General features: G+C 39.5%; 10 protein-coding genes across 21 annotated transcripts; 4 read left to right on the top strand and 6 right to left on the bottom strand.

The window, feature by feature from the left end:
• Window positions 1-23,548: 23,548 nt before the first annotated feature.
• On the top strand, window positions 23,549-44,291 carry usp46 (ubiquitin specific peptidase 46). The gene is made up of 9 exons (XM_030131655.1): window positions 23,549-23,923; window positions 28,137-28,217; window positions 28,571-28,784; window positions 37,391-37,629; window positions 38,733-38,809; window positions 38,907-38,990; window positions 39,074-39,271; window positions 41,680-41,758; window positions 41,852-44,291. Exons 1-9 carry the CDS (start codon window positions 23,888-23,890, stop codon window positions 41,951-41,953), a joined length of 1,110 nt encoding a protein of 369 aa, XP_029987515.1. The 5' UTR covers window positions 23,549-23,887; the 3' UTR covers window positions 41,954-44,291.
• A 32,096-nt stretch (window positions 44,292-76,387) lies between these two features.
• spata18 (spermatogenesis associated 18) lies at window positions 76,388-83,020 on the bottom strand. The gene is made up of 12 exons (XM_030133141.1): window positions 82,680-83,020; window positions 81,267-81,372; window positions 81,039-81,154; window positions 80,825-80,943; window positions 80,563-80,658; window positions 79,436-79,570; window positions 79,104-79,335; window positions 78,104-78,262; window positions 77,836-78,011; window positions 77,040-77,163; window positions 76,851-76,919; window positions 76,388-76,628 (listed from the first exon to the last, which is right to left on the bottom strand). Exons 1-12 carry the CDS (start codon window positions 82,764-82,766, stop codon window positions 76,572-76,574), a joined length of 1,476 nt encoding a protein of 491 aa, XP_029989001.1. The 5' UTR covers window positions 82,767-83,020; the 3' UTR covers window positions 76,388-76,571.
• Window positions 83,021-85,723: 2,703 nt separating this feature from the next.
• On the top strand, window positions 85,724-88,931 carry sgcb (sarcoglycan, beta (dystrophin-associated glycoprotein)). The gene is made up of 6 exons (XM_030132771.1): window positions 85,724-85,770; window positions 86,436-86,645; window positions 86,737-86,922; window positions 87,018-87,209; window positions 87,358-87,489; window positions 87,657-88,931. The coding sequence occupies exons 1-6, from the start codon at window positions 85,756-85,758 to the stop codon at window positions 87,858-87,860; spliced, it is 939 nt and encodes a 312-aa protein (XP_029988631.1). The 5' UTR covers window positions 85,724-85,755; the 3' UTR covers window positions 87,861-88,931.
• Window positions 88,932-101,543: 12,612 nt separating this feature from the next.
• dcun1d4 (DCN1, defective in cullin neddylation 1, domain containing 4 (S. cerevisiae)) lies at window positions 101,544-107,589 on the bottom strand. Its single transcript, XM_030132398.1, is given in 12 exon segments — window positions 101,544-103,974; window positions 104,068-104,170; window positions 104,262-104,366; window positions 104,612-104,720; window positions 104,887-104,978; window positions 105,328-105,398; window positions 105,532-105,620; window positions 105,755-105,842; window positions 105,980-106,019; window positions 106,130-106,200; window positions 107,506-107,553; window positions 107,556-107,589. Coding segments are annotated over 12 exon segments (900 nt in total). The 5' UTR covers window positions 107,584-107,589; the 3' UTR covers window positions 101,544-103,918.
• Window positions 107,590-107,907: 318 nt separating this feature from the next.
• On the top strand, window positions 107,908-126,118 carry ociad2 (OCIA domain containing 2). 2 transcript variants are annotated; one of them, XM_030131368.1, is made up of 8 exons: window positions 107,908-107,929; window positions 121,937-122,060; window positions 122,150-122,234; window positions 124,258-124,311; window positions 124,404-124,451; window positions 124,560-124,710; window positions 125,216-125,290; window positions 125,764-126,118. In XM_030131368.1, exons 2-7 carry the CDS (start codon window positions 121,968-121,970, stop codon window positions 125,286-125,288), a joined length of 504 nt encoding a protein of 167 aa, XP_029987228.1. In that variant the 5' UTR covers window positions 107,908-107,929; window positions 121,937-121,967; the 3' UTR covers window positions 125,289-125,290; window positions 125,764-126,118. The 2 variants fall into 2 exon arrangements, with proteins under 2 accessions (XP_029987228.1, XP_029987227.1); XM_030131367.1 differs by lacking the exon at window positions 107,908-107,929 and adding an exon at window positions 108,104-108,190.
• A 10,870-nt stretch (window positions 126,119-136,988) lies between these two features.
• Window positions 136,989-197,465, top strand: fryl (furry homolog, like). The gene is given in 66 exon segments (XM_030132927.1): window positions 136,989-137,540; window positions 139,796-139,861; window positions 152,916-153,041; window positions 153,044-153,123; window positions 154,361-154,414; window positions 155,363-155,502; window positions 155,643-155,739; window positions 156,378-156,457; window positions 156,684-156,764; window positions 156,906-157,074; window positions 157,802-157,894; window positions 157,993-158,091; window positions 158,569-158,670; window positions 161,578-161,622; window positions 163,396-163,499; window positions 163,648-163,756; window positions 164,755-164,841; window positions 164,944-165,115; window positions 165,209-165,341; window positions 165,423-165,530; window positions 165,632-165,875; window positions 166,292-166,468; window positions 166,573-166,659; window positions 166,746-167,014; window positions 167,244-167,448; window positions 167,557-167,681; window positions 167,959-168,016; window positions 168,094-168,185; window positions 168,305-168,477; window positions 168,598-168,758; window positions 168,854-168,964; window positions 169,370-169,524; window positions 169,627-169,726; window positions 169,839-170,007; window positions 171,079-171,347; window positions 171,464-171,604; window positions 171,702-171,870; window positions 171,982-172,066; window positions 172,537-172,649; window positions 172,737-172,887; window positions 172,970-173,073; window positions 173,251-173,433; window positions 174,496-174,697; window positions 175,043-175,164; window positions 175,262-175,449; window positions 175,664-175,758; window positions 175,859-176,460; window positions 177,176-177,444; window positions 177,534-177,674; window positions 178,748-178,948; window positions 179,068-179,229; window positions 179,370-179,480; window positions 179,615-179,791; window positions 180,011-180,019; window positions 180,904-181,065; window positions 181,704-181,709; window positions 182,239-182,430; window positions 184,690-185,138; window positions 187,281-187,488; window positions 187,617-187,766; window positions 188,306-188,404; window positions 189,188-189,256; window positions 191,054-191,071; window positions 192,661-192,771; window positions 194,539-194,732; window positions 195,573-197,465. Coding segments are annotated over 66 exon segments (9,684 nt in total). The 5' UTR covers window positions 136,989-137,320; the 3' UTR covers window positions 195,814-197,465.
• Window positions 197,466-198,449: 984 nt separating this feature from the next.
• On the bottom strand, window positions 198,450-200,136 carry zar1 (zygote arrest 1). The gene is made up of 4 exons (XM_030133026.1): window positions 199,441-200,136; window positions 198,808-198,900; window positions 198,659-198,733; window positions 198,450-198,593 (listed from the first exon to the last, which is right to left on the bottom strand). The coding sequence occupies exons 1-4, from the start codon at window positions 200,134-200,136 to the stop codon at window positions 198,450-198,452; spliced, it is 1,008 nt and encodes a 335-aa protein (XP_029988886.1).
• Window positions 200,137-203,248: 3,112 nt separating this feature from the next.
• On the bottom strand, window positions 203,249-205,648 carry slc10a4 (solute carrier family 10 member 4). Its single transcript, XM_030132773.1, has 3 exons — window positions 205,392-205,648; window positions 204,964-205,174; window positions 203,249-204,182 (listed from the first exon to the last, which is right to left on the bottom strand). The coding sequence occupies exons 1-3, from the start codon at window positions 205,631-205,633 to the stop codon at window positions 203,652-203,654; spliced, it is 984 nt and encodes a 327-aa protein (XP_029988633.1). The 5' UTR covers window positions 205,634-205,648; the 3' UTR covers window positions 203,249-203,651.
• A 1,806-nt stretch (window positions 205,649-207,454) lies between these two features.
• Window positions 207,455-225,362, bottom strand: slain2 (SLAIN motif family, member 2). Of its 10 annotated transcripts, none has more exons than XM_030131524.1 (10): window positions 224,637-225,362; window positions 221,868-222,010; window positions 216,416-216,586; window positions 216,161-216,337; window positions 215,721-216,074; window positions 215,087-215,233; window positions 213,485-213,571; window positions 212,476-212,514; window positions 211,496-211,703; window positions 208,842-209,037 (listed from the first exon to the last, which is right to left on the bottom strand). In XM_030131524.1, the coding sequence occupies exons 1-10, from the start codon at window positions 225,122-225,124 to the stop codon at window positions 208,974-208,976; spliced, it is 1,878 nt and encodes a 625-aa protein (XP_029987384.1). In that variant the 5' UTR covers window positions 225,125-225,362; the 3' UTR covers window positions 208,842-208,973. The 10 variants fall into 10 exon arrangements, with proteins under 10 accessions (XP_029987382.1, XP_029987383.1, XP_029987384.1 ...); XM_030131525.1 differs by having other exon boundaries at window positions 216,161-216,334; window positions 224,637-225,361; XM_030131526.1 differs by lacking the exon at window positions 212,476-212,514.
• Window positions 225,363-226,259: 897 nt separating this feature from the next.
• anapc4 (anaphase promoting complex subunit 4) lies at window positions 226,260-235,583 on the bottom strand. 2 transcript variants are annotated; one of them, XM_030131515.1, is made up of 28 exons: window positions 235,455-235,583; window positions 233,154-233,278; window positions 232,962-233,067; window positions 232,749-232,881; window positions 232,580-232,654; window positions 232,472-232,498; window positions 232,332-232,376; window positions 232,145-232,229; window positions 231,831-231,938; window positions 231,543-231,713; window positions 231,397-231,461; window positions 231,146-231,188; window positions 230,962-231,038; window positions 230,752-230,852; window positions 230,620-230,671; window positions 230,421-230,476; window positions 230,223-230,269; window positions 230,089-230,145; window positions 229,944-230,000; window positions 229,774-229,867; window positions 229,548-229,645; window positions 228,678-228,739; window positions 228,559-228,597; window positions 228,365-228,466; window positions 228,210-228,287; window positions 227,965-228,132; window positions 226,831-226,954; window positions 226,260-226,618 (listed from the first exon to the last, which is right to left on the bottom strand). In XM_030131515.1, exons 2-28 carry the CDS (start codon window positions 233,259-233,261, stop codon window positions 226,373-226,375), a joined length of 2,424 nt encoding a protein of 807 aa, XP_029987375.1. In that variant the 5' UTR covers window positions 233,262-233,278; window positions 235,455-235,583; the 3' UTR covers window positions 226,260-226,372. The 2 variants fall into 2 exon arrangements, with proteins under 2 accessions (XP_029987375.1, XP_029987374.1); XM_030131514.1 differs by having other exon boundaries at window positions 226,373-226,618; window positions 233,154-233,269; window positions 235,455-235,577.
• Between the last annotated feature and the right edge of the window lie 2,241 nt (window positions 235,584-237,824).

The raw sequence follows: 237,824 nt of genomic DNA, 5'->3' as shown, positions 1-237,824 counted from the left end.
TGAGAGTGATTGTTTGTCTCTATATGTCAGCCCTGCGATGAACTGGCAACTTGTCCAGGGTGTACCCCGCCTTCGCCCCTATGTAGCTGGGATAGGCTCCAAGCGACCCCCGTGACCCTAGTGAAGATAAAGCAGGTTCAGAAAAATGAATGAATGTCACAGCTCTATGTGTGTCATGTGTCAGATGAAATGTGGTGTTACAATTAAACAATTACATAAAACACTTGAATGTAATATAACCTTTAACTAAGCCTTATTTTGTCACCTGTTTTACAAAAAATAATATTTACCATTAGAGTATATATGTAATAAGGATATTAACACATAAAGACCCAGACATCCACCAGCAACCAAAATCATCTACTGATATAAACTGTTTAATACCTGTTGATCCATTAATCCTATTAATCCATGTAAATAATTGGTGTAAAATACAGTTTGTCGTCTTTTCATGGTCATCAGATATGACCCATTTGGACGTTCAGAGGCTCTGTAGTGAACATGGAAACACCGTCATCTTCTACAACATTGATTCACCTGTAAAACCCATGAAGTTTGGGAAATGACAGTAGATGGAGACACTTGTTTTATGTTCAGTTAATGATATATTTGCTGAAAAAAACATTTGCTGTAAAAATACGTAATTTTCACTGAAAAAATGCAAAATACAGTGGATGATATTAGAGTAATCGGTGATAAATCACTTTAAAAAGGTGAAATCTACAGAGAAATTTATTTAGGAACTACCACAAAAGTAGCATTGCGTCTTTAAGGGTTAAATAGATAATAAATATAAATTTTCATTGACACTAATTATGAGTAAATACATTAAGAATTAAAAATCATTAATTGTCGGTATATTTTACATATTGGACATGCAGCACATACAGAAACTTGACCCTCTGCATTTAACCCATCATTACCTGAACATGCAGGAACACACCACACACTGCAGACTAGGACCAGGGGACTATCATATCAGGTACCCGGGAAACAAGTGCCTTGCTCTGGGGCACATCAGCCAACAGTTTCTCCTCCAGTTCAGGGAATCAAAACAAGTCAATTCTCCAACCTTCCACCATCTAGGATTAAGGGCTGGGTGGCTGAATCAAACTGTAATAAAACTGCACTTCAAACTTGTGTTTCTGAATAAAGAGAACATTAGGTATAATATTAACTTGTTTTTTGCAGGATGATTTTTTTCCTTTGAGGACATTGCATCCTGGATTGAGATGGAACAACAACAGTAATTTATACCTAAAATGTATTCTTGGTAAAACGTATACATAAGTCCCTTTGCAAAGTACTTCACCATAGTGTGTCATTTAAAAAAAAAAAAAAAAAAGTGGTTAAAAAAAAAAAAAACTGCAGGTTTTACAAGTATTGAAAAGAGTCTGAAGTTTCTGCAGAACTGTGAGAGTCAGGCAGGGTTGTGGACTTTTTGGTTATTGTGTGCATATGATTCTCTCATGTGACTGTAATCACAGCTCTTTCCACCCCTCTTCTCAGTCCTCAATGGGACACAGTGACCTGCTGATTTCTGTGGTGAATAGCAAAGATGATTCCCCTCTGCTCATGCAGCCCAATCAGGTCTGAGTGTCTAAAAGTAAACACAGAAAAGGGGAACAGTATGCCCCCATGGAAAGATAATCTTCCAAAATCCTACTGTCATTACGTCCCCTTTCACTCTCTCTTGTGTAAGATTCAGACAACCATCATCATCCTCACTCATCTCCTGTCTGTACCTCACAAGTGCTCTTGGATTAAGTCAATAACATTAAATTATTTTGACACCCCTCCATCGGATCTGTCATCTCTCACTGTTCCCAGGTCAGCTTTTCTGTCAGTCCGTCCTCGAGACTAAATAAAGTTTTGTTTGCAGACTGACAGACGAGCTCAGCCCTGTCACTACCTGACATAGGATGAATAGATATGAATACCGGTGGATTAGGCACCTGTGAACACAAATCCAACAGTAAAAAATATACTAATACAACAAAGTCTAGACTGGCAGATGAGAGGAACATATTTAACCTCAGTCCTTAGATTATGAGGAGTGTTTCATTCTATCATTCCCATTTTTAATGTGTTCCTAATGAGTCCAAATACAATAATTTTTTTGTCTCTCTGTTTTATTTAGTGCTTTCTGAGAGACCCAATTCAGCATGTGCATTTTTAATAGATGTTCCTATTTACAGGGTGGGTGAAAAGTAACTGGGCATTAAAAATTGCTTATAGAACTTGTAATATCACTGAAGACATGACAAAAACATTTTTAAAGAGGCAATGGGGATTTTGACAGAAAGGGATTAGGGCCACTGGGACAAAAAAAAAGGTCCAATGTATTTTTTGTATTATCATCCTGTGAAAAAAGTAGGAATTCAGACTTTAACCCTTTCATGCATACTGGTCACTACAGTGGACAGTTATTCTCCAGCTGTTCTCTTGTATATTCATGGGTTTTGCTGTTTTAGTTTCATATCAGCCAACACAGTGGACACTTATGCACCATCTCATACCCTGACTTTCAGACCATTACTGTAACTTTGCTGTTCTTGATAAACCTAATCTGCAGTGACATGTTTTAGTGTAAATCAATTGTTATTTATTAGACAAAGAGGGGTTTTTTTTGCATATTATCTCCATGAAGTGAGTAATTGCTAGCATTAGAATATGTTAAAATGTGAGAAGACATCAGATTAGTTGCATTAAAAATGTTTTTTTTTTTTCATTGTTTTCATATCACTTTCTGATATTGGGTTTTAAACACAAGTTTCTTTACTTCAAAAAATTAAATGCATGGATATTTTTGTAACTCTACAGAAAAAAAAAAAACAAAAAAAAACTTGATCACATTGGGTTTTTTTGCCTAAGGAGGAATAAAAACACTCAAGAAAAAAATCTTGACTAAGGTTCTCATAATTCATGCATGAAAGGGTTAATCTCGGAATTCTGACTTTTTTCTCAGAATTCTGACTGTTTTGTAGTGTAGCATGAAGGTGGTTAGAAAGAAAGAAAGAAAGAAAGAAAGAAAGAAAGAAAGAAAGAAAGAAAGAAAGAAAGAAAAGGATAGAGAAACATGTTCATTTTGGCTGTAGAATTAAGGAGAGGGGGAAAACAGGTCAACATTGTACTGGTGGTTGTTTTCCTACAGTATTTCATTCTTCAGGTCCACGTCTGTCATTGTACTTAAAATATTATGGTGAAAAAAGGGTTAAATGCACCAGGTAGTCTGAGGTTAGTTCATATGGTGTTAAATAAGGTAACATTCTAATATCTACTCGCTTCTTTTCAGTCTGGAATATTTTTTATGAGATTCAGCTTGAGGTGCTCGGATCACCTGTAGAGGCTTTAGTGCTCATTAATCCTTGATAAATGACTTCTCATCTCTTTTCCTTGGGTGAGCGCTGTGACTCAGAGAGGCCTTAAAGCCATCATTTTAGAGAAACTGCAGCAGGGTGTTAATGGTAAATGTGCCCAGAGTGTCTCCACCTTGTTCCTGCAGATTCACTTTGAGTCTCTGATGTTATGCTGCTGAGTCTGTCGCTCAATAATTGACCTGTGCCGTTGTATGGCATAAATGGATTTTGTTGCATTTGAAACACGGTGTCAGGTCATGGTAAGTTTACAGAACATTTTGTGAGCTATTTTTTTTTCTGTCCTTCTCCTGTTTGTGCATATGCAGACTAAGATTCTATTACCCTAAGTGTAGTCAGCCTCAGTTGCCTTACAATAATTCACACGTACTTACATACCCACACATGCACATGGACTGTGGCGTATATTCAGTTGCAAACAGATGTCGCACAATAAATTAAAACACATTAATGGGTGATTCAGAGCCAGATGGAGACAAATTGCTATCTTAATTCTTAGGGTCATACTCTTAACAGCACCAACACTTTGTTTGGATGCTTAACAGGAGGAGAGTGTATGAATAACAGATGCTGAGAAACATTAAGTGCACAAACATCTCATGTGCAGGAAACAGAAATACAGGTGTATGCATTTTAAGCAAGGCTGTTGTACAAACATCAACATATCTGCGTTTGGAAGTGGCATTTCTTTTGCAAAATATTCCAGTATTAAACATGTAGCAAAGCAAATTTGTATCAAACAACACAACTTGTCGCCAAATGACCATGTTTTTTCATGTGACTATTACACAAAGGATGAATAAATGCAGATGACAGCTATTACTATGAACCGGTTCAATTTTATTTGTGTTATTTGTTGATCTATGAAACAGTTATGTACCATGGCAACAGAGGAATAAAAGCATATCACAGCATATATTATATTCTTTGATTTTTACCGGAGATGACAAACTCTTCTGAGAGCAAGACAAATCCAGACATTCATCATGGTACAGCTTTTGTTCTGCATTCTTTCTGCGGCAAAGAACCAACAAATACTTTCATTCAAACCCATAAATACCTAAAAAAAAAAAAAAAAAAAAAAAACCAAACAGAAATACGTTTATTGGATATTACCATGTCATTTCTTTTGGCTCGTGTAATTCTGTTTCCAAATACACAAATGATGAATGTTGTAAATAAAAATAACACAAAAGCAAATTGACATGAAGGAACAAAACAGCTAAAAGATTAATTCATTGACTGATGATTGCACAAGTAATCAAATAAAGAGTTATGCAAAGGAGTTTCACACTGTTGGTTAGAGATTAATAATTATGCAAATTAAGTCATTTGTTTGGGTTATGAAAAGACTTTCCTTTCATTTTGAGTTCGGGGTCTTTTTTAAAGATAAAATCTGTCTTTAACTGCAGTGAAAAAAGATTCATGCATGTTGGAGGAAATGTGGTAACAGAAATGCAAACCATCACCACATTTTCTGGGATTGTCCTTCTACCAAAAACTACTGGAGGAAGATATATAATGACCTAAGAGGAATTTTTAAAGTTGTGTTGATTGACATTAAAATTAGGTTATTTATTTATTTATTTATTTATTTATTTATTTATTTTTAATACCTCATGAACGGCTGAAAACAGACAAATACTTAATAAACATCCTGATGGCTGCAGCCAAAAAGGAAGAGAGCCCAGCCTTAAATAGGTGGATGGACATATACAACATGGAAGAATGGACAGCCCTTGTTAATCACATATTGAAATGGGAAAAATGGATGCAATATTTTATGCCCAATAGATAGATAGATAGATAGATAGATAGATAGATAGATAGATAGATAGATAGATAGATAGATAGATAGATAGATAGATAGATAGATAGATAGATAGATAGATAGATAGATAGATAGATAGATAGATAGATAGATAGATAGATAGATATTTTATTCATCCCATAGGGAAATGTACAGGTTCCAGCAGTATCCACAAACTTAAAAAAAAAAAAACAAACAGTAGTAAAAACACAATCGTACAAAACACTTTCCATAAGGAATCAGTGCAAAAGAGACTGTTGTGCTTAGAGAGTCAATACTACTGCTACCCCCCCACCCCCCGAGTACAGTTAAAAAGCTGGATGGCATGGTGGAGGAAAGACCCCCTCAGTCTGTCAGTTAGGATTTATTTTCACAGTACATTACTTTATGTTTATAACCTCTTTTGACTATTGTTGTAAATCTGCCCCACTATTCCACTGTTTGTCTAATGAGATGCTGCTCAACACTCTTTGTGAATGTACATATGATACCTGTTACCTCTGATCCCTGATGTTCATGGATCAATTTCAACATGATTGTTTCAGTCATGGTATTATTAATTTCATGATATCTAACTGATTTTTGGATCATTTTTATTTTGTTTGGATTGTCGATTGGAGGAATTGATCAACAGCAGCATTAATAAAAGAATCTACTGAGATTGTAAAATGTGTTTAATTCCTATCATGACAATTATACCTAATGATGCTAATTTGCGTTATAGCTATTGTATATGCGTCATTCCAATCAACATTCTCTACTTAATTAAGTGTCTGCTTGACGGCAACAACACTTTTTCTTTTTTTTTTTGAAATTGAGGAAAAAAGAGAAAAGAATATTCCATAACTGTATATAGCTCAGTTTGATTTCATTTTATGTTATTTCACCTTGTCGATATGTGTGCAACTACAAAATAGCATTTTGGAGATCTGTACCAAACATAAACATGCTGAGCACTCACAGTTGCTGAAATATACATTATGGAACTGGTTGAACTAATTGTCCTAAACAATACATTTAACAGAAAATAAAAAGGATTCACAGCCATGAGGTGTGTCATTTAGAAACCCTGGCAGTGTATGGTATCAGAAAATGATTATATAAATGTTTCACTACTGTGTTGTTTCACGTGTTCGTCACATTTCTTTTTCTTCGACTTCAACCCCCCATACTTCTCTCCAGCCCCTGCAGCCCACCACAAGACACTGGATAAGTACACACTCTGTCCCCCTCCTTGGCTCTGCTTGCAGAAACACATTATTCTTGCCGCCGGGAGAAATTGTGGTGAGGCTGGGCCATTAGGAAGCCTCGAAGTGAGGAGACAAAAACAGATAATGGAGGATATGTGTTAGCCTTCTTGAAGGGTACACACTGTACTCCACTTGACAATTGGGCAATGAAAAAGCAAAAGGCTTGCGTCAGACATTCAAAAGAACTACAACATCATGGGCCACTTGCCTCCCCATTGAAACCACAGAAGGAGCTGCTTTTCCAGAGCTCCCTACATGAAGTGTCAGGGACATGGCAAGACTGAAAAGAACAAGCTCAGAAACAGGGTAAAAAATGTCATTCATTGATTGGTAGCAGAAAGATTGCAGATAATATTTTAATGAACTTGAATATTCACGTGGAATAAGCACGTGCAACGCAAAAAGACATTGTGTACAGCCTCAATGCTGTAGATATTCCACAGTCAGTCTCAAGGATAACTGCTGGGATGTGTGTTTTCAGGAAGAACTGTCCTGAGTACAACCTATGAATGCAAAGATGGATGAACAAAAACACGCATTCACAGTCTTTATTTAAGGTCCAACAATGTAGCCGAGTCATTGTGCAGTAAAATAGTTCCTGTCCATATTACTGCTGCAATAATATGGATGTTACATTTTACTGTTGTAAATGATTAAAAGGGGGTGACATGGAGGTGCAGTGGATAGCACTCGTGCCTCACAGCAAGAAGGTCCTGGGTTCAGTTCCAACTCCAGCTTCCTCCCACCATCCAAAGACATGCAATGATAGGCTAATTGGTTAATCCAAACTGCCCATAGACATGAGAGTGATCGTTTGTCTCTATATGTCAGCCCTACGATGAACTGGAGACTCATACAGGGATCACTGGATCTGCTGTTTTGGTGTCCACAGTAATGCATTCTATTATATTTGCTCAGTGTCCTTGTATCGCTAAAAATCAACTTGAGCTCATGAGCTCATATAGGTCTGTTTTTGTATTTGTGATGATGCATTTCACTTTTATATTTCAGTAAGGTCATCCCAATGTGTCAGAGGAAACAACTACCATAATATACATACTTCTATGACTGGAATATTTATTATAAATTTGTACGTTTACTGTTTACATCACTGTTTCTCAACCTTTTTTGAACAAATGCCCACTAATGGCATCAGGAGCCCCTTGCCACCCCCCCCCATCCCTGAAAAAAAAAATTGCAACTGCAACAGACCTGTTTGCAGAGGACGTGTTGGGCCCCTGAAAAAACATTTGGGCCATGGGTGAGGGGGGTGTACATTATTCTATGTAAGGTGATGAACCTGTTTGCAGAAGACATGGTGAGTTATTGCTCAGTAGGTAACGCCCCCCTCACCTCATCATTGGCCACCGGGCTCCACCCGAAAACAAATTTGCGATGGGGGGGACCCGTAAGACCCGGGGGGAGTATGTGACTGAGTATGCGCCTTTGTTATATGTTGGACATACAACGGGGGGCTGAAAACTTCATAGCCTGACTAAGAGGGAGTTATTCCGCAGCAATGAAACTTGGCATACATTAAATTCAACCTCTCCTGATACTAATTGCATGGTTTCCTTCCAGATAAACCCACATTGGATAAATAATTTAGGACTTTGAAAAGTAGTACCAGAGACATTTCATGAACCATCCGTGGCACCGTGGTCTTATCAAATGTCTGCAGAAAAAGGGGTTAGCAACCAAGGACATTCATGCTGACATGGTTGCTATAGGGGATGTTGCTCCAGCTTTATCAACTGTGCAAAACTGGGAAGCTGAATTCAAGAGGGGTAGGGAGAACAAGGGAGGGGTGAAAAGCAAGCATTTTCATGAAATGTCTCTGGTACTACTTTTCAAAGTCCTAAATTATTTATCCAGTGTGGGTTTATCTGGAAGAAAACCATGCAGGTAGTATCAGGAAAGGTTGAATTTAATGTATGCCAAGTTTCATTGCTGTGGAATAACTCCTTCTTAGTCAGGCTATGAACTTTTCAGCCCTCCCTCATAGGCTCCTTACACTGGGAGGGGGGGCGAGTGACATATCATGTTGTAATATACAACGGTGACTAACACCCCCCATTTGTGCCTAAGCATCCCCCTCTCAGAGCTCTCCTTCCAAACGCCCCCCGAAGATGTCCAAGCGCCCCCTGGGGGGTGGTACCGCCCCCGCTGAGAAACGCTGGTCTAGATTGTAGCACAAATATCTGTACTTTATGTTTGTTACATTGTCAAAAAAGGAATATTATTTTAGTTGTGATATAGTGGTGATTTCTTTGTACATCTGTGTTCAATCAAGACAGATTTCAACATCCATCTATGGGGAAACACAAGCAAAAGACAGCCCAGCAGTGCATATGACGGATGAGGTGACGCAAACTATACACCAGACAACAGAGGGAGGCTTGACTGTGGAGAAAAGGTGTTGTCTATTTAATGAGACATCTGAGACCAGTAGAAATACTACCATGCATAGATGATGTGAGGGTCAGGGACTTTGTGCAGAAACCTGCAGCCTCTATGAGGTTAAAGTACCTTTTTCCTTTCACAGACTGGGTAGATTTTAGCGCTTGTGCACTGGTACTTGAAGTTGAATCACTACTTATATTTTTACCATTATTTCATTTCATTTCATTTCAGTTTTTAATTTATTTATTTTTATACATGTACTCCTACTTGGATGAAGAGTATATGTACTTGTCACTTCAGTGAAGGTGCAGTCCAGCATCTAATCCCCTAATTTCATTGTATTTCACAGTTGACCTGAGAAACATCAGCACCAGGGATAAATGTGAAGACGTGATGGCCACTCTGGGGGGTCTAGAGTGAAATCAAGAAGGAATGCATTTCTGTATCCACAACTCCAGCTCTGTATTTCTGCTTTTCATCAAGACATAGTGACATAAAAACCCATATTAAGGTCATTTATCCCCTTCTATCAAAGTCTGAAGTCCAGCCTGTGCTATGTGGAGGCAGATAAGGGCTGGGGTATGTTCACTTAGTGGGCCTCTGGTCTCCTGAGCACCTGGCAGAGTGAATTTATGCGGTTCACAGGGCTGGAAAGTGGGTCAAGCTCCAGTGCTTTCTGCCACGATCCCAGCTCACTGTAGACATCTAGTTATACAAACACATCTATTGTTATTGACAGTGATCAAGGCAGGATGCTTATGAACTCTGAGTGGAATTAAAGGGCTGCACAGCAATCCATCATCTGAAGAGATGAGGGAAACATGGAGGTGAAATACGCAAATGTTTGTAGAGGAGAGCAGACTTCTGCATCTAGACATTATTGTGAAGAGGTAATTTCCTACCTCTTCAGGGTGTATGGTGGGATCTTACATCAAATGGAAATAAACTGAGTGAAAAAAAAAAAAAAAAACAAATCAAGAAAGTCACAATGTGTTGTAAACATAGCATCGTTTAATTTTTACTTATCTCATGTGATACAAAATACTGTGGTTACAATGAGCATAATGTTTATTTCTCAGTCTCTTCATTAAAATACAACAACAAAATAGAGGACAATATTGTGGAAAGCATTAAAACTCATAAAAAACACAAACTAAGGTTTCTTCATTCAGTATTTAGCGTGATCTCTGTTCCCACTAAAAAAGTAGCCAAACCAACAAGAAACACTGGACATGTGTTGAATGAAAACTGGTGTAAAACCCTAGAAGTTCAGTTTGTCTGCATAGAAGCAAGACATGTTCAGGACAAAGGAAGGTAACACTAAATACTGATACTTCAATCAGTTTTTTTTTTCTGAAATTCTTATCTATTTCTTAGTTCATTCTTGTTACAGAGACTGAGAAATGTGTATAGTACATTATAATTTGTCATTATGTTCCTGCCTAAAACCTTTGAAAAGCAGCATATAACAACACCAAAAGCGTTGTTATCTCAGCACATATCACCTTATTCTTTGAAAACAAGTGAAAAATATGGTTATGTTCAGAGATGCAGAGATCTTCAGCAGCTCTGAGCAGTTCATGGAGAAAGTTAGGATGAAGACACAATCTGTTCAAACGTCTCCCCTCAGGTAGGTGTTACAGAACAGTCCAGACAGTCGCTCTGTTGATGCTAAACTGTGACAGACATTATACATTCTGCATAGACTATTAGCTTTTCATACTGCAATATTTATTTGTATACTTGCACTATTGTTCAGTATTTTATATGGATATTTATTCTGTAACATTTGAGCATTAAGGTTAAGCCAGAGTCAAATTCCTTATTTGTGTGCACAAAGTTGGCCATTAAATCTGATTCTGATGTCACTTGTGCAACTTCTAGGCGTGTAATCTGTATGATTATGTGTTTTTGCATTTTGATACTCATCAACAAAATGAACCAACCTGGTTTTCTTGACTCGCAAAGTATGTGATGGAATGATTCAACTGGGATCAAATTGGATAAAACATTATTTGTGTCTTACCATTGTCCATCAAACAGGTTTTTCCACTCTGAAGCCTCACAGGATATAGTGGGCAGCTATTTGCCTCTATAAGTATATAAAAGCCTTTCAGATGAGAAATTTTTAAAAAATAAAATAAAATAATGAATTATACAACAGTGCCTAAAATGTCATAAACACCTGTGTCTACTTACATTTTAAGTAATCAATGTAGGAAACAAAAAGTGTGCTTTCGGCTTCCTGTTTCTGAGTCACTCTTGCCCTTTAGATAAATAAAAAGCAGCCATCCATTATCCTACGCTACAATGTAAAACTAAAAAAAATGTTGTTAACCAGTGCAAAGTGATTTCAGCTAAAGTAGGACAATTCCAACTTCATGCAAAATAATAATAACAGTAATTAGCAGCATGGCTGACAGACCATTTAATCCAATAATGAATTAATGCTAATATCACACTTGTAATTGACAAAAAAGAGTAAGATTCAGTCAATCACTACATCAAAAAAGACCCTTATGTCAATGTGAGGATAGCAGCATGTTCTGTTCTTTTTATTTATAGAGGAATCTACAAATGTCACAGTGCTTTCACAGTGTCAAGTACCAAGTCAGTCAAAACTAGGTCAGTGCCCTACTATTATACGCTCAGCTTTGACCTTTTGTGAAGTGTCGATTACATAAGTATTATTTGTGACCCCTTCCATTTGGTTGCTGTACACCTATTTAATTCTTTTGTGAGAATCCTGCCGAGTGACCAGCAAGACAATTATGATAATGATTCAAATGTAGAGGACGCTTCTACACCCAGGTGGTTGGAACACTTTCATCTTCAGCGTCTGTATCTCACAAAGTACATTTATACCTTTTACTACAGATGGCACCAGTTCAACCATGTACATGAATGCGTGTATGAGTTAATGTCAGATGTTCTTTTGTCACAACGTATCTCACTACTATGGTAGGTACATTGGGTTAACACATGCAGTTGTAACAGATAGAAGAAAGAAGAGCAGAGGCCACACCATATGATATTCCTCAAATAGAATGAGATATGTTGAGATATAAGCTACTTAGTGTCCTAGAACAAATTGCCCTATCCTTAATAAATACTGCTTGGCATTTTGGAAATTATTTTTAGTAAAAAAAAACATACAAATAATAACATAACATTGTTGCTCTGTGTCTGGAGAGTTGGATTTCGAGGCCAGAGCATCTCTGTGGCACAACCATAGAAGCACAGATAGATAGATAGATAGATAGATAGATAGATAGATAGATAGATAGATAGATAGATAGATAGATAGATAGATAGATAGATAGATAGATAGATAGATAGATAGATAGATAGATAGATAGATAGATAGATAGATAGATAGATAGATAGATAGATAGACAGATCAGTGCAGCAGCATGACACACAGTAAATACACTAACATAACACACATAATATATTTGAAGGATAAAAAATGATCTGGGCCAGAAACCTGAATAATTAGCTGTAATGTGCCAAAATGAACTGATAAACTGTGATGTTCAGTATGATGAAGGTTTGACTTTCTTACGTCAAAATCTGTTGTTTTTTTTCCTATAAAAATTGCATTTGTTTGTTTACAGCCCTGACATTCACCATAATGAAAGAAGCAGATGATCATGTGCCTCTTATTTAAGCCAAGGTGGTGGAACTGATGCTGTTACAACCATCGGTTTCTGAGCTGCCCATGTTCGATGGTCAGTAAAACTCTTCTGCTCCCACTTTGTATTATGACAACAATGAAGCCTTTGTGTAGTCGATGTCACCTCAATGACTGAAAGTGGTTGTGCAGCAGAACAGGTGCATTTGGAACCACAGATGAGGAGGCTATGAACAGAGCCATCACCTGAATTACCACTCTTCATGTGTGTATTTTTAGGATGTTGCTATTTTGAATTAAAATGTATTATTTGAGTTGAAAAGGTACATTCTGTCTCACTGGATAAACTAGATTTTTTTACTGAAAGAATATAAAATGTAATTGCATCTGATCAGCTGAGTTAGTTGTTCGTTATAATGAGCTGAAGGACTGTAAAGACATATTCCAACTGAAAAAAGTGTATAAAGATAGAACAATGAGATTATGAACAGTTATAAGTTTTTACATTTTGCTTTGTATTTGTTTTGCATCTTGTGACATATTTATTTGCTCATTTTGGTCTGGTATTGTAATTGTTTTTGCATCATTTCATCAGGTATATATTTACCTATGTTTTGTTTGTTTTGTATTTCCTGGATAGGTAGTTTTGCACTTGGTTTTGTATTCATTTTGTATTATCTTTGGATGTATTTTGTTTGGTTTGTCTAACTTCATACAGTATGATTTTATAGCTAGTTGTGTATCACTAACCATTAAGGCTATTATTATTATTTAGAAGGGGGCAGGAAATATAAGATTTTCTTCATCCTGCTCCTTTTCGAACATGGGTGTGTATATGTTTGTTCACCTGATGATTATTGAATGTTTGCTGATGAAATGCACAACCATGAACGAAATGAAATGAAATGGTATTTCAACTTGTCACACTTTGTTTTTTCCAGTTTACCTCAGAGTAAAATACTGTAGTTTTTTTTTCTTTACAGTTGATCAGAATGGTACTGTGAGTATACACCACATATTTCAGTAATCTGTCATTTGAAGTTAAGACGTGACTTTTCCTTTTTATTTTCCTTTTTAATCATTTGAGAAAGGCAGATGCTGATTGTTGCACTTTGGTAAATGAAGTGTTTGTCCATTCTTGCTGTTTACAAACTTCCATCTGTTTTCTGATCCTAGTGGCCATTATTTGATTGTCCTCTGAATGACATCCGTACATATTCAACAAGAGACAGATGTGGACTACAGGCAGGACAGTTCAACACATGCACTCTGTGACTATGAAACCACGGTGCAGAATGAGGCCTGGCATTATCCTTCTGAAATAACCACAGACTTCAGGGAAAATATACTGACTTGACAACATGTCTCTAAAATGTCAATATATTACTTCACATCAGGACTAGCACAGTGGTGCAGTGGTTAGGACCTTCTCACCTCATACCAAGAATGTCGTCGTGGGTTTGATTCCAGAGCTGGGGTGTGCATGTGCTCTCCTTGTTTGCATGGGTTTGTTCCTGTTACTATGCTTCTTCCCACTTTAACAAGTTAACTGGTCAATTTAAATCAGCCATGGGTGTGAGTGTGAGAGTGGATGGGTGTTCATCTGTGTACATCAGGCCTGTGATGAACTGGTAACACGTCCAGGATGTAACCCGCCTTCACCCGCTGGTAGCTGGGAAAGGACTACACACTTTGTAAAATGAATGAATAAAAACAAATACTCAGTTCGTAGGTGCCTTCTCTCAGATGTGTTCTCCTCCCACTTTGTTTAATGACCACAATGAAGCTTTTGTGCAGGCACTGATGCAGCCCCAGACCATAAAACATGCTGACTTTGAATCTAGATGGCATTTTCATCATGATGGCTGGTTTTCACCATCATGTGTACTTCAAACTCCCCAAAACTCGTATAATATTTAGTCCTGTAGATGCTAAAAGACCTCTTCTTCTGAAGTTTGGCACAAAATGTAGAGCCACTACCCATCCTTATAAAACTAGGCCTTTGGTGGATGCCCCTTTTGTCCACTCATGGCCTTTATCTGTTACCAGTTATCCTGCTTATGTGGCACAGAGTTACTTAAAGAATATAGGCTATTACCTTTTCTGTCTTTTTTTTTTTTTTTTTTTTGCCTCTTTCCCAACTTTTTTACAATTTTTCCCATTCAGAGTTAACAAAGTACTATTAAGCTGATGAATGAAAACATTAAAACCTATTCTTTGCACTTTTGTCAGTCAATAAATATACAACATATTGTTAAATATCCCAACTTTTCTGGAAATGGTGTATGTAGTTGAAAACAGACAGAATAAACGATACAAAACCTTGCTGTTAGTTGCCATGTGTTAATCTAAAACTGCTCTAAAATGTGCCTTCCTCGTATTTTTTGTCTGCATTCCATGTTCAACCACTGATGACTGTGAAGAGACGTCCAGCATGCCAATGTGTCAATACAGTAGTGTGCCTGCACAAGGCTCTGAGCGCCAGAACCCCACATGCCCTGTTCATCTGTTTATAGAAACAGAGGTTCAGTACAGTACATGTAAACGAGAACCCAAACGAGTATGGAACATTCTGTACCAAAGGCAATAGGAGCTCCAAAGCTTGTGTGTGCGACTAATAATTCATTGCCCCACATTTCTTTGCTGTTCTAGCCAAGTTCTATTGTTTTTCTCCACACCTACTTTAATGTAACACAGATGATGTTTATTTCATTAGGGTTCATTGTTCTGTGAGGCCCACAGATGTATTTTAAGGAATGTAATATGAACTCTAGATACCTACACAAATGATCTGACTGGACAGACTCATCTTGTTTTTGTACTTCTTTTGTTATTGAATTTCATTTATGTTTTGTTTCTACTGTGTGTGGTCTTGTACTGCGATGCTTTTACTTTTCTAATGTTGTTTTATTCTCTTGTAAAGCACTTTGTAACCATGGTTTTGAAAACTGTTATGTGAATAAAACCCTATTTGATTTACTTTTACTTATTCACGACTGGAGGTCAAGACAATGTGTGTAGATGTGAAAGATAATTCAAATGCTATATGTGATATTTGATGTTAGCATTAAAATACCTTTCTACCTGTAAGATTTGTGCAAATATGACATATGTGCTGAGTCTGTTTTGTTCTGGGTGCATTTCTAAACTGTGTCGCTTATCCACCTTTCACCTGACCAGCCTCTACAGTGTAGAGTCAGAGTAGATCAAATCAGTGTAGAGTCTACACTGATTTGTAACTAGTGGACTTCGCTCATTTTTGCCATAAAAATGCTTACATTCATGTTAGAGTTCTCAAACGACTCTTAAAGGTTAAAGGTTAACTCATTTTACTATCCCTGTAGAGATATTTAGTCTCTGCATTTTACATAACCTAATACACATAACCCCTAGCATTAGCATTGGTATTAGCATTAGCATTACTAAGTCTCATCATCAGTCAAGCAGTGAGTTGTCATTGAAGCTAATCAGGGACCAACTCCAAATCTTCATTGATACTTTGACCATTTGCACTGACAGAAGAATTAACCTATACATATCTGGATTTAAGGGGAAACTGTGAGACCCTGAGGAAAGCAGTTAGCCATGGAGGGAACAGGCCAAGTCAACACAGAAAGGAAATCAAACTTAGACCCTTCTAGCTGTGAGCTGGACATGCTAACCATTATACCTCCACACTGCTGGATTCTGCACCACTACAGCACTTACATTTGCAATGTTTCAATAATGTGACAGGCAAATTTGAAGAGAAGTTTTAAAAAAAAAAATAAAAAAAAAGAGGCTAATTATGTGTATTTTGGAGTAAGTAATCTAGGCTGTGAGCAGTTATATGGTTCAATTAAAGTGAGCAGAATAAGCAGAGCATATACAGTACAGGCCAAAAGTTTGGACACACCTTCTCATTCTTTGCATTTTCTTTATTTTAATGACTATTTACATTGTAGATTCTCACTGAAGGCATCAAAACTATGAATGAACACATGTGGAATTATGTACTTAACAAAAAAGTGTGAAATAACTGAAAACATATCTTATATTCTAGTTTCTTCAAAGTAGCCACACTTAGCTCTGATGACTGTTTTGCACATTCTTGGCATTCTCTTGATGAGCTTCAAGAGGTAGTCACCTGAAATGGTTTCCTAACAGTCTTGAAGAAGTTCCCAGAGATGCTTAGCACTTGTTGGCCCTTTTGCCTTCACTCTGCGGTCCAGCTCACCCCAAACCATCTCGATTGGGTTCAGGTCCGGTGACTGTGGAGGCCAGGTCATCTGGCGCAGCACTCCATCACTCTCCTTCTTGGTCAAATATCCCTCACACAGCCTGGAGGTGTGTTTGGGGTCATTGTCCTGTTGAAACATAAATGATGGTCCAACTAAACGCAAACCGGATGGAATGGCATGTCACTTCAGGATGCTGTGGTAGCCATGCTGATTCAGGTTGCCTTCAATCTTGAATAAATCCCCAACAGCGTCACCAGCAAAGCACCCCCACACCATCACACCTCCCCCTCCATGCTTCACGGTGGGAACCAGGCATGTAGCATCCATCTGTTCACCTTTTCTGCGTCGCACAAAGACACGGCGGTTGGATCCAAAGATCCCAAATTTGGACTCATCAGACCAAAGCACAGATTTCCACTGGTCTAATGTCCATTCCTTGGGTTTCTTGGCCCAAATAAATCTCTTCTGTTTGTTGCCTCTCCTGAGCAGTGGTTTCCTAGCAGCTATTTGACCATGAAGGCCTGATTCACGCAGTCTCCTCTTAACAGTTGTTGTAGAGATGTGTCTGCTGCTAGAGCTCTGTGTGGTATTCATCTGGTCTCTAATCTGAGCTGCTGTTAATTTGCGATTTCTGAGGCTGGTGACTCAGATGAACTTATCTTCAGCATCAGAGGTGACTCTTGGTCTTCCTTTCCTGGGGCGGTCCTCATGTGAGCCAGTTTCGTTGGAGCGCTTGATGGTTTTTGCGACTGCACTTGGGGACACATTCAAAGGTTTTGAAATTTTCTAGACTGACTGACCTTCATTTCTTAAAGTAATGATGGCCACTCGTTTGTCTTTACTTAGCTGATTGGTTCTCGCCATAATATGCATTCTAACAGTTGTCCAATAGGGCTGTCAGCTGTGCATCAACCTGACTTCTGCACAACACAACTGATGGTCCCAACCCCATCAATAAGGCAAGAAATTCCACTAAGTAACCCTGACAAGGCACAGCTATGAAGTGAAAACCATTTCAGGTGACTACCTCTTGATGCTCATCAAGAGAATGCCAAGGGTGTGCAAGGCAGTCATCAGAGCGAAGGGTGGCTACTTTGAAGAAACTAGAATATAAGAGATGTTTTCAGTTATTTCATACTTTTTTGTTAAGTACATAATTCCACATGTGTTCATTCATAGTTTTGATGCCTTCAGTGAGAATCTACAATGTAAATAGTCATGAAAATAAAGAAAATGCGAAGAATGAGAAGGTGTGTCCAAACTTTTGGCCTGTACTATATATATATATATATATATATATATATATATATATATATATATATATATATATATATATATATATATATATATATATATATATGTGTGTGTGTGTGTGTGTGTGTGTGTGTGTGTGTGTGTGTCACAGATGTGACAGAGAAATCCTCACCAACCAATGAAACAATGGGAAATTTCAAAATGCACATTTAATATGTATAAGGAAACATCTCTTTTATAACAACCATTATCTCAGAAATTAAGTTGACTAATGAATACAAATCCTCAGCGTCACAAATGTTCCAACATGAACTCCATGCAAGCAGACAAACATTCACAAATCTTACATGAACCTTCAAAGTGAGTAGAAATCCAGACAACAATAGACGCTCAGAATTCATAAGCTACATGTGGTAACTTTGATTTGAACACATTTTTTCTGAGAGTTTTTGAAACTAAAGTGTTCAACAAAACTGCTTTGAGGCATACATGCAGTTTTGTATTGTTTGTCCTCACAGTGCGATTATGTAATCATTTCTACCAAAAGGCTGTGCCCATATTTCACCCAACACCATCATCTTTCTGTCAGCTAACAGAACACCTTTGTGATATTAATCCTCATCCAGGAATCACTTAGACAAAGGACTCCTCATTCTGTTACATACAACTGTAACCTCATGAGATGAAATCAGGCACAGCTGGCCTGTTGTAAAAGTCACTGACCCATTTCATTACAGACAGTGGCAACTGTAGAAAAATAAATAAATAGCTCACCATGCAGTGCTGGATAAGATTAGTCTCTCTGTTGCCAGTGAACTACTGTATACCAGTCCTAATAGATGACTCTCTACAACATTGATGTTTCAGAAGCCAGAGCCAAATGTCATCGGGCTGCACTCAATCACAGACTCTAAACTGAAGGGTTATTTTCTCAGCAGCACAAAAATGATGCATAATTCATTTGCCACTTTGTGTAGCCACTGAATGACAGGAAGAGCTTTTAGTAACTCTGTCAGCTTCTTTTACAGGAAGCATTTTTGGAGCTGAACATTTTTTGTCAGTGCTTGTCTCTTACAGAAATCCAAACACCCTGTCCTATTTCTCATGTCAAATGAAGGGAGTAGAAAAGGTCCTCTGAGGTTCACCTGCTTGTAAAAGTATTTTGTGGATAGTAAAGAGCTCCATCTAAACAGAACACAACCACATACAGTATACGAGAGATTAAGTGTCCAAATGAACACAAAAGTACAGACTGAATTGGCTTTGTTTTTTTGTTCTGTTCATGGGTGGCTTCATGTCAATGCAGCAGCCACAGACAGCCTGAGAAGACATGTACAAAAAGATTGAATTTCATCAACAACAGGAGGAAATGAAGATGTGCAGAGTGGTTGTCGTGTCTATTCTGGTTCTTGGGTGAGATGTACTTACAAAGTGCATGTTCTCCAAATCCACATACCCATCAGTAAGAGTATGAAGAGCAGCAATAATGACAATAAAAGCACTGTGAGTCAGGCAAATAGCAGCTGCATCCACAGTGTCCCTCAGTTCTATTAATAATGCCTGACTGAAATACAAAGTAAGACAGGAATTGTTTTGTGCCAGTAACTCACAACCTACTATAGTGCATATATACATATATATATATATATATATATATATATATATATATATATATATATATATATATATATATATATATATATATATATATATATATATGTATGTATGTGTGTGTGTATTTTTTTTTTTGACTTTACAACCAAAAGTGCTTGCAAATGCTGTGTAAGAACAAGCAAAATGTAAAATCAAATATCAGATCAATAATGTAAAACATTCCCATCCTCAACAAACCCAGACTCTGTTATTCGTTTTTCTGTGAATACCTTTATTCCTCTGCCCTTTCCCATCGCTTTTGAAGTACATTAATCATAATAATTTGTTGTTTTCCTATTTTGTTCAGATGTAAATACTGAGGAGATAATTGCTGGGGGATTGTTGTGACAGCACAAACAAAGGCAGAGGTGAATGAGAGTATCCCGAAAGATCGGGGACTCCTGCAGAGCTCCACAGAGAGAGGACACTCACCTTTTGATGTTCTCCTCCTTGACTGGCGTTTATGGGAGGAAACCTGATTACATAACAAAAATGAAGTGCCCATCACAGTGTTTCCCAGTGTTTAGGCTTGTGTGGTGGTTAATTGAGTACTAAAAAGTAGAAAAAGAAAACAAAATCACGCCACATCCTTATGTATTCAGGCTCTGAAAGAAGCCTGAATACATAAGGACTTCACATCCTCAGAGGATTTAAAAGATATACGATATATAATGTATGATACTATGCTACAGCTTAACCACAGTGGCTGAAAAATCCAAATTCATGACAGTCACAGAGCAATGAGGAGCACGGGGAATGACAACTGTAAAACATATTGTATGTAAACGTACTGGTATAATGTTTTTGTTTTTTTACATATTTTATTCATCCATTGTTTTTACATTTTATCCTTAGCGATATATTTATGGTTTCAGTTTGTTGAAATATGCAGATGACACAGCCTCGATCAGTACTAGCCAGGTGCTCTGGACATAAACATTAATCCTTTATAGGGCACTCATTGAAATACTCTGAAATTCAAAATTTCAACCTTAGTGTATTATTGGACATCCTCATCTGCCTCCTGTTGCCTTAAAACATCTGAGCAGTAATTGCTAAAAAGTAAACACATGCAATAATATAACTGTTATAAGGCCATAAAGTGACAAAAATCACTCATATTCACTATTTACAGCTTCAAAATGTCCATAAAATCTCTTTGAATCATTGTATAATGTTACAAAATCCAACATGCTAATGGACCTCACTGAGGCACAGGATTGGCCCCATACTTAATGTTTGAGGAAATTACCAAAAATAGTCAATTGCCCAATAAAGGGCTAATAAGACAAAAGAAATGATCATATGAAGTAAACACTGCACAGCAAATCTATGTCAAAACCTAGTAATTACAGAGCAGCTTGTTGGAAAATGGTAAACATTTTAAATATGTGGGTACCCACATAGATTGTCACCTTAATTTTACTGATACCACAGTAAAAAGGTGATGCAAAGGTAATACCTCTAATCTTCTCTTGACGTTGAGGTGAGCCAGGAAATTCATGGTAACATGGCAGCTTGGTGCAGACACATGGAGGTTAAATGTAAAGCTAAACTGTCCAGAGTGGTAAATACTGTGAGTAAAATCATCAGGAAACCACAGTGAGAAGTATCTGCTGGGTTTCAAGAAGGAAACGGTTGACATAACAAGTGATCTGTCTCATCCAGTGAACTCCAGTATGAGGTGTCCCCTTCAGAAAGATGAAAGACTCCAAAGATCCACAAAAAAATATACGAACATTTTTGTACCAAATGCCATTAAGGTGGTACATTGCTGCACTAGATTAATTTGCCTTTAACTGAACCTGAGGTCTCCAGCTTTTTACCATCATTTTTAGCTCATGAGCTTTTGTGAAGCTGCTGTGTCTGTCGTCATTGTTGTCTTATTAGTAATTACTTCAAACATCTTCTCTGACGAAAGTACTTGTCGGATTCATTTCAAATTTTATATGTAGCTACCTTGGGACATTGTCTGTAAACTCTGTTCACAGTTTTGAGATATTTGATTTTTTAATATGTGACAAATTCTTGAAATATCAAAAATGTGCCTTTACTTATAATGGGCCATATTTCAATGGTTTATAATGTGGAAATGGTTAGAAATATTAATATAGTTACAACTGAGCCCTGATAGGAAGTCATATAAGGACTTTCATTTAATTTGTTGAGTTATCCTCCAGTGAAAGTACCACCCACTTCTGTTGGGAGATTGATCTCCTCTATCAAGACCACAGGACTGTAACATAGTGCCACAACCTGACAACCTAACACATTCAAGTTATTATTCATGCTTGAGAACATAGCAGTGAGCTACAAGGCCATTGGTCCTAATTTCATTGTTGTCTGTACTTTTTATATATATATCCTCTTTGTTTGTGTGAAACCAAAGACAATTCTCCAATTTGTCAACAATGGAGTTCAACTTGACCTAACTTGACTTAAATCTTACGTTGTGTTATTTAGCCTTAGATGGAGTTTACCACCCGCTTTGGGCTGCATTCCCAAACAACCCAACTCCGAGAAGACCGGTGGTGCAGTAAACAGCAAGAAGGTCCTGGGTTCAATTCCAACACCAGTCAATGGTTAGTCTGACCTTTCTATGTGGAGTTTGTATGTTCTCCCCATGTCTGCGTGGGTTCTCTCTGGGTACTCTGGCTTCCTCCCACCATCCAAAAATGGTCAGTTAATCTAAATTGTGAATGTGACAGTGGTTCTTTGACTCTATTTGTCAGCCCTGCAATGACCTGGTGACATGTCCAGTGTGTACCCACCCTTCACCCATAAGTAGCTGGGATACGAGCCCTGTGACCCTGGTGAGGATAAAGGAGGTTCAGAAAACGAATGAGTTGTGTTATGTTTTTTCTCTTCTATTCTCTATGCCTGTCTGTTTCTTCATACATAAAGTAAATTTTATCATTATGATAATGTCTTTGTTACAACGCACTTTGTGTAGCTGATATTATTAATAAATAAAGTATGCCATTATTCTTATATTGTTATAAGGGGCTTTCTACACTAGAATACATTGTGACCAATTGAAATTTAAAAATAAATAAATTTAAAGGCAAACTGAACACAAACCATAACTGAATGGACTATGCATTTAAACAATATATTTATTCACTTACTCATTTCATATGTATTCTCAGTGAAAACACTTGCAAAATTTTTACATTTTTGGTTGTTTTAATTTCATTCATGCATATTTAAGTGGTACATGTGTGGTGGTGATATGTTAGCATTATAACTGACTGCTGGCCACAGCATGATTAAATGAAAACAAATAAAATAAGCATCAAGGAATCAAATCAGAGCTTTTGACCTGTTCGCTTTTTTGTATTTTCTTATGCTTTCATTCAACACCAAAGCTGTGCATTTAAAGTTGAAAAAATACTAGTTTGACATTTATCATAATAATTATCACTTTGGAGACATAAACAAACCAGATGTATATGTATTTCTTCCAACTGTACTGAGAACTCTGTACTATGTATGACATGATAGTCTGTTTCTATATCTGTAGTCTGGTTTTATGAATCAAAACTGCAAGCTATATTTTATTATGCCTCTATGTAATTGTGGTAAAAGCCAAACTGAGGTCAAGTGTTGTAGTGAAGGAATAGAACATCAGCTTTCAACAATATTAACTGCATTGTCCATCTAAAAGATTTCAGTTTCAATATTATACTAGAAACGACTCGATAAACAACTTATTTATGATCTAAATTTTTTGATTAAAAAAAAAAAAAAAAAATTGCTTTCTGTTGTGTAACTACAACTCCCAAAAGCCCTTGCTTTACACATTTGCTTCTGATTGCTTGCGGCTCACCTAAGCTTCACCATCCCGGCCTCTGTATGGTTATATGAACCTGTCAATCAAAAATAAAAAAAAAATACTAACCAATCAGCTGTGTAGTTTTTTATATTAGGCGGGGCTTATCCTCTTCCTTAATCAGCATGTTTGTTATCCGCTCGTTGCTAACAACCTGCTTCCTGTAACTTCGGCTGCCCATTATTCACTCATGCATTGACGGGTTTTAATAGCAGCAGGCTTTTTGAAAGGTGTGTGAGGAGGATGAAGCCGTTCCCACATTGAGTGCACTTTCCTCCGTGGCGGCCCGGCTGCATGGTGCTCCTCCGTGTCTCTCTGCCTGCTTTCTGACGCTTGGGGTTTGCAGTCTGGCCTCCTGCTGCGGCTGCGAATTAACTTCATTTTTCGGCGTCGCCTTCCTCTGAAATCATGTTTATTTTATAAAGATGACGGTGAGGGGGACACTGTAAACTAAATGACTGTCAGAAACATCGCCTCCATTTGTAATATGGTAAGTAAGTCGCTTTCTGTCCGCGTTGCTGTCGATTTCCCTGCAGCCACTGTGTTGAACCTGGTGTGTATTGATGTTCATGGGTGAGTGGCCTCCCCCCTGCACCCAGACGCTAATGTGTGCAGGGTGCAGGCTCTTTATCACAAGGATGCACATTCAGTCAGACTGTAGCCACATCTTTCTGGTTCTCCGGTTTAGGAGGACTCCAGTCCAGGCCTGTGTTGTCATTCCTCCATGCTGGTGGCAGTGACATTGGCTGATGCAGCCATGCAAAGGGACACAACGTGCAGTTTGTGTAGCTTGTCTCAGATGATTGACAGGTGACTGAAGCGGCCTGTTGAGGTTGCGTAATGTGACTGTGCAGAGGGCTGGTGTTATCCTCCTATCAGAGATCACAGATCTGCACTAATCTGTGTTTACGTTGTGTTCAGGGGCAGTGAAGAGTGGGAGAGCGCAGACTTAAACTGCTTAATGCCACTGGCCAACACTGTTTTTAGTCCTGTAGTGTCCTGCTCTGCTTTAATGGACGTCACTGCACAGGTCTGTTACACTTCCACAGATGCATATCATGAGATTAAGAGCAGGGCTGCTTTCATTATTGATTAATCTTCTGATCGTTCCTCAGATTAGTTGTTTTGTCTATAATGCTTCACAGACCGGCCATTATATAATTATCCATTATCAGGCCAAACTTTCCACAGGCCAGTGGGATGTGGTCAAATTCCCCACCTTTTTTGACCAACAATTCGAGACCCAAAGACCAGCAGTGAAAGAAACCTTCAGATCATTTAGTTAATTTATTGGAAACTAGTAACTCTCTTCTGCATGTAGAGGCCCCACATGAATCTCCTTTTAACCATGTTAATAAGGAATAATAAAAAGTGTACACTTCATTCAATAATACAAGATTAGTGTGGTATTTCCACTAAGTAAGTGCATGTTAAATATTTTTTGTCCAGTAATCAAGTCAATTTAAATCAATTGGCCTTGTTATTATGTGCCCTACACCTAAACAAAAATGATAAATTAATTAAAAAAAAAAAAAAAAAAAAAACCTGACTGAGTATCGAAGATACTAACTCACTTTTCAGACTTTAACATTCAGAAACAGTGCCATAAACTTTAGTTGTGTGCCTCTCTGATTTGCAATACAAATCATCTCCCAGCCCCACCCCAGATAAAAAAACAGTCAAGTCTTACAGAAGATATTGACTGTGTTTTCCCTTTTTATTAACTGACTAATCCGTTATTCATACAGAGAAGATTAGTAACCTTGCTAAAAAAACTACATTGACATTTTCTCGTCCTCCACTCTAATTGGGAAAAAAAAACTGTCTGCACATATTGTTCATTTCTGAAGTCTGTTGACTGAGTACTAGATGTTCATTCTGCACTAATGGCTTCACATCACATTTATATGATTTGCACTTTATCACTTTTATCTACAACAGTTTCTCACACCAAACTGTCAGACTCTGCCAAGACATCGACAGTGGATGAATACTGACAAATAGTTGTTTTCTTGTGTGTTTTCTGACACATTAATCTGTTTCCAGTTTTTTGGTTTTTCTCTCATGTTTGATTTTTGTCAGATCTTAGATGAGTTGAACATTTATTGAATCACTATTCGGTGGAGATCTTGACAACTTATGGACACGTTAAAATGAGGCTGTTGGTGCTCCGCTTCATACAAGACGTCAGTGCTAAAAATGTTTGAAACCACTGGTTAAATCTTTATAAGTGTTGTCTTTTAATGTTGGCATTTTGCCTCTGTTGTTATAATTTATCTTGTTTTAAATATTTGATTTTATTGTTTCTTAATGCTTTGATTCATTTTATTCACTGTGTTTTTAGTCTTCTGTACAGCACTTTGGTCCACTGTGGTTATTTTTAAAGGGATTTATAATTTATAATAATTTAATTTGATAATAATTTATAAATAAAGTAGGATTGGATTGGATTTTGAAAGCTTGCTATATTATTGACTGAGTAAAATATTTGTCCGAAAAATTAACGCTGTCAAATCAATATAGTAAGGTATAATATTTGTCCCTGAAATGTAGTGCAGTGGAGGTAAGAAGCCACGACCAATGTGAGTTAAACTATTAGGCGAATGTATCTCAGTAATTTTCCTTTTGACAAACTAACAATGACAGCTTTAATATATTTTTCTTGCTATTAATATAACAGTACAGGTTCAAGTTCACATGTCATGGTAAGAGAAGCTGTATAAAATATCAGACCTTTGTTTAAAGGTATGTGGGCACAAAAGCTGTTTTTCTGTGCTGCATAAGTGAATGAGTGAAGTGTGCCAAGGTTTTATTGATTGTGTTCAGTTTACATGAATAAGCCTGAAATAAATCAATAATTGAGTGCTAAGGTACTGTAATTCTAAAACTCAGATTTAGAGCACCATCTCATTGATGTTCGTCAAGGACTTTCTTTCTTTAAAATGTTAAAGCTGCATATGACTTTCGTCACCAATTTTTCATCAAATCTGTAAAACAAGAGTCATAGCCTAAGTGTCACGAATCCATAAGTCTTTCAATGATTACGCACCTGAATGTCTTCCCTCACAGTGAACAATTTTGAAGTGTACTCCACTAGAGCTGCATAATATATCGTTTGAGCATCGTCATTGCAATATACGTGTGCACGATAGTCACATTGCAGGTCCTGCAATGTAGGAGGCAAATGAACTCAATGTGTTCTAATCTGATATCAACCTGGGTACCTGACACACACTGCACGCAGCGATCCACCAATTGCAATCTTTCTTAATCAGTTTGCCAAAGCAGACCACACCCCTGCACATGGAGAGAGTCGCTGGTAACAACATTAAAAAATGAGCAATGAACGAGAAAATCACCGAAAATGAAGACTTGGTGTGAAAAAGAAAAGAAACATCAGTTATCTGGAATTATTTCGGCTACAAGAAGGATGATACTGAAAAACGTGTTCTGTGTCGACAGTGCCTTGCACCTGTTGCCACAATGAGAGGTAACACAACTAATTTGCTTGACTATTTATGTCAGTGCCCTCTATTATCTCCTCCTGAGTATGTTTTCATATCGCAATATATATTGCAGGGTTAAAAAAAGTCACAATGTCAGTTTTTTCCAATATCGTGCAGCCCTATACTCCACCGTAAACAATCCATTTGTTTACAAACAGAGCCGGTCGGTCACTCAGGCATTTTCAGAAATTTGTTGCAATGTGCATTGTGGGAAGTGCAGCTACACACAACCACATTATGGTCGCAGCAGCAACAAACATAGAAACAGCTTCACTGCCTCTTGCTACTACAGCTGCATTTTATAGATGTGATGAAAAATTGGTGATGAGAGTCATACGCAGCTTTAAACTAGCAAAGGGTTACAAGTGAAACCAGTTTGTATAACCACTTTTGGCACATGCCTTATCCTTTATTTGACCACAAGTTATGCAGCTAAACAATATTTTCCTTTTAAATGAATGAGGCCACTGTCTGCCGTTCTCACCATAGCAGTCAGATACCTTAGTATGGCATCAGATAGTATTAAGGGTTAAGTCTTTGTGCCATAAATGTCATGAGTAGCTCTATTAACCATGCATTTTCACTCTGACTTTATACAATAAAGGCTTTGATCCAGTGTTTGCATAGATTTGCAATGAGGGAAGAAGCCGTTTGTGTGTGCAGTACTGGGATTGTGCCTGCTTTTGTGCTGCAGGGCGGAATGGAGAGTGGGACAAAGAGGTATTCTCTGAGTCTGCTTTGACAGAGTGAAATGACAGTCATTCAAAGTCAAAGCCTTCCCCAAACTAAATTATCTCCTGTGTTCGCTCAACAAAGCTGTGGCTCATTTGGAAAAGCTTTGAGCTCGGGAAAGTGGAAAGGTTCTGACAGGAGATAAGTGGTCCGTCTCAAGGATCCACCATAAAATACTCCTGACCCCAGCACGAGTGGACCTATTTAGACCACATCCTTTCTCTACTTTGACAGGAAGTTATTTTTCTGACAGTCTTAAAGGAAAGGAGATGGGCTGCAGCATTCTTGAGGAAAACTAAGACCGTGAGATTTCACAGAATGGAAGGATATTCTATTTCTGCCTGCAGTCGTTACCTGTGCTACATTTCTATAGTGTTCATGTGCAGTATATATTCACATTCCTGGCTAAATAAATGAAGCTTTTATCCAAGATGATGACTTTCATGTTTCCCTCTGGTTTTTCAGGGCACCAATGCCTCTGCTCTGGAGAAAGACATCGGCCCGGAGCAATTCCCGATCAATGAACACTACTTTGGATTGGTCAATGTAAGCATCACTAAATCCTCTCATACATTAACAGACTCGTTTGTACAAAACACAGGTGTCATTTTTCAAAACAAACTCTCGGGACGGGACTGGTGTAAGTCACGTTCTGTGCTGAGCAGCTGAAGGGGACAGCTTGTGCTTGTTGGCTATTCCACTGAGGTTCTGTTTCTTTAATGTGACATTTGCATTAATACCCTTCATCCGCCCACATGCACTGTCTACTAAATGGATAAAAACAACTCATCACTTAAGTCTTTTTCCACCAGAAACTAAATTTTGGTCTGGTAACACTACTTTACATCTGATTGTTAGATGTTTACTAATCACCTTCTTTTTCCTGCCTCTTCCATCAGTTTGGAAACACATGTTACTGTAACTCAGTGCTCCAGGCTCTCTACTTCTGCCGGCCTTTCCGAGAGAATGTGCTGGCGTACAAAGCCCAGCAGAAGAAGAAGGAGAACCTGCTCACATGCCTGGCTGACCTCTTCCACTCCATCGCCACACAGAAGAAGAAAGTGGGGGTCATCCCACCCAAAAAGTTCATCTCGCGCCTCCGGAAAGAGAACGGTGAGAGCACAGTCTGACAAAAGCCGCAGTTTTTGTTCAATAGGATCAAGACTCACACGGTATAAGAGCATGCGTGTACCTCATTAACAGCCTTTTGTTAATCGAAACCAAAAAATATGCCTGAAATAACTTTGCATAGAAACCTCCAAATATGGTTGCATGTTTTCAGAATCAGGCTTTTTTTACCACTTGCATCATAAAAAGGCAAGTGGCTAAATAACAAGAAACACCTGGATCCATACAGAGCAGAAATGTTACGAACACGATCACTGCAGACGCCAGAGAAATCTACAAAGTACACATTTACTGAAAATAGCCTTTAGAAATATTGAATTATCTTCAGTTGAACTTGGATGAGTCTTAACTGTCCTCTTGCATCTACATTATGAAATTAACAATCTGCATCATTAAACCCTTGATTACAGTTCTGTACGTCAGTTTGTGGAAATGGGTGGAATGCAAGGTTAAACACAATTGGTTTGAATAATTATTCATTACTACACTAGTGGCCAAAAGTTTTGGGAATGACATAAATGGATTTTTTGCTTTAATGTGATTTTATTTATCATTAGATTGCTTTGAAATCTATGTAAGGCCCCTGGGTGTTCTTCAATGTACCTCTGAAACATGTGGAAACAAAAAAAAAAAAGAGAGTAAATTCTAGCAAAATTTACCAAAATGTCTGTAATTCCCAAAACATATGGACACAAGTGTAGAGGCTAAAAAGCAAACTGCTGCTGGTGTTTCCAACACTGGGTTTTGGAGATTAAAGCAGCTGAATCACACATGCGCAGTGGGAGAGAGTTAATTTTTGGTGGTATTTTCATTGTAACTTGTGGCTGTCTGTGTGTGATGGTTTTTCCTAATGTTACCTGACTGGTAGCTCTGCATGTTGTATCATTTAGCACAAACATTATCTCAGTATTTTGACAATATCTATACAAAGTAAACGTCAGTCCACATTTTCCTGTAAAATCAGCTTCAGTGTTTCCTTTAATCATAGAAATTGTTGCATCTTAATTTGTTCCACCAGAATCTTATAGGGAATCAAAAACAGCTTTTGACTAAAGCATCTGTGTAAATCAGAGTTCAGAAGTTTGACCCACAGCTGATGGATTTATGGTAATTCCTCATCATTATTTCTTCAGCAGCAGCAGCAAAACAACATGCCACACAAACTCTGAAAGTTATTGCAGATTAAACCTGGACACAGACGTTTAAGTTACTGTAATTGCACTGAAATATACTGAGTGTCCCAGTGACCTGTGTTAACAACAGTAATGGTACAAACCCATAAGTTAGGACAGCATTCTCTTTAAAATCCTGTAATGTCACTGATTTAAAAAAAAAAAATAAAAAATGAAAAACTCAAAAAGAACGTTCACTGACAGAAGTTGTGACAGTGCTGTTGTTTTTTTTTTTTCGTTTTTTGTTTTTTTTATGACACAGCCTGTACAATCCCCCCGAAAAGTAGATCATGTGACTAATTAAGATGGATCACCATTTAAAACCATAAGATCACCCAGACCCTGCACCAGTTTTCTGTGCAGCTTATGCTAAATCAGTAATTTTATTGTAGATCAAGGGAAGCTAATGCAGAAATATGGAATTAAATAAGAAATAAGTTAAACACCAGTGATAGCTGTAAGATGCAAGCTTCAAAAACAACAAACTTGGTTCAATTAAGGCTATTTTCCAATATAATTGCAGGTTTATTTTAGACCGTACCAAAATTGATTTGGATAGGTGGTCAAAACTTCCACTCCCATTGGCAGGACGAATAAATGCAGTGAAGATGACTGTAATGCCCAGATTTCTTTATTTATTTCAAATGATTACTATTTTTCTTCCCAAATCCTATTTTGCTCAACTGGATCGCTTTATCTCTTCGTTCATATGGAATAAAAAACCTGCACGTATAAAGAAGGCAAGCCTGGAAAAAGTTAAATCTGATGGTGGTTTGGGTCTACCTAATTTTTTATTTTATTACTGGGCAGCTCATATTGCTAAGCTGACATATTGGATCACCATGTTTGCAGACAAGGAGGGTCCAATCTGGGCAGAGATGGAACTGAGAGCTACACTCCCATTTTCCCCAATTTCATCCTTAACTGCTCCTCTTCCACTAAACATCAAAGCACCTGATCTGAACTCAAATTTAGTGGTCCAAAATTCGATTAGGATTTGGGGTCAATTTAGAAAACATTTTAATTTGACAAATATATGTGGTTTTTCTCCAATAAGGTTTAATCATCTTTTTGCACCATCTCAAATGGATCAGGCATTTGCAATTTGGCACAGAAGTGGCTTAGGCTATTTTCAAGATCTTTTCATTGATGAAGGCTTTGCATCTTTTAATTTTCTATGTGAAGATCATAATTTACCAAAGTCTCATTACTTTAGATATCTGCAGGTTTGGAGTTTTGCCTCTAAATTTTTTTCAGAGTATCCATCCCTACCTTCTAAAGACCTATTGTACTTAGTCCTTAATGTAAATCCATTCAATAAAAGAGCAATATCAAAAATATATGCATTAATCCTGAACAGCTGTCCTCAAACGTGGGACAAAATTAAAGCAGCATGGGAAGGAGAAGTTGGAGAAACAATACCAGAAGACACCTGGAAAAATACCATACAGCGTATACATACATCTTCTTTCTGTATCAGACATGGTTTGATTCAATTTAAGGTTGTCCACAGGTTGCACTATTCTAATGACAGACTGTCTAAATTATATCCTAATGTAGCACCAAACTGTCCTAGATGTCAATATTCTCCTGTTTCCTTGGGACACATGTTTTGGTCATGTCCATCCTTGTATAGCTTCTGGTACTCAATCTTTCAATCACTTTCAGCGATATCTGGCAAAACACTGCAGCCTGACCCTTTGATAGGCATCTTCGGTGTGGTTAGGGATGATCTAAACTTGTCCCATCTCCACAAAAATGCAATTGCCTTTGCATCGTTACATGCCCGCCGTCTGATATTACTGAACTGGAAGGGGAAGAACCCTCCTGCCTATGTTCATTGGATTAGAGAGGTGATGTTGGGATTGGACCTGGAAAAAATTAGGTATACAGTCTGCGGGTTAGAGGATAAATATGACAGAACCTGGTCACAGTTTATAAATCATATCAGGAACTTGCCTTTTTCCTGACTTTTTGTTTTTACTTAATGCATTTTTTTGTCTTCTTCACTCTTTTACTGCCATCTTAGTCTTCTCAGTGCCCACAGTTTGACCGCTGGGACTTTTTTTGTTTTGTTTTTCCTTATGCAAGAGGTCCAGAATGTTGGTGATTTGACCAAAATGATCAACATAAATTGGTTTGAGTCTTTTTTTTTTTTTTTTTTCTGGTGTTTTGTTTGTCTCTGTATGTATATGGATGTATTTGTGGGGATGCCACCTGGATGGGGGGGGGGGGGGGGGGTTAAGAGCTAGATGGGAGAGAATCTGGCGAGGAATCAAGAACTGAAACACAGATTAAACTACATGATGTGGATCTCCAAAAAAAAAAAAAAAAAACGCTAAATATCTCTCCTTCCAAAAAAAAAGCTAAAAGCAAAGCCAGTAAAGTTTAAATCAGTTTAGTAGTTACACAAAAGACATAAATATGCTGTAAACTGTGAGAAAAGATGAATCACAACCAAACCTTTGCGCACTAATGTAGATATTAAAAAAAAAAAAAAAAAAAAAAACCGACAAACTAATAGTCAAGTCGAGTCATGTTAAAGTTAATCACATTATATTTACCATCTACAAAGTGTCCTGGTGGTCCATCTTATAATTATTGTTACATTAATAAGATTTTAGGTCTGATAAAAGTTTTGAGGTCTGTCTTGACTGGATTTAATTAACAGCTCTTATGTTTATCAACTACAACCTTTTTTCCTCCACCTCTTGCTCTCCTGCAGCTCTGCCCTTTTGTCCAAATACAGTCACTTTTGGTCCCAAAAAGACAAAACTCAAACTTTAACCTTCACAATGATGATCCAGAGTCCAACGGGTGAATCCATCCAGTTTTTTTCAGACGGTCCATCATGCAGATACACTATATGGATAAAAGTATTGGGATGTGTTTAATTCAGGTGTTTCTTTTCTAACAGGGGTCTGGGCTACAACAAAATAATGACAAATGTCATTATATAGTTTTCTATTGGGATAAATATCATGGCACTGATAAGTTTGGTTAAATTATCTTTGCTTCCAAAATGCCTGGTGAGATGTTTTTTACTTAATTTCTCTCAACATTAATTTTTTTTTTTTTATCCATGACTATGATTTTATATGTTCTACCTCTATCTTCTATATCATAATACTGCAAGGTCTCAGAGTGTGTGTGTGTGTGTGTGTCTGCACAGTTCTGAGAAATATAGATGTTTTTAACTGCCCAGTTTGGTACCTACAGTTGAGGAATAGTCCCATCTCCACATTAAATATCTCAGCAAGTTGATAGGACCAATATTTTGGGAGATATTAGTCATTTTGGATTACAATAGCTTTATAATCCCGTTGCTTGGTTGACCAGAGGCGCACTACCACGCTGCGTGACAGGAAATGTTTAAAAAAACCTGGAATGATGCATTTACTAACTTCAGTCCCTAGATATCTAGGGATGGGAATTGTTAAGAATTTAACAATTCCGATTCCATTATCGATATTGCTTATCAATCCGATTCCTTATCGATTCTCATTGGGTGAGGGAATAAAATAGTACAAACAGGTGTGTTTGCATTAACTGTCTTTTATATTTCCATCTCTGCACAGAAAATATAACATATACAGTATGTACAAATGATAACAGCAGATGACGCCGGGCTGGTTTTGGGGGGGGGGGGGGTGTACAGTGAAAGTGAAACTAAAGACTCTACTAATTCCTCTATTGCCGCATTTCTACTACGTGGAACCGGTTTGACTAAGTAACGCTAAGTAGCGTATCAAATACGTGACATTCCTGTAAATGATTCACATGCTGTGGACAAATGTTTGAGGATATTGGAGAGATTCCACCCTTTTGAAGACATGGAAGCTTTGCAAGTGTTCCAAGTAAGTGGACCTGGTGTCATCTTTTAGACCATTTCTGCCTCAACGCCACGTTGGCTACGTTCTGACCAAAACAATGCAGCGTACGTGTGATGTCATCGCGCATGCACAACGAAGGCAGAATCAATAAGCAGAATCGTTAAGCAAGCAGGCAAATGATTCCAAGGAATCGAGCTACTGGGAACCGGTTCTCACAAAGAACCGGTTCTCGATTCCCATCCCTATAGATATCTGTATTAATATGACCTGTGGTTCCGCACAGGTCAACACACTAGTTTCTTAAATATCTTTCATGCTCTGACTGTAAATAATAACTTTCTACCACAACTAACAATCTACTTTCTTCACATCTTACTTAAGAAGATACATTTCTCATTAAACTTTAAGAAAATTTTGATGTGTATAAACTATATGGACAAAAATATTTGGACACATCCAGTCTACAGCTGTAAATAGTCCCATTCATGCTGATTTGAGATTGAAACATCATTATTTCCTTACAGTTTAATGGGAGATTTTTCTTTGTGACATGTGAAGAAAGTCTGTTGACCAGACCTCTGTTAAAAAAAGAAACACCTGAATTCAACATGTCCAAATACTTTTGTCCATATAGTGTATCTTTGGTGTCACGGCAGGGCAGGTACAGGTGTAATCTGAACTAACAGGTGGAATAATGTTAATGATGTCTGCATTCCACTGAGCTGCCCCTCATATTGCGCCCATGGACTGACTTACTCCAGTGGAGCAGAGCCTGTGTTAATGACTGATTTCACTCCACCTGCATCTACCTGGCATATCTACTCTGAACTCATGAAGCTCATGTCTAAAATCTGTGCTAGCAGTCGCCTGTGTGCGGTGGTGTAAAGTCAAAGTTACAAGTGAAAAAGTTTTGTGCGGTGCAGATGTGTTGTTTTGTGTTGCGCGACGGCGGCAGTGCTGTTTGTCTGTAACGCAGCCGGAATGTGGAGGTGAAGGGCAGGTGCTTGTTGGTGGTAAGGTCACTCCTAAAGTCGAGCTGACAGAGACGCCGACTGTTCTCTGCTGTCCGTGTTGAGGAAGCTCTTTATGTGAGCAAACAATACCATCTCTGTTGGGACTGAGCTTTGGTTCGCTGCCTACTTTCAGGGTTTGTTTTTTTTTTTTTTTTGTCCTTTCTGTTCACTCTCTACGTCTGCTTCTTCATTTGTGTTTTCAAAAGTAACAGTCAGCGGCATCACCACTGTGCTGACTGCAGGACATCAGATCTTTAAGACTTTACATCCCTACTGTTTTTTTTTTTTTCTTTTTTTTTGTGAACAGATATGCTGTAGTCTGTCATAACATGGGTATCTTTTCCAAAAAATGTGACCCAAGTGTTACCGGACATTTGGTGTGTGTCGACAGGCTGTTGTAGTTCATGTCCTCAGCTTCACTCTGGTAATAGCAGCTTGATTTCTGCTCAGCCCTTTCCTTATTTGACCCCACTGCTGCATAATGCCTTAAAATCTGATTTGAGCCAGAGCGTCCAGACTGAGATACACAATTAGAATCACATTTCAAACCACATTAAAATGCAGATTGCATCCAGTTTGAAAAAGAAATGGCACTGGATGTGGTTTTGCTCTCCTTCAGTCATTCTAAAATGTACCTGGATTTGTCCAAAAATGGCTTTGAACTGTAGTTTGAACAGGGCCAAAGACTGAACAGAAAAGTTTCATCACATTACAGGTGCATTCGGTCATTGAAATGGTGGGTTTGTTCAGCTCGGCTTTTCTATGAGTCAACAAACATTAATGTCATTAATTACTGATGTTCTAACCAAGAAACATGCTCTTCAATACTACTGCACACTATACTTACAAATTTAGGAACATTCTTTTTAAATCTTAAAGAATTATGTATGAGCCAAATCCAAGCTAATACATTATTAGCTTAATAAAGCCAATAAATCTGTTTTTTACCTCTTAAGAAAGCTTTACACTGGACTTTTTTTCCTTTTTTTTCTTTTTTTGAAGATTACAGCTTAAGAACTGTAACAATTTCATCTCAATTGTTTCCTATAAAAAAAACCACATTGTATCTTGGAATCACTTCTTTTCAGAAGGAGGCATCAGAATGGGAACCCCTCTCCATTTCTAATTGTGCACATTTAGTGATACCCTAGTTACTATTTCTGTTAAAATTGTTTTATGACTACAAAGTATTACACAGGGTTCCTGCAGGGTCTTAAAAAGTCTTGAAAGACTTGAATTTACAAATCTGTTTTTAAAACTTTAAAAAAGTCTTTAAAAGGTATTACATTTGATATGGTAGGTCTTAAGTTATGTTGCCATAAACTTGTTCACTGTATTGTGTTCAAATGTGTCCAAGCTGCAAAGACATTAACATTAGTCTACTCAGTTCCACCCGTTCCAACCCAACAATTTATATTGAAATTAGGAACCAATTATCGCTAACTTTGCAGCCCCTGGTGAGAAATGATCACAGAACATTCAGTTCTGTGTACAGTATGTATGTAATATTCAATCTCTGCTAATGTAGATAAACACATTTTCCTAAATTTTAGGAGTCCCAAATTTTTGGCAGTATGGCTGTGAAATGGGCATTAAATTCTATTCTAAGTAGTCTTAAAAATGTCTTAAAAAGTTTTAAAATTAACTTGTAGAAACCTGTAAGCACCCTGATTACATTATTTGACATTTCCTGATAAAGACCAACAGACTGATTTTTCAGACCTGCAAAAAACAACCTTCCTATTTTACTGTGTAGCTCAAATCAGATTCACTGTCATTTCAACCCTAATTTTTTTGGGGGTTAACCTGCCAAGCACATTTTGCTTGCTTGATCCTTTTAAAACTTCTTCACCAGACCCGAGGGCCCCTCTGCACTGATTCACCCAAAATTTCTTGTATAATGTGTAACGGTTGAATGAGAAAGTTTAGTTTCGCTTTTGCTCTTCATCAGGACAAAATCAACATGAGCATCAAAGTCAATATTTAAGTGAAACTGGAAATAGAAATGAGTGTAGCAATGCTTGTGCACTGTAGCCAAATGGAGGAAAGTTCACATTTCAACTGAAAGATTTCATTTATTTATTGTTAGAAGATGTCACCTATGAAACATACCTTGGAAGTGTTACTTTATTTACTAACTTGTTTCTGAGACACCATGTAGTGTGAGTGTTTAAGAAATGGACACAAAACTCTGATTCAGTTATTTAGATCTTCATTTGTTAAATAGAGTAACACTGTAGGTCAAGGTCAACTTTTTATTTATGTAGCACATTTAAAACAGCACAGGCTGTCCAAAGCACAATGCAAAGATATTAGTAAAAAATACAAGATATGACAATACTACTAAAAGTAAGAATAAGATATATGAAAACTGATTAAAAAAAAAAAAAAAAAAAACAGATACACAATGGGATAGAAACATCTAAAATAGAAGATAAAATAATTAACATGTGGGTATTAAAAGCCAGTGTAATCCATTCCTTTCCAGTGGTCTACATTTATAATGTGATTGGTTTTGGAGGAAGAGGTTTTCAAAAGCTCCTCAGTGGTTTGATCTCGTCGTCTCTCTCCAGATCTGTTTGATAACTACATGCAGCAGGACGCCCATGAATTTCTTAACTACCTGCTGAACACCGTGGCTGATATCCTGCAGGAGGAGAAGAAACAGGAAAAGCAGAACGGACGCCTCAAGAACAACGGCACAGCGGTCACCACAGAGGCTGAGACAGAGAACAAGACAGAGCCCACCTGGGTTCATGACATCTTCCAAGGCACGTTGACCAACGAGACACGCTGCCTCAACTGTGAAACGGTGCGTGTATTTTTTTTGTCTTTATGTTCAGTCTGATGATTAAAGTTTGACAAATGATCCTTTGGACCAGTGTGTTTCCAACTTTATTTGTCCAAAACTCCCTGTTAGGAGTCACCCTGTGTAAGAGTTGAATAAGTCTGAAAAGGGGATTAGCTGTTTGCTGAGATGCTGAGAGGTGCATAAAAAAGATACTGTGAGCACACCCGGTAGGCTCTGGCCAGTTTACGTCATGGCAACCACAGGCCTTGTCCTCAAAATGCTGAGGGAGACGGGGAGTGGGACAGGTTGCCCTGAACAACCCCTGCAAACACCAAGACACTGCACCGTGTAGAGACAAAGGCACTCAGAGTAGAATAAGCATTTCAAAGAGTGCTTAAAGGTGTGTGTGTGTGTGTGTGTGTGTGTGTGTGTGTGTGTGTGTGTGTGTGTGTGTGTGTGTGTGTGTGTGTGTGTGTGTGTGTGTGTGTGTGTGTGTGTGTGTGTGTGTGTGTGTGTGTGTGTGTGTGTGTGTGTGTGTGTGTGTGTGTGTGTGTGTGTGTGTGTGTTTGTTTGTTTGTTTGTTTGTTTGTTTGTTTGTTTGTTTGTTTGTTTGTTTGTTTGTTTGTTTGTTTGTTTGTTTGTTTGTTTGTTTGTTTGTTTGTTTGTTTGTTTGTTTGTTTGTTTGTTTGTTGTTTGTTTGTTTGTTTGTTTGTTTGTTTGTTTGTTTGTTTGTTTGTTTGTTGTTTGTTTGTTTGTTGTTTATTGTTTGTTTGTTTGTTTGTTTGTTTGTTTGTTTGTTTGTTTGTTTGTTTGTTTGTTTGTTTGTTTGTTTGTTGTTTGTTTGTTTGTTTGTTTGTTTGTTGTTTGTTTGTTTGTTTGTTTGTTTGTTTGTTTGTTGTTTGTTTGTTTGTTTGTTTGTTTGTTTGTTTGTTTGTTTGTTTGTTTGTTTGTTTGTTTGTTTGTTTGTTTGTTTGTTTGTTTGTTTGTTGTTTTGTTTTGTTTTGTTTTGTTTTGTTTTTTTTTGTTTTTTTTTTTTGTTTTTGTTTTTTTTGCCGGGGTGCAGCAGACTTCCCCACATGGACTCACAAAGAAAATGACAGTTCACCACTTCCTCTTCCTGACAGGTGAGCAGCAAAGATGAGGATTTTCTGGATCTTTCCGTGGATGTGGAGCAGAACACATCAATTACACACTGTCTCAGGTAGTATTGATTCATGAAGTCACACCTTAACTGCTATTCCCTTGGGTCAGAATGAGATTAAATAACTGATTCTCTTGTGGCACGCTGTCATCTCCAGGGACTTCAGTAACACAGAGACTTTGTGCAGTGAATACAAATACTACTGTGAGACATGCTGCAGCAAGCAGGAAGCACAGAAACGGTGGGTAAAGCGCTGAACCTCACGCCAGAAACGATGTGTTACTGTAGAAACGTGTGTATCTCTGACTGTTTCTTTCTCTGCAGGATGCGAGTGAAGAAGCTTCCTATGATTTTGGCACTACACCTGAAAAGGTTCAAGTACATGGAGCAGCTGCACCGCTACACTAAGCTGTCCTACAGAGTGGTGTTCCCTCTAGAGCTCCGTCTGTTCAACACGTCTGGAGATGCAGTAAACCTGGACCGCATGTATGATCTGGTGGCTGTGGTGGTGCACTGTGGCAGGTACAGTATATGGATTATCAGCACAAAACAAAAGACTATAACATACACTGCCCGGCCAAAAAAAAAGTAGCATGTGCAATATTTGACTGCACCACCTTTGGTTTTAATTACAGGAGACATTCACTGTAGTCGCTTTTTCATTGACCCTCAAATTGTGCAAATATAACTTGCGTAAAAATTTACCTAATGGAACAACGACAATTTCGCCAAAAGTCTCATTTTTCGATTAAAAGTTTTTGCGCTGGCAAGAGGTGGTTTTTCAGGCGTAGCGCAAATGTTATATCACGCAAAACTGCAATGGAAAAACCTTTTTTCGCAACTAGAGTCAGGTGAATTAAAAAACAGATGTTGACGGACGTTACAACAAGCGAAGAAGAAGAAACATGTCGCGGTATGTGTGGGCACACCAGGAAACCCAATCATTTTTTAATTTAGTATGAGATAGAGGGGTAATATATAATAATAATGAATATATCTATAAATCAACACCATATTTATGTTCGTCGCCATGTTTATGGAATGACTACTCATGTCATCTTGCAATAATAAATAAACAAATCATCGCATTTGTGATTTAATGGAAAAACCGACATTATGGACTTCTGTTTTTTCGACATTTAGTAAATATTGGTAAAGTTTTGCACAGATGTCCAATGGAAAAGGGACTTGTGACATCTTTTTTGCTACTTAATGCTTATGTATTGTCACAGTAAGGTTCATAATATTCTTTCTGTCCATAGTTGCATTAATTTAAAATTTTTGATTCTTCCCACTCCTTTTTGAGCAGTACAGATTGAATTTAGTTTATTACTAGTGAACATGGCAAATGACATATTGTCTTGATCACCTCTGTTTAATGTATTTGCATTGCAATTAGTTCTTTGTACACATAAGTTTTGTTGTTTCTTCTGCTTGAAACAAATTAATGGATGAATTATTGATGATGGAGAATCGGACCGCTGCATCAAGTCCTCATCCCATCCCAAATTAGAGTCTGGACTTTATGGTGGCTAATCCATATGTGAAAATGATGTTTCATTCTCCCTGAACCATTCTGTCACAAGTCTGATGATCCTGATGAATCCTGGCATTGGCCAATGTTTTTGACACTAAAGATATGACAGGCTGCTTAGTGCAGTTAGAGTTAAATAACCTGCTACAGCTGAAACTTTATTAACCACTGCAGTACTTACCCATGGAAGGATCTGAACTAATGGCTTAGTTAAATCCAGGCAGTTACATTTTTGTACAGGCTGTTTATTTAACTGCAGCCAATAGCCTCTCATGTCTTTAATGTCAAAAAGATTGGACAATGCCAAGAATTGATTGAATTCCCACCAAATTGGGTGCACAGATTGCTAGTGACACAGATTAGATGTCATTACACTTTGGGGTAGGTCAAAGTTTTAATCTTTTATGAATTTTTTTAAATCTTTTTTTTCCCCATTTACTTATAATGGGCAAAGTTTCACATGTCAGTAGCAGCAAAACTACTGGTTGAATTCATACCAAATTGGGTGTATAGATTGCCAGGGGTGCAGAATAGATGTGGTTGCATTTTGGGAAAAGTAGGTCAAAGTTCTAAATTATTGTGAATTTTTAAATCTTTTTTTTTCCCCTTTAATTATAATGGGTGAAATTTCAAATGTCTTTAAAAACATCAATTTTGTTTTAAATTTTCTTCAAACTTGGCACATATATAGAGGCAATTGATAACCTGACATCAGCACATGCTGTACTGATCATTTAGTTAATGTTAGATATTATCAGGTGGCATAATTGGCTTGTCTGTGGATAAGATGTTAAAGATCATAACATTGGTCATCTGATTATTATAAACTAACAGATTTCACAAAATAGTTGTTTATTCAGGGAAGAGTCACTTCTCCCCAAGGACAAAACCGAGTCTAGTCTCATTCAGAAAACCCTAAGACTGTGTTTACACCTAAAGATCAGAGTCCTGTGTTTTAAGTCGCCTTCATCTTTGCTCTGATGCCTTTTCCTTGGACCTTGATTGACAGCACAATCGCCTCCTCAGTCAACTGGAAAGGTCACCAGAGGAAGCATTCATCTTGATTCTGTGATAGACATTTTTCACATTAATTAAGAAGCTTAATTCATGGAATTGAATCAGAATATTAATGATCTCTACTTGCCATGATGTTTAACAAGTATATGAATGCATATGAATATGTCTGATTATATCTGTATACGAAAGATGAGCGTAAAGCATCTCATATAATGATGAATCAATGAATAGTATTCAGTTTTTATTGTATTATTTGCAGCCTTCTTAAAATGCAGACTACAATGACAAGAGGCACTGATGTGGCAGACTGTTGTATTCTTTGATCAGTGATGCTGTACATCTGTTTAGAGGAGACTAACTGCTGTCTGTGCTTCCTCAGTGGACCGAACAGAGGACATTACATTACCATAGTGAAGAGTCATGGTTTCTGGTTGCTGTTTGATGATGACATTGTGGAGGTGCGTCACTCTCAGTCGTCTTGACTCATCTGTTTGTACTTCACTGTTGTTTGCCTTGTCATTAAGCCTCTGTCTTGCTCTTCTGCTGTGTAGAAAATTGACGCCCAGGCCATTGAGGAGTTTTACGGTCTTACCTCAGACATTTCAAAGAACTCTGAGTCTGGATACATCCTCTTCTACCAGTCCAGGGAGTGACTGGAGCTGGAACAGGAGAAGACTGAATAGGATTTTTTTTATTATACCTTCAGCCTAACGGACCCAGATTCTCATCTCCACCCTCCTCTTCCTCCTCCTCTTCCTCCTTCTCTATGACATCTCTGATATATGTGCCAATCCTCTTCCTAAATGCCAGCCTCTGGCTTTACCTGTGCTTCATCCCTCTTTTTGTCATTTGCTTCTTGTCCTTTAGTCACCTGCATCTGGAATGCACTTTAAAACTACAACAAAAGCAAGGAGTCTAGATTTACACCAAGCCCCGGCCCCTTTGGTGTTGACTACAGAGGGAAATCATTTTGGGGGTCTACCAGAAAAACGACAGCAAGAGGGGCCTGGTGCACTTGTACTATATCATTTCTGTGTATATAAAGTCTCCTTCCATGATGTGACATCCTCTCATAAACCTCTCATTAGGGCTACTTTTTCCCCATCACTGTCCAATCCTTTTGTATGATCATGTGACTGGATGATGCATGAGGGGTGACTGACGCTGGAGATAGACACTGTATTATACACATGGAAAGTTTTCATGCATCCTCAATGGTTTTGAAGCAATATGTGAGCATGAAGTAGTGCTCACAAGCTGCAAACTACCTAAACTAAATCGTAACATGACAGTACTTTGGCCTAATTGACACTACACTTAAATCCTGCAACTTTTAACAGATAAATCAGCTGCATCTTTATAATTTCTATACTGATCGAAACCCCCTATTTATTGAACTGATTATATTTATTACTGTAATGATGACTGCTTGTTATTGAAGGCGTTTGTGTAATATGGCTCTCGTGAGAGCTTTGTTTGTTCAGACTTCTGTCTAAGCTCTCCATGTGAGGAACATTGTGTATGTAATACACAACTGGATAGGACAGCTGTGGCAGGGTGATTCGTAGTTTGTTGTCTGCATGTTATAAAAAGATATGAAAGATGACCACAGTGTAAGTGAGACAAAACTCAAAACTGCCTCATCAATGCTTTTTTTTTTTTTTTTTTTTTTTTAATTTGAAAAATAGTGCAATAAGAGAAGTTGCCCAATGTGGAAATTCCCAGTGAAACTAATATACACTACATTTAAATGTTAGTGGTAGATGTGTGTTTTAGCAGCTGATCTTGTGTTTGTGTAAATTCCCTCCTATACCATGTGCATCCACTACCTACTGGGATGTTGTCCTCATCATTGTCGTCATCATCTATTTTCCTCGTGATCCTACTCAGCTTAGTCTTTTTTATCCGTGTTAAATTACAGCTTTGATGTGTCTTTTTCTCTCATTTGCTCTGATCCTAAACACCACGTAGCACTTCCAAATACTAAAAATCCATAGAAGTAAGTTCAGTTTTTTGATGTTATATCAGATGTCCCATGTCGGTGTTTACTCTTCGGCTGGTTACCTCTTGGTTTGCTGCCATGTTCTGTAGTTTAGTACATGAAACAACTTGCTTTCATGTCATTTACATTCCTATTTGCTGCACATCAGAGGAAATTACCATGTCAATTACATCTCATCATGAATTATAGGTAGAAATAAGATTGATTTGCTAGTTTTGTGTCTGTGTCTATCCAGGAGAGACAGAATTGAAGGAAATCATAGCGAGACTGTGGGATGTTGAATGACCTTGTTTCTGCTGTCTCTTCCATGAAGTCTGTTACTGGGTGAAGGATTTTGTGCCAAACTGGATTCAATACTGCAACAGAACATTATTTTCTTTGTAAAGATACACCTGTACATATATATTATGTAGAAAACACTTCTGGAAATAGGAAAATATTTTTTTAAAGTGAAGATCTTAAAATGTAAAATCGCTCATGGCAAAGATTTTAGCTTGACTATTAATGAAACCCTGTTAAAAAATACTGTGCTGTTTTACAATCAATCAATCACATAATCAGTCAGAACTGTGGCGCCGTCAGTCGCATTACCACTGTTGTCATCGTTATTGTCATCTGGTTGAACTGAGCCAGGGCAGAAAACGCTAACACAAATAGTCTGAGCCAGTTTAGACCCCGGTGAGAAGAAGGAGCTGATCTTCCATTAACACTTATGCACATGCCCTCGCTGAGGTGCTCAGTTGTTGCACTTGGTCTTGTATATCTTACTGTGATAGCGTTCCACTGAGGAGAGTCCTGTACCTGCCGGGTGGGATCTGATTGAGCGTTTTGAGAGGGACGGAGGAGAAACCAAGCCTCCATTTGGCTGTAAACTGAAAGTGCACTTTATTAGTGATGAGCTTCAATGCTTTAACATGAAGAACCACAGTCTAACACACTCATTTTGAGCTTTCTCTCTTTGTTCAATAAAAAGACTATCAGCTGACTGCTGGACTGTTTGTTTTTCTTGAGTGGGCAGACCTGAATGTGTTACAGATCAGTCACTTCCTTCCCTCACTTCATTATCACTATGTGTGTATCCTGTGCAGAAGCATCCCCATGTAATAGTCATCCTGAAACACAATGATCTCTGAAAAAAAGCCTCAAGGCTGCGCTCACAAAGAAGTAAAACCTCATCATATGTCATCAAGTCTGTTCTAGAGAAAGCTTAGACTGAAAGTATCTTCCGGTTTGTTTTGGGTTTTCACTGAAAATTACACAACATGCCCATCTTTTCAGCTATGAGCTTTGTGTCCTCTTAGTCACCCTGAATATCAGATAATCCAGCTGCCGGAAGTCTTTACTCTGTCTCTTCCCTGTGTTGATGTTCTCACTTTTTTCTCGTGTCTCACCACCTGTACAATTCCTGCTCTCAGTCTGAGGCAGCATCCAGCACGGAAACACACTGTTTTGAGTTCGACTCTGTTGTTATAAATCTCATACAGAAAATTGGATATTATACTTTGTGAATGCTCTCATGTTTATTTGGCCACACAGCTAATTGATTTGTCAGTCAAATTTTACTAAAAGGAGTGATATTTTGCTTTTTTTAAAAAATGGAATTATGCATTTTAAAACATTTCCCTGTGGTCTACATAAACTGTAAATGCTCTGCTTAGGTCTGAACTCTTCATTAATTCAACTCCACAGGTCCATCTTCAACTCTATTTCTGAGGAATGACACCAGAAAGGTCATTTTGAGCGCTTTAAATGCGCATGAGCCACTTCACCCCCCACCACCTCCAGGTTGTTGACTGTACTGCTCTCTCTCATTCAACCACTGACTGAACATTTTAGGTAATCACTGCAAAGTTTGGTGACAGTGGTGAGGAAAAACTTTTAACAGGCAGAAACCACAAGCAGTTCTCTGCCTTGACCAGATGGAGTTAAAGAGAGACAGTTAAAGGAAGAGAAAGATAGAGAGAGAGTGTGGGAGAAGGGGAGGGGGATAGGGGGAGATTCATGAATGCACAGCAAACTGAATAATAACTGTTAAAAGCTAGAACATCTGGTCTGCAGTCTAACTACTGGTAACTAGTACAAATACCCATAACTCTTATCACTACTACTCCAAATACAAGTACTAACAGTGGATATACTGCTGCAGATGGTAGTACCGAAAACAGAAACCCTTACTAGCCATGTAATGATATGATAAACACTATTGCAACTATGTGGATATATGAATAATGATGATGGAAGCAGAAGAGAAGCAGGACCACAACAGCAGGTCCAGAGGCGATCCAGGGAAAACCTGTGAGGACATAAGGCACAGAGACTCTAGGGAAGAAGGAGAGGCAGTAACGAGTATTTACAGAGTGTGAATAGTTCAGAAGAGGAGGTCAGAGCAAGTATACGGTGAAAAAAAAAAATCTAGCCTGAAGCCTTCCACCATGCCTTCATATCCTATCAATCTTTTCTGACATTATGCTGAGACCTGCAGGAACTGATGCTCTGACATGTCCTGCTACACCAGATGATCATATTCAATATGGACAAAACTTGAATTTTGTTTGTAGCGAGTGCTGCTCAGATCCCTACAGGACCTGGGAGTCTGGATCGAGGTATTGGATGGAGGTAGGACATCACGTACTGAGGTCAGTTTCATCAAGGTATTTAAGGCTGATCTACAGTCTTAGACCAGTTTAGTCCAAAGAAGACAGTTTGACATAGAAATAATATGTTTTCAGTCTAAAGGTTAACAAGCCTCCATCCAGGACTGGGATCTGCAACCTACATCTCCTGAGCCAGATGTGTCTCTTGTCTTTGGCTTTGTTTAAAAAAAAAAAAAAAAAAACTCCATATCCTACATTGTAAAATGTGCAGCCTACAGGGGTTGGACAAAATAATGGAAACACCTTCACCTCAAGATGATAATGCCCCAATCCATACAGCTAGAATTGTTAAAGAATGGCATGAGGAACATTCTAATGAAGTTGAGCATCTCGTATGGCCGGCACAGTCCCCAGACCTCAACATTATTGAGCATTTATGGTCAGTTTTAGAGATTCAAGTAAGACGTCGATTTCCACCGCCATCGTCTCTAAAAGAGTTGGAGGGTATTCTAACTGAAGAATGGCTTAAAATTCCTTTGGAAACAATTCACAAGTTGTATGAATCAATACCTCGGAGAATTGAGGCTGTAATTGCCGCAAAAGGCGGACCTACACCATATTAAATTATATTTTGTTGATTTTTTAAGGTGTTTCCATTATTTTATCCAACCCCTGTATACTCTATAATGCAATGTTAATATTTACAATTCTGCCTCCCGAATCAACCTGAACCTTGCCCTGAACTCCTGTCTCATATTGCCATGTTTTGTTTTAGTTTGAATAAAGTCTGGATTTACCCAGAATGCAGGATAAATTAGTCCTACTTCAGTTAATCATGTAAATAGCTAAGTGTAAAACTGGTACATGTAAACCTCTATATGTGAAGTACACAGTCTGACCAAAAAAAAAAGTCCCCACCTGGAGTTAACTGGATTTAAGAAAATATGTGTGGAGCCGTCTATTGGATAATTACTGCGGTGGTTAATGTATTTAACCCAAGCTGTAATGAGGAGCCTCTCCTTTCTTAAACCATCAATTTGCTGGGGATATGGGTGGACAATTCCAGGAATCATCGGACTTGTGGAAGAGAGGTTATGGAGCATAAGACCATTTTAATACATGGATCAGCCACAGAGTCCAGACCTGAACTCCACTGAGTCTTTGGGATGTGCTGGATAAGACTTTACACGGTGGTCTGACTCTCCCATCTTCTTGGTGGAAAATCAGCTATGAAGGTAAAAGTGCTGTGATATTACATGAGCACTGTGTCGTATAAAAGATGGAGCACGTGTCCTGAAATCACAGCTTAAGATAGTCCAATTGCATGTCGGAGTGTTTTTTGGTCATAAAGTGTGTATTATTTACATCTAATCCTTAGATCACATTGGTGAAACTGGCCTCTGGAAGCATGAAATCTGCACCTAAAACCATCCTTTCATTTTCAATGCGGAAAATGAGCCTAACCCTAACTTGGCCTGTCTTCAGTGATATTTTCAGGCCTAAGCAAGTTGAATTAACTTTGAAAGGCAGGAACGGCTGCCATAGGTAAAGAAATGAAATTGACATGGTGGCCAAAGTGTTAATGCTGTAACCTGGTTATTTTGTGGAAAACAAGATGGGTGCCCATTGTCCCCTCCCATGACCTTTGATTGGATTTATATCCCACTGCTACTTTGCGCAAACCAGTTTTAACTTAGATTGCGCAATTTGCCCCTGCTCACTCATGCATGAAAACCTGGGTCTGTAAATTTGGACAAATATCCACCAATCCCCTACTTAGCGACATCCATAAAAGAATATTCCAAAAATTATCAAATGCGAAACTGGGGGTAATTTTTCATGTATTTTTTTTATTCACCCTGTAGAAGATTCTCATTTTCTTAACCCACAAAGACCCAAACATCCACCACTGACCAAAATCTTCAATATATAAACTGTTTAATCCCTGTTTATCCACTAATCCATGTAAATAATTGGTGTAAAATGTAGTTTGTCATCTTCTCACGGTCATCAGATATGACCCATTTGGACGTTCAGAGGCTCTGTAGTGAACTATGGAAGCACCGTCATCTTCTACAACATTGATTCATCAGCAAATCCCATGGAGTTGGATCAGTAACAGTGGATGGACACACTGGGTTTATGTTCAGTTAATGCCAGATTTTGCTGAAAAAGTCACTTTTTTTCAGTTTTCTTTATTTTTTTTTTTAATATAATAGTCCTCAACTTTACTCTGAGCTTTTATGAACATCTATATGATCAGTGAATTAAATATAGGAAAATACCTAATGTCTACTGAAAAAACTCAAACTAAAGAGAATAATATTACAGTAAATGGTGATAAATCACTTAAAGGTTAAATATAGAGAAAAAAAAATTTGGGAACTGACACAAATGTCACACTGGGTCCTTATGGGTTAAAGCACAAAATATAAAATTCTGGACTCCCATTCTGACAAACCGGAAGAGCATTTTCAGTGACCGACTCACTGCAGGGCTGAGCGATATAGATGAGTGTTTATGCTCACTGCCATCAGACTGTACAACACAGCAGTCTGATGAGTCACACGTTAATGATGGCCCACTTTTGTCTAGTCTTCTTTAGTTGTTTTTATTGAGCAGATGAAAAATTAAAATTCGACAAAATTCATCTATATTTGTAAAAAGTAAGAATACTGTTATTGCTGCAAATTAAAATATTTCACTTTTCATGGTTCTTCCACACATGCTGGATTTCATTGTCCATTTAAGAGAATTACACGGTATCTCTTGCCACCTGTGGATTCCATGTCTGAGTCACGGATCACTGTGGCATTGACGTCATCATTTCTACACTCTCAACTTCAAAGGGCAACCCTGAATTACTAATTATTTTGATCACACTTAATTATGATGATCAAGTGCATCATTCATTCACCCACATCAGCCAAAGTAGCGTTGAGTAAAACCACCTGCATGTTAAATAAACTGATAAATTAAAAGAGACACACATACATGACCCGGAAAAACTGGTCACATTATGGAGCTATTAACATTCACAGCATCTTCATTATGCAACATAAAGTGTAAATGTGTGGTCACAGAGTCCATTCTGAAGGGGCATTGTGGTGTGGTGTGACCGAGCGTGTGTGTTGCTTGATAATTTTGTAGTTATATGTCAAAATGAAGCTACAGTGAAACCCACAGGTGGTCTGCGGACATGAAACTGACCTCCCATTCTGTTTCTATGAAAAGTGCCAAAGCGATTCCAAGAGGCACTTTGTCTCCCGCAGAGAAGCTGTTGAAGACGGATACATGAAGACTCACACACAAACAATAATAAAGATGTAACAAATAATGTGTTTCCATGTTTTTGACACATTTTTGCTTCTTCCCAGAAACCGAAGTATCTGTTAGGTGACGCAAAGAGCAGCGAGACATTGTGTTCAAAACAGTTTTACTCTTGTACAAGGACACAGAAAGAAGGAGAGTACAGTAACTTTTTGGCTTAGAACCAGGGTATCTGCTTCAGTGTGGAGGTCAGGTGTGATTCAGCTTTTTGTTCTGTTTTGCCGTTTAACATTAACCCTTTAACAACAGCAATCTCTCCAGCACTGCATTTTGCACTTTACAGCATTCAAATTACTGTTACTCCTGATATGTTTGTGCTAGCCACAAAATTCAAATGGCATTAGAAAGCTGAGATCCTGAGTGTTCTGACACTATATAACACTTTATTCCCACACTCTATTACAAGTAGAAAGGAACTGTTTCAGAGGCTTCCACACAGGCTAAAAAAACACCTGGAAATAACAAAAAATATAAAATCATTTTACATTGTGGTTAAAGAAAGAGTGCAACATAATTGTCTATGACTATCCTGATCACCTATCTGTTTATATCTGTAAATTACATTCATTTTTATCTATATACATGTATTTGTTTTTATTAGTGGTTTTTGCATTTTGAGATCCAGGTTGGGTTGGAATGGGGGTCACCATCAGTTCGGGGGGTACTTTGTGTGTCACAAAATATTGCATCATAAAATGTGAATTTCTTTCTTTTTTCTATTGTACTTTAGGAGATGCACACTGAAAATAAATAAAAAATGTATCCAAAAAAAAATAAAAAAAAATGAAGCCATAATAGGGATACTGAATGTTCAAGACCAAAAAGCATGTTTGAGCAGATGTTAAATAGATGAAAGTTTATTTCTGCAATCTCAGAAAGTTTCATTATAGATATTTACAGTTGTTTCTGATAATAAATGTGCTAAAAACTTCAAGTCTGTTTTTTTTTTTAACTAAAACACACTGTTTTAAGCATTTATTATTTATAATAATGCAAATTAATGGCCAGATATTGAAAGTTAAGTTCTTCTTGAAAACAAAGGTGCAAAAGAATTTGCAAAAAAGACCTTTTCAGACACTTTTATTGCAACAAAAACTTGAAGACTCATAGGCGGCCTGTTACAATGTTATAATGTTATAATGGCAGTCTTAAGAAGATGGATTTTTGAGCCAGTTCTATGGCCTTAAATGGCTTACTCTTGATTTGGTTCTTTACTTTACTGTGTTGTCTCACAAAACAAAGATCTCCAGAATTTAAAAAAAAAGGCCAGTGAGTAAGACAGAGAATGAAAACATCCACTATTGTTTGCACTTTTGCTCCAAAAATCTGAAAAACATACATAAGACACATTTTTTTCACCGTGTTAAATCATGCAACACAATCCTGAGCCCTTACTCACGGCTATGTGTGACATCCGCATCAAGAGCAGGCCAAAACAAGCCCACTGTTTTGTGTTAATTATGGGAACAGTGTTCTAAAAATACATTTTGATGTGAATTCCTTTGCAAAGTCACCAAGTCAGTGAGTCTGTCTGGACTTCCACCTGTCAAGTGGATTCAACAGACCTGTACTGTCACTGTATGAGCTTTCTGGTAAAAATGTCCACCATAAAACATGCTGAATGTATGTCAGAGCAGGATGTTTATATTATTAGGTCACATCAATTTGTTGAAGCTGAAGCTCTGTATCTACTGTCAACAGTTAAACAATACAGATCTTGGACTTCCTAACTGGGACATTTACATAAGCCTGAGATAAGTGCCAGGCGTCCTCCTTACCTACTGATTTAGTCATTCACAAACAACCACGCGTCTCTTTTTTCCCCTTTGGTCTAGTTTTTCGGGCCGACGCCTCCTTGACTATGTTTTGATGTAAGTGTGTCAGAGATTTGGCCCGTCTGCTTTTCTCCACGACCTGAGGAAGATGTCACAAAAAAGGTTTTGACGTCAGTTAATACAGGCACTCAGCTGAAATGACATCTCTTTGGAGACCTTCCTGGCTGTGGTGCCGTGGTCCCTGGAGAAGTGGGTATACTCTCAATTTTTGGCTTTTTATTTTTTTTTAAATCCACAAAAATGCAGTTTTAGAAACAGTGACATGTAAGACTATTCTATTTAGTTTACCCAAACAACCATCAGTAGTATTTGCTCACTATTATAAAATTACAGTGGCACAGTTTTGGACAGACAAGGATGCACAATGTCATTTCTTTTTTTTTATTCTTTTGGCAAGTATGCAAGAAATACCAGGAAGTCCATTAGAAAACAAACATCAACAAAACATCGTCTCTTTCATTTTAGATGTAGTGGAAGCACATCGACTCTGAGAGCCTTTATAGATCTACTTATTCCTCTGAATTACTTAGGACTTAGCACTGATTGCCTTGTGTGGAAATTGAATAGAAGGGACTGCTGAAAATAAACTCATCCATGAGATTGTGAGTTTACAGGACCTTTGGGACGCATTAGTCACCACAGCCATGCCCACAATTACTCACATTTTGCAGTTCCATGTATCCTATTACCTAACAAGGAACATTTATAATGACAGGAAATGGCTATATTTTTAGGCTCTTATTGCTTTGAGAATAAAGTATACAAGGCTATGAAGAATTCTTATTCACTCTTACATGTTTACTTGGGAAGTTATTTTACATGCACTCTAACCTATTAAGACCCAGTGCTATTTTTGTGGCAGTTTGCAAATGAATTTTCCTCTCTATTTCACCTTTTTTTAGGCAAGGCAAGTTTATTTGTATAGCACATTTCAGCAACAAGGCAATTCAAGGTGCTTCACACAGGACATTGAAATACAACGACAGGAAAAAAAAAACACATTTAAAACATTATAAAAGAAAAATGTAAAAACAGCAAGCAAGAAAACAAGACATAAAATAAAAATAAATAAATAAAATAAAATAAAATAAAATAAAGTGAAATGAAATAAAATAAAAACACACACATTAAAGTAAGAGTTGCAGTGCAGAGTTTCGAAAGAGAATATAAAATTGAAAAAGTCAAAAGCCTTTTATTCAAAGGCAGCAGTGAACAGGTGAGTCTTTAACCTTGACTTAAAGGAACTCAGACTCTCAGCAGACCTGATATTTTCTGGTAGTTTGTTCCAGATATATGGAGCATAGAAACTGAACGCTGATTCTCCATGTTTAGTTCAAACTTTGGAACACAGAGCAGACCTACCCCAGACGACCTGAGTGGTCTGGATGGTTCATACTGGACTAGAAGGTCTCTGATGTATTTTGGGCCTAAACCTTTCAGTGCTTTATATGCTAGCAAGAGAATTTTGAAGTCTATTCTCTGAGAGACAGGGAGCCAGTGTAGAGACCTCAGAACTGGACTGATGTGGTCCACTCTTGGTCTTAGTGAGGACTGGAGCAGCAGCATTCTGGATCAGCTGCAGTCGTCGGATAGACTTTTTAGGCAGACCAGAGAAGTTACTGTTACAGTAGTCAACTCGACTAAAGATAAATGCATGGACAAGTTTTTCAAGGTCCTGCTGTGACATCAGTCCTTTAATCCTAGAAATGTTCTTCAGGTGATAGTAAGCTGACTTTGTAATTGTTTGTATGTGGTTTTTAAAATTCAGGCCTGAATCCATGACAACACCCAGGTTCCTGACCTGGTCTGAGGTTTTTAACTGAAGTGACTGGAGCTGTATGCTGATTTTAAGACGTTCCTCCTTGGGTCCAAAAACGACTACCTCAGTTTTTTTAAGTGATTTATCATATTTATTCTAATATTATCCTCTGTATTTAGTGTTTTTCAGTATAAATCAGGTGTTTTTCCCTATATTTAATTTCCTGATCATGTAGATGTTCATGAAAATTCAGAGTAAATTCAAAGGTTTTTATTTTACAACAAAGAGAATCTTATGAAAAAGTGACTCTTTCAGCAAGTGTTTGAGGCTGAACCTCAGTAAAAGGATTGCTGGTTGAGGCGGCAGATTATGGACTATGATTCCAGTCAGAGAATCAAGGCACGTGGAGAGAGATATCTGTTCAGTTTCCTTTAATGAGATTGCAGGACGTGGACATCGGTTCACAGCATTTGGTTGTGTCTAAGAAAGTGTGTGTATATGTGTCTGTGTGTGTGTGTGTGTGTGTGTGTGTGTGTGTGTGTGTGTGTGTGTGTGTGTGTGGTCTGAAATAAAGAAAGGCAATAAACTGTATAAGAAAAGCATTCTACACAATGAACAAACATCTAAATGAAGAATAAACTGCTATATGAGCATAAGATTACCAAAATTACAATTAGCAGAGGCAAAGCATGCTAAGCAACATGAAAACATTACATACTGAATGTTGAACAAGTAATTTAACCTTTAACAACAATAAGCAGGGTCATAATTATCACCTACTAACTCAAACCTGCACATAATAATTCCATGCAAACACAAACTGTAATAGTGAACAAATTATACATCATTAGAAAGCAGAAAACACTTACTTTCTGTCAAGAACGCACAGATAATAGAACAAACACCAAAGTCCATTACACACAGTCCGCTGCTCCTCAGTGTCACTGGGCTCTGCAGCTTGCCAGTGTGTCCAGACATGCCCAGACATGTTTTACTGCCAGCCCTCTGTACCAGCAGATGGTGCTGTTGAGCACTTAGATGAAACCTTACTTTGTAGGGCTTTCTCACACGGCCGCCCCCAAATGTCTGTCTTGGGGACATTTGTACTCCTAGAGAAAGTCCATCAGTTTATGTCATCCTCCAAGTCACTGATCTTGGGTAACTGGATGAGTCGGGCGACAGGTCGGACATAGGTCTTGTCTTTGACCTTGACAGTGGCTGTCCTGATACGTCCATCTACTCCAGGGTCAACCTCAACCACCTTTCCCACTGGCCAGAGAGCCCTTGGGAGTTGTGGATCAACTATCAGAACTACCTGGTCCACAGCCAGCGGGTTTCCATCGGTCTGCCATTTTGATCTTCCCTGTAGGCTTGGCAGGTACCGCCGGATGAATGTGGACCAGAAATTGTCAGCTAGCACCTGACTATGCCTCCATCGTCTTGTTCCCAAAATACTGCTGGAGTCATACAGGGCCTGTGGCAGTGAGGAGTCACGACGTCCCATAAGCAGAATGTTTGGCGTAATGGGGTCAGGGTCAGCAGCGTTGGCTGAGACATATCCGAGTGGCTTAGCATTTAAAATCCCTTCAACTTCTGTGAGAACGGTGTGCAGAACTGGCTCTGGCACTGACTGCTCTTGGAGGATGACTCTGAGCGCTGTTTTGACAGATCGGACCTCCCGTTCCCAGGCCCCGCCGAAGTGTGGAGCACTTGGGGGGTTGAACTGGAAAGAGATCTTCTGTCTCGCCAGCTGATCCTGTAGCTCAGGTGCCATGGCATCAAAGGCCTCCCGTAACTCCCGTTCTCCACCAACAAAGTTGGTCCCGTTATCACACAGGAGTTCAAACGGTGTGCCACGCCTGGCAATGAATCGACGTAAGGACAACAGGAAAGCATCCGTGTCAAGGCTCTCTAGCAAGTCGAGGTGGACACACCTGGTAGTTAGACATTTATACACGATTCCCCATCGCTTTTCGGTCCTGCGGCCAATCTTCACAATGAATGGACCAAAACAGTCCACTCCTGTTGAGTAGAATGGCGGCTTGTAGAGGCGCAACCTGCAAGGTGGGAGATCCGCCATCCTGGGAACATTTGGCTTGGCACGCCATAACTGGCATTCCCAGCAGCTGCGCTGATGCCTCCTTATTGCCTCCCGGCCACGAAGGACCCAGTACTGACGTCGCATCTCGGCTAACACCCGTTCCGGTCCCGGATGGAGGAGCTTGTGATCAAAGTTCTGGATCAGTAGTTTGGTGATCTGGTGTGCTGGGTCCAGAATGATCGGATTTATGGCATCTGCTTCTAGATCTTTCGCATGCCGCAGTCTACCTCCAACGCGAAGTAGTCCTGTGGCGTCATCATACTCAGGTGAGAGTGTGACCAGACAACTGTCAGCTGGAATGGGTCGACTGGCCTTAAGGGCCTTTAACTCATCAGAGAAAGAGTCCTGCTGAGCCTGAGCCAGGAGTAGCTTCTCTGCTGAGATGTAGGTGGCCGCGTCTGCAGCCTGACAATCACTGGAGGCAGCCGCCCCATGAAGGGAAGTGACAGTAGTCTTAACTAGATCGTCCCAGGTGTGAAACTGAGTCGGATCAGGAAGATCTGGGTTCCGAGCCTCCAAAGTAATACAGACAAGGGTGGACTTCCTGAGTTCAGCAGAGTCAGGCTCAGCTGTGGCTGGTGTGGGTATAGTCGGCCACTGGTCAGGAGGCAGATGAAGGAAATCCGGGCCATTAATCCAGCGGTGAGGATGCACCAAATCTGAAAGCTTCAGACCTCGTGTTATGTCATCTGCTGGATTTCTCGCGGAGTCCACATACCTCCAGCTTGCTGCCTCGGTAAGGGTTTGAATCTCCGCTACACGTGTGCCAACGAAGACCTTGTAACGGCATGACTCTGATCCCAGCCACTGGAGCACCGTTGTGGAGTCTGACCAGAGGAACGTCTGCTGAATGGGTACAGTCAGCTCTGTCTGAATAAGCCTGGCGAGCTGAGCGCCAGTGAGCGCTGCACTGAGTTCCAGACGTGGCATGCTCAGGCGTTTCTTCGGTGCCACTCTGGATCTGGCTAGCACGAAGGAAGTATAGACATGACCTTGATCGTCGACTGTGCGTAGGTAAGCCACTGAACCATACGCCCTTTCTGATGCATCACAGAAGATGTGAAGCTCCCTGTATGCTGTAGGTTCGTCTGCACACAGAGGTACGTAGGCCCGTGGGAATTCAAGGTGAATGATATCACAGAGCTCATTCACCCAAGCTGTCCATTGTTCCCTCAAAGACTGGGTTTCGATCTGGTCGTCCCATCCAATGTCTTGCTTCCAGATATCTTGGATAAGGATTTTAGCCCTGGTTGTAAAGGGAATGATAAAGCCTAGTGGATCATACTGGCTTGCTAGGGCTTTATAAATGTTCCTCAGGGTTGGCTCAAGGTGGTCCGCTGGACGTAGCTTAAAGCCCAGAGAATCACTAAGGCAGTTCCACCGGGGGCCCAAGGTTGACTCTTGCAGGTTGCTTCTGCCTTTAGACAGCCAAAGGTCACAGCTCTCTGCTTTGGCCTCTGGGGGAAGGTGTTCAACCACTGCTGGCACATTACTTGCCCACTGCCTGAGGTCAAATCCTCCTTCCAGGAGTAGCTGGCGTAGGTCGTCGATGAGAGCTTTGGCTTCAGCCGGAGTATGGGTGCTATGTAGACAATTGTCCACATAAAAAGAGTGCTCCACGACCTTGACCAAGTTGGACTTGTCACCACAGGTGTCCTGAACATGACGCTGAAGAGCATATATAGCACAACAGGGGCTGCATGTAGTGCCGAATGGCAGCACTTTCCATTCATAGATGGTTGGCTCCTCCTCCTTCTGCATGTACCTCCAGATGAACCTCAACACTGGTGTGTCAGTAGGCTGCAGGCGGATCTGATGGAACATAGCTTTTATGTCCCCGCTCACAGCAACCGAGTGCTGACGGAACCTCAGCAGAACACCAAGTAGGGAAGGCCCTAAGGTTGGTCCGGGCAACAGTAGCTCGTTCAGGGACTGTCCTTGGTATTGGAAAGAACAGTCAAAGACAACTCTGTCCTTACCATTATGGTGGACCATGTGGTGTGGTATAAACCATGACTCTGTTGACTGGCCCGCTTCTCCTGGTGAGACCTTCGATATGTAACCGGCTTCTTCCAGCCTCCGGATCTCAGCACAGTAAGACTTAGCTTGTGTGGGATTCTTACTGAGCTTCCGCTCTGTGCTGCGAAGCCTGGGGATTACTGCTTCCACAGAAGCATGGAGAGTGATGTCAGTCGTACGGCGCAGAAGAGGGGTGGCGTAGCGTGGGATACCATCTACTGTTACTCTAGTGGTGGCTGTCTGGAGTAGATTGAGAGCTTGTTGGTCTTCCCGTGAGTGAGTGGCAGCCTTCTCATTGTAGGGTAATGTGTCCATTTGCCAGAGGCGCTCCACGTTCCTGAAAAGCTCACTGGAAGCTGAGGCGGTAGCGATATGCAGGCATTGCTGGACCCCAGGTGAAAAATGGACAGCATCAACTGGCCCTTGAAGTGACCAGCCCAGCTGGGTGCAAATGGCAATGGGTCCGCCTGGTGGTCCTGCATGCACTGGTTGGACTGGGGTAATCAGGTGAGGCATGTCAGATCCAATTAGCAGTAGAGGTTGGGCACGGTTCACCGGTGGTAAGGGCAGCTCTCTGAGATGCTTGTATTTCTGCTGCAGCACGGCAACGGGATAGGTGTGTTCGGTGAGAGCCAATCCCTCTGCGGTGAAGGCATGAGATATCACATGCTTCTCGAATGGCCGTAATGGTGATGACACCTCCAAGGAGACTGATGCGCCATTGATTTGCATAACACTTTGGTGCACAGTCTGCAGGGGTAGAGTCTCTGGGTGGCATTCGAGGTTGAGCTGTTGCACCACTTGCGGAAGGACAATGCTCCTCTCTGATCCGTCATCGAGAACTGCATAAGTTTCCATCTTCCGGTTGCCGTTATGAAGGATGACCTTGACCACTTTCAGCATTACTCTCTGCGATCTGTTGGGCCGGTCCAGATACACCTTGGTGGGGAGTAGACTGACCGTGTACACTTTCTGCTTGGTTTCCTGAACTGACTCGTGCAAGACAGTGAGGTGTGTTTCCTTACAGGTCTTACAAGGGCGCTTAAGAGTACATCGGTCCTCGGTATGATTGCGTCCACATTTCCAACACCGTTTGCCATCCTTGAGCCACTTTAAGACCTGGTCAGTGTTCAGCTTCTTGAACTCCTCACAGGAGTTAAGGTAGTGGTCACGACTGTCACAATATGGACAGTAAGGTTTAGGCTTCGATTTGGACTTTGCCTGTGTATGCTCTGCCCCAGTTGTCTCTTCCCTGGTTTCCTTCTCAGCTACATTGAAGTACACAGTCGTTGGCTTCTCTTTGCGTTGGGCAGTTCGCTGATCTTTCCTAGCTGGTCGGGGGGTATCAGTTTGATACAGTGCTGCTGCTCTACTTGAAATGCGCTTTGCTTGAGACTTGGTTTGGAGCCAGGTAGCCAGGTCCTGAAGGGTGTAAGTCCTGTCGGTGCCAGTCTGCAGAATACCGTATCGCAGGCAGTACTCAACAAACCCATCGCGGTAAGTAGGAGGCATCTTACTTAGTAAGCGATCCACATGGGAGCCACAGTGGAGCTCATATCCATTTTGTCCCTCAAGGGTCTTTAACATGCCTACCAAGGACTGGACGGACAAGGTGAATGAGTCAAAGGCATTGGTGTCACCCATCTTGAGAGCAGGAGCATTCAGTATGGCACCTAGCTCGCTCTGGACGAGCTGTCGTGGCTGCCCGTACTTATCTTGTAGAGCCTGCAGTGCACTCGTATATGGTGCTGGGTCATGCATGTACGACTTGGCAAGCTGTAGTGCGCTTGGGAGCTTGATGTGTCCTATCAACACTTGATATTTATATTGCTCACTGAGGTGAAGGTTGCTTCCCAGTATATTGTCTAGTGCAAGCTTAAGCAGAGCAAAGTCGCTCTCCCGGCCACTCTCGAATACAGGCAAGGAAGGTCGAGGGATTCCAAGGGTTGCTGCCAGAAGTAACTCAGCTCCGGGTAGTGGTGTGTAACCAGAGTAGGGAGCGGAGAAAACTGGAGCAGTCTGCTGCCCATGGTGAGTCGAGAGAGGTGGGGGAGCTCCTTGGCTGGCATGTTGAGCAGTGCTGAATGGCTCCATAGCCGGTTGACTGTAGCTGTAAGAGGGTTGATATGCTGCTGAAGACTGGGACTCTCCTTGCTTGGCAGGAGGTTGGTTGAAGGATGAACTAGCTGCCTGTGCTGGGCCACTGGGCCGTCGTGACTCAAGAGACGATGCCACCTGAGGTATTGTATAGGCCAGAGGTGTTGAAGTGAGGACCTGCACTGAAGGTTGTGGTACAGGTTGTATCACAGGGGCGATTGCTTGGGCAGGTTGAAATCTCCCAGACCTAGGTGCCGTGGGTACTGGACCCTGGAGCTGTGCTGATGGGTTTGCCAGAGGGACAGGTATCACTGGGGTGGCAGTAGGTTGCAGCATCGGCTGTGGTCCAGTCAGAGGGGCAGTAGAGACTGGAATGATGTGTTCCATCACTTGTGAGGGAGGAATGCGTGGGCGCACCACAGGAGCAGGTGTGGCAAGTAACTGGGTGGATGGTGATGGCTGGGAGGTGAATGAGAGTATGCCAGCTTTACTTGCCTGCACTGGTGGTGGTAAGTCCAGGAAAGGGTTAGACTTGTCAGAGGGTGCAGGTGAAGGTGTCCTGCTACCACCAAGCATTAATGAACGAAGCTTGGCGATCTCAAGGTCCTGTTCAGCTCTCGTCAAGAGCCGCTGCCTTTCTAGCCGCTTAGTGAGTGCTTCTCTGGCTTTAAGTGCCTCTTCTTGGAGCCGCTGTGCTTCTTTCGCTTGATCATCAAGCAGTTTACACTCCAAGTCAGCTTGAGTCTCGTGCTCGATCAAACGGCGAATATCTTCCAGTTCCAACTGCTTTATTCTCTCTTCCATGATTGCAGCTTGTGCAGTTGAGAGACCCTGAGTGGGATATGTACCAACAGAATAGCATGTGCGCCTACTAGACCTGCTCGGGTTGCTGCTGTGGTGGCTGTTGGAGCGGGAAACAGTAGCATGAGGAGCTGGTCGCACGGATGGCTGGAATCCAACTTGGAAGTCTTCCAGGTAGGTAGGTAAGCGGTGCTCTCTCTGTGGATGGATCCGGGGCTCTGCAGTATCTGATGCTGCATTGTGGTCCATGATCTTCTTCTTTGACTGCACTCAATCCGGCTCGAAGGACCAATGTTTGAGGCTGAACCTCAGTAAAAGGATTGCTGGTTGAGGCGGCAGATTATGGACTATGATTCCAGTCAGAGAATCAAGGCACGTGGAGAGAGATATCTGTTCAGTTTCCTTTAATGAGATTGCAGGACGTGGACATCGGTTCACAGCATTTGGTTGTGTCTAAGAAAGTGTGTGTATATGTGTCTGTGTGTGTGTGTGTGTGTGGTCTGAAATAAAGAAAGGCAATAAACTGTATAAGAAAAGCATTCTACACAATGAACAAACATCTAAATGAAGAATAAACTGCTATATGAGCATAAGATTACCAAAATTACAATTAGCAGAGGCAAAGCATGCTAAGCAACATGAAAACATTACATACTGAATGTTGAACAAGTAATTTAACCTTTAACAACAATAAGCAGGGTCATAATTATCACCTACTAACTCAAACCTGCACATAATAATTCCATGCAAACACAAACTGTAATAGTGAACAAATTATACATCATTAGAAAGCAGAAAACACTTACTTTCTGTCAAGAACGCACAGATAATAGAACAAACACCAAAGTCCATTACACACAGTCCGCTGCTCCTCAGTGTCACTGGGCTCTGCAGCTTGCCAGTGTGTCCAGACATGCCCAGACATGTTTTACTGCCAGCCCTCTGTACCAGCAGATGGTGCTGTTGAGCACTTAGATGAAACCTTACTTTGTAGGGCTTTCTCACAGCAAGGATATCAATGACTGAACATAAAAACAAGCATCTATGACATCTGTCACTTATCAAACTCCATGGTTTTACTGGTGAATCAATGTTGTAGAAGATTACAGTGTTTCCATGGTAACTACAGAGCCTCTGTATGCCCAAATGGGTCATATATGATGACCATGAAAAGATGACAAACTGTACTTTACACCAATTATTTACATTGATTGATATGATTAGTGGATCAATGGGTATTAAACATTTTAGATGAGTAGGTGTCTTTGGTCGCCGGTGGCTCTTTGGGTCTTTATGGGTTAAACTAAATGTTTGAAACTAAGGTTTAATCGTTTCAGAACTTCAAGACTGAGTATTCACTTTGTGTTAATCTGTGTGTTTGCTGACCATCTGGCTACCACAGTTTCGGACATATCATGAGTTTTATGTTCATGTGTGAGGACTTGATGGTAGTGACTATAGATGTTCTGGTTAAAAGGTCAATATCAGTAAAAGAAACCCCACATTCCCATGTGTTATCAAAAATTAACAATTAAAAATAGATAAATAAATAAATAAATAAATGTGCTGAAATGCAGCTGATTTTATTGTAATTCACCAAATACATAATATAGTGTCAAGTTTTTAGTGCCACAACAAGCTTGATGTTGAAGGGTCAAAGGTCAGTGTCACAATTACGTAAAATCACTACAGTGTACATGAAGATTGTTGGATTTTGTTAGAAAAATTACAGAAAATAACCCAAAAAATCCAAATATAGCTTGAAATACAATCAGAATATGAGAATCACATAGACAACAATGGCTAACAAGATATAACATTAAACATTAATATACAAGAACAACTTAAAAAAAAAAAAAAAAGTATATCAGTAAGTGATCCAAAAAAAATGGAATCAGATACAAAAAACTGAAGTGTTGTAAGAGCATCTTTAAGTTTAAGAATATGGTCTTGACATAGAAAAAGTGGTCTGAGTGATCAAATCCTGTGTGTTTGGTGTTCATGGAATTCATACTGTTGTACAAAAGGCAGGCAAAATAAGCAATGGCTTCATGTTGCACCTTTTTAGTCATGTTTTAATTTGGCTGGTGTATTGTGGAGGGATTTTGTGTTTAGTTTGCTAACTGTCATAAAGAAATCAAATCAAACCAATGTCTTCCATTATGTTAACCCATAAAGACTTTTGTGGCAGTTCCCAAGTGAATTTTTCTCTATATTTAACCTTTTTTAAGTGATTTATCACCATTTATTGCTATATTATCTTCTGTATTTTGTGTTTTTTCAGTGAAAATCATGTATTTTCCTATATTTCATTAACTGATCATGTAGATGTTCCAAAACCGCTCAGAGTAAATTCAGTGGTTATTATATTAGAAAACAGAGAAAACTGAAGAATATCTGACTTTTTCAGCAAAATATATCATTAACTGAACATAAACTAGGTGTCTCCATCCACTGTCATTGATTCAACTCCATGGGTTTTACTGGTGAACCAATGTTGTAGAAGATGGCGTTGTTTCCACTAACTAAAATTTGAGCAATTTCGACAATATTCCATTTCTTCTTCTTCTTATTATTATTATTATTATTATTATTATTATTATTATTAACACAACTACAGACCACAGTGGATCCATAAATGCACAAAACATTTAGTAACAGGCAGAATATTGTTAAAATTGCACATTTTGGGTTGGTCATCTTTCTTTTTATTTATGTATTTATTTTCATTTTATTGTGAAAGAATTGTTTTGTAAATGTTAATATTTTCACAGTGTAATGTTATTTTTTTTTCACTTAAATATTTCACAAAGAAAATTTGTAGTTGTCATTATTTATGGGTTTATTGTGTTGTTATTTTTTTTGTAGATCACATTGGTCTGTATGTGGAACCTGAACTAAAAGGATTTGGACAACCTGGACTGTTCAGGTTAATTTTTGCACTTTCATCCCAAGGGCCAGAGCGGAACCTTTAGCGGGCTAAATTTGGCCCCCGGGCCACATGTTTGACACCTGTGTTTTGGACATTTCCCTCTTCCAACACACCTGATTGAAATGATAATCTTATCATCAAGCTCTGCAGAAGCCTGATAATGGCTGTTAGGTGTTCTGGAAAAGGGAAACATCTAAAACATGCAGGATAGTAGCTCTCGAGGGGATTGGACACCCCTGGTTTAGATCAATAGATGCTTTTGGTCGATGGTGGATGTTTGGGTCTTTATGGGTTAAACAAAATCTTCATAGATTAGCATAATCGTGCCATGGAAACTGTGTTGTTGTGGGTTTTTTCCACTTTGGTAGAAGTCTACAGTATCCAAGTGCTTTCAGCCTCTGTCTCTTCATTCTCACTTTCATTATCATCCCAAACAAATTCACTGTCTTCCACAGCACATTAACATCTAAATGAAAGTGTAAACACTGGTTTCAGAGGCCTCCTTCTTTTCTCTGGCACATTAGTGTGTTGCATGTGACGTCTTTGTTCTTTTGGGGGCATGCAGGTCAGTTCAGGACTGGGACACCACACTGGAAACTGTTACCTTCCACAAAAGAGAAACAGGTTAAATCTTCATATACGTTGCTGTAGAGATTATAGATTTTTTTTTTTTTTTCAAGGTCAACTTTAAAGCAAGAATAGATCATGTCAAAACCTTTTGCATCTCCTTTCATGCAAACAGATTGATTTTTGCTGTACAAGCTGCTGTAGCACATGGTCTGAACACATGCTGAAACGCAAGTTATAGCTCTGAGTGCAACATTTACTCTATGGCTGTGGAAAAAATAGAGTATGTGAGTATGTGACTGAGGTGCTGGATTCAAGTGTCATCATCAAACAGGAGGGAACACTCTTGAATAGACCAGTAAAATGGATATGCAGTAAAATTTCCCAGCAAAAAAGACATTTTTCTGATAAGTAATTGGACTGGACTGAGCTGACACGTGACAGCACACAGATCAATTCATTTGCCAAGGCCCCATTGTACATGAGTGAATAGCACTAGAAGAAAAAAGAGCCGAGCTTTTACAGCGGGATGAGACTGTTTCAAATGTGAACGGAACATGATTCATTTGCATTCAGCCTCTTGGAAAGAAGTGGACTTCAAATATTTTCATTTTGCAACACAATCATTTTTAGCTCTGGCTTATTATTACAGACAGAAAGATGGAAGAAGTTTGAGTTCATTTTGACTTTGTTAGAAACATTTTATGCTTAAGCTTTAAGAGCTTTGAAAAGGACGAACAGTTGCTTTCCTTTAACATATTCCCAATTCGGACATGGCTTTATTAGATCTTGTCTTTCCTCAAAACAATTAATGTCACTGATTTTGACTCATTGTATCAAAGATTCACACACCAAACGAAGAAACTGAACACACAAGTCTCACAAATTCCAAATAAAGAATCATACACACATAGAATATCTCAATGACATTTTCAAAGAGGCTACAACCCATTGACACATTACTTTAATTCTTTGATTCAATACTTTGTCATTTTCTCTTTCAAGTTTCCATGAAATTTGTTCCAGTGCAGAACATTTACTCATATTTCAATCAAATTTCAATTAACACAAATATTGAAACCCCACTTTTTTCTAGCCAAAGTAAGTTTTTACAACAACAAAAAACACAGACAACTAGAGTAACTGTATTTTAACAATAATCAGCAATAAAAGCTACTGTGAACTCATAGAAACACAAAGAATTACCTTAAAAATCCAGTAATATATTAGATTTTTTTTCTGAAACCGTAACAGTTGTCATCAATTGATTTACTATGTGCATCAAAATTGAATGGACGGTCTCTGATTTACACTCAGTTTGTAATTTTATAACAAACTTCCTCTAAAACTGTAATCATCAGTCACTGCATTAGTCAGTTAGTAATTTTATGATAGATAGATAGATAGATAGATAGATAGATAGATAGATAGATAGATAGATAGATAGATAGATAGATAGATAGATAGACAGACAGACAGACAGACAGACAGACAGACAGACAGACAGACAGACAGACAGACAGACAGACAGACTGACTGACTGACTGACTGACTGACTGACTGATTTTTATTTTTTTTTTGCTTGAATTAAGCAACAAAAATCTACCAATGGAACAAGAGAAAATTATCTTGGTAAGATTTCTTGAAATAAGATTTTCAAGATCTATGGTCTCAAAATAAGTTCTTATATCTCACTGAAAAGTTACACTTTAGGTGATATTGTCTTATTTTAAGTGTGATGAGATATTTTGACTACAAATGAGAAAAATACACTTTGTAAGATTTTGATTTTTTCCAGTGCATAAAATGTTTTATTCTACAAATTTCAAACAAAAAATTCTGGGGGATGGACGTTGCACATTCACATTTGACTGAGTTTGGGTGTACTTTAATATACAGAAAGCCTTTTCTGTTGTTGTAAATGGCATGTCTATTCCTGAAAGTGACAGTAAAATTATTACTTCTTTTTTTTTTAGCAAAAAGAGCAAACAAATTTTAAACAAATTTTTAGGTGATGAAATGATGTCACATTTTTTGGGACACCCTGTATTTCTTGAATGTAGTGTCTAATGTCATAGAAAGTGCAAAGTAGGAAATGTGTTGGTGTTTTTGGTGTTTTTGTTAAAAGCACAGTTACAAAAGTAGGTAACATGTACTAACTTTACACTGCATGACATGTTAGACGCCTGGGAACCTTTTCAGATGATCTAATATGGGTTTATGCCTGCTACAGACACTTCTCCTCGGCCTGTTTTCTGCTTCTAACCTTAATAAATATTGTTGAACTCCTCCAGTCGTTTTCTCCTAATTAGATGAGAATAAAGAACAGCAAATGTTGGTGGCAAACTGGTACACAGAGGGATGGTTACATGTGTTGTATGACCTGTGATCGTGACCTTTTTCTTGTCTGACAGGAGTTGCCACAGCCCTTCTAACATATCTGTTTTTTATGTCTCCATCTGAGGAACAATATTTGTCTTTCGGACATTTCTGCTATTGACCATGGGGCTACACAGAGGGGTATGTAGCAACACTGAAGTACTAAAAGCCTCCAGACGGCTCCATGTTGGTTCAGAGGCCCCCAGCTGACAGCCGTGCATATATCACAGGAAATCGACTGGAAAATGTTTGTCCCTTTTCAGGTTTATGTTAACTGAGACGCCAGTAGAAGTGACCTGATGCTCATTCATCAGCTGGTGCAGAGTGTAACATTGGACCGTGTAACAAAGCCACAAGGAAAAGTCTTGTGTTGAGCTGCCACCTACAGGACAAGTTTGATTATTGCTGGTTTATTACAGTTAAGAAACGCGAAAAAAAAAAAAAAAAAAAAAAAAAAAAAAAAAACCTTTTCGTCACCCAGTGGACATGAACAGCCTTTCATATCTAACTATCTAATAGTCCTGGTGTCATTTTTCTGATAAGTCGCTTTAATTTTATAAATGTAAGATCTTGCTTCACATGAACAATAAATGTTTTTAATTTTATAAAGGTTGCAGTTTTCATTTTAATCTGCTTCCCTTCACTAACAGTTTCATATCCTCACATCTGTGCACGAGGGACAGATAAAACCAAGTGACATAAAGACACATCTGAAAACATGTTCAGTCAGTGTAAGTGGACCTTCTAAGTTCTGTGTGCCCTCAGGGGTCAAACCACAACCTCAAGAAAGTTTCCACATGTTTAATAGTTGTACTTGTTCTCTGTGAAGCCCTTTTATTATTTAGCTCTCAGATCCACCAGGCTGTTCTTTTTCTTTTTCCTTTTTCTTATTTTTTTTCTCCCTAATGTTCTTTTCCTCCACCCCTGATCAGGGTGGGGGTGTTCAGAGCTAAGGGCAGTCGGACATGAGATCGGCGCCAGGTTTGATCGCTTGTTTCCGTGAGAGTTCCAAATCTAAGCTCATTGCTACAGGCCCCGGTGGAGCATTAACCCTCGGCACTCACACCTGCACCAGCGCTACTCTAATGCAAATGGATGGCTGTTATTCACATTAATCACTTCATCCAGATGTGCTTTTATATGAAGAATTCCAGCAGACAGGCAGGACAGGACCAGTTACTGAAGCAGGTCAAGTTCACCACACTGCACCTCTTGACAAAGCAAACTATGTAATTACAACCCAGGTTGACATCTCTCCATAGCAGCTGTGAGGTTTTCCACCTCAGATCTAACAAGATTTCATTTCTCTGTCCAAAACCCATTGACATCTTGCTAGTCTCCTGCTTCACCAACAAAGAGAGAGGGTCATGACAGCCTCTCAGGCTTTAATGATGTGTTAAAAACTATTCACTGGAAAACCATGAACCAAATCACCTCACCCTCAGCTCTGTTTTTGTACTGCACTTCTTTCAACATAATGAAAGAATGGGGCACTCAACAAAGCACCTATGTGCTGATGCCATTAGGAAAATTTTACTGTGTGAACAGAGCTGTGTGATTGTACTTGTGCTTATAGACCTGGGGTGTAGTAAGTGCTTTCACTCCAGTTGTAATTTGAGGTACTTGATCTTTCTGTGAGTATTTTCATTTTGTGTAGCTTTATACCTCTACTCTTCCACACTGTTGTCAAATTTATTCTATTTTTACTCTCCTATATGTAATGGACAGCATTACTTTTGAAATTACATTTTCCCATCCCTATCCTGTGCAGTGAAAACCACAAATCTCCAAATGTGTTGATATTGAATATTGAAGAATCCTGTTAGATTCACACAATATTTGGCACAAAGCTGAAAAGAGCTTTTCTGAGCCTGTGAAAAATAGAATTTTTAGACTCAAAATCTTGCAAACAAATGATGATCATATAGAATATACAGCATCAAGCAATATATAAAGTAGTGCATATGAGCTTGACTAGTTCATAGCAGTGAAACATAACGTAAACATTAATGTAGTAAAACCATCACATATAATAGAAAAAACTCTGCTTTAATGTCACTTTACTGCACAGTCTCTTTTACTTTTCATACTTTCAGACATTCACAAAGTCATCTAATGATGTAACTGTTTACGTTGATCCACTAATTCTATCAATCCATGTAAATAATTGGTGTAAAATACAGTTTGTCATCTTTTCGTGGTCATCAGATATGACCCATTTGGATGTTCAGAGGCTCCGTAGTTACCGTAGAAACACCGTCATCTTCTACAACATTGATTCACCAGTAAAACCAATGGAGTTGGATTAATGACAGTAGATAGAGACACTTGGTTTATGTTCAGTTCATGATATATTTGCTCAAAAAAAATCACTTTTTCTTCAGTTTTCTGTTTCTGATATATTAACCTTCAACTTTAATCTGAGCTTTAATGAACATCTACATGATCAGTCAATTAAATACAGGGAAATAGGTGATTTTTACTTAGAAATTCAAAATACAGAGGGTAATATTAGAATAAATGGTAATAAATCACTTAAGAAAGGTTAAATAGAGAAAGAGGAACTGCTGCAAAAGTAACACTCGTTTTTTTTGGGTAAATTAACCCTTTCATGCATGAATTATGAGAACTTTAGTTGAGTTTTTTTTTTCCTGAATGTTTTTATTCCTTTTAGGCATGAAAAAAACAATGTGATTGAAATTTTTTTATAAACCTATTTTTCATGGAGTTACAAAAATGTCCACTCAGCTGGACACCATGCGTTTCATTTTTGAAGCAAAAAAACATGCATTTAAAACACAATATCAGAAAGTGATATACTGTGTGAAAACTATGAAATAAAAACATTTTTCATGCAGCTAATTTGATGTTTTCTCACATTTTAACATACGCGAATACAAGTTATTACTAACTTCATGCAGACAATATGCAAAAAAAAAACTTTTTGATTAAGAAAACTGTTAATTACAGTCTAATAACAATTAACAAACGATATAACACATGTTAGTGCAGATCAGGTTTATCTAGAACAGCAAAGTTACTGTAATGGTATGAATTACAGTGTATGGGATGATGCATAAGTGTCCATTGTGTTAGCTGAAATGGAACTAAAACAACAAAACCCATGAATTTACAAGAGAACAGCTGGAGAAGAACTGTCCACTGGAGTGACCAGTATGCATGAAAGGGTTAAGGCTTTCACTGTAGAACTTTTAGTGTTAGTCACAGTGAACTGTTGGTATTTTATGTAAAGATCTGAATACCACTGGCAAATAATAAAATGCAGTTGTTGTAAGGAGACCACAGCTTCATCAGCAAAATCATCACCCGTTGTAAGAAACAGAATCAGCCCAAAACTCCCAAATATTTTTAGTCAGCTTTAGTTTGTGATAGGCCAGATGTGGAACAGTTGATGGAGCAGGAAGAGGAAACAGTCTGGACAAATGTCTGTTTTGGGAAAAGAAGAGAGTCCAAATTTGAAGTCGTTTTTTATTATTTGATATGATAGTCGTCATAGAGAAAGGAAGGAACTGTTTATCCATGGTATGCCTGGCAGACTATTTGGTCACTTGATGTCTGGTCTCGCTGGAGCATCTATCGGGGCCAGCGCCTGCAGCCAGCCCTCGCTATGACCTCACACGCTCAGTAGCGCCAAGGAATCGCCCTTGGGTGTTCCAGCATGGCTGAGAATGGGAATAAGGATGTTGTTGGGGTGGGGTTGGTTTGTCCGTGTGGTGTGCTTACACTTACTCACACACAACATTGCACTGATGTATGAGTCCACAGTCGTTTTTTTTCCTCTATACCTCTGTTTTGTCCCTCCTGTCATAAATTGTGAAGTCCTCCTGTGCAAACCTGCATCCTGCTCCATTCCAGATGTGTTTAATGGCCTCTTTGGGACACGGATAGCACCGCATCTCTTGGACATACAGAGGCTTTGTCGACCTGCAGTGGCTCATTGACTCCTCTGTTGAAGGGTAACTCCATTAGAGAAATGATCGGCACATCACAGTCCTGTTGACAGCTTCGTGCACTAACTGGTTTGTCATCAAAGAATGACTTGTGTGGAGTACACTCACTGGTTCCATATTTGTTTTTGTGCCCTTTCGTTTAATTTTCATCATTCCTTCAGCCATGTGCCTGTTTCAATTTTGCTTTTGATTTATACACTGCAGTCTGGTCGCCCATAACCATGTCATAAAGCACTGTGATATACAGCCCCATTAATATTCCCCCTCTGGTCTAGCTGTGGGATCAGGGCGGGTACTCATCACGCTCAAGCTGCAGAAATCCAACTCTTGCCAGTATGGAGCACATTAGGAACGGCCAGAGGAAACATCACACGGTCCAACAGATCTGAGTCAAGCTTCAAACTGGAAACTTTAGCTGGATTTGAAGCTTTTGGTCTGTTTTAGGTCCAACTCCTTCTGTCTGCACGGTTTGGGCCATTGATTACGTTTTCACTCATATGACCTGTTGAAATCTGGTCACACTGGTCATTACGGAAACAATGGAGTTGTCATGTTTGCTACTGAAAAATGGGCTTGAGAAAGTAGAATAAAGAAAAATGTATTCCTGCTCGTGTGCACACATAATGTTTGTGTTGGAGTCTGGTTATGTGCTGGGAGCTGGTTGCTAATTTTCGAGGCAAATAGTTGCTTGTGTCACCACTGCAGATGAGCAGAAGAAAAGCATTAAAGGGGTCATATTTTGCTAAGACCACTTTTATTAGTCTTTGGTACATTTATTTGTCTATTTGAGGACCCTAGTAGTTCAAAAAGTTTGAATTTGAAGCCTCCAGGTGTTACAAAGCTATCTTTATATTCATTCCTGCAAAAATCGAGTGGATTTCTACCACCCTTTTTAATTCCTGCTTAATTTGTTATGTTTTATAACTAGTTACGTCATGAAATTTGTACATAAAAGGTCAAGACTTCTGACGAACTTTTCTCCGAGTACAACATAATTGTTTGTCAGCATCAGTGGTTGTACTCCATACTGAAAATATGTCCAAACTTCGAGCCGATTACCTGAAATGTTCAGTTGTTGGTTGTATTAATGAACACAAGTGGTTGAACAGGACAGAGAAGCACAGTCAACAACTTGGAGGGGGTGGGGCATGAAGTGGGTCATTTGCATTTAAAGGGCCAGCATTCAAAATGACCTTTCTGGTGTCATTACACAGAAATAGGGTTGAGGATGGACCTGTGGAGTTGAATTAATGAAGAATTCAGACCCAAGCATAGCATTTACAGTTTATGTAGACCACAGGGAAAGGTTTTAAAATGCATAATTCCATTTAAAAAAGCAAAATATCCCTCCTTTAAAGAACACTGAAGTGAGCATTAGGATTTCCATTGAAAAAGTAACCTGAGTCTATTCAATCAGAGTATGAACTGTAATTATATCATGGATGTTGGCAACTGAGACAGTAGATATTTCCCATACGTGTTCTTGTCTGTTCTGTTCTTGCGATCTCGGCAAACATCAACTGTCCATCAGTTGCTCCATTTAGAAGTTCACACAAACCATTTTGGATTGGAATATCCGGATGTTGTTCTTGTCTCCTAGCTTAAACCAAGGATGCATTGGTTGGTGACTCATAGACTTGGCTGGCAAATATCCCCAGATGCTACTCTCAAAGGTAATGGCTGCTTCTGCGATGACTAAATTCAGAAATGTGTGATACAATGTTGGAACACACGTGAGGCAGAATAGCGAGAAATACATCTTTATTATCATGATATGCAATTCAACAAAATTAGTTTATCCAGTTGAAGAATGTAAAAAATGTATAACAAAATATATAAATGACATATAAATAGTTGTCTAAATGTACTGAAATCAAAATCCAGTGACATATTGTGGTGGATTGTGGGATATATGTTAGGGAGCTGATGGTGGATACACAGCAGAGCCAGGGAGGAAAGTTCACAAACACTCTACCAGTTCCAATTACAGAGAGAGTTCTTTGGAAGGCCGCTCTATGGGACCGTTCTTACCAAGACTGAACTTGATGAATTCAGACTTGCGAACTTAATATTGCAAAATGCCAAGTCATTAGGAATGGAGTTAGCTAACATCAATAAGCAAACAACTCCAATACAGAACAGAATAATGTGTAAATCTTACATATTGAACCTTTAAGGCTCTTTTTCTGTCTTATGTTGTAACCAATGATGAGAGACTAAAAGAAAACAAACCCCTACCATCATAAAATTCTGGGCTAGTTTGTTACTTATGTCTACTGGATGATTTTCAGCGAATATTTGGACTAAATCCAACTGACTGGCTAATACAAGTCATTACCTACTTCTTGCTAATAATCAAATGGGAAATGTAAGTCTGAAAAGGTACATTTTGGCTCTGTTGAAAAGGCCTAAATAAAATGTATTCATGTAATGTGTTTGAATGTATTTCCAAATATGCTTCCTCTGTATAACTCCATCTGTGGTTCCGTCCATACAAACATGCTAATTAAAAGGCGATGTGAAAAACTGTAGTATGAAACCAAAAGTATGTGTTTTGGCACTATTTAAGTTTTTTTTTTTTTTTTAACACTATTCTATCATTCAATGCAAAAGAATTGAGAATAATATTTGAAAATGATCATTATCATCAAATGTGTTGACAGTAACTGTTCACATGCACATCAGTGTCCTCAGATTATTTTTTTAGGGGGGGTTGAAGCATCCCGTCTTTGTATTTGCACATATAAAACTAATATCCCGACTTCAGTAACCTGGATAATACCTTATCTCAGGTCATATTGTACTTGCATTATGTTGTGTGTTTCAGCCAAAAATATAATAGCATGGAAAAATAAAAGCAGTGGATATAAGGGCAGCTGAGTCATTTAATTTTTCAACTACTTACCCGTATATTTTGATCTCTTGCATCTCAAAAATAGAGCAGGAGTAGCCTCCTCTGGTTCCTACTACTTGGTCCAAGAACCATAATAGCAGGGATAGTGTTTTTATGCACTACTGTCCACAGGAGACACAGAGCAGAACTATTTTTGAATGTTTCCCTCTCATCTCCATCTATCCCCAGTTTAGGGTCATTTTGTCCCTTTGACCACAGCACACCTGTGTAAACCCAACCCCCCCGTCCTCCTCCTCTTTCTCCCGGGGCTCAGAGAAGTACTCAGACACAGTTTTATCATGGCAGTCAGACCTGGCCTGTGTCCCAAAAGCCGGGCCCTCTGTGAACTGCTGCAGATCAGACAAGACACTCATTGTGTGGGAATGAGATGAGGAAGTTTCCATAACATGGGTTTCTGCATATTCTACACTTTTTTTTTGCCATGCACACTCCAAAGTCTCACAGCAGATAATTCTTAGATTTATAAAAAAAAAAAAAAATGTTGTGTGTTTTCTGCTAAGATACCCTTAAATTTGGCTTCCTGCTTCAACAGAAATTGTATGTATGTTCGTGTTTACACTGGTACTACGCTGAAACCACAAGACACATTTTTGCCCTTTCTGTGGGTAAAACCATAACATGATATTATATAAACTAGCCCTGGGAAATAGCTTTTGAAATATTTTGTTCTCATCACAGATTTATAGTATACATAGTTTCCTGTGATGTGGGATGCTGGTCAGTGCAGCTACAAACCCACTGTGTTGTGTTTAATCAGCATCAGCAAAGACACACACGTCTCATCTGAACATAATAAGTAAGTTCACTTTTTGTGCTGCAGTGCAAATGTCTGGATTTTGATATTAGATGTAATTTGAAGAGCTGACAGTATAATGAGTATGCCTGGCAAGGCTGCTGGTACTGGACTGGGCAAGGCCTGAGGACAAGGTCTAATTAGACGGTCCAGAAGACAAAATCATTATATGTAGGCATCGCCAGTGGAATTCTGCTGCTGCTGGAATGTCAGCAAAGCCTTTCACACGCTCACATGCACAAGTCACACCTTTTATTTAACTTTGCATCTAATTTTAATGTTCTTCTTAAGAGGTAACTTTTAAATACAGATCAACAATTACACATAATAACTAGAAATAACTCCAAAGAAAGTGGCAGAGATAGTGCTCTGCAACCACCGATAGGTTTAACACACCTCAAACAACTCAAACCCAGTCAGCTGATGGAGTCGCAGCTCCATCTACTGTTGAAATACAGACCTGATCAAAATCTTAAGACCAGTTGAAAAATAGCTAGAATTTACCTTTTGCACATTTGGATCTTAATGAGGTTTTAAGTAGAGCTACAATATACAAAAGCAAGAGGGGGGAGTGAGACGAAAAGCACTTTGAAAAAGTAATTTATTGAAAACAACAAGTAAACTGAAATAGGCTGTTTATCAGCTGATCAAAAGTTTAAGACCGCAGGCTATAAAAGCCAAAATCTGCTCAAAATTCTCATTTTCTGTCGGGCATTCACACGGTCATGCCCTCCTGATGGCTAAAGCTAAGAAGCTTTCTCTTCTTGAACGTGGTCGGATCGTCGAGCTGCATAAGCAAGGCCTCTCGCAGCGTGCCATTGCTGCTGAGGTTGGACGCAGTAAGACAGTCATTCTAAATTTTTTGACAGATCCTGAGCATTATGGAACAAAAAAGTCAAGTGGTAGACCCAAAAAAATTACACCTGCGCTGAGCCGGAGGATCCGATTGACTGTCCGTCAAGACACAGGGCGGTCCTCGACCCAAATGAAGGCCCTTACTGGTGCCAACTGCAGCGCAATAACCATCAGACGGCATCTGCAGGAAAAGGGTTTCAAAAACAAAAAACGAATTCAAAGACCTCGTCTCCTACAACGCCACAAAACTGCCCATTTAGACTTTGCCAGGGAGCATCAAACATGGGACATTGAACGGTGGAAAAAAGTTTTATTCACTGATGAGAAAAAATTTAACCTTGACGGTCCAGATGGCTTCAAACGTTACTGGCATGACAAGGAGATGCCACCTGAGATGTTTTCTACCCAGCACAGTGGAGGGGGGTCCATCATGATCTGGGGTGCTTTTTCTTTCAGTGGAACACTGGAGCTTCAGGTGGTGCAGGGTCGTCAAACTGCGGCTGGTTACGTGCAGATGTTGCAGCGGGCATCCCTCATGACTGAGGGCCCGTGTCTGTGTGGTAACAGCTGGGTTTAAAAACAGGACAACGCTGCAGTTCACAATGCTCGCTTGACCAAGGACTTCTTCAGGGAGAATAACATCACTCTTTTGGACCATCCCGCATGTTCCCCTGATTTAAATCCCATAGAGAACATTTGAGGATGGATGGCAAGGGAAGTTTATAAAAATGGCCATCAGTTCCAGACAGTTGATGCCCTTTGTGAAGCCATCTTCACCACTTGGAGCAATGTTCCCATCAGCCTCCTGGAAACACTCGCATCAAGCATGCCCAAACGAATTTTTGAAGTGGTTAACAAGAACGGTGGAGCTACTCATTACTGAGTCCTACTGAGAAAATTTTTTGTTCTGGTTTGGAGAGTTTTTTGTAATTTTTTGTGCAATGGTCTTAAACTTTTGATCAGCTGATAAACAGCCTATTTCAGTTTATTTGTTATTTTCAACAAATTACTTTTTCAAAGGGCTTTTTGTCTCACTCCCCCCTCTTGCTTTTGTATATTGTAGCTCTACTTAAAACCTCATTAAGATCCAAATGTGCAAAAGGTAAATTCTAGCTATTTTTCAACTGGTCTTAAGATTTTGATCAGGTCTGTATAGTTAGAATATAGTCTAATCACAGGAACAAGGCAAGTTTCAGAGCATATTTTGGAGGAAAATATCACTGTGGAGGGTTCCAAGAAAGAGGGAGGAAACAAGAATGTCCTATAATTTTGTCCAAGCATAACATTGGTTGTACATTAGTCTTTTGTCAGAGGGGAAAAAAAACCCTGACAAAAAAGCATCCTTGGTTAAAAAAATAAAAAACAAAAATAAATACAAAACATGGCTTAAACACAAAGAATGACAATGTTGTCTTTTATTTTTTATAAAACAAATACGTATATAAGGCACAGATGCAAATATAATCATTATACATGACAAAACAAATCACAATGAAACCAAAATAGAATTGTACTGTAAATTATATCTAACAAAGGGCAAAAGGAATGTAGTACTTGATGTAATACGATAAGTACAGTACACAAGTTGTAAATAAATACAGTGTAAATAGATACTGGTCTAAAAGAGCTACAGCAGTTACTGATCTTGTTCACAATGGAAAACGTAATTAATATTGTAAGTTGGAAGATCTTAGTCTAAAAGGACACAAGCTTTTACTTTTTCATGTTATAAACTGCATGAAAATGAAACTTCACAAGGTTTTGCTTTGATTCAAACCATTTTTAGAGAGAACAGCACCAAAAAAATACAATAAACACAAATTAAAATGACACAGCAATCATTAAAAGTCACTTATACCTAAAAATCACATCAAAAAAATCAGTGACTCAACTATTCGAGGAGATGAAGTTAGCACTGATCATGAGCACCATTTATCCTGCAGCTTAATGACATGTAGTTCTGCTACATTTATAGATGTTGACCCCTGGTGACGAGTAAAGGTAAAAGTTAGGTATAGTTTCTGTACTGACTGAAAAAAGTACAGATGGATCCTCAGAGGGCACAGTTTCCTCTTAATTGAGCAAATATAACAAAATAAGACAAATATTCTTTCAGCTGCCAGACTGTTTTTTTTTTTCATCTTTTGATAATAATTCAATCACTAATAAATGCCCTCAAAAATGTAAAGAGTGAGGAGCCTCTGGTTGCCATATTTGGTTGGTAAACACAAGAAAAGACTAATGTCACAGATTAAATGCAAATTTGAGTGAGCTAATGCTTCTGTGTCCACTTCCAGGTTTGGATTTTGGAGAGGTCAGAGTTCACAGGTGGCTAGTGGTCAGGCGTTCAGGAGACAGGCTTCTTTTGCTGTTAAATGCCTGCAAACATGAACCAAAGGGATGAAATGTCAGCAAAAATTATGACAATAAGATACTGTTAAGTCAATTAAATGGAGATTGCATTTTGCAGTACATACCCTGTGGGTCATTGGTGTGTATGCAAAGTGTTAGTAGAAAGAACAGTACATTTGAATGTGAGATAAATGATCGTTTCCACCAACATCTCTGCTCATATGTGAGTGGTTTGTTCTAGACACTTACAAGGCTGCGGGTCGGGCTGAGGGAGCGAGAGCGTACAGGGCTGGCACTCCTGCTCCTGCTCCGACTCCACTGCAAACACACACATCACCAGCAAATGCATGAACCTCCACATGGTAGTCCATGTCATGCTTTTCTCTAGACAGACTTGAATGAATTTATGCTATTGTTGAAGTATTAGAGCATCAGTACCATAGCACCTCTTCTAGTCACCGCCTCGCCCTTCACTATCACAGCATCTCCTTCCATTAGAGCGGGCCACACATGGTACATCACCAGAGGAGCGCTGAACTCTGAGTCGTAGCTACGACGATACCTGTTACACAGAGAGGCAAGATATAAATATTGATAATTATATAAGTACTTGTGCTGTGCTGTGAGGAAAGCTCAATCGAGAAATATTCTGGAATAGTGTCGAAAACTGTCTTGCAGAAAGAATTTATTTTAAACAAGATAGACACCACAAAACACTGAAAAGCAGCACTGTGTAACAATGTACATGAATTATTTCTAAAACACACATAATTTACTTGTTTTTATATTTAAATGTCAGTCTAATTATTATTGAAACACTATGGAGCTCAATCTCTATTGTCTTTTTAAAATTATTGTAATCACCTTTGTTTTTGTTGTTTTGCTCCCTTGATAAAAGAGAATGTTAAAAGGTTCTTATGCATAAATACCATGAATCCAAATTTTTCAACAAGTTACTTGAAGGAATGAAAGACGGAAGTTGTTTTCATCCAGTGGAACATCTGCTACCAGTGAAAAACCTTTGTAAACATAACATTATTACAATTAATTTTCCCCAATTTATTTTATCAGTCACATGAATTTTCCTCTTTTTGAATTAGGGCAAAACTGTAATATTTAGTGAATTTGAAGGTAGTCAGTGAAAGAGAGAGCTGTGTCTGTGTGGAGGGCGACCCCCACTGGTGGAAACAGAAAAGAACCCATTTTTCCATCACATACTGTATTTAAGACTGACCTTAGATCACTGTAAAGTTCACCATCACTGGCAAAAGCCAAGTCAAGAGGAGGATCCAGTGTCTGCATGGCAAAGGCCACCCTGCATGTCTCCCTGATCAATGTACTGATGAGGACAAAGTCCACTTCTGGTGGGAAGGAGATCCGAGGGTTCACATTCATGGTGTTGATCACGTCCTAAGGAAAACAAATCCAAAGTCAGATAAAATATTCTTCTTAATGTCTCAACTTCTTCAAAGACACACATTGTCTGAAGAGTTTAGTCTTACATTGACGCTGGCCTGTACATCATAGAGGTCCAAGTTTCTGACAATGTAGTCCACAGCTGCATCCTCAAGACTTTCAGGCCCGAAGTGGGATGAGGACAGTGTCTTTCTGACCCGTAGCTTGAACTGACGGTAAGCCAGCTTTGCTGTCCTAAAGGATTCCTATAAATGACAACATAGAAAGTCTATAACTAAAATAATAATAATAATAATAATAATAATAATAATAATAATAATAATAATAATAATAATAATAATAACTTTATTTGTATAGCACCTTTAAAAACAAAGTTTACAAAGTGCTTTGACAGAGGGCACAACAGCAGGATACACGAAGCAAGTAAAAACACTAAAACAGAAGCAGCACAATTAGAGAGATATATGAACAAGTTAATTATCAAACAGGGTCAAATTTAAAAATTAAGATTAAAAAATTAAGGTTAAAAAGGGGACAGACATCACATAAAAGCAAGTCTATAAAAATGTGTTTTAAGAAGTGATTTAAAAGATGTTACTGATTCCGCAAGCCTTATCTCCTTGGGCAAACACTATGGGAAATAACTGTAAAACAATAATTATTCTATTCCAGTTAATGACAACTGAAGTAAAAACAAAAAAAACTACAACTAAAAATAACACAAACAAGGAAACAGAGTTGCAGATAAAACCAACTTTTTACAAGTTGATAATAATGATGGCCACAATAAGGGACTTTTAGTTAACAATAATTTGTAAACAATGTGTGATATACATTGTTTCGACCTCCTATTTTCAGTTTCTGTAGATCAAAACTCTCCTTGTAATATCTATAAAAAGATAATTGATGCTACAGGTAAATGCAAATGTAAATTAATAATGGTCAGCTCCTCAAAAAAAAAAAAAACAAAACACAACTTCTAATGCATTCATAAAATCAACAAAAACTAGACTGAAATCAAAACCAATTTGAAAGACTAAATAAAAAAATAAAAAATCAAATGGACATGAAAGCATGCACTCATACCACAACAGCGATGAAGATGATTTTCTGGACCATCTCTAAGTCTGAAATGTAGCGTCGCAGCAGAGTCTGGGCCTCCAGACGCTCCACAGCATACAGGTCACTGAGGCGGGATACGAGGCGTGCGTGACGGGAGGAGTTTGTGAGCTGGGCTCTGGTGGGTGACTCACTCCTAATGGGGCTGGAGGAGCGGCTCAGTCTGGGCAAAGGGCTTGGAGAACGGCTTCTGACCAACCTAAACAAAACAGAAAGAAAAACACATAAAAACTACAGAAATCATTGGAGATACTATTTTGCGTAGTGATATCTCTATGTACTTTCTATGTATGACGTACCTCTCTTGCAGCATTGCCTTCTCTGAGCTGAGGTAGGACACTTCATCTCTCAGCAAACGGATTTGTCGCTCATAGTCATCCAGAGAGTCCAACTTCCTCTTGTAAATGTCCAGCTGCTCATGTGCAGAGCGCAAACTGAAATGCAAACACATTTAACTTTCAACAAAGATGCATCTTTAACCCTTTATTGGGCAAGTGACTATTTTTGGCCATTTCCGCACACATTACAAGACAGTGACAGCAACAGTTCCAGTGAGGACAGTGGATCAACAACCTCAGGTATCAAATCAAATATCTTTCATTGTGGCCGGTTTAAGATGCTGCAGCTCTTTCATAATTAATAGTTTAAGTTATTGTTTGTTTGTTTTTGTTTTTTCAATATTAATTGTCAGCCTTGTAAATCCAAGCTGGACTGACTGTACACATTCTGACCAAGGAAAACAAAATTCTTACTTTGTGCAGTAATCTCAACCTTGCTTTTCTGCCTTTGTCCATAATAACATACATTATATAGCCCAAATGTCGCCTAAAATTAATGTTTATTTGCAACATAATGTAGCAAACTATTACATGATCAAAAACAAATTAATTTTAGCAAAAAAAAAAAAACAAAGTCTCTGTTTTGAATGTCTGGGGTTGCCAGAAATTTGTGATGTTAAAATAGGGTCACGAGCCAAAAAGGGTTGGGAACCACTAGTGTAACTGCTTTGTTAGGTACCATGAAGTAATGGTACTAATGTAAGTAATGATGTTCAAAGATAATGTGTGTGTTGGCAGGTGTCTGAATCAGCACTTATGTTGGTCTAATGTTATAAAAGTCATGTTCTAATATTATCAAATACATGTTCCAAGCACCTTACATGTGTTTTTATTGTATTTTTTATGCATACTACTTGAATTTATTTCTATATTTTTGTCACACACAGGTAAGGAACCAAATATGGTAACTTCACTGACCTTGATTTTCTACATGACAATAAAAAATTTTGAAAAATTTCACAAAGAGAATAGTCTCGTTAGGTCCCCCAATAGCAACCTAAAGTTGACATTTTGAATTTCAGAGAATTTCTATGAATGTCCTATAAAGGGTTAGATAATATATTTCTGCAGTTGTCAAATGGACTCACTCTGCTTTCAGTTGTATAATTTCGTCTTCAGTGGCCAAAAGAGTAGTTGCTGATTTGCTCTTTGTATCATCCAGTTCCTTCTGAGCATCAGCCAGTCTGTTCAAATAAACAGACAACAGCAGTGTATGTTTATGTCATATAGCTTCAATTCATGAGACTAATACTGCGAATTCTTATTTATAACTCATTCTCTGTGGCCTGAACATTAATCTTTTGGTATTTCTTAATATTTATGATACAGTTTTGTGTCTCTCAGACTCACTCTGATCTGACAGAGTCCAGCTGGAGTCGAGTGGAGCACAGCTGGGTCTCCATCTTCTGCATATCATTCTCATGGGAGAAAGAGAGCTCCCTGATTCTCCGGTCCTTCTCCACCGAATCCTGATCAGACCAATAAACATTTTAACATGTTGTCATTCTCTGCATGGAGTAGTGTTACATAGTCATTATTACTTCTATGAGGTATGCTGTATGACCTGGATGAGCTGTAGACTGGTGTCATTAGTAACAGAGGGCCTCGCCATCGAAAAACAGGTACCGAGCCATGGCAGCAGGCGTGTTTTTAGGGTATCCACTCCACCATAGTGTCCCCCTAATTCATGAAGGGAAGACAAGATCCATTAAAGCATGCATTCACTCATCATATATCATCTGGATCATTCTTTGTGGTAGAAAAGGTCATACATGTGAATGGATGCCTTTACCTTCAGCAGCTGTCAGATTAAGGATGGTGAATAGTTGGCCTTGGATTTTGGATGTTAACTCTATCAGCTCACAACATCTGTTCAAGTTTTGGTCACAAGAAATCACCTAAGTGGGTAAAAATGACAAAAATGGTTAACAAGTAATATAAGCAGTAGAAAAGAACAGAAATGGATGAAAACCAATTTCAACAAAGATACAAAAGAATCAAGATGGATAAAGTTTTTTTTTTTTTAAACCATTACATTTAGTATATCATGAAATTATGAAACAGGAAATTAATTTGATCGTCTGGAGATGGTGTTGGATGTAATGATGTCTTAAATGATGTGAACTGTAAATGATGAATCGCAGCAGTAAGTGATGGCAGATTTTGTATTAAGAGGTTGATTTCACTATTATATTTGAAATTACTGCAGTACAAGTATTTTGTTAAAGAGGGGCAGAACATATAATGTTCTTCTTTCTGCTCCTGTTCACTCATAACTATGGTAATTTTGTTGACATATAAAAGCAGACTAAAACTAAACTAAACTAAAAGACATACTAGGGAGTGCTCTTGTTTTTGCTTATGTTGTTTGTAGAGACCAACTTTTATACACACAGAAGATAACTTTTTCCAATATCTTGTGTAATCGTTAGTTTAATTGCCTTCAGTGTGATATATGTATTGTAGATGTCTCTTCCATTACAAGTATGATGACAATGGTTTAGTTTTAATCTTCTGTATATTTCTAGTTACTTGTTCATTTTGATATAGCACACCCAAAGAGTATTCAAGTGACCCAAGATCATTACCCTCATCTACGGTCATTACCTCACGTGACAAAGCCAAACCTCTAGCCCAGTTTTGTGGCTGAAAAGTCACATTTTGAACATATTATAGACTCTATGTAACTTCAGAGTTAATACAAATTTATTCCTGTTGATGTGGGTTCTCTCCGTGAGGCTACAAGCGGAAAATGCGTTCTCCGGAAGTAGTTGTACTTAGCTCTCTTACCAGCGCAATAAAACATCTCTGGAATAGCTCAACAGTAGCCATGGCGACAAGCGTCCATAGCAACCTAACTCCACTGGGAAATCAATGTAATCTAAACAAGTGCATTCCTTTGCTGTAACGCGTTGAATTATTACATTAATAGATTAGATAGTTTAGAAGATTGTGCTTCGACCACGTCTTCCAAAATATATCAATAATGTGTAAAAATCCATTTGCAAAGTATCATAACTTATGAATAAACAGTGTCATTTCTAATCGGAAAAGGTGTTATGTGTTTTGTCTTGGGGTTAAATTTTTATTATTGAAGTGTAACTATCATTTGTTGAGGCACAAACAGGTATCGGTTCAACATTTAGCTACAGCCAGAAGTGGTTTGGTCAGATTTAGGTCGCTCATTACTTATTGATAAACTTACATGGTAGTCTTGGTGCCAGCTCTCCAGCTTGTCTTGTAAAACGCTGAACGAAGATGTATTCGTCAGTCTCCTTAAAGTGTCAGCCATGTCCTTCCGCAATAACCACAACAGCTAATCCCCGGAGGTTTAAAATGCTCCAAGTGACGGACAACAGCCCGGGGGGGTTTAACTAATCTGCAGGGGGAGTGCAGTAAAAATTCTTGTCCTGGCAGCTTTCTCCACCTACGACACAGATGCCAAGCACCGCCTCAGTTGTAGCAACCAGAAGAGGAGACGATCCGACGGAAAACACAGCATGAATGGAGCAGTTCCCTGGATGAAGCAGGGCTCTGTGTGCCTCTGTTGGTCCTCTGCGGGCTCTTTAGTGGGATGTAAATACGATTGTAATGCCATACTGTCAAACGACACCCAAGGACCGGATTGTAAACCCTGTGGATCAGTGACACACATATGATGTTTCCTCCTGTGGTTGTGCTGAATCAGGTCATAATAGACCACTTAGGACAAATTACATTATGTTAAAACAATATGAAATCATGACAATGTAGAAAAGAAAAATATTAAATCACAGCTGGTCACTATAATCTTTAACCTTTTCATGTATTAATTGTGAGAACCTCAGTCAAGATTTTTTTTTTCTTCAGTGTTTTTATTCCTCCTTAGGCATGAAAAAAAACAAACAAACAATGTGATCCAGTTTTTTTTTTTCTGTGGAGCTGCAAAAATATCCATGCATTTAATTTTTGAAGTAAAGGAACATGTGTTTAAAACCCAATATCAGATAGGGATATGAAAACAATGAAATAAAAACATGTTTAATGCTGCTAATCTGATGTCTTCTCACTTTTTAACATATTCTAATGCTATTAATTCCTCACTTCATCGTGATAATGTGCAAAAAAAAAAAAAAAAAACTTCTTGTCTAACAAAGAACAATTGATTTATACTCAAACATGTTAGTGCAGATCAGGTTCATCAAGAACAGCAACAGTAATGGTGTGAATGTCAGGATATGAGATGATGCGTAAGTGTCCACTGTGTTGGCTGATATGGAACTAAAACAACTAAACCCATTAAAATACAAGAGAACAGCTGGAGAATAACTGTCCACTGGAGTGACTTATGCATGAAAGGGTTAATGAGCATTTGTTTTTTATTGTCAGGAGCATAAAACGAGAATCTTGTGGCAATGTACACTACTACAACTACTAGAACTACTCCTACTACTATTACAATCACCATCATCATCATCATCATCATCATCATCATCGTTAGTGGAAGAACTATTTTGATGCTTCATGTAAGTAACAGTACCAATACCATATTGTGAACATCATCACCACTCATAGAAATTCTACATTCAAATATTTACAGAAACTTTTCTGAGACTCAGAAAAGTGAAAGTAACATGCAGGCTATTGTAATTTATTTATTTATTTTTTAATCATCTTTTTTCAAATTTTGCCCTTGATTTCATTTGATTTTGTTATTGTGACTGTTGATCATTGACATTGCAGGTATATGTAACAGCACTAGGGTCCAACTGGGATCACTTACTTAACCCTCCCAGACCTAAACAGCCACCAGTGACCAAAAGCATTCACTGATCTAAAATACTAAATAACTTTTAAAACACTATAGTTCTGTGAGCAAAATTAAATCATTCTGGTAAGATGCAGTTTCGCAGATTTTCATTGTCATCATTCATGATCCATTTGGACACACAAAGGCTTCTGCAACTTTGATTCACCAGTAAAACACATGTAGTCTGACAAATCATAGTGGTTGTAGATGCTTGTTTCATGGTAAATTATGATATATTTTGTAGAAAAAGTCTTTTTTTCTTCAAGTTTCTTGGTTTTGATATAACAATGTATAATAACCTTCAAATTTATTCAGAGATATGGACATCTACATGATCAGTAAATTAGATATCGGAAAATGGTAAATAATAGGATATAAATCACTTTGGAAAGGTCAAATGTAAATGAAAATTCATTTCAAAGTACAATTTAAAAAAAAAAAATATGGGGTGTCTTTTAGGATAGGTAAAATGCAGAGATTAAATGGCCCTACAGTGGTAATAAAGGGAGTTCATCTTAAAAAATAGTTCTAGGTCTTTGAGGGTTAAGTAAAAGTACCAACATTACATTATGAGAATCATCACCACTCATAAAAATTCTACATTCAAATCGCTATTTAAGTTAAAAAAAAAAAAAAAAAAAGTATGTACTGGTAGATAAATGAAAAATAAAATCTTGTAAAAGTTACCTTTTATGAGTTCAGAATGAAATCCAGTTTAGAGTCAGTTATTTTTAGAAGCTGCATTCATGTATTTGTTTAATTTTATTCCTGTAGGTTTTTAACCTTATTTGAACAACTGTGTGTGCTGTTGGTCTTTAGTCTACAATGATGCATCATATTCTGTGAGCTCATATTGAAACTCGCCTTTGAGTTTATTTATCTTCTGAAACAATAAACACTCAATCCTTCAGTTTATGACAATCAGTACATTTGGAAATATGTGAAGACCTGTCATCTAAAAAGAAACTATATCTGTGAGACAAGGGTATTCTAGGGGTATAAGAAAAGTGCTATAATCCAATTTGATCACTGATGTTTACCACAAAATAAAAGTCTCAATGGAATATAAATATAAAGTTGCAACAGTGGAAACATTTGAGTAAAGTACAGGTAATTTACATCGGGGTTTTGGGGTAGTTAAGAACAGAACTTGAGTAAAATACCACTTCTTTCCACAATTAGAAGTCCTGGCCCCTGAGCAGTTTACATATGGAAAATATGAATGGACTTGTTTTTCTATTTTGGGATCCAGCGGTCATTGGCTACTTGAACTTGGACTGTACCATTATTATTCAACATAACAGCGTTTCTTATTTAATTTTTTTTCAGAGTAAAAATATCCTCTGCACTGTTTGTTCTTACATTCATACCATATATTCTATAACTAAGTATTATACAGTCAATTTTTTAATCATATTTGCAGTTTTCCATGCTCAAACATACAAAGTGGTACGGTCCTGTCACTCTGCGAGCAGAAAGAGGGAGGGTCAACATGGCGTCGGAGCAGGTCCGTTATGTCTGATATTTGTTGTTATTATTGCATTTTATTGTCTTTACAGTTGTTTTTACATAGCATGATGATGTATATTAGGTAAAGTAGCAACCTTAAATGACAAATATGGACGCACTGGGTTACGTTATTGGTTGTGCGGTGATACCAGTGTAATAAACACTGGCCTTCGTTTCGTATTTCTAGGTATTTGAGAATAAAAGTGCGTCTTTTTAGCAAATAAGCGTCCTGACAACAAGCATATTCCGCTAATATAAGGAGTGTAAAGCCGTACAGCAGTCGAACATTTGGTTTTATTACCATTTTGTTGCTAAAATGAGTGTAGTTTATTTTTAGTTATGGCTACAGACACACAGGCTCGGGGTATTTAACACAGATGCATTCCAACGCAGAGCTCAAGAGGAGCCCAAAACCATTAGCATGATAATACATTTAGCCTTTACTGAACTATATTCATGATATTAAGAGTCTACATATACAATTAGCCCCAGTTCTGCGTTTCACCTGCCCCCTCCTCCTCATGTTTTATGCGCCACGTTTGACATAAAATCTATTTTTATTTCTTATAATACCACTTGTAAAGAAGAAAACATTCTGAATTGTAACAGGGGTGTCTAAAAATGGAGTTCTGTTGGGTGTGTAAACAGATGCTTTTCTTTCAGGAGAGTTCAAATGGGCCGGTAAAGAAGTCCATGAGAGAGAAGGCTATAGAAAGACGCACCATCAACAAGGAACACAACAGTAACTTCAAAGCAGGATATATACCTATAGAAGAGGAGCGTCTCCATAAAACAGGACTGAGAGGACGGAAGGGAAACATGGCAGTCTGCATCATTGTCCTCCTCTTCCTCCTCGCCTTAATTAATCTTATTGTGAGTTCTATAAGCCTAAATAAACTGATGACACCTGACTTAAATGTTTTGTTTGATGTGCTGTGAATCATTTCAATATCTTGTCTTTTAGATCACACTTGTCATATGGACTGTGATCCGTATTGGTCCGAATGGTTGTGATAGTATGGAGTTCCACGAGTCTGGTCTCCTGCGCTTCAAGCAGAAAGCAGACATGGGCATCGTTCATCCGCTACACAAGAGCACAGTGGGAGGGCGTAAGGATCAGGACCTGGTTATTGTCGGCAACAACAACCCAGTAAGAAAACAACATACTCTAAGTCATTGCTGAGCACACAAAATGACACCTTTGTTGGACTGCCTTTGATTCTCTTTTATTTTGTGCTTTTCCAGGTTGTGTTCCAGCAAGGTACTACTAAGCTGAGTGTAGAAAAGGACAAGACCTCGGTTGTCAGCGACATTGGCATATCTTTCACTGATCCTCGCACACAGAACACTTTCTTCAGTACAGACTTTGAGAATCATGAGTTCCATTTGCCCAAAGGAGTCAAAGTCCTCAGCGTTAAAAAGGCTTCAACAGAAAGGGTGTGTATTTGATAATAACTGTTTGATTAATGGCTCTAATAAAACCATAACTTGTTATGTCAGTATATCTAATTATTTTCACATTCTGTTCTGAGTGCATTATATTTGCTTTGCACGTTGTTCATAAGTGCATTTTATCGGACTTTAGATCACCAGTAGTGCAGCCTCTGACCTGAACATTAAAGGAGACGGCAAGGCCATAATCCGTGGAAATGAAGGAGTCAACATCATGGGCCGAACTGTAGAGTTCAAAATGGGAGGAGGCATCGAGCTCAGGGCTGTAAGTATGAAATGTGACAACTGAGCCTGTTTTCCCACTTTGGTTGAAAATCACCTTTTTTTTTTTCCTTTTTTTTTTTGCAGTGTATGAGCTGACAAAGTGTAATGCTGTGTAAATGGTAACATGCAAATTTTATATTTATTGGTGTGGTATTTTTCTCTTCGCAGGAGAACAGCATCGTCCTCAATGGATCAGTCATGTTCAATGCCACGCGGATCCCAAACTCTGCAGGAGACGTCTACTTCGATGAAGGTCTGGAAAGGTACAAACTCTGCATGTGTGCAGATGGAACTTTGTTCCGTGTTCAGGTAAAGTTTCCCAACATGGGCTGCCAGACATCAGACAACCCGTGTAAAAAAGCTCACTTTTAAACTGGACTGGAATCTGCTGTTGAGTTGTGCCATAATCTGTCATCACTGAAGTCAGACAAACCACTAACTGATGTGCGTTTTTTAATATTGTATAGTTGCCAACAATAGGACATTCTCTGCAACTCCCACACAATATTACCTCTGCAGTTCAACTCACAAATCTTTTCTTATTTTCACACTGAACATAAATTATGTTACAGAACTTTGCCTCTTGGCCAAAGATATTCTCATACTGTACCTGTAAGTGCTGAAGTATTGCTGTTCTCCTGCACATTTGACAAATTATCTTAAATACATACCAGCACTTAACACTCCTACATTTAATCTAATACTAGTAATGGTGTTTTACATTGCATTTAGTCTCCAGGTTTTGAAGCTACAGAATTTATGCATCCTCTTACCGTCCAGTATTAACAAGCTTTGTTTAGGGGATTTGTGAGATTTAACTTGCTGTTTATTGTTTCAGGCAGCTCTTTTCCTCTCTATTATTTACTGACAAGTGTGGAACACTAAATTGGTTGATTTGTGTAATACCTTCTGGTGAAGTGTCCACAATCTGGAATAAACTTTAAAAGACAAGACACAGTTTAAGCCATCCAGTAATGCTAAATCAGAGTAGGTCTCTTTTTGCACATCTTTGACTCTCTATCATGCACGTGCCAATGGATTTACAAGGGATGATATATGATAATATATATGTAATATCCTAACTTTGTTGCAAATACTTTTTTACAGGAAATACATGTTTAAAAAAATAAAACAAGTGTGTTTGCACTACATAGGACTACAGATTAATGGAATTATCTAAGATGTTCATGATTGTCATAAAGTTTAAATCATCAGTTAAAGCCTATATGGAGTGGTTTGACTTTTGTGCAATATAAGTTTTGAGTTTTATTTTGCTTTTGATTGTTTTATTACAGAAAGTTTGTTACCAATGTCATGAAGTAGTTGTATCACAGACTTGATACCTGGAGTGAAAAACTGAAAAAATATCAACCGGCCTTTTGTGGAAATTTGTCCATGATATAATTGCTATGTTTGTTTCAATAAAGAAACATGAACAAGAAACTTCGTTGCTATGTGAAACTTCTTATCATTGGTTTCTGTAAATGTCTCAGGCATTTATATTGTCATTTTAAACCATAAAAGGTTACTGTTCCACATTATACTGTTTGATTATCTATCAGAATGTGCAGGGCACGGCCATCACCATCATAAACTGTCAGGACCAGTGTTATCTATCATGTATGTAGAGGAAAACAATGACAGTAAGACATTAACCAGACATGTAAATGATTGAATGAATCACAGAATGGCATCTTTGGGCAGGTACATGTTAAGCTAGACGCAGCAAAATACTTCAGACTTTGATCAGTAACTGCTGGAGACAGTCAGAGTTAACATACTGAAAGTGCTCTGGGTGTCAAACGAGAGTCACAAGTTTTCCAGTCCACAAAATACAGGTGAGTTTGATATTCTTGATGAAGTAACTGTTTTCTGATGGGTTTGCCTTGAGATCGTTTACATTTTCCTACAATATAATATCATGGATTCTGTGAAAATGATACCTTTAGTTTGGATTTTAATGACATTTATCAGCCTTGTAAATATGAATCTTGTCATTACTTTTTTGAGTGAAGTTTATAAGTGTCATTGATGATCAGTGTGTTTTCAGGCCAGGTTGTGATGGCACTGGCACAAGGGCTGGTATTAGCTGCTGTGCTCCTCCTCATCTCCCCTGGGCTACATCGCTCCTCTCCACTGCCACTCTGTCCAGAGTCTTGTACCTGTCAAAGAGATTCCCTCCTGAACTGTTCTTCTTCTGGTCTCTCACTGGTGCCACAACAGATCCAAGACTCTGTCACTGAGCTGGACTTGTCTCATAACCTACTCAAGTCGTTCACACTCCATCAGCCACATCATAAGCTCCAGAAAGTATGGCTGGGAAACAACAGCATCACACACTTGTCTCTCTGCATAAAGAGAAACTTGGAAGGCCAGTATTTCAGGGACAGAGGTGTACTTCGTTTGAGACCATGGTGGAGATGGAGGTTCATATGTTGGGCCCCCACCCTGCAGCTGCTATCTGTTGAAAGGAATCAACTAGTGGAGCTCCCAGAGGGTGAGTCAGAGTTATACAGTGTGGTTGTACAGCCGCATATAAAACAGTAGTCATAGCACAAGAACAGAATGGACAATGAGAGTAATCTTATTAAATCACCACCAGGAATATTGTGTAGTTGTCACATGCTCTTTGTTCATTATCCATATCAGTTGTTATATGTATACATGTAAATAAATATGAAAAGTAAAAGTAGTCATGATGTAATAGTTTGCTGTTAGTGTGTTGTTCTATACATGTTTTTGCATTCATTGTTACCCCACACCCTGAAGGGGAGGCAAGGGGTATTGGTTTTGGTTCGGTTTGTTTGTTTGTTTGTTTTGTTTGTTTGAAGTATTGGTTGAATTTATACCAAATTGGGTTTATAGATTGCCAGTGAACCAGAATAGGTGTGGTTACATCTTGGGAACAGTAGATCAAAGTTAAAATTTTTAATGAATTTTTTAAATCTTTTTTTTTGTGATTTACTTATAATGGGCGAAATTTCAAATGTCTGTAGCAGCAAAACTGTTTGTTGAATTCATACCAAATTGTTTTTTTAGATTGCCAGTGAACCAGAACAGATGTCGTTACATATTGGTCAAAGTTAAAATTTTTTATGAATTTTAAAAATATTTTTTCCTCTCCTATTTACTTATAATGGGTGAAATTTCACATGTCTATAAAAACATCCATTTTGTTTCAATTTACTTCAAACTTGGCACATGTATAGAGGCAATTGATAAGCTGACATCAACACATGCATAGACATGATGACATCAGCTGGATCAATGCCAAAATAAGCTATAATACGTGCGAGGGGCGGGATTTGTTGTGCCTGGCACCACTTATTACTGCTGCATTATGTATATATTGTATTATACTGCAGTATAATAAGTTTCAGCTGTATATTTTAACTACCTTATTTATATGATTTTCACAAAACTTAGGATCAGGACCCAAAATGGGCTGCATAGCTGTCTTTATTGGGTTGCGTTAAATACACAACACACAAGATGATATATGCAATCACTGCAGTCACCCACTTAAAACAGAAGAAGAGTGTTTTCTGGTAGAGTGTATAATAGTTGACAAAAAGAACACATGAAAAGTAGAGAAGCTTAATCAACCCAGATACAACAACATGAAAATGACGTGAAAGACAAAAAAAAAAGGTTAAAAGGATTTAAAAAACAAAATATGATGAGAACAACATAAAGGACCCCCCCCCCCCCCCAAAAAAAAATAAAAAAATAAAAATAAAATATGACAATAGATTACAATATGCATTCAATTCACTCAATTCTCTTACAGAGACATGAAATAAATGAAATAGAGTTTTTGGGTCACAAGCTGTTTGGGATCCACTGTTATATAATCTTGGGCACTTAAATCTACAGCAGTGCATCAAAAAAGGTGTCTACATGGTTATCTATAATAATTAAAAAAAAAAAAAGTCAACATTTTATAACCTCTTTATGACCCTGTTTTCATTCAGCTTTACGATGATGCATTTTCCTAGTACTCCATGAGGGACTCTCTCAAACTGTAAAAAAAAAACACTTCAGCTTATCACAAACATTCACAATCAAGACATTTGGGGTTATGTCATTTTCACTGGACTGGAAGGACATGAAAAAATATAATTTGTATAGTAACCAAACCTATCAAACAAATGCAGTGGAGAGAAAAAAACATTTGCCTTTGAGATGCAGTGGAACATAAATTTACTGATGCATAAGATGAAAGTAGTCAAGTAAAGCACATTTACCTTAAAATGTACTTAAGCATTGTATTGAAGGATAGTGAATATCTGTAGATACATTCCACCAATGTGTATATACTTAATGAAAGTATATTTGCATTTTCACATTAAATAATTCTAAATTTGCAGCCCACCTGAACTACAAATCCAAATTACAAAAGCACTGTAAAATTAAGTGTGGATGGACATTTGCAGACTGCATCATTTCTATGCAATAACATACACACTTAATTCTGACTGTAATGTGTAAGTATAATAACTGAAGTGCTCCTTTCCTTATATTTTAATGAAATAGCAAAGACATTTGTGAATGTAACGACACCTCTTGTGCACCATATGTTCATGCTGTTTTCCTTATTTACAAGGTTTTCTTTTTCTCACGTTGAAAATGTGACAGCACAAATTATTATGCAATTGTTTCTTAACAGCTTGTCAGAGTTAGGGGACATAAATTGACATATTGATAGCAAGTCTGATAATGCAGTGTTGGCTGATGTAAACCTTAAATAACCTCTGGTATGCCATTGAGAAACTACAGTATGATGCTGACTTAAATGCCCTCCTCCTACACTAAATGATGCATAGAAACAGGTGAACGCAGTACAAAGTTCACTTACTCTTTCATGATATTGGAATGTACGAGGTGTATGTGTGCTTTATTAGATTTTTGCATTAAATCACACACTCTCATCGATATCCTTTATCTTTAGTACTTTGCTTTGCTCAGCAATGATTAAACCTCTGCAGATAAAGACACCGTACAGCTTTTAACCAGCCACAGCTTTTATCGACATCCCAGAGTCTCCAGAAAGGTGTAAACAAGCAGCTTGAATTTTACATTTTCCTTTGTGTTAAAAGAATTCCTTACACTTGGTTTAACATATGTGCGTTTTAAAGCAATGCGTTCACCATGGTTCTGTTAAGGCATGTGTGGACACCCCATTTACTTAGCGAGAGCTGTGTTGACACTCATAGACTCTTTCTTTCCTGCTTGGTATTCAGCTCACAGAAACCTCAGTGCCTCTTTAATGAAGCACAGGCCCACAGTGCCTTACTTCAGCCCAGCAGTCTCAGTGAGATTGTGTCAGGCTACTGAAAAGGAGAAGACAGCAGGGGAGACTGAGCACCACAGAAAAATTCTTTGCCCCTAATTAGTCATATTCTAAGTGTTCGCAGTAAAAAAAAAAAAAAAAAAAAACAAGCAAGGTGAATGTGAATTCCTAATCCAGCTATGGGATAGCTATTGATTTTTGCAGTGTCCACTTATTTTCCTTATAAATCCACAGCTGCAGGCTTATAGCTATAACCTATAGAATACAGTTATAACTGACATTAGAGCTACAAGTACTTTTAAGCTTGTGCACGACTTCAGAATGTAAAGCTTTTGAGTGATTGAGGAAACAAGAGACAAACCAACCTATTCTTACTTCCTGTTACTATAACAGGATATTCCTAGTAGTTATTGCTGTTTTCATTAGAGGTCTTGTTTTCCATCACCCAGGACTGCAATACTGCACATCCCTCCAGGTCCTGCAGCTCTCCTTCAACAGGATCTCTACTCTGCAATCAGAAGATTTCAGAAGTCTTCAGCAGCTAAAAGAGCTACACCTGCAAAACAACCTCATCACAAACATCCATCCACAGATGTTCCAGCATTTAGACCAGCTCAAGGTGATGGATTTTTTTTGTTTTGTTTTCACAATTTTCCCAAGTGTGTTGTCTTTGTCTCTATCATTTTCCTTAGTGGCCAAATTTAGAGGAAACACAGAAAATTGTTTATGGAATACAAAGGTACAATTGTTGTAACAAAAATAGCAGCCTTGTGTTTACATGCGCACTAATATTCAGTTATTAATCCAACAATATTCCAAAATTAACACAGGCCAGGCAAAGGGATGTGCTTTAAATATTCTGCCTTGTTCCAAATGTAGCATTGCCGGATTAGGAGATGTTAGATATGATGATGCAATTTAGGTGGATTTGAAATATTTATCTCAGTGACACATGACCTCTTATCTGTTTACGTCAGCTCTGTGAGTCGTATCCAAACAGAGGAGGCAGAAGCAGATGTGTACTGTATGGGCAAAAAAATGACAACATTTCTGATCAGACAGAGAAACACTAACTTTAAAATATTAGGACAGACTTGATGTCAACAGGTTTTTTTTTTAATATGTGTAAATGTTGCAATATCAACCTATTTAAGAAAGTTTAAGAAATGAAAGACTGAGGCTGTATTTGCATGGGTTGAGTAATTCATCTACAGGTAAATACCACAATGTGATGGAAAGAAGGAAAATGTACAAGCCGCTCCAGACACTTTTCTGTATTTTAACTAAAAAAACAACATCTTTGGGCATTGTTCTTGGAGTATGCTAAATATAAACAATAATATTAATAGAATATACATTTTCACCAGCTTAGTAGGAGTAGTGGCTTTATTGTCTAAACTAAAATATTGTGCATGTTAATTTAATCATTGCCTTGACATGTGTTTTACAATCAAACTGCATCCTCTCCAAGGTTCTTGATCTGAGCTTCAACATGTTGACCCGCCTTCATCCACTGACGTACCCTTTTCTTCGCAACTTGGGAGTAGATGTAAGGCTGAGTGGAAACAGTTGGCAGTGCGACTGTAACATGCTCAGTCTACAAAGCTGGATGGCCTATGACAGCAGGAAAGGTCTTCAGACTTGGAGCGTGGTGTGTGCTTCTCCCTCAGCCCACTCAGGTAGAGACCTGCTACAGGTACCAAAGGAAGACCTGAACTGCTATGATGCTGAAAACAGGCCAAAGCTCCACCAAGATATGACAGTCAACAAGGGCTCTGAGATACTGCTGACTTGCTTCACACAAGGTCATTCATTCAAATAATACCTTTCATTTAATTTGCTAATAAAATCTAATCACACTCATCCTAGAAGTGTGGAGTTTGCTTCAAGTTGGTTAAACTGACCGTAAATATTGTCTGTTTTGTCTCTTGCAGATCCATTGTGGTGGACCCCCAATGGTCAAGCATCAGTGATCCAACCTGAGGGTGGTCTGCTCATCAGTGACATCACAGAGGCTTATACAGGACTATATGTATGTGTGTCTGAATCAGAACAAAAAATTATGTCAGTGTATAATCTTCAAATCAATGAAACCAGAGGAACAAAAAGAAAAGCAAGAAGTTTACCTCAATACAGTCAAGAAATAATCCCACCAGACACTTTGAACCGGATGGGTCAGAATAGAGCAGTTTCTCAGTCTCATTTGGCTCTTGCTGTGTGTTTGTCTGTATTCATCACATTTCTAATAGCCTTCATCCTTGGGGTCCTAGCAAGACCTTTCATTTGCACTCTCTGGGGAAGAGTCACCAAAAAGAAAAGTTCCTCTGCACCTAACTCTGTCCCATCCGAAGAACAACAACAATATGACAATGAAGCATTCGCCAGTGGTGAAGATCCAGAAGACATACAACCCCATAGGGAAAGGAGGGTCACATTCAGTGACATCACAGAAAATATTACAGTGCAATATTATGATACTGTAGCAAGAGAAGATCAGGAAAGTGTCAATAATGACGTGTTTGAAAATGAACCACGTGAAGCTGAAAAACATAAACATACAGATAGAGATTCAGACGATAATGAAAAAGACAAGCCGAATGTTTCAGGTGTCACTGGTGCAGACCATACAGGCATCATGGAGTATGAACACATCCCAGACCCAGAGAGGACCAGTTTATCCTCACACTCTTCACATTCTTCACTATCTGACCAAGAGGACAAAAAGGATCAGGAAGACCACTCAACAGCCAAGTCCCTTCAGGTGTCAGAGGACAACATTCAACAAAGAGCTGACCTCTCAACAGTTAAAACAGTAGAGGTGCCACAAATTACAATTGACAACAGAGATGACATTCCTGGATTTTCTTCAGAGCCGTTTACAGATTGGTCACCTCATGATAAGTGGCAGGACGGTGGAGAACAATTTGACTTTAGCGATCGAAGCACATCTGCAAGGTCCAGCATTGTGAATAGTTCTTTTAATGATCCAAAACTCATTGTGCTCCCCTCTCTAGATAAACAGAGAGCTGATAGTATGTCCAGCTCAAGTTCATCTGTCAGTGATGATGAGCCCACACATTACACCGTCAACCCTGACTCGGAAGATGAGCAAGACACAGAAAGGTACAGAAATCACAGGCTTATTCATAACATTAATCCTGGGCTCACTAACACTTCCCTCAGACAAGATGTAAAGCCAGTAATGAGGGCAGAACACTCCTTTTCCTCTCATAGCAGTGAGAGTGATGAGGAGCAAATGCATTATAAAGTTCAACAAGACACAAAAGAAGAAGAAGGGAAGGGAAAAGGTCTTGGTTTGGGTGGTACCAGCAGTAAAAATCTGCTGGAAAACCAAGCACCGTCTGAAGTTTCTTCTTCTTCCAGCAGTGAAAGTGAAGCAGAAATTAAAGACCTCAAACTGGGTAAGGAGAACAAAATGAATAAACCAAAACCACTTTTAACTGACCACCATTTGCCAAAAACCATCAGTGCCAAGTTGTCAGTCTCTGGTTCATCTTCTAGTGATGAGAATGAGGATGAAATTATAAAACCTGCAATGAAGCAAGAGGTTGGAGATGAGCAGATGGGAACCCTTGATGCTATGAAACACCAATGGCCTGCCTTAGACCTTGAGCATATTCCTTCCATCAAGAGGCGCTTAGATTTCAAAGTCACCCCTTCATCTTCTAGTAGCGAGATACTGAAAGACAACGCAGCTCAAATCAATAAACATGAAAAGGGGGGTGCAGAAATACTGTTGTCTACTGTTGACCTTGTGCAAATTAAGAGGCCTCTAGATGAAAAAGCACCATCACCACCTCATGAATCATCTTCTAGTAGTGATAGTGAGGATGAAACAGCAAACCAGGGAGTGAAACAAAAACAAGAGATGAAATTTCCAAACCAAGAATCTAAAACTGTAACTCAAGACTCAGAATTACAGTGGTCTGCTCATAATGTTGAGAATGTTACTCCCAATAGGACACATTTTGATACCAAATCCTCATCGATAAAGTCTGATTCATCATCTAGTAGTGATAGTGAGGATGAAACAAAATTCCAGAAAAAGAAGACTAAAGTGGAAACCCATTGGCCAGCAACTGATCTAGAGGGTACTACAGTAGTTAAGAGGTGTCTAGATATCAAAGCTCCACCACCACCTCCTGAATCTTCTTCTAGCAGTGATAGTGAAGATGAAGACATGAAATTGGAGCAAGAAAACTCACATTTGGCCAAATTTCCAAACCAGCTATCTACAAGTGTAAGTAGTGATCCAGAATCAAAGTGGCCTTCTCTCGATCTTAAACAGATTCCACCCATCAAGAGGCGTCTAGATCTCAAACCCCCCTCACAAGAGTCTGATTCATCTTCAAGTAGTGACAGTGATGATGAAAGAGTAAACCAAGAGGTTAGACAACAGCAAGAGAAGCCAATTTTTACAAAACTTTCAAATCAGTCAACTAAAACTGTAAGTCATGAGCCAGAATCAAAGTGGGCCACTCTTGATCTTGAACACATTCCATCCATCAAGAGGCGTCTAGATATCAAACCCCCCTCACAAGAGTCTGATTCATCTTCAAGTAGTGACAGTGATGGTGAAAGAGTAAACCATGACGTTAAACAGACGCAAGAGAAGCCACATTCAGCAAAACTTCCAAACCAAGAATCAAAAACTGTAGATCATGAGCCAGAATCAAAGTGGGCCACTCTTGATCTTGAATGCATTCCATCCATCAAGAAGCGTCTAGATATCAAAGCACCCACATCTAAGTCTGAATCATCTTCTAGTAGTGACAGTGAGGATGACACCACACACCACAAAGACAAACCAAGACCAAAGGAGGAGGCTATTTCAAAACCTCTGTTTCAAGAATCACAAAAAGTAACTCAAGATGAAAACACTTGGCCGGCCCTCGATCTTGGCCAAGTTACTCCCATTAAGAGGCGTTTGGATATCAAAGCACCATCAGCACCTCCTGAATCATCTCATAGTGAGTCTGATGATGAAAGAAAACAAATGCCACAGGAGCAAGGGAAGACAGGCATGGAAATGTTTCCAAACAAAGAATCTAAAAGACCTCTAGATATCAAATCACCCTCACACGAGTCTGATTCATCTTCAAGTAGTGACAGTGATGGTGAAAGAGTAAACCATGATGTTAAACAGACGCAAGAGAAGCCACATTCAGCAAAACTTCCAAACCAAGAATCAAAAACTGTAGATCATGAGCCAGAATCAAAGTGGCTCACTCTTGATCTTGAACACATTCCATCCATTAAGAAGCGTCTGGATATCAAAGCACCCACAGATAAGTCTGAATCATCTTCTAGTAGTGACAGTGAGGATGAAGCCACACAACACACAGACAAATCAAGACCAAAGGAAGGGGACATTGTAAGACATCAACTTCATCAGGTTCAATCATCCTCCAGTAGTGACAGTGAAGATGAAAGAGCAAACCAAAAAGTTAAACAGAGACAAGAGAATGTTTATTTGGCAAAAGTTAAGAACCACGAATCTATAACTGTAAGTCATGACCCAGAAACACAGTGGCCTGCCCTTCATCTTGAGCAAGTTACTAAAATTAAACGGCGCTTAGATATTAAAGGTCCATCACCAGAGTCCGATTCATCATCTAGTGGTGACAGTAAGGACAAAACAACACACCACACAGAAAAGCATGACTTTGAAACACATTGGCCTTCCATTGATCTTGAGCATGGCATGCACCTCAAGAGACGTCTAGATATTAAAGCACCAACTCCTGATTCATCTTCTAGTAGTGACAGTGAAGATGAAACCACAAAATACTATGAAAAACCGGAGCAAATACAGAAACACGAGACAGAGCTTCCAGTAAAAGTATCTCAAACTGTAAGTAACAACTCAGATGAACAGTGGCCTGTAGTTAATCTGGAACATAATATACATGTAAAGAGGCGTCTAGATATTAAACTGGCTTCTAGCTCATCTTCTAGTACATTGCCAGAGGAAATGAACACCACAAGGCTGCTGGAAATCAAACAAACTTCCCAACTTAATGATTCATCTTCTAGTAGTGACAGTGAGGATGAAACAGCACATCAGATTGTTATGCAGAGGCCAGAACAGGCTGACATTACAGGCCCTGCATTTCAAGGATCTCCAACAGGACATGTACCACGACCACAATGGCCCTCTGTAGATCTTACCAGTATTACTCGAACCAAGAGGCGTTTGGACATCAAAGCTCCATCACCACCTCCTGATTCTTTATCCATTGGCAGTTCCAGTCACACAGTAAAGATGGAGGAAATAAAGAAAATGTCATCATCTAGCAGCTCAGAGGAGGAAGAGGCAGTACTTGATCGACCACTGATGGTGGAAAAACACAAAACATATATGGGAAATGTCAATGATCCTTACATAAAGAGACGTCTGGATATCAGAGCACCACCTCAACTAGGGGACTCTTCAAACAGTGACACTGACAGCAAACTTTCAAGACCCACTGTGAAAGACGAGAGTAACAATGATGATGGGGGTATCACAAAAACTGAACAACAAAATACGCTGCATAATTCAGGTATCCCCCAAATCAGCAGACGTCTTAATATCAAAGCACCATCACAACAAGCAGATGCAGTTCTTAGCAGTATGTCTTCAGGTTCTTCCAGTAGTGACAGTGAGGATGAAAACAGGAAACACAAAGCCAAACCAGGAATACAAGAATCTGCTATATCAAAAGGCACACAAAAGGATTTCATTAGGACTCCTAAAACCCCAATGATGAACATTTCTCGGAGTCCTAAAACAAGCGATGTTAAATTAGAAAAATATATAGCCATTACAGATGACGTTGGGAGAAATACCACAACTGACAGCAGGGACACAACACCCCAATCAAACCAAGAGCTTCAGTCCCGGTGGGCCACAATGAATCTTGGTATTTCTCGATTTCGAAAGCGTCTTGACATCATGTCACGTACAAATGAAGCACCCAGATTGCCCTCATCTCCTCTGCCTGACTCCTCCTCCTCCTCCAGCAGCGAAAGTGAGCCTGAGAAAAAAAGTGGCTCAAAAACAAAGACAAGCTTGAAAGATCAGGTTGACACCGCTGTCAAAGTTAAAGAGCCATTAAGAACAGACTTCAGTCTACCAACAAATAGGGAAAAGCCAAATCAAGATAGTGTGTTGACTGGTTTTGGCGTTCAACATGTTAATCGCCACCTGGACATAAAGGTCAGACAAAAAACTGCTGCTACTCCAGCATTACAGCAACAGTTTGAACAGTCTTCCAGCAGTAACAATAAGAGGGATGTTAATATCAAAACATCATCACAAAAGGAATCCTCTTCCAGTAGCAGTGAGGATGAGACAGTATCCCACAGGGTTCCTAACCTAACTTCTGGTATCCCTCGTGTGAAGCGGAGCCTATATATCAAGGCACAGTCACCACCACCCACTGATTCATCATCTTCCTTTAGTGAAAGTGAAAGCAGTCATGCATCAAAACTCACGTCTCTGACAGAGGAGCCCATTATCCAGTATAAGCGCACAATTATCAAAGCTTCCCTATTGGCTACATCCACCTCAAGTGGAACTGATGGCCAATGGCACAGGAATAAAGAAGCAGGAAAGCTAAGCCTTGCACAGGATAATTCGTCTTCTGGTTTGAGCTTTGAAGATATAGTCAAGAGAAAGATTCAAAAGTCCAAACATCGGGCAGATGCAGACCTTCCTCCCAGTATAAGGTGGACTGGCATCAGTAGTTCTCTCTCTGACCATTCCACACCCAGTCTGAGGATACAACAGGATCCCCCCACAGATCCAGACCACTCCCTCGACTCCTCCAGCAGTGAAAGTGAAGATGAAGTAAAGCAAGACACGGTGACAACCAATAGGACACTTATGCATAAATACTCATCTTTTAGTTCCAGTAGTGCTTCCCTGGCATCCAGCAAAGCCCTCGATCAGTCTGACAATTCAACTTGGAGCGCAAACGACATTTCAAGGACTTTATCCGAGGACAGGAAGGAAAGGAAAGGTCTCAGTGCATTAAAAGTCATGTCATCAGAGAGAAGAGAATGGGACATAGAACATGATGTAGATAAATCTCCTCTATTTGCTGACCAGAGTTCACAAAGTAACACCAGTCTTATCTATCAGACACCAGAAACACTTCTATCCCCAACTTCAGAGAGAAGCCCTGCAGAGATGTTGTACAATATTTCCCGATACAGGAGACATCTTAATGAAAACACTGGACCACCTCAAGAAGCTCCACCTCCTGTTCCAGCAACACCACCGCCTGATGAGGCAGTAGAGCTCACATGGTCATCTTCACAGAGCAGCAAGGAGCAAGGCCTAAGTTCATATTTGCAACAGAGAAAAAGCATGACTTCACATGCACCACAGGACCTGCACTCCCCAAATATTACTGAAGTTTAAGAATAAAACAAGCAAATTATTAGCATTGTTATTTTTTCTTTAAATCATGTGTGAAGTAAAATTATACAGAATATATATATATATAGATATTATACAGAACTATTGTGGAATGGGTAAAAATGTTTTGGCAAAATCAATTTTGAAACAAGAATCAGTATTAATGCAATTTAGGTGGATTATTAATACATTTGTTGATGAAATCATTAGGAACAAACACCAAGCAGTTGAATACAAATATATGTATGAATATAAAAGTAGAAAAAATTAAACTCTGGCAAGGTACATTTTGATGTAATGTTATGAGCGACCCATTAACTAAAGAGCCCAAATATAAGTTAATAAACCCTTTTATTTATGTATATAGACATAGGTTATATTGAAAACAAACATATAGACACATAGTTTACATACATATATACAGTTGGGACAAGGCTGTTCATCCTCCTGCATTGCCATGGGAGAATACTAAACCTTTACTCTCTTCAATCTGACAATTACCTCCATTTAAAAATTATGCTGATGTTTCATGTGTTGTAACAATATGTCACTTGGTATCAGTTGCAGTGAATTTAAATGAGTCATGTACCTGTTATACATTTTGAATAAATGAAATCTTATAAACTGGCTGCAGTGCCTTTCTGCTGTATGACATGAGAATGTGGGGCATGGGGTTTATGCAGGAGGGAACTCCTGTTCCACCGTGAGGTTACAGGTGTGTTCCAGGTCTTAATAGTCACAATCATGACTTTCTGTTCGGTAACATGATTGTGAATATCAAATTAAGCACAAAACACTTGCACAAATTCCTGTACAAAACAAAAAACATGTTTTCAAAAATGTTTTCAAAAAATCTCATCCATTCACAAAAGGCTCTGTTGGAGCAATGCATGCAAATATTAAATCTTCTGACGATTCAGCATCACACCACAGCCAAAGACAAATTTATACATGTATTACAAGAACAATACACTAGGCAAAAAGAACAGCATAGCATCATCACGCAGTTCCAAACTGTCAGTGTCCATTGTTTTGATTAGATCCTATGGGTGGTACATAGCAACGCTTTTAGCAAACCTACCTTTCTACAAAGCCTAAAAGGACCTCATCCAGAAAGGGTCACTGGTCTTCCACTGTAGTTACATTATTAACACTGTCAGTGTTGGGAGAGATGCTACTAATAAAGGGAGACTTGAAACTATCAGTGGACTAAGGAAGACAGAACAGATACCACATATCAAGACAAAATGGACACTAACTAGTTCTATGTCAACTTATAACACAGCCCAAACAGTCTCAATTCATCCTGAAATAATCCCTGACCACTCAGTGTGTCTGTGTTTGAGTGTGTGTGTGTCTTCTGTGTCTGCACATGTGTATACAGGCAAGTGACAAATTAAAGGAGAAACCTGAGGGGAGTGGTCTCTTCCAGGCTGAAAATGCTCCTGTCTACAGGGCATGAGGTTTGAGGCATATGAAAATGATGTGAATTGAAAGCTGCGGCCTTTACAATCACCAGATCTAACGTCACCTGTGAACACCTATGAGAGTTTATTGGACTGATGTGTTAGACAGCGCATTCCTCCACCATCATCATAACACCAAATGAGGGAACGTTTTGAAGGAACGTTCTTCATCTCTCCAGTGGAGTTCACAGACCTGCAAAATTTGTACCACAGCGCTTGGGAACTGTTCTGGTTGCACTAAGACGCTTCATGTTGGTTTTTCCTTTATTTTGTCACCAGCCTGTATATTCAGATTTGTTGGTATGTGTGTGGGACACACAAAGTGACTTCCATGTTTTTGAGGCACAGTAATACTCTTACCTACACAACGAAGGTACATAAATTGGCCATCAGACCAATAAATGCTTGTCAGAGCACTAGTGGCTCACCGCTGTACTATGATAAGAGTAAGTAAGCAGCAATGCTAATTTGTTTGGTGTTGAGGTCTGAAGCCTTTGCAGGGAGTTAGCAAATGGTTAGCGTAAGCTGGAGCAAAACAGCAGGAGGGACCAAAAACCAAGAGAAAGAGAACACTGGCACAAATCAATAGTAAACGGCACAGGCATCAGAAACCTGCATTCAACCTTTTGACACAGTGTGCTTCTTGAAGAACTCTATCTAAATCCAAACATGACAAACAATAGTTAGCGCCACCTGTCCAGAAAAGCTCAAGTTCAAGTTCATTGCACAGAAATATAATATTTTAATGTGCCCAGGTCAACATGACCCTGTTTAAGACTCAGACACAATGCATGAATGGTCATTTCTGTTGGTTTCTCTGTGCTGGAGACAGGGGGTGAGGAGTGCTTCTCCCACACAATACCATTTTGCTTTCATCATCCATGTGTGATGTGTCATGTCATCCTAACACAGACAGCAATATGACATGTCACAGTGAGAGAGAGCAATGCCGCTGGGGGATTGCTGCAAGCTTGCCCACTATGCATCTAGGGAACGTAAGTTCACAATGACAGCCCTCCGCCCGTTCTGCTCTGGGCAGCATGCACCCAGGCTGCAAAACCCAGCGCCCCCACCCCTGCCCACCCAAAGTCCGAACCCCCTCCTTCACCGAGAAGCACCCACCGCCACTGCTGACGTACATCTTTGCCATTTTTGTATTGTTTACTTATTGGTTGTTGATTCTCATAGCCGTTGTTGTCACAGTTGTGTTTTTTTTTTTTCCTTTTTCGGTTTTGCTCCGCAGCTATGACATCTGTCTCTCCTTGTACCATTCCACAAACTCGTCCAACAAAACTGGCCCTGAATTAAAAAAGAAAGAAAAAAAGTAGTTTTTTATGAAACATGACACAAAGCTCCGTCACCATATTTACGTGGATAAATGCATTCACTTACAGGCACCGTCCTCATCATAGTTACTGAGGTCCAGATTGATTGTCCTGCTGAACTCTAAAACATTGCACCATTGGTCTTTGTTGATGACTTTGTACTTGGATTGCTGAGGAATAACATATAACAGTCAATCAAAATAAATTCAGTGCTATACATCTCCTCTGTAAGGGACATCTGATCATTTTTGAGGATCTTACCTCTAGAAACTGATTAAACACAGGAAACAGTGGCCACGTCTTTCCCAGCAGAAGTCCAAGCATACACTTGGCTGTGTTCAAGTCCAAACTCCTCTGATCCTTTTCCTGTCAAAGCCAAACACCCAGATCTTCATGAAATCAAATGTTGATCACGACTTCCTTAACCCACAGCTGTTACTGCTTTTAAAATATATGTGGCACAGTTGAACTCTAGGCATTTATGCCAACATTTAATTTTCTTTCACTACATCAGAATGACTTGCCTGAATAGATGCCTCACTGCTAAACTGAGCTGAATTTTGTTTTAGGATTATATACACTTCTTAAAAAAAGACAGTGCTCATCCTTACCCGAGCAAAGTCAAAGGCATATCTATAAATGAGCTTAAAACTGGTGCTTTCGTTCAGGACAGATCTCAGGTAGTCGAGAGAGTTCCTCAGCCTCTCTGTGGAGTCACACCTGACAACAGGAGAAAAATTCCTTAGATACACTCAATGTCACTCCCACTGACTCTTCAAAGAACAAAGTACATGTTTAAAAAAAAAAAAAAAAAAAAAAAAAAACGAACAGGAGAAAAGGAATAAATCAGTCCCAAAAAACGAAAATAGGTAAAGCTGTGACATACTGCAGTGAGCCCATTCCTCTCAGCCACTCTTGGAGGGTGAAATACCCCATACTCTGGGCATCCAGCTTCCAGGCAAGAACCAGCATCACCACCTGGGCACAAACAATACCTTTTATAGCCACATAGGTCCTTAAATAGAAGATGCATCACCACACAATATCAGTCTGTGAGACAGAAATCATTTAAAAAGGACTCAACCAGCAAACATACATAAGTAGCAGCTTCAACAATTTTTATCTAGATCTGTTTCTACCAGTTTCAGTAATTAATTTGCAAATCAAATTCTTAGCCATTACTGCCAAAACATGTTCCTTAAAAATCACTTGCTTATTCTGACCAGCAGCCAAAAGAAGAAACAAAGAGAGGCTGCCATTATAAAGCTGTAAGTGAACTGCATGACTTGTGTCAATATTCAAGAATTGAAAATGAAAAGCTGCTTACGTTCTCTGGCTCGACCCCAATGTCCTCACAGAATTTCTCCATGCCCTCTGGACCCACAACATCATCACAGCCTATTTCAGAGAGACAAGTGTGAAGCCACATATAGCATCAAATTAACACTTCCAACCACATCGATTAGTTATAAAATATAAATTAATAGTGGAGTAACTCTTGAAGCAGTATTTTAAAATACAAAAAATTCACCTGCATATTCATAGAACCATTCCAAGCATCTTTTACTTGAGAATGTGTCCTCCTCACGGATTTGTAATGTTTCATGTTTCCTAAAAACACTGCAGACCAAAGGACAATTTTAATCAGGAATTACATTTGCCTAAACAATCTCATTTTTCATCATGTTTCATAAAAGCCTTGCTGTGATATTGAAACAGCATAGCATTTAATCTTGAAGAACAGGATGTCAGACCTGTCCTGACGACTCTTCTTGGCTGACATGTCATCTCCAGCAGAGGGTCTCCTCTTTTTCCTGGGAGGCATGGCTCTAGAGCAACAAGCTGGAAAAGACAGACAGAAAAATAGCTGCTCTTAGTCAAGTCATATGTGGTTAAGACTTGGTTATAGATGAAAACAGTAACAACAAACTGCCCAAAAAGGAAAAAAAATCAAAATAAAACACAACTCATAGTATTACCTGAGGGGTGGCTGTCCTGTCCAACGTCTTCAGTTAAGTTCTACCAACAGAAACATAAAAATACCATATACTTTGAACAAGACATTGATATACACGATGCCCATTCTCAGAACTACAACACAGAGAATACACACAATGTTATGTATTTACCAGCCTGTGTAAGGTGTGGTGGATCTTATGGATGCTGGCCAGTGTAGTCAAGTGGGAATTCAGCTGAAAATCTAATAAATACAAAAACTGTAAAGAAAACATGGCAAGTGCAAACTAAAACATAACACTCTGGCTTATGCTCCTAATCACAACAGATAAGGGGGTACAAGGGTACAAGAAGGTGACATCATTCCAGCAGCAGCCGTTCATACAATGTCAACTTGCTTCTTTTTTCCAATAATGCAATCAAACTCTACAGTCATCTGATAGCCAGTCTTACAATCACAGGTTTACGTTTCAGAAAAATATCTCACACGAAGAAGGGAGTGACTATCTGCATTCCTCAAAAGACATGCTAACTCGAAAGATTTGATCATGCGTTTGCCATCTTGCCTCAAAACGTCCTGTCGCCTTTAATAGCTGTCATCAAACACCGATGCTTTGAATGTAGTTCCGAAGGCCAAAACCAGACAACCGAACACACTGCCGAACACATACTAGCACTAGCTGCATACCTAAAATAGCAGTGCAGACGCGCAACTTGCACAGAGTTTACAAAGTATCTAGAGAGTTGGGCTTATGGGCGTTGTAGTCCATTTCCTTCAAAAAGGCCGCTGAAACTTCAACTCCATTTGGATGTAAAACTACAACTCCCAAGTCTTGACAGTACGACTATTTCTTCCAGACCCCTCTACCCCCCCCAACATTTACCCCAACTGATTGAATGCATTTTACATTGTTTAAAAATATCAAACATTTTAATCCCTACAAGCACATAAGTATTGCGAAGATGTTTTGCGCCATCTGATGTAGATGCCGCAGAGCCCGAGAGCACTGCAGCAGCAGGCAATGAAAGATGTTTTACACAACTGCGTCACAATTTTCCTTTTCTGTTACAGTCCGCAGATGACCAAAAAATGACCGATCTACAAAAGCAATACGCTGATTTCGACTTTGACCTGAAATTCACCACGTAAACCTCAGTAACGAATGTAAAGATCACAACACACCGATTACTGTCGAAAACCTTCCGATTTCAGCTAACGCTGGCTGCATTCAGCAGAGCACCGCTAATGCTACACATAAAAATAACTCCGGGAAAAGTGTTGAGTCAAACGTGACCTCATGTGTGACCAAAGCAGCTGAATTTACACTTGCTATCCTTCCTTTGTTGTCGTCAAAGACAGCACTGGCATATACAAAGAGATCAGCAAAGAGCACGGGATTCATGCGTTCTCCTACAATCCTCTAGACCGACGGGCTAAAAGTTGACACAGAACCACTAAGCGACTGCTCGCTGCCTTCCGATAAACACTGCCTCATCTGTGAAGGGTTGTAATTTCATCGAGAAAAGCCTCTGGAGCGTTACTACTTACTTGCCGCATCAGAGTGCATTTTTATGAAACATACAACTGTCTGTGGGAAGTCCGCAGACCGGCCAATAGGCGGGCCATGTCAACGCAAACCACGCCCGCGGACGATGATTGGACGCAATCCTTGATAAACTCCGCCCCCAACTACTCTCCATTTGCTAGTCAAGATGTCATGTCAATAGACGTTAGAAAAGAAACTAGACCCCTCCCGGTCTTAAATGTGATTGGTTAGCGTTTCCAAACAGGCCGCGCCAGTTCAGATATTCATTGGCCTGTGGGTGTTTGTGAGCACATCAATCACCAGAATTTCCTCGTGGAAGGCTGGAACCTGCCCACGATGGAATTTGATTGGTCAGTTCACGTACAGCTTGACCTCCCAGTGGGACTGCTGCTGTTTGGGTTCGTTTGACAACTCATCCGGGTTGAGGTAGGTGGACGCACGGCAGGAAGGAATGGTACCCCGAATTAAGATGCTGGAAGGACACCTGACACAACGGCGGACTTTTACTTGTCCTTCTTGGTACAGTTTAGGGACATCTAATACTAATAATGATATCAATAATACTTAAAGTTACCCTTCTCTATAAAGATGGTTTAACTACGTAATTTTTTAAAGCAGGTTTATTTAACTGCTTTGGTGCCAAGTTTTTAATCAGTGCTGTTAATGTGGATTCTGTAGGACAGTGTGGTAAGTCATGTCATTGGGTAGAATGAGTCACCCATCTATCTAACCATGAAAAAGTGACGCAAACCCAAATTTAGGAAGTGTAGTGTAGTGTACAATGTGGAATCAATCTCAGACTTAATCGCGTGGATAGAGTAGTTATTTACCAACAAAGTAAATAAAATAAAATGAAATGAAAAAAAAAAAAAAATATATATATATACATATATATATATATATATATATATATATATATATATATATATATACACACACACACACACACACACACACACACATATGTATGTATGTATATATGTGTATATATATATATATATATATATATATATATATATATATGTGTGTGTGTGTGTGTACGTGTGTGTGTACGTGTGTGTATGTCTTTCAAGATAAACGTATCATGTTTTTTAAGTTGTCAGTCCTGTATCTTAATTAAACTAGGTAAGATTTGGACTCTATCACAAAGTATAAAACAAAGCCATAAACAACCTCAGTCATGGATCTGAGCTTCTGTGCAAGTTTTGTCAAAATGGAGGCTGTCAGGAAGTGTTAGTGCAAAAGCTTTACTAGTTTACACATCTAGTAATCTGAAATAGGTTAAAAGTTAACTGTCTAAAGTTCAGGGGGATCCAGTGGCAGGCATGGATGTTTATATTTGTGTATATTTGCTTTAGTGTCATTGACATTAATCTGTTGAAATAAGTGTTATTGTTTTTGTAATCTTAGAATAGGAGTTTTATCTACAGAGAATCATGTTATGCCACCATGTATGACTGTACATATCTGCTCTCATATTCTAGGAGCTCAGACTTCTCGTTTTACTTATTTGTTGTATCATCAACCAAATATCCCAGAGCAGACGAACCAAACTCTATTTATTGTACTTCATGTTTTTGACAGCAGTCGTTGGGGAGGGTCAGGTGATACTCTGTCAGGCGGTACATCACTTCTAGATGCCACTAAATATTACATAATTAATGTTATAGTACCTTTTACTGATATTACAAAGATATGATCAAGATGGAAATGGTGTACAACAGAGTGACAAAAAGAGGTTCAGCTTCTTGAATTAGCAATAGAAAGCAGAAAGACATGTGGCAGAGGGAAATCCATTTGATCTGTGGCAGTGGACCCCAAGATATTTGAGTGAAAACATATATAAACAAAATAAGTTTAGAATTTTTAGAATGATAATCTAGCAAAAATTTGTTAGAATTTGAAAATGGAGAGTGAATTTGTCAGCCACATCAAAAATCTTGCTCAACAGCTGTCTTCAAATAAAATAAACCTGTCTTTAAGTTAGCAAGCATTTCTATTCATTTGTTACACATTAATTATTTTTATATTACATTATCAAAACCCTATGTTATTTTTATTGAAAAAGTATTACTTTAATGGGTTTTCACCTAAATTGGTATTGGTCTGAGACCCTCAGAAAGTGTAGCCATCTATCATGATGGAGTATTCAACAGTCCTAAGACCACAAGCAGCAGAGTGACTAAGATAAGCTAACATCATATTTTTTGAGTCTGAATCTGTTTTATGTAACATACCCATATTTACCTCCAGGGGGCTTCATTTACTTTGTCCCCTGGCTCTGTCTAGCCTTACCTTGGGGTAAGTTGTGTCGCAGTAGTAACATTTTTTGATCAGCCATTGTTCTAAAACAAAAAAATTAAGGTTAAAGTTAACTCACTTTATTTTCCCCATAGGGAAATTTGGTCTCTCCATTTTACCCATCCTAATACACACAGTACCTAGCATTAGCACTTTGCTGACACTGAAGGCACATGGGGACCAACCCCAGATCTACAATGGTAGCTTGTTCAAGGTCAGGATAATTAACCAATAGGCACCTGTTTTTGATGGTGGGGGGGAAACCAAAGAACCCAGAGAAAACCTCCATGGTTCAAAATAGAAATGCCCTGGTCCAACTAGGACTTAGTGAAGTGGTTTTAATTTACATAGAAGAACACAATAGCCTGAATTATATGACCAATCAAAACAAAATGCCTTTACTTTGCAGCAAAACGATCAAATGCAAAATATGCTAAATGTTTCCCCACCTTATTAGTCCACTTAGTGAGTTAGTATAAGCTCCTGCAGTAAATTTTGTGTTGATGTAAGGTTACACAAGTTGACTAATCTGTCACAAAAAAGGCCAACAGTCTCCACTGTGGTGCTACTCCTTTTACCACAATGTTTTATCAGTAAGGATGTTTTTCAACATGTAGCATCATGGGATGCCATTTTTAGCTCACCGGCCAATAGTCCATGAGTTTTTGTGAAGGCGTTGTGTCTGGTGTTGTCTTTGGCATTGTGTTTGTCTTCATTGTCATCTTCATTAGCAATTTCTTCAAACATCTTCACTGACGAAACTACTGGATTCATTTCAGATTTTACATGTAGCTTCCTTGGGACAACGTCTACAAAGTTTGTTCACAGTTTTGAGAAATTCAGATTTTTTTGATGAATTTTTGAAATCTTAAAAATTTGTCTTATAATTGGCCATAACTTGATAGTTTATAACATGGAAGTGATTAGAGATATCCATACCATTGAGCACTGAAAGGAGGTCATATATGGACTTTAGTTTATTTGTTGAGTTATCCTCAAGTGAAAGTACCACCCACTTCTATTTGGAGATTAATCTCCTGCATCAGGACCACAGGACTCTGGCACAACCGCTGAACCTGACAACCTCACACATTCAAGTTGTTATTGATTCTTGATAGAACATGCTGGCGAGCTACAGAGCCATTGGTTCTGTTTTAGTTGTTAAGACACCACACTTTCTTTGACATCATTATATTTTAGTAATGCTCTATTTGTACTGCCCCTGTTCCAACAGCATTAGAACCCCTGTTGGCTGCTTCAGTAGAAATACTGCCATTCACATACATTAAAAAAGTGACAGTTTTTTTTCCAATTATATTTTCTTTACAGTAAAATTTACTTCTCAGAGACTCATTCATATGTTTTCTAAACAGCATAATTGACAAATCAATTCAGATTTATTTATATGCCACAAAATCCCAATTCATAAATGTGCCTCTTTATAGTGCCTTTATAGTCTGTACTACAACTACTACTACTCGTTTCAGCCGCTCCCTATAGGGGTTGCCATAGAACATCTCTTGCTTCTATCTGCCCCTGTCCCCTGCGTGTCCTCGTTCATAAATTTCCTCTTTGGTCTTTGCCTGGTAACTCCATCTTCATCATCCTTCTACCAATATATTCACTATCCCTCCCTTGCACATGCCTGAGCCATCTCAATTTGGCCTCTCTCACTTTGTCCCCAAAATGTCCAACCTGAGCTGTCCCTCAGATGTACTCCTTTCTTATCCTGTCCATCCTTTTCACTCCCAATGAAAATCTCAACATCTTCAGCTCTGCTATCTGTCTTTTGGTCGGTGTAGCCGTCTCTAAACCGTTCAACATCGCTGGTCTCACTACTGTCTCGTACAACCTTAACTCTTGCAGATGTTCTTTTGTCACATGTCACTGCTGACACTTTCCTCTTTAAAGTCTGTACAGTCCACAAAATCATCTATCCTTAGATGAAATTAAAAAAAAAAAAAAAAATCAGGCTTTCATGTCACTGCATTTTTAATCAGTAGTAATAAAGCAGTCACTGCCATAACTTCTGATAGCTATGCTATTGTTAGTCTGACCCTTGGCTTACTTAGGAACCTGGCACGTGCAAAGCAGGGGGCCGGGGGGGCTTGAGCCCCTGCCGCTTCGATCCTCTGCCTACAAGTGCCCTTTTTACTCGTTTTTTTTTTTTTCTGCAAAAAACTGCATGACTAAAATTTTCGTGACTAAAATTTTGATCAGTGATAATAAATGTTTAGAGTGGTTTAATTTGGCTGTCACTGGACCTGGTCATGGTGCCCTTTCATCTCTGTCACGCTCCGCCCCTTCCTCCTGTCCTGCCTTGCTTGCAACACACACACACACACGCGCACACACACACGCGCGCGCGCACATGTCATGCGGTCTGGAGAATGAATGAGGAGGAGGGAAGCGCCGCGATTCCAGGTACGTGAGAGTCCACCCTGCTATCTGCCCAAAACATTCACTTGTCTCTTTATGGTCCTGGTCCTATTCTTCAACAACTATAGTTCTGGGGCCAAAAACCGATCGTAAGTGAGTGAATAATTCAATATCATCGTTACGTCATGGAATGAGCTCCCAGACTAGCCCACTGTAACAGCTGGGTGCCCACCTGAGTCTGAGTCCTGCTGAAGCACTCACACAGATCTGCTTCTGTTTTATTTCCATAAACTGTTGAGTTTTAGCCGTAAAATTGTAACACATGGTAATAGTCCTCACTTGCTGAAACAGTCACTTTTTCTTCAGTTTTCTCTGTTTTTGCATAATACCTTTAAGTTTACTCTGAGCTTTAATGAACATCTACATGATCAGTAAATTAAATATTGTCATGTCTGCTCCCAGACTGTGTCTGTCTTTTCTGTTTTCTCTGTCATTTCCTGTTTTATTTTGTTAAGTTTCCCTCTTGTGTCATGTCTGGTGTTTTTACTTCCCCTCCTTGATTGTTTCACCTGCTCCTGATTACCTGACTCCTCCCTGATTATCTCCACCTGTGTCCTATTGTCTTCCCTCCCTCTTGTGTATTTAAACCCTGTGTCTTCCCCTGTTCCTTTGCCAGTTTGTGTTCTACCTTTGTGTGCTCACTTACCAGCGTTTTTGGATACCTGTCAGTCTGTCTGCCCGTTCTTGACCCGTTTTGCCTTCCGACCACCGATCCTGCCTGTTCCTTGTCTGCCTGCTCGTCTGGTTCTGACCTGGTTCGTACTTCGACTCCTGATTCTGCCTATTCCCTGATTACCTCAGCCTCCAACGTGTTACCCTGTGTTTCGACCCTCGCCTGGACCCTGACCGTGAGTAGCCTTTCCCTCATGTCCCGTTGCCTCCTGAATTGCCCTCCTGTGTATGACCTGGCTTGTTTTTTGACTATCCTCTGTTTTGCCCTAGTCGGGGTGTTGACGGGAATCCTCCGGCTCGGCCGTGCTGACCATCCATATTCCCCGTTCACAGCCCGGACGAAGAGTCCAGAATCACACGCCTTCACAGACGTGTTAACTATTTTGTGCTGTGTTTTTACTACTGTGATTGTGTTTAATAAACACTCTCAATTGGTCATCTGCATTCTGGTCTTGCATTTGGGTTCAGCCTTCGTACTAGTCCCATTACAGTACAAACTGGCCAATAAGATGAACCCAGCAGACCTAGACCAGGTCCGGGAGGCAGTTCGGTCCCAGGGGCAACGCTTAGGGGGACATGAACAGATTTTGCACTCCCTAATGGATAAGATGACTCAGCTGTCCGTTCAGTTTTCCCAGTATTCTGGTAACCAGGCTTCTGCTCCGGTCCCGCCAGTCGAGAATATTAACTCTGTCTCACCCGTTAAAACCTTGGAGGAACCCAACATCCCACCTCCATCTAAGTACACAGGTAACCCTGATACTTGCCGTAATTTTTGTACACAACTCCAGCTCATTTTTGATTCCCAGCCCCGCCGTTTTGCTAATGAGTTAGCTAAGGTTGCATATATTGCTAGTCTGTTGGAAGGCCCTCCTTTAAGCCTGTTCAACGCAGCCTATGAACAAGGGTCTCCCATCACTCAGTCAGCCTCGGGTTTGATGGCTGAGCTAAAAAGGATATATGACCATCCTATCCGTGGACCACAGGCCGGTCAAAGACTCATGAGGCTGAGGCAGGGAGATCGCCCCATTAGGCAGTATGTCAGTGAGTTTCGTTCTCTAGCAGCAGAATCTGAATGGAACGAGAAGTCTTTGATCTCTGCGTTCCAGAGCGGTCTCAACCGCACCGTTGGTCGTGAGATGGCGCTCCGGCAGGAACTCCATTCACTGGATGATGTCATCGAGGCTGCTATTTGGGTTACTGACCAGTCGGTGTTTTGGCAGCCAGAACCATCATGGAACCGCCAGCCCTCCGTGAGTAAGCCCCACTCAGAACCCCCTCACCCAGTACCTGAGTCCAGCGGGGGTTCGAAAGTGGAACCGATGCAAGTGGGTCGGACTCGTCTGTCGGCAGAGGAACGTCAACGCCGTCTGGTGGCTGGTCTGTGCCTATACTGTGGTCAGGAGGGGCACCGAGTCAGCAACTGCCCAGTGAAACCTAGAACGATGGCAGGTGAGGACTCTCTTTTGAGCAGAACGTTCTGTGTGTCCAGCGCCTCTCGTGTTCAGCCCTTGGTCTGTGTATGCTCTAGTTCTGTGTCTCTGCAGCTTCCAGTCCTGATAGACTCCGGGTCAGACGCTAATCTGATGGATGAAGAATTAGCTAAGCAGCTCCACCTCAGTCTGCTCCCGGTTCTGAAGCCCCTGGAGGCGAGGGCTTTAGACAATCACATTATCTGTAGAGTTACTCAACGGACTCAACCAGTTACTGTCCGGTTCAAAGATGGTCACTCTGAGGAAATCAGTTTTCATGTTTATCGTTCTGACTCTCACCCTCTTATATTAGGTCACCCCTGGCTATCTTTCCATAACCCCTGTATTAACTGGCAAACGGGGGAGGTCCAAGCTTGGGGAGAGGGGTGTGGTTCCTGTTGTGAGGGGGTCCGGAATCCTGATCCTCCGTCCAAGCCAGTTCAGGTCACTGTGGCACCTGTCATCTCTCCAGAGGAGCAGGAGACGGTGTTCCCTGCTCTTAGTAAGGTACCTGAGTGTTATCACGACCTTAAGGAGGTATTTAATAAGTCACGCGCTACTGCGCTACCCCCTCACAGACCGTATGACTGTGCTATTGATTTGCGTCCTGGTACCTGCCCCCCTAAGGGGAGGCTGTATTCTCTGTCTGGCCCAGAGACGGCCGCAATGAAAAAGTATATTGATGAGTCCCTGGCGGCCGGCCTGATTCGACCATCCTCATCTCCAGCTGGGGCAGGGTTTTTCTTCGTCGACAAGAAGGATAAGACGCTACGCCCCTGTATTGACTATCGTGGCCTTAATGACATTACCATCCGTAATAGATATCCATTACCCCTCATGTCTTCAGCATTCGAACTATTACACGGGGCCAAAGTATTCACCAAGTTAGACCTCCGTAACGCATATCACTTGGTGAGAATCAGAGAAGGGGACGAGTGGAAGACTGCCTTTAACACCCCAAGTGGACACTATGAGTACTTAGTGATGCCGTTTGGTCTCACTAACGCCCCCGCTGTTTTCCAAGCTTTAGTCAATGACGTGTTACGTGACATGCTCAATGTTTTTGTATTTGTGTATCTGGATGATATTCTTATTTTTTCCCCGGATGAGGAGTCACATGTCCAGCATGTCCGCCAGGTGCTCCAAAGACTTCTCCAAAACCAACTGTTTGTAAAAGCTGAGAAGTGTGAGTTTCACCGCCCATCTGTTTCCTTTCTGGGTTTTATCATCGCAGAGGGGAGTGTCCAGATGGACCCAGACAAGGTCAGTGCTGTCAGGGATTGGCCCACGCCCACCAGTCGTAAGGATGTCCAGAGATTCCTTGGATTCGCTAACTTCTACAGGAAGTTCATTAGGGGGTTCAGCAGTGTGGCTGCCCCTTTGCATGTTCTAACCTCTCCCAAGTCCGTTTTCAGATGGAACCCCGAAGCAGACGCAGCGTTTGTGAAGCTGAAAAGGGCGTTCACCTCGGCCCCCATTCTGTCGGTTCCGGATCCAGCTCGTCAGTTCGTCGTGGAGGTGGACGCCTCTGATCTGGGGGTCGGGGCAGTCATTTCCCAACGCTCTCCAAAGGACAACAGGCTTCACCCGTGCGCTTTCCTCTCCAGGAGACTGTCCAAAGCGGAAAGTAACTATGACATCGGCAACAGGGAGTTGCTAGCCATCAAGGTGGCCCTGGAGGAATGGCGCCACTGGCTGGAGGGAACCGAAATACCATTCATGATCTGGACGGATCACAAGAACCTAGAGTATCTGCGGTCTGCAAAGAGACTCAACTCCCGTCAGGCCAGGTGGGCTCTGTTCTTCACACGATTCAATTTTTCACTGTCATATCGGCCTGGTTCCAAAAATGTGAAACCTGACGCTCTGTCCAGACTCTTTATGCCCGTCAATTCAGATTCTGAACCAGGACCTATCCTCCCTGAGAACTGTGTGGTGGGGGCGGTACAGTGGGAGATTGAGAAATCTGTTATTAATGCATTACGTGATTGTGACATCCCGGCTGGCGTTCCGCCAGACCGCCTGTTTGTTCCTGATCACCTCCGCCCACAGGTCATCCACTGGGCTCACACATCCAGGCTGACATGTCACCCGGGAGTCCAGCGGACTGCATTCGTTATTAAACAGCGCTTCTGGTGGCCCGCTTTGGAGAAAGAAGTGGCGGAGTATGTCGCTGCCTGTCCTGTCTGTGCTGCGTGTAAGACCTCCAATAAACCTCCGGTTGGTCAATTACACCCTCTACCTGTTCCCAGTAGACCCTGGTCTAATGTGTCACTAGACTTTGTGACGGGGCTGCCCCCGTCAGATGGAAATACCACTGTGTTGACCATTGTTGACCGTTTTTCCAAGATGGCTCACTTTGTCCCACTACCTAAGCTCCCCTCTGCTAAGGAGACAGCAGAGGCCATGTTATGTCATGTCTGTCGATTACATGGGTTTCCCAGAGACATTGTTTCGGACAGAGGTCCTCAGTTTGTTGCACGTTTTTGGCGTGCTTTTTGTTCCCTTATTGGGGCGTCTGTTAGTCTGTCCTCGGGCTATCACCCACAGTCCAATGGTCAGACGGAGCGGCTCAATCAGGTGCTGGAGGCCGGTCTTAGAGTTTTGGCCTCCCACAACCCTGCTTCCTGGAGCCGCCAGCTGATCTGGGTCGAATACGCCCACAATTCGCTACCCTGTGCTTCTTCTGGTCTGTCTCCTTTTCATGTAGTTTGTGGTTATCAACCTCCTCTGTTCCCGGCCCTAGAGAAGGATGTCAGCGTCCCCTCAGCTCTGGCCTTGATAAGGAGATGCAAAAGGACCTGGATTCGCGCCAGACAAGCTCTGTTGAAGGCCTCGGGGGTCTACAAGGCAGCTGCGGACCGGCACAGGACTCCAGCCCCGGTCTACCAGCGCGACCAACGTGTGTGGCTGTCAACCCGTCATCTTCCCTTGAGGGTGGAGAGCCGCAAATTGGCACCCAGGTTCGTGGGCCCATTTCCTATCTCAAAAATTATTAATCCTGTCTCTGTTCGCCTGAAGCTACCTAGGACCATGAGGATACACCCAACCTTCCACGTGAGTCAAGTTAAACCGGCTAAGGAGAGCCGGTTAGTCCCTCCCACCCAGCCACCACCGCCACCCCGGATCATTGATGGAGGCCCAGCCTACACTGTTCGCCGGCTCCTAGCGGCCCGTCGCCGGGGAAGAGGATTTCAATACTTGGTGGATTGGGAAGGATACGGCCCTGAAGAGCGTTCCTGGGTGCCCGCCTCTTACATCCTGGACCCGGACCTGATCCGGGACTTTCATCGCCACCACCCGGAGGTTCCTGGGCCGTCCGGTGCCGTCCCCTAGAGGGGGGGGTACTGTCATGTCTGCTCCCAGACTGTGTCTGTCTTTTCTGTTTTCTCTGTCATTTCCTGTTTTATTTTGTTAAGTTTCCCTCTTGTGTCATGTCTGGTGTTTTTACTTCCCCTCCTTGATTGTTTCACCTGCTCCTGATTACCTGACTCCTCCCTGATTATCTCCACCTGTGTCCTATTGTCTTCCCTCCCTCTTGTGTATTTAAACCCTGTGTCTTCCCCTGTTCCTTTGCCAGTTTGTGTTCTACCTTTGTGTGCTCACTTACCAGCGTTTTTGGATACCTGTCAGTCTGTCTGCCCGTTCTTGACCCGTTTTGCCTTCCGACCACCGATCCTGCCTGTTCCTTGTCTGCCTGCTCGTCTGGTTCTGACCTGGTTCGTACTTCGACTCCTGATTCTGCCTATTCCCTGATTACCTCAGCCTCCAACGTGTTACCCTGTGTTTCGACCCTCGCCTGGACCCTGACCGTGAGTAGCCTTTCCCTCATGTCCCGTTGCCTCCTGAATTGCCCTCCTGTGTATGACCTGGCTTGTTTTTTGACTATCCTCTGTTTTGCCCTAGTCGGGGTGTTGACGGGAATCCTCCGGCTCGGCCGTGCTGACCATCCATATTCCCCGTTCACAGCCCGGACGAAGAGTCCAGAATCACACGCCTTCACAGACGTGTTAACTATTTTGTGCTGTGTTTTTACTACTGTGATTGTGTTTAATAAACACTCTCAATTGGTCATCTGCATTCTGGTCTTGCATTTGGGTTCAGCCTTCGTACTAGTCCCATTACAAATATAGGGTAAAGGAAGTGATTTACACAGAAAAATGCAAAACACAGAGGTTTTTATTATAATAAATGGTGATAAATAACATGAGAAACGTTAAAAAGAGAGAAAAAAATCATTTACAAGCTGCCATAAAAGTACCACTGGGTCTTAATGGGGTAAAAATGTGCTGAAGTAATTAAATTCTGCTAAACCAATATAAAACTGCATAAAAAGAAAACACATCCAAGTCGTCTTCTCATCCAATACCTAAAGCCGGCCCTTTTGGTGTACAAGAGTCATAAAACTCATGTAAAATCCCCCGACTCTTTCCTCAGTGCCAACACTTTGACATTTCTGCTTTTGTTTCAGAAACTGCTGGATCGATTATCGTAATATCCGTGTTCGCCTCGAACATCTTGAGTGAATCTTATTTGAAATAACCACAAACCTCCACAAATATTCCCATCAACCTGGTCAATATTAAATGATACAGCTATAAATACTACAATATAAACTTTATTATTATCATGTAATGTTAAATGGTTTGGCTTGGGTTAACACTTCCTCTACATGGTTATTTCTTAACTGTGGAAAACCTAAATATCATCATAAATATGTCCCATAATGAAAAGAAACTAAATATTCAAATGTTTCACTGTAAAAGTAGGTGTAAAACCAGATGTAAAATGAAGGTATTTCTAGTTATTAACATTCACTGTCATGTTTTTATACATAATTTAACATCTTTTTTTGAAGAATTTGTCTTGGACTTACACTGCAAAAATCCAAATCTTACCAAGTGTATTATTCTCATTTACTAGTCAAAATATCTCATCACACTTAAAATAAGACATAATCACCTACAGAGTAACTTGTAAGGGAGATAAAAGAACTTATTTTTAGACAATAGATCTAGAAAATCTTATTTCAAGGAATCTTACCAAGATCATTTTCACTTCTTCCATTAGCAGATTTTTTTGGTGAATTGAGCCAAAAAAATCTTGAATTAAGCAAAAAAAATCTGCCAATGGAACAAGTGAAAATGCTCTTACTAAGATTTCTTGAAATAAGATTTTCCAGATCTGTTGTCTAAAATGAAGTTCTTATATCTCACTGAAAAGTTACGCTTTAGGTGATTTTGTCTTATTTTAAGTGTGATGAGATATTTTGACAAGAAATGAGAAAAATACACCTGGTAAGATTTAGATTTTTGCAGGGTATTAACACACAAAAACTTCTACACATTACATCTTTATTTCCACTTATATAGAAACTGAACATCAAAAGAAATTTATCACATATTCTATGTGATGCCATTTAACACCATTTTATTAAATATGAAAATAAAATTCTTTCTTGTTCTTAAAAAAAAAAAAAATTAACAAACAAAATACAACAAACAACAGAAGAGTGGATGAGTATCCAGAGGATAATGTAAAATATGACAAAGGGTAGTTCAACAAAGTTCACATTTAGAAACAAACAACATTATTAATCCACAGCAAGTCAAAGATCTCAATCCCATTGAACATCTGTGGGATATTCTTTGTAGATCCGTGTATGCTAGGTGTCCAGCACCTGGCAATCGCCAGATGCTCATCCAGGCCCTTCAGGAAGAGTGGGACAACATCCCCCAGATAGGATCAGGAGGTGAATCCAGAGTGTGTGCAGAAGGTGCACAGCCTGTGTTAGGGCTCAGGGAGGACACACCCAGTACTGAGGACATTGATCTGGACCATTTGGTCAATCTTTGACTTGCTATGGATTAATAATGTTGCTTGTTGCTACATGTGAACTTTGTTGAACTACCCTTTGTCATATTGTCATAAATGTGAACTTTGTAATTGGTGGTTATTTGTTTTCATGTGCCCTTTTGGAAGTTTGAGCCCCTGCCCCTTTATAGCTCTCTGCACGGCCCTGTTAGGAACTACACACTTTTTAAACTGAACATGTTTTTGAACATATTTCGATTGAAATATGCTGTTGAATAAGTTCTCAAGATTACATGTGGTAGCGCAGCAGTGCAGTGGTTTTCATTTTCACAGCTAGATGGTCAAATGCCGCGCTGACCAGTTAGGGCCTTTCTATGTCGAGTTTGAGTGGGTACTCTGGGTGTTCCTGCTTCCTGTCACCATCCACAGACTGGCACCATAATAGGTCAGCCTCTGAAAATGACCAGACTATGTTTAAAATGGCTGAAATTCCTAAATGATTAATGCAACACTTTGAATTAGAGCTGAAAGTCCACACTTCAGTCACTCCTCGATTGCTCCATTTCAGATCTTCTGTGGGAATGTACAAAATTTTTGAATATGAATCTGATGGAATGATGAGTAGAATAGTTGTGAGGCATATATTATAACTGTATGTTCTCTAGTGTGCATACAAGAATACATTATTGTTATGATCCTGTATGTACAAGACCTGCTCAAAGAATGAAAACTTGATGATTATCATGAAGCAGGTTTTACAAGAAAGTTCAATTTATGTCTTATGAACTTTGAAATACATTCAGCAAGCAAGCGCAATAAAAGACAATGACTACTACAAATAAAGGTGCGGCTTTGAGGTGAAAATGTGTGCACAGGGGTGAGCCTAATCTGAAACGCTTATAAAAAAAAATTGCATTATTTATTGTATGATTAAAGCAGTCTAACTTTCATCACAGTTTTTTTTTTTTCCAAATTTGTAAAACCCCAGTGGTAGCCTAATTATCACTAATCCATTAGTCTTTCTGTGCTTACGCCCCTGAATCTCTTCCCTCACTGTGAACAGCTTGGAAGATGACTCCATCATAAACACAGTCCACTTTACATAACAAACTGAAATGTCACGCGGGCCTTTTCGGAAATGTTGTCGAAATGTATTGTGGGAATGGGAACTCCACACAGCAGCAATTTTGCTGTCTCTTTGTGAGTGCTGAACCCAAATGTCGCCTTTACCTCTGTCTACCAACTATACTTATTTTTAAAACAAACCTGGTGGACTGTATAATTTTACGTTGTAGTGACCTGGCCCATCGTCTTGCCGAATCTGTGAGAAACTGCTTTTGCTTTCCACAGTGCACTTTGCAGCAACATTTCTGAAAAGGCCTGAGTGATGTTTTGGTTCGTTATTTAAACAAGTGGACTGTGTTTATGATGGAGTCATCTTTGAAGTTGTTCACCATAAGGGAAGTGATTCAGGGGCGTAAGCACAGAAAGACTAATGGATTAGTGATAATTAGGCTATCAATGGGGTTTTGCAAATTTGAAAAAACATTTGTGATGAAAGTCAAAGGCTGCTCTATGCTCTAATGTGTAGGGCCTTTACATGTGTGCTTGTATCTTGTAGTACCAAATGGGGCGGAGTTACAACGTAGGCCAGGGAGGAGCGATTGAAACCACTCCACACTCGAGGCACAGAAAGAGAGGACATTTTTTGTTCACCAAGAGCTGTTCATTACAGGTCAGAATAAGGTTGCTGGTCGCTGCTGATCATGAGTTCTGAAGAAACGGAGCAAACTATAGTCGTGAAGACCGAGGCTGCAGCTACTGGCCCCGGCTCAGCTGAAGTGAAAGGAAAGTGGAAGGTAAATGTAAACAAGTGTTGTAGCTCCACAGAAGGGGCTGGTTATAGGTATTTGGGTCACATCTCATACTTATTTCATGTGTCTGATAGTGTCCTGTGAGTGATCGTCACATCCATAGAGAAGATGTGAAGAAGGTTTGGAAAGAATGCCAGGAGGAGAGCTTCTGGTACAGAGGTATGAGTTTGTACACATTCAGTATACTTTAGTTTTGCTAAATCTTGTATTGCTGTAAAATAGAACCAACACGCTGCTTGACTGTCTTGAGAGTATTCCTCCCTTTGTATTGTAGTGGGGCTGATCATCAATCAACACCCTGATGACTAAACCTCCAGTGTTTACATTCCCCTTTGTGTAATTCGGTCTGTGGCACTCCCATACGGACACACACACACTCACATTAGAAATGGCAAAAGCATATCGAAACCTAAAATTGCCATGCTGCACCTACCATTATATAGTCACTACAATGCATTTATTCTACCATGTATCTCTAGTCCACTCAGCTGTTAGGGTAGCCTGAGCTGTTTGACCTCAATTTAAGGTAAAGTTGGGGGTTAGTCAAGGTCACCGTAATTCACCTACATGACATGCTCAGATAAGAAGGTCTGTGGCTACAATAACAAGAAATTCTGTCAGTCAGTCACACCCACACAGCTCTAATATTAATATCGGACTGCAATTTCTAAAGGAAGGTGAAAGTTACAGCAGTAACAAGAAGACTGAACAGAAGAGAATTTTGCCAGGCATGACCGGCCAAGATTAAAATTCTGCTTAACAGAAAATGTTCTATGTTTCAACACATTCTTTGAGGTGGCCCTCTGTTCATTGCCTTGTAATGCTGGTTTTGATCTCATACTATGTAATTTCTTAATAACAACTCAGCCCTGATCCTTTCTTTCACATTATCTCCTAACTGTAGCACAGGTTAAAGTTCAGTCAGACTGCCATGCACAAAACAAACAATGCAGAATCAAACATGGCATGATATGGATGTGTTCTACCAAACAGCAGATTTTATAGTTTGATCATAGGAAAACAGACTACAAAACTATATGTACACTGAGCACTGATTTAACCCATAAAGGCCCAACATCCATTTCCAACCTAAACCATCTGCTGATGTAACTGTTTAATACCTGTTGATCCATTAATCCTATCAATACATGTAAATAACTGGTCTAAAATGCAGTTTGTCATGTTTCATGGTCATCAGATATGACCCATTTGGACGTTCAGAGGCTCTGTAATTACCATGGAAACACCGTCATCTTCTACAACATTGATTCACCAGTAAAACCCATGAAGTTTGATAAATAACAGTGGATGGAGACACTTGATTTATGTTGAGTTAATGATAGATTTAACTGAAAAAGTCTCTTTTTCTGCAGTTTTTTCTGTTTTTGATACAATAACCCTCAACTTTAACCTGAGCTTTCTACATCTACATCTACATGATCAGTAAGTTAAATATGGGAAAATACCTGATTTATACTGATAAAATACAAAATACAGAAGATAATTTTATAAATAAATGGTGATAAATCACTTAAGAAAGGTTAAATATAGAGAAAATTTAATTTGGGAACTTATATACAAGTAGCGCTCGGTCTTTATGAGTTAAAACAGTTTTAATAGTAAACAAACATGATGTGTAATTATGTAAACTGGTGTTATATGGAGCTCAACATTATGGTGTAATATTTATGCATTATTTGACAGATTTACACAAACATTCTTCATTTTTCTTTGTATAAATCATATAATTGTTTGGAAGAAAATTATGTATTTAAATACATACAAAGGATTTAAGTTGAATTACTCTTGAATTAACCTTTTAAATATGTCAGTGTTCTAAGAGGTAATTTTACATTCAAGAAGAATTTAAGAGCTTATATGAAACGATATTATCCTTAACTGCTGTTTTTGTGTAAAATGTATACTGTTGTGGTCCTGGTTTAGTATATAATATTAATATGTAATTTACACAAGATTACAATTTACTAATTCAATAAATCCTTAAGTTTGTGGTATTTCTCTTCTGAAATGACAGGTTTTTTAAGTCTGTCTCAGGTCTTAAGCCTTTTTCTATTGAAGTTATCATGAAATGAACTTCTGATTCTTACATATTTATACATATGTGCATTAGAAGGATCAGTTCCCAACTGTTGTCTTCTTTTACTCTACTGTCCATGTTCAGCTCTTCCCCTCTCCCTGGGTGGCATGGCTGTAACTGGTGGTCTCATCTACAATGGTAAAGTTGTCACACTCCTCATATTTACAATGGTAGAACAGTTGTATTCTTTATAATTCATTTGGTTTAAATCTGGTCTTTTTTCATTGCAGGTGTTTGGAAATCATCCAAGCGTTTTGGTCCATTCCCAAAACTAGCAAGTGTGTACCGTTCCGTATATACTGTAGGCCTCACATTTGGAAATAGCAAATGATTTTAACATTTATACAGCAATGATGAGATTTCTGCCTGTGATGTTATATCTCTAGTTGCTGGAATCCTTGGTTATATGGTTGGAAAAGCATCTTATATGGAAACTTGTCGAAGCAAATTCAAAGAGCTCGGCATTGGACCAGGACCCTGGGGTGAGGGAGGACGCCCTGGACCTTTTGGTCCTCCTGGACAAATGTGGGGAAAACGGTTAGTTTATAGGGTTTAAGAACTTAATTTTTTGGCTTCAATTAATTGTTGAAGATGTCACTTTTTATTGTTATTTTGTCTTGACAGTCCCATTCTCTGAAGAAATATTATGCAGTTCTATATATGTTTAAGTGATAAAAATTACAGATTTACTCACAACAGGGAGGTAATGAAGATATGACTTTAATGGTACATCCATGTAAAAGTTATTTTTTGTTGACATGTAATAAAAAATAACTATAATAACTAAAAAAGGCACACAGAAAAGTCAAAAGGGAATTTACTTCATTTAATTTATTCATTAGTAATTCTCTACTTTAAATGACTAATATTACATTAGAAGTAAAAAAAAAAAAGTCTTGTACCATAAGTTTGGTATTAGATTTGAATTTTTTTTTTTTTTTTTTTTTTTTTTTTAAATTAGCACACAGCAGGATGTGAGAATATGTTTTCTTTATACCTATATGTACCTGTGACAACATTAACTGTAATGTTTTACCAATAGATCCTGCAACCATGTGTGTGAAGAATGTAAGAAAAAATCTCCAGCAGCATCTGCTGAACAAGCACAAGCCTAGAGGTAAATGGATCTTAACACAGAGTATAGCGTTATAGATACCCTGTATGTTGAAAGTCAAATCATGAAGTGCATGAAAATCTAAAGCCAGTAAAATCAGATGCATAGTCTCTATGATTATGATGAATAAAAATCTATTTGTAGCCAATCACAGAGAAGTAAAATAGGTATTTTTAAATGATAATTATATGGTAAAGCTAACTTATATGTATGCAATATTTTATGTGCAACTTCATATTTCTAGTCTATTGTAATTTCCCAGTTTGGGATAAATGAAATCTATCTATCTATCTATCTATCTATCTATCTATCTATCTATCTATCTATCTATCTATCTATCTATCTATCTATCTATCTATCTATCTATCTATCTATCTATCTATCTATCTATCTATCTATCTATCTATCTATCTATCTATAATATAGACATTGATATAGTGATGCATAAATAACCTGAATTTCCTTTAATTTTCCAGCCTTGTCAAGAAGTCACTTTCTGCGTGGATTTCAGTTGCACCTTTGTAATATCTTCATACAGCATCGAACATGTTATAAGTGTCGTTTAATCTATTCTCGAACTGTATTCTGATTTTGAGAGCATAGTTGAAGTAATACATAAAACTACCACAAGGGGGCGGTAATGTCTTTTCAAAGACCATAGTCTGAATGCAATGTAGGACAATACATACAGATTTAACCATATGGATTTAACTGTATTATTAAGATATTCTTGCTCGATTGCTAAACGGAACTTCACATATTAACACTGCAAATCAGCCAATTACAAAAACCCATGTATATAATACAATACAAATAAATGCATGCAGAAGACCAACATCATTTTAGAAAGTCCTTTCTGGAAATATTATTGCTTATATAACTACTGACAGAGTCAATGTATTTTTATGATTGTTTATTTTACCAAAAAAATAAAATAATAATAATAATAAAGAAAGAAACGCTATTGGACAAAAATGTCGATGTGTGAGTGTGAATGTTCTTGTAAGTGCTCAACACATTTTCACGAAGTTAACCATCCTGTTTTACAGCAAAAGGTCAACATTTCAGCTGTTTGGGTTATGTAAACTTAAAATGCATCTGGATGTAAGCTAGGCAAGCATTTTTAGTTATTTAATTATCCCAATAGTTAAGGTTATTATGCCAACATCCAAGGTGCATTTTGTTTTTTGACATCCAGAAAAAATATTTTAATAACCTGTATTTCATGAGTATTCAACAAAGTTATCTAAGAGCTTTTTTCCCTATTTGTAGCGTGTTTTGCCGTGTTGCCGTGACTTTTTTTTGTCTGTTTTTGCTTACTAGAAATGCTTTTTATGTGATAGAGTTATAAAAAGTGAACATGGGTTTCTTAGAAAAGAATCACATCACACGTAAGTAAAACGTCTCATGCAGCTTTCTGAGTACGCGGGTGTTTATACAGAGGGAACCGTGTGAACGTCACCCCCAAGACGTCATCCAATCAACAGGTCATTTTTACGTGATTGGCAGGTATTTGTTGAAATAGGAGGGTGCAGTCGATGTAGGCGTATACTACTGCAGCCAATCATGATGTGGAAGGCGGGACTAAGAGGCTACCGTCTGCTCTGACAGTGGAGCTCTTCCAACACCGAAACAGACCGAGAAAAAAATCACACCACTACGCAAATCCTTCCAATGGAGGAGGGCCAGGACGTTGAAGCTTGTTCGGCAAATGAAAAGAACGTCTGCAAGCTAGCTACCTAGCTCAACTAAGGAAAGAGAAGACAAAAGTTGTGAGTAACGTCAGCTTAACGAATAATAAAGTAATTGGGGACGGGGTGGTTGTTGTTTACGGTAGTTAACGCTGGCTTATGTCAAGTTCCGTGATTAACTTTGCGTTGAGGTTAACGTTAGCTTTCCAAATGTGGTAACCAAAATTGGCTGCCATAGCATGCTAAAGGAGTTTGGCTACTCTGCCAGTGACTTAATCGCATAACGAATCTGCTTGACATCAGTTTTATCACTGCCAGTGTACTAATAGGGTTGTTAACATTGCTATCTCCCCAGAATGTTGAACGATAACTTGTAATGTTAGCTTGTTGACAACTAGCTCGTCAGCCAAATCAAGTTGCTGCTAGCTAGCCTCTTGCTCAGTATTAGCAGTTTGCTCAATAGAGTATCAACACTAGACTCATCTGTAACTGAAAGCTACCCTGAACGGTGCTTTACTATTTTCCCGTTTTGAGTCATATTGTAGTCTTTTTTGTTAGATTTTTATCAGTGATATTTTTCATTTATGGTGTGTTCTGAAACTATAAAAATGATCACACAGTGAAGTAACTAAGATTAAATCAAGTTAGTTTATTAGGAAATGCTCTAAATGTATTGACAGTTAAATAAAGCAGTGTTTCTCTGCTTAATTCATTTGTTTGTCAGAGTGCATGCTACCAAAGATGGTGTTAGCCATAGCCCTGCCACAAGACACCAAAGCATGGTGGTTCTCATGAACTGGTGTAATAGTGAGAGAGCTGTCAGCTTTGCATCTAACATTCCCCCGAAGACTCAATTCTCCCTGATCTCAGTGTATCAGACACACAATGAAGCATTTGTTCACTTTCTGTTGAGAGCCGAGGAGTGACACTGGGATACAGACAGAAAGGAATCTGGTCAGTATGTTCTTTGCCTTTGACTGGAATAGTTTGGCCATCTCCACCTCCAGTCAGAGTGCTAGAAGAAAAGTCAGTCTGTGTTCACTCATAAGCCCACATTAGTTTGAGTCTGTATTTGGATGAAAAAGTTTGATTGCAGCAGGGTAAACATGTAATTTGCATGCCTGTTAAATGGTTACACTTATTTTCATTGTTGCTTATGATTGAACAGTCTGTGCTGCTGTCCTAGTGTTTTTGACTATGGCAGTATCATCAATGTAAAACTGTTGTGAAGTGACACATGCACACACACGCACACAAAGATTTTTTATATATGACTTGACTGTGCTAGGCCTGACCTATTGGGTCAGGCAAATGGCTGATCCTCCCCTGTCCCTGCCAGGATAAGCCTCTGATGGTTGTACAGATGTGAAGTCTATTCTCTTGTACACACACACTACTCACTAGAGGGAATCCCCCTAGATTGCAGATAGCATGTATCTGTGATTATCTGGGGCATTATTCCTGTGAATTAGTGTGTTTGGATTCATCTGGTAAGACATTCATGGTATTGCAATATATGTTGTTGAAAAGCCAAGTTCTGTATGTAACCCCCCAGTGGCCTCTCACTAAGCTTCCCTCTACATGGATTAACTGTTAACTCAGCATTTTAGTGGTGACAACAGAAATACTTAATATAGACATGCCTGCACAGTTTCTTAAGTTGAGATTTTTGTGGTATGATTGTGCTTGTCTGAGCTGAAGCAAACCCCAAGAGAGGCAGTTTTTTTTTTTTTTTTTCTTTTAATTTTATTTTAGATGGGCACTAAAGTGGCAACTGCACAAATACCCTAGCTTGGTAATTTGCTTCAGCACCTGTTCCTATGCCCTTTGACCTTTCAGCAGTTCACCTGGTTCAATAAAGGCAGCTTCTATGGGAAATCTGATGGACCCTTAATTTTAAAAAAAAAGCAAAAACACACACACACACACACATATAATTTATTTTTTTTAATATGCTCAAATACACATTTTTATAGGCCACATCACAGTTAGATGGCCTCAAAAGAAATGTAAGCTGACCAGTGAGATCCAAGTGTTTACACACAGCTAAATTATTAACTGAGCAATTGACCAACAAGTATGCTGGCCAATATATTGAGGTTAAAATCTTAATATTCATTTTGAATATTTTCCCCCAAAATGTTCTTCTGTATGAATATATTGTCCTGCACTGAATCTAAAATAGCTGTAACTTTAGATACACTGAGTAAGATTGGATCAATTCACTGTATCCTTTAAGTCTGTGTGTGTGGAAAAATTAAGTGCACATACCACAATAAAAGCGACTTATGGAATGTTGATGGCAAGAATATTAATGTCAGATGCTATTAAAATATTTTTTCTTACAAAATAGCTTGTGAAAGTATATATAAATAATCAAACTTGATGTGTAATAGATGTAAACATGCAGTTATTGCTAGGCAGAACAAGTGTCTAACAGATGTTTCTGTATATAGGTGTAATGAATCATGTTTGCTTTTGAGATTAGCAGCTTGTCACCTTCTCACTGACCTCTTTTCAAAAGCCTCCTCTTTCATAGTAACATATATTACATGGATTAAGCATTCTTTTCATTGATAAAATTGAAGACTTGGCATAATGTAGCACACAATAAGGACTGAGTGAAGCTAGAAATAACCTATAATTGAGCCCTGCTGAGGAAGATTATCCTTGGCTTTGGGAAAGAGGGTTTGGAACATAATTGATGTTTGGGTCTGCGTTCACCAAAGAAACCACCCCGTCATTGCCCTCAAGACGGTCTCAAATGGGTTGCTGGTGTTGCTGCCATGTTTAACAGCTAGCAACACAATGCTACGTATTATATCTTGATATAAGTTTTATCCTTAGTAACATAAAAATATGTGGAATATTTCTTTGAAACATGCAAAAAAAGTTTGTTTATGTAGGTCTCTCCCTAGCTAAAAAAAAAGCTTGTAATGTTTCTGCTCAAGAAGTAGTGATTACAACAGGACCAGACCTGTCATTTAGTGTTCGAGGGAGCTCGATATAGGCTTTTCCTCCTTTGTCCAAGTTACTGTAGCATACTGCATGTTAAAGGAGTGGAGCTGAATAAAAATGCTTTATTATAAGAATGATGAATAAGTTGTGAACAGTCTGTTTTCAGAAATGTATTCATTTATGTGGACGAGCTTTAAGGCAACTGTACTGAGCTGTTACAGGCTACTAGACATGTGACAGATGGAAGGAGGCAAGAATGCAGCACAATGAGACAAAACAACTTTGTGTCTGTTGGGTTATCTCTTATTTCCTGGTTGGAAGATGAGCCTTGTATTTGCAGCCCCGTTGCTTTGTGCAGGGCAGTATCAGGTGAAGTTAAGTTAACCATTGATTTCTACATTAAGGAAGGGTACTCCCACAAAGGGGAAATATGAGCCTAAACAATAATTTGCTAAATGTCACCCTAATTTGTCTCACTCAGTGGACTGAATGACTCAAAGATCGTATGGATCTTAGGGAATTTAAGAGATTTTTTTTCTTTTTTTATCCTGGGTAGTACTGTGGATTTTGTCCCCATCACTTACATTACAAGTACACTTGTTAATGTTCATATGAACACTTAACAGTTATGTAAAGACCGACTTGAAAAATTGTGAAGTCATGCATTAAACTGACACAAATTTGAAAATGATTTAATTTGTTAGAAGAAGCTTTTTGCAGTGTTGAGACATGAGAGACTGTATGTTTTTAGGTTCACCAAAGAAATGCATGCACTTTAAGTTTTAAAAATAGAGCAAGAACTCAATATGTGGCTCTGAGCTATAGCATTCAGGATGTTCACAAAGTTTGGCTTACTCTTTTTTTGTGGTGACACTTTTTTGTTTTTTGAACTTGGAACAGGAAGTCAGCTGTATTATTCACAGGTCTGTCGGTGTGAGAAGCAAGCAGTTACATCTGAGAATTCTTTTCTGTGTCTGTGGTAGGTGGGATGTGGTATGTGCAATGCTATGTGGGTATGACAACATGAGTTTTGAGCTGTCAAGGTTTTTGTTCTTTTTCGTTTTGACTTTTTTTGGTTGACCTGCTATTGCCATCTGTCCACGGTACAAGAGTGGAAGTTCTCACACTTTAACTTCTGTGTCTGGCTGATGTGTGACTCAGTGGCTTCTTCTTCTTCCTTCCTTTTGCTTGACTACAGTTTCATAATGGTTACCTCTTTAGCATTTTAGCATTTTGTCATTATGTCTGTAGGAATTAGATTGACACAATTGCCTTTTGGGTTTTGTCATTCTACATTGTGACCAAGGGTGATGCTGATTGTAATTAATTTTGTTAGGACCCTTCTGTAAAAAAACAACAAAAATAACCCAAACCTTTTTCCACTACAGCAATGATAATGTGGAAGGAAAGTACAGTTTTGGAGGCTCTGATCACTTATGTAACTGCCTCTTGGATGTAGTGGGTAATCTTCAGATTATTACTCTGCTCAGGAGGAGGTTTTAATCCATTTCCAGTACAGAGTAAATCAGGCCGAGGCCACAGTAGCTTGACCTATCACTTTGTCGTGACCAAAACTGGGCTGTCCCTGAGCACTCCTGCTTTTCAGTCAAGTAGTCATGGAGTGTCATAGCAGACTATTTCAAAACAAAACCCACAAAGGGATATTAATATATGCAATAGCTGACATCATTTCCTTTGTCAACAAGGAAGTTTCAGGTTTCATCATTTTTTGAGCTGCAGATGGTATTACTTTTAAATGTTTTTATGCTCCTCCGACGAGTCCATGCTAAATCAGATCTTCTGTAAAGTTCAGGTTAAAAGAGAATAGTACATACTTGACAAATAACTGATGCACTTTGTTCCTGTTGGTGCTTTCTAGTGTCAAAGATGTCACTTCTCTGCCCTTTTCAGATTCTTGTGCAGAGCTGTGGATCACCTTCTCTCTTTCCACTTCCAGGCCCAGCTCTATGGCCTTAAGGTAAGTCGTATGGGTTACATTGGTTGTGTTCCACCGTGTGCTATGCTCAAGGTTTGCAGGGGTTATGGACTAAGTAGCATGGGAATGAACAGAGTGTTTGATTAATCTCTTTGTTTGTTTGCCTAAACTGTGGAAGTAGGAAAGTAGAGAATTTTAGACATTTATTTATTTATTTTTCTGTCTGTCTCTGTCAACAAATGTTCATGTCATGACCATAGGTGAGGAAATGTACTGTCTGCACATTGTACTGTCTGCTGATAAATTGTACGTCTAGAAAAATATTAATAATTTTATGTATCGGTGTATTGTATCTTTAACAGATCTACAATATGGCTGAGAGTATTAACATGGCAGGGCAGAAATCCTAAAAGCCTAATATCTTCATTGTTTTGAGTGTTTAACTCAGTTTTTTTGCTCTTTTAAGCATCATTTTCATAGAAATTGTTGTAATTTTTGATGCAAAAATTGTGTTACTTTGGTCCAACAATAACAACTTCCAATGAAATTATCTCTATTTCACTTGAACTGCTACTAAATATCTTGAAACATAAGCATAAACTGACTGTTAAGGTCATGTTGGGACAGTGACACATAAATGTGGTGAAATATTTTTTTCACTATAATATTTCTCAATATATTTGTTAAATCCTCTTATTACTACAGCCTTTTGAGGACATGATTGTCTTCTCAATGAGGTATTTGGTTAATGCCATAAAAGGTAATAGATGATGATTTTGATCTGGGGGCTGGTCAGGTCACATTCTCACATTCTCTAGCAGTGACAACCAAGTTCCACAGGGGTTGCTTCACAGCTGTCACTCAGGAGACTGGGCAGAGGCAGCCTTACTTCTTTGTTTGACTGTTAAATGTTGCATTTTTAGTTCCTGTTTGTAGATGAAAAACTTCACCTATAAGCTACACTTGTAGACACCCGGATCTGACAGGTCAGAGTAGATGGACAGTGTAGTTAAGTGCATTAATCAAAGTAACTGTTGAGAAAAGGAGATTGTAACAGGAAATTATGGCCTCATTGTGAAGGGCCTGAAATGAGTCATAAGTGGACATAGACTTAAGTTGTCTTAAGTGCTTAAGTGTGGTTTCCTCAGTTCTGGAAGGGCTCTTTACGAGAGGGGAAACATGAAATTATGCTGAAATTGGCATCATTGTAACAAAGGGTTGTAAACAAGCAACCCTAATATCTTGGGAACTGTGTCTTATCATATTACCTTTATAAGTTGAAAACTGATTTTTGTGAAAGTCCTACTGGCACTGTTTCTGTGTTGGATTATGTATAATTTCTGTTGGTATAGGACACAGTAATCACCATTAGAAGTAAGATAACATGCACAAAGATAATCCTGCATGCACATGCAAAAATGTAATTTTGTTTCTGCATAAAATGAGGTTTCACATGAGGGTTCTGAAAAGGAAGGCAACATGGGTTCTGCAAAGGAAGGCAACATGTCAGCCATGATTGTGTGTTGGGTTTTTAACCATTAGGGGGCAGTGCAGTGATGTTTTGAAGTACAGTTTTCCTGACTGTGATCTGTTTACTGACATCAAGTGGTGGAACAGAAATTGAGGCATGTGCCTACCTAAAGAAAGCAGCATGACAGTGTTAGTGCTGACAGTTGTGTTGTCGAGCCCCCACCCCTCTACCTCCAGCTGATTGCAGAACAGACTCTGACTTTTGGGTCCCAGCCCAATAGTTTTCCTGTTTTCTTCTGGCCAAAAGCAGAACAAGGCTGAAGCGGGTGGGACCCAGAATTGCATAGGAACGTTGCACATTGTTCCCAGAGCTTCCTCTTCCACATTCCTGGGCTGATTGGGATCTGGGCCTCCTGTGCAGGGGTATTGTTCTAACTCAGCAGCTCCACAGACCTGGCCCCAGCAAACCACAGCTGCCTTCACTGACCATTGTGGTGCATAGGCGAAGTGATGGCTATCTTTGCCTCATCTGTCATCCCTCTTTCTCTTTGTCTCTGACTCATGTAGTGATTCTTACCAGGATCTGCTGCTTCAGCCTCTCTGCGTCTTTGCTAAGGGTACATAGTTTTATTGTACTGAAACAAATGACACCCCTTGTGACTTAAAGCAAATTTAGTCCTCTTCTTGTGGCTAATAGAAGACCTTTTTAAATCCTGGCTAACATGGTAACACTGTTTTCACTTTTGCTTGACTCCAGAGTCATCTCGTTTTATCAGATTCTGTGTCATATAATCATAAGGACTTTCTCTCTGATTTTGTTATAAGTAAGCATTATGGATGATGAGACAATTTATGTGGTTTTGTGAAATGCTTGGATGTGCAAAGGCTAAATTCAGTACTGTCTACAAATCAATTCCTGTCTCCTCAGCATGTACAGCTCCAGGAGAAAACAGAAAGCTTTCTGTGCTTAATTGAACCAAAATAAATTGATTTAACTACCCTAAAAATTCAGATCTGTGCTATTCTAGGTAAGGATAAAATGTTTTCTGTTTATGTGCAAATTTATGAATAGATTAACTAAAAATGGGCTTAACAATAAATTAATCCAACATCATGGTGAATGATGAAAAAATACACTTAAGTGTGATTTGGACAGTGTGTGCAATGGTCCAACTTCAATACGTTTGCCATCACATGTTGCACAATAATGTGGTGTTGATAATTTTTCAGTTTGTTTGTGCTCTTTGGTGTGTTTTCTGCTTTTTGTCCTCTAGAGGGCAGAGTTTCCCCAAAACTGCTGCACTGCAGTTTACATTGCATTTTTCCCACTTCATGCTTACACTGCAGACTAGGTTTAGTGCTGGCAGGATAAATGTTAGATAAAATAAAACCCTGAATTTTATTGGCAGGTATAGTGCAGTGATTTCTTTATAGTATTTTCACTAATGACACACACTGATGACACAGAGAAAGAAGCAGGTGGATCCTTTTTCTTCAATTCTTCTTTTAATTCTCTTGCCAGCCAGTTGACTGTCACCTTAGTGACAGTGCAGTCGGCACAGTAGTGAGAGTAAGCACTTCTTTAAAACTTTCTGATATGCAGAGAGTTTTAGCCTAATGTGTTTTCTGTTTAAAAAAAAAAAAATCAGAAAATGAGTACATGCAACCCAAATACATCCCTAATCACAATTATCATTGTGAATAGGATAGCATGCTGATGTCAGCATTTAGCTCAAAGCACTGCAGTGCTCATGTGCAGCATGAAAGAGCCACTGACAATGGCTGTGAACTGTATTTGACTGATGGACACAAAGTTACTTTGTATACAAACTTACATAGTGCAGTTTTTGATCATTTGTGGTTGGAAGAATTTCGAGGACAAACCAATAAACATAAACACAGAAATCCTGGCTTTTCATTTTGTGTTTGGTGACCAGAACAATTGTGTTCTTGGACGTCCTGGTGCAGACCACCACTGGTGTCCAATTGAAGTTGTGTTTCTTGGCACCTGACAAATGAAAGTTCATTTATTTTTCATTTACATCCTGTTTAGTTCGCCACCTCTTGAGGAAAAGTGTAGTTTCTGAATTCCTTTTTTTTGCTCAACTATGTGGTTTTCTTTGCTGTTTTGCACAGTACAGGAAGCATACACCCTGTATGAGCCATGTAAACACTTGATCACATAATTTCTCTTGTTCTGTGCATATTTGATCCAAGTGAAGGTAGCATTAGGTCAAGAGGCACAGTGACATGCCTGCAGCAAAGCAAAACAGATCTGTTACTGAATTCACTGGGTCCATATTGGCCATCATGAATAACAACCAGAAGTTCAAGACATGTCCACTGTTCATCATAATCTGCTGTGCTTGTCTCATTTACATCCAGTTATGGCCAAGTAGTGTTTTGTGAAGTCAAAATGTAATCAGTCCAAACAAATGTTTTTGGCAACTTAGAAACAATACATTCCTTGCTGAGATATTATAAGAATGTGCAGGCTTAATGTCAGTCATATTATATTTGTATATATGATGTAAAGGAGGCTTTACAACAGACACACTTTCTTAGAGATGTACTGTGGACACTTCAAATAAGAACTTAAGTGACAATCATCTTCTGTCCGAATCTGTTAAATGTATGTGTGAATGTCACAGAAGTTACCCTGATTTGATGCTTTGAGCACATACATGCACATTATATCATATATGCATCCATGTAAACACTTAAGTCTAAAACTTTGAATGATTTCAGTCGGGTGGAAGAAATGTTGTCCATGTAACCACAGCCAATAGTGTCTTCATTTTTTGGAGGATAATGTTGTGTTGTTATAGTTTTATTGTTGATAAATTAGCATACTACTTACACTGATGGTGAAGGTTTGTTACAGTCATCTGTAGTTTTTGTGTGTGTGGTGTGGGTGCTTTGTTTTGCACAGAGTACTGGCTGTGTTTGTGGTTGAAAGGACTATTAATTTTTTGGACTTAGTCACAGAGAACAGCAAAGTGATGATTTCTTTAGTCAGTGAGCTTTTATTAGAGTCAGCAGTGAAACGGCCCTCTCACTCCCCAGCTATGGATATTTGGATTGGTTTGAGTTTGCTGCAGGTACAAGCTGTGCAGCCAAGCAAAGCACAGCAGTCTGTCTACCCCCCACCCCTGTTTCACAGACCCCATCACTTTACTCATTCTGCTTCTCTTCATAATAACTCAGCACACTAAAGCAGAAGCACAAGAGAAGGGGAGCGTTTGTTATTTGACTAAGTTAGCAAGAAAGCAAACCGAATTTGTGTTTGTATATGAATGCTAACAAGTAACACAGTCTGGAGTGTGATAAGGGCTATCTGTAAATGCAGACCAGTGCATGTAGCTTTCTCCCAGAGCCTTCCTGCTCATCATAACTTCTGTCAGTCTTCTCCATCTTCTTTCAGTCTTTTTCACTGGTGGAAAGCACAGGGCAGCAGGGTGTGGCTGGTGTCGTCTCTGTTGTGATTGGCCATTGGCCCAGGCCTGTGTTATCTCCTGTGGAACATGTTCTAGTCCCACCCCAGATAGTGCCTGGCACTTATACATAGTCCTGCCCACTCAAAATTACATCACAACCTATGAAAAGTGCCATGTCTGTTTGCTTTCTCTCTTCATTGTGGACTGACAGGTAATGTTGTCAATGTAGAAAGTTTCTTTCCGTCATGTAGGATTAATACAGGGAGCAGTATCTTCATTTCTAGCTAGTCTAGACCAGTGACTTTAGAGAGCCTGACGGGTATTGTCTGAAAGTGAAATCTCAGGGTCAAAATATAGGGGCCCTGACAGTCAGTGAAAGGGTAGCTGCTGCATGTGGGTGGCAGCTGGACATAAGGACTGAACCTGTCTGCATACCTGACTGTAAATGGGACAGATGAAGGAGGCAGGTAGTTTGAGAACGGCATGGCACACACTACTGGACTATACACCAGAGTGAAAGATCGAAAGCATCTTGTCCAACATGGAGTTTCTCAAGAGCCTGGTTCCCACTGTCATCTCAGGGGAGGCACCAGTCGAACATGGGGGAGCCTTACCGAGGGAGACAGGTCCCCGGCTCCTTCGTATGAAACGACTGGGCCTGCTAGCAATGGGACATACCATTGATGGGGATCCAGTAGGCCCAGTGATAGAGGCAGTCGGGTCCTCTGGGCCAACCCGCAGTCACCGAACTCGCTTTAAAGGTATGACTAACAAAACTTTTGATCTTTGGTCAGTTGCTGCTAATTAACTAGCCAGTCTTTGTTGGTGCTTCTTCTAATGATATATTTTTTTAGTTTTGTTTAGTATTTGTTAACCTGTCACCAAAGGTTGGCTTCACCTCCTCATGCTCTCATCACTTCACATCCATATACATGCGCTGTTCACATGCAGTTTACGGTACGCAAATAAAGGCTCATCTATTTACCTGTTTTGGGTCCTTTTGTTGTCTATGCTGTCAGGTTTCCCTGTGGGCTTAATGTTTTTCTGAAGTTCCACTATCAGTGGTCAGACTGATGTGCTGATACTGGACCTTGGATGAACAAAAATGTACAGGATGCAGAATATTCTGTTTCTCATGGAAATAGGCTCCTTAGAGTAGTTATGGTGTAGCCATATAATGTTGCCTTTTTAAAAATGTCCCGTCAGAACTGAGTATTTTATTGCTTTTACATCAGTCACAAATTGATGTGTTTTGTGCTAATTTAATATAGTATTTTTCAGACTAGTCACCCCATCCTAAAATATGACTTTATACCAGTATGTAGAAATGCCAGCCAGAGTGGCAAGTATTTCTGGGGGAGCCCTCAATCACATGTATTTGAATCTAAGTAACACAATTAGAAAAAGTTCAAGGATGAACTGGTAAAAATTTAGGAGTCAAATAACAATGTTGAGTGACCTCAGAACATGTTTTTGGTTGTAACCTAGGTATTCATATTCTATTTATATAAATGTTTTGCACAGGTGCGTAAAAGTTAATTTTTTTTTTTTTCGTCTTCACTAAACATATAATGGTATGTTACATGAGGCAGACGTGGATGTTGACTGACTGGAAGGGGGGCATATGCTGGTAATTCTTCTGTATCAACAAGTTTCTTGTTGGCAAAAAACTACAAAATTTGTGGCTTGAAAATATTTTGGCCAGGGATGTCAGGTTACAAAGCATTGTTTTAAATGAAATATCTATATTTTAATGAAGGCTTGGTGTAAGCCATACATAGATTATTACTGCATTAAATGGGAAAAGATTTTTTTTTTCAAGAAATGTGGCTATTACATCAAGTTTAGCAGGTGCTGAGGATTGGTATTAGATTTCTTATTCTGGTTCTAAATAAAGAAATTGGCAAACATCTGCTGTGGATTTAGTAGCAAAAGTGGAGACTTTAAATTTTCAGTTGTGCTAATGGGGTTAAGCCACTGTAGGTGTACATTGGAGTATGGGTATAGTAGTTAAAGGTTTAGTAGACGCGTGTCCACTAGGGATGTAACGATATGAAAATTTCATATCTCGGTTATTGTGACCAAAATTATCACGGTTATCACTATTATCACGGTATTGTTGAAATGTGTTCAAAATGTTCAAAAAGTACGTATACACACACTGAAATAGTTTAACCAAGTTGTATTTTGGAAAAAATAAATTAAATAATAGCCACAATGTACTCTCTCTTGGCAGAAACATTCAAATATTAACATGTAAACATCAAATATACAAATGTGCATTAAAGATGGCACCTTATGGCCACTGTTTGACCATTTTCCATATCAAGTTTGAGTTGTTTTCATTTCTTTTTCATAGATAGATAGTCTCTCTCTCTCTCTGTGCACTTGGACTGGATCTCTCTCTCTCTCTCTCTCTCTTTCTTTCAAAGTGCGGTTATCAAACATGGTTATCATGATAATTAGAATTGAAACGGTAATACTAAGCATCGGGAATTTTACCGCAGTTTATCGTTATACCAGTAATCGTTACATCCCTAGTGTCCACATATGCAGCGTGTGTGTGGGTGTGCACGCAGGTGAGCCAGTTTACATCAACAGTGGTGTGATGACTTGTCTCTCAGAATGGCTTCTTTGCAGTGCTGCCTGTCAGAGCATGCTTTTGCTCCTTGTTTGCTCATGGCTAAAGCATGACTGAGCGCTCCCTTGTGCTTAACTACCTTCAGCCCTCTCGGTCTCAAAGAATTGGATTAGACAGCTAGCTTAACTAACCATCAATAACAATGATAGGCTGAGTTTTTATTCTGTACTTTGATTGTAGCTTTGGTGAGCAGTAAAGACTAAAGAAAAAGCCTTGTTTTAGCTTGCCTCAGGTGTGTATGTTTGTGTGTGCGCGCGCACATGCTTGTCTTTAGTGCAGACCACTGTGGTGATATTCATACCAGCAATAACTTTCCTACTGAATGCATTTGATATATTGTTTTCAAATCTCTTTCCTTTCTTTCTTTCCAACTAGGAAATATCCGCCATACTAAAATGCTCTCCTTTTTACATCCTGCTGGGGGTGGCAGGGGTCTCACTGGTGAGTTATGTAATAAAAGAAGTGATTTGATTGCTACATTTGTTGAGGTCAGGTACAGAGATGCGTGTTCGTACTGCAGGATAATTTAGCCTGTGTTTTAAATCAGAGCTGTGTGCCACTCCCTGTTGCGTAGTCTGAGTTGGCTTTTAAGGTGGTGCTACTTTCTTTTTGTCATTTGTCTCTCTGTGCATATAGAGATAGCACCTTAATTACTGGATGTACAGCTGGGAAAGGTTTGAATAAGACTATTTAATTAATGGGTGCAGCAAGTTTGGGAGTGTTTGGTGCATGTGATCTAACTTGAATGTGCACTGATGGTTGATAGACATGCGTCTCATTAGTCCAAAGGGTGTGTTATCCTGACAACCTGGACAAACTGATTTACTGAACTGCTCCAGTATTTATTTGTGAGCTCATAAAACAAACCCTATAATGGTGCATCTTAGTATAGAATGATGTCCAAGCAGAAGAGACAAATGCTTTGAATCTCTGTTAGTGTTCTTTCTCCAACTACCTCGCCCTGATAAATGTGCTTGTGAAGTGGAAAAACTCAAAGACAGTTCATTTCAAGATGTGCAGTGACTAATGAGCTGACCTTTTAGTACCTGTGATAAGAGTTTTAATTTGGTTTTGCCCAGTCTTCTGCTGTGTCATTCCAGTGGGATATTATGCGTCTGACCTCAGGATGATTGTTTGCTAAAATGTTGCCTGTCTTGATTGGCCAAAATGGAATGGGTTTGTTCATTCTCAGACTGAGCAGAGGAGAAATGTATTGTTAATTTTGAGGAAGATACTTGTATGTGTGTATTTGTGCGGATGTGTCAGTCAGCTACAGAAGAATATACTGTGAAAGCTTTCCAGTGGGGGAAAAAAAATGGCTTAGCTGTTCTAAATTTGTGTCTGGATAGTCATGATAGTTACTAGGTGGAAGTATGAAAGTGCTTGTTCTTAACTCAATGGAGAGTGTTGACACAAGAAGCTGTGCAGGTTACAGAGTTGTGCTGCATACTCGGGCTGCTGTGATGGATCTAAATGGTGTGTCCTCTGCAGCCCAGGCACCATTGAGGAGGTCAGGGATTGAATTACAGCTCCTATCGATTATTGTTCCCACCACTGCCCTTCAGAGGGGCCAGGACAGGAAATGCATCCTCCACCCTATGGGCTCCTGGGAGGAACATCTTTTCTCCACTGTCTGCAGTCAGAACAGTTAGTTGTCAATCGCCGCTCCTGCTTTCTGAATGAAGCTACTATAGCTCACCTTGGTTATGCATTTAGCTGGGATTATTTGATCAGCGAGCTCCTCTTTCCAGGAAGTCCATTCTAATGTTGTTTATTTGAAGTCCTCTACTTACGTCAGCTCTGTTGGACAATAGCTCCCAGACCTATATTCTCAGAACTGATGTTAGTTATTCCTCTGCATTCCATAAACAATAAAACTGTGTCACACAACAGTTTTGTTGGCGTACTGTGTTTTTATTTGTTGGTATGTTCAGGGTTTTGTTTATTATAAGGATTTATATGTACAGTTTTTTTACGATGATGAAATCTTAGTTGACATTTAATTGTGATGCAAATAATTTGGATTGACAATTTTTCTTCTCTTCATTGTATTGTAAATTAGTTTATTGCATGCATAGAGTAAGAGTCATTTAGTTGCAATGGACACTGAAAGACATAAACAAAATTGCATTTATGTTGACCTTTTAGGCTTTTAAAACAAAAAAAAAATTAGAGGAAGATTTGACATAACTTAATTATAGAAATTCTGTTACAATACAATGGGGCAATGCAATTAAAGTTCAAAATTAGTCAAATCTAAAATGGTTATCAGATATTACTTCTGACAGGTTTGATGATGGAAAAACCCCTTTGAAGGTTATAAGTTAAGATGTTGTGTATTGTAGATTCAACATACAAGTACTATGTTCTAAAATGGTAAGTTGTGGTTTTAGTATTATGTATGTAGTATGTGTTACTGTATGTCTTTTCTAAATGCAGAGGCATCCTGGAGTCTCAGATGGCATGCACAATGCACAATTGCACAATCTCGCTTCAAAGTTGAAGCTGAAAGTCATGTTTAAAGGTAAAATATGTAGCATATATTTTCCTTAAAACACTATATTAACTCTTCTCAGTCATCACTTGTGATCCTCTGTCTGTTTGTGGTGGTGTATTTAACTGCAGAGACTCTGCCTACATTTTCTATTTTCCTCTTGTTGTGATATCTTCAAGATGTTTCTGGGCATCAGCTTTCGGACAGTGAGTTTGTACCTCCAGTCAATCAGTAATAGTGGTGTGGATGGATGGATGGAATAATATAAAAACAAAGTGACACTGGTTGCATAGCTCTGTCCTCTATGTACTCTTCTCAGTTACTGCACAGTTCAGTCTGAAACAGAAAACTCACATGATCTTTCAGTCTACTGCCTTCAAAACACCTGTCGATGACACACACCTTAAAGGACAAAGCTTGTGCTGCACCTATATTTATTCTAGAATATTCACACAGATGGGTTTGTGTGTGGTTTTTTTTTTTTTTTTTTTTTTACATTTTTCTTTTTTCATATCTTTTTAATATAACCAATATGACAGAATTGGGATTTTTTTTGTCTCTCTACACCAGTCAGTCTACCAATTCAGTCTATTGGTCACTTGACCACCACTCTGCTCCCATTTCCAGTGAGTGGAGAGGAGGTTGGAACTGATCTGTTTATAAACTCAAACCAGAAGTGTTTAATTGACACATAATAAAGTGGAATTCTGCTTCTTCTTCTTCTCCTTCTTCTCCTTCTTCTTCTCCTCCTCCTCCTCCTCTAACATGCACAGATAATCAATTAGTTGATTAGTCAGAAAAACCCTAGTCAACTTCTTTTTTTAAGAGTTGACTAATTTTTATTTAAAGTCAGGGTGGGAGGTTTATTTTTTATCTTATAGAGAGGCAGAAGTAATGTTGATAGTGCTGTTTCTGCATGAGTGCTGCATATATTAATCAGTGTTTATCATTAGCAATGCGGCTATGGTGATCCGCCATTATCTGTTTTGCGCCACAAAAAGTCTTATATTGAACTGATAATATTAAGCAGTTTATGGAGAGAAATTTGTTTCTTTATTCATCAATCAAAAAGAATGGATTTGCAACCAAAAAAGAGATTTGAGCGCAAAAGACAGCAAGGGGCAATCAAAAAAAAGATAATTTTGCTTATAAATCAGTCCTCTTTGCTTGTGAGTTAAAAACTTTTGCTTGAGACTTCAAAAGTTTTGCTTGAAAATAACTCCTCTTTGTTTGCAACTTCAAAAGTTTTGCTTGCGAATTTAACTGCACTTAATAGGTGTGGCCTACGCCGATGGATGAGAGAAGAGTTTCTATTGGTGGGTTTGACCTGGCTCTAGCTTCCGCCTTAAACCCACTTCTCCATTCTGTTCTGTTACTGGGAGGTCAGTTGATAGTCTGCTGCTCTTTGACATTTAAATGTGTCCCATAAGTAACGAATTACACCAAATATCGTCGGCTACAGCCTGTACATTCACAGCCTGAGCAGAGTACGGAATGAGTGAGTGAGTTATAGGGAGGAGTTGAGAGACAGCGGGTGTAGGGTGGCTCGACAGGACACCGGTCCGGTGCGTGCGTTACCATCCTATGGCAATACAGTCTCATCCCAGGTGCCATGGCACAGAAAGAGAAATAATGACAGAGTGACATAGGAGCCCATAGGATACCCACAAACACAACTGAGAGGCAATCAGGTTAGCAATTCTTAACGATTATCATTTTCCAGCACGACCTTTTCTGGTTTTCCCTATGTTGCGTCCCTACCGGGTCCGAGCTGACACCGGGTCCGAGGTGAGCTGGGATTGGGTCCATGGTGAGCTCAGAGCTGGTCAGGAGGCAACGTAGGGAAAACCAGAAAACGTCATGCTGGAAAATGATAATCGGTACGAAGAATTGATTACCTGATTGCTTATTATTTCTCTTTGTGCGCCATGGCACCTTACACCGAGCTGTGGTACTGATGTCCTGTCGAGCTACCCTACACCCGCTGTCTCTCAACTCCTCCCTGTAACTCACTCACTCATTCCGTACTCTGCTCAGGCTGTGAATGTACAGGCTGTAGCCGACGATATTTAGTGCAATTTGTTACTTATGGGACACATTTAAATTTCAAAGAGCAGCAGACTATCAACTTACCTCCCAGTAACAGAACACAACGGAGAAGTGGGTTTAAGGCGGAAGCTAGAGCCAGCGCTGGAGCCAGCGCTGGAGCCAGGTCAAACCCACCAATAGAAACTCTTCTCTCATCCATTGGCGTAGGCCATGCCCATCAAGTGCAGTTAAATTTGCAAGCAAAACTTTTGAAGTTGCAAACAAAGAGGAGTGATTTTCAAGCAAAACTTTTGAAGTCTCAAGCAAAAGTTTTTAACTCACAAGCAAAGAGGACTGATTTATAAGCAAAATGATCTTTTTTTTTTATTGCCCCTTACTGTCTTTTGCTCTCAAATCTCTTTTTTTGTTCGCAAATCTTTTCTTTTTCATTGCAAATCCATTCTTTTTGATTGATGAATAAAGAAACAAATTTCTCTCCATAGAAGTTCCTCAATAGCAGCAATCAAACTCTGTAACTTTGGTACCAAAAATGCAAACATTGTTTCAACAGACAAATCTGACCGTAGGTAATCGACAAATAAGTCATGAAGCTGACAGGTGTTTAGTATGGTTTTAAATTTAGTTTAGTTTATTTCGGACACAAACATAATACAAAACGAGACAAAAAAACCCCAGAAACTGGAACAACTGTTGTGCCTGAGAGGGAGTAGGAAGAAGCCACTGCTTATCCAGTCTGTCTTTTTTACAGTGACAGAAACTGGTCTGTTCTTACTTTGATTTCCACTCAGATTCTTCATACCCACCTCTTACACCAAACACCCATTTTTTCAAAGGATGAAAAATAACTTTAGAACCTATACCTTGGCTGAGCAAAAAGATGACATTGACGGAACATAATACATCCATGAGATGAAGCAAAGCAGCAAACAACACGCACAGGAAGAAGTGAAGGTTCATTACCATGGTAACGAGGATGCTCTATGGCAGTCCGTTACTATGCCTGTGCAGAATTATGAATACAAAAATAGTGAAATAATAAAGTGTAATTTTACATTTTTCTTTATACTATAAAAACAACAAACAAGTTGCAAACATGCTCCAGTCTCTCATTTAATCTTTACAGTTAATTTTAAGTAAGTTAGAAGTAAAGGAATGAAAAAAAAGGTTGCAATTGACGTAATTAAATTTGGCTTGATTTTTCATCTTCATTATTAAAATGCCCATATCCAGTAGATCGTCCTATTTCCCCAAACTATTTTGAATTATTAATATGAAATTTGAACTTAGCATATAGTGGGTTATTATGTGACCTGTCAGTGGTATATTTAAATGTCCCTCAATGGTTTACAGATTTTATTAACAGTATAATAGAAAGCAGAAAGTAAAATATCTTCAAATGTGTAATGACACAAGCTATAAAGAGTCTTTGCTTGCTTATTACAAGACAGAGTTTTGTATTCACTTGGTGGATGCCTCTGTCAGGGTAGCACCAGCCAGGGTCTGACAAAGCATCTGCTTGTGTAGTGTTTGTTTGCAATGAGCTCTGCCTTATTTTGCATAACTTGTGTAGTAGAGGACATGTGACGGGGGAAAGACTGAGGGCGAGAGAAAAATGAAGACTTAACTGAAAGAAAGACAAAAGAGTGTTTGTCTTATGTAGCACTTCCCATTGCTGTTCTCCTCAGACTATTTTGTTAACAAACTTAATACTGTGCTTGGCTACAAATGACCTAATGTCACGCGGATCTGTATTTAAGGCATCAACAAGATAGAACACCAGATGAATCAGGTGTGTGTCTCATATTCAGACACAGTGGGCTGCTCTTTTTGTGCAGTGCATTTGCGTATGATGCTGTGTTTGATGTCCTGTGCCTTGTAGCTGTTGGACTTGGCAATGATGTAATGCCTATGACTCCACTGGGTGTGAACACTTAGGTTAGCTAATGGATGAGCTATGATTGCTACCATAGAATAATCTATGTCCAGAAAGTGGTAGAAAGTATTACTAAGAAAGTATCCAAACATACCTGATGTACAGCTAGTTCAGGTTGTGTTCTTTTAAAGATGAGACTGTATGGCACACACTGTTTAAGGATGTGATTTTCTTTTGGGACAGATGCATAGCAGGAGCAGGACTACTGGTTTGGGTGTGTGCACCCCCCACCCTCTACTTAATTTAATCTTTTTTTCCTCTCTTCCATCGTCCCATTCTTTCCTCTTGTTCCTACTGCAGTCAGGGATGACGCATCAGTATTGCTGTGGAGCTTACAGGAAGTGTCGTTTTGATAGGCCAGTGGAGAGAAGCAGCACAGTAGCAGCTCTGACATGCGTATGCATTGCTGAACCACAGCCAGGGAACACTCGCAGCATTTTGATGACATCACCCACCCCCACGCACTGCTCCCGCCTCCCTCTTCTGTTTGCTGTTGAAACAAGCTCTCTCTCACTCAGAGAAAAGAGCAGGCATCAGGAAAAGAACAAGAGCTCGCTCTGAAGAGGAGGGGCTGCTTACGAGCGAATGGAGAGTGAGAGAGCTTTGGGGGGAGGTGGAGGGAGGCTGACAGTGCTAGCGGGCTAGGACTGGCACACACATACATACACAGGAAGGGGAGAGGAGAGGGAATATTGCCGTGCATTGTTAAGACTTCTATCGTGTACTATTTTGCTGCTGGTTTCTGTCCTGTTAGGAGAAAAAGTTCTGACACAGTTTTTACCTACGCCTTGGTGGATTTTTCTTGACATGGGAAGTGGTGAAATGGGAATAAGGGACTCTGTGGATTGGCAAGTGGGCAGCAGACGCTGGGGTGGAATACTTCCCTAACTAGCCAGGCCATGCTCTTTCTCCTCCTGTCTCAGCGCAGTTTTATTCTTCAGTGAACAAGGTGGCGGAGACAACAACACTTTTTGGGTCTCTTACCTCACCAACTGCTGTCTTTTGGGATGTTGCCTTTAACTTGCACCTGTGGAGGCTAGTGCTCAGCTCCAGTGAGGAGAGAGGGGCTGCAAGTGTCAGAGGTGCACGTTTGTGAGGAGTGGAATGTGTGGGTATTGTGAAATAAAAGTGACCGTAGCCTTGTAAAATTTGTGCCTTCTGGTGAAGCCCAACTTTTAAAAGCCGCTATGCTGAGCCTGCAGGATTCAGTCTTCTTTGAGATCAGCATCAAATCTCTGCTCAAGTCATGGAGTAGCAGCTGTGAGTATCTTGCCAAGCCTGCACACATGTTTACATACCACTCTTGGCCACCAGACTTATCTACCACATACAGCCAGTAGACCCTGTGTAGTACTGCAAATACTTGCATGTGATTCCTGGTTGAAGATATCTTATCTCCTCCTGTAGAAGAGAGGTGGTTATTAATGGAGTTGTCAAGATGACTGATTTTGTTTTGTCCGTGTTTAGCCAGGCTTGGTTGATGTGTATGCAGGTGGCAGCAGTTTACCTCCTCCTCCTGCAGAGTAGACTACCCTATGTCCCCTGTTCATAATCATTCAACTGGCCCCTGGTTTTCTCATAGATTCTGTTTATATTGATGAGCATCCACTGATACATAACGCCAATTCATCCTGTGTGACTTAACTTCTTTCGTAGTTCCTCTGAAGGTGCCCAGTGCACTCAGCATTCACTTACATCTGTCAATTTTAAAAGAAAAAATGCTAAACAAATCTGTTTTAGTCCCCTTTAGCTGCACTCAGTGCACTCTCATCCCTCCATTTTCCCTCCTTCTACTTTTCTAACCCTCTTCTCCTTTCCCTTTGGGGCAGCTAATGTTTCTCTGCTATTGATCTGTCTTCTGGATCCCTCCTATTATTAGCCTACCATACAGTCCACATTACATCAGAAATCAAAAGGTGCAGCCTCCTCAGTCACATTGAAGAGTACACAGGGACAAAAGTAGACAGCAGTTTGGATTGTCCAGCTGGAGTACCTGGTTTATCATTCCAGTTTTACTTTCTATTAATTATGTGTATAAATATCAACACAATTTATTTTAAGAGCGACCAATATGAAGTGTTTGCCTGATATGACAAGTTCCTTGTTTTACTTGAAGGATTAAAGTTAGTTTTGCCCCTTTTCAGATAGGATTATCACAGCTCATTCCTCACCTTCACTGTCATTTTGGTTAGATGTTTCTCAAATTGTGAAGAGAAGGCGATACAGTTGAAGGTCCTTTATCACAGTACAATAATGTTTTATTATTAGCATGTGTCATGATATAGTACATTTTCTGATAAGTTATGGAAAATAATTTTTTGTTACGACCAGGCAACTAAATACTTCAATTCACTATACCTAACCATATATTAAAATAAACCTAGCATCCTCATAGTACATAATTCGAATGATAGCTGTTGAAGTAAAACTTGTATCATCATATTGGCAAACCTTAGGACCAAGCAAGGTGATGGGAGTATGGTGTGAACTAAACACAGAATTGAAGCCTTCTTTTCATTATGCCCCTGCGAGTGGATAGGATTGAGGAAATCTGGCCATATATACAAGGAGAAATTAGATTTGTTATTTCTTACTAATCATGATTGATGGTTTACTGAAGGTTCAAGGATTGAACTTTTGGATTTTCACATTGTTTTAGTGTGATCTTTTGCACCAGACAAAATTAGGACTGTGCTTAAAAGTCCAACCGGTTTTCTAATGTCTGGACTTCACAGTAGACTGTGGTCTGCAGCATTGAGCACAACAATCTATGTAGTAGCTTATATTTTTCCAGTGTCAATATTTAAACTCTGACATATGATGTTTTGGAAAATGCACTTACTGGCTTTCTTGCAGAAAGTAAAATGAACAAATCAATATCATTTTCACATCTCTGTGGTAGATATGAGAGCACTATGAGCAGCTGGTGATCTTAGTTTAAAACAAATACTACATGGGGATGTGCTAGGCTGACTCTTTAAAGAGGTAACAAAATCCATCCTAGCAGCTACGTAGAAACTCTGTACTGTATCTTGCTTGTTTAATCCATACAAAAACACAGTGTAAAAATGGCATGTTTTGGTTCTATGGGGTGTGCTGGATTATTTCTTTACCAGGCACTGGTTGCCCAGCAACCTCACTGGGACAACAAGACTCCAGGAAGTTGCAGTGCCAAGTCAAGAAATGGTCCCCTTACTACATTACTGTAAAGTGATCGTCCCCACACCACATATCAACATGAGTGGGACTACAACCACTGAAAAATAACTTCAGTCCACCTTATCTCCCCTATCCAGAGCTAGTTGTACCTCTCAAACAATGAGTGCCAAATTTCAGAGACTGTCTTTATGCTGGTGGACCATATAGACTCCCTGTGCACTGTTTATGCATCCTTATACTGATGACTTGTCAGCTTCTGCGACCAGATTAGATCAGTTTTATTCGTGTTTTTATGTTTCTAAGTAATGGTGAAGAGTAAACCAGTAATAACTTGTCAGAGTCTGAACATGTTAAGACACAATAGCAGAATTGGCACTGCCACGCCACATAAACATTGGCTGTGATTCTTTTGTCTCTGTATTTAAAAAAAAAACAAAAAAAAAAAGTGGATGCATGTATGGCTCTGCATTCCAAAGGTGTATGTGTGTATGTTTGCACTGTTGCCCTGTTGTCCTGTCAGGGGAAGTGAACAGGCGTTTGGGAGGGCTTTGTTTTAACTGTGACAAGGTGGAGTCTCTGCTGTAATAGTTGTGTAATTCTGTGGGGTGCTGTGTTTCTAAAGCACAAAAGTAGAACTGTGGCAAAGAGTGGGGGTTTTAGGCCTCTCACAGCACAACAAGATGAACATTCTTAGAGAACATGTTAACAGTTGCTTGTATGTTTTTAACCTAGACACCAGCGAAAGTGGGGTCAACGGGAAAAACTTTTGGGAATTGAGACCTGTGTGAGATCTATAAACCCGACTTTTTTCCATTGGTTATTTTGGACTGCACTATCAGCCACAAAACGGCTTTGGGATTAAATGGAGACATAATTTTTACATCCTTAGGATTAGCAAGCCTGTCCTTTTTTACATGTTCGCAAAACACGTGTAATTTTTTTGCATTCCCATTTGAATAGAAAAAGGATCATGACCTCAGGCTGATAAATGAGTCACTGTAGTTGGGTCAGTAGAGCTCCTTGCTTAAAATGGTCAGAGTGTTGCAAGCGAGCTTCCACTTTTCTGAGCTTTTTGCAAGGGAATCATAGTTTGGCATGACTGGCATGTCCTGCAGAGCTGGAAAGAGGGGTGGTACACAGACTTGTAGAAATGATCCAAAAATGTATGCCCTGTGTTATGTTTTTTTTTTTTCATTTTGTTATGAATTGGAATAGTACAGTGTTGAGGTATTCAGTTGTGTGTCAACAATCCAGCTGGCCAAGGGTGGGAGAGAAAAGAGGGATGGAGGGGGTAGAGGGCGCAGCACTGATTGGACCTCAGGAGCTGGCTATGTGACATCACTGGGGGTGTTGGTGCAGCACAGTAAACAAAGAGGGAAATGCGTGAAAGGCTCTCTGTGACAGCATGACCACAACACAGCTAACACTGCTACTACGATGCCAACTTCCCAGTTCAGTCTGCTCTCATACAATAATAGCAAGAATCTCACTTTAAGTAAATTAGATCATTTATTATTCAACTTGATGAATCCCTTTTGTATGCCTTGGTAGTAGGATGTTCACTGTGTGATTTTACATGTTATTTCTAATCACAATTGCCTTTTTGAACAAGTTTAACCATGAACTTGAATATGTATAATACAGACACTTTGGACAGACAGTCTGTTTTGCTGTGTCAGATGGAGTGTTCTGCATTCAGTGATAAACCAACCCTTTGTTTCAACCATGCCCTGATTAGCTGATTTCTGCTCCCAAACCACAGCATTTCATTCAGCCTCAGGTTTAACAGTGACCTTTATACATTTATAGCATAAATGTCTTATTATTGAGTTCACTTTCAGTTTTTTTTTTTTTTTTTTTATAATGTCATAGAGAAGCTTATGATCACATCTTTTTTCTTTCATTCGCAAGGTGGTTGTAAAATTATGACAAACATTCATGTATAGGTACAGAAGGAAAAATATTGTTCAGAACATTATGGTAACCACTTGATCCATGTGCTGCCCATTTGTGGTGTATATAAAATGTGAGCTGTCAATGTTTCTCCTCTAATTTGTACTGCACATTCACTCCTCAGTGGTATTCACTATTCAGAATGCATGTGTGTTTCTGTGACAACCAGGAAGAAACAGAACAAGGCCTTTCCTGGGAGGGAATGAGGTAAAGGGTCAGTATACAATCGACAGTCCAATTGACTGGAATCAGCATTGCATAGCCTTGTGTCTTAAAATGAAGATTCAAGATTAAGTAACCAATACTGCACTTTGGACAGTCTCATTTGGCTCTAGCAGAATCTACTCTTCTTGAAAGTCTTACTGTAAAAAACATGGCTGTTGGGTCCAAGTTAACCACAAGACCCTTAATGATGCTGAACTTTAAGTTGTGGTTTTCAGAGTCCTTTTCACTTTCACCCTAAAGGTGTATGATACAGTTATGATCCGTTAGTTACTTTCTACTTAGAAAAATCTGAAACCACTCCGTTGTAAATGTTGCTACAGAAGTATTGTCATGTTGAAACAGGAAATTGTTGCTACAGAACTGGAAGTACACTATTAAAAACCTAGTATCTGTAGCATCTAGATTTACTTTTAATGGAACAAAGGGGCCTTTACTTAAAATACATGATAGATAGTGTCGGATCTCAAAGGCAGTGTGCAGTTGGCAAAGAAGTATGAGAACATGCCTTGGCTTTTAATTTAAGGTTCTGTCTGTCCTTGACTCCAGTCATTGGTCACCATCCCATAGAAAAGTTGTAGTGGACAAGCTTAAACACCCAAATGTAGACTCTTAAGATTTGCTTAAACTATTTGAATAGGATACCAGATGATCTTGTGACATGTAAATGTCTAGGTCTAGGTTGTCCTCCTGCAACTTCAGGTGACCTGACTCAGTATTGTAGTCTACATATCACTTGCATTAACTATATAGTATTGTAGTCTACATATCACTTGCATTAACTATATTATACCTCTTACTAGTATATCCTTATGCCTCACAAAGGTTATTTATATGCGTTTTTTAAACAGGTTTTTTTTTGAGTTGAAGTAAAGATTTACTAGCAATCCATTCTCATGATACTTTGTAGAAAATCTCTAAGTTCAGAGTGTGGGACAGTGTGGTCTAACTGGCCCCAAGTAAGGGATGTGTGATAAATCAAATGCTGGCTGCTACTGTGTTGTAGTAACACATTTCCCACATTGACATTTTAGATGCTAGGATTCATATGATTCTCAGAAACCACTGTGACTATTTTACATTTGGACCAAGTATGAAAAATAGACAATAAATCAGAAAATGACAGTCACCCCTCATACTAAATGACTGTAATGAACTTTACTTGACTTTTGAATGTGTAATAGTTGAGCAAAGAATCCTATTCTATCCCAGGCACAACAAATGTAAATGTGTACTTTTGAGTGGCTCAAGGGTTTTTGGTTTTAATTTTTAGATGCAAAAGAAAAATTATCAGTGATATGTTAGTTTATTTTTAGTTATGGGCAGATGAGTATATCTGAGTTTAAAGATATTGGCTGAAATTTGTTTCTTTAGATACCAGTACGAACATCTCCATTCTCATCAATAATGGTGATCATTATCTGTCGTGTATCTGGGATTATGTGTTTGGAAAATTCATTTATAACAAAAGGCTTGGAATTAACTGAAAATCATATGGAAGAAGTCTCTCTCCTGGCCTTCTTATTGGTTCTGTGAATTTGCCTCCTCAGGGAATCTCTGTCATCCTGTTTGGATTGGAACCACTGTGTCACAGTACAGCTAAAATGTTATTCTTTTTCTGACCCTGTTACCTCAACTATTACTGTATTATTTCCTAACCTTTGCCCTCTGGCCTCTCCCTGCAGCTTCTGCACCGGTCAGCAGCAGCGTGAGTAGACGCCGTGCTCCATCCTCAGTCACTCCCCTCTCGTGGGAGAAACACAACATTGCCGCCATGTCGAGCATCACCATTGACCCCGAGCTCAAGCCCGGGAGTTTGTTATCAAGAGTCTATTTGCCGAGTTTGCTGTGCTGGCTGAGAAGAAGATCGAGATGGTGATGGCTGAACCGCTGGTGAGTCCACAAGGGTGAAAAACTAGGAAATGAAAACACAGGAAATGACATTCAATACACAGACATGCAATATGGCTCTCACTGCTGTGATCACCTCATCTCTTTTGCAACTAACTGCCACACTTTAGCCAGTCTGGGAAATGTGAAATCTTAATGTGCATGAGCTACATGAAACAGAGCATTTAATGAACAAACTAGAATGATTGGTCTTACCTTTCAACATTACTTACGTGTTTGATTCCAAAGTTCACTTTATTTTAAGGTCTGGAATCACAGAATAACTCTAGATCTGAACTGAATTGTCACAGTACTAGAATCTGGTGACATCCAAAATTTTTCAGTACCTATACCTTGGTTTTAGTATCTTTTCCTAAATGATACATTTTTTTCCATTCCAATTTACCCATTTTATCATTATCAACATTGTGGTTTGACAGTTTGACAGAATTTGACAAATGAGATGAACAAATTCACAAATATATGGATATATATGGATACTAGCGCGTTCTAGATCCTCTGACACAGTTCATTCCTTCACTTGCTTTACTTAATTGGTAAATTCCACTGGCATTTTCAGTTGAATAATCTCGATGCCCGAGACACACAGACTGAGTTCACTTCCCTTTTATAATATAGATTGCACTTGTAGACCAGCATATATTGTGTGTAAGCTAATGGACATTTTTCAATTCAGTGATGCATTACAATATGCCCATTGTAATCAAATTGCGAGGCTATTAAATATTCACGTCTCTACTTGTATTGCACTGCAGAAGGCTGTGTTTTGATTTGGTAATGTTATCGTGTGATGGGGGTCACACAGTTACTGGTATTTAAAACGATGCAGCTGTTTATATTGCACTGTGGAAGTCTGTTTTTTAAGAGCACTTTCAAAATGCATTAAAGTTCAGATTTCTCTGACTGTTTGGATTAATTGATTGAAAGTGCCTGTGTGCAAGAAAATAGAAAATTCAGGATGTAATGCATCAAGAATTGTTGTGCATTTGAATCTTTGACAGATGAATCCTAATCTAACTAATGAACATTGACATCAGTCAATATTTTGTCCTACCTCTGCTTTGACTGGTGGCTCCTAACAGGATAGGCTCTGAAGGTCTACCTCTCTCTCTTCTGTCACTTGTTTACTGGGGTTTATTTTTTGACAGTAATCTGCTTTTGTGCCAATCATACCTCTGCTGTGTTGTAAATCTCCCTCTTCTTGTCACCCTTCTCTCAGGAGAAACCCCTGTCCCGATCCCTCCAGAGAGGGGAAGATGCACAATTTGACCAGGTGAGTCGTGCGATAGTGTATGTAAATGGCAGTCTCATTTTCGGACCTCTGTACGTGTGTGTGCAGTATTTGAATCCCTGCTCCACCCAATCAATCCCCCACTCAATGGCCTGTCTGTCCCTCATCTGTAGCAGTTGCAGAACTCTATACAATGGGCCTGCCTGCTGCAGAGTGCTTTGTTCAGCACAACACAAAGCCAATGAGGATATGGTGCTATAGATCCAGCTGTCCCCATTGTGAGTGAGGGAGAGAAAATGGGTATAGAGAGTGCAAAAGTGAGAGTGTAGAATCGCTGTGTCATCCTCAGCAGTAAATCAGCATTGGGTGCTGGAGTGTATCTGCCTGGCACCATAAGGGCAAAGGGAGCAGTTGCATAACTCTCCTGCCTAGCATCTATCATCTACCTCCCTCATCACGCCGCGCTGACCCTTAAACACACACACATTCTGTGAAATAGGTCATGCATACTGACCACCTCACCTCATGTTTTATGTATTGTCCCACACCATTCACTGTAATGTGCTTCTAAACTGCTGATTTGCTCTTTTCCTGTATTATCTGTTGGCAATAGAACTTGGTGGTTTCTACTCAGATCACAGCTGTTACTATACACATATTTAACATCATGTCTAACAGATGATTTTGTCAAGCCTGTAATTGCAGTGTTCAGTTTAAAAGGCGCATGCTGACATCATCATTGATGCAATCAAAGAGCTAATGAGATGTTTGAAGGGCAGCCTATTATTCTGTGGCCTTACATATGAACACCACAGACCTGTGCATATTGTTGACTGACTTTGTCAATCCTACTCTTCACAAAAACTATTATTTCATTAGCATGTTTGGCGGGTGCATTGAATTAGCATAGAATGTTGTGGAGACAGGCCTGGCCTGTAAGAAAAAGGGATTGAAGGTGATCTAATGTGTTGATATCTTATGGTTTTCCAGTTAATAAGCTCTATGAGCTCAATAGCAGAGCACTGTTTGCCCTCCCTACTGCGCACACTGTTCGACTGGTACCGGCGGCAGAGTGGCACTGAAGATGAGTCCTACGAGTACAGGCCTCGTTCTAGTACTAAGTCCAAAGGGTGAGATTTTGCTTTTCAGCCTCTCTTTTTTCCTGTATCCTCTGTCTAAAATGTATAAGTGATGATTATTTTCATATGTTAGCTTAAGATATATGTTGACTAAAATTTCTTTCTGTTTCATTACCACCTCTGCTTTGTAGAGATGAACAGCACCGGGACAAAGATTACCTGTTGGAGCGGCGGGACTTAGCCATAGATTTCATTTTTTGTTTAGTTTCTGTGGAAGTTCTAAAACAGGTGAGTGACTTGGAACTCTTGCCTTTGTGTGCTGCTTTTAATACTTAGTAAGTAAGGAAAATGCATATTGTCCACGTGACCTGTTATTGGTAATATCTTATCCATGGGTTCAGCATGACATGATCTCCGTTGAAGGTCAAAAATGTTATAAGCAAGTCGTCGGTCACATGCAGCACTCATGTGGCTTTACTTTCCAATTTGCTTAACAAATGGAGAAATTTGCACTGTATTTGCTAATTTGATATTGAAAGCAGTTGTACTTTATGAATCACCATCCATTCCTTTTTGCCAGACTGTGATTACGGTACATGATTTGAAAATAGAGACATGAATATATTTAATCAGTTTGCGCTATTTATATCTTGTAAATCATCAGCAAAGCAATTAATTGCAGTGTTATTAGTATGGTTCCTCCCTATGGGGGGACACAGTAAATAAACACAGTGGCTCAGTGTGATTCTGAAGTAGACTGTTCAAGTTTAGCAATGCATTCTGAGCTAAAAGCCAGTCCCTGGAGACCAGAACTAAGTTGTCCTTGGCTTTGCTCCTGTTGGGAGGGTAATGAATGGTAGCAAAAAGAAAGAAAGAATGCTATCAGTGCTTCAAATAAGACTAATGATTCCATGTTTACGTCACAGATTCCTCTTCATCCAGTGCCAGATGTTTTAGTACACGAAGTTCTAAACCTGGCATTCAAGCACTTTAAACACAAAGAGGGGTAAGTACTGTAAGCATAAATTCATAGATGGATCAAGGGCACATATTAATAATACATTAATAGTTGTCATAAAACTTCTCTGTGTGATGCTTTAATTATAGTGTGTTGTCAGTTGTCATGAATGAGTCCACAAACTGACCCTGTGGTCTTTGTGTCTTTATAATTGACTTATTCACACATGTCTCCATAATGCATCTTAATGAGATATGCTTTGTTAAAATTTCAGTTACTGTGGCCCCAACACTGGCAATGTGCACATTATTGCAGACCTGTATGCTGAGGTCATCGGAGTCCTCACACAGTCAAAGTAAGTAAACTGAATTCTTCTGATTTCTACCAAATACTAGCTGTATTGATGACTGTTTAGTCACACTTTGAGATGTCTCTTACTAAGTTGTCTTAGCCTTATGCTGATGCATGGTTTGTGTCTGTATGTTTGTGTGCTCAGGTTTCAGGCAGTAAGGAAGAAGTTTATCACAGAACTGAAGGAGCTGAGGCAAAAAGAACAGAGTCCCTATATTGTCCAGAGCATCATCAGCCTCATCATGGGCATGAAGTTCTTCCGGGTTAAAATGTATCCTGTGGAAGATTTTGAGGCTTCTTTTCAGTTCATGCAGGTAAATTATATTAGTTTATAGACGCATCCCTCAGTATGTGACTGGCTGATGTGTGTGTTTGCTAAATTGCAGCAGATATGTCTTTTTTATTTATTTTTTTACTGCTGCCCCTTTGTTCAAACTCAGCAGCTCTGCGCAGCATTGGCTCATAAAGCTAGATGAGTAACGATCAAACGTGAGGTCTGCCAAGTTGTAAGTGTATGTGTGTTTCAGATTCTGCTAAGAACTGTGAATGAAGCACTGGCTTTTCAGTAATCCCTACACAGCAGTTAAAATCCAAATCATTAGCTGTTTGCACTGTAAAGTCTTAATGGTTACAGTGGTTTAGAAACCAACCAATATATGTTCACTTTAAACCAGTGATTGTATTTTCCACACGTTCAAGATAGTCTCTGAGTACAGATGATGATACATTAAAAAACATACTTGAATGGCTGAGCTTTGAAAGGGAAAGTAACAACAGGATGCTGTGGGGATTCTTGTCATGTGATGAGTAGCCTTTGGTTCTATGTGATCATAAAAACAGTATACAAAGCATTGCATTAGTGTTTCACAACGGTGGCATAGATGGTATAGAAGACCTCGAAGCTAAAACGTTTATAAGGATCATAAGGGGCAGCTGATTCTGGTTCAAAGTGTACATAACTGTTCAATACTGTGTGTTTATATAGACATGAACATTTCCTGACATTCTTTTTTTACATGTTCCTTTGGTGTCATTTTCTAGGAGTGTGCTCAGTATTTCCTGGAAGTCAAGGATAAGGACATAAAACATGCTTTGGCGGGCCTTTTTGTTGAGATCCTCATCCCTGTCGCTGCTGTGAGTGACGTTTTATAAAAACTTCTGCTATTAAACATTATATACATGTGAAAAATGTTTATCTGTTATAGTATGTCTAATGTCTTTTTCATTCTCAGGCGGTGAAAAATGAAGTCAATGTACCATGCCTGAAGAACTTTGTGGAGATGCTCTACCAGACAACATTTGACCTTAGTTCGAGAAAGAAGCACTCTTTGGTAAATAATCTTCTGTCCTAGTTTCTAATTCTTTTAGTAGTAATAATTTTGTTCTTTTCTACTCTTTGTCCTTTTTGGCTTCTTGTTTTTGCACAGAGTTCTCCTTTATTGTTCAGATGTTTTAGACTAAAAATTGAAAATAAAAAAGGAACCTTACTTAATTGTCTTCAGTATAGTCTACATCCTTACGTGTAGATCCACGCTTATATGTAGGTACGCTTCAAATATTTTTTTATTTCAAATGTCAAACCATACAAACTGGAATCATTCTGCAGCTTCACTGTCAGTGTTGTAGGCATATATTGGTCCTGGTCATGCTTTTCTTTCTTCTGTTGAAAAAAAAAAAAATTGAAAGGACTGAAAAGAAAAAAACAGATGACCTATTTTTTTAGAGGCCCCATCATAAGAAGTTAATAGAAAATTCAGAATTAGAGGGTCTTGGCTGTTTTTTGATGTTGACACTGTTTCTTTCCACAGGCTCTGTATCCCCTGGTGACTTGCTTGCTATGTGTTAGTCAGAAGCAGTTCTTCCTCAACAACTGGCACATCTTCCTCCAGAACTGCCTCTCACACCTGAAGGTATACTCCCAGCCTGAGCCTTTACACACAGTCTATTTCAGACAGTGTGTACTCTGTAGCACAATGACTGTATTCTTCTAAATCAAGCATATTAAGGATGCCATACTTGGCTCGACAGTGCTTAATTCACTTTAAACCTCAGAGGTCTTATGACTCCCTATGAAACTTCAGATTAAATGTTGGTGTTCTTGGTTCCCATAAAATTGATTACAGCATGAAGACATCAACATTTATTACAAAAAAAAAATAAAGAGTTATTGGTATTATGTTATGCCATGGTTGCAACATGCTTAACAGTTCCTATTTAAGAAGGTGTCTTGGGTTCAGAGGGTGTGTTCTGTGGTTCTGTTTGAAGATCATATGTACTTTCCCTTTCATGATCAAGTACCAGATCTGGACAGGAATAGCACTTGTTAGATAAAGTAATAATGGACTGTTTGAAAACTTAAAACAGGAAGAAAAAGTGGGTAATAATTGCTAAGAGTAACACATACTAATGTCATAGTATTGTTAATGAAATGATGAATGAACCCCAAAATGTCTAGAGATCTTAGTTAAAAGGAGAACAATACATCTTGCAGATCATGTTGTCTCAAGTGCCGTTTTGACTCAGGTCTGTTAATGACTCCTCGTAAACCAATTACAAACGGATCAACCCTACTCCCCCCTGTTCCCTGATCATCATGGAGCCAATTCAACCCAGCGACTGATTGACCGAATCATTAATTGACCAACTGACTGACTCAATGACTTTCTTTCCCATTCTGCATTGATTCTCCCTTGTGGAGACTGATCTTGTGGTGGATAAATTTCTGTTTGCGTCTTTGTGGTGGTGATTTCCAATGCTTTTGAATGACCATCTGTCTACCCCAGTGATCTCATTTCAGCATCCTCTTTTACCATTTTGTAGGTTTCCTTTCATGTGAAGTTGTAATCAGTCAGTGTGGTGGCTCCTTGGCATAATTGTATGGGGTGTGCGATGATTGATTTTTTTGAGTGCAGTGATGATTTTAGCGATGTAGGGCTTCTTGTAAAGCCAGTGATTTTAACCTTGTGGGTGTTTTTAAAATCTTTGTTTTGAATTGGGCTTTGCAAGTATGTCATCATAATTATTCCCCATTAAATACATAGTCTGACGGTTAGTGATGCTTTTTATTCCCTGTATCATCCTTCCATATTATGCTTAACAAATGACAGCATCTGAATACCAAGTGTTTACACAGATTAATGTAAACTTTAATTTGTGGTGGAAAGACTCTTCGTAGGAAAACATTTTGGATGAAAAGGCAAAGTAGGACTCATGTAAATAAAATGCATTATTAGGCAGTGCATTAAAATGTGGCTTTCATATACACATACATTTTAAAATGTGGCTGCATCTTTGACTACTAGTTAAAAATTAGGATATATGAATTTCTATTATATTACATGTAGTATAATAAAAAAATGAACTTCCGGTTTGACTATTTCTGCAAATGCTGTACTAATACAGGGTGAGTCAGAAAAAACGCTCTTTTCATTTAAAGAAATTGTACCACTGAAATGGAAATGCTTATTTTTCTTTTGATCATACAGTCATATTGATGTGGTCATTGAGCATGTCTGGCGATTGAATCATTGATTTATGGCACAGCATAACAGAGGGAATGTCCATTGTTTATTGTGCACCGAAATATCTGCCAACACAGTTTATGCCACCGTGAATGAAATTGAAATTGTCAACCATTACAGCATGTTTACTCACCATCAAAATGTTTTGTCTCAACGAAGTTGTCCGGCACGACCTTCAACCTGGCTACCATTCAGATTGATGCAAATCTGTGCTCGTTGTCGCATCTCTAACACAGCTCTTCTCGCCATTCGTGTTCGTCGTAGGGCTTGGATTTCAGCCGTGATGCGATTTCGGAGTTCCTGAAGAGTTTGTGGAACAGTCTGATACACCCTGGGCACTGTCATGTAGGCCTATGTCCTGAGTGTGAAAGCAAAGCCCCGACTCCTGTAATTGTTGTCAATTTCAAGTTTGTTCACTGTGGCATACATTGTGTTGGCAGGTATTTCAGTGCCCAATAAACAATGGACCTTCTCTCTCTTATGCAATGCAATAAATCTATGACTACATCACCAGACATGCTCAATAACCACATCAATATGACTGTATGGTCAAAAGGAAAATCAGTGTTTCCGTTTTAGCAGTACAATTTCTTTAAATGGAAAGAGCGTTTTTTCTGACTCACCCTGTAGAGCAGAGTATTGTTCAGTGTTTTACTGACGTAATTATGCAGACCTACTTTAAAATATGAAGCCCACAGGGTTAAAATACAACAATTTGGCATTCTCAGTGTGCTTGTTACAGCGCTGAATGGATTGGTGTCATTGAGTGTCAGCTTTGTAGGTCAAGCAGGCAAGTGTTTTGTTTTTTGGGTTTTTTTTTTTGTTTGTTTTTTGGTATAATTTACTTTTTCCCATCTTTAAGTGGCCCTTTTCGTCATCCCTCTGTGTTCTGTGTCCACTCCTAATCATGTGTTTTCACTGTCCTCCTTATTGATTTACAGACCACAACACACCTTATTTTAGATCATTTTTTTAAAATTTGAAAAGACTTTTGCTCACTTTATTAAAATATTTCCCCTCATATCAAAAACAAATGCACTGTTACTTTGCATTACTAGCATGCCACTTAAAGATCCATTGATAAATTCCACCAGTGGCATGTAAAACAGTTCATTGTGTCTCACTGTTTTAGAATAGTTTTGGTTAACATATTGTCACACTGACAAGACCATTTGTTCTGCTCTTGTCATATTTCTTTAGTTATGTTTTTCTTTTTAACTTGCATGTGTCCTTCCCCAAACCCTACATTCTTTGTCCTCTGTCATTTGATCTTTTTCTCGCATTGACTCGCTCCAGATGCCGTCTAACAACAGCATCCGAAAGCAGATTGAGACACTGCAGGTGAGTTATCTGGTGTCAGTGACCTGCCCGGTGCCCCCTTGTTTCTTAGGGTCTCTTGACCAGGACATAGGGTAGAGCTGCTCTCCTTGTGCTGCTAATGTCTAGCAAGTTGTTTTTGGACACTGAAGTGTTGGTCAGTAGAAATAGAACAGAGGAACATGTAGAGACGATGTGTAACTTGTGATGCTGCCTTAGGCTTAGTGGTTGAGTCACTTTGTGTTCATGAGCAGTGGTGATGTTTCTGCAGTTATCTAAATGCAGTCAGCTTTTCTGAATACAGTATGTATTAGGTAAACACGATGCATTATTCTGCCTGATGGTGTTGGAAAGTTATTATTTGTTATTTCCATATCATTAGGCATATTTCAAATGCAAATAATGCATAATGATGTATTGTAGCTGTCTGCATAGACACCAGTGAAAATGGCCTCTAGTGCAGCCAGAAAACCCAGACATTTGCTTTTAATATATTATATTATATTAATTAAATAAATTTTCTGAAATAGGGAGCCAAAGAAGACTTTGATGTAGAATAGGTAATGTGATAGAAAATTTATATTACTCCATATGTTAGCACTTCATCTTAGTGTTATATAACTACTACACTTATGTTGAATGGTATAAGTAAGTTTTAAGTAAATTGATGCTGGGAATACAAAATACTTGTCAGATAGTTCGAGAAGATCAGGTTAAAAAATTCATTGCAACCTCTCATAGAATTTGGTGTTTTTACTGTGTCTGATATTGCCTTTTCTGTCTTTTTTTTTTGATAAAGACAATTAAAAATGTCTGGTTTTCGTCTTGCTTCTGTACAAGCCACATAATAGTGATGTGTGTAAATGGTGATCTGTGACAGACATACACAGCCTGGATGTGACAGATATATTTTTGTTTTGTTTTCATTGTAATGGGGTCTCTAACCCTGACTGGCCATTTTTTTTATTTGACTGATATGAGATCTCTGAAGACTAACCAACTTGTTCAGTAAGTTTATTAAAACAGAATGATTGTGTTTTTCATTTGGGACTGGAGACTGAACGCCAAAGCACAGACACGTAGAAGTGATGAGGACAGTTGCTGATTTCCTTGACGTAAAGACTGAAATAAAATTGGTGTACAATTTTCTCAAAATATCTCCCTCTATGTCCTTATAATGTTACATGGTTTAATATTTTCACTGTGTCTGCATCAATATTTCACAGTAATAGGATGCTCCTGTCCATGCATTTACAACGGTGTGAATTCAGGGTGTCATCTTTTTGGACACTTCTTTGTTTGTAACTTCATGCCTTGAAAGAGACATTTCAGTGTTTGATTATTGTATAAGATTGTTTTTATCTGGTGTCTGTAATGCATTGAGCTGAAACTGCTCAGTGCAGCACATGCTTGATTAACCAGAGATCTAGTGTTCTGATCCTGGAGATTTAATGTAGCCCTCAACTGAATTTGATTAAACACGACTTGGTTATGGAGGACTCCGTGACCTGAGTCGTCTTTATACTTAGAATTTATTTTTAGACATTGTGGAAAAAGTCTTTTTTTATTTCCACTGATGGTTTCATTTTAGATTCTGGAAACCCATGGTACTGTGAGATGTCATTCACTTATTAGGACGATGCACAGAGACTGCATTAGTTTCTCTGTAGACCTGTTTTCATTTATTGTATGTGGATATCTTCAGACAGCAGCAACCTGACCACCATACTCACAGGCGGGTGATAAAATTTTTATAAGCGAGTTGATTGGCTCATCATTTTGGTTTTATATTGACAGAACAAAGACCCCAAAATGTCCCGGGTAGCGCTGGAGTCACTCTACAGACTGCTGTGGGTCTACATCATCAGGATCAAGTGTGAGAGTAATACTGTCACACAGAGGTCAGTCCCACAGCCAAGTGCTTTTTGACCCTCGCAGTTCATGTATAAGCAGTACTATAAATCTACTATAAAAGTAGAAGTTGCTGAAACAAAGGTCGTCATTGGTTAACACATAGTGTGCTTATGAATTGTTCTTTCTTCCTCCCAGTCGACTCCTCAGCATTGTTTCAGCACTTTTCCCCAAAGGCTCCCGGAGTGTGGTGCCCAGAGACACACCCCTCAACATATTTGTCAAGATCATCCAGTTTATAGCTCAGGTAGGTAAAACAGTCACATCCACTCAAGGTGGTCATGGTTTAACTCATTACCTGCTTAATGAAACCATGAGGCAGAGGCATCCCAATACAAATGATCTATAAAAAAATAATTAACTTATATTAAGCAAATAGTCCCTCACAATTTTCTTTTTATGGCTTTTTATACTTGAGACATAGGAAAAATCAAGTGAAAAACCGCCAAAAACAAATCAAATAGGTGGAGCAAAAAATTCTGTATTCCTCAGGCTACCTTATGTAGTCTGTACCTATGTAATTAAAGCTGCGTATGACTTTCGTCACCAATTTTTCATCAGATCTGTAAAACCCGAGTCATAGCCTAAGTATCACAAATCTGTAAGTCCATGATTATGCACTTGAATCTCTTCCCTCACGGTGAACACTTTTGAAGTGTACTCCACCATAAATGATCCATTTGTTTACAAACAAAGCCAGTAGGTCACTTGGGCATTTTTGGAAATTTGTTGCGATGTGCATTGTGGGAAGCGGAAATCCTTGCAGCCGCATTCTGGCCGCAGCCGCAACAAACATGGAAACGGCTTCATTGCCTCTTGCTACTGCAGCTGCTAGGGTTTTACAGATTTGATAAAAAAACTGGTGACGAAAGTCATACGCAGCTTTAAATAAGCAGAGAAGGAAAACCAACCACAGAAAACAGGTGCTTGTAGACTGATAATACTTCTCCAACAACTTGCATGTGTCAATATCATGTCAGTACCAAAATATCTACTAAAACCACCAACAGTTCAAAGTACAGTAAATAAATGTCAGTCATTATTTTGCCATTATTACATTGAATATTTACAAGTGGGTGACCATTTAAAGGTTCTGTTGTAATGGTCATCTCTTACTGTCAATAGTATCAGTTTGACCAGGACAGATGTTATTATTACAAGTACTATCCACTGAACCTGGGTTTCATCACAGGTTAGCGTCATGTGATAGACATGTAATTGCTTTTTTGTGTTTTTTGCTCACAGGAAAGACTGGACTTTGCTATGAAGGAGATTATCTATGATCTCCTGTGTGTGGGCAAATCTCACAAAACCTTTACTATCAATCCAGAGGTAAAGTAAAGCCATATCTGCACCCTTAGATGTTGTCAGTATCAATATGTTCTCCTAACCACATCCTACCTTTCACCCTTTTCACTACGTTCACCCTGCCAGAGGATGAATATTGGTTTGCGAGCCTTCTTGGTGATTGCAGACAGCCTACAGCAGAAGGATGGTGAGCCACCTATGCCCACCACAGGAATCATCATGCCCTCAGGCAACACACTGCGTGTTAAAAAGATCTTCCTCAACACCACCCTCACTGATGAAGAAGCAAAGGTTATAGGTATGTTTGACTTATGAAAGTGTACATTAGCAATAACTATGCTTAAAAAATAACGACATGCTAACTGACTTCAACTTTCCTGGATGTTTGTAGGCATGTCACTTTATTATCCCCAAGTTCGAAAGGCCTTAGACAACATCCTCCGACACCTGGACAAGGAGGTGGGACGCTCCATGAGCATGACTAACGTACAGATGTCCAACAAAGAACCTGAGGACATGATCACGTATGTAACCACAACCTGGATCTATGCAGTTCTTCATCTGTCAATTCTGAATCGTGTTCTCAAACTGTTGTTTTGCCACAGGGGAGAAAGGAAACCAAAGATTGATCTGTTCCGTACGTGTGTTGCCGCCATCCCAAGACTGATACCAGATGGCATGAGCAGACAAGACCTCATAGAGCTTCTAGCCAAGTAATTCATCCTCTCTAATCTCACTGTAGCCATGTGACTGTAATTCAGTGGCTCCGCCCCTTTTAATTATTTCTTTCATGTCGACTTCTTCATCTTCCCAGGCTGACTATCCACATGGATGAGGAGCTGCGTGGCCTCGCCTTTACTACCCTTCAGGCCCTGATGGTGGATTTCCCAGAGTGGCGTGAGGATGTTCTCTCAGGCTTTGTTTATTTCATTGTCCGAGAAGTGACTGATGTCCATCCTACTCTGCTGGACAACTCCGTCAAAATGTTACTGCAGCTTATCAGCCAATGGAAACAGGCGGTGCAGAGCAGCAATAAGAGCCATGACGCACAGGTGAAAGTTAGTTTCAGATGTTTTCATTTATTCAGAACCTTTACACAGTTAAATACAAGTAAAAATATTAAGAGCAACTGCATCACAAGTAAAAGATCTGTATTCAAAATCATATTTGAGGAAAACTGTACGCAATATTGGTAACATGCACTTACAGTATGTCAAAAGTAGTCATGCAGTAAACATTAAAATAAGCACATTTGGAGATTTGTAATTTTCACTGTACAGGAAGGGGGTAAAAATTTTAATCTGGAAAGAAATGAAACCTGGCAGACAAATCTAATGGAGCAGAAGTATAAAGTAGCATAGAATGGAAATGGAAAAATGCTTGAGTAAAGCTACTTCTTATATTCCACCATTGTAGTTAGATTTTAAATGCCTTTCAGTTCTGAGTGATTTTAAATACAAGTTCTCTTAAACAGGGCTCAGGCAATGGACATTCTTTGTCCCTGGAGCGCACTCATTCATCGGGTGTGCTGCATGTGGTGGAGGGGTTAGCACTAGTTGTGCTTTGTAGCTGCCGGCCCGCCACAAGAAGGCTGGCTGTGAATGTTCTCAAAGAGGTCAGAGCACTGCACACTGCGCTTGGAATTGGCAAGGTAATTATTCTAGACTGCAACCACTTTTAATGTGGGTTGTTGCATATATCCATAGGTACTATATGGGTACTCTTTTTTTGATAATTCTCTCCCCAATCATTTAGGGAGACGAGGAATTAGCCATCGATGTAATGGACAGATTAAGTGCACCAGTGTTGGAGAGCTTCATTCATCTTACGGGAGCTGACCAGGTAAAAATACTCGTAATTTATAGTTGTTTTTTTTTTTTTTTTACTAATTAGAAACTCAGCCTCACTCCTTGTTTTTTTCTCTGCAGACCAACCTCCTGTACTGTCCCAGTGGGATTGATCTTCAGACACTAGCAGAGTGGAGCTCATCTCCCATCAGCCACCAGTTTGATGTTGTGAGCCCCTCACACATCTGGGTGTTTGCTCATGTTACTCAGGGTCAGGACCCGTGGGTCATCAGCTTCTCTAGCTACCTGCGGCAGGAGCACCTGCCCAAACACTGTCCGACTGCCCTTAACTATGCCTGGATGTTTGCCTACACCCGCCTGCAGCTACTGTCTCCACAAGTGGACATCAAGTATGTTTCCTCAGTTCTTTCTGAAATGTGGTTTGTGTGTTTTTGGTGGGAAAACCAAGACTGGATATGTTAATTTGCTGAAACAATGGCACATATGCATCATAAAAAATGGATATTGGGTTTTTGTGATTTGCCTTTTAATATGAGGTATTTGTTAATTCTCTGAGTCTAGTCTCTTTTTGATCTTTTTAACTCTGACCACCCCACCCTCCACTTTGTCCACCTACAGTAGCCCCATTAATGCCAAGAAAGTGAACAGCCTGAACAGCAGTGACTCCTACATTGGCCTTTGGAGGAACTATCTGATTCTGTGCTGCAGCTCCGCCTCCTCCTCTTCCATGTGCTCCTCATCCTCCACCTCTGGCTCCGTCCGCTGCTCCCCGCCTGAGACGCTGGCGTCCACGCCGGACAGCGGCTTCAGTTATGATTCAAAGGTCAGAAGGACTTCAGTCTTGAATACATAAAAATATCTATATCAAATGTGTACAAAGTATAGTTTACACTTAATATATTTATTTTATTTTTACTCTGTGTGTTAATAGATTGTTGGCACTCCGTCCCCCTCCTCCCTATTTAAACACATTGTTCCAATGATGCGCTCTGAGAGCATGGACATCACAGAGTCTCTTGTGCTGGGGCTTGGCAGGACCAACCCCGTGGCCTTCAGGTAATGATCCAAGCTGAGGCCTGAATGTTAGGTGTGGATGTGTATTCACAAACAAACTGAGTGAAAGAAAGTTAATCAGACAAAGCATGAAATAAGTTGTGTTCATACTGTTTACAATGTAATATAAGTCAAAGTAAACTTTTATACCACTGTTCTTGTTTTTTTTTTATTATGGTTTTTTGATACCATCCCGATGTTTTTTTGTTTTGGATTGTATTCACACCTAGATGCCTCAGATCAGTATTATCCCTGATTTGCAACTCTCCCATTTTTTTAGAGAGTTAATAGAGGAGTTAAATCCCATCATAAAAGAAGCTTTGGAAAGAAGACCTGAAGTAAGTATGACAGAAATGAAACTCTCTCCCCCTATTCAGTAAAAGATTTGACTAAGTTTAAATGCCTTCCTCTGCAGAACATGAAGCGACGCAGGCGTCGTGACATCCTCAGGGTCCAGCTGGTCCGGATATTTGAGCTGTTGGCTGATGCTGGTGTCATCAGTCAGATGTATGTAATCCATAAGAGAATTCAACAACCACCTGATGGATGAAGAACTAATTTGCCTCCAACAGATCAGGTTTCTTAGTGTAATAATGTCTCCATTCTTCTGTTTGTGTCTTTTACAGAGCCAGCGGAGGGTTAGATGGAGAGAGCCACTCTCTGAACAGTACACTGCTTGAGTATGTTGATCTGACGAGGCAGCTGCTTGAGGCAGAAAATGACAAGGACTCAGACACACTGAAGGACATTCGTTGTCACTTCAGTGCACTTGTGGCAAATATCATTCAGAATGTTCCAGGTATTTCTCTTACACATTCAGTAGTAACTTCATTCAGTCAGTAACAAATTATTTACAGAGTTTGTGTTTAAACCTGAAAAAACTTGTCACAATTTTAATCACATCACTTGTTTTGTTCAGTACACCAAAGGAGGACCATTTTCCCCCAGCAGTCACTGAGACACAGTTTGTTCATGCTGTTCAGTCACTGGGCTGGTCCCTTCAGCATCATGTTCACCCCACTGGACCGCTACAGTGACAGAAATATGCAGATCAACCGCCATCAGTACTGTGCATTAAAGGTATGCATAGCATGACAGATATTGAGATCTCTTGTCTGTGTGTATTGTCACCCATCCCTGCTGATACTGTAACTAGTGACTTTTCAATTTTTCAGGCCATGTCTGCAGTGTTGTGTTGTGGACCTGTAGCTGACAATGTTGGGCTGTCCTCTGATGGTTACCTCTACAAGTGGCTTGACAACATCCTGGATTCTCAGGACAAAAAGGTAAGAGAAATGTCATCATTTCACTGTTAGATGTGCATAGATGCTGACATTAGCACAACACAGTTATATTTAGCAGTACAGTAAGTGGTGAGACCCAAATTCAGATTAAAACCCACATAGCATAATACATAGTATATCTGTATTTAAACAAAGCACTTCATGCAAATTCATGTTAAGAGCCTTCCCAGATGCTCACTTGTCTGTCATTTTCAGAAAATAAATGCATGGGTGCTGCTATAGTAGAGCTCTCTGTTTAGCAACTGCAAGTGCCCACACCTGCTGCATATCTTACATTTATGTTGGACAATAATATTAGTTATCAAACAATTAATTGTTTAAAATCAACAGCTATATGAAGTTTAATTTTGGAGGAGGTTCTAACAGCTTTTTTGGCTTTCTCTCCAGGTTCACCAGTTGGGTTGTGAGGCCGTCATGTTACTGCTGGAGCTGAATCCAGATCAGAGTAACCTCATGTTTTGGGCTGTGGATCGCTGTTACACCGGTTCTCGACGTGTGGCTGCTGGCTGCTTCAGGGCTATTGCCAACGTCTTTCACAACAGGTGCTTCACATTTTGAGCTTTAGCTTCAACTTTGTGGATTTGTTGGCTTCTGCTATAAGGAGCTAATTTCAACTCAAATGCTTCTATTTACTTTTATTTCAGGGATTACCAATTTGATACTGTGGTGCTCCTGAACCTGATTCTGTTCAAGGCAGCAGATTCTTCCAGGGATATATATGAGGTGGCCATGCAGCTGCTACAGGTTTGTTTTTTGTTTTTTACTGAAGCATCTATACAATCATCTATATATAACATAGCTGTATATTGTTATGTTAAAAACTGCATTTTTTTTTTTTTTTGTCTATTTAAAACAGATCCTGGAACCCAAGCTCTTCCGTTATGCTCACAAATTGGAGATCCAGCGAACAGATGGTATTCTGACCCCTCCATCACCGCTGCCACACCTCTACTCTGTGTCTTACTACCAGCTGTCTGAAGAGCTTGCAAGGACATACCCTGAGCTCACTCTGCCCATCTTCTCAGGTTTGCTGCAATACAGTTTACTTGTGTGTAGCAGGGAGTTGTACTGTGAGGTGGTGATTCCTTACACATTTTGGCTCATTGTGTAAAATCTGACATTGGTGGCAACAACACAATGATACAAAAACCTGCTTTCTTTAGTAGTTTGTTCACCTTTTTAATTTTATCTCATAGGCATCTGTGAAAGGTTATAGTCCATTCATTTACATTGTAATGAAAATAGAAAATCATTAGGAAAAATGTATGCATCTTAGTTTTGCAATTGCAGATTACAAAAGCACAAAACACTAAGGAAAGTAGAAAAATAGTGCAGTAATCAGTACAATATGTTACTGTAAACTCAAAGAAGTTACAGGAAAATTGGAGTGCAGTGGTAAACAACAATAGTACTGTGAGGGATTGTAAGGGGTTGATGGTTCATGGCTCACGCCTCCTGTCAGGGTCTGGCTACGTCATTTCATCCACTAGGCAACAGGGAAAATATTACTTTGCGTGCTGTATCCAACCCTGACCCCACCTCAGAATTTCCGAATGCCTCTTTTCATACGTGTGGGTGTTGCCAATTTCAGGTATGTTTTGCATTTGGAATAGAAGTGTTTTCTCAGTGATTGTTAGAGTTTTCATTTTTAAACCAAGTGTCATAGAAAAAACTGTGCAAAAATGCAAACAAAGTGCAAAACAGAATTTGATGCCTTTTTTAAAAGCTATGATTATGAAAGTTAAGGTTTTCATTCTTTTGTCTAAGCATTGTCTTTCAGTGTCCAAGCAATCTGCAAAAACTGTAAATGCAACTTGGCAGTTAATTTGCCTGTATCATCAGGTTTTCAGACAAAAAGAAGCAGAACAAAGAAAATCAAGCTTGAACCTTTTCACTGACTTTAAGGTTGACTCTGTGGAAGGCAGAAGGAAAGTAGGAAGTGGCGCTTTGCCATAGCTAGAAATTAGGAAGTATTGTGGATGTTATGATAATGTTGATAATGGGGCTTTGAGGTTAAAATTTGGCAGAGCACCCATTAATTGTGTAACTGAGGATGCAGCTTCAGTTATCTTCTTGCTGTACTGTCTCTATTGCAGAGGTGAGCCAGCGCATCCAGACAGCGCATCCTGGTGGTCGTCAAGTAATGCTGCACTACCTCCTGCCCTGGATGAACAATGTGGAGCTGGTCGACTTTAAACCCGTTGCACGACGGCCAGAAGATTGTGGGAGTGGCGAGGAAGATGAGGACCTACATGACCGGGAGATAATGATGGTCAATAGCCGTCGCTGGCTTCGTGGAGAAGGCTGGGGCTCCCCTCGTGCCACAACCATGGTGCTCAACAACCTCATGTTTATGACAGCAAAGGTGAGACAGCTAGTGGAGCATTTGCACTTGGGTATGTTGAGTATTTTTTTTTTTAATTTGTGCTCTTTTTTACGTTAAGGTGTTTACTTGTGTGTATTTTTTTTTATCTTTTACAGTATGGGGATGAGTTTGCTTGGTCAGAGATAGAGAATGTTTGGACCACATTAGCAGACAGCTGGCCAAAGAACCTCAAAATCATTCTACACTTCCTCATCAGCATGTCAGGAGTTAGCAGTGACCCCAGCCTCTTGCCCTACGTGAGTCGCATTATATTTACACCATTCAATATTGTACAGTAGGTGACGTCGTCACATATTCTTCATGTTCCTGACACTGTTACGTATTTATTTGCAGGTGAAACGAGTGGTGGTTTACTTGGGCAGAGATAAGACTATGCAGCTGCTGGAAGAGTTGATGTGTGAGCTTGAGTTGACTGATCCAGTCAGCTCAGCTGTCACTCACATGGACAACCCTCCCTATTACCGCATCACCTCCAGTTACAAGATTCCCTCAGTCACCTCAGGTTAATGAGCACTGTAAATGCACTGGGTCAAAGCTCAGGTCATGTTTCCATTACTTAAGTCATGTGCTCAGTCAATACTAGGTTGTCAATGTGTCATGTCAACTCTCACAGGAACAACATCCAGCAGCAATACCATGGTGCCAGGAAATGACAGTCATCATGACAGCAAGATGAAAGACTCCAACATGGAGGACAGGTACAAGCTGCAATGCAACATTTTTTCTCTCCTTTGTTGTAGAGTAAGTAAGAATAGCACATAGGTTTTGTTACAAAAGACAGAGAAAACAGTTTTACTTCACTGCAGACTTTACACTGTACACTTGAGGCACATAAACATAATTTAGTGCTTTTGTTAAGATCTATGAATAAAAATTATTTGTTAGAAAACACAAGAGCATTTAACCATTGACATTTCATTCTAATCAGAATGTCCTTCTAGGAAATGTGTTTTGTTTATGATTAGAATGTTTAATTTTTCTTCATATTTTGTCAGAAAGAAATTCATTCAGATAAAAGAAATAAGTTTATAAGATGTGTTTCAGTGACTGAGGATATAAAGTAATCTTTACCTGAACATTTTTTGCTTATGCTGTGGATTAAACTTATTTGCATTGTAAAAATCAATACTTGCACTGTCCTCTGAAGTCAAGTGTGTCTGTTCTTCAGCTATGCCCACTTGGACATCTACAGTGGTCTGAACAGTAATCTGAACCGCCAGCACCACCGTCTGGAATCCCGCTACAGCAGCAGCTCAGGAGGCTCCTATGAAGAAGAGAAGAGTAAGAGCAAACTCTCTACACTCTCCACCCACTAAAAACTTTCCAGAATTGCTATTGACTAATATTTATTGTTATCTCATTCACCAGGTGACTCCATGCCACTTTATGCTAACTGGCGTTTAAAAGTGATGGATCACAACCGGCCAGAACCCCTACCCTTCCCCCCAACAGGAGGGTGTTGGTCTCCGTTAGTAGACTACCTTCCAGAGACCAACACTCCTGCTGTACCACTCCACAGGTAGACCATATACAGCCTTCACTCTCATTTAGCAAAACACTGTCAGTTTACTTAAGTCATGCCTTTTTTTCTGTTGTTCCAGATGTAACATTGCAGTCATCCTCCTGACAGACCTCATTGTTGACCATGGGGTCAAAGTGGAATGGAGTGCCTACCTGCACCTTTTGCTACATGCAATTTTTATAGGTAATATACTGACTGATATTTTAGGTGTTTATGCCTCTGAGATTAGTTTTTCCCCTTTCTTTTGTTCTCTGTATTTGTTCCTGTACCTGGATGAGTGCCAAATAACAAATGCAATTAGAAAAATTGGGATGGTTTTTAATTATGCAATCCCTCTGTTTTGTCTTGGTCTCAACACAGGCTTTGATCATCAGCACCCAGAAGTCTACGAGCACTGCAAACGTCTACTACTTCACCTGCTTGTTGTCCAAGGCGCAAACAGCAGCGTCCAGTCTGTGGCAATGGTACTTTTACGCAACAGGGAGTACAACGACCCCAGGGTCCTGACTGTGAAACCAGTAGCTCCAGAGTTCAACCTCACAGGTCAGTTTTGCTTTGGAGCAGGTCTTTAACCAAAGGAATTTGGTTTGAACCTTTGTGTTACCAAAATGTATAAAAAGGAAAGCAATTGATATGTTCCTTTTCCTGTAACTGTGAAGGTGGTGAAAGGAACAGAGATACAGATAATGCTAATAATACAGATAATGGACGTAAGGTTTAGTTGTATTACTGTAGCAGATCACTTGGTGGCAGTAAAGATCCAAGCACATTCAGGATATTTCTTGTTTTGTTTTCATAAAACTATATTTAAACCTGTATATCACAAAAGAAATGCAGATGTACTGTATTTGTGATATTGAAATATCAAGAAGCATTACTCTTACAGACTCTAATTTTTACTTAAGTGAATGTCGGTGTAACAGTGTAAAAATGCTTTGTTATAAGTCTTACATCAAAAAACTTCAGTGAAATATTACTAGTAAATAATGTCCCATTGTATTATAGTTATTGACGCATTAATCTGTTTTGTTTTTTTTTTGTTGTTTTTATTTCATTTTAATATTATTTAGAGACCTCCAAAATTGAATTGCATTCAATTCAGTGTTATTTATATAATGCCAGTCATAGATTTCCATTATGTTTCATTGTATATACATACACAAATAAATACACAAATTCAAAGCACAGAGTAAAATGGAACACTTTTAATTGTAAATATAATTAGTGAAATAAATAAGTAAATATAAGTACAAGTATATAGAATAATAGAATAAGTTAAGTAAAAGCAAGATAAAAAGGATAATGCACACTGTTCACTCACACATGCTTATCCATGCATCCTGAATTGTAACCTTTTTGCACATTGTTGCATAGGTATTACACACATTGTAGTTTACACATACCAGTCATAATACATAATTATCATGAGGCACCTCACAAATTCAGGCCAATGCCTAAAAAAAATACTATAGAGGAAAAACACTGTGACAAATGGAAACATTCAAAGTACGAATAACTAATAAATGATAAAGAATTGTACTTATAGTGTTTGAGGCCTTGGTTCCATTCCAACACTGACCCTGTTTAATCTCATTGCTCTTATAGGAGTGCAGGACTTTTTGCCCGACTGTCAGCCATCACCGATGACAGACTCTGGCCTCAGCTCAAGCTCCACATCTTCAAGTATAAGCCTGGGAGCAGGCGGAAGTGCTCTGTCCCACCTGTCCCCATCACTCCTCAGTGAAGTAGACGTCACTGCTGAACAGGACGAGAAGGTCAAAGCTCTAATAGAGTTCATTACCTCAAGGTGAGAAAGCCTTTTTTAAAGAGTGTTCATTTCTAAAACATTACTGCTGCTGCTGTTGTTTGTAACGAACTTGGCTTTACACAGCATTTTCATGCTTGGTATGAGCCATTATGTTTAGTTAAATGTGAGTTATGACACTTAATCATTCTGTTCATTATTATTTGTTTCATGCTTCCAGCTGTGTCTGAATGGATTGGGTATTTTAATATTGCATGGTTTTGATTTTGGGTTTGGTGTCATATTGGCTCCTAAAGTCAGGTGTGATAACAATGAAATATATTTGAGGTGCAGTGAATTTCTATTGTTGAATCAAAGGGCTGATGTGTATTTGCTAATACCTTGCAGAAAGCGGGGTCCACTGTGGAACCATGAGGATGTGTCACCTAAGAACCCCAACATTAAGAGTGCCGACCAACTGAGTGTTTTTGTGAGACATGTAGTGACTGTCTTCAAATATTCCCAGTCAGGTCAGTATGATTCATAGCTGTTTGTTCCCTAAGTTTGTTGTTATTGTTTGTTACTGTTCCTTATCACGGTTATCTGTGTCTACGATCATCCCTTTAGGTTTCCAGCTGGAGTCATTGCTGAGTGACGTAGCCCTGCAAACAGCTTTGTCCTGTTCATCTCGCCACTATGCTGGTCGCTCATTCCAGATTTTCAGGGCACTCAAACAACCTCTGACTCCAGAAACTCTATCTGATATTCTCTCTCGACTTGTTGAGACAGTGGGGGATCCAGGAGAGGAAGCTCAGGTCAGAACAAAAGCAACTTAACTATTTATCCACCAGTTATTCTTCAGTTGAGACAGTCACATTATATTTTGTCGGGGGAAAAAAATCAGCTGAATACATTTGTTTCATGTGGCTGCGGCTGAGCATATACTTAATGATGCTGTTGGAAGCTACTTGTATTTAGACCCATTATTTTCTGTCAGTCAGGCTGACCTTTAGTGTTGTTCCTCCTCAGGGCTTTGTCATTGAACTGCTTCTGACACTGGAATCAGGCATTGACACGCTAGCAGACACAGTAAAAAATTATGATCTCCTCACTGCCTTAGCACAGTAAGTTCTCATCCTGCTTGACTCATCATTACTAAAGTCATGTTCTGATTTTTGCATGATATAGGTTCCCACTGACAAAGTGTTGTCTTCTAATTTGCAGAACCCCCACCCGTGATCACTTGTTGGGGCCCAAGTTTGCTACAAACAGGAAAAGCACAGGCCAGCTGAACCTAAACAGCGGTGGTCTGTACCATTATGTCCATGCTCGCAGCAACTCACTGCGTGCCAGCTTGATGGGTGAAAGAAAACTTGACAAGCGTAGGAGTAACACTCTAGACATAGCTGACCGACTTGGAGGCAGCCATGGAAACCTGGCCCGCACTCGGAGCTTATCATCGCTACGGGAGAGTGGAGGAGGGGGTCCAGGAGGGGAAGCCATCCCCCCCGTGGACCCTTCAAATCTGATGGCAACCGTGTTCTGGATCGCTGCCTCGTTGCTTGAGTCGGACTATGAGTTTGAGTATCTGCTGGCCCTGCGGTTACTCAACAAGCTGCTCGGACAGCTGCCTTTGGATCGGGCAGACAGCCGAGAACGTCTGGAGAGGGTCCAGGCCAAGCTGAAATGGTACAGCTTCCCTGGCCTCCTGCAGCTGTTCCTGAAGGGCTTCACCTCTGCTTCTACTCAGGAGTTGACCATCCATCTACTCAGCAAGCTCATCAGTGTCTCCAGACATACACTGGTCGACCCATCCCAAGGGGCAGGTGAGTATGGATTGCTGCAAATAAGGTAGCTTGAGTGTCATGATATTAAAGGGGTCATATTTTGCTAAACCCACTTTTATTAGTCTTTGGTACATTTATTTGTGTATTTGTACCCTAATAGTTCATAAAGTTTGAATTTGAACCTTCCAGGTGCTGCAAAGCTATCTTGAGATTTATTTCGGCAAAAATCGAGTGGATTTTTACAACCTGTTTCAATTCCTTCTTAATTTGTTACATTTTATAACTAGTTACGGCATGACATTTGCACATATAAGGTCAAGACTTTCGACAAACATTTCTCCAAGTACGTCATAATTGTTTTTCAGCAGCAGAGATTGTAGTCCATAATGAAAATATGTCCAAATTTCGAGGCAAATGACCTAAAATGTTCAGTTGTTGGTTGTATTAACGAACTGAAGGGGCTAAATTGAACAGAAGCACAGTCAACAACCTGGAGGGGGTGGGGTCATGTGCATTTAAAGGGCCAGCGCTCAAGACGACTTTTCCCGTGTCATGACTCTAAAATAGGGTTGAAGATGGACCTGTGGAGTTTAACTAATGAAGAATTCAGACCCAAGCATAGCATTTAAAGTTTATGTAGACCACAGGGAAATGTTTTAAAATGCATAATTTCAATTTAAAAAAGCAAAATATCACTCCTTTAAACTGGCGAAATAATGTCTGTTGTTTTTCTTTTGTTTCCTTCCGCTTGCAGGTTTTCCTTTGAATATTTTGTGCCTCCTGCCACATCTCATTCAGCACTTTGACAGCCCCACGCCTTTCTGTAAGGAGACGGCTGATAAAATAGCCAAGGTGTGCACCGACGAGAAGTCGGATGCACTCGCCAACCTGGCTCACATGATGACCCTGTACAGGAAACAAAACTATTCTCGCGACTGCACCAACTGGATCAATGTTGTCTGTCGCTACCTCCACATGGCCTTTGCTGAAATAACCTTGAATTTGGTTACTTATTTGGCTGAGGTATGCAGGAAGATCACATTTCTTACTCTAATGTATGATTAAATAAAATTGGTGTATAACATGAGTGTCTCTCTCTCTTTTCATCTCAGCTGCTAGAGAAGGGCCTTCCCAGCATGCAGCAGTCCTTATTACAGATCATCTACAGTCTGCTGAGTTACATCGAGCTGTCAGCTGCTCCTGTCAAACAGTTTAACTTGGAGATCATGAAGATCATTGGCAAATATGTTCAGGTGAGCTTTCACCATCCTTAGTAGTTGCAATCTGTTATGACTGAATTTTGATCAGAGATGCACAACATTGGTTTGTTTTTTAGGTTTTGTTTTTCAGCTAGATCAGTTCCTCTTCATTCTGATTTATATCTGATACGTGCTGGTCAAATTTACACACATAATTCACAAACTGTCATGTCATGTTCATGAGGAAGATGCAATTGAATTTTCCATTATAGGAAATGTATTTGTTAAATAAAATGTTTGTATACGCTGTAAATTAAAGGACTGGTGGGGGTGGGGGGGTGTTCTCACACAGGATTAGAAAACAGAATCTGTGCAATCAATGATTCCATAATTTTGATCAAACAGTGATGTGCAGCATACATGGAAGATCTTGTTAGTTTTTAATGATTATTTATTCTGTGACTTGATAAACACATTTACTCAATAATGATTCATTCTGTAATAAATGCTTGCATTACTGGGTACACTTTTTTTTTCTCGAAGACGCCAAACAAGAAATATACCCCAGGCCTCTTCTGATTATGGACAAGAACTTTGTAGTCTGCTGCATGTTCATCCTACTGTATATTTACATTAAGCTTAATGTATCCTGCTCTGTGAAGAGTTGCACCACTGAGAATAAGTTATGTTACAGAGTCATTGTTTGGAGGCCTTTTTGATATAGGCACGGCTCTTTATGGAAGCCTTTTAGCCCTGACCCAGGGCATTATACGCTTCTCACTCACAACACCATCTAACAGCTGTTATACCATTAGAGCCTTAGGCTATCTCTGTACTGACTTACTACTAGTGTTGCTTTTGTAGGAAGTATTGTGTTTGTGCGCATAGTATGCCTGTGTGCTGATATGCACTGTAAGTTATATTTGTTTGGTGTCCTCGTAAGGCTCTTTGGCATAGAGCAGGATTGAAAACCTCAAATAAACATGGCCTCATATAGTCTATAGCTGTGGTGGTTGGAGGTTAGCTTTCTGAGGGGAAAAAAATCAGTCCATACTTTGAAATTCCACAGAATAATGGATACAGTGTGATTTCTCATAATGAGATCATTATATTTCTGTTCTTTACAGAGCCCACATTGGAAGGAGGCCCAAAACATTCTGAAGTTGGTTGTGTCGCGTTCAGCCAGCCTTGTTGTTCCAGATGATGTGCAGCGCTCGTATAGTGCAGAATCATGTGGTTCCCCAGAAATTGCATTTACACGCATATTCAATAATTCTTCAAAAGAACTACCTGGCAAAACTTTGGATTTCCACTTTGACATCTCAGAGGTGGGATTCTGCCTTTGAATATGCTCCCTACATTATTTCCTCAAAATATCTGTGCGTTCTCCTTTTAAGGATATGCTCAGCATTGTGCTATTACTGACTAATCTTGCTTAACTCCATAGACTCCAATAATAGGGCATAAATACGGTGACCAGCGTACTGCAACAGGACGCAATGGAAAGCCTCAAGTGATTGCAGTAACCAGGAGTACCTCGTCAACGTCATCTGGCTCCAACTCCAACGGACTGGTGCCAGTGAGCTGGAAGAGACCCCAACTCTCTCAGGTACCTGTTCAAACAGACTCACTACTGTAACCAGGTGTGGAGAGGTCGACTTAAAGTGAACTTCCATCAGTTATAACCTGGCACAGTTTCTTTACCCATTGTATGAATCTGATGTTTGTGGTTATTTTGTTTTATTACAGAGAAGAACCAGAGAGAAGCTGATGAATGTCCTGTCTTTATGTGGGCCAGAGTCTGGTGTTCCCAAAAATCCATCTGTAAGACTCCTCTCCTACTCTAAAGCATCAGACAAGGTCTCTGTAAATAAGATCTATTATCGCTGTCTTGTGCTTGGTGTTGGTGTGTTTTGTTTTGTTCGAATGCCTTATGTTTAAGTGTATGTTTCCATTTTACATTTTGGTAAAGACTGTCCTTCCTTTGTGTGCAGGTGGTCTTCTCCTCCAATGAAGATCTAGATTCTGCTGACCAGCAAACCAGTCTGATTCCCACAGTGGAGGAGGTGGTCAGAGAGGAGGAAGTGCAGGGAGAAGATACGGGCAGTGAACAGCAGTTTGGTGTCTTTAAAGACTTTGATTTCTTGGATGTGGAATTGGAAGATGCTGAGGTAAATTGGAGTAAACTATCCACTCATTTGCTTTATATTAACCAAACCAGCAAAACTTCAAAATCACCTACATTTAGTGTTCTTGTTCTTGATTAACAATAGTAATGTCTTGTCTGTCCAACTCATGTCTAGTTAATCATGACTGTTATAGTTCAGAAATAGAAAAATGTTTGTCTTTAGTCAACTAACACATTATTATTTCTCTTCTCTTGCCACAAGGAGTTGCAGGTAAGTCTGTGGTCCAGAGAACTTCCTAGAGATGCAGTTCTCTTCAGTCCCTCTGTGCCTCTTTGTACTGTCACCAAAATTAAGCTGCATTTAGAAATCATGGCTATTGCAAATGTGAATAGGGCAGTGAAATATGGCAAAAACATCATATTCCCATATCGGTCATTTCATATCCAGATAATGATGTATTAGCTGCAAGTTAAATGAGTAAATAGTTGATGACAGTCACATTGAAAAGACCTATTTCCTACTAGATACTGAATTGTCTCCTTTTATTTGAAACATTAGGGAAAATTTCCAGTTGATTATCTAACAGAATACAAAATATTAATTTATTAAATATGGAAACATGAATAGAAAAACCATGACAAATATTAACTTAAAATGTGAGTATGGTCATAAGTGTCAACAATAACAATCATTTGTAGTGAAATATAGCAGCAAACCTTTTCATTTTAAAGTTAAGCGGGAAAAGGGCTCACACTAAAAGTAAATACAATAAGTATACAAAACACTGAAGAATCTTTTTTCAAATTACAGAAAAATGTAATTTGCAAGCATAATAAAATTCTGTCATCATACAGTAGTATATATATCATATTGCACAGCCCTAGTTGTGATTGCTTAATTTTTATAGTGTTAGAATGTTTTATCATGTGACCATAACAAAAGCCGGAGAAAATTCATCCATCCATCATTCATCTGTGCTTTATTTATCGTCAGTTTTTTTTTTTTTTTTTTTTTTTTTTTTTTTTTTTTTTTTTTGTGGAATGTTGATGTACGCTGTCATTGTCTTGTTGTGTTTCCTCACTCTGTAACATCTGTTCCAAACCTTCCTACTCTGGCCACTCTTTCTGACTCCTGTTTACTGGGTTGTCCTGCAGGGGGAGAGCATGGACAACTTCAACTGGGGTGTTCGACGTCGTTCCCTGGAGAGCATGGACAAAGGGGACACACCGTCTTTGCAGGAGTGCCAGTACACGGGCAGCACGCCAAGCCTCAACCTCACCAACCACGAGGACACGGATGAATCGTCTGAGGAGGAGGTACTGAGCGCTAGCCAGATTCTCACCCGTTCTGGCCTTGTAAGTCTCACTCTATTCAGGGTACCCCCCACCCATCCACCCAACCCAACCCAACCCAACCCACCATGCTCCTCACACAGCCAGCTGGCATGGTGTGCGTGTGTGTGTGCGCGCATTCTGAGCTGGACCTGCTGCCAGTGTGCAGCGGCTAGATGCTTGCTTCTGCGCTGGTGGTAGATACCCCTCCAACTCTCAGCCCAGCTCTTCTACCTTTAAACGCTACATTAATGCTATTCCCCTTCCTCATGTCTTATTTTTTCCACTAGGTAAGTACAGTCCAGGAAAATTCCAAACAATATTTCAATTTACATTTGTGAGGCACTTACTTAGGCTTATACTTGGTTGCAAACATTCTTACTATTGAAGATTATTATCATGTTTTCAATTGGCTTTAGTCTAGTTATGATTCAGGGGTACAGGCAGGAATCTAAACCACAGCATGCTCTCTGCATTTGGTTCGTTTTGCTGCTTTCTAACTCCCCTCTGCTTTTTTTTCCATTGCAATCAGGTTCTTATCTAAAAGCTTTTATAACTGCTTCAACTTAGTCTAATGGGGATCTTTTCTTTTTCTCTTCTCCTGCTCTTCTTGATCTTGCTAGTGCACGGTGAGAGAATGAGCTTTTGCCTCCCCTAAATATTAGTAGCCATCCTGTATTACACTATAACACCACACTACAACATGAGCATGCAGCATTTACATGTGACATTATACAATGTAATGATATTTATAAAAAGAAAGCTGAAAATTTTGATAGCATGATATTTAATCTTGCTTGAAGAATTGTTAAGTGTTGAGACTAAAAAGACTAAAATGCTCTGCTTGATACAGACAAAATTGGAAATGTTTTTTTTTCTTCATGTGCACACATCACTAAAACAACAATATCAATAAAATGTAAGAATATTGCAGGATTTCTTTCTAAATTTACATACCTGGCAGTGCTCTGGCATAGTTAATAGGATAGGACATAACAGCCTGATTGAATTATCATCTATAGTTGTATGCTCATAAAGTTTATTAAATGTATACTGAACACATTTTTGCTTCAATCCAGATGATGCACATTATATCTGCTTTACATCTGTGTCCACAGTGAAGCTAATCAAATCTCATGTTTATGTTTTCCCCTCCAGCTAAACAGTGACTCTGCTACAGATGACACGGCATCCAACCACGTGGACTCTCTGCAGCAGTCTCAAGAATCCTCCAGCAGCGTGCTGACTGAGGAGGCCACTGTCCTGCCTTCTCTACCTTCCCTCCCTCGAATGGATAGCCCCGTTTTGGAGATGGCCCACTCAGACAGCACCAGCAGCCAGCTGCCTGAGGTGCGATCAATTGGGAGAGGCAATAATAAATTGTGGTGTTCGGGTGCTTTCTAGCTCGCCTTTTTCTTTCTGTTTATCTTTGTATGTGTTTCTGCTGTACTCGCTTGCTTGGTAGAAAGCCAATCAGCAGCCTTCAGGGAATTTGGGTTATGGTAAAGGTGCTGTTTCTGAAACTCATCTACCTTCTGGCAGGTTAAGACATTGGAGCTTTTTGCGCTGCTTCGGCCTCCTTTTGCTACTTTTTGCTTTGCTCTGGGTACAGGTGCAGAGGGCTTAGCTCTAGCTCCCTTAATAGTTGTGCTGTGGGGCTTTGCTTGTGTGATTTGGGGAGAGATGAAAAAAAGCTCACCTCAGGTCAGCTGTCACTGCTCACCTCCAATAACACAGCAACTGACCATTCCAACTAAACCCTCCATTAAAAACTTGTGAAATGGACACCAGCTACTTTATCTTCGCCTGAAGCATGTGTGAGTATGAGTCCATAACAAGTGGTGTGTAAACTGTACAAAATGAAAAGTATCAGTGCTCTTAATTAACCCTTTTATCAGCCAATTGATTTACTACCATATTAACACACAGCTTTGCTATCTACCGCTACTGACATTTACCACATGTTTTAACAATATTTGTGCTGGTCTGATTTACATTTGCTCTACTTGAGATGACAGAATCTAATTTAAATATAGAAATAGTCTTTACTCATATCAAGGTTATTACAGTCTTGCAGGTTTCATTGGTTTTTACACTAATTTCACTTTTTTTCAGTTTAGATTCATTTTTTGAAAACCTGGTATTCCCTTTTCTGTTTTTTTTTTTTTTTTCAGTTGCATTATTTTGTTATAATTTTTTTATTAATGAGGTATTTTTCAGGACTAATAGGTTAGCACTATTATTCTATACACACTTAACAAAATGTGTGTTTGTGTTATATGCAGAGAAATTAAATGACCCCACTCCCACCCTATACACAGACAAAAACAAAATGCATTTCCTTTACAGTTTCAAGTTACTTCATAATTTTTGCAAACACACACACACACACACACACACACACATACATATATATATATATATATATATATATATATATATATATATATATATATATATATATATATATATATATATATACATACTCTTGCTCATACATACATGCCTAATTTTTTATTTATTTATTTGTTTTAATTTGGTTCATTTCTGTTTACCACAATGACTCATATACATGTACTAGTGTGTGTCCACCTCTCACTGAGAGTCAAACACTTCAGTGGAACTTTCTAGGAACTCAGTCTATCCGGTGGTTTCAAGATCAAACCAAGGACATCTCTGCCATCACAGGCCCGGCTCTTAGTGAAATGAGCCCCAGATAAAACCATCAATACTCTTACTCATTCCCTCCAGGATGGCCACGACCACTTCTAAAAGCTTTCTGTAATATAGCTGCTGTCTCTTTGATGTACTGGCTGCCTGCCACACTCAGCTTTCCCTAATGCATTAGACTTTTAAATAAAAAAAAAAAAAAAAAACAAGACAGGAAAAACCAAGTGCTTTTAATTAGGATCCATCCTCTGTGCCATGTTGTAACATATCTCTCCATGTATCTGTGTGCTCAACAACAACATCATACAGGTATTATGCAACCGTAGGCTTGTGTCGTGAATGCCCTCTGCTTCAGATTACTGCTGTTTGAATTTGTTATGTGGCGATGGAGCATTATTTGCATGTAGTTATAGAGTGCCAGCCATAAATCAGACCTTTCAGATCTAACATGTATCCGGGCATACATTGCATTCAAGTGCTGTTCTGTTGGCTCTCACTCCTATGTCATTTCATCATGATGCTACCGTTTTATTAGTACAGAGGCCAGGTTTTTAATGGCATTCCAGTGATAAATTGATACTGGCTCCTGTTTATTGATTCTTTTTCATTTTATTTAATTTCTCATGAGAGATGTTAGCTCATGGAGTGACATCAAGAGCGATCTCTAAGGAAGTTAAGTAATGTACAAAATGCTGACTTGGCTCCCTTTTGTATAATTGAGGCTAATATGTGTTGCTAAGTGAAATCTATAGCTGTCTTAAGTCATGATATTGGACTGTTTAAGTAGTGAATGTGTGTTCTTCAGTTTGCTTTAGGAGCTGTCTACATGATACTGAAGTAACCGCTCAGAAAAATGTCAGTGTTGATGTACAGTGTGATTTTATACGGTGCTATCTGTCCACTGGCTACTGACTGCCTCCTTCTGGTTTTGTGTTACAGGATGCTGTAAGTATGACAGCAGCAGATGAGCTGAGCAGCAGTGTGAGTGAGGACACGGGGTTTTGCAGTGCCCCCCCTCTGCCCTCTGACCCCCCAGAGCTCTGTGACCTCCCAGACTCACAGGATCCTCAAGAGCCTCAGGATATTCAGGATGCTCAGGACATCCCGGACCCTCAGGACACCCAGGACCCTCAGGATGACCTAGATCCTGCCCCCCCTCCCCCTCCAGCCATAGACACCCCGCCGGGGTCCGTCTGTGAAGAGGAACCCCAAACGGTTTTGCCACTATCGCTGCCCTTACCCCTTGCACCAGAAGAAACGAAACCAGATCCAGATCCAGACCCAGACAGCACCTGTGGGTCTATGTGGGAGGAGGATGTGACGCAGGCCCTGAAGGAGCTAGATGAGCGCTGTGAGGAAGAGGAGGCAGACTTCTCTGGCATGTCCAGGTAATTGAATCAGGTCTGCAGTGCATGTTTTGACAAATAATCAGACAAGATGCTTGTGCTGACAATGGCCTTCATCATTATCTGTGGTTCAAATGAGAAATAAAACTATGTCTGTTTAACGCACATTTAGGCTGATGCCATGAGAGGATCCACTATAATTGCATGTGACCTTTTTGGATCTCATTCCATTTGACTTAATATTTATGTTTCACATTTCTGGGCCAGTCTTATATCATTTTAGCACCAGTAACCTATTCATTAATGCAAAGCACAATAATTGTTTACATATAATCTATTAGAAGTCTTAATATCAGAAAATATAGGTGGGTCATTTGCACCTATAAAACAGTCTTGTTGTATCCATTAGCCTACATTAGCTGTGAGTAAACAGGAACTCACTCAGGGTACATTTAAAGTGTTCTTGCTGATTCTTAACTTGGTTTATCAACCAGCTAGGTAGATGGCTAGCACAAGGAAATATTCAACAAAATAAGAAGCTTATTACCCTGTGTTCTTTGACACTATTGTTATATCTTGTGTTTTGATTTGTTCAGTGATTTCTGCTAGTGATTTGAATAAAAGCAAGTTCATCATTACCCTCGGCCACACTGGCCGAAGGGTATTGTCATCACTTTGTCGCCCGTCCGTCTGTCTGTCCGTATGTGCAAAAACGTTGGCATGCACTGATAAGTCAGGCTATCGGGTGGCAGTAGTGCAACTGATAAGTCAGGCCAGGGGTTTTCAAATGTGCACATGTTTTGCTTTTAAAGTTGAAATCCTTGCTAAAAGTCTCTCACTGTCAACTTAAGTGCAGTTTGATAAATGACAGTGTTAAATTGTAAAGTGTTTCAGTTCATCACTATCAGACAGGTCTGAAGTATTAAGGTTCGACACATTTTAGAACACACAGTTCCAGTGGCGACTAAGTACAAATGGTAGAAAGACTATGCTTGTTAATGAACCGATTCTTGAGGGGGACTTTGAGAACATCTACATTAAAGCATTAATTTACTGTTTTGGTTCAAGTAGTACAAGACAGGCAAAAATATATTTGTGGTATGGCTGCTTACAATTAAAAAAAATATGGATAGACTACAGGTTTAGATTAGCTTCTGTGAGATAATGGGTAATTTCTTCCTTGGCTTGGCTCCCATGTGAGTTGTGACTATGAAGGTGGGCCAATGTATGCTGGCTCCTGGCCACTTCTTAACAGCCACTTTTCAAGGTTGGCCACTTGTTTGGATGACAGTTGTAAATTCTGGTTTAAAATAAACCTAAAGGAATATAAATAAACAAAGCTTTTGAACAAACATGAAGCATATGCATATATAGTGATTGACATAGCATTTTGCTAGCATTGCAGTTCTGAAGGTCTTTTGCTAGCTAAGCCATGTATGATTGATGTCCATGTGTAAGAAGGGCTTACTCTGAGTGATTGTCTAAGATGCAGGGCACTAAATGGTTTCATGTATTTTCTGTCTATGAGGATTAATGTAAGTGGGAGCAGGAGGGAGGAAAAAAAAAACCTCTGAAACACTGTAGCACAGTGAGCTTTGAAGCTTGCTCTGTTTTGAAGCGTGTGTACGTGTCAGTGTGTGTTATGCCTAGCTTGAATAGAGCGCTCTGCAGTCTTGTGTGGGATGGGAGTGCAGTGCGCTAGTGCTGTTAGCAGTTGCAGTGCTGCAGACAAGGGGAGAGAGTAAGGGAAAGAGAAGCGATAGTTAGGGTGAGGATGAGGACAGAGACTGTGTCCGCTGCAGCGCTTGGCAGCGCAGGCTTCAGATACTTATATTCTGTCTGCTTCTTCAGGCTGTTTGGTCCTACAGGCCTGTGAGTATCTGTACGTGTTTGTGTGTGTGAGAGAGAGGAACGGAGAGGGAGGAGGGAGAAATGTTTGCATGATGCTAAATGCTAATAGCTCATATGTTGTTTTTGTGCTAGAGCACTGCAGTAGATAGGAGCTCTCAATATACTGCAGCAAAATTGTCTGCAGGAAAGGAGGCAGAGGAACAAACATGAGGTTGTTTACTTATTGGGAGTTGGATGAGCATGTGTATGTGTTTACATTTGTCCTTCAGTGAACACTGAGGGGAGTGTGGAACATGTCGGAGTGTTGCTTATTGGCCCTTGTGTGTATTTTAGTCAAGATGAAGGTGACGCAGACTGCTTCCCAGAGATTCAGGCCTCTCCGCCCCCTTCGCCCTTCCTCTCTGCCATCCTGGCCGCATTCCAGCCTGTTGCCTATGACAATGAGGAAGATGCCTGGCGTTGCCATGTCAACCAAATGTTGTCAGATACAGATGGCTCCTCAGCTGTTTACACGTTCCACGTGTTCTCCAGACTCTTCCAGGTAAATTCTTTTCACATGCTTTTGGATTTATTTTAGTTTTGGTTGTTAGAATTCCACCATATCTGCATTATTACAGGCCTTGTTTACGTTGTTTTAAGATTATTTTTATTTACATGTTTTTAAAACAGAGCATTCAGAGGAAATTTGGCTCCATCACACATGCATCTGTGCGCTTTCTTGGTGAAAGACTCCAGCGAATGGGCAATCAGTTCCTCAGCTCCCTGGAAGTGATGACTTCTCGCTCTCAGTGCCCCACTGTGCTGCTGGATGCAGAGACGGTGAGGCTGTCCTGCTTGGTTTTCCATTTGAATACATCTGAAAGTGACAGTACTGTGGTAGCAGTACCATGTATTCTGATGCAGTTTGTGTATTAGGGATGAGAATCAGAGTCATAATAAGGTACTATTAACATACATTGTCCACAATCTTGATAATATCATGATGCAGCAATTTTACAGTACTCCATACATTGCATGACAATCATCTGTGAATCTTAACAGTGTCTGTAACTGGAGAAAAAAAATTGAAATTTGTAACATGTAGGATTCTGGTAGTTATGTGTTGCATTGTGGTGTCAGTTACACAACATTTGACTTATGTTAGAATCTCTTTAACACACATATTCTCACTGCAATTGCCATGCCCACTTGCGCATGACTTTTATTGAAAATAAAAAAAGCATCTTCTCAATATTTTAGCCATCTCTATTATGTATATCCTTCATTACCTGTGAGTCCTGCGGTAGGTTTGTTTGTGTGCATTGTGTATGAAACCGGTGTTGGTGTGGGTTAATGTTTATGGTGCCTTGTCATTGTAGCTGGTCTCTTGTGGACTGCTGGAGACTCTGAAGTTTAGTGTGCTGGAGTTGCAGGAACACCTGGACACCTACAATGCCAAGAGAGAAGCAGCAGAGCTTGTAAGTTACCACATATAGTCCAGATTCTCCTGCATTCTCTGTTCTGTTGAGAACATAGAAGATGTGAAACAAAGCTTTAAAGGCTAACACTGGTGCACTTCCAGAGTATTAGCTGTTGTGTCAGGAATTGTTTGTTTGAAACTTAAAGGAAAGGCCTCTTCTCTCAGGAGACCTGAGCTTGGAGGCAGGTGAAAACTGCCCTTTATCCTTATGGCATCACCGTTTGAAGGCCACAAAGACGTTGAGACAAATAGCTGATGCTGTAAAAGATAATCCGTTGTGCGTCTCATCAGTGGGGCAGACATCAAATCAGTGGAGGCTATGAGTAGATTTAGCTGCCGTTAGTGTCTGCATCACTACTGACATTCTCCGCTGAAGGGATAAAAATAACCCTCAGCGCTCCTAAATCAGTTATGGGAGCCAGGCAGAGGGAGCTGTGAGGGTTGGGTGGAAGGAGGAGCATAGGGGGAGGGGAATAAAGAGAAGAGATGAGATTGCAGAGGGTTCTGGGATGCAGGGGCGCTAATTGAATGAGACGGCTATGGTCCCTGGAGGACTAGATACTATCCCGTTCTCTGAAACAGGCCCTTTTTAATTCGCTAAGTACAACACCCTTATTAAATCATCCTCCCTGACCAACTTTTATTGTATGCACACACAAATGTACTGTACATGGATGCATCCGAGGAGAGAAAAATCTCATGTGTTCCCTCTGCTACCTCCTCTAATCCTTTATGGTTTTTCCTTCTCCTGTCTTGTGTCTCACCCCTGTGAACCTCATAGTGGCTGGAGAACTGCAGGAAAACATTTGGTGACAAAGACAGCAGCCAGCGACCTAACACTCACGCACAGGTAAGAAGGAATTCTCAAGTGTAAGGTAATCCAGAGGGATGTTTAAGGTGACAAACTTACCAGGGTTCTCTCTTGTTCTGACCACCATGATACATAATTTTGACGAACATTGAAATGGATTAAGGTTTAAAAATTATTAAAATTAATTTTAAATCATCAAGGTGTTCCACTTGGATTCATTTGACCTCAGTTGTATTGTGTTAGTATCTATAACTTTTTCTACTATTCAGCTCTGGAAAAAAATTACAGACCGCTTCAAAGAGATCAGAAACAAAACAAGCTGTTTGCATTTTTGCACCAGGAGTGTCATAAAACATTGAACAGTAAAGTGAAGGCCTGGTGGGGAGCATAAAATAAACATGAAAGCTGTGATTGAAAGTCAGGGTTAGTCCACAAGATATTGATTTGTAAACTCTTCCTAATTTACAACCAGGGAATCAGTCTTCCTGCCTGAAGACGAGAAAAAAATACAATCTTTATCCTCTAATTCAGATAAAAAGTTGTTTTATTGGCATCGTCTTATATAAAACAAAACACGAGTAAAGTTTGCACATGTTGGAGTAACCAAAAATGTAACATGGTAGTGACAGAAATATAACAGACTGTTTATACTTATTATTTGTATTTTTACTGACTGGAATAATGTTAAAAAGAATTTTTAAGAAAATATATATAGTTTTTGACCACAAAAAAACTGAATTTAGCAAGCTTGCAATGCTAGTATAGAGTATGGAATAAGTAAAACATCGGAAGGAACCTGTTTTCATTTTAATTCACTGTTTGAAAATCACTGCATTCTTTGTTACTTTTAACCAGTTGTCATCTTGTGCAAATAAATACCCTAAATGACAAGGTTTTACTTGGCATTTGAAAGAAATGTCAGTAGTTTGTAAAATAAACAAAAATACTCCGTTTACTCAAATACAGTCGTGGAAAAAATTATTAGACCATCAAAAATCATCAAAAACAATAGTTATGCAATCAAGTACTAACTCCTGTGTGTATCATGTGACTAAAACGGACAGAAAAGAAAACATGGAATGCCTAAAAGCACTATTTTTGTAAGTACAATGCCATAGATATTGATGTAAGAACTGAAGTGATTTTGGTTATTATCAGGAAAACATGGAGAATAGATAGATATCAGCTCTTGAATTAAACTATTATGAGCTATTTTGTTATCATTTTATTTGTCCAAACAAGTATACCTTTAGTTTTACCAGGCATTAAAATGAACAAGAAACTGAAGAAAACAAGGGTGGTCTAATAATGTTTTTCGCGACTCTACTTACCAGTAGATAATATAACTAGTGGTCTCCTTTTTTCCAGAGTTGTTACTGTGCACAACATCACTTAGTCTGAGTTCTGTGCACCGCTCCGTGGACTTAATGCCCACACTTCCCTTCCCTTATCCACCCACAGAAACACTTCCTTAGGTCCAAAATGAAGCTGTTTTCAGTCCCAAGCGTGACACATTCAGAGATCTTTTGGATTTAACTAATTTCCCTCCTTCTGTAGCCTCTGCTACGTCTCCTCTTTTTCCCTCATCATACATGCTGCTGTCAAGCTTTTCAGAATAAGGGTTTCTATTACTGCTAAAGTGAGCTCATGTGTTTTGGCACTGAGTCTTCCCTGACCTGTATGAAGGGAAGTTGATAAACCAACACTCCTCGCCCATCAGGTCACTGTGTCTCAGCTGCCTTGTTAAAGCTCACTAATTCTTGGTCTTTCTCTCCCTTTGTTTTGTTTGTGTGTGTGTTGTATGTGTGTGTGTGACCTGCTCACCTTCTTGCTTAGCAAATGGAAAATCTAGCAGTAAGTGGTTCTCATATTATAGACTCTTAATAATAATCATGACATCCGGACAAAAACACTGACCATCTCATCTCTCTGTACATCCTGCGCTGTCTGCAACCCCAGACTGTGCTCTGCCAACACTCCCACCCACTTCTTCATCTCTGTCTCGCCTTGATCGCTCATGTAACCCCACCACCACCACCCACCCAATCAGAATGTACTCTGGACTGCAATATGTCCTTTTTATTTCTGTTGGTACCTACTGTATGATCAACCTCTGATTGTGTCTGCAGATAGATATCTTAATTTGTCACAGTGAATAGTTGCCATTTGTGTAACGTTTAGGGAAAATGGATGGAGAAACAAAGAGATTTCCACTTTTATTTTGCATGTTTATTGGTCCTAGGGCTGGGCGATATTAGTCAAAAAATCTATATCTGTATTTTTAGGGGTAAGGACAGTTGTACACCAATGTTAGATGTCAGAAGCACTTACATTAAAATAAAATGCAAATGCTGGGTTTTGTCCCTATTTGGACATATACAGCTGTAAAATATGCAGATGAAAATAGTGAAACATTTTCTCAAGCAGCCAGTGACTGAAATGGTGTCCACCTCTGTCTCTTTTAACACATGAGCAGAAAGGCTGATAATGCTCCCCAAAACAGGAAATTGATCTCAATCTCTTCAAATAACAGCTCGCCTGCTGTGAATGTTGTCAGTAAAAGCATGAAAAAACACAATATTTAACTGCACAACAGCTGCTTGGAGAGATAAACACAGAAACATCTATAATTTGATATTCATGTTTAATAACCACTGGTGGTCCAAAGGAAGAAATTAAGTATTTGGTCAGTTTACTGCAATCTACAGGAGTTTTATGCAAGATGTTTTTTTCTGCCACTCGGGGAAAAGTAAACCCTAAATTGCCCTAAATTAATTTGGCTGTTGTTGTCTGCAGATGTCAGTGTGTCTTTGTGTAATTCTAGTTTTACACACACTTTGATGATCCAATAATGCAAAAATTTCAACTTTAGAGACGTTTGTGTTTCATAAAAATAGTTTCCATTTATTGTGAAATGTGGTAGACTGCAGGTAGAGGGCAGAGATGTAAACACTGGCAGAGAAAGCATGAAAGAAACTGGTTAAATGTGGCGTGTAACCCTAAAGAGTATTATCTCATTCTGTATGTCATTGGGAAATGTACCCCATAAAGTCGATATACCGCCCAGCCCTAATCATTCCCCATTTGTGTTCAAAGTGCCTTTTTTTAATCCTCTATATTGTCCTGGATTAGGGTCTTAACTATGAGTCTTTGAGTCATTCATCTAGTTAGTCTCACAGGGGTCACCGGGGCGCGTATGGCAGCGTCAAACATGGTGATGGAGAGTTTTCTAATTGAGATCTCTGTGACTAATTGTACTAGCAGTAGACTCTCACCTCTCGCTCTGTGGCCTGAACCTTGAAGCCATGTTAACCTTTTCATCTACTCCCATGTCTCTAACCCAGGATACCCATCTGTCTTAATCATACGATCATCAGAATAATTTCAGTGCACAGGAAGCCATTATGCCGCCATGTGACTCCCCTTTATGTTTCTGTGTGCAGGAGCTGGAGTTATGTCGCAGGCTCTATAAGTTGCACTTTCAGCTGCTGCTGCTCTTCCAGGCCTACTGTAAACTCATCAGCAGAGTGGACACCATCAAGAGAGAGGCAGAGGTGAGACTAAAATCTAAATCATCGTTATATATAAGAGATCCTATGGGTTTTGTTATCATTCTGCATTTGGGTGCTTCTATGAAACTGGTCCCTAAAACCAGGACATGGGGGCTAAAAATTCAAACCAGATGTAGACTAATGTTATGAAGCAAGTTTGGAAGCACTTTGGGTCTATTTTAAAAATAAATATTTACTGAGATAAAAGAGAAACTATTTTTCAGATAAAACACATTTTTATACAATAATCCTCATCTAACAATAAAACTGAAACAAAAATTACATGCTGCAATTTTTAAAAAGTATCTCTTTAGTCTCTCACAGGTACACTTTGGGAATCGAACTAATTATATAAGGCAGAGTGTTTCACAAAAATGACCACTGTTGCAAAATCACTCATGATTTATGTGTTTAAATGGGCAGGTTCTGCGTGTAACGCGAGTGGACACGATGGGTTACATGCAAAACCTGGAATGAGAATGCTGATTAATTAAAAACCTGCATGTCTGGATTAGAAAAACCAATAGGATCGTCACATTTAACACTGTGTCTTTATTTCTTGCAGTATATAAGACCATTTCAAGCCATGTTTTCCAGATCAAATGCACTGACATGTAGGTAGCTTTTCCTGTCCCAATTTTGGTCCTATTTTTGGCTCCAATATTTTATTAAAAATGCATTAATTTTTGGATCGCTCTTATCTAAGGTCATCATTAGGTACATCCTGGGGGGAAATATGTCTAAATTTCTCTTATTATTGGGTCTAAATAGCTGTGCCAGGTACCAAAATGAACCCAGTTTCACAGAAGCTCCCATCTACATTAGGGGTATATTGTCTTCTCTGTGCCATTGAAGGAAACTGTACCACTAAACATGAGTTAAAACACCTATATTTTAACGTGCACATATGTTTCTAAACCCCTCGACCTGTACTTTACATATTGTTATGTAAGAAAATGCTCGTTTTTCTCATAAACTTACTATTTATTTTGTTGCTCTTGTGTATTTAGTTTTATATGTGAAATGAAGTAGTTGTATGAAAGTGTTTGTAGCTGTGATTTCAACCACAACCCCCTTGTTAAGAAGAGATCTTCCAGAATAAATTAAGATAATACTTTTTTTTTCTCTTTTTTTTTTTTTTTTTTTACATTGTGATAGAAGCATGCCATGGATCCCTTCTCTACCAAATAGCACTCTGTATTTTTATTGTCTCTCCTTTTTCATTTCTTCAGGATACAAGTTGCTTAGGTTTGGGTGGGGTTTTAACTTTATCTCAGACATGTGCTTTCCTGGATAATGTGGCTGCTTGCATCTTTTTTCCATCTTTTCAATCAGACTATCAAGAAGAGACAAATCACATTATGCTGCATCATGCTGTAACAGCAGTGTTCTCCTCTAACTGCTGTCTCACTGCCTCTCAGTATTTTATTGTGTTGTTTTGGTTCTTGAAATAATACACAGATTAGACATAGGTTTGAATGTTAAATGTTAGAATGGGTAGAACTCCTTTTTCCTAATCGATGGCTGACATTACTGTATCTGTACTGTGGTCAGTTCCCATCCAGGCTACATCTTGATGGAACTTTAATTAGATTAAAGTGCTTAATGAAATTAAGGGATCCCACATAAGGAGTAATGGGGTCGGTCCCTGAGTTCATATGTAATTAAGAGCTTTATTTTACTGACCTCTTCCATAGGTTTTGCACATTGAGGCTTGTGTTATGCAGAGCATATTAATGGTGTTGTTGTAAATGTTGTCTTGTTTCTAAGGTGACCAACATGTCTGAGGAGCTGACTATCTTGGAGAGCTGTCTGAAGGAGGCAGAAACAGGAAATGATGGTCAGGAGGATGTGTGTATGTCAGACACTGCCCAGACCAACACAGAGGCAGCGATCCAGTCGCTGATTGAGACTCTGAGAGCCAGAGATTTCAGCTCTGCTCTCATACAGGTCAAAATCTTTAGGTAAGATCAGCAAACAATGCCACAGCTCAGTCAAAATGTGCGAAAATGTTTTTGTACATCAAGCTTGTAAAAAGTAATTTTGTTGTGACCCAGTAGTATTCCATTAAATATGAGAAAAGAACAAGAACTGAAAGAATTGTACTGAGAACTAAGAAAGATGACTCTGTTCACTTCAGATAGAATTGTCATAATGTCCTCCTTTTACACTGATCCAGTCTCTTAACTTTATCAGTAAAAAACCTAATGAAAGTGAAGTCACCATCATATGGAAATGAGTCTGCAACAGACACATGCACAGCTGATCCAATCTGAACTGTACAAAAAAAGGAATGAGAAATTAAAGTCTACAAAAGCATCATGAACAGGTCTGTCCACCCACAGATGGAGCTACTTAATATTAAGATTACACTTATATTTTTTGACGATGGATTGGTTAACCTGCACAAACTAATTGAAACCTGTTTGACAATGCCACAATATTGATATGATGATAATGAAAAATGAAATTAAAATTGTAACACTTCTACTAGTAATGAAGCTGCTGCACTACACTGGTTATTGGTCAGCTTCCACAGGAAGAAAACACAACAGAACTACATTAATATTTACAACATGTTAAATATTTCAAAACTAACCTAAATAATTAACATGTTAATTTGACAGACCAAAATAATTACAACAAGAACTTGAATAAAACAGTGAGTTGACACTATAGAAGACAAATCATTAAAAACAGTTCAATGATGAATGGAACAACTTCAGAGCTTCAGTCAAAATTTGGAAAAGCATCTGGTCTTTCAAGGCTTTTCTTGATCTAAACCTTTTCCTGTTTGTTTTCAGGTCTTTGTGGCCAAATGACATCTTTGGCAATGAGACAGACAACGCAGTCCAAACCCTTCTGCACATTTACTTCCGTCACCAGACGCTGGGTCAGACGGGCTGCCTGGCCGTGGTGGGCCCCAGCAGGGACCTGTCCCAAGCCAGCACCCGCCTCATGGAGCTCAACCTGCAGATTCGGGAGGCTCTGAGTCAGGCACAGACCTGCCAGTCCCACACCACCATGGTCAGCACTGGGCTGTGAGCCTGTAGGCCGCCAGCCTGGACTAGACTGGACTAAAAGGCTCCCCCTAGTCTACACCAACCTCACTCAGCTGGAGAGGGAGGGGTCGACGGGGAGGGGCTTCAGAGGAGGACACGAGAGACTCCACATATAAAGGGCTAAAGGATGTGTGGGAATAACTGTGACTCTTCATATGTATTATGACATGTATGAACGCGTAAAGCTAATATCTTTTCCCAGACTAAGCCAACTTGCAAAATTCCGTTGCAATAAGTCACGTGGTAGAGTGCCTGGAAAAGAATGAGAGGAAGCAGTGGGCTGAAAACTTTTCTCTTTTCTTTGATTTGATCTTTTTGTTTCCTCTCTGTTTTTTTCTTCTTTTTTTCTGTTTTTGTTGGATCTGACCTGATGTACCAACCGATGGCCTCCTCAGGGCCTGGTGTGGGAGCTGGTTTGTTGAAGCGTTTAAGACAGACCGCCCAGAGGAGGTGTGTGAGGAGGGGACACACCGTCAAGATTCCAAACAGAAAAATCTTGTTTAAAAAAGTTTTCAAAAGCATGCCTGAAAGAGAAGAGCGCTGCAAGAATATTTTTTTGAGAAATGTATTTTTATTAGAGCTAACATCCTAGGTTGTAAATGTTAGGATATTTAACATGTAATTGTAACCCTGTGGGGAACGTTTGCCCTCAGGGAGTGTAAAAAGAGATATATATCTGTTTATTGATCTGCTTTGAGAGGAAAATCCCCTTCAACAGGTCTTGACGCAAAACTCACTCTTTAACCAAATAAGTAGCTGCCTTTAGAGACTCTCGACTGTGTGATATATATTGGATATTCTGGTATATGCTCACACACAGATGCATATAATTGCACACAAGTGCAGACTGGCTACAACTCATTATGGAAACATAACTTATTTTACTCTGTATATATTTTAGAAAATGTATAGTGTAAAACCAGTATTTTTCCCTTGTACTTTTGTGTAATGCACTGTTCATCCATACAGGATGTATGTATAAAGCTAATGTGATAAGAGAAAGCCAAGACCAGATTTGAGTCTTTAATGATCCGCTCTACCTTTTTCATCCAGTCACACAAACTTCTAAATTTCCCAGAAGCTGCCTTGGTTGGTGGTTGTGGTCTTGCAAAAGGTGTCGGGGCTCATTTGGGACTAGCCACCCATCGACCTTGATGATGGTGATGGCATGAGGGATCTTATGTAGCCTCTGTCGCCAACCCAGCCAAGTCATATGCATTCCTTCTTTCCACTGTGATTATTTTTTTTATTATCCCCAGCGTAGGCTCTGCTTAAAGCTTTGAGGGGGAGGAAAACACTTTTCTGTCCATCGTAAAGCAGCGCTTGTCCTTCACCGCGTTTTGAAATGGCTGTTGCTGAAGCTGCACTCTGCTTTCAGAATGACCCTGCAGGACATGAACCGTTACCTGAATGCTTTCTGGAAACCTTGTCATGGCACATTAACAGTCACTGTACTCATTCCTCAGAGAGCTTTTTTTTCCCTGCTTGTCTGGTACATTTGAATGCTGTTCTTAATTATTTAATGAAAATATTATTTACCTGGAAGATGTTTTAATGTAGAGGTGCATTATACATTTTTTTCTTGTTCACTCACATACCAGCCTTCTCTCTGGATAAATAAAAACCTAATCAATATATTAAGTGTGGTTTGCAGTTAATCCCAAAGTTACTGGACACCTGAACATAATGCCCCGTTAAATGTAACCAAGTACACTTACTTGGTATAATCTTGGACTTATCACTTACTCTACAGTTTTCCTTCTGAAAGACTGAACTGTAAAACTCTTAATTTAATACAAAACACTCAAAGCTAAAGATTAAGCCAGTGTTTCTGGGGTCATAAGTCCACTTTGCAGACACCCATTTTTCCACAACACTGCTTAAAAGGGTGCTTTTCTGTGGATTAAACAGCCTGTATATAAAATGAAGCTCATGTTAAGCCTTTTCAGCAGTAAAATACACCAATATGAACAGAACTGTAAACTAAACATAGTAAGCCATGGACCATTTTACTGTTGTGACTAATACTTGTATGAGTACATTTTACTCAACACATACTGTAGAACTTGAAATCCAGAGTACTGTGTGGTAATAGTACTTCAATGAAAATTAATCTTAATACAGTGTCTTCATTTCAGGGACTAAAAATCTAAAACCAGGAGAATCAGAAGTTACTCAGGCGTAAACATTGAGGCAGATTTTAAGTCTCAAGTCCTCCACAAATTCACATCCTGCACACGCACCTTCTGTGATTTAATCAGCAATTAGACCCAAACTGCACGAGTGCAGTTATTAACTTTATAGTGTTCAGTGGGCAGAATCTCACCTTCACCTGAGTTCTGCAGAGACTAAGTCAAAGCATTTACAGTCCGAACATTTCCACTCACATGAGCCAAGTGAATAAAGTCACCTCAGTTCAGAGTGCAAGGAAGCCATTTATTACATGGTGAGTGTATGGCACACACCATCAATTCATCAACACAAAACAAGCATGAAATAAAGTAATGAAAGATCAAATATGTGGCTTGTACCCCAGATGCCTTCATACAGGCCCTGTGTTTAAAGTGTCCCACATATGACTGTTGTGACATGTTAGAGCAGAGTTCAGTGCAGATGTTTCTAGATGATGTATTTAAAGCTGAACGTGCTGTCACAGGAGAGCCGCTTGCCCTTGCATCTGCCACACAAGTCTTGTCTGTGGGGTCTCTTGGGGTCAACATGGCGTTGTGTGATCGCACAGCAACAGCGCGCTTTGTTACAAGTCTGGAAAAAAGTCAGGTTAGAGCACTGAAACGTGGATCATCATATGTGCAACATGAGACACTTACATGGCATGTGATGTCCTCAACACGGTAGGGGTTGAAGTCCTTTTGACATTTTCTACAGAACTGTTTGAAGTAAACCTGGAAAACATGTTTGATGGGTTGAAGCCATGTGGCAGTTCAGTTTAGTTGCTTTAGACTAATCAGGTGCTTACCTTATTGGTGCCCTGGACACACCACACATAAGCGCTCTCCCATCGCAGATTACAGTCTCTGCAGTGATAGTATCCATACTTCTGTTCCAGAAACTGGTAAAAACACAGTTATGCCACCATTCAGAAGTCTAAGGCCATTGTGATCCTGATCAAATGAAGTCTAGGTTCTTGTACATGGATGGAGGCAGACTCCTAGTGAAGCCTATATTGGTGTGGATGGGACTTGGGGCCATGACAGATTGGATACTTTAGTAATCCAGGGGGTATGTAACTAGTTTAATCTGAGTGTGAGAACTTTAATATTTCACCCCAGTCTGTAGATTGTCTGGGTTAATACAGAACCACATGTACTCTGGTTCAACTAGTTACATCTGCAAACTGTCATTTTTAAAGTAATTTGTGATGAAAGTTAACTTTAGGGAGACCGTATACTTATTTTAGTATTGAGTTTCTCCTCCATTTGATTTCCAAATCATTACCTTAAAATAATTCTCCCTGTAATTTGACAAAAAAAAAAATTCTTAATTTCAGGTGATATTTTTTGTATTTCCTGATAGAAAAAAGAAAAACCCTGACATTTTCTCAGTCACCATCATGTGGGCGGAGTGACGACTGACCACGTGACTATCTCACCTGGAACCTCACGCGCGTTTTGCCCTTTGACCCCTCCGCAGGGTTTGGCGCTTCTTCTCTCTTCACCAGCTGTTTCGGCTTGAGTTTTCGGCGCTGTTCTGGTACTTTTGTGGTGTTTTTCTCCTCGTCGTTTGCCCGGTTGTCCTTGCCCTTCCTCACGACGTTCTTTGTGGGGGACTCGGGCGGCTCTCCTGGTGGTTCCTCGGTCTCCTGGACCCCCCCGGATGGCTCCGCGTCCTGGTTTTCTTCCACCAGGAAGGAGGTGACGCTCCTGTAGGCGATGGGGGAATAAACAGCGATGGTGCGGGGGTAGCGTACGCCGCCCATGCCCGTGGGGCTGCCGGGGGCCTCGGGCTCCTGCGTCCTCTTCCGCCGCAGGTCCCGCTTCAGGGTCAGGAGGGTCCGCGGACCGATGGAGCACTGCACCGAGGCGTCCCGCTTCAGGTTGACCTGCACCCCCACGTCCCTGGTGTTGGCCTTCCGGAGCCGGGGGGTGAGTTTGGGGTTGATCTGGGACAGGATGGACTTGAGCTGGGCCCGCTGCTGGTTGTTGAAGGCCTCCGAGGTGTCTCCATAGCGGGACAGGTAACTTTTATATTTCCACCCCGCTTCTTTTGCCCGGGGGTACCTGCCCGCATAGGGGTTGTAAGATGAGTAATAGTAGCTGTCGACTGGTTCAGTTCCGTATGTAGCCATTTTGTTCAACCAACCACTGTGTGTAGGTGGAGCTGCTTAAATACACGTGCAGAGTGGACCCATTAGACCTGATTGGGTCCAGGTGTGACCCTCAGACCAGGTAGAAGAAGACCAGAAATAACCCACCACACCTGAACGGTCTGCTTCCACCTCACCTCAGAAGCAAATGTAAGTATTCACAACCCAGTATTAAAGTATAGAGTAGTCCTAGTGCACACATGAGGTTTGAGGTTTAACATGAATGTGTCCCTGCTGTAGATGATAGAACAGGCCTGTCAAAGGCTCCGTCCACACTGCAGGTAGAACTGGCCCAAATCAGACTTTTTTCGCAAATGGGATTTTTTATGACAGTCTGAGCAGCTCTAATCTGATTTTTTTCAAATCAGACCCAGGTCACTTTCATTTGCGGGCCTAAATCAGATACATATGTGATGTTTTGCAATGCGACAGTCATTGAAATGCAACAGATGTCAAAATTCAGTGCAAGAGGAGATGGGACCCAGTAAGATCCATATTAATGCTGCACTCCAGGCAACCCATAACCTGTGTTTTTCTACCAATGAAAATGCACTGGAATGGCAGTTAAATCCATGACTTCCCACCTGTGAACTTGTACTAGATCATGTACTTCCAGTTCCACACTCTGACGTCTCATGCAACAACAATGGTGGCTAACTACCACAATTCCTTGCCCTCAGGCAGTTTGGTGTGACTTGCCTAGAACGCTACAAAGTCATGAGTCAGGGCGTGAAGTCCTGACTTACGGGCTCAAAAACCTGCCTGAAACGCAGCATGACTTCCATAAAGACAGTGTACTGTCTGTAACATTCTCTTCCTCTGAACATGCAGGTCACTTCAGGACTGTAGGCTGTTCACACGAGTCTGACGGAAGTCAGATTTAAATTATGTGAACAACCACGCAAAAAACCTGATTTCATCAAAAAATATCTGTCTATATTGGACCTTGAGTCTGGAATAAAGTTGAATTGAATTGAGCATTAAAGCAGATCATTAAGACCTGCAGTGTGAATGTAGCCGAACATATGGCCCATGGGCCAAAGCATGGGTATCATTTTTATCATCTATGTTGTTTTTGTTCTGTTGTATCTTTTTATGCATTTTTGTATGTCCTTTTTGGCTCATTGCCTCTTTTGCCATTTTTTTCTTTATGTTTCCATCTTGTTGCATCTTTATATGTTTTTTTAACATAATTTATATACTTTCAGAGGTTACTAAATTTTTGTTGTAATTCTAAAATTTAATTCACATATCATGCTATTCCTCTGTATTTTACTCTGACAGTTGGTGACCTGATTAAAAACAGCACCATGACACATTTTGAGTCCCAACCCTAAGTCTGCGTCATAAGTTCCAAGATTGTTATATATATAGTGTTACTATCCTGTAAGAATCATGTATCTCTAAAAAGTCAAGTTCTCATGAGCTCAAGAAAAACAACTGTTTTCAGCTTTATGACAGTTTATTTTCCAGTAAATCCAATGAGATTTTAAAGAGTTTATTCAGATTAAGAAGAAGTTTAGTCTTAGTTCATAAAAAAAGGAATTCAACTTTGGTTCATCACAGATGTTCAAAAGGGACATATCTTAAGACACATGGTTTTCACTGGACAGGAGAGTGTTGAAAAAAGTACCTGGCATACAGTTGCGGAAAAAATTATTAGACCACCCCTTGTTTTCTTCAGTTTCTTCTTCATTTTAATGCCTAGTACAACTAAAGGTACATGTTTGGACAAATATAATAACAACAAAAATAGCTCATAAGAGTTTAATTTCAGAGCTGATATCTGTCCATTTCCCATGTTTTCTTGATAATAACCAAAATCACTTCAGTTCTTACATCAATAGCTATGACATCGTACTGACAAAAACAGTGCTTTTAGGCATTCCTTGTTTTCTTTTCTGTTTTAGTCACATGATACACACAGAAGTTAGTACTTGATTGCATAACCATTGTTTTTGATGACTTTTGATGGTCTAATAATTTTTTCCGTGACACTGTATGTCATCGAGTAAAAAGTATAATACAGTCTGGTCTATAAGTATATGGACAGTCTATCATCTGTACATCACTACAATGAATATGAAATGAAGCAACCAAGACTTAATCTCATATTAACCCATGAAGACCCAGTGTTATTTCAGCGGCAGTTCCTGAATGAAGTTTTCTCTGTATTTAACTTTTCTTAAGTGATTTATCACCATTTATTATAGTATTATTTTCTGCAATTTTGCTTTTTTCCCAGTGAAAATCATTTATTTTCCTATATTTAATTTATTTATCATGTAGATGTTCATTAATGTTCAGATTAAAGTTGATGGTTACTTTGTCAAAAACAAAGAAAACTGATTAAAAAATGACTTTTTCAGCAACGATATGAATAACTGAACATAAACTAAGTATGTCCATCCACTGTCATTGATCCAACTCCAAGAGTTTTATTGGTGAATCAATGTTGTGGAAGATGACGGTGTTTCCATGTTCACTACAGAACCTCTGAACATCCACATGTCATATCTGATGACCATGAAAAGATGACAAACTGCATTTTACACCAATTATTTACATGGATTAATAGGATTAGTGGATCAACGGGTATTAAACCGTTTACATCAGTAGATGTTTTTGGTTGATGGTGGATGTTTGGGTCTTTATGGGTTAAGAATTCCAGTTAACAACCACCAAATGCAAAATGAACACGTGGAATTTACTCCAAACTTTTTACCTGCTTCATTTGTCATAGAATAACCAGATGGTGGGAGGAGGCTGTAATTCTTAAATGGTTGATACAATATTTTATTAAACCCAATGAATTAAAACTGAAAGTCCACACTTCAATCACATTTTGAGTGTTTCCTTTCAGAATCACTGCTGGTTTACAGAGGCAGTGTCACTGTCCAAATACTTATGGACTTGGCTTCTGAGATGTAGTGAATTAGAAGCATAAAGTTGTACAATATGGAAATATTCAACTGAAGTCCAGTTGCTTAAGATAGCAATCACCACAATAAAAGGCGACAATGCAGAGGTTATATTTAGACGTCTTTATTCACTTGATACGGTTATTTCTATATTACACAATTTGTACATTTTGTTCAGACAGGTGGTCGATAATGGAGCACATAGTGGAGTGGCACTGTGTTGGTGGGAATGAAGATTTATGATATGTTTGTCTCTGTTTTAAAGCACTGTTCACCGCTTAAACAAAATACTGTCTTACTTTTGGTACTTTACTGAAGAAAAAAAAAGCGTATGATAAAATTGACTCCATAGCCGTGTTGTGTTCAGCAGTATATTAGACATGAACTGAGTCATGGCTATGTTGAATGATTGAAGTTTATGACATGAAGCACCTTTTTTTTTTAGCATTTTATGAACATTCTGGATATCCCTGCATAGTCTCCCTGTAACCCAGAGATTTTTTTCATTATGAAGGATGAAATGATAAATCCACTACATAGTCTCTTTCTACTCCTCGACCCCCTTAAAGAAGCACATTAAACCGGAGTTGGATCAGGAGGACAAGGGTCCAGCATGATGGTGTTGGGGTCACTCACTGTCACTGCACCATAAGATGAGTCAAAGTCAATGTCCTCATCATGAAACCTTTGATATGTGATGTCCGTGTCCTCACCATCCACCATAGGATCTGCTTTATGCAGGACCTCCTTCCTGTACATTCTGTAGGCCAGAATGAAGATCCCTGCCTCTGCTGCTTGGAACAGGGCGTAGAGCAGAGGGAACATGTACATCCCACCCATCAGCTGTGGGGGGAAGGCGAGCTTCAGGATGGCGGTGCACAGCTGCACGTTCTGGCATCCTGTCTCCAGGGAGACGGACCTGCGACTGTTGGGAGGCAAATCAAACAGCACGGCCAGACCATAACCTGCAGCGTAGCCGCACAGGGGCATCAGGATCGCCACCACATAGACGGACGGAGGGATGGTGGAGAGCAGGTCCGGCCCCAGCATGGCCCCGGTCAGGATGAACAGCATGACCAGGGTGACGAGCAGGGACCACAGTGACGCCTGGAGAGAGATGTAGGACACCATGAGGATGAACAAACATCATGATACATGTCTGAAAGAGGAGCCATGCCTCCATGATCCTCTGGAGGGGCTTTTTTACCTTTAAAGGGTATTTGAAATGTTTCTCCTCAGAATTACTGGTGTATGAGGGTAACAAATGGAAGTCCATTTTTACAAGTATTAAAAAAAACAGATGCTGGAGGTCAGAATACTATTTATATACTTTTATGCAAAGGACTTTTGAGATATTTTTACTAAATAATAGTTTATTGTCTCAACATAATCTCACAATTATGATTTAGTATCTCAGAAACATAACATTGTTGTCATTAAAAAAATATAAATGAAGTCACTGTTTTGATTCAAAGGATGTTTTCTAATTACTGTGACAGAAAAGGGATTCCATAATCATGAATGCCATAGGTTGCACGTGGGATTTTGGTTATTAATTATAACGGCCTGGATTTTTCTTAAAACTGAATCTTTCTCGTGGACCAGTGATGCTGAACGTTGCCGTCTGTTGTGACTGACGTGGCCCTCAATCTTCAGTGGCTTTTATCAGTAAAAGGAGGGAGGAGCCTTCCTGATACGGTGCCACTGATGTCACTGTTCTTACAGTCAGCATCTGTCTTATTAGAACAGCCACGGAAAATTACGCAGTGCGCTTTTGCGCACGAGTGGTCTTCACCAAAGTTATGCAGGGCTGAAACATGAATAAAATGGGACTTTTAAAAGTACAATTTTTTCATTCAGTAGAAAAAGTTCTTCTGATCACATTTACCTTTAAAACAATGTCAGCCACACGCGTGTAGCGGTACCTCAGCATAACTCCTAACCCAATAGGAATAAGAGTACTGCACAGGGTCAGGATGATGGCTCCGAAGGGCATGAGGTTCACCACGGGTGTGTTGATCCAGGCCCGACTGTAGATCCACAGACAGAGCGGCATCAGTACGAGTGCCAGCAGAGTGGAGGATATGGTCATGATGATGCTGAGAAGAGGAGCAAAGACGCACGGTTAGAACAGAGAAGGATGTATGTGGTGATCACTGATCAGACACATGGTGGGTCATGTTCAGTTTGTCAAACACCTACACGACCTGAGGGGAACATGCAGACCTGTGGAGGGACGGGATAAGTTTGTATAAGCTCAGCGCGCAAATCCTTGTGTTAGTTCTCACATGCTGTGTTCAAGTACACTATATGTACCTCAGATTCATCTCCCCGTGCACCAGCAGAGACATGATGTTTGAGAGGTTCCCTCCAGGACAGCAGCCACACAGAAGAACCGCCATCGCAGCCACATCATCCAGAGAGAAGGCGAGAGCCAACAGAAAGGCCACCAGGGGCATGATCACAAACTGACACACTAGTGCCAGCAGCACCCCGATGGGTCTGCGGATGTGCTCTCCCAGCTGACTGACCTCCACCGTGCAGCCCAGACCCAGCATCGTGAAACATAGGACCAGACCCACAAACACATTGATCCCATGACTGAGAGGGGAGTCCCAGAAGGCAGGCATCAGGTGAGGCTTCCCCGACGGCGGCGCAGCCATGAACTCCGCCTCGGCCCCAGTCCTGAGCGCGTTACTGCCTAAAAACACAGCATTACCGGCCACTTGTAATCCCGCCATGGGCACGTCCTCCACAGAAGCCGCACTTTGCTCCAAAGCGCGCGTCATGACAGACTCTATCCAAGCAGTGTTCAGCGCGTCACGACCCATCCGGCTGGAGTTCTCCATGGCGCAACAGGAGGACAGAGACTGTCCGCAGTTGGTTTGTGTCTGTAGCTGGTCGTGCGTAAAATGATTCCCCTAGTGGCGCACCGTCACTAATAAGAAACTGCTGCGGATCCTGTGGTCGGAGGATGTGATGGTGCCATGGCACTGTGTTTTAAGGCGACTTACTGAGTCAGACTGGTGCCACGGATTGGCTCCCAGACACACGCGCATCGCTGGAGGGGAGTCTGCACACGGTCTTAAGCTTCAGTGACAGTGGTTGGACCAATCAATAACAGCCAGGCTGCGCTTTTATACTGAGCCCCGCTTCATACAAAGAAAAAAAAAATCTAAAATACCGATCTGATCATTACATACTGACAAGTTTCCATTTGGAAGATTGTACCCAACCAGAAGATGCCACTTTCTGTCATCCTCTCTGTGGAATTGTTAAGGCTCACATCACACATGAGAGTGAAGCTGCAGTGAAGCAGCTGTTTGTCGAGGTTGAGTAAACACATCCTACATGAACCCAAAGTGCGCTGGTCTTTATGTTAGTGCATCAAACTATGAACATGCGGGTGCCCGGTGCTTTTGTCGGCGGTGCTGTTTCATTCAGGAAGTATGCGCATTACGCACGGGTCTGCAGACCAAACTTGAGGCGCAGCTCCGTGGTTTGGTTGGATGGACAGGATGGTTAATGCGAGGTATAATTGCAAAATGATTTTTGACACGTTCACTGCCTGAATATGTAATAATCTGGATTCTCTAAAACATTCACTGCTGTTGGAGTGATCCAAAACATTTATTGTGTACTTTAAAAAATCTGCACTCTTACCACAGATTATATTATGAACACGACACGACACGAGTTCTAGCTATGAAAAACTAAGTTAAAGTGTGTCCAGTTCTTTGACAGCAGTGGCGTTTACTAGATGAGCTGAGGTTTAACCAGACCCCAAATACTGTTCTCTGTTCAGTTTCTAATCAACAAAATGATATTTATTGATTCAAGTTTCTCAAATAAGTGTCCTGTCTTTTGACACTTAATCTAATATATCTCAGTATTTATGAAAAGTTGTTTTGTTATTTTGACAGTTGGCTTCAGTCCGGATCATACATCAGATGTCTTCAGGAGTGGATGTTCACCACTACATCCGCGGGTGGGATGGGAGAGTTTTTACTTTCAACGTCATTAGGATCCTTCCCTTCCCGGAGACACACAAGACCCTCATGATGCGTAATGCAACAACTAGAGCATCTGTACAGGTAAAGAGCACATTATGACACTGAATCAGCATCATGCAGGACACAGTTCACTGTCCCGTCAGCTCAGTTATGACTTCAACTGTGGTGGTTTTATTTGTACAGTACTTATCAAATGCAAATAACAGCATGTGTGAGTGGATAGACTTTATTTGTGGGTCTATTCTAATGCATTTGCTCTTCAGTTTAGATTCTTACTCGGGCTGTTTTCCAGTGATATTTGTCCACAGATATATTAATCCAAAGCTCTTCTTCCATGAATGTAAAGAAATGTTTTTTAAAAAGGCACCAAGACTCAACTTTTTTGCTTTTATTTGAAATGTGACTTTACACAGGGAAACTGAATGTCATGTTTGTGGATATAAAAAAAAGTTCAATAACAAAAACTTTCACACAAAAGGTGTGGTAGGTCTTTTTGCAACATTCTTTCCAGCTTCCCACTAATCTGAGCTTTGACAGAGGCACCTCTCTCTTTAATAAATAGTTTCATTTACAGAATGAGTAAGTAGTTATAAATATGAAGGCGCATATTACATTTTTTAAAGCAATTCTAAATGTTGTGATACAATTATCAACAGGCAAGCAAATCAATCAAGCAGATATGCAAAAATGAAAGAAATGGCACAAATTAAAAGACAAACAAAACATGATGTTTAAACTTAAGTGAAACTTTAAATTATAGGCACTAGTTTTAATAACACCCACTGCACCAATAACCAGAACACCTTCCCTAACACTGGCACACCTGCTGACGTCATGGCACAAGAGGTAAAAGCCAGCCAAAGCATGTTTGATTCATCATGGCATGAATGATATACACTGACAGAAATCTGATGTGGCAATTCACCTGCATTATTTTTTCTATTCACTGGCTGAATCAATTGAACAGGGACCAAATCTATTATTGAGCTAATAATTCATTGTTGTAAAATCAGATACATTTCAGACCTAATGTCACTCTGAACTGAAACTGAAGCACTTATATGGACATTAGTTTAATGGCAAACTGTGGTGAAGTTGCACTGGGGCTTTGGCTGAGGCGTCATAAATCACCCAGGTTTCATACACATCCTAATTTGACACTGAAAACAACACAAATAAGGCTTTGGAAAATTAGCTGAGGTTCAAAATGTACAATTTCAACAACTGAAATATCAAAACAAATACTGATATGGGTGTTTGGACATAAAATTTCTTAAATAATTTGAATAAATAATTTCCAAAAGAAAACTTGTGCATACATTCTGGCTGATTTTACAAGAGAAAAGACTCATGTCATACCCACATAGAGGTGCTTTTACTGTTGCAAGACATCAATGATTCTCAAACATTACGGGACATTTCACCTGCACAGCATCATCATAGAGATTGCTCACCAACATCTGTTAAACACAGAGCATAAAGAGAGAAATGCATGGGAACATTTCGACCTGAGGGAGGTGAAAGAACAGGGGAGAGTGGACAATGTAGTGATACAGACTGACAGACGATCACAGTCAAACCAAGGCAGGCAATGTGTCCTCTGCCGGCGGAGCTGGAGTCAGCCTGGTTTCTTTGGCATTTTCTGGGCTGTCCGCACATGCCTGACCCCTCCAGAACCAGACGAACAGAGGAACACACATGGGAGGTCCTCGCTGACATATGGAGACACTGTCCGCTCCTTTGATAAATTCTTTTGCGTAAATATTTTTGGGACATTGTTTCTCTTTTCACTGTAAAGTTCTTGATGAAGATAAAGTGCCATGTTGTTGTAATGTCTGCCTCCTTGTGTTGATCGTTTGACTGGGGCGCCCCCTGCTGGCCCAGATCAGTAACAACCCTCCTTCCAGTTTTCTCCGGTGCCGCTGTAGTTCCGAGGTGCAGGAAGAGATCTGTGAAGGACACAACAGCGCTGTGATATCAAGGATTAATGTGGAATTAGGTTTATAGTGAGTTTTACCAATCGTTTCGTCCGTGGTTTCTGCAGGATTTGACCAGATAAATTTAATGACTGAAACATTAAAGACCTGTTTCAGGGCCAGAGTAGATTTTGATGATGTTCCAGATGTGAATACAGACTGTTAGACCTGTTGCACTGTCTGTTTATTTTTGTTTGTCAGGTTTTGTTTTTGTTTTTTTTTCCTCTTGATGGGAGTCAAAGCACAAAGACAGTCACATGTTAAGTGACTTGCTATTGGCTTTTATGACAGATTTATGTTTACAACTATAATGTTAATATCCAAATTTAGGTGTTTTCTTTCACAAGTTGCAGCAGGCTTCAGAACATTTATTCTCAGATGTCGTCTACTTCACATTAAAGTAACAAACATAAACCACTTTAAGTGATTTACTTGTTTTATGATGATAAGATTTAGTGTATAGTTTTGTTTTAGCATTAATAAAACATTAAAGCACATTTAAAAGTGACATTTGGTAGTTTTTTGGTGTCACTGAACAAAAATTCCATATTGACTTCTCAGCATAATCCAATTCAGATGGTCTGAGAGGACATGAGACTGCTGTATCTATTCCTTGCTTGTGCTTCTAGGCATTAGATACAGATTTCTTTCTTTTCACAGGTGTTTTCAGAGAGGTAGGGAGGTTAAATACATGGCTCACAGCTGTTCATTATGGATGCGACCTGGACGTGTCTCAACATGGAAGCTAGGAAAAACTATCAGCTTCATCTGTCTTTATATTTAGTCTTTGATTTGGACTGCAGAAAAGTCTCGAATTCTGATAATTTTTTTTTTTTCTGCAGCTTTAGAGGGGACATTTTGCTAAACCCACTTTTATTAGTCTTTGGTACATTTATTTGTCTATTTGGACCCTAATAGTTCCAAACATTTGAATTGGAACCCTCCAGGTGCTGCAAAGCTATCTTTATGTTCATTCTGGCAAAAATTAAGTGGATTTCTACAACGTGTTTTAATTCCGTCTTAATTTGTTACGTCTATAACTAGTTAAACTTTGAGCCGATTACCTAAAATGTTCAGTTGTTGGTTGTATTAATGAGCACAAGTGGCTGAACGGGACAGAGCAGCTCAGCCAACAACCTAGATGGGGTGGGGCATGAAATAGCTCATTTACATTTAAAGGGCCAGCGCTCAAAACGACCTTTCTGGTGTCATTACACAGAAATAGGGTTGAAGATGGACCTGTGGAGTTTAACTAATGAAGAATTCAGACCCAAGCGTAGCATTTACAGTTTATGTAGACCACAGGGAAAGGCTATAAATTGCATAATTCCTTAAAAAAAAAAAAGGAAAATATCACTCCTTTAAGTTAAAGGTGTGGGAGACTTTCTTGACCAATTTCTCATCAAATCTGTAAAACCTCAATCAGAGCCTAAGTATCACGAATCTGTAAGTATTTCTGTGATTAATCACTTGGATTACGGTGAACAATTTCGAAGTGCCATCCACCATAAACAGTCCATGTGTTTACAAACAGAGCTGGGAGGTAACTCTGGCATCTTCGGAATTTTGTCGCGACGTGCATTGTGGGAAAGGGAGGTTTGTGCAGCCGCCTGACAGCGGCCATGACAGTGACACCATATGATATTATATGAATGAAACAAACAATGCGGAAATGGCTGAAACGCGGAAATGGCTGGAGGAATAATCATAGAGGGAAGGGAGCTCCTGCCGTGTCTATTCCAGCTGTCAGGTGGCTGCGCGAGCCTTCGCTTCCCACAGTGCACATCGTGACAAAATTCGGAAGATGCCCGAGTTACCTCCCGGCTCTGTTTGTAAATGCATGGACTGTTTATGGTGGATGACACTTTGAAATTGTTCACCGTAATGCAAGAGATTTGGATGAGTAATCACAGAAAGACTTACAGATTCATGATACTTAGGCTATGACTGAGGTTTTACAGATTTGATGAAAAATTGGTCATGAAAGTCTCCTGCACCTTTAACGCAGCCCTGTAAGCTGCTATATTTAAGACCTGTCAAGACCCTATTTAAAGGTAGAATATGTTACACTCAAAACCCAGTGGCCATAAAAGCAGCAGTGCTTGATAGTTTTTTTGTGTTAATGACCCAAAATTTTCCAGGTACCATTCCACATAATGTACATAATCTCAGTGGTCTGAGATGAAATAAGAATTCCTCTAACTTCTGTGGACAGCAGGAAATCTCAGCATCCTATTACTCGTGTTGTTTGAACTGCATTTCTAAGTAATTAAAATGTGAAATTCTTCACACTAACATACTGCACCTTTATGGCCTACCATATTGGATTTTAGACATTTTAAGGACCTGCAGAAACCATGTACGTTAGTGTAAGCCATGACTCATGGGTGATGCACACAGATAAAGCAGGGGTGTGTGTGGATGTGCACACCTGCGCACAGGCTGGGCCAGTTTGCTTCGGGGCATGGGGATGCCTCCTCCTGCAGAAGCACTGGGGCGGGGCAGACCGCTGCGGGGAGGAGCCAGGGAGCGGGTGGGGGTGGAGGTGGCAGAGTTGGGGGTGGATGTGGCCTTTACTGGCTGCCTCAGGGCCAGTGGGGACGGGGTGGCAGGAGTTCGCAGCTTACTGGGAGAGGGGACTGAAGAGAGCAGGAACACAGCAAACCCGTCATGAAGCAACAAGTTAGCTAGGATGAGCTTTGGGGGTCGACTGTGCCAAGTTTTATCCAGTTAAAATTATTAGTAATCAATGAGATAGACCAACATACATTTGCAATAAAAATTAAGTCTTGGCATCAATAAACACAAAATGTCTTTGTTTAATTTTAACAGAAGTATGATCATCAGTATTTGCAGAATGGCAGCCGTGTGTCCAGTGTACCATATTTTAAATGTATTTTATTGGATTAAAGAAAAAACATTTGTACGTCAGTCAGACCAATAATCAGTCGACCCCCAATGAGTTTTGGTAGATAATCTTCATAAAAACTACACACTACATTTAACAATGGTGTCATGATTCAGAGCACAATGATTTGAGCTAGATATAACTTGATGTCCATCTATATGCTAACACACAAAACATCTATTTCTAATATGAACACATACTGTATGTGGGTCTTTTCTGAGTAACCACATACTTCACAGATTCACAAATGGACCATTAAGCTGCAGCTTCAGAAACTAACAAATAAAAAAATGCACTAAAAATATTTACATGAACAGAAAAGGCCAGTTAACTCCATCTGCCTCTGATGGTTCCTGATGTGTTGATAAAATGAGACGATGCACTTACACAGCATAAACTAATGAGAAGCAAGACCACATGTCATAGCAGGACATCAGAACAACCACAGGGTGGAACCACAGTCACAATATTTAAAAAGGTGGAAACCCTCAGTGAATACTCACTGAAATCACCTTCTTCTCCAAAGCAACAGGAGAGTGGGACTAGACAAAGACGAAGACAACAGAGACAGGCCTTAATTCAGGAGTGGGGGGATGAGTTCAGTGTGGTGTGACAGGACAGTGTGGTGAGTTCAACTACTGTTCAAACAGCAGCTCTGACAGACCTGGATCCATCTACCGCTTTGGTCTGTCTACAAAAACCTTTATTTTAATCATGATGCTTCTATCAGAATATTATCAGATCATAAATACATAACGATGTGAGACTGCACAATAATCCTTTTTACTAGTGAAGTAAATGAAATATGACTGATGTGACAGAGGTGGAGAGTGCTATAAATGATCAATGAATGTGACACCATGTATCTGTAGACATCTAAAAAGTGAAAACAGCAGCTGAACTTTTGCACAGACCAGCAACAGCAGAGAATCAACATTTTGATAATTTGATTCATCAAAATCAGTCACCAAAGAGAATAATTTCTCTTTTTTAATGATTAAAAGCATCCCATCCTCTCAGTATGGCTGCACCACCTGCTGGAGTTGTGAACTCCACCTTCCTCTGCGTTGGTCTTTCTATCACATTAGTGAAGACATAACCAAACAAATATTCAAAATCGCAGCACCATCTCTCAGAGGCTGCAATTTATCTACATTTCTTACAGCAAATTGTCTGCAAATCACACTCTTCAGGTGTAAAGAAACATGTTGAATTTAGATGCCAGCAGACAAACACATCATCATCTTCAGTTTTTCATTCAGCCTTATTAATGATTATACAGATTTTGGATTTCTTATAAAGGGTGAGCTAAGAAATAAAAAAACACAAGCTAAAGGGTTAAAACCAGACTTGGGGTTATGTCATAGTTTGTTTTCTTCTTCAGATCCATTTTAGCCTCTTCATTATTTACATATTCAGTGACTGCGTACAGATAGTGAAAGGTCACGAGACCATAGAGTGTAAATGAGATCAGTGTCATAGCCTCCGGCTGCTTCAGGAGAATGCCGTTACCTCGAAGGGCTGAGGGGCTTTGGAGGTGCTGTTTGGGTTTCGGGGAGGAACGGGAAGGGGCCTGGTATCTTGGGAGTTGAGCTGCTGCTGGAAAACAGGGACATTTTAACATGGGAATCAGGGTGAACTAAGGACTGCTGCAGAGGGAGGGAGAAAGAAGATGGTGTAGGAGCTCTGAACGCCATTCATGCCTGAAGTACAGCCTGAGGCCACTAGAGGGCAGTAGAGCCAAACTTGAACAGGCAGCTTCATTGAAAGTGAGCAGCAGGCTGGTGACACCAACTGATTGACCAGTCTCAGCACAAGCAGAGAAAGAGCCGTCAGTAGGAGAGGCAGGCATCCAGTGCAGACAAAGTTCAGAGAGAAAAAGACACTCAGCTGTGAGGGCAATACGTCTTTGTAAGCATGGTAGAAGTATTTGGATGCTTTACTAAAGTACAAATACAAGGGTGAAATACGTCCATACAAGTAAGAGTGTAAATATATGTATACCTAAATATAAGCGGCAAAATGTAGTTGTTTGGTTTGATATTATATATGACAACATTATCTTATTTGGAGTGAAACCTCAGTATGAAAACATTGTTGTATCTGCTGGAGTTTATTTGAGCCACTTTACATCGAGTTTTGTAGATTTTTCTAATAAATCATAGAGCTCATCACATGATTAATGAGAGACAAAACAGCAATTTACATGAGTCAGTTTTCAATTCATGAGTTTTTCTCCATTCTTTGATCATTTTTCATGCCAAATTGGACTGAAACACCATTCACATGAAACCATGTGAGATGCTGAAACCACTGCTTTTAGGAAAAAGCTTATTATATTATCCATTGTGTAAAATCTTAATCAAGGTAACTAAAGCTGTCACATAATATAGTGGAACTGAAAGTATAACATTTGCCTCTGACATGTCATGGAGTGGAAGTTTAAAGTAGCAGGAAATGCGGTGTGATCTGGGGGCTCCAAAAGCTCTTTTACCGACAACACACTCTGCCTCTGAAAGAGCTGATTGAGACCAGATAAAGGCAGTCAATACCTGTTTACCCAGCTGACATATGACCTTTAACCCTAGTCACCTCTGCCTCTAGTAACTCTAGAGTGTGATAACTATGGTATTTCTAGATTAAGGACAACCGCATTACCTTTATCTCCCACCACAGGATTACATCAGATCATCTTAAGTGGTATGCTAATCTCTTAAAGGACATAAAGCCCTTTTAACACACAATAGAAAAGCTGGTTAGTGTCACTAATACTCAAAGTGAGTGTGGATTCTCAGTGTTGCTGGCACCATGCTCTAACTCTGCAGGATGAGTGTGTTTCTTTGAAATGAAAGTTGTGCGAAGAGGATAAGAGGAGGGATGCATGTGAGAGGTAGATATTACAAGTGAAAATGATCAAAGACAAAGGGGATCCCCATTCACCAAAGGCCCGTCTCTATAAAGCACATAGCCCTTCCACTGTAGGAGAAGTCAGTGTTGAACAAGAGATTACACAGCCTGTCATACAGTTCAGTGTTAAATACAAAACAAATATTCATCAACAGACAATGCAGTAATACCAACCATGTGTAGTTTTGGGAGTTATGTAGTACTCACTGGCAGACTGGTTCTGGTGTCTGGGAGAGCCTCCGTTTGGCACTTGCAGGTTGGACTCACAGCTGCGGCTGTTTTTAACCGGCTCTGGACCCTGAGCCGCTGGCACTGAGGAGCGTGTGAGGTTAGGAAGACTACGACGCAGTTTTTCTGCAATGGCAGAGGAAATGGAAAATCGGCGTATGAAAAATGACGGACTCATGATATTAACAGATATGTGCTTTGCTATCTCTGCTGCCTATGTGGTGTGGGACTGGGTGGAATATCAAACAAATCAGCAAATTTGATTGTGTTCTATAGACAATATTAAAAAAGACCCTATTTGTAAAATCAAAAGTATTATTGATACTGGCTACAGAGGCTAACACACAGGATGTGTGTTTTCAACAGCAGCAACTAGAGAGTAAACAATTTTCTTAAAATGGCCTTTGTCTTTGTTATTTCTTTTAAGTACAGTATTTTATTTTTATCTTGGAACTAACTCTTAAAACAATTCTTACTATTTTGATCAAGTATACTATATTGTTAATGACACAAATAAATATCTATTCTGTATCTTTAAACTTTGAGGTTTCCAAGATACCATATTACACTTTTTCATCCATATTGCCATCCTGCTCAGACTCAGTTCACGTACCTTCGTTTTTCACCACGTTGGTCTGCAGGTCGTGCCCGTGACCCTGCAGTGAGTGCCGAGGCTGCTGTAGGCGGCTGATGATGGGCTGAGGCGAGCCGCGGCTGTGGCTGTAGTCAATAGAGCGGGCGGGAGAGCGTGAGCGGGGTGAGTTCCTGGGGGAGGCGCGAGGAGAGTGGCGAGGGGAGGGGCTGAAGCGGTTAGAGGTGAGGTGGAAGGCCGGATGCACCGCCTCTTCTTCGTCCTCCAGACTATGTGCATCTAACTCCTGGTCGCTAAAGGTGCTGCGTCGTAAAGAATGGCAAGACGAACCCGAGCTCCGCCTCGATGCCGTTGCAGCGTAGTCCTGTCTCAAACCTATTAAGTGACATGGACACAGTCAACCTCAATGAACTGCAAAATACTGCTTTCTAAACACAACTCAAGCCATGATGGATACATACTCTCCTCCTGCATCCGCGCCAGTATCTGGACGTCTGTGACATCATTGAGCTTGTAGGTCGTCGATGAGCCTACGGAGTCCTCGTCCATTTCTGAAGTGCTCAGTTCACTGTCTACTGAAGACTGTGGACTCACTGCAGGAGGATTCCTCTCTGCTGTAGAGTTTCGCTGGTGTACTGCTGAGAAAATCTCACTTTACTCACAGATATTCCAAAATAACAATAACCCATGTTGGTGACACACAAAGTGCCTCATACCTGCATTTCCAGGCATTAGCTGCTGCCTGACGATGGGGACTCTGCTGGGAGTTGAAGAGGGGGAGTTGAAGCCGCTGCTGTAAGGACTGTTGGCTGTGTTTGTGCTATAAGGACTTCCATAACTCATCTGCTGATTGTAGGGGCTTCCATACAGGCTCCTACGTTTGTTAGCTGGAGAACCACAGAAAAAAGCATGAATATATGGGTTCACATTAAAAGAGAATCTGAGGAAATAATAAAGCACTACACATTTACTGGTTTTCTGTGGGAATATACTCGTAAGAGTTTTAGATATTTTAAAACCATTAAAAATGCTATTTAAGACCTATTCCATACTGTACTGGGTCCGGGTGAGAATATGGAACAATACTGGGTGATGGCAAGTGTTGTTTGTTTTCATATCCAACTAATTCTGTAAAGCCCTGTGAGGCAACCTTGTTGTGATATAGGGCTCTACAAATAAAACTGAATTGTATTGAATTAATATTCAGATAACTGGATTTCAGAATTTTGAAGGCGGAGACTCAGACATAATAATCAGGAAAGTTTTTTGTGTGCTAAAGGAGGATGAAGTCCTCATTCTGTGTGTCCTCAAAGTCATCACTCTTCTTCATCATTCTTTGGCAATACTCTGCCTGATAAAACCTACAACCATAAACACAACTTTGTGTTAACAGAACTGGAAGTTGGTAATGTTAAAACTAGGTTTGTGTTATAGTTGTAAAAAATGTCAAAATACCTTTGATGATCCAGTAACTTACTTTATAAGTTTTAACAGTTGAAAGAAAAAATATACAGTGTATTGTATTTAAAAAATATAATTAATAAAATAATCATGATTAATGATCCAGGTCTTGAAATGAAAGCTACAAAATCTTAAAGAAGCAAGATTTCTAATCAAAACCATGACAACATGGTAAATGCTGCATTTGTGTGGCACAAATGGCATTCATTGTTCTGCCTCAGTCTGTTATCGTACTATTACTGCAGAAAAACACTGTCACAGTATTTGCCGACAACTCTATCAGTGTCTGCTCAAAGGCCAGGAGCGCTGCTCTGAAAGCTCTGCAGTGTGCTGCCAGTCTGGTCGGGTCTCTTAACCCGTATGGTGGATGCAGGCCTGATAGAGTTCCTCCAGTTTTCACTGAGAGAAACACTTGACAATACAGGCCATTCACTCCTGACACACACAGCACAAAGCAATTCTCTGTGAACACGATGAAGCAGCAGTAGAGACCCTCGGTCTCAGTCATGAGATGAAACTCTGGAGCAGCTGCTGGTCACTGGGACGGTTTGGTGGTTTAGAGGGTTAGCATTGACCCTTTCCTCTGGTTCTTTTTGCCTCTGACTGGATGTGTTTACACAGCTGGGAGGTGAGTGGAAGGGCCTTTTAAGATCAGCTCACTCCACTTTCTCTATGTCCTCTTCCTCTGCACTCTGTCCTGCTGCATTATTTAGGAAACAGCATCATGTCCAGTCGGCTGCCATGCACATGGATCAACCACTGTGGAATGTCAACAACACCGCGACATGCAACTCTGGACCCCTGTGCACTTTTAACCCCTGTATCCTGGCTGATAAACATACAAACATTCTGCCCATAAGGCTCAAGGTTAAATGGTGAGTGGGTTGAAGAAGACTCCTCACACATCTAATAACACATCTCCACCGGATAGAGTCGATCTAAAGGGACCAAACCAAAATAGTGTCCTGTCCTCAATCCTCATGTCCTAAAACAAAAGGAGACGTTAGTATTGCTGTTTCCAACCACTGTGACTGATGCCATTTTGATTAACTATGATATGAAACTGAACTTGAACATTTTCCGCTTTGGATATTTGGCTGTGGAAACTTCAGGGCAGTTTCCACTGCAACAAAACAGAAAAAGTATTTAAACAGTGAATGGAAGCTTTAAGCATATCACAAGAGAAGCAGAAACAGAGAAGCTTTTGTAAATCACAGAGAAAAATACCACATGGAAGAGAAAAAGGACACAACTGGCTGAGACATGCAAAAAAGAAGGAACTAACCCTACAGCGTGAGAACAGTTTTTAAGAGCAGAGGCAGGGCAGCCAGCTGTGCGGCTGTAGTTTGACCTTCATTGGTTTTGTATGTGCAATGGATCAACAGGGCAGAGCAGCTGTCAAAGCAGCACTATGGAGAATCATCTGTTCACTTCATTAACTAATACTGTGACTCATTAGTCTGTGTGACTAGTACAGTCAACTTGACAACTAGCTCCCAGCAGTCCCCTCCCTTTTGGTAGTTATATAACTAAGGCACGGTGTCTGGGGATATTGTTCTGGCAGGGTGTGCTCTGAGAAGAGGCTCAGTCGGTATTGACAAAATGAAATTAAAGTCACGTCTGAAATATGTAAATGCATTGTGTGAGAGTCCAGACATAATGTTGAGACAAACCACACTTGAATTTGATGTTCTTTGCCGTTCTCCTGACAGAAACCCCAAGCAATACCATGGCAACAGAGTTTCCACGCTCCTGTTAGAGACCGGGTGTGAAGGAAAGTAGCCAGGAGCCATGAGGGTGTGTCTGTGGTGAGTCTCAGACAGCTCTGTTCTCAGCATGCAATGCTCAAGATTTGTTCCAAGTCCATTTTGTTTCTGTTCAACACACTACAGCCTCAACTCAGCAGAAAAAGGATCTCATTCTAAAAAAAAACAAAAAAAACTTTCCTTTAAGGACATAATGACCACACCACAAGTACCAAATGAGGAGGGTGGGATGAGTGGTATCATTGACTTCAGGGATATTTTCAGGCCCACAGAGGATGAGGTTATCCTCATTCCACACAACAGTGATGAGATCACCACCAATAAGCTTCGCTACCCCACATAACCCTGTGCTTTGTGTCTGTTTAGACACAATATATACAGCTGGTCTTCAAATATTTGTATACCATCAGCTTAATTTACAACAGAAGAAGGCATGCATCATCATATAGAAAAAAGAAAGCCGGTTAAATTATTCCTCCAAGATTTCAACATCACAGGTTCCAGTTGCTTTAAAAACGGCCAATAATAGACAACAGAAACCTGGGCCACAACACAGAGGACAGAGGACGTCAGTGCCTATTGCTCAACATGATCTAAGTGTCACATGGACATGCCACTGTCAAAATGGAAATGACCCCTCTCAGTTTAGCTGTGAGGCTTTGAGGCCTGTCTTCCTCACAGAGGGACCAACTATAATTAGTGGCAGTCAAAAGCTCTGGAAACAGACAAGTGTACAAGGCCTAAAGACATGGAGACCTGGGTTATATACTATTAAACAAGTGCAAAAATAATTTATGCATGTTTATATACAATATACACTTGTAAAGAAGAGTTTTAAAGCAAATTTCACCTGCCTCTACTTTTTTTTTTTTTTTACTTAAGATTAAATTGTGTACATTGTGGAGCAAGTCTGACAGTGTGCTGTAGAAAATAAACACAACTACAGTACACCCTGAGGGCCACAGATGCAACTAAACATGGACAGAACTGTCAGAATGATAAGTCAGGACTTTTACTACAACATCCAAGCCACTGCTACACTGTATATTTATAACATGTCCAGGTGGAGCACCTTAAGGATGACAGCAAAGAACTGTGACAGCATTTCCCTGGATTTTTGAGGAGAAAGTCAATCAAATAAACATTGTACGTAGCTTTTCACCTAAGGATAATCACACTGAACAAAAAACTAACCACCACAGTGCCCATGGTGCTGTGAATAATGAAATGAAATACCAAAAAACTAATGACTAGCAAATGATCTTTAATTTCAGAGTGAGCAAGTGGACATGTCAACAAGCACATGTTAGTGATGACTGTATTTAAGTTGTTTATTATTATCTAGAAACAGGGCTGGATGAGGAACTGTCATGGGATTTCAACAGGTGTAATTTCAACAATAAGCTGTGACTCTTTGAAGCAGACATACATACACTGGTTCTCTTTTATTGTCCATTTATTGTTCATTTGCGTAATCAACTCTTCTGCTGTATGGTTTGGTATATTCACTGTAGTTAATACAGGGTGGGGAAGCAAAATTTACAATATTTTGAGGCAGGGATTGAAAGACAGTGTATGACCAATTAGTTTATTGAAAGTCACGAGAATTTATTTGCCACAAGAAAATTGACATAATAGAAAATGTTTTTATTCTATGTGTCCTCCTTCTTTCTCAATAACTGCCTTCACTCGCTTCCTCAAACTTGCGCAAGTGTTCCTCAAATATTCGGGTGACAACTTCTCCCATTCTTCTTTAATAGTATCTTCCAGACTTTCTCCTAATAGTTTTGCTCATAGTCATTCTCTTCTTTACATTATAAACAGTCTTTACGGACACTCCAACTATTTTTGAAATCTCCTTTGGTGTGACGAGTGCATTCAGCAAATCACACACTCTTTGACATTTGCTTTCCTGATTACTCATATGGGCAAAAGTTTCTGAAAAGGTATGGATAATAGTGTTAGGTATGATTATGACATCAATATATGTTTGGTTTCAAAACAATTGACGTAGTGCCTGCTGAGAAAAGACAACTAAATGTTCATTGTAAATTTTGCTTCCCCACCCTGTATGAACAGACTTCATATGTTTACCTAGCATGAAGGTGTGGAAACGACAACACACTAGGACTGTCTTGTGAATCTTGAGTTAAAGGGAAGGACCAGGCAGTCATCAGTGTTATATCACACCTGTTTTATAGAGAATATGACCTGTTACCATCAGAACCAAAGGTACAGAGTACACATCCTTTACACCTTAAACTGAAGGTCTGTATGTAAAAAAAAAAAAAAAATCATGGTCACGAGGCACACTGTCTTTAGTGTTTTGTTTTGATCATTTCAAGGTTGATGAAGTTTTTGTGGGGCACTTTCTTGTTAAGTGTCTACCTTAAATGTAGTTAATATATTTTGTTCTGTGACAGTGTTTATCTGACAGTTACCACAGACAAAAAGATGATTCATCAAAGGGTGGTAAACCAAACTAAGTCCACTAGAATGTGATTCTGTGCATGACTTCTGTGAAGGTTGTGCACATTGTACACACATCAGTGTCATTATCAGAAACCCTCCAACTGATAACTGGTACAGAAGTACTTATATTAAATTATAATTTCAATCAGCAATTTGTCTCCAAGTCACTGTGCCATTGATTTGTTTCTCAGGTGATGTCACTTCATTTGTCGGCCGGCATCACACAGAATGTGAGGCTCAGTGACTCACTATACATACACACACACACACACACACACGCACACACACACACACACACACATTAGACACACCTTTTGTCACAATAAAGACTTCCACCTCAGAGTTGCTGAGCGAAGATGCCAATTATCTACAAGTCCTCAGGCTCTATTTTGTAGGTAAATTAAATGTATGACAGTTGTTTTGGCTGCTGCTGCCAACACTACTATGTTTGATGTGTACTGGCGTGTACCTGACATGGTGAGGTCCAGTCTGTGAATGAGGGAGCGCTTGGCCGATTCCATGTCAGGACTGGGGTTGTCAAGAGCTTGGCGACACCACACGATAGGACTCAAAGCCTTTTGCAGAGGACTGTTGAGTTTCGCTTCATACAACCTGCGGAATATGAAGAGCGTAGATTGTTAGAATTGTATTGAAAGCAAGCAACACAAGCAATAATTAAATACAATTAAATCATCATCATCTATAGTGTTGACTGTGAGAGTTCACAACTCTGTGTGCCATGGGGCTGTGTGATATGACCTGACAGCTTGGAAAGGAAATGAGATACAGGTGATAACAAGTGTTTGGACACTGATTTAATCACAGAATGCAGTGTAGTGGGTAGACTATATCAAAGCACAAAGATAAAAATATATGAAATGACACAGAATATTACTTCAGTACAGCATCTGAGCCTTTAAATACTGATTAAAAAGATTCTACCACCAACACCTCCAGTAATAAGACTGTGTGGGGTGACTTACAAAAGACTTAGAGAATAATTTACATTCTGTGATTTCTCTCTGTATTGGTTACCCTATCGGACAGAGCCTATCCTACAATGAGGATACTGATACTGCAACTCTTGCTGCAGAAACCTTTATGAATGAGCTAATGCTTCCAGACCAAACTGTTTGACATCAGCTAAGTCATTAGGTTCAAAGCTGAGTCAGCTACAATGATCACAAACATTGCTTTTATTGAGAAAAACAGATCAAGCTATGAAATACAGCTACAAACTAACTGATTGTCAATCCTTTTTTGCATTTGTTAGTAGAGAAGAGAAGATGCCTGAGTCAGCAGCTGTCAGCTCCTTTCACGATGAAAGCAGAAACATAACAGACTAGTGCAAAGAAATACAAGCTTGAAGTCCAGTGCTGCACAGTATCACTGTTTATCAACACAATGGCTGTCATTCATAATGTGAACAGCACATACATGACCTCCCAGCTATGAAACAAATGTCATGTGTCATGTCCACATCAATGGACGTACAGAGTACTGCAGGAGCAGGCAGCATTTTAAACCCTGCCTGATGCTAATTCTAGGATTATAGGAGTCTTTGACAAGAGCTGGCAAAAACTACACACTACAGGGTAATCCCAGATATCAATCTGATCCACAGGGCAGTCAAACAGCCAGGGTATAATAGGACTGAGGTCTGTTGGGCATGAGTGAGCAATGTTTGTAAGTAGTCTGAGTTAGAGGCTCAGTAGCTGGCACACGAGACACCAAGGCAAAGACTTAGTGACAGTGAGGAAACAATCTAAACACAACCTAAAAAGGATTCCTGGCTCAAAGAAGATTTTTCACAGCTACAATGGGTCTTTTAAAGCAGCATAATCATCACAAGCATGTTTCATCTTCTCACCTAACTGTAGCGCTTGTCTTTTTTGACAGAGTCAGAATTCTTCATATTTGAGGCAAATCCTTGGAAATAATTGAAAATAAACAAGCCTAGAAAGAAATATTAGATCTCTTTGGAAGAAAATGCCTCTCAGACATTTCTACTATTATGCAGTAAACTGGCATACTATGACCCACATTTGAACAAGGTTTTCTATATTAATAGATGTTTGGTCTCTCATGACCGATCTTCTCTTCATAAGGAAGGAGCTTAGCTCATCAGTGGACTGTCATGGTCATGAAGCAGGCCAATCAAGGAAAAGCAGACTGATAACAGGCCCTCATCTTCTTAGAAGAACTCAGTAAGATACCGTTCACATAACTAACTACTCTATTTCTGTCATGACAGACCTTGTACAAAGCCATCTACCGAGTCAGCATGTACAGCATCAGCAATGTAGGACTCATCTCAGTGTGTAACAGATTTGTAAAGCAGCACATATCCATTCATAGTCTTGCGTTTAGGGATTATGCTTTCAAGGGAAATCTATGCAAAGCCTAAAATTTAACCCTAAAAACTCTAAATACTCAGTACATAAGAAATACTGCATAATACAAAAAGCGCAGAACGATTTAGTAGAGAACATGAACATTTAAGAAGTATTCAGGTTTAAAAAAAGTAATGTGTTCTTGAAAAGTCATCCCACACAACCATGACAGCATTAAAGTAATCTGCAAAATGAAGGCACATGATCCCCTATTTGACTTTTATTCCTGAATGATGAGATGCTTTCACAGCTCTTTGCTCTGTCACTCTGGCTGCAGAGCACTTGTAGCTGTGTGCCAACTCCAGTGTGCCAAAAGGGAATTCAGAGGAGGGAAATAACCATGACTACCTCTCCCACATGGCTGGCTGTTGGGCAGGAAAACAACCTACATTTTTAACTTTTACACACTGATTTCCTGCCATCCCTGTCATGACAGGCCAAGCAATCTGCCACATCACAAACACAGAAACGGTTCAACAGATGATCAGGGAGTTAAGGGTCCTGACAGCTGAGAGGCCTGCTGCTGAACAAATGCACAAACTGCACACAAGGTAGCAGATAATGCATGCAGACTTCGCATTATAACAAAGCGTGTCTATGATCAGACAGTCAGTGAAGTGGCTTGACATCACCCACATGATTTGCCAAACAACATCCTCCAGTCAGTGGCACACAATGGGGCTACTTCAGCACCATGACTTCAGTTTTCAGGAAGCTAATAAGGAGATGGTTGATGCCAAACGTTTGTCGTTGTAGCTAATGTGTGGAGCAGCTGTCACCCAAATCTGAAGACACAGACAAGGCTATAAAGGCAAGATAGCTCCCAAGACAAGCCTGTCACTCACCAGCTGTCCTCGTCTTCGTTTAGACAATCCATGTCCTCCAGGTCTAAGATTTCTACTTCATCTAAGATTGAGGTTTCCCCTTCATCTGTGAAACCCCCGGTGGTGTCTGAATAAAGTGAGTTCATACTCGACACCGATGTGGCCGCCGATGCCCCCTCAGATTCATACGCCCTCCTGAAGCTGATGCCGTCGTACGACAGTCTGGGGCTCAAACAGCGGTTATTCTCCAACAACAGTCCGCCGTAGCCGCCTGATCCGCCGAACCCCACCCCAGGGAAGCCGGCCAGACCGGCTGCCATCCCCGCTGACAGGGACGACGAGTCGTACCCGGCGCTGAGGGGTCTGTGGTTCCCTGACATCGCTCCGGACGAGGACAACATCGTAGACCTACTCCGAAGCTGTTCGTTTTGCTGTTCGAGTTTCTTCACTAAGTCCTGGAGCTTCCGCACCTCCAAGTCCGCGTTGATATTAGAGTTGATATCCTCCATAGTGGCTCCTCAGCCTAACGAAAATATACGGTGGTCTGTGCTAGTCAGAGTCGTTTCTTTGCCTGAAGTCACTTTATTTTTGTTGACTGTTCTGTTACCTACGTGTTCAGTAAAGACACTTTGGTGTTCAGTGGACTTAAAACGCTAAACACCGTCATCTTCTCCGGTTATTCGTACTCACGGGCAGGGTCGAGGCCATTTTCATAATACTCGTCACCAACTGTGAAAGACCAACAGGCAGCGGACAGGCACGTCATCACGCACGGCATCGGGAACGAGCACGTAACCAACACCTATTTTCACGGGCACACACACTGCCACTGTGGTATTTAGTAAGCCTTCCACAGAAAACTACAGTCACGGAAAAAAAATATTAGACCACCCCTTGTTTTCTTCTTGTTCATTTTAATGCCTGGTACAACTAAATGTACATTTGTTTGGACAAATATAATGATAACAACAAAAATAGCTCAGAAGAGTTTAATTTCAAAGGTGATATCTAGCCATTTTCCATGTTTTCTTGATAATAACCAAAATCACTTCAGTTCTTACATCAATAGCTATGGCATTGTACTGCCAAAAACAAGTGCTTTTAGGCATTTCATGTTTTTTTTTTCTGTCTGTTTTAGTCACGATACACACAGGAGTTGGTACTTGATTGCATAACCAGTTTTTGATTACTTTTGATGGTCTAATAATTTTTTTCCATGACTGTAATTTTTACACAAATACATACATGAAAAAACAGTTTATGAATTAACCACCAGGGACACAGCACTACTCCTGCAACCATTCAGCAAATTAAACGGTGACACGTGAAAAAATATAATACATTAATACAAACCTATACATCTTAAATAGTAGTACAATGTCTATAAAAACCAGGGATGTGGATTAGAAACTCTTTATGACCTGTATGAATTACTATTAATCAAGTTCAATCTTTTTTACTTAATTTGTTCGTATGAATTACAATGTAGACTTAGATAAGCTTGTGATCTTATATTTGATAGAATGTCTGATGCAATTTTAGGACTATATTAGCACTTCTAAAGCCTAATACTTAGCCCCACAAACCCCCTGAGTAAATAGACAGATTGAAGAAATTAGGCCAAAAATAATCATCTCTAACAAATATTACAAGAATGAACATCTTTATTTTCATACCCAAGCAGATGTACTTTTTTAGTATGTTATACAAAAAATTAACAAATAGAGGTCTGTCCATTATTAAGTTGTGTCTCTGAATTATGAGAGCTCCAGCGCTTCTTCTGACTCCAGATTGTCCTCAGTTTTTTGAAACTCATCTCCTCCATGCTCCGCAGCTTCAACCTGTTCCTTCACTTCCTTTCCGTCCTCGTCCTGTCCCTGGCTGGACATGGTGGTGTCCAGCACATCCTGGTCAGCAGTGGCATTCTGAGACTCAGCTCCCTCCTCATCCTCATCTTCAACGTCCATCTCAAAAACCCGTATGTGCCTCAGATTGGAACTTAGCTGCCAGGAAAGAAAAAATAAATCTCTTAGAGGCAATCCACTAAATTCATTCACTGGCAGAGAAATGAGAGAGCTCTGAAAATGAACTGGCTGACCGTATTGATTACTGTAAGAAATACATGAACACTGCAATGCACATCCATTAATTAATAATATCTCAATCTAAAACATGCACTAGACATTATGGGAACTACCAGAAATAGATGACATACCACACAGGCCACCTTGCGGATTCCATTTACAGCTATGAACTGAGCCTTCATGTTCTCTAGTTCCCGCCACTGATTACCCAACACCAGGCCTTGGCTCGGGATGGCGTCACTTTGTTGGTCCAACCTGTGTATATTTTATATAGATATAGATATATGAGATGTAGTTTTAACTTCTGGTTTCCCTCATCCTCAGTTACAGTGTGGTGTATTTTCATGTCATTTTTAATAGACATCCTCACCAGGGTAAGAGTGAATAATGTTCACTTTTCTGTACAGAGTCAAAAGTTTCAGAGCGCCTTAATTTCTCTAAAACAGACAAACATTTATAATAGTTATAATGGTCTTTTTACTGGCATTATCAAAGCACTGTACTATATCCTGCAGTGTGATGTTGTCCAAGTAATGGCTCGGTGGGTGTAATAGCACAGGCCGTAGCGCTGCTTTTAGAGAGAGGTTTTGCAAGAAATAATAGTGAATAACAGTCAGGACATCTGCAGGGAGCATCAACATTCAAGACTTATTTGCTTGACTGCATTAAAACTGTAAACCTCTACTTATTTCATTTCATGTTCAGTTTTTAGTAATCCAAACTTTTTTTCCCCTGATTGATTATACAATGAAAAACACGAGGTTATAAAAAACAAAACAAAAATTAAATGTCTGTGTTAAAACAAAAAGCTTTTCTCAGATCAGTTAATGGATTATTATTTTCCAAGTTTCCTGGAGAAATGTAATTACATTTAAAAAAAGTTCCAACTTTTGTTCATCATTTCCAAAAAATAAAAAAAGTGTTACATCAGATTGTGTCACTACATCCTCTCAAGCATTATTTCAACAGTACTGCACCACAGGAAGTATTATGTTATTACCATAATAGAAGGAAAAAGGCAATTAATAAAGGAAGACAGAAAAGCCATTATAATCCTGTAGGTCTGTACTTTGGAGAAAAACAAGTTTGTTTGTTTTTTTATTTTGAATGGTAGTTTAAACAAAAAGACACTTTGCAGATTACTAGATTCTGCTTTTAAAAAAGGGAACAGAGGACTAATTTTACTTATTTATATTTATATCCGTCAGCATGAGGTAGGGTGAGAGGAACCATTAGTGACATTTAGATTCCTTCTTCAAACACACCTCTGGTTTGGCTTCCAGATGAATTCAGTCTCACAGCTAAGTGTAGAAGCTAGAGGGAGCTGACCCAGGACTCGCCCACTGTGTTCTTCTTCTGGGCCTTGCAAGACCACAGTTAACATTTCATCGTCATAGAAACGAGCATCCAGGCAACTATATGCCAAATGAGGCCTGAAAGGAAAGTCACAGTAAATTGTGTTAGCAGCACAGTCAGCGTTATCAGCATCTCTGAGATGTGAGGCACTCACTGTGCTGCAGCGTTGTTCTCGTCCACATTGTCAAGGGTTTGACTGAGGTCAATTGCCATCACACTGTTGGGGATGTGTCTGAGCAGGAAAAACAAATACAGTTACAAGCAGATACAAAACACAAAAACTACAGCTACACATATGCAGATTCCTACCTGTTTGGGTCTGTCGCTCTGCGTAATAAGTAGAGCTTGCAGGGTGAAATTTCTGGCATGCTGAAAACAACATAGTGCATTTTGGCCTTCTTGTCATTCCACCTGCAGAACAAACAAGAAATATAATTGATACAAATAACTAACCTGCTGTTTCTGAACTTTGGGAGGTTGCAGAACATTTATGTTTTACGTACAAAGATGGAAGCTCAAAAAGTCGAGGAGTGTTTTCAGAGCTGCAAAAAGGGATAGAGACAACTTTATATGCATGTATTACATTACACTTTAAAAGGCAAACAGAAACATGGCCTCATACCTTTCAGGCACAGTATAAAGGGGCAAAAAGACAGCCTGCTTCACAGACTTCCCAATTACTTCCTGCAAACAAATAAAGAGAAACAGTAAATAAGCAAAACTGCTCCTGGCTGTTCCTTAGTCCTTTCTATTAAGTAATAATGGGCACTGGTCTATCTAAGGCAATAACATTTGGATCTAAATGCTTTACAACAGGGGTTCCTAAAGTGGGATGTGCATACCACCAGGGGTACTTGGAAGAAGCCCAGGGGGTACTTGAAATTTTTTTGGAAAAATACATTAAATAAGTCATCATGTACTGAATACAAAATCAATAAAGAGAATTAATGCTGAAATATAAAACACAATAAATACATTCATATAATAGTTTTTTTGCCAATCATCTTATTTAATCTTTGGTAACATTTTAAGAACATTTCTATTTTATATTATTCAAAATGAGTTTGAGTAGTTAAGTAATTGTATTTTGTTAATGAAAGGTTCATTCATTAATGACCAATTTATTTATTTTTCTTATCAATGAAAGAGGGCACTTTTCAGTTTATATTTTTCACACAAACTTTACTTAAATTTTTATATATATATATATATATATATATATATATATATATATATATGTGTATATATATATAAAACAGTGAAATATATGTTGTTTGTTTACAAAGTTTTGAAAATATAAACAGACAAGTTTGGCACAGGAACAAATTTTGCTTAATTTTTTTCAATCAAAAATGCTGAAGCTATAGTTGGGGGTACTTGGTTAAAAACGTATATTTCAGGGGGTACTCCACTGTAAAAAAAAAAAATTTGAGAGCCCCTGCTTTACAAGATGCACACTGGGATAAAAATATGCACAGCACATAAAACTTACTGCAGGTTTCTGTAGACACTGCTCGATGACGCCCTCCATCATCCTCTTGACAAAGTGCAATGACTTTTGAGGATATGCAGGAAAAAGCAAAGGGCTCTCTAGACAAACAAGTCAGATATTTTACATGTTACCTTTGAGCTCATCCTGAAAGGCCATTATCACTGTAGTTACAGAATTGCATAACAGCATTTCTTCTGAACTTGACCGGTAAAGATTAAAGTTTTACCTTTTAGGTGTGAGCTTTCTTGTAAAAACTTCAGCCACTGGTTTCCCTTATTGTTCGGTGGAGAAACAAGGTCCTCATCCTCATCTTTCAGGTACTTTAAACATCCAAAAGAAAGAGGAATTTGTAGAACACTTAAAAAACAAATAAACCTCAAAAGTACAAACACTTACCTGCCCGACTCGTTCTACATTGAAGTATTTCCCTTTGCGATCAAACAGTTCTTCATTCTTTTCAGATGAGAAAAAAATCCTTAAATTCTTTGCAAAACAGAGATATCTTTAGAAGATTATTCCAGTGCTAATGTTCTGAACTCACCTCACTGAAATGCTCAGACAGGAAGTCAGCAACAAAGGATATGTCCTTCTGAGTCATCTGAGGGAACAAAAATGCTTACATTGTGAAATAAGTCAAGGAAAACTTTCAAACTCAAAACCTGCAATGAAGCTCACCTTGTTGAGTTCTGGTGGCACATGTTCCTCACACATTCTGAGCATAGCTGTGAGAAAATCAGTGATAGTTGAGAAGGACATTACAAAGTACTGTTTGTTTTTTTTTTAACATTAATGTGTGTGAAGATAAATGTCACTTGGTCCATATTACTATATGGTACAAAACGAGTAAAATTCCTCCACTTTTTTAATGCTTACCTACGTACAGCCACCGAAAAAAGGCTTTAAAGTTTTTCATGCTCTTATCAATCACCCTAAATAACAAAATGAAAGCAGGAATTACGACGGAGTATAGATCTTTAAACACAACAGTTGAGTCATCATCTACAAAATAAATGGCATAGATATTATCAGTGACTTAAGGTGCAAGTGAATTAAGAAATGTTATTGGACTCACTGCAGAAGTTCATTGGCTTTCAGAGAAAAGGATCCCACAGCTGTAATTGCACCTGAAAATACAAAATACAGAAGTGATTAAAAGTGACAATCAGGTATCCCGTCAGTTACCAGGTGAGTGAGGAAAAGGTACCTTCTATAGCTGTCGAATCCAGACCGAGAGGCTCAAACTTTTGCTTCCAGAGGGACATGCCTTTGACTTCACTGAGGTGATACAACAGAGCTTCAGAGCCGCTGTGATGAAAAAACAGAGCAAGAGATATTCTCAGGCAACACTCAGATATTAACAGATATTTTCAGGCAACGGGCAGTACTGTGAACACAAGTGACAGATGTGAATTACCTCTGAAGGTGGCTGATGACGAGCTTCTGGATGCTGGAGTAAGATGACTCAATGGATTGGCCAAGCTTCTTCAGGCCCTAACATGGAAAATAAACAAGCAAGGTGTCAACAATCTGTCAGTGGTACTGAAAATAACATGTGATATACTACTGCAGAAACATTTAAGTCCTCTAAATTGTCTCACCTTCACAGTCAACTGGTTCATGAGAAGAGCTTGGAGTTCAGGGCTACACAGAAAGCAGAGGAGAAACAATTCTGACAATTGTACAAACTGCATGATTAGAAAACTATATTTGTACAAACTGAGAAAAAAACAATTCTTCTCATGCAAGAGCAACTTGGAGTGAGACATGTTTCCATCTACTGGACAGTCGATGTATTGCAACATGATTTATTGCTAATAAAAATAGTTCTAAAATCTTCCCCTTTTCTCACCTTGATTGTCCCCACAGCAGAAGCTCCAGAAACTCATCTTGAACTTGAGTGCTTGTATTCTTTTCCTATAAAACAGGGAAAACGATAGAGATGATGGCACTTTCTTCTTTTTAGCCAAATGTAGACAATGACCTCTGACTACTGACCTGAACAAACTTAGTGAGTCGGAGATCCATCTGCATGAGGATGTCCTCCCAGGCTTCACACATGCATGTAAGTGAGAGGTGCAGGTACTGCAGCAGAGTGGAGATGTGGGTAAATTTGCGTGCCATCCTGGTGACCTCTGGCAGACAGTCAGACAGCAACCCTGTATCCAGCTGGAGGACAAAGACAGATGTTTAACAAAGTAAATTAATCATCAGATTAGAAAAACATGAAGATATCGAAAATGGGTTTCAAAGAACGAGAACGTTAAGTCTATTTGTCCATCTCACCTGACTATAACAGATCTCTGGGTCATTATCAGCAGACCTGACCTCTGCGATGATGGACAGAGACTTAAGATCACTCGAGAGACTCAGGCTGCGACAGGTTCCTGAAACCTGTGGAGCATATTTAGATTTTTATAAAAAGAGTTTGACATATTTCAACATTAGTCGGTTTTTCATTAATAAATTCAAGATCTTTCACTTTAATGCTTGTGTCACAAAACATTTTGCTGGCTATACATTTATAAATGAACAACACCAAGTAAAGTTAATTTATACAGTCCATCAGAGGATTTAAAGAATAAATTAAAAAAACATACCCCTGTTAAGGCAGCGATCTTATACATCCCGTAAGCGTACAGCTCCACAAAGCCGGTGTCTCCTCCAAGAGCAAGTATGTTCAGCCTGTACAGAAGCAACACAGTGGCTGACATCCCTCAATCCAACATAAAGACACCCACTTTTATTTGTTTCACGTGTGTTGGTCTAAAATTAAGCATCATTTACCTGACTTCTCCCAGGAGATTCATTATCTCATCAGACTTTTCCTCACTATAATACAGACAGACAAATACACATTTGTTGAGATCAGAAACAGATAAAATTTACGGTAGACTAGTGAGATAAGTGTTGAAATTCTTCCCCACCTGAATATCTTTGATGTTGTGCTGTAACTGGGGAAATAAAGCATTTGGACAAATGTTACCAAAAAGGATAATCATAACTATCATATATATGATGACTGTGATTACTACCTCTTAGGAAGTGTTGGTAATTTTGGGAGAAAAAGTTTGGATTCGTCCTCTGAGTTGTAGAAGGAGCTGAGGGCACTGAAACACATCCACAAAACCATACGTTAACATTAAAGTCTTAACAAATTAGGCCATTAGAGGCAGTGGTCTGAACAGAGGATGTTACTCATACCTGTTCTCTTCCATCACCTCCATCCAGTGCATGCAAGTCACAGGGGTCTCTATCGGGAACACATGGAGGATCTCTGCTTTCTCAACACCACACAGGACCACCTGCTTAGTGTCTCCAAGACTAAAGGCCAGTACTGCAGAATCAACACAATATAGTAACTATAAGACACTATCAACAGGCAAATGCCTACAAAATTGAAAGGTCATTCCTTACTTTTGCCATCAGGTCTCCAGGCCAGAGCAGTGATGTCCTTTCCCGTGTACTCACTGGGAGGTAAACTCCATACACGCTGGAAACTAGCCAAGCGATGTAGTAACAACTATAGACAAACAATGATTAATAATCAATGTACTAAATACGTATTAAGCATGTATGCACAGGATGAATAACTGTTTTTAAGATTACCTCTCCTGTTGTGTTGGCCAGAGCAATAAGATCTCTTTTGGGAGACCATGCCATACACAGGACAGGGTTGGGAAGCTGCTTCTCTCCCACTTGTCGGAAGGCAGGCATGTTGTAATCTGGAAAATCTGAGAAATTATTTTTGTTGTTACATCTCAGATTCTAAAGTAATTGTAATGAATTAAGAAAAAACATTATTTTTGGAAATGTACAACTCCAAAATGCAATAAAAGCATACAGCAACTTGTTACAGATTAATTACCTCCGCCAAGGAGGTTATGTTTTTGCCAGGGTTTGTTTGTTTGTCTGTCTGTTTGTTTGTTTGTTTGTCTGTCTGTTTGTTTGTTTGTTTGTCTGTCTGTCCGTTAGTGTGCAACATAACTCAAAAAGTTATGGACAGATTTGGATGAAATTTTCAGGGTTTGTTGGAAATGGGATAAGGAAGAAATGATTAAATTTTGGTGGTGAGCGGGGGTGGGGGGGCCCACGGGGGGGGCCATGTTTGTCTGTCTGTTAGTGTGCAACATAACTCAAAAAGTTATGGACAGATTTGGATGAAATTTTCAGGGTTTGTTGGAAATGGGATAAGGAAGAAATTATTAAATTTTGGTGGTGATCGGGGGTGGGGGGGCCCACAGGGGGGACCACTGATCAGCCTTGGCAGAGGTCTGCGCTCTCCAAGTGCTTCTAGTTCATGATACAATATACTGTTTATTCATTTCTTTATTTAACAGGAACAGTGCACATTAATAAGCACTGTTGTAAGCTAGTTTACATCTGTAGTCCCTGGACTGAGTAAACGTCTTAGACCACCATTAGGTTTTCATCTTACTGAGGTTATAATGTGGTCTGTATCCAGATAAAACTGTAAAATACATGAACCATGTAAACACTAATAAATACAAAATTTAAAACAAAACAAACAAAAAAATTAATACACATTTCATATGATCTATGTTTACACTTAATATATCTAAGAATTTTTCAGAGATAATATGAGATTCCCTGTTCTGGGAACAGAGGTCACACTAAATACTGACAACTGCCTGTAGAAGTCAGTTAGTTCAGATTGTATGTGTTTTTATATTGTGTAAATATTTCCTGTGTTTTGTTACATTTGAATTTAGTAACTGAGGCACAAAATTGGACACTCATAACATTCCTGCAAAAACAACAATGTTAAAAGACTAGTTTAATGTTGTATGCAGATCCTTTACACAACACACGCACCTTACTATCTGTATATATCCTATTGATTGTACATAGTTCTTATCTGTGGTATTGAGTTAGCTTTGTATATTTCTTTTGTACATTTTGTTCATTTCAGAAGTTCTAGTAGTACTTCAGTAGCATATGTGTATTAATATTTCATTCTGAAGCCTTGCACATTCCTACTTTTTCTTAATACTCTGTGGAATATTTTTCTTATACAGTCCCTTTGCACTAAGTGTTTTGCTACTAAATTGAACTGAGCTGCTAAACTGATTTTCATTGTTCCTGTGACAGCGACAATAAAGATCTATTCTATTCTTTATAAGCATGTATAAATAATAATAAAATAAATATTAATAATAATAATAATAATAATAATAATAGGAAAAATACAGTATTGATGCTAAAATAATTCAGGACACCCTTACACTGCTTTAATAGCACAGACGTTCAAGACACAAGATAGACATAAAACCACAGATATTCATGTAAAGAGAAATGTGAATTAGCACACATTGTGAGTAATTGTTAGATCAGATTAAGCATGACACACATGCACAAAAACACACAAAGTGCACATACAGTAAATAAAAACAAGCATAAAACATGCATGCAGGTTCATACGGAAGAACTCAATTTATGATTTGATAAGTTACTGACATAATACTGTAAAACACATTAATTCCAAAATCTTTGCTGTTTTTCAAACATTTCAGCAATTAAATACATTTGAAGAACTGTAGACCAGTTTTCTGACAATATTAGCCTCTATTAGCATCACAAAAAATAAACATCAGATCATGGACTAAAACACGGGACGATACCAGTTAATTCCAGTTCGATAACACTAAAAGGTCCAGTCAGCCAAACCACGACGACCAGATATGCACAGTGGATATTTACTAAACCTAAACAATAAAGGTACACAACCAGCAAGAAATGCACTCTTTACAATATCAGTATTTGACAGATGAGAAGCCCTTCACGCACATTCTGCTAACGCTACCAGGTTAGTTAGCAAGGCGATGCAGCTGTTTGATGGTTAAAACACGGCTTATCATTAAAGATAAATAAATAGTCACTGTAACATACCGTAGTAAAATGTGAAGGGAAATCGCGAAACGTCTTCTGTTCTACGCAACCCCTTAAATGCTTTAGTTACGTTTTCTTCATAATGTTTTTACAATTACGCGGACGGCGCCATCTTTGACTTGGACCAATCATCGTGGATCTACGGGAAGCTTGAAGAGTCAAACCTAATCAAAGGCAATTCGTAAATCGTGAAATACAGAAATACTTGTAGAAAAATAAATGCTGGGCTATAAGTAATTATTAGTAAATTCTATAGGAATATAGCACAGTTAAGAGTATGTTCTTTAGGGTATATTGTTTATTATATGTGTGTATGTATACACACACACACACACACACTGTCATGAATTACAACTTTCTTTATGTCTGCTCATGTCACACAGATGTGTTTGTAATGAGAATGAGGAGAAAAGGATACAACATGCATTTGGTTTCCTTTCTGAAGGTGCTAGGGGTTTGAACTGAATCAAATCAAATTTTATTTATATATAGCGTCAAATCATAGCAAAAGTTATCTCATGACACTTTACATATCGAGTTGGTCAAAACCAGACTCTAAGCCAATTTACAGAAACCCAACAGAATCCTCCAGGAGCAAACACTTGTGACTGGTGACAGTGGCGAGGAAAAAACTTCCCTTTAACAGGCAGAAACCTTGAGCAGACCCAGACTCCTGGAGGATGGCTGTCTGCCTTGACCAGTTGGGGTTAAAGAGAGAGAGTAAAGAAGGAGAAAAAGAGAGAGCGATAGAGAGAGACTGGGGGAGAAGGGGGGAAGTAGGGGGAGACACATGGATGCAGTTGATGCACAGATAACTGAACTAGAACATCTATGGAACTATATAATATAACTATAACTGGAGGGCTTTGATAACATTATTGCTAAATGTCCTCTTAAACTGACAAAACCAGATCCTGTAAACACCTGACATTAGTAAACTCTTGCATAACACTCTTGATTTGTATGAAAAGATGTAAAATGCGCTCATCACATTACATTCCTCATTTCAGGTGTGGTAGGTGATCAACAGCCTCAAGATGAGAGATGCCTAGTATGAAGGGAGAAAACTCCTCACCTGACTCTCAGTGAGTCACATTTTACACACATTTTAGGAGTTCAAGTACAGTGGGTGTGATGTATCAGCATCATTTTAAGTTACTGAAAACGAGGTTCAAGTGATTGTTACCTATAAATATCCCAAGTTCCTCAATCTGGCTGTGAAATATGCCAACACCTTAACAGAACTGTACCACAGCACTCCCAGATTCAGATATCAACAAATAATTATTGTGTTATACACTATAACAGCTTTAAATGTAGTTTTACCTGTAGTCTGCTTGAAACTGACTGTTAGAAAATAATGCAAAGCAACTATAAAAAATTACTATAGGCCATGAACACCATTATTTCAGTAAAATTTGAAGAAGACACTTCTGTGGCTATAAAATTTATTGTTGTGTCCAGTGTTGCCAGATATGGCAGCCAGTAATTATATTAAAAGTTACAAAAATCAATGCTGTATGAAGCATCAAATTATTAGCATGTGGGTCCTTATTTCCAGCCCACAGACACCAAAAGAGCCTATAAATCATCAGTGGCCATTCAGTGTGTTGTTGTTTGGGACTGGTACACACTTAACATGTGTTGTAATCATTTAATTATCCATTAATGAACATCGAACTGTTGTGTGTGTTTGTGTGCTGTAGATAGTTATTACAGTGGAAATTCCTTCCGTCATTATCACAGGCACTTAACTGTAATCAGTACATTGACGAAAGAACCAGAATAGCTCTGAGAACACAAAATGTGATAGTGGCCTAGAAATAGACTAAGTGAGGCTGCACGGACCTTGAATCTCTTTCCTTTTCTAATCCACTGTGTGGATTTCATCTAACATAGAAATGCTGAATATTGAACTCAATGTCAAGGATTTAATTTTAGCCTCTTGATGATTTGAGTAAATAACATTGACCTTTTGAATCTATACATAAACACCAGGGTTGTAAAATAAATCCATTGGTAGTTAACTTTCCCATCACTACAGCAGATAGTGGGTGGTCTGGGGTCACTGGGTCAACTCAGCAGGACATTATGTCAACTCTGACAAGCTTCTGTAAATTACGTCTTTACTAGACAAACCGTAACCCAGCTATTTACTCGGCCACTCATCTGCATATCTAATATCTTCTCATCAAACAACTTGCACTCATAAAAGCATCAGATACACTTTCAGAGCCTCTGAATGTTGCATGGCTCATTAGTGCACACTGTGGGAGTTTGCACTAATAAACCACGCCACCATATTTTAAGCCATGTGCTCTTGCAGCTCTACTAATTATGTTTGTTTAAAACCACCGGTTTTGTAAAAAC

This window comes from Sphaeramia orbicularis, chromosome 4 (genome assembly GCF_902148855.1).
Source record: "Sphaeramia orbicularis chromosome 4, fSphaOr1.1, whole genome shotgun sequence".
Taxonomy (NCBI): Eukaryota; Metazoa; Chordata; class Actinopteri; order Kurtiformes; family Apogonidae; genus Sphaeramia; species Sphaeramia orbicularis.
The sequence above is the reverse complement of the archived record's forward strand: the minus strand, read 5'-3'. Positions and strand labels throughout refer to the sequence as shown.

What these genes read in the sequence shown, in the direction of transcription:
- usp46 (XM_030131655.1), top strand. Translation starts at nt 23,888, where the DNA reads ATGACTGTCAGAAACATCGCCTCCATTTGTAATATG. An exon ending in ACTACTTTGGATTGGTCAAT is followed by an intron (nt 28,218 to 28,570) that starts GTAAGCATCACT and finishes CTCTTCCATCAG; the next exon opens with TTTGGAAACACATGTTACTG. An exon ending in GCGCCTCCGGAAAGAGAACG is followed by an intron (nt 28,785 to 37,390) that starts GTGAGAGCACAG and finishes GTCTCTCTCCAG; the next exon opens with ATCTGTTTGATAACTACATG.
- spata18 (XM_030133141.1), bottom strand. Translation starts at nt 82,766, where the DNA reads ATGGCTGACACTTTAAGGAGACTGACGAATACATCTTCGTTCAGCGTT. An exon ending in GAACTTTACAGTGATCTAAG is followed by an intron (nt 77,164 to 77,835) that starts GTCAGTCTTAAA and finishes TCTGTGTAACAG; the next exon opens with GTATCGTCGTAGCTACGACT. An exon ending in TGACTAGAAGAGGTGCTATG is followed by an intron (nt 76,920 to 77,039) that starts GTACTGATGCTC and finishes GTGTGTTTGCAG; the next exon opens with TGGAGTCGGAGCAGGAGCAG.
- sgcb (XM_030132771.1), top strand. An exon ending in AAAAGGCTTCAACAGAAAGG is followed by an intron (nt 87,210 to 87,357) that starts GTGTGTATTTGA and finishes ATCGGACTTTAG; the next exon opens with ATCACCAGTAGTGCAGCCTC. An exon ending in GAGGCATCGAGCTCAGGGCT is followed by an intron (nt 87,490 to 87,656) that starts GTAAGTATGAAA and finishes TTCTCTTCGCAG; the next exon opens with GAGAACAGCATCGTCCTCAA.
- ociad2 (XM_030131368.1), top strand. Translation starts at nt 121,968, where the DNA reads ATGAGTTCTGAAGAAACGGAGCAAACTATAGTCGTGAAGACCGAGGCT. An exon ending in AAGTGAAAGGAAAGTGGAAG is followed by an intron (nt 122,061 to 122,149) that starts GTAAATGTAAAC and finishes TGTGTCTGATAG; the next exon opens with TGTCCTGTGAGTGATCGTCA. An exon ending in GGAGAGCTTCTGGTACAGAG is followed by an intron (nt 122,235 to 124,257) that starts GTATGAGTTTGT and finishes GTCCATGTTCAG; the next exon opens with CTCTTCCCCTCTCCCTGGGT.
- zar1 (XM_030133026.1), bottom strand. Translation starts at nt 200,136, where the DNA reads ATGGCTACATACGGAACTGAACCAGTCGACAGCTACTATTACTCATCT. An exon ending in AAACGCGCGTGAGGTTCCAG is followed by an intron (nt 198,901 to 199,440) that starts GTGAGATAGTCA and finishes TGTTTTTACCAG; the next exon opens with TTTCTGGAACAGAAGTATGG. An exon ending in GTGTCCAGGGCACCAATAAG is followed by an intron (nt 198,734 to 198,807) that starts GTAAGCACCTGA and finishes CATGTTTTCCAG; the next exon opens with GTTTACTTCAAACAGTTCTG.
- slc10a4 (XM_030132773.1), bottom strand. Translation starts at nt 205,633, where the DNA reads ATGCTGGGTCTGGGCTGCACGGTGGAGGTCAGTCAGCTGGGAGAGCAC. An exon ending in CACGGGGAGATGAATCTGAG is followed by an intron (nt 205,175 to 205,391) that starts GTACATATAGTG and finishes TCCTCTTCTCAG; the next exon opens with CATCATCATGACCATATCCT. An exon ending in TGGCTGACATTGTTTTAAAG is followed by an intron (nt 204,183 to 204,963) that starts GTAAATGTGATC and finishes ATCTCTCTCCAG; the next exon opens with GCGTCACTGTGGTCCCTGCT.
- slain2 (XM_030131522.1), bottom strand. Translation starts at nt 225,124, where the DNA reads ATGGAGGATATCAACTCTAATATCAACGCGGACTTGGAGGTGCGGAAG. An exon ending in ACTGGACCTCACCATGTCAG is followed by an intron (nt 216,587 to 221,867) that starts GTACACGCCAGT and finishes GTGGTTCTCCAG; the next exon opens with CTAACAAACGTAGGAGCCTG. An exon ending in CAACGTGGTGAAAAACGAAG is followed by an intron (nt 215,234 to 215,720) that starts GTACGTGAACTG and finishes CTGCCATTGCAG; the next exon opens with AAAAACTGCGTCGTAGTCTT.
- anapc4 (XM_030131515.1), bottom strand. Translation starts at nt 233,261, where the DNA reads ATGCCTGCCTTCCGACAAGTGGGAGAGAAGCAGCTTCCCAACCCTGTC. An exon ending in GGATTCGACAGCTATAGAAG is followed by an intron (nt 230,672 to 230,751) that starts GTACCTTTTCCT and finishes TTGTATTTTCAG; the next exon opens with GTGCAATTACAGCTGTGGGA. An exon ending in AGAGCGACAGACCCAAACAG is followed by an intron (nt 228,288 to 228,364) that starts GTAGGAATCTGC and finishes TTTCCTGCTCAG; the next exon opens with ACACATCCCCAACAGTGTGA.